Consider the following 246,664-nt stretch of genomic DNA (forward strand, 5'->3'; position numbering starts at 1 on the left):
CACTACCCTCTGTAGCGCCTTACGGTCAGATGCCGAGCAGTTGCCATACCAGGCGGTGATGCAACTGGTCAGGCTGCTCTCGATGGTGCAGCTGTAGAACTTTTTGAGGACCTGAGGACCCATGCCAAATCTTTTTTGTATCCTGAGGGGGAAAAGGTTTTGTCATGCCCTCTTCACGACTGTCTTGGTGTGTTTGGACCATGATAGGTTGTTGGTGATGTGGACACCAAGGAACTTGAAACTCTCAACCCGTTCCACTACAGACGCGTTGATAATAATGGGGGCCTGTTCGGCCCACCTTTTCCTGTAGTCCACGATCAGCTCCTTTGTCTTGCTCCCATTGAGGGAGAGGTCGTTGTCCTGGCACCACACTACCAGTTCTCTGACCTCCTTCCTATAGGCTGTCTCATTGTTGTCGGTGATCAGGCCTACCACTGTTGTGTCATCAGCAAACTTAATGATGGTGTTGGAGTCGTGTTTGGCCACGCAGACGTGGGTGAACAGGGAGTACAGGAGGGGACTAAGTACACACCCCTGATGGGCCCCAGTGTTGAGGATCAGCGTGGCAGATGTGTTGTTGCCTACCCTTACCACCTGGGGGCGGCCCGTCAGGATCCAGTTCTAGAGGGAGGTATTTAGTCCCAGGGTCCTTAGCTTAGTGATGAGCTTTGTGGGCACTATGGTGTTGAACGCTGAGCTGTAGTCAATAAACAGCATTCCCTTTGTCCAGGTGGGAAAGGGCAGTGTTGAGTGCGATTGAGATTGCGTCATCTGTGGATCTGTTGGGGTGGTATGCGAATTGGAGTGGGTCTAGGGTATCCAGCTGGATGCTGTTGATGTGAGCCATGACCAGCCTTTCAAATCACTTCATGGCTACCGACATGAGTACTACGGGGCGGTAATCATTTAGGCAGGTTACCTTCACTTCCTTGGGCACAGAGACTATGGTGGTCTGCTTGAAACATGTAGGTATTACAGGATCAGTCAGGGAGATGTTGAAAATGTCAGTGAAGGCACTTGCTAGTTTGTCCACGCATGCTTTCAGTACACGTCCTGGTAATTCATCTGGCCCCGCGGCTTTGTGAATGTTGACCTGTTTAAAGGTCTTGGTCACATCGGCTACCGACAGCGTTATCACACAGTCATCCAAAACAGCTGGTGCTCTCGTGCATACTTCAGTGTTGCTTGCCTCGAAGAGAGCATGATAACAAGTTTAGATAACTGGCCACAAAACTGGCCGTATTCTACTATTCTAACTCACAACATTAAGTTGAGAACCTGAGTTCTCCCCCCCCCCAAAAAAATGAAATGTTTTATTTTTCACATACACCGGACAGATGCAGTGAGATGTGTTTTACATGGTCAGCCATAGTAGTACACTGCCCGTGGAGCAAATTAGGGGTATTATTCTAGAAATGTGTGTTTTACAGAAGATTAAATAATCTGTAGCCTACGACAATGTTACATTATGAGATTACAATGTTTCAATACACAAAAAAACAAATGAATAATTTCTGAAACGAGGGAACAGTTATAACACAGATTATCCACTATATTGACCAGATACCCATAGGGCGGCGCACAATTAGCCCAGCGTCGTCCTGGTTAGGTTTTGGCCAGAGAAGGCTGTCATTGTAAATAAGAATTTGTTCTTAACTGACTTGCCTAGTTAAATAAAGGTTAAATAAAATAAATACTAATGGCTGCTCTAACAATGAAAATAAATGGCTACGGTCGAGTGGATCAGTTTTGTCAAGTCAGTGACCATCGTTGGTCACCACCTTTCAAAGTGTGTTGCATTATGAGGATTAAAATTATCCGATTTGCGCCTACATGTCGACTGCATGAACTTTACAAAAACCATGTTATCAAAGGTAATGACGTTTTGACTGCAGTTGTCACGACTCCCACCGAAGGTGGCTCCCCCTCCTGCTCGGGTGGCGCTCGGCGGTCGTCGTCACCGGCCTACTAGCTGCCATTGATTCCCTTTTGTTTTCCCCTTTCCGTTATTGTTTGCACCTGTTCTGTGTTGGATTGATTAGCGGGGCTATATTAGCCAGTAGGCCCGTCTGCTCTTTGTGCGGGATTGTTTCTCTGATTGTATTGCTTGTGTACACACCGACTGTGTTTTGCGCCGACTGTGTTTGCGCCCACTGTGTTTGTCCCCTGTGTTTGGGGCACTTTGTTTTGTGTGCGCTCAGATTGCTGTTTGGGGTGGCTTGTGTTTTCGCCGTTGGGCTCATTAAAAGCCATGACCCTATATCGCTGCTTCCTGCGTCTGATTCCTCTGCTACAACGCCCAAGCCTTACAGCAGTGGACTGCAAGTTTCTGCAGTTGCAACTTCATGCTGTAGCCATCGCCTGCATTGTGGGAGACTCTATTGTCAACCAATCATTTAGGGTGTTTTTGTTTGACCCACACGACCAAGGACGTGCCCAAAGACATGACTGAAATAGAGACCAACTCTGCCGCAATTCACGCAAATCGTGTATACAGTAGAAATGTAAACATTTATGAATGTTATATTTGAGGCTCTCTCACCAATTCATTGTACAATGTACACACATATATGTTCAATTTATGTGTGTGTGATATGGGAGTTGGAAACTACATCAGTGTCCGACTTTTTGCTGTCGCAGATACACCTCCCCCAACTTTCCTCCTCGACTTTCGTCTACAGTCAGTTGCTTTCACCTTACCACTCAACGAGCCCATTTTCTTGAAAAATGTAAGGCAAGATCAGATGGGACCATTCTAGCCAATGAGAGGGCAGATATGCGGGTGACCTACAAGCACAACGTTTTCCACTAGATACCACAAACACAAAGTCCAAATTTGCTATCATAAAATGTGCTTTTTGGTCTTCATTTAAGGTTAAGGTTTGGCGTAGGGCTAGCAGTGTGGTTAAGGTTAGGTTTCAAATCACATGTTAAGAAAATAAATTGTAGAAATAGGCTAGGTTTATGACTTTGGTAACTATTGACGACCAGGCACAACTCCGATATAAATGTTTTTTTTTCTCAAAGTTTCCGTGATATCACGTGTCCTACTTATATCGGTACACTGGTAATAACCTAGTCATTACGAAACTTATATTCGATCATCAATTAAGCCACACGTAGCAAATAATCCTTTCAATGTTTTGTTAACTACATTCGACATTCTCTCATTGACCTCCATACAAAACCCGCTCGCTTAGTGAGCGAAAAAAACGAAAAAAATCGCCACCTGCTACCGATTTTGGCCCACTTATCCGTCTCGCTTCAACTCTTCCTTTCTGATTATAATGTAACACATTTGCCGTGGTGGTTCATGGGAAGAGAATTTGCCACCTCCCACTTCCTCTGTTCCTGTTTATATTTCTCCCTATTCAATTGTAGTTATTGATAGAGCTTTGAGTAGAGTGATGAATGAAAGGCAGTGTGATTTGTTATAGTTTACCAGTATTATTAGTCTTTTAGCGGCAACATCACTCCACAATCGTACAGACAGTAGTCGATTGGAATCTACTACCAGGGTTTGCGTCTTAGATCTTAAAAGGGCAACAGAATCATGGCGGGTGGGACCCCTTAGAATTTACAAGACTGAGTCAACTAAACATAACGAGGTGAGGTGGACCCCTCTTTTAGAATTAGCAAATGTAAAATAAAACGACACATATATTTACACAGTGATCTTCAAAAATACATTATCACATGAATGTAGTCTTGAGCGTTTCACACATTTCAGTTTACCCTCTCATTCTGAACAGCTCTTCTGTTTTATTAGGTGTCAAATGACGGGGGAAATAATTTCAGCTGTCATATTTTGACACTCAAAGACATTTTATGGTATTTCAAAAATGATAATGGCCAGTGTGAAGTTAACATTGAGATATTTAGTAAAACTCCCTCTTTCTTGTTGTCTATACCAAGGCTGATGGAGCAGATGAATGACCCTTTGACCGTGGTGTCGGAGTCTACTCCAGACACCATCAGACAGCAGAGGCGCAGGGAGCTGGATGCTCGGCGGAGTAAGTCTCGTGTGCGTCTGGGGTCATGCCTGCAGAGCTGGGATCAGCTGAAAAACCACCTGGGATTCTCTCTGCACTCTGAGCTCGCCAACTACCTACTGCAGAGGTAAGGCCTCAGACCAGACTGGGCTGGTGGTGGCACTGGTAACAAACAGCACACAATCTTCATGGCTCATCTTTATTACACAACTATAACATTGGAGTAATATGATGTTGGCTATTATTCATTTTGTTACATTTCTTTTCACTCTCTTCTCTTCAGCTATTTTTCTAAAGTGTGTGCCAAATGCTCAGGTAAAGACCTGTTCCCATAACATACAGTTTACAGTTTCATTCATGTGAATATGTATGAACAAAGCCTGTGTTTTTTGAATGATGATGTAAACGTGTGTTTGGTCTTGGTCCACTAGACAAAATGAAAGGGGATTCGACTGCCTTGGTGACATCAAGAGAATCTCTGCATCGCCTCGTCCTATTGGTCCACACCCACGGGCAACAGTGCCCCTTCCCACCAACCCTCCAATCTGACACTGCCAGAGAGAAGCAGGCAGCTGACACAGAGGGGAGCCAGTCAAAGGGAGAGGCAGTGAAGCAGAGAACAGGCCCAAAGCACTTACCACCTCAGACAGGTGCGAAGGACTGTAGCTCTCCAGAGGAGGGCCTCTCCCCATGTGCTCGAGGGAAGGAAATGAGAGAACCCTCGGATGTGTTAGAGGCAGAACTGTGTCTGCACTATGTCTGTGAGGGAGGGCATCTGCTTTCATGGCAACCTAGTCAGAGTGGGTGTGATGAAGAGAGGGGGGCAGTAGAAAGGGAAGGAGAGATTGTGGAGGGGGATATTACCCCTGCAGGTCCAACTATGTCCAAAGGGAGGGGAGGAGCAAAGGAGCCCAAGAAGGAGAGTGTCACAGGGAGGGGTCGTCTTACTGTGAGGAGGACTAGGGCTCGTGGTGGAGCAAGGTCTGTGGTGACCCAAGAGGAGGCACAGCAGCCAGGAGAGGAGACGATGGACCTGGCAACCCTAAACTCTGGAGAGAGCAACTCAAGAGGTTCATTAAGAAATATGAATTTGAATTTCCTGATTAGTTCTGAAATGCCAGTGTTGACTCAACATCACTATGTTGTTTGTTCACATCCAGGAAGTGAGAATGCACAGGAAGGGTCAGTGGCAGGAAGTGACACAATGCCAGCAGAGTCCTTGCAGTCATTGGAGGATTGGTAAAGTTGAATAGTTTGCTTCATGCACAATTCCTTGGATGTATTTGTTGTTCAAATCATAATCAACCCAACCTCATGGTGATCTAAGTTTTCATAGGCGGCTGCCTATGGAATGTAATGATCATGACGATGATAAGGAGCCAGACAACCCAGACAACGTCATTGGAGAGAAGGATGTCCCTTCACCCGGCAGGTTTTAATTGCACAGTTTAATCATCTAAGAAGGAAATACATGTGAATGAACATGTTGGAAAAATGTATGAGCACTTTGTTGAACTTCATAGTGATGTAACTGTAGTACACGAGAACCTGAAGGGTGACACAGAGTAAAGCAGTTCAGTCAGAGGTTGCGTTTATACAGGCTGCCCAATTCTGATTTTTTTTCTCACAAATTGATATTTTTTTACCAATCAGATCATTTCTGATCAGATTTGAAAATATCTTTGTGATTGGTCAAAAGGGTAATTAGAGGAAAAAATATCAGAATAGGGCTGCCTGTGTAAACGCGGCCAGAGAGAGATACATTAAGTTGGGGACAAGGAGAAGGTGGCTTTTGATGGTATTTTCTCACACTTCCTTAATTTGCCAGATTGGATTATATGATTAAAACCATTAAATGTATTTTCAAGTAAAAGATTATTGAGATGAAAGTCATGAAAGCGAACATGGTTCAAAGAATTCTTATCACCACATGCTGTGCAATAAATGTAATACATTTTCTTTCATTTGGTTTGGATTTTATAGACCGGAGCCAGCCGACAATGTTTCTCAGATTGTCAGCAAAAAGAAAAGGTTTGTGCATTGTCACTTAAAAGTTATTATGTAGAATACTGTTTATTACTAATTTACAGTGGGGGAAAAAGGTATTTGATCCCCTGCAGATTTTGTACGTTTGCCCACTTACAAAGAAATGATCAGTCTATAATTTTAATAGTAGGTTTATGTGAACAGTGAGAGACAGAATAACAACAAAAAAAATCCAGAAAAACGCATATAAAAAATGTTATAAAATGATTTGCATTTTAATGAGGGAAATAAGTATTTGACCCCTCTGCAAAACATGACTTAGTACTTGGTGGCAAAACCCTTGTTGGCAATCACAGAGGTCAGACATTTCTTGTAGTTGGCCACCAGGTTTGCACACATCTCAGGAGGGATTTTGTCCCACTCCTCTTTGCAGATCTTCTCCAAGTCATTAAGGTTTCGAGGCTGACGTCTGGCAACTCGAACCTTCAGCTCCCTCCACATATTTTCTATGGGATTAAGGTCTAGAGACTGGCTAGGCCACTCCAGGACCTTAATGTGCTTCTTCTTGAGCCACTCCTTTGTTGCCTTGGCCGTGTGTTTTGGGTCATTGTCATTCAATGCCCTGGCTGAGGGAAGGAGGTTCTCACCCAAGATTTGACGGTACATGACCCCGTCCATCGTCCCTTTGATGCGGTGAAGTTGTCCTGTCCCCTTAGCAGAAAAACACCCCCAAAGCATAATGTTTCCACCTCCATGTTTGACGGTGGAGATGGTGTTCTTGGGGTCATAGGCAGCATTCTTCCTCCTCCAAACACGGCGAGTTGAGTTGATGTCAAAGACCTCCGTTTTGGTCTCTGAATCATTCAGATGTTCATTGGCAAACTTCAGATGGGCATGTATATGTATTCTTGAGCAGGGGGACCTTGCGGGCGCTGCAGGATTTCAGTCCTTCATGGAGCAGTGTGTTACCAATTGTTTTCTTGGTGACTATGGTCCCAGCTGCCTTGAGATAATTGACAAGATCCTCCTGTGTAGTTCTGGGCTGATTCCTCACCGTTCTCATGATCATAGCAACTCCACGAGGTGAGATCTTGCATGAAGCCCCAGGCCGAGGGATATTGACAGTTCTTTTGTGTTTCTTCCATTTGCGAATAATCTCACTAAATGTTGTCAACTTCTCACCAAGCTGCTTGGCAATGATCTTGTAGCCCATTACAGCCTTGTATAGGTCTACAATGTTGTCCCTCACATCCTTGGAGAGCTCTTTGGTCTTGGCCATGGTTGAGAGTTTGGAATCTGATTGATTGATTGCTTCTGTGGACAGGTGTCTTTTATACAGGTAACAAGCTGTGGTTAGGAGCACTCCCTTTAAGAGTGTGCTCCTAATCTCAGCTCGTTACCTGTATAAAAAACACCTGGGATCCAGAAATCTTTCTGATTGAGAGGGGGTCAAATACTTATTTCCCTCATTAAAATGCAAATCAATTTATAACATTTCTGCGTTTTTCTGGATATTTTTGTTGTTATTCTGTCTCTCACTGTTGAAATAAACCTACCATTAAAATTATAGACTGATCCTTTCTTTGTCAGTGGGCAAACGTACAAAATCAGCAGGGGATCAAATACTTTTCCCCCCACTGTATGTATATCTCACTTGTATATTTACATCTGTTTATTGTCATCCCAATTTAATGTTCCCAGAAAAACAACACCCAAAGCAATCTTGCCTTGTGAGTTTGATGGCTGTGGGAAGATCTTCTCCTCTCGGCAGTACCTCAATGTGAGTTCAGCAGTATAGCTGAAGATGACCACTTACCGATTAAGGTAAAATACACAAAACTCCAATCTATCTCATCTCACACTTAATTCAGCATCATATGAAGTACCAGCACTTCCACCAGAGGACGTTCATCTGCTCTCACACTCCCTGTGGGAAGTCCTTCAACTTCAAGAAGCACCTGAAAGAGCATGAGAAGCTGCACAGCAGTGAGGCTCAACATTTCACTTCTAGGATTCTTTATTATCATCCTTTGCTTCTGCTCATTATGCTGAAATAATGATTGTCTGAGTAGCTATTTGTAGGGCTCTGTGTTTCTTCAGTCGCAGAGTCAGGAAGAACTCAGGTCCCTAGCATTTTCATATACAGTACAGAGCAACCACAGATGCTCTGAACCTGGTACTGTATGTAATCACTCTCTCTGGCTTTTGTGTATTGAGACCAGAGGGACTTCATCTGTGAGTTCTGTGCCCGGGCTTTCCGCACCAACAGTCACCTTCTCATCCACCGCCGCATCCACACCGGAGAGAAACCGATACAGTGAGTATTCTCTGTCATAGTGTTTGTCACACATTATAGAGTAGTAACACTATTATTAGGACTTCTACAACGGTTGGCGGTCATCAGCTATCCCTTAACTCGAAAAGCTATCTGCAGTTTTGTACAGCGCGACTCAGACCGGAGCATACCGGACCTATTTTCTCTCCATATCCCCGGATTTCTACCGCAGGCTCTGGACATTTACAGCTGGATCTTGCAGCTAGCTAGCTGCTACCCGAGTGACTATTGGCTAACGTCGGTCCTGGAGCTAACATCAATTATTCCGGAGCTAGCCAGCTGAAGAGTTCCAACAGCCACTCCTGGGCTACAATCACTTATCCGGACCCGTTTTACTGCCGATGCGGAGCCCCATCGGGCCTTCATGACTGGACTACCGACGTTATCTGCCCGAGGGAGTTATCCAACTGGCCCCTCCGTCGCGACGTAACCTGAACGCCCATCTGCGGTCCACTAATCGTTAGCTGTCTTATCGGCTGCTATCTGAATAGGTCTATCGGACAATTTTCTTGGGCCACTATAACTATAACTATTTTGCCAATTGGACAGGTCCCCCCTACCACACGGAACCCCACTAATCTACAGATGGAAACGCACGAGTTGGCTAAAAACAGACCTCCTTCCATCTTCTGCCAGCTTGCTACCTATGGCCCTGCTAGCTGTCTGAATCTCACGGGATCCTTATGATCACTCGGCTAAGCATGCCTCTCCTTAATGTCAATATGCCTTGTCCATTGCTGTTCTGGTTAGTGTTTATTGGCTTATTTCACTGTAGAGCCTCTAACCCTGCTCATTATACCTTATCTAACCTTTCCGTTCCACCACCCACACATGCTATGACATCTTCTGGTTTCAATGATGTTTCTAGAGACAATATCTCTCTCATCATCACTCAATGCCTAAGTTTACCTCCACTGTATTCACATCCTACCATACCTTTGTCTGTACATTATACCTTGAAGCTATTTTATCGCCCCCAGTAACCTGCTCCTTTTACTCTCTATTCTGGATGTCATAGACGACCAATTCTCATAGCTTTTAGCCATACCCTTATCCTACACCTCCTCTGTTCCTCTGGTGATATAGCGGTGAATCCAGGCCCTACAGTGCCTAGCTCCACTCCTATTCCCCAGGCTCTCTCTTTTGATGACTTCTGTAACCGTAATAGCCTTGGTTTCATGCATGTTAACATTAGAAGCCTTCTCCCTAATTTTGTTTTATTCACTGCTTTAGCTCACTCTGCCAACCCGGATGTCCTAGCCGTGTCTGAATCCTGGCTTAGGAAGTCCACCAAAAACTCTGAGATCTTCATCCCTAACCACAACATTTTCAGACAAGATAGAACGGCCAAAGGGGGCGGTGTTGCAATCTACTGCAGAGATAGCCTGCAGAGTTCTGTCCTACTATCCAGGTCTGTACCCAAACAATTTGAACTTCTACATTTAAAAATCCATCTCTCTAAAAACAAGTCTCTCGCCGTTGCCACCTGCTATAGTCCACCCTCTGCCCCCAGCTGTGCTCTGGACACCATATGTGAACTGATTGCCCCCCATCTATCTTCAGAGCTCGTGCTGCTAGGTGACCTAAACTGGGACATGCTTAACACCCCAGCCATTCTACAATCTAAGCTTGATGACCTCAATCTCACACAAATTATCAAGGAACCTACCAGGTACCACCCCAAAGCCGTAAACACGGGCACCCTCATAGATATCATCCTAACCAACTTGCCCTCTAAATACACCTCTGCTGTTTTCAACCAAGATCTCAGCGATCACTGCCTCATTGCCTGCATCCGTAATGGGTCAGCGGTCAAACGACCTCCACTCATCACTGTCAAACGCTCCCTGAAACATTTCAGTGAGCAAGCCTTTCTAATCGACCTGGCCTGGGAATCCTGGAAGGATATTGACCTCATCCCGTCAGTAGAGGATGCCTGGTTATTTTTTTTAAATGCCTTCCTCACCATCTTAAATGAGCATGCCCCATTCAAGAAATTTAGAACCAGGAACAGATATAGCCCTCGGTTCTCTCCAGACCTGACTGCCCTTAACCAGCACAAAAACATCCTGTGGCGTTCTGCATTAGCATTGAACAGCCTCCGTGATATGCAACTTTTCAGGGAAGTTAGAAACCAATATACACAGGCAGTTAGAAAAGCCAAGGCTAGCTTTTTCAAGCAGAAATTTGCTTCCTGCAACACAAACTCAAAAAAGTTCTGGGACACTGTAAAGTCCATGGAGAATAAGAACACCTCCTCCCAGCTGCCCACTGCACTGAGGATAGGAAACTCTGTCACCTCCGATAAATCCACTATAATTCAGAATTTCAATAAGCATTTTTCTACGGCTGGCCATGCTTTCCACCTGGCTACCCCTACCGTGGTCAACAGCACTGCACCCCCCACAGCTACTCGCCCAAGCCTTCCCCATTTCTCCTTCTCCCAAATCCAGTCAGCTGAGTTGCAAATTCTGGACCCTACAAATCAGCCGGGCTAGACAATCTGGACCCTTTCTTTCTAAAATTATCTGCCGAAATTGTTGCAACCTCTATTACTAGCCTGTTCAACCTCTCTTTCGTGTCATCTGAGATTCCAAAAGATTGGAAAGCAGCTGCTGTCATCCCCCTCTTCAAAGGAGGGGACACTCTTGACCCAAACTGCTACAGACCTATATCTATCCTACCCTGCCTTTCTAAGGTCTTCAAAAGCCAAGTCAACAAACAAATTACCGACCATTTCGAATCCCACCACACCTTCTCCGCTATGCAATCTGGTTTCAGAGCTGGTCATGGGTGCACCTCAGCCACGCTCAAGGTCCTAAACCATATCGTAACCGCCATCGATAAGAAACAATACTGTGCTGCCGTATTCATTGACCTGGCCAAGGCTTTCGACTCTGTCAATCACCACATCCTCATCGGCAGACTCAATAGCCTTGGTTTCTCAAATGATTGCCTCGCCTGGTTCACAAACTACTTCTCTGCTAGAGTTCAATGTGTCAAATCGGAGGGCCTGTTGTCCGGGCCTCTGGTAGTCTCTATGGGGGTGCCACAGGGTTCAATTCTTGGGCCAACTATTTTCTCTGTATACATCAATGATGTCGCTCTTGCTGCTGGTGAGTCTCTGATCCACCTCTACGCACACGACACCATTCTGTATACTTCTGGCCCTTCTTTGGACACTGTGTTAACAACCCTCCAGACGAGCTTCAATGCCATACAACTCTCCTTCCGTGGCCTCCAACTGCTCTTAAATACAAGTAAAACTAAATATATGCTCTTCAACCGATCGCTGCCCGCACCTGCCCGCCTGTCCAGCATCACTACTCTGGACGGTTCTTACTTAGAATATGTGGACAACTACAAATACCTAGGTGTCTGGTTAGACTGTAAGCTCTCCTTCCAGACTCACATCTCCAATCCAAAGTTAAATCTAGAATTGGCTTCCCATTTCGCAACAAAGCATCCTTCACTCATGCTGCCAAACATACCCTTGTAAAACTAACCATCCTACCGATCCTCGACTTCGGCGATGTCATTTACAAAATTGCCTTCAATACCCTACTCAATAAAGTGGATGCAGTCTATCACAGTGCCATCCGTTTTGTCACCAAAGCTCCATATACTACCCACCACTGCGACCTGTACGCTCTCGTTGGCCGGCCCTCGCTTCATACTCGTTGCCAAACCCACTGGCTCCAGGTCATCTACAAGACCCTGCTAGGTAAAGTCCCCCCTTATCTCAGCTCACTGGTCACCGTAGCAGCACCCACCTGTAGCACGCGCTCCAACAGGTATATCTCTCTGGTCACCCCCAAAACCAATTCCTCCTTTGGCCGTCTCTTCTTCCAGTTCTCTGCTGCCAATGACTGGAACGAACTACAAAAATCTCTGAAACTGGAAACACTTATCTCCCTCACTAGCTTTAAGCACCAGCTGTCAGAGCAGCTCACAGATCACTGCACCTGTACATAGCCCATCTATAATTTAGCCCAAACAACCACCTCTTCCCCTACTTCATTCATTTATTTATTTATTTTGCTCCTTTGCACCCCATTTTCTATTTCTACTTTGCACTTTCTTCCACTACAAATCTACCATTCCAGTGTTTTACTTGCTATATTGTGTTTACTTTGCCACCATGGGCTTTTTTGCCTTTACCTCCCTTATCTCACCTCATTTGCTCACATTCTATATAGACTTATTTTTCTACTGTATTATTGACTGTATGTTTGTTTTACTCCATGTGTAACTCTGTGTTGTTGTATGTGTTGAACTGCTTTGCTTTACCTTGGCCAGGTCGCAATTGTAAATGAGAACTTGTTCTCAACTTGCCTACCTGGTTAAATAAAGGTGGGGGGGGGGGGAATAATTTTATATGACACTATTTCTGTATATCTGTAGTGATCCTTATGAGTGTTCATCCCTCTCCCTCTCTACCAGGTGTGAGGTATGTGGCTTCACCTGCCGCCAGAAGGCCTCACTCAACTGGCACATGAAGAAGCACAACGCTGAGAGCAGTTACCAGCAGTGATGCCAACTTAGCAATTTTGTTGGTAGATTTAGCAACTTTTCAGACTACCCTGGCAACTTTTTTTTCAAACAGCACCTAGCAACAAATGTAGCTACTTTTAAAAATGTATTTGGAACTTTTAGAAACTTTAGAAAAGTAACTCAAACGCTAAAATGCACACATTTTCCTTCTAAATGACACAAAAACGATTTTCTCTGTCACACACTCAGTCACAACACACGTACCTGGCTGCAAAAGTGCATTATGAGTGACGTCAGCAGCAGGTGCTCAGCTCGTGCACAGCCAGCAGCAATTTCAGCAAATTGCAAATCATTGTTGGCTGACTGCAGCAGCAGTAGTATGCGTTCGACGAGACAAACCCAATGAATATAGTTGGTCACAAATGTTTGATCTTGAACAGAACTTACAACATCAATCAACATGTCTCAATCAAAATTGTACAGCCAGAAGTACAGAAAAGAGTGGGAGTCTGTACCTGAATTTAAAGGTTGGTTGAAGCCAGTAATTGGGGATGATTGTCTGGCATACTGTGCGTACTGCAAATCAGATATGCCTGCAAAAATGTATGACATCAAAAAACAGTGTTACAGCAAAGCATATAAATAAATCAAAACCGTACAACCCCACAACGCAGTCTACATTACCACAGTTGGTTAAAAAAGTGGATAACTGCAAAAGCGCAGAAGCTACTATGGCAATGGCCACTGCCGAGCATTGTTCGCTGCTAGCATGTGACCATTTAGGTATGGCTTGCAAAGCTGCCTTTTCAGATTCTGTGATACCTGTTACCAGCATCAACTACCAAGTGAAGTTCTGCAGCAGTTTGGCACCACAGCAGCATACAGCTTTAAGGCCACTCCATCCTCTACTGCTGGTTCCAGCTCTGTGACAATGCAGTTGGACAGTGAAGATGAAGAGGATTTCCGCACAGCTGATGGTGGCAGTGTGTACTGCAGTGTGTGCGAAAACAGTGGCAATATCTGGAGGAAACCATTGAGCAGCTAGCCAGCCAAGCAGCACAACAACCTGGAGAGAGCTGGAGAGAGATGCCTAGCGCATACATCATTATTTGAGTTAAGTTGCTTTTTCAATAAGATAGCATATATACCTTGTTATTAGCTTGTACCTTGAATTGTTGATCAGTTAGCTAGCATGTTAACTAACTACCAATACACTGCTTGAAACTATAATTGTTCAGAATGTGTAGGTTTACTAGTTAAAAAGAAAATAAATAAAATGTAATAAAATTGTTCAATAATGTGTAATTGTTCAATAATTCAATGTGTTGTGTTTAAAAATAAAAATGTGATCATATAAAATGTGTTTATTACTTTTACAAATAAAAATATATGATAATAAACAAACAAATCTAAACTAACAAATGTCAAATCATATTTTTTGCCGAGATGGCCAGTCAGTTTGAGGAACGTTATTGTGTATTCTACGTAATGACGCAGTTTTACGTTATTACGTAATGACGTCATCACGCAATGACATCACAACGTTATTTAGCAACTTTTAGCAACAAATCAACCTGCCTCTTGCAACTTCCCCTGAAACTTTGTTGGCAACACTGGTTACCAGTTCCCTTGTGAGGTCTGCGGCCGGCGCTTTGAGAAGAATTACAACCTGACCGCTCACCACCGCAAAAGCCACCCTGACCCTGACTAGACCTTGAGCCTCACCATCACCACCATCCCCAACACTGACTTACCCCACCACACCCCTTCCCTGTCCCTGCAGAACAATGACCACAGCAACAGACGACTGCTTTATCATTGGCGTGACATGAAACCATGATGCTGTGTTTTGCCCCATGTTTACACCTGTAGAAAGTGTGTAAATAATGCCCCCTTTGGTCTTTTGTCACCCAAATGTCCAGTAGGTCAGTGGCTCCTATGCAGTCCATGGACAATCTTCATACTGAATACAAGCAGTCTCCCCTTCGTCCCTATGTGTGTTTTTGTTACATGACTCAATATTCTTTGGGGTAAGAACGGTAATGATTGAGAAGACCACCTTTGGATGTTTCTTTTGTATAAATCTATTAGTATGTAGCTTTATTTATGAGGAAAGTACAGTATGTCAAAGGGAAGGAAGGGGGAAAATAAAAAGTTTGTGTTTTACATGTTGTTTTATCACCTTGAATTATCAGACATGTTATCTAGGAAATGTTGTTAATATATGACTAAACCCCCTTTAAAGCTAGAATGCCATCCCTAGGGGTGGGTGCATCACTTGAGTGGGTTGAGTCACTGACGTGGTCTTCCTGTCTGGGTTGGCGCCCCCCCTTGGGTTGTGCCGTGGCGGAGATCTTTGTGGGCTATACTCGGCCTTGTCTCAGGATGGAAAGTTGGTGGTTGAAGATATCCCTCGAGTGGTGTGGGGGCTGTGCTTTGGCAAAGTGGGTGGGGTTATATCCTACCTGTTTGGCCCTGTCCGGGGGTATCATCGGATGGGGCCACAGTGTCTCTTGACCCCTCCTGTCTCAGTCTCCAGTATTTATGCTGCAGTAGTTTATGTGTCGGGGGGCTAGGGTCAGTCTGTTATATCTGGAGTATTTCTCCTGTCTTATCCGGTGTCCCATGTGAATTTAAGTATGCTCTCTCTAATTCTCTCTTTCTTTCTCTCTCTCGGAGGACCTGAGCCCTAGGACCATGCCTCAGGACTACCTGGCATGATGACTCCTTGCTGTCCCCAGTCCACCTGGCCATGCTGCTGCTCCAGTTTCAACTGTTCTGCCTGCGGCTATGGAACCCTGACCTGTTCACCGGATGTACTACCTGTTCCAGACCTGCTGTTTTCAACTCTTTAGAGACAGCAGGAGTGGTAGAGATACTCTCAATGATGGGCTATGAAAAGCCAACTGACATTTACTCTTGAGGTGCTGACTTGTTGCACCCTCGACAACTACTGTGATTATTATTATTTGACCAGGCTGGTCATTTACAGTGAGGGAAGAAAGTATTTGATCCCCTGCTGATTTTGTAAGTTTGCCCACTGACAAAGAAATGATCAGTCTATAATTTGAATGGTAGGTTTATTTGAACAGTGAGAGACAGAATAACAACAAAAAAATCCAGAAAAACGCATGTCAAAAATGTTATAAATTGATTTGCATTTTAATGAGGGAAATAAGTATTTGACCTCCTCTCAATCAGAAAGATTTCTGGCTCCCAGGTGTCTTTTATACAGGTAATGAGCTGAGATTAGGAGCACACTCTTAAAGGGAGTGCTCCTAATCTCAGTTTGTTACCTGTATAAAAGACACCTGTCCACAGAAGCAATCAATCAATCAGATTCCAAACTCTCCACCATGGCCAAGACCAAAGAGCTCTCCAAGGATGTCAGGGACAAGATTGTAGACCTACACAAGGCTGGAATGGGCTACAAGACCATCGCCAAGCAGCTTGGTGAGAAGGTGACAACAGTTGGTGCGATTAGTCGCAAATGGAAGAAACACAAAAGAACTGTCAATCTCCCTCGGCCTGGGGCTCCATGCAAGATCTCACCTCATGGAGTTGCAATGATCATGAGAACGGTGAGGAATCAGCCCAGAACTACACGGGAGGATCTTGTCAATGATCTCAAGGCAGCTGGGACCATAGTCACCAAGAAAACAATTGGTAACACACTACGCCGTGAAGGACTGAAATCCTGCAGTGCCCGCAAGGTCCCCCTGCTCAAGAAAGCACATATACATGCCCGTCTGAAGTTTGCCAATGAACATCTGAATGATTCAGAGGACAACTGGGTGAAAGTGTTGTGGTCAGATGAGACCAAAATGGAGCTCTTTGGCATCAACTCAACTCGCTGTGTTCGGTCTTCCCGGTGGCTCAGTTGGTAGAGCATTGTGTTTGCAATGCCAGGGTTGCGGGTTCGATTCCCACAGGGGGCCAGTACGGAGAAAGAAAAAAAAAGAAAAAAAAACATGTATGAAATCAAATGTATGCATTCAGTACTGTAAGTTGCTCTGGATAAGAGCTTCTGCTAAATGACTAAAATGGAGGAGGAGGAATGCTGCCTATGACCCCAAGAACACCATCCCCACTGTCAAACATGGAGGTGGAAACGTTATGCTTTGGGGTGTTTTTCTGCTAAGGGGACAGGACAACTTCACCGCATCAAAGGGACGATGGACGGGGCCATGTACCGTCAAATCTTGGGTGAGAACCTCCTTCACTCAGCAAGGGCATTGAAAATGGGTCGTGGATGGGTATTCCAGCATGACAATGACCCAAAACACACAGCCAAGGCAACAAAGGAGTGGCTCAAGAAGAAGCACATTAAGGCCCTGGAGTGGCCTAGCCAGTCTCCAGACCTTAATCCCATAGAAAATCTGTGGAGGGAGCTGAAGGTTCGAGTTGGCAAACGTCAACCTCGAAACCTTAATGACTTGGAGAAGATCTGCAAAGAGGAGTGGGACAAAATCCCTCCTGAGATGTGTGCAAACCTGGTGGCCAACTACAAGAAACGTCTGACCTCTGTGATTGCCAACAAGGGTTTTGCCACCAAGTACTAAGTCATGTTTTGCAGAGGGGTCAAATACTTATTTCCCTCATTAAAATGCAAATAATTTTATAACATTTTTGATATGCGTTTTTCTGGATTTTTTTGTTGTTATTCTGTCTCTCACTGTTCAAATAAACCTACCATTAAAATTATAGACTGATCATTTCTTTGTCAGTGGGCAAATGTACAAAATCAGCAGGGGATCAAATACTTTTTTCCCTCACTGTATGAACATTTGAACATCTTGGCCATGTTCTGTTATAATCTCCACCCGGCACAGCCAGAACAGGACTGGCCACCCCTCATAGCCTGGTTCCTCTCTAGGTTTCTTCCTAGGTTTTGGCCTTTCTAGGGAGTTTTTCCTAGCCACCGTGCTTCTACACCTGCATTATTTGCTGTTTGGGGTTTTAGGCTGGGTTTCTGTACAGCACTTTGAGATATCAGCTGATGGAAGAAGGGCTATATAAATAAATTTGATTTGATTTCTACATAAATGTTTTGATGTATAAATTAATGATATTTACCCATTGGTTCTTGAAGAGTATAACTTATAAATGCCTCATGAACTTAGTTCAACTGTCATACTCCATTAGAACCCAGAATATGAGCGTGTTATGCTCCAATATTTGTGAACAAATTATATGTAAACAAACACTGTATAGTTTAAAGTTTTATTAGTCTCATGTACAGAATATGCATGGTATACATCATCCAACTAAATCCTTACCTTAAGGTTCCTTCTCTTTCAATGCAACAACTACAACAAATAGTAAAAAATTAGAATACAAACATAAAGTAAATGGCAGAATAGAAGAAACCTTTTAGCTCAAGTGTAATACATAATTTCTGTTAAAATATTTACACAAGTATTGGGGAAGGGGGCCAAGTGTATAGCCTCGAAACATGATTAAAACTATAATTGTGATATCATGGATGGTCAGTCCTTGCACACATAGGTTTCACTTTGAATTGGAGAGTGGTTCTCCAGGCCCAACCCTCAGCTCTTTACCAAAACTATTTACTAGAACACAGGCACGGTAACTGCTTTGTTATTGTTTCAATTAAGGATGCCATCTTTAATCTGGCTTTCAAAACGTCAGTCTTATTGATTGAAGCCCACATTGGCAAATACAGCCTCAAACTAACAGGTGGGCGTTATCGTTAAAATAAAAAATAAAAAATGTAATCCAATTGGCGCATAGAAATTCTAGAAGACCTGCCTCCAAATGGTTGCTATGCCTACAACACATTCTTCCCCCTAGGCTTGATTGAAAAGTATGTCAACCAATAGAGATAGAGATGGGTGGGAATTTGCGCGCACACTGAAATCTGCCCAGAGAATTTGTGTCACTGCCCTAGTGCCTACTATCAAATCACTTTGGGCAGGCTTCACCGTACGGCCGGTGCTGGACAGGTGAATGACTCAGGATGGAAAATGTACTCTAAAGGTTTTCCATAAAATACATACAGGTAATGATCCATTATTTTGGCTACGTCCTGAAAAATAGCTTGGTTTATAACTAGCACGAGGAACTGCATAATGCCGACTTCAGTAGCATGACAGGAGACAATGTAGAATTCCGTAACGTTAGCATACAACGAATAACGTTTTTGAGCTGAGCTTGCTGCCAACATCTCTAACTGTAACTGGATTTTGGTGAATGTTATATTATTACATTATCAGAAATATAGATTGTGCTTTACTTGTTATTTTTGTTAAGTAGTCACTTTAATTGCTAATTACTTTAGAAAAACTGTACTCAGTTTGCAAAGCTGCCAGCTAATGCTTTTGAGAGTAAAAAACAACAACAATTGATTGGATGCATAATGTATCATTATAAAGATACTGTAACGTAATTGGACTCTCATGACTCTTCAAATCGAATGTTTCGAAAATATTTATTTTGATCATGAGCCACTTGGCTAAAAGTCACTTCTGACTGGTGTTTGTCAGGTTTTTTTAAAACCACGTTTTTATACAATGATACAATCGCTTGTATTCATCTTGGTAGAATCATAGGATATGGGATAGTCCAAGATGTTAACAGCAATGACATCAATGACCTTAGAAAGACTTATCGAATGACCATGATGTTTATAAAAGGGCAAAGATGTTTATAAAAGGTAAAACTGCCCCAGAAATTGCCAGGTTTTCTATTTAACGTTGTATGGAATACCCTATGTAACATTTTGAACATAATGATGATAGTGGAAGTAAAATTCCACATTGACACTTGTTCTCTAATTGCGTTCTAACCTTCTCAAAGTAAAAGTTGTAATGCCATAAGCTCCTATTCAATAGTTGGTTCGAAACCAATCAGGCTATATGAAAATGCTATAGGAGAGGTGTATGAATGCTCATTTGATGTTGTGTTTCTGTATCCAGATTTGCTATTTGCTGTGTGAGAGAGTAGTGAGTCATAGCGGTCTGGGCGTATGGCGCGATTTCAGTGGCAACAAAAATTGTATTTGAATTTTATAATTTGTATTAGGATATTGGATTTGAATGTAATATTTGGGAATTGTTAATGCACAAATTGAGTCATTGAATTTGTAAATTGAACTTTATATTTCATGATTTGAAACTGAATTGAATGAATATTGCATGTCTCCTGCATGTCACAAGACTGTGTTAGCCCACTGTGTAAGCCCACTGTGTTAGCCTCGTAATTACCAGACTGATTACTATGTGTAGCGAACCATTCATGTAAGCTCGTGGGATCAGGTCGCTCGTGAGGCTATGTGATGAGCAACCTTGGCTGAGAGATGAAGACGTGTTAGTTTAACTGATGGGGTTGTAACCCAGGTCTCCTGTGCACCAGACAATGCAACTTTTCATGTCTCAGACAAGTTACTCATCACACGAGTGTCGTCCCCGAACCACCTGTGTTACACTTCACCCCCCTTTGACCTCCTCCCTGAAGAGACCCATCCAAGTCACAGGACCAATAATCTTATAATGACTACCCATGCCAGAGACTTCAAACCAGCCATCGGAGTGGGACCAAAAATCATCCCTGGCATTTATTTACTTCTTACCCCTTTTTGTAATATCCAATTAGTAGTTATTGTCTTGTCCCATCGCTGCAACTCCCGTACAGACTCTGGAGAGGCGAAGGTCGAGAAGCGTGCGTTCTCCGAATCATGACCAAGCCGCACTGCTTCTTGACACACTGCTCGCTTAACCTGGAAGCCAGCCGCACCAATGTGTCAGAGGAAACACCGTACAGCTGGTGTACCGGCTGCCACAAGGAGTCGCTAGAGTGCGATGCGACAAGGACATCCCAGCCGGCCAAACTCTCCCCTAATCCGGACGACAATGGGTCAGTTGTGTGCCACCTCAGGGGTCTCTCGGTTGCGGCCGGCTGCAATACAGCCCGGGATCGAACCCGGATCTGTAGTGACGCCTCTTGCACTGCGATGCAGTGCCTTAAACCGCTGCACCACTCAGGAGGCCCATAGCCCTGGCATTTCTAACACACCGGACCATTCTTTTCCGCCAGGCCTCCACACCGACCCATTATTTTCCTCCAGGCCTCCACACCGACCCGTTATTTTCTTCCAGGCCTCCACACCGACCGTTCTTTTCCTCCAGGCCTCCACACCGACCCGTTCTTTTCCTCCAGGCCTCCACACCGACCGTTCTTTTCCTCCAGGCCTCCACACCGACCGTTCTTTTCCTCCAGGCCTCCACACCGACCCGTTATTTTCCTCCAGGCCTCCACACCGACCGTTCTTTTCCTCCAGGCCTCCACACCGACCGTTCTTTTCCTCCAGGCCTCCACACCGACCCATTATTTTCCTCCAGGCCTCCACACCGACCCGTTATTTTCTTCCAGGCCTCCACACCGACCCGTTCTTTTCCTCCAGGCCTCCACACCGACCCGTTCTTTTCCTCCAGGCCTCCACACCGACCCGTTCTTTTCCTCCAGGCCTCCACACCGACCCGTTCTTTTCCTCCAGGCCTCCACACCGACCCGTTCTTTTCCTCCAGGCCTCCACACCGACCCGTTCTTTTCCTCCAGGCCTCCACACCGACCCGTTCTTTTCCTCCAGGCCTCCACACCGACCCGTTCTTTTCCTCCAGGCCTCCACACCGACCCGTTCTTTTCCTCCAGGCCTCCACACCGACCCGTTCTTTTCCTCCAGGCCTCCACACCGACCCGTTCTTTTCCTCCAGGCCTCCACACTTGCCCATTGTTTCCTTGAGGCCCCCATTATTAGCCAGATAATTATAATTTTGCGCACAAAACAAACTTGTTAGACTAGTTGGGCTAAAAATGGACTAAAAATGGACCAGCGCGTCTCGCATTTCAGGCATGACGTCCTTTACAATGGTGCGACTGGACTCAGATCTACAGTTGAGCTGGTTCAACCACTGAGGTCGCTGTGGAGTAAGTTAAGGGGGTGAAAGTAACACATGCGGATCTGTGAAACTCACTCATCGGCCTGAAGTGTCACGCCTTGCGTAATTGACGAAGGCCTTTTTCAGTAGCGTGGTGGATTAGAATGCTTAAGGATGGTGGTCACGTGTGTTTACGAGGCAGAGATCCTGAGTTCGAGTCTTGGTATGAGCTGAATCAGGGGGAAGCTTTACTTGTTAAGCAAGCAGCGGGTTGTCCTTTACATTAACTTCCTGAACTTCTCCCTATAGGCTTTAGCTAAGTGGGCTAACAGAGTCTTGTGACATGCAGGAGACCTGGTAGGAACCCAGTCAGTCACAAGAGCAAAATGAAATAGGGAGTGGAAAGGGTATCATTAGAAGGGCTATGTCAGGGCATTTGAAACTATATTCTTATGTGGGTCAAATTTAGTTTTTTGTGACACTGCCTTCTAATGTAGCCTGTAATCATCATAGAGGGGAACAGAAGGCTCCGGAGTCTTAGCTTTCAGGAATGGGGTCATAATAACTCATAGCCAAAACGGTTCAAATGCTAGAGCCAAATAAATTCAACATGCCACATTGGCTTCAGAATCCACCATAAGTTTCTGTTTACCACAGTCAGCGTTTGATTCTATCTGTTCTCCTCTCCCTTTCCTGGCTGGCAAAGTATCAGCATGTTTGTAGTCTCTGGTTTTGAATCTGAATTTGAAACCTGAATCTGAATGCATCTGAGAAGTTGAATATATGAAACTTTGCCGAACTTGAAATGATAGTTTGTGAACTTGATACACAGACAATGAATGCAATATCTACCGTATTGAAACTGAATAGGCCTCTATAAATGTTGAATTTGAATATTGAATTGAATTTAAATAGAATTTTAAAGTGAATGCAATATTCAATTAAGTTCCAAATCATGAAATGCAAGTTCAAATTATAAATTCAATGATTCAATTTGTCCATTACAAATTTTAAATATGAAATTCTAATTCAATATCCTAATACAAAATAATTCAAATACAATTTATGTTGGCACTGAAATCGCTCCATATGGGTGGGACTGGGAATGAAGACATGTGAAATGGAGAGGTTTCAATTAGATGAAGAAATATGTACCAACTTCATGGCCTCTTGCCAGTTGACTTCTTGAGTAGTTAGGTATGTATTTCACTAAGCATTTTATATTTCGTAAAGGAATGTTTATTTATGAGTTGCACTCTGAAAACGCTACCTACCTTTCTGTCTTTGTTCGTTTTTCATTATGGAGATTTCTATCAGCTTTAGTTTGACCAGAGGCAGAAATTCACTTGATAATCATGGTGGGAAATATGGGTGGGTTGATGTCAGGCTTCTAATCAGGTACCTATTGAAGCCAGTAAAGCATCCCTTTAGTCTGAGAACCTCTGCATCTGAAGCCATAACCATCCAGCTTCTCTGGAGAGGTGAGTTGAGTGCTGCTTGCTCCTGCTGGCCCCAGCAGGTCTCTCAGGCAGCAGCAGGTAGGCCCTTAATGCTGGAGATAACACAGAGCTGAACAGAGGAGGCTTTGCTTTGACCCTCATCGGCCTGTTGATCTGGGGCCAGGCTGGCACCTCAGCAGCCACTCTCTCTACCCGCTGCCATCATCAGGTCCCTGCTAGCTCTCCTCCCAGAACCGAACAGAGACGCATCGCAGCCTTTCAGGGGCTGAGCCGAGGCTAGGTGATGGATGGTGTTGGACTGGGCTATCATTGCGGCAGGCTTCAGATGTGTCTCTGTTCTGTTCTGGGAGCAGCAAGGAGGGAGAGCATAAAGGCAAGGTCAGGGGGAGTAAGAGCCCTACTTTGCATTTAGATTTGAAATGACTGTGTGTGTCTCTGTGTTGTGCTGTTGATTAGCTCAAATTCTGATCATAGCCTTCCTGCAGAGCCGTCCGCCTCAGCCTGCGAGGAAAATACCACATCAATATCAGGGGGCTAACTCTGCTCTTCAATCGGAGCACTCAAATCACACATTTTATGTCACCGGCGAAAAGAAGCCTCTCAATCTATCCTTAAAGGGATACTTCGGGATTTTGGCAAGGAGGCCCTTTGTGTACTTCCCCAGAGTCAGAGTTCATCGGACTCTGGGGAAATAGATATAGGGCCTCATTGCCAAAATTCCCGAAGTATCCCTTTAAGGATTTTCTGTCCTCATGATCTAGCTGGCTCCCTCTCTCTCCCTTCTCAGCTCACCCACACAGTATTGTGCTACTGTATGCTGTATTAATTAATTATGGAGATCCCCTGCCTGTAATGTAGGCTACGGAGCCGCTGGCCGTGGCCTCCCTTTGATCTTGCCAAGCAGGGCAGAGCTGGGAGGCAGGAGGCAGGGCCTGGGCCTGTGCAGCCGCTGGCCATGCTGCTAAGCATAGGGTCTCTAGCAGATGGAGCTCGCTGGCCACCAGTATGCACCATGGGGATGGCTGCTGGCTGCAGGAACAGACCTCACTCTATTCTGTGTTACTGGTCCACTTCAAGCTGTGGTAAGTGGACCAGTGATAACTAAGGGGAGCTCAATATTAGGATTACCAAGTCGGGTCGAAATGTGTCACATGGTGTTGACATGGTGGCTGATGTCAAATCTGTTTAGCGTAATTCCATATAATATGGATGTTGCTGTTTGTGTTGCAGTAGACAAGGAGGAGAGCTCTGATGTTGTTCAGCACCTCATTTTATCAATTATGTTTCTAATCTGGGTCGCCCAAAAGCACATGGTGACCCAAAATAAAACACTGTGAAGGAGATGAGGGAGCCTTCTTGTGTAGACATTTGGATCTACGTATTATTACTTTTTTCAGGTCTCAATTAGCAGCTGGACTATGCAAATGTATTGATTTGTGTGTTGTTGTTTTGAATGTTTTGTTACGCCCTTGATGCCTTGTACACAGACATCCATTCATTCTGAATGGATCGCCAGTGCTCACCATGATGTCATTCTCTGCTCAGTGGCGGGTCTGTCTGTGCTGGAAGTGATGCCTGGCAGGCTGGCTCAGTGTTTTAGACTGTCCTGGACCCTATGATATGCTACAGGGGACAACAACACATTCAGCTCCAATGGAAGGGCATGGAGGAGAGCATACTTTGGTTCTGCCTGATGATTCTGCTGCTGCCTGGGTAGAGGAGGGAGAGAGCATTTTACACAAGCAGAGGTTTGTTCATGTGTGTGCAGCTTGATGGTGTTCTAGTAATGATGTCAGAATTGATGCAGCAACACCACATTACATCAAGCTAGTGAATAGGGCAATGAATGATTGCATGTAGGCTACATCCTACCATACCCTTATCTGTACATTATGCTTTGAATCTATTCTTCCATGCCCAGAAATCTGCTCCTTTTACTCTGTTCCAAACGCACTAGACGACCAGTTCTCATAGCCTTTAGCCGTACCCTTACCCTACTCCTCCTCTGTTCCTCTGGTGATGTAGAAGTTAACCCAGGCCCTGCAGCGCCTAGCTCCACTCCCATTCCCCAGGCGCTCTCATTTGTTGACTTCTGTAACCGTAAAAGCCTTGGTTTCATGCATGTTAACATCAGAAGCCTCCTCCCTAAGTTTGTTTTATTCACTGCTTTAGTACACTCCGCCAACCCGGATGGCCTAGCCGTGTCTGAAGCCTGGCTTAGGAAGGCCACCAAAAGTCCTGAAATTTCAATCCCTAACTATAACATTTTCCGACAAGATAGAACGGCCAAAGGGGGCGGAGTTGCAATCTACTGCAGAGAGAGCCTGCAGAGCTCTGTCATACTATCCAGGTCAGTGCCCAAACAATTCAAGCTTCTACTTTTAAAAATCCACCTTTCCGGAAACAAGTCTCTCACCGTTGCCACTTGTTATAGACCTCCTTCAGCCCCCAGCTGTGCCCTGGACACCATATGTGAATTGATTGCCCCCATCGATCTTTCAGAGTTCGTGCTGTCAGGTGACCTAAACTGGGACATGCTTAACACCCCGGCTGTCCTACAATCTAAGCTAGATGCCCTCAATCTCACACAAATTATCAAGGAACCTACCAGGTACAACCCTAAATCCATAACCATGGTCACCCTCTTAGATATCATCCTGACCAACTTGCCCTCTAAATACACCTCTGCTGTATTCAACCAGGACCTCAGCGATCATTGCCTGCGTGCGTAATGGGTCCGCGGTCAAACGACCACCCCTAATCACTGTCAAACGCTCCCTAAAACACTTTAGCGAGCAGGCCTTTCTAATCGACCTGGCCCGGGTATCCTGGAAGGATATTGACCTCATCCCGTCAGTAGAGGATGCCTGGTTGCTCTTTAAAAGTGCTTTCCTCTCCATCTTAAATAAGCATACCCCATTCAAAAAATGTAGAACTAAGAACAGATATAGCCCTTGGTTCACCCCAGACTTGCCTGCCCTTGACCAGCACAAAAACATCCTGTGGGGTTCTGCATTAGCATCGAATAGCCCCTGCGATATGCAACTTTTCAGGGAAGTCAGGAACCAATACACTCAGTCAGTTAGGAAAGCTAAGGCTAGCTTTTTCAAACTGAAATTTGCATCCTGAAGCACTAATTCCAAAAAGTTTTGGGACACTGTAAAGTCCATGGAGAATAAGAGCACCTCCTCCCATCTGCCCACTTTACTGAGGGTAGGAAACATTGTCACCACCGATAAAACTACGATAATTGATCATTTCAATAAGCATTTTTCTACGGCTGGCCATGCTTTCCACCTGGCTACCCCTACCCCGGCCAACATCTCAGCACCCCCTGCAGCAACTTGCCCAAGCCCCCCTGCTTCTCCTTCACCCAAATCCAGACAATTTGGACCCTCTCTTTCTAAAATTATCCCCTAAAATTGTTGCAACCCCTATTACTAGCTTATTCAAGCTCTCTTTCATATCTTCTGAGATCCCCAAAGATTGTAAAGCTGCCGCGGTCATCCCCCTCTTCAAAGGGGGAGACACTCTAGACCAATACTGTTACAGACCTATATCCATCTTGCCCTGCCTTTCTAAAATCTTCAAAAGCCAAGTTAACAAACAGATCACCAACCATTTCGAATCCCACCGTAACTTCTCCACTATGCAATCTGGTTTCCGAGCTGGTCATGGGTGCACTTCAGCCATGCTCAAGGTCCTAAACGAAATCATAACCGCCGTCGACAAAAGAAAGTACTGTGCAGCCGTCTTCATCGACCTGGTCAAGGCTTTCGACTCTGTCAATCACCGCATTCTTATGACTGCCTCGCCTGGCTCACCAACTACTTCTCAGATAGAGTTCAGTGTGTCAAATCGGAGGGCCTGTTGTCCGGACCTCTGGCAATCTCTATGGGGGTGCCACAGGGTTCAATTCTTGGGCTGACTCTTTTCTCTGTAAAAATCAATGATGTCGCTCTTGCTGCTTGTGATTCTCTGATCCACCTCTACACAGATGACACCATTCTTTGGACACTGTGCTAACAAACCTCCAAACGAGCTTCAATGCCATATAACACTCCTTCTGAGGCCTTCAACTGCTTTTAAATGCTAGTAAAACTAAGTGCATGCTCTTCAACCGATTGCTGCCCGCATCCTCCCGCCCGACTAGCATCACTACTCTGGACAGTTCTGACTTAGAATATGTGGACAACTACAAATACCTAGGTGTCTGGTTAGACTGTAAACTCTCCTTCCAGACTCACATGAAGCAGCATACCACCCTGCATCCCACTGCTGGCTTGCTTCTGAAGCTAAGCAGGGTTGGTCCTGGTCAGTCCCTGGATGGGAGACCAGATGCTGCTGGAAGTGGTGTTGGAGGGCCAGTAGGAGGCACTCTTTCCTCTGGTCTAAACAATATCCCAATGCCCCAGGGACACTGCCCTGTGTAGGGTGCTGTCTTTCGGATGGGACGTTAAACAGGTGTCCTGACTCTCTGAGGTCATTAAAGATCCCATTGCACTTATCGTAAGAGTAGGGGTGTTAACCCTGGTGTCCTGGCTAAATTCCCAATACCGTCACGGCCATCTAATCATCCCCAGCTTACAATTGGCTCATTCATCCCCCTCTTCTCCCCTGAAATTATTCCCCAGGTCGTTGCTGTAAATGAGAATGTGTTCTCAGTCAACTTACCTGGTAAAAAATAAAAAAATCTCCAATCCAAAATTACATCTAGAATCGGCTTCCTATTTCACAACAAAGCCTCCTTCACTCATGCTGCCAAACATACCCTTGTAAAACTGACTATCCTACCAATCCTTGACTTCGGTGATGTCATTTACAAAATAGCCTCCAACACTCTACTTAGCAAACTGGATGTAGTCTATCACAGTGCCATCCATTTTGTCACCAAAGCCCCATATACTACCCACCACTGTGACCTGTATGCTCTCATTGGCTGGCCCTCACTACATATTCATCGCCTAACCCACTGGCTCCAGGTCATCTATAAGTCTGCTAGGTAAAGCCCCGCCTTATCTTAGCTCACTGGTCACCATAGCAACACCCACCCGTAGCACGCGCTCCAGCAGGTATATTTCACTGGTCATCCCCAAAGCCAACACTTCCTTTGGCCGCCTTTCCTTCCAGTTCTCTGCTGCCAATGACTGGAACAAATTGCAAAAATCACTGAAGCTGGAGTCATATCTCCCTCTCTAACTTTAAGTATCAGCTGTCAGAGCAGCTTACCAATCACTGTACCTGTACACAGCCAATCTGTAAATAGCACACCCAACTACCCCTTCCCCATATTGTTACTTACCCTCCTGCTCTTTTTCACCCCAGTATCTCTATTCTCTACTTACACATCATCATCTGCACATCTGTCATTCCAGTGTTATTGCTAAATTGTAATTATTTTCGTCCATGGCCTATTTATTGACTTAACTTCCTACTCTTCTACATTTGCACACACTGTACATAGATTTTTCTATTGTATTATTGACTGTACGTTTGTTTATTTCATGTGTAACTCTGTGTTGTTGTTTTTGTTACACTGCTTTGCTTTATCTTGGCCAGGTCGCCGTTGTAAATGAGAACTTGTTCTCAACTGGCCTACCTGGTTAAATAAAGGTGAAATAAAAAATATTAAAATAAAATGTAATTGCAATTGTGGTTAACAATTGTGCTGAGACTGTTCTGATGAACATAGGCGTTCGTCCATATCACGGCCAGCTCTCTAATGGGTAGTGCTCTGCCCACTGTGCCCAGATGTGGCAGTCACTGTGGTGACTCACAATGGCTCTGGAAGCATTGTTATTGGCAGGGAGGGTAGTGGGCACTGCAAAATGGTCTGACATAATTACCTCTGCTCCTCTCCCTGCCACGTCAGGTATGATGAAGTACAGTGTGACAGACTGTAGCTACAGGAGCTACTCTCCCTGTCGCTGTCCTTGGAAAACACCTACAGTTACGAAAGTTTGGCGAGACACGTTATAGATGTGTTAGACCTCAGAGAGAGGATTTATCTAAAGGTCACTGCTATCATCACATGCATTTTAGAGCTCTACTGCTGTATCTCTGTTATTTAGTGTAGGAGAGTGTGTTGATTGGTGGTTGCTCTCTCTTCAGTTCTCTTCCATTTCTCTTGTTCACCTGTTCGCAGTTTGTTCTCTGTCAAAACCTTAGGCCCCTCTGTTCTCTTACTTTTCCCTTGTTTCATCCTCCACCTACCCACCCTGTCTTTCTCTTCTTGACTTCCTCTGCTGCCAGTGACACATGGGACCGTTAAGATCCTAGCAGACCGTCTTCACTAGATTCTTGGACGTATCATTACTTTGACCCATTTTCTCTCTTCTCCAAGATGGAGGAGGTATATCTCTGGCGTTGCCATTTGTCAATGAAGATGGCTGTGGGAGTAAGTCAATTCCCTCCCAGCCTCATGCCCTAACAGAGATGAGCTGAAAGAGGGTGGTGTGGCGATATAAGGACCACGCAGGAGCCTCTGCTGAACTGTCAACCCAGAGAGAAGAATCTGCCAGTAGTCCCACTCCAATGACCTCCATCACAGTGAATAGAGAGGGAGGCTGAATATGGGTGGAGAGATAGATGCCAGTTATTTACTGGCAAAACAAGAGGAAGGGACAGTTGGTGGGGGGGACTGGAAATGCCTTTTTTTATAAGCCCTAGTTTTTCATGGCAGGTCATCTAGACTAGAGCCTGGGCTCTGTGCTGATATGGCTTCTTCTCTACTGCTGTATGCTGGTGATAGCCTAGCGCAGCCCTGGCTGTGGTCCTAGACTAAACCACCACTAGCCACACTCTCACAATCAGCAGAGGAGCCGGCAGAAGCCCAGCCCAGTCCAGGGTGGAGGTAGCACGACGCATTACTGTATAAACTCACTAATACTGAGCTGTAAAGACACCGAAAGGAACGAACGTTAGGCCTACTGGACATATGCTAGGCTGGCTAGCCTATTATTGTGTCCAGTCAAGTGTATCCTTTAACCCACAAGGTATTCCTGGGTGCTTTCCATTACTTTACCCGAAAATATATTTTTTTAATGTGCTTTTTTTAATCATATTCCATATCAGTCCACCCACATCTGTTGAGGCTCTCGGCTGTGGAGAATGCCTCTCTCTGACCCTCTGTGAGTCAGCGTGTACCAGATGGTTCCACCACAGCAGCCCACCATGATCCGCTTCAGCCTCAGTTCTTTTGGAATATTAATTAACCAGAGGAATCCCAATGCACAACACTGTTGTAGTCTTTGTTTACCTCTGAGTAGAGGTGTGATTTCTGTAAAGGTCAGGTTGAATCCTGATCAAGTTAGCTGAATGTCATCTATTCTAGCCACTCATCCGTCTCTCCTCAGCAGCCCTGTGTGAAGCCTGGCACGCGATGCTTGTCCCTCACCACCACCAGCCTGAGATCCAGCTAACAGCCAAACAGATCCCTCTGTCTTACTGATTCCACCACTGCCATGTCTCCTCTTCTCACCCTGGGTCTGTGTTGCATAGAACATTTACATTTTAGTCATTTAGCAGACGCTCTTATCCAGAGCGACTTACAGTAGTGAATGCATACATTTCATTTCATACATTTTTTTCCCCCGTACTTGTCCCCCGTGGGAATCGAACCCACAACCCTGGCGTTGCAAACACCATGCTCTACCAACTGAGCCACACGGGACCGAGCAGAGTGGGAACTTGGTAGCTGGCTACAGCGTGTCACTTTCAGCCCTGAGCCACGCTGCCAAACAACTCCAAGCACTGAGTTAATTAACGGGGTGTGAGAGGGAAGGTGTGTGTGTGTGTGTGTGTGTGTGTGTGAGAAAGAGAGCGCTTTTCGTGTGTGTTTCCCTGTCGAACACAAGGTCGCTCTGCCTGAGCTAGGGCCAGCCGCTCCTCTGTACCAGCAAAGATAAAGCCCTCTCTCCTCTCAGCAGAATAATAGGAACCTACAGCCAGGCCTGCCCTGGGGAAACACTGGGACTGCAGGGTCACCCCACACACACACACACACACACACACACACACACACACACTCGTACGCGCTCACACTCATTCACCTTTGCTATGTGCTTGGAAGCTCTTCCGGCTACTATTCTTCATGATGAGCAGATAGCTAGGAGCTACTTGAGCAGGAATGAAATCCCCCACAGCAGTGTGGGAGGGTGGAGAAACGCTATAGGGGGTCAGAGGGTGTATGTGCAGCTGTTGCTATGTTTCCTCCTGCCTCCCATAATCCCTTCCCATAGAAGCCCATAGTCACAATTCTCACTTCACAGTCAGAGAAGAGACCATGGTTCCTGTTGATTCATTGTGTTGTGGAGGCTCTTTGTGTGTGACCTTACCTTAGTATACCTTCTGGGAGGTGACTCTGGGGGATGGTATTAGAGATGTGGCTATTGGCTAGAGACCCGTAGCCTCTCAGCTCTCTACTGCACACACAGACAGAGTGAGTGATCACACTGTAGAGATCTTTATTCATCTTGATAAGGCACACTCTCCTTGGTGGCTTTGTCAGAGCTCTCTCTCACTCTCTCTTCTCACTCTCTCTCTTCTCTCACTATCTCTTCCCTCGCTCTCTCCCTCTTCCCTCGCTCGCTCTCTCCCTCTTCCCTCGCTCGCTCTCTCCCTCTTCGCTCGCTCGCTCTCTCCCTCTCCCCTCGCTTGCTCTCTCCCTCTTCGCTCGCTCTATCCCTCCTTCCTCGCTCGCTCTCTTCCCTCGCTCTCTCTCTCTCTTCCCTTGCTCTCTCTCTTCCCTCTCCTCTCTGTTCTATCTCTTTGAAGGGAACTGTTAAACCCTGGCTGTCCCCTCAGGACACTGGTCTTCATTAAACTAAATGTGTCTATTGTTGCCTTGCCTACACCAGCTTGTTTTTAATAAGACTGCAACAGAAGTTTCTACTTTATTCTTTATACACTACAGTGTCTCTGTCTGTTTTGGGCCTGAGAGGAGGCTTTTCACCTAACCCAATTTATTGTTACAGTGTCTGTACAAGGAGAGATTCAGCCCACAGCTAGAGATCAATAACAATTCAGCACAGGGAAAACAACAATTCATTTGTAGAGTTGTCTCATTATTGGTGTGAATGTTGGTTCAGTGCCACCGGCTGACTCTGGTCACTGATACAGAGGAGAGCTGAGGGCTGTATCCTCATTTCTGTCCTGTCTCTAACGCTTTCCTCCCTCTCACGTATTTACAGATCCCTATAAAACTCTCTGAGTGAAGATGGCTTTCTTCAAGAACAACTTCTGGGTGAGTCTATTTGGTATATTATATTCTATGAGGATCATTGGCAGCTCAACATGGAGAGGTGAAAATCAGCAGTCAGAGATAGGGTTATGTAACGATTAGACAATGTTTTATTTTATTTGTCCATTATGCATGCAAACGTTAGACCCTTTTACCGCTCATTTCTATACAGATTGCAGAAGCTAATAAAAACCCAAACACTCACAAATTGTATGTGACCGAAGCAATAATAGGCTTGCCTTTTACAGTTAAGTATAATGATGAACAACTTTTGTACAGCATTATATATTTAAAAAAAACTTTATTTAACTAGGCAAGTCAGTTAAGAACAAATTCTTATCCACAACTACCAAAAGGCTAAAGGCCTCCTGCGGGGACGGGGGCCTGGAATAAAAAAAACTACAATATAAATATAGGACGAAACACACATCACAACAAGAGAGACAACAAGGGAACACATATACTTAAAGGGGACAAATACATGTAGGCTGGCAGAACAATTCCAGGCTATTCCCCTGAATCACATATGAGTCATGACACCTTACTTTCTCAGTAATTCATCTGTGAATGATACTGAACCACCACCATGATGCACATGTTGCACTCTACCAGTCTCCTGAGTGATCTCTCTCTCTCTGGCTTTCTCTCTCTCACGCTTTCTTTTTCTCGCTTTCTCTCTCTCTCTCTCTCTCTCGCGCTTTCTCTCTCTCGCTCTCGCTTTCTCTCTCTCGCTCTCGCTTTCTCTCTCTCGCTTTCTTTTTCTCGCTTTCTCTCTCTCTCTCGCGCTTTCTCTCTCTCGCTCTCGCTTTCTCTCTCTCGCTCTCGCTTTCTCTCTCTCGCTTTCTTTTTCTCGCTTTCTCTCTCGCTTTCGCTTTCTCTCGCTCGCTTTCTCTTTCTTTCTCTCTCTCGCTTTCTCTTTCTTTCTCTCTCTCGCTTTCTCTCTCGCTTTCTCTTTCAATTCAATTCGCTTTATTGGCATGACGTAACAATGTACATATTGCCAAAGCTTATTTTGGATATTTACAATATAAAAATAAATAAAAATGAGAATCAAAATTGTCAATGGGACAACAGTAACAACAATAACCAAGGGTCAGAATAACCATACATTCAACAATAACAATAGCCATACAGTAGAGTACATGTGCAGGTTGATTGGTCTGTCAGACACTGTCCCTCAACTTATGGCAGGCAGCAGTGTAGTGCGCTGCCAACACACAGCTCTCTGCGTCCTCCCCCAGGGTTTCAAATTTGGGGAAATGACACTCTCTAATTTTTTTTTATTTTTGACATTTTGTCAGGAAATGCAGCTCTGTCTCAGGTTCTGCTGTGGTGCAGTGGTTGCACAGCCTTTCCTCTACAGTGAGACAGGTTTTCCTGTGTCTACCCTTCTCAATGGCAAGGCTGTGCTCACTGAGCCTGTACTTTGTCAAGGTTTTTCTAAGGTTTTGATCAGTAACCATGGTCAAATATTTAGCCACGGTGTACTGTCGATTTAGGGCCAGATAGCGCTGCATTTTGCTTTGTGTTTGTGCTTGTGTTTTCCAATAAGCAATGTAGTTTTGTTTTGACTGTGTTGTAATTTGGTTTATTCTGATCGATTGGATGTTCTGGTCCTGAGGCTTCAGTGTGTTAGTAGAACAGGTTTGTGAACTCAGCCCCAGGACCAGCTGGATGAGGGGACTCTTTTCTTTGCTCAGCTCTTGGCATTGCAGGGCTTGGTAATGATATGAGAGGGGGTCACTGTATTTTACATGTTTCCAAAACTTAATTGCTCTTTTTTTAGTTTTTATTATTAGTGGATATTGGCCTAATTCTGCCCTGCATGCATTGTTTGTAGTTTTCCTCTGGACACATAGGATAATTTTACAGAACTCTGCATGCAGGGTTTCAATGGGGGGTTTGTCCCATTTGATGAAATCTTGTTTTGCAGGTGGACCCCACACCTCGCTGCCATAAAGTGCAATTGGTTCAATGACATATTCAATTCGTTTTAGCCAAATTTTAATAGGTATTTCAATTTGAATTAGCTTTTTAATGGTGTAGAATGCCCTGCGTGCTTTCTCTCTCAGTTCATTCACTGCCTCATTAAGGTGTCCAGTTGAGCTTATTTTTAAACCTAAGTAATTGTAGTGTGTACAGTACTCTATATATGTTGTACCAATTGAGAACTTTGGTCTAATTCCCTGAGATCTGGATCTTCTCTGGAAAATCATTATTTTAGTCTTTTTGGGGTTTACTGCCAGGGCCCAGGTCTGGCAGTACTGCTCTAGCAGGTCCAGGCTCTGCTGTAGGCCATGTGCTGTGGGTGACAGCAGGCATAGGTCATCTGCGAAGAGTAGGCATTTAACTTCTGAATTGTGGAGACTAACACCAGGGGCTGAGGATTTTTCTAGAATTCGTTAATGTAAATATTGAAGAGTGCAGGGCTCAGATTGCAACCCTGACGAAGGCCCCGCCCCTGGTTAAAGAATTCTGTTCTTTTCTTATTAATTTTAATGCTGCACGTATTGCCAGTATACATTGATTTAATTATGTCATATGTTTTACCCCCTACACCACTTTCAATAACTTTGTAGAACAGTCCTGTATGCCAAATAGAATCAAATGCTTTTTGGAAGTCGATAAAGCAAGCATATATTTTGGTATTATTTTGGTGGACTTGTTTATCTATCAGGGTGTGTAAGGTGTAAATATGATCAGTTGTGCGATGTTTTGGTATAAATCCAATTTGGCTTTTACTCAAGACATTGTGCTTATTAAGGAAGTTTAGAACTCTTACATTGATGATACTACAGAAAACCTTCCCCAGATTACTGTTCACACAAATGCCTCTGTAATTGTTAGGGTCAAATTTGTCTCCGTTCTTAAAGATTGGGGTTATGAGTCCTTGATTCCAGATGTCAGGGAAATAGCCTACACTCAGGATCAAATTAAACAGTTTTAATATAGCCAATTGAAATTTTGCACTAGTAAGTTTGAGCATCTCATTTAGGATGCCATCAGGTCCGCATGCTTTTTTAAATTTGAATTAAACTCTCTCTCTCTCTCGCTTTCTCTTTCTCTCGCTTTCTCTCTTTCTCGCTTTCTCTCGCTTTCTCTCACTCTCTCTCTCGCTTTCTTTTTCTCGCTCGCTTTCTCTCTCTCTCGCTTTCTCTCTCGCTTTCGCTTTCTCTCTCTCTCTCGCTTTCTCTTTCTCTCTCTCTCGCTTTCGCTTTCTCTCTCTCTCTCGCTTTCTCTCTCGCTTTCTCTCTCTCTCTCGCTTTCGCTTTCTCTCTCTCGCTTTCGCTTTCTCTCTCTCTCGCTTTCTCTCTCTCTCTCGCTTTCGCTTTCTCTCTCTCTCTCGCTTTCGCTTTCTCTCTCTCTCTCGCTTTCGCTTTCTCTCTCTCTCTCGCTTTCGCTTTCTCTCTCTCTCTCGCTTTCGCTTTCTCTCTCTCTCTCTCGCTTTCTCTTTCTCTCTCTCTCTCTCGCTTTCGCTTTCTCTCTCTCTCTCTCGCTTTCTCTTTCTCTCTCTCTCGCTTTCACTTTCTCTCTCTCGCTTTCACTTTCTCTCTCTCTCTCTCACTTTCTCTCTCTCTCTCTTTCTCTTTCTCTCGCTTTCTCTCTCTCTCGCTTTCTCTCTCTCGCTTTCTCTTTCTCGCTTTTTCTCTCTCTTTCTCTCTCGCTTTCTTTCTCTCTTTCTCTCTCGCTTTCTCTCTCTCTCGCTTTCTCTCTCTCTCGCTTTCGCTTTCTCGCTTTCGCTTTCTCGCTTTCTCTCTTTCTCTCTCTCTTGCTTTCTCTTTCTCATTCTCTCTCCCCCTCTCTCTCGCTTTCTCTTTCTCACTCTCTCGCTTTCTCTCTCTCTCGCTTTCTCTTTCTCACTCTCTCCCCCTCTCTCTCTCTCTCTCTCTCTTTCTCTCACTTTCTCGTTCTCTCACTTTCTCTCTCTCTCGCTTTCTCTCTCTCCTCTCTCTCTCGCTCTCTCTCTCAATCATAGAACTGAGGTTGCTTAGGCTGCTTGGTCTCCTTAGTGATGGTGGGAGTAGGGGCACAGAGTTAATTCCTGACACACAGATCAACACACATCATCATACAATACCTGGAAAAGAAACCAACAGGAACCACATCAATATGTTAGAACCTGGACAGATACTGCAGAGAATAAGCATGACAGCAATGTACCACTGACTGTAACCCCCTAGTCTTAGAGGGATAGAAGGAGAGACTGAAACAGGCCAGGTGTTTGTCAGCTGCTCCTAGCGGTAATCTGTGTTCTGTGCTCCTCTGCACACCTGGCTGAGCTATTTCATGTGTGCCCTGGTTCTAATACACCACTCTGCCAATTCACCGTGAAGGAGGGATATTTGGAGGAGGAAGCTGTGCCAAAAAATGTAACTAAAAGTCCAGTAACAATTGGGTCTGGCAGCGAGTCAGGAATTTAATATGGTTAGGGAAATGAGATTCCTATCATTAAGAGGTTTTTTATAGGTCGCAATATTTAGAGAATCTAAAGTTAATTGTTTTATTCATTCAGTTGTTGGGGGATATCTGATTATGATTTCCCTGTAACTCCCCATTCCTCATTCACTGTGCATCAGATAATGTGTGCTTGTTTGGTAGTGGTGGGGTTTGTGTGTCTTTGTATTTGTGTGTGTGTGTGTGTGTGTGTGTACATGAAGCCTCTATCTCTGTGATGCTGGAACCTCCCTGGCTCCATTATGTAGAGATGTGTTGTGTGTGTGTGACTGTGACCGAGGCAGAGTTGAGTGTGTTATTGTGAGGAGCAAGCTGGGCTGTCTGTCTGCTCTGCCAGCCTGCCTGCTGACTGATCAGCAGCAAGTCATGTGATCCTGCCTGCCTTTGTATGGCTGCAGGCAGCAGGGCCTCCATGCCTATGGAGGGGAGAGGATAACTCCTTTGTATGGAACAAAGGCAGGTCAAAGACGCTTCCCTCCAACCCAAACCAGGAGGGATGGAACTATTTCTCAGACAGTCTCCCATCAGTCTGTGTCCATAGGAATCCAATGTTGGCCATCTCACATAATGAAGTTGGCTTCTCTTACTTGTCATAGTTACGGTGTTGCTCTGATTCTCACTGCTTGGCATACAAGCTTTACTGTAAAGGAGCAACAAAGGACTTGTCTTCTAGCTCGAAGGGCTGTTGCATAACACAGTAGACACCAGCATCCACTCCAGTTTAAATCAGTTAACTCAGTTTGTCTCAGCCATGAGCTTAGTGAAGTATGCGTATGCATGCCGATGCCAGCTTTCTCTGGGATTGAATGGAGTCTCCAGGCGTGTGTGTCTGTGTGTGTGTGTCCCACTCCCCATTCAGTGATTCTCTTATGCCGACAAATTGCAGCGCTGTGCAAATTCAACCTTGAGGTAATTAGCGTGTAGAGACATCTGGGAGCTGCATATCGGGACAGAGCCTTCATTTCTGCTTGGATATCCAGCTCCAGCCCAAACCATTATATTTGCATGTATTCCACCCTTTCTTAATTAGTCAGTGGAGGGATGGAGGAGGAATACACATCTATCATAATTAGACATGTTCTTAATGAAGTCCTCAGTCCAAGTGCTTGACAGTAGAATGACTCCCTCCTCTCGGATGAAAGGAGAGTGTGTACAGTATGAGTGTTGTGCTCTGTTCAGTGCTTTCATCCCAAGACAAAGACATTAATGCCTGTTAAGTTCATGAGAATATGCCCCCCTGTCCAATTCCCCAGTGAGATGGCTGAGTGGGCATTCTCGCATTGAACAACATTAATCCTTTAATTGCACATTTTTGCCTAACAACAGTCCGTTCCTCCAGAGTCCAGACCCACTCATTTTATTTTATCTTTATTTAACTAGGAAAGTCAGTTAAGAACAAATTCTTATTTACAATGACGGCCTAGGAACAGTGGGTTAACTGCCTTGTTCAGGGGCAGAACGACAGATTTTTACCTTGTCAGTTCAGGGATTCAATCTAGACACCTTTCGGTTACTGGCCCAACGCTCTAACCACTAGGCTACCTGCCGCCCTGCACTATCATTAGGAAAACTATCAGGACTGTGTGTTGGATGTATCGTCCATGTCTTTTTATATAATTCATTGGTGTTCCCTGCTAGGCCTCATCTGGGCACAGTGTCTGTCTGTTCCAGGAAGTGTGCTCTGCTCTCCGAGGTGAATTTATACCCAGCCAATCATTCATCAGCAGAATGAACCCAGTGTTGCCTCTGCTCTGCTCTTCCCTCCCATCCACGTTGTGCCTGGCTGTGTCTCTGGGTCCCACGGGGCTCTGCGGTCCGGAGAGGGCAGATGTAAACACAGTGGCAGGGACGGATGGGTAGGAGAGTTATCTGAGGACACATGCTCTCCCCTGTCTCTTCACAACTTTCTCCTGTCTCTCTCCTCTCTCTACCTCTCTCTACCTCTCTCTCTCTCCTCTTTTTCATCATTTTTTCTCTTGCTCCTCTTCTCTCCATCTTTCCCTCTCCCTCCTTGTGGAGCTGTTATTTGCTTTGCTAAATTAGATTAATGGCAGCTGGATAGTCGCTCACTGTCCCGTTAGATAAAGAGCCATTTCAGGAAATTTGCCTTCAGGTTCCTGAGGCCAGATGCAAATGCACTGGTGATGGTAATAAAAGTGTGTGTGTGTGTGTGACTGCATTGTGCTCAGTCTCTGTCATGGGTTGGTCCTGCACTCGGGGTGTCACGTGTACCACAGAGCTCAATCCACCTGCCTGTTCCCCAATGGGGCACTGAAGCCATTAATCAAAGCAGCAACAGGACTGTGTGTGTTCTGATCTGAAGTGATGTTAGTGCAGTATAGTTCCACATGGATGCTGCTGGTCTCTCCCAGGCACTGTGGACCAGGTGATGGGTTTGTTCTGGGGACTCAATGACGATGTCCTTTTAGATGTGAAAGTAGTTTGACGGGATACTAGAGGCACATCATCAGTGCTGCTGACACTCGGCTGTGGGACCTATTGAGCCCAAAGTGCACCGTAAGCACTAAACCTCTGAGTCAGCTAGACTGGCTCTTTCCTCTCACACTGACCTTGGGCTATCAAGCCATTTCAACTATATTCTACTAGACCGTTATCAGAACATATCGGCCTATGCTATGTCATACCACACCATATTATATCTAACGCTGAGCATAGGACAGGATATGTTTCCTTTACTATCCAGGCTTGATAGTTGTTGATAGATGGACTGGCAGGCAGGGTTGTTTATGCTGCTGACCAGTGAGAGGACAGACCGGCTGTTCTGTACGCTGTGTGTCACTGTGTGACAGGTTTCACATGCCTGCCTGCCTTTCTGCCCGCTTGTATCACAGCACAAGAATGTTCTCCGACACCGGTCAGGGAGGGAACCGGTCCAGACTCTACTCTGGTCCACCGTAGAACCACACCGACACTGAGGCTGAGGAACTAAAACTAATAGCTGCAAACATGAACCTGGTCACTACCCGACCACACAGACTAGACTGACAGACAGAGCTTGTCAGTGTCTCATGGAGTACAAAGTCATCTCAGCCATGGTGAGAAAGTTGTGAGTTGTCATTGTAATGTTCTCTCTCTTGCATAAAAAAAACTCATCTTAATTGATTTAAAGGAGTAGGGAGGGGGACTGCATGAATCAGACAAAGAGAACTGTCAAAGACCATTGGCCATGGAGTGTAATATGAAACAGACCTGTGTGATGAATGATCTCAGAGGGAAGATGATGAGATTTTTCTCATGGATTTAACTCTTATGATATCTTTGGATGATAAGTTGTTTAGGGTGTGATACTGGCACACACATACACCATACCTGGGCAGAAAATAGTTGTATTTTTTTGTTTATTTGAAAAAAAAACGTTTCTACTACTCGAGTTAGTTGAATATAGTTTATATAGAGTTTCAACTGATATTCAAATACAGGTCTCAGAAAAACATATAATATTCGAAGGTATTTGAATATAATCAAGTTATTTGATAACAAACAAAAAAAATTATTTGATGGCTGCCAAATATTTGATGAAGAAACAAACATTAGAGTAGACTACTTTTGCAGCTTTAAAGTGATTATCACATAATGAGTAAGACATAAGGTAATTCAGTAACACTCGACATCAAGTTCTTTGGAAATTGCTTTAATTGCATAATAATGGAGTTATTACATAAGTGGAATAAGGAACAGTCACTATTCCTCTTCTGTACAGTAGTTACAAACTATCAGCTCATTCCTATGCAATTACCAAAGTGTTATGTAATAACATGAAAATAAAAAGTAACAAAATATGTCTACTAAAGATGCACTAACCATAAATCGCTCTGCCATTTCCTGGTTGCTAAAATTCTAATAGTTCACCTGATTTCAGTTTATGTGACAAAACCAGCAAGTGTAGTGTAGAGCCCTCCAACTCAACTCTGGACCTCGAAGCCAGTTCCACTGCATTTTTCATTGTTCCTCTGTAATCAGGGATTGATTTAGAACTGGGACACCAGGTGTGTGCAATTAATTATCAGGTAGAAAAGAAAACCAGCAGGCTCCGGACCTTGTAGGGCAAGAGTTGAGTACCCCTGGTGTAGAGAATCATTGTACCATCTAAACCGCCATGAAATATCTTGTCCATAACCAAAAATATTGTGTTTTCAGCTGTTTGAAGCTGGTGTACAAAACTGAAAGTAAAAGATGCAAAAATGAAACTTAAGAACGGGAAGCATAGAAATGGTGCCCATAGAACAGATGTACAGCTTCTTAGACTTACTTTCAATGAGAATGACAGATCTATAACACACATTTCAATGTGAATTTGGACGGTCACCCAAAAAGTTACATACTGCAGCTTTAAGGAAGCTAAATACCTCAAAACTGCCTTCTTGAATCAACTACAGCCAAGGTAGGTGGAACATGATGTTAATTTCTATTCTGAGTAAAATATTCCTTTAGATGGACAAAAAGGTAAAGAAGTTGTTTTTGCTAAGCATCCAACTTGCTGTTTGCAAATGGCTTTGAATTACTCTGCAGTATTTTCAGGTGTCATATAATTAATTGCAGCTTTCAACCTTTTCAGTGGCTTGTAGTTGAGCATCACAACTTATTTATACCTATCTGTACAAAATATCATTGGTTAATTGGTTTGACTTGATTATCTACTTGATTACTTGGGGCAATGGACATTCAGGAGAATGGACATTTACAAGATGTTCAAATATAAATGTATTGTGTAGATCAAATATGACTGTCAGATTTGAATAGTACAGGAGATTGTGTCTGTTCTATTCATTCTATTTCTATCTTCAACATGCAGTTACAGCCCTGATACAGCCCTGTCATTAGTTGAAGGCAGCCAATCCAATAGTTTCAGAAAAGTAATCACTTCCTGAGATCTGTATTCAAAAATATATTTTTTAAAGTAGTTGCTTTCTCAGATCTGTAATAAAATAGTTTTTAAAAAGTTGTACTTTTTTGTAAAGTAGTTGTAGTCCCCTCCAAAGTAACTTTGTTCCCCGGGAAAAATTATTACTTTCCACAAAGCATAGTTAAAGCTAAAACTAAGTTAAAACTATAGTTGTTCCAGGTCTGACACACACACACACACACACACACACACACACGGTGAAAAACAAGATCTGCCTATGTGCCCTTGAGCAAGGCATTTAACCCTAATTGCTCCAGGGGCGCTGTACAATAGTGACCCTGGCCGTGACCCCACTCCCTGCGGGTGTCTAAGGGGGAGTTGGGATATGAAGAAACACATTTCCATTACACACTTTATAACAGGACAAACATAAGCCCTCCCCCAAAAATGTATTATTATTACTACACACACACCTGTCTGTCACATAAATGAAAGAGCTGTCCTACTTCTGTCCCACTGTGTCTGTTAGCAGGGGAACTCTGTTGCTGGGACAATGAGCCATGGCGGGAATGATAACCCCCCCAAAAATCTCCCAGCCCTCTGGGAGGTCAACTTCTAATTAGCTAGCAATTATTTATCTATTCTGGAAACACAAAGGCATAAGAGTTGTTCATAAAGCCACCATATTAAATGTACCCCTGGTTTCATTAACTGATAAGAAAATCCACTGGGATTACTTTCATACTCATTTCTAAAGCACAAATGTGTCGATAATCGTCCGTCTCAGTTGAGACCAAGAGAGTCAAATGAGAATTAGGCCTCACCTTTTTAGTTTAGGCTATTTTGTTTCTGTGAAATAAGTCTGGGTGTTATTACTGAGTTGGTGTGGGACTTAAGCTCCTTTCACAGATAAAGATTTGGCAGTTAAACAGACTGAACAGTAGTAGCTTTATGTTGGCCTATTGTTTGTTTGGGGTTCCTCTTCTGAAAATCCCCTGTCACTCATCGTTACATTAATTGAATGGAAGACTGCTTGAGACCTGGTGGGTCTAATTTGACTATTTGCAAATATGTTTCAATGATCGCCTATGCCTTATTTGAATATACTGTAGGCTACTGTAAGTTTTAGATGCTGTATGTTTTAGATCAGGGTTCCCCAACTGGTGGCCCACGGGAAAAATTTGGCCCGTGGGTGATTTTATTTGTCTCCCGAAGTTTTCCAATTGTTGGACATAAAAGACTGTAAAAACACCAGCAAATCAGCTCCAAGTGATTTATAATTTAGGAAATCTGTTCCAAAGTATTCCCACGCATAATATAGAGATATACTACGTGGCAAAAGTAGCCTGCACGTCAAACATCTAATTCCAAAATCATAGGCATTAATATGGAGTTGGTCCCCCCTTTTGCTGCTATAAAAGCCTCCACTCTTCTGGGAATGCTTTCCATTAGATGTTGGAACATTGCTGTGGGGACTTGCTTCCATTCAGCCACAAGAGCATAAGTGAGGTTGGGCAATTAGTCCTGGCTTGCAGTCGGCGTTCCAATTCGTCCCAAAGGTGTTTGATTGGGTTGAGGTCAGGGCTCTGTGCAGGCAAGTTAGATTCTTCCACACCGATCTCGACAAACCATTTTTGTATGGACCTTGCTTTGTGCACGGGGGCATTGTCATGCTGAAACAGGAAAGGGCCTTCCCCAAACTGTTGCCACAATGTTGGAAGCAGAATTGTCTAGAATGTCATTGTATGTTGTTGCGTTAAAATTTCCCTTCACTGGAACTAAGGGGCTTAGCCCGAATCATGTGAAACAGCCCCAGACCATTATTCCTCCTCACCAAACTTTACAGTTGGCACTATGCATTCGGGCAGGTAGCGTTCTCCTGGCATCCGCTAAACCCAGATTCGTCCGTCGGACTGCCAGATGGTGAAGCGTGATTCATCACTCCAGAGAACGCGTTTCCACTGCTCCAGAGTCCAATGGCGGCAAGCTTTACACCACTCCAGCCAATACTTGGCATTGCGTATGGTGATGTTAGGCTTGTTTGCGGCTGCTCGGGGCATGGAAACCCATTTCATGAAGGTCCCACAAACAGTTCTTGTGCTGACGTTGCTTCCAGAGGCAGTTTAAAACATTGAAAGTCACTGAGCTCTTCAGTAAGGACATTCTTCTGCAAATGTTTGTCTAAGGAGATTGCACGGTGGTGTGCTCGATTTTATACACCTGTCAGCAACGGGTGTGGCTGAAATTGCCAAATCCACTAATTTGAAGGGGTGTCCACATGCATGTAGTGTATGTAATCATATACAAATGTAAGCAAGTTTTGAAATTATTATCTTTCAGTTAAATATTATCTCTTTGGGCTTCTTGCAGTCAATTTGCAGCCTACAAATTATTTGTAATTATTGCATTCACAAAGGCAATGCTACACCTGGTCAGAGACATGTACATTTTAGCGTAGTGAAGGGAACTATATACCTGCTTTGTGTTCAGGACAGAGCAGGGCAGCTCACCTTTCTCTGGCTTGGGTTACACAAAGACTGGTGCAGATGGGAGATGGAGACAAAGAATACGGCATAACTGCCCTTCCACAGAGAAGGAAAGGTTTTGGAGAATCACATGTGAATTAAAGTCTCTGTATTACCTAGTGTACTGTTGTTAAATAATCAAATGGGTTTGAACCCAAATCCTCTGATCCCTACTGAGGCCTCCATCCCACCACCACTCTCCTGTCTGTAGACAGATGTCTCAAAGCAACGACTGTGTTTGGTGTCTGTGACTTTGGGTGGTTGTGGCGTTGGCCTGCTCTTAGCCTCTATCCTGGACCCTTGGCATTCCAGGCATTCCCCTGCTACTTGGGAAAAAGTGTGTGTCCCTCTAGCAGGGTATTTATAGTGTTGAGGAGCAGCTGCTTGCCTGTCTGGACAGCCTCCACAACAGTTCCACTGTTGACATCAAAGTAGGTGCTTCAAGGTATGGGCTATTTTTAATTCTGCCTCAGTTAGCCTAACGCACCTGTTACGTGATAACTTTGTTAGTGTTGTATGTAGGGATGGAATCCCATCTTTGAAACAAGCACAGCTCCTGATTTTCTTTCCATGTGTGGCAATGGCTTCCTTATGCCAGTCTTGTAGAAAATAAAGACATCTGCACAAGGCTGGTAAGGTGCAGGACAAAAGGAAGAAAGCCTTTGGGTCTATGCAAATTCAGATGTATTCTATTGTAGCACAATACATCTAAAATGTGCATGGACTCTGTGGGAAGACTTCTTCAGCTTGGAAGAAAATTGCATTTTTGAAAACCACTCAGCTTATCCTGTCTGCCTTCCTCTGAAAGCTGGAGGAAGAATACATCGATTTTTGTTTCCTTAAACCAGTGTCATGATTGCTTGTGGTTCCCCTCCAACGAGAGAAACAAGAATACGTCCACAGTACTAAAGGTCATGGAAGAATACAAAATGACTTGTGTTTGTGTCATCACCTCCCAGGTGGACAGATAGACATTTCTGTTTTCTCCAACCATATGTTAAGCTTGGTTCTGGTTGCTTAACAACAAGAGAAGCGTCCACATCCACAATATTAGGACCATGATGAAAGAAGACCGTATTAGTTTTGTTTGTGTTCATCTTTCACCTCCTTTTTACCTTAACAATTCATGTTACTATGCGCCAAGGTCCTCAAGGAATAAGTAACAGAGAGAAGTGTTGATAGAATTTTATATGAAATGAAATGTATAATAATCACATCTCTCATATTGAAGAATCTATAAAGCTCACCCCATAGAGATACAGTACAATATTATTCTGTGGCTCACCCAAGGACTTTGTGTTTTTGCAGGGGGACAAGAATGCAGGTTTTGACTTGCTGTACCACAACATGAAGCATGGCCAGATTGCGACCAAGGAGCTGGCAGAGTTTGTCCGCGAGAGGTGAGGTGTTGTTTGGGCTGGAACGTGTGGGAGGGGTGGTACAGTAGTGATGGGATATAGGGGGAGGAGTGAGATGTTTCTCAATCCGTTTTTTATTTCAACTCATCAATCCATTTGAAAAAGTTAGTTTTCTAAATGTTCATTAAGGTTTTGAAGATTGCCGTTAAAAAGACTGATTCCAATACAGGACACAGGGCCTTGCCGTTTTCTTTCATTGTGACGTCTTTGATGGAGCCGCTCCTCTCCCCTGCCACCCTGCCCTCTAGACCAGCACACAGGAGTGTTAACAGACACACACACTCTCACACAAGACAAGTCACAGCCCACAAGACAAGGAGCTCCCTGTCTTACCACACACACATTTGCAGTAGCTGTGTTTTGCATGTTATCTGGGCACTCAGCTCAGGTAAAATGCTTCATTCTGAATAATCCTCCTCCTGGGTTGTTTTCCCTGCAGTCCTCTGTATTTATTCAATCTCTTAATGAGTCAATTATCTGGAAGTTGAAGACACATTACAGGGCTTTTCTTACAGGGTGATATATCAACCTGCACTGTCAGACCAATGTCATAATCTTGACTTTTATTCATAAGATCCGAACCACTGCACATTCCCCACAGGCGGGAGGAAATGTGGAGGCAACAAAGTGGCAGTCAGGAAATGAAATGAGACGTTGTAGAAAAGCTGTGTTTCCCTCAGGACAGACGGAGTAACCCATTGAGCTGATGGATTTCCCACACTCAGCTCTTCTCTCTGGGCTTCTAAAGCAATCTCTCGCAATCTGGATGGGGAAGTTCGATCTATTTAAAAGGACAATCTAGGAGTGGTTGATTAGAAATGTCAGATATTCACATTTTCTGTAGGCCTAGCTACCCATCTTCAGGGTGTACTACTTCTCTATATCATTTTAAAAAGGATTTCTCTGTTGCCGGGGGATTGTGAAACTGCAGCGATTTGTTTGTTTATTTCTTTGCTCTCTCCTCGTTGAGATGGGAGGGGGTTGTCCCCCCCCAGAATATACTGATAAACTTTTTTATTTTTCGCCGGACGACAGATGGTTATTAAAATGTTATGTTCCTCCTGCAAAATCAGACCATTTATTATTCAGATGGGCAACATTTGGGAAACATTTACACAGTACGGAAGCTAAATATTTATTTCCCTTTGCCTGGCTGTTTATACCCTATGTTTGCTCTTTATTATTCTCTGTACATAATAATATGATCTATTATGCTAGTAAGAAATCAAATCAAAGTTTATTTGTCACGTGCGCTGAATACAACAGTGAAATACTTACTGACAGGCTCTAACCAATAGCGCAAAAAAAGGTGTTAGGTGAATAATAGGTAGGTAAAGAAATAAAACAACAGTAAAAAGACAGGCTATATACAGTAGCGAGGCTATAAAAGTAACGAGGCTACATACAGACACCGGTTAGTCAGGCTGATTGAGGTAGTATGTACATGTAGATATGGTTAAAGTGACTATGCATATATGATGAACAGAGAGTAGCAGTAGCTAAAAGAGGGGTTGGCGGGTGGTTGGTGGGACACAATGCAGATAGCCCGGTTAGCCAATGTGCAGGAGCGCTGGTTGGTCGGCCCAATTGAGGTAGTATGTACATGAATGTATAGTTAGTGACTATGCATATATGATAGGGAATTACTCTTATCTATCTGTGGGTTCTCAGGGCTGCCATCGAGGAAACCTACTCCAAGTCCATGAGCAAAATGGCCAAGATGGCAAGCAATGGAAGCCCACTAGGGTGAGTAAATTAGATAACTATTGTCGTCAACATCTCAGTTTAGAGAGCAGTATTCTCATCATAATGAAATCAACTGTTCTATATTGGCAGGGTGCCTAGAGGATGTACAGTAGTTTGTCTGCATGATTAGGGTCTATGATTCTCTAGGGTCCATGATTACTGGGTCATAGGTCAGGGATGTGATCTACTCCATCATCCCAGAAATCTCTGCCTTCTTCACTTCCTGTGTGTGTTGTTTTGGGATGCTTTGGTTTGTTTAACTCTAGAAATGCACCATGAAGATGGACTTTAATATCATATTACCATTCAAACAAAATGTATGAAGTCACCTCTGTAAATGTACACTGACTATACAAAACATTAGGAACACCTGCTCTTTTCATGACATAGACTGACCAGGTGAATCCAGGTGAAAGCTATGATCCCTTGTTGATGTCACTTGTTAAATCCACTTCAATCAGTGTAGATGAAGGGGAGGAGACAGGTTAAAGAAGGAATTTTAAGCCTTGAGACAATTGAGACATGGATTGTGTGTGTGTGCCATTCAGAGTGTGAATGGGCAAGACAGAAGATTTAAGTGCCTTTGAACAGGGTATGGTAGTAGGTGCCAGGCGCACCGGTCTCTTGATACACATCAAAACAGATAACTGCAACACTGCTGGGTTGTTCACGCTCAACAGTTTCCTGTGTGTATCAAGAGTGGTCCACCACCCAAAGGACATCCAGCCTTCTGGACACAACAGTGGGAAGCATTAGAAGCAGCATGGGCCAGCATATGTGAAACGCTTTCGACACTTTGTAGAGTCCATGGCCCGGCTAATTGACGCTGTTCTAAGGGCTAAAGGGGGTGGAACTCAATATTAGGAAGGTGTTCCTAATGTTTTGTACACTGTTTATGTTATTATTAGATTAAAAAAACTAAGTTGTCGTTAGGACTTTATACCGTAGGTGACATACTGCTGTGTGGCCCTCAGGACGTTTGCCCCTATGTGGGACGTGTTCCGGGTGTCATCAGACAAGCTGGCTCTCTGCCACCTTGAGCTGATGCGCAAGATGAACGACCTCATCCGGGACATCAACAAATATGGTGACGAGCAGGTCAAAGTTCACCGCAAGGTAACATGAGGAAGCCCCTCTTCTTACCATATGTTTCCATGATGATGCAACCTCTGTCCTCCCATGAATCACTCACTATATTCTAATCTATAACAGCCAATCTACAATCATTTAAGAATGTGCATGGTGTGTTTCTCACAGACCAAGGAGGAACAGGTGGGGACCCTGGAGGCTGTTCAGGCAGTTCAGGTCCAGAATGGTCACCTCCAGAAGTCCAGGGAGGGATACCACTCCAAGTGTATTGAGCTGGACAGACTGAGGAAAGAGGGAGCCCCCCAGAAAGAACTGGAGAAGGTCTGTCCACTAGGTGTCATTCTGTATAACTACAGTAGAGCTGTCTTAACTGTTATGACCACAGGGTGCCTACTGTTTATAAATGAATGGTTGCTGGAAGTTTACTGACTACTAATGGTAGGGAGTCAAACAAGGTTACTATTATAATAGATCATTTGTTCTCACCAGGATAAATAAAGGTTCCAGTAATGACTGGATGAAGTCTATAATCATCCTCTCTCCTCTCACTAGGCGGAGCTGAAGTCTAAGAAAGCCGGCGAGTTGTTTGCTGTGTGTATAGAGAAGTATAACCGCGTGGGAGGAGACTTCGAGCAGAAGATGAGTGAATCAGCTCAGGTCAGTCAGTCCACTGGTCCTGGGGCAGGTTAGACAGACTCCCTGGAGGAACCAGACATGTTATATCACTGTGGCCCAATCCTGGGGTTCCCTTTAAGTTAACATAAACCCCTTTTATTCACAATGAACACATCTCCATGGCTACCTGCAGTTTCCAAGGAAACCCTTAACAAACCCGATGAGCGTTGCTATATTTGGGTATGAAATGATGACTGGAATCCTGGTGACCAATTACCTGTTAATAGCTACAATGGGAGATCTGTCCCTAATTATGTGTCGGGTAGAGAGAGCTCAGTGTGGCTTCATGAAGACTACAGCCCAGAACATGATGGGGGAAATGACCTGTTCTTTCAAGCCATTACTCTAGCCCACATGCTGTGTTGTGATTAGCACCTGGTTATTATCTGGGATGGGAACTATTATGGTTTGCGCCTGGTTCTGTTCTTTTAAAGTTGCCATGGCTGATAAGTGCCTTTGGATTTTGTGTCTTGGGGTTCTTTGGGTTTCAGTTCTTACTACTTGACGGCATTTTGTGGTGGTTTGTGGGTATTTTGAGTAGTGTTTTGGTGTGCTTTGAGGTAGTTTGCTGTAATTAGGACCCATCTTGGTGTCTGAACACTGTTGTGTTCCCATCCTGTGTACAGAAGTTCCAGGACATTGAGGAGGCCCACCTGAGGCAGATGAAACAGCTTATCAAGGGATACTCTCACTCCATAGAGGACACCCACGTCCAGGTGGGACAGGTAGGTCACCCAGACACTGACCCAGGAGGCCACAGTCTGGCTGGAGGGATTTAACTGCCCTCTCTGGGCGGTTGTCCTGCTATAGTCAAACTTCACATCCACAACACACACACTCCAAAGCCCTCTCTCTCAGGCATGCTTCTTCTCTCTTGAGCTGCTCTTGTCTGACTGTAAGAAGCCCCTCTCTCCTCTGTTCAGGTCCATGAGGAGTTCAAACAGAACGTGGAGAACATCGGCATAGATAACCTCATCCAGAGGTTTGCAGAGCAGAAGGGCACAGGGAAGGACAGACCAGGTACACCACACAAACACCATAAACGGATGGTTTGATCCCAGCGTGTGTACGCGTGAGCGTGTGTCCCATTTGTCCTCACTGTGGTATATCCCTATGTGTGGCAGCCCTGGTGGGGTTTGAGGAGTACATGACAGCTTCAGTACCTGAGGGGAGTAAGAAGAGTCGAGGAAAAGCCTTCAGGATTCCTGGACTGGGCAAGAGGGACAAAGAGCCAGACTCAACGTGAGCACACACGCACACACAGATGATCAATCCCAATTCCCCTCACTTTCTTTTGTCAGCTTCATCTGGGATATTATCTTGTCACTTACATTCACCTATGTGTTGCTTTTTGCAGGGATTCGGCTGTGACGGAGACACCAGTGAGTGTATGCTAATTCACACTTGTACACAGTGGCACGAAAACCATCAAGTGAATGTCAGTTCTTCCATTATCATTTGTACATCTGTGGTGGTTTAAACAGCACATCACGTTGCCCCCTGCCAACTTCCTGACAGACGGATGGACGTGTGTGTGTGTCACCGTGTGCATTTGTGCGTGTGTATGAGCAAGGGGGAGTAATCATATGTGTGACAATGACGTGTCTGGCAGTGTTGGGTTACCTTGCCTATTTTTATCCTTCTGAGAAGGGGCTTTTGAGGTTGGGTCGAGATCAGTGGGCTGCCAGGACTGTTTTAACAGACAAGTGTCATGGGGGGGGGGGGGGGGGGGGGGGGGGGGTCGTAGTCTTCACACACTGCCCCTGAAGTGATAACACTTCTGATGATAACATCAGTAGTCTGGGTTGAGGTTTGTTATTAAGCATATCAAACACTAGGATAAAGTCTTGATGTTTGTGTCTGACATGGCTGGGTATTCTCTGTTCTGCACACAGAACTCTCCCCTGGAGGTGGATGAGGAGGGGTTTGTCATCCGAGCCGACGTCAGTCAGAATGATATCCTTTCCAGGCAGTGACACTGACTATCAGATGATAGTCAATCTCTCTGCTATATTGTTGTAATATTTGCCTTTGACAGACCTCTTTATCTTCATATTGAAAACAAGGCTTCCTGCCACTGTGTAAGAGAGTGTTACATCTTCATAAAGCACTCTAGACGTCTCCTATTAGGTGAATAGAACATTAGCTAGTTCTCGCTGGTGGGTAGGAGCGTTGGGCCAGTAACCGAAAGGTTGCTGGATCGACTCCCCGAGCTGACAACATAAACATGTGTTGTTCTGCCCCTTAACTGCCCCAGTTAACCCACTGTTCCCGGCCCCCCCCTCATCCACCTGCATTCAGTTACTAGGTATCCCCGTTTCCCTAAGTGCTCTCTCTGTCCTTATTCCAACTCCAGTCCATTATGAGGCAGGGCCAATGGGGGCCATGATAGCAGGCTACCTCCCTCTGTTGTTGTCATTCTGTCACTCTCCTCAGCACAGTTGTTACACTCGTTAGGTATTTTATGTAACGGCAAATATACTGACAGGAGATCTGTCTCTCTCAGGCACTCACTCACAGCACATGCCTGCGAGCAAACCGACACTAACACACGTGCGTGCAGATCAGCATGTAATAACAGGAAGGAGATAAGGTCAGATGGAGCTGCAGAATGTTTCGGTTGGCTGTTTTATACGCTGTCACCTCTGGCGCGCTCTGTGTTTGTCAGCAGTCCTATACTCTCTAGTCTACATGGCCCCAGAGGGTATTAATAAAGCCATATAGCATTATCCTCAACAAAATGCCTGAGTGAAAACATTTTTGCCATAAAGCTCAAGCAAGCCTAAAGGAAGATTTTCCACTGCTTTCTAAACTCATAGATGAGGTATCTGTATAACACAGGACAATGGAAACCTTGACACTCCTGAAGTTGTCCCAGGCAGCATTAGGCCATCTTCCCTCCATTCAAGCCTCTATCTCAGGTCACTGCTCCTTAACCCAGCTCTCTGTCCGTACGCTGCTCCACGGAGGACAAGGAGAACGACTTCTACTCCAGCGACTCTGACTTTGACGACGAGGAGCCCAAGAAGTTCCACATTCAGATCCGTCCGGTGGGCAGCAGCAGCAACTCTGCTGCTACAGAGATGGAGCTGAAGGCCACCGTGGGGGCACTCACACTGCCCCCCAACAGAGGGGTACAATGGGAAAAGAGAAGGGGGAAGGAGGGAGTACAGGACCAAAGGGGAGGCATGGATGGGGTGAAATGTGTCACTCATTTTCATGTGGCGGTATCAGACGTCTGATGAAAAAGATAAGCTCAGAAATGCTTATCTGTGTATTATGCCATGTTGGTTTTTCCTGGTAATTATCTCTCCATGTTGTTGTAAAAACAGCAGGATAGAAGCATGCTTAATTGTTTAGATGCTTCCATACAGTGTAATTAACGACTCGGCTCTCCCTCTGTTCCAGGTGTCAGTGAAACGTTATCGTTCCAGTAAGTTCCATTAAACTCAGCTTCTGGTTAAAAAAAGTTGGATTTCTGTCTGTCTCTGTCTGTGTTGTACGCACACATTTGTGTGTATATGTGGGCGCGCGAGTGTGTTCTCTGAATCCTTGTCCTGTCCACAGGAAACAGCAGTACTACAGGCCGTTCAAAGGGGGAGGGAGAGGGCGCCCCCCACAGGGGTAAGTGGAGTTAGCACTCTCTCCACACCACTGGTTTTGCAGCATCAGTACTTTATCAGTTCACCACAATGTATTCTATCACTGTTGAAAGGTCATAAACATCCATTTCATATGGTATTCATGCACAAGGATACTATTACTACCAGTCTGAAGTGATGCTGTGAATGTGATTTACTGTATTGCTTCTGGCGAGGCTTAGCAGTGCGTATCCGTCTAGTAATAAATCCTAGAGGTGGCTGACCTTGGCTGAAAGACGCTGTCTATTTGTCCCACTTCGGTCTGTCTGGAACATGGTTTATTAGTGGGGGAATAGCAGACTGTGATGCTACAGTAGGAGGCTATTGGCGGAGGAGATGGAATAAAGCAGGGGAAATGAGCAGACATGATTAACGATGAGTGCCTTAATTAAAACAGTAGCATAAAGCACCGGGCTGATGCTGCTTAGAGAACTGGTCTAATGGCTGGTATGTATCAAAATGGAAGATAATGGGCATTCCCTTATGGCTCTGCCCTCCATAAGCACTCCAGTTAATCACATCTCCCTCTGATTGGGACTGATTGGGGAGCAGTCACGAATTAAACTTCACTAACTGTGTGTGTGTGTGTGTGTGTGTGTGTGTGTGTGTGTGTGTGTGTGTGTGTGTGTGTTTTTTACACTTTGCAGAGGGAGAGCAGGACGGCCTACGCAATTCCATCTCCAGTCCGGATCACAGCAGGTGAGTGAAAGTCAGTCTCTCCTCTCTGACGTGCATGGCTGTAGCTGTGAGCAGCAGGGAGATAGAGAGATGCTGTGGGAGAGGAAGCCAGCCCGAGATCTGATGATAGTGCTGCATCACTCTGTCAAATCCTGACATTATCTCTGGCTATGCTTTTATTGGCTCCTGGTGATGCATAATCTCCTTCTCTCATTCCTTCTCGCTCACCCACCCTCTAGGTTGAGTTCTACTGCGTCAGGCTCAGACAGTCTCTTTGGACCTCCTCTGGAGTCGGCCTTTAAGTCCAAAAGCTTTGCTGGTAGAGATCAGCTACCGAGAGCAGAGAGTGTCTTTGGTGCATCTGAATGTAAATATGGTTAATATGATAATATACTAATAATATGATATATTATTGATGAAAATTAGGGACAGAAGTTTTTCCCCATCACATAGTCAGTAAAACACCTGTTCCTATGTATGATACATACTGTTTTAGGTAGAATGATTGTCTGCCCTTGTTCTCTCCAGATGCTGCCTTCTCCACTGACTCCTCCTCTCCTGAGAATGTAGAGGACTCTGGGCTGGACTCACCTTCCCATCAGCCCCTGGGTCCCTCCCCTGAGACAGCTGGTTGGGCAGCGTGGCCATCGGCAGGTCAGAGTAAAGAACCAGCAGGACTGGGCAGGCCAGCAGACCCCTTCCTTACTGCCTTTAGAGACCCCTCCTCAGGACGCAGCCCCCACTCCCCCCAGGACGACCCAGCCAGTATCTGGGCAGCTGCTCTACGGTCCCCCCACCCCCCTCCAGACATGGACCTCTCAGCCCTCCGTTTCCCGGTCTTCTCCCAGTCCCTGGTCCCTCCAGAGCTGGACCCGGCTCTGTGGAGCTGTAAACACATCCCTCCTGAAGACCCCTTCCTGGCTGCCTTTGAGAGGACCGTCGTCACCCAGGAGACCCTGCCCCCCCCTGACGCCTGGGCCCCCCCACTTCCGCGCCCCTCCAGAGACGGGAGGGGGATAGAGGTACGGAGCGACCCCTTTTCCAGTGACAGTAAAACCCTTCCCACCCCCTCATTTTGCAAGGACATGGACAGGAAACGGGACCGTAGCGTCCCGCCCCCAGAATCACCTGACGACCCATTCGCCATCACTATGATTGGCAGCCCCACCCACCAGTCAGCCCTGGCTGCCGCGACAGGGGTCCTGCCCCACAGTGTCAGCAGTAGTAGGCTGACCCCCAACGCCAAATCCCTCCCCTTATCCCAGCCGAAGAAGGAGCTGGTCCACTGGAACTCTGTCCACAACCCCTTCAGTGAGGGGACCTCGGCTGGGTCTCTGGCCCTGGGTGGAGTGGTCAATGAGGGAGGGAGGAAGCAACGCGAGTCATGCAGTGAAAGCGAGCCACGCAGGAGCGGCCTGCCTCTCACACTGAATTCTGGGCCACAGGAGGACCTGTGCTTCTCTACTGACAAAGACCAGAACTGTCTGGACCTGAATGCTCCACAGCAATCCTGCAACATGGGCTCACACAAAGGTACAAATGTTACACACTACGCTACTGGGCTCAAATGTCTATGCACTAGCTATATTTTGGGATTGTATTTTTTTATTTCCCCAAATATATTTCACACTATTCAAAACGCCACACAGTCTTTTAGACAACTTCCTCTTGTTTTACAGGTTGTAATATTGGTCATTTCCCTCTCTCCTTCCTCTCCAGGTTCAAAGCATAGCTTCAGGCAACACAGTGCAGAGCTGCTGGTGGCAGCCCCCCCCAGACCAGCCAGAGCCAAGAGGTCCTCAGGCAGACTGAGTGGCTGTGAGAGAGTGAGTGACTATAGCAGCTCAGGTCTGGTCTCACTCACAGACCTGTGGCTTCTCCAGCTATAAGTCTGACAAGCAAGGCTAGAACAGTAGTCCTGTTCATTCTTCCAAACATGAATGATGACTGTAGAAAAAAAAAGTTACAACTAAAATATGTTTCTGATTGAGCTGAGCAGAGAAAATGTTCTGTGAAGAGGGTATGTTCTGAACGATGACATTCTCCACACTGTAACCCTTATATATCCCTGTTGTCTCAGTCCAGGTCAGTGTGCTCATCTCCTCTGCCGGACCCCAGCCCGGACTTCACCTCATCCTCCTCCTCCAGCCCTAGTGAGTGGGGGGCCCAGACCCATGCCACCAGCCCTGCTAGAGGTGGGCAGCCCTCACCCCTCTCACACCTGCACAAAGACCACACACGCCTACACAGTCTAAACAACAATTTTCATACCAATATTTGAAAGATACCCAATAGCATAAAGCACTTATGAATAAGGACATTGCGTCTTAGACATGGCTATTTTCCCCACAGTGCATCTGTCTCGCGGGCCGAGCCCAATCTCCCTGAGCACCCAGGAGTCCTGGCCTGTGGCTGCAGCCATCACAGAATACATCAACGCTTACTTCAAAGGTGGACAGCATAACCGGTCAGTATACATAAGCCCTCTGTACACCAGATCCAATGTTATTACTTTTTATACACAGACCTGCTGAAGGCGAAGCGTATGCACATTTCTCTTCTCTCTTCTCCAGCTGTTTGGTGAAGATCACAGGAGATCTCACCATGTCTTTTCCTGCTGGAATAAGTTGTATCTTCACTGCTAACCCAAACGCCCCGGTCCTCAGCTTTCGATTGGTCAACATCTCCCGGGTTGACCACTTTCTGCCCAATCAGAAGCTGCTCTACAGGTAGATGAATATGGGATTGGTTGTGGGGTTATGATATATAGACATATTGCTGAAATGGTAGGATATGTCTCATTCTCCCGAGTGTGTTATTCTCCACAGTGACCCCTCTCAGAGTGACCCAGACACCAGGGACTTCTGGTTTAACATGCAGGCACTGAACCTTTACCTGCAGAGAGAGGCTGAGCTCAACCCCCTGGCCTCCTACTATAACGTGGCCCTACTCAAGTACCAGGTGACTGATGAAGTACAGTGGAACTCTCTGTCATCTGACCTTTCAAGTATTCTTCAAGATACACATTTTCTCCCGTCTTCCAAATGACAGCATTGTCCTAACATCAACAGCCTCTCCCAACTCTGTTCTTCTTTTCTCATTCCTTCCTTCCCTCCCTTCTCAGGTGTCGTCCCAGGACCCTGGTCGTGCTCCCCTCCTGTTGTCAGCAGAGTGCCAGCGGAGTGGCACAGTGACACGTGTGTCCCTGGACTATCACTGCTGCCCGGCCACCGCCCCCTCCACCCAGCTCACTGCTGTGCAGGTGTTGCTACCCCTCGACCACACCGCCACAGACCTGCAGTGCCATCCCCCCGCATCCTGGTGAGCAGGGGGAGGTGGGAATGGAAGGAAGGATGAATGGGTGGGGAGTGGGAGGAGATATGGAAGGGAGGCAGAGAGATGGCGGGTGAATAAATGGGGAGAACAGGAGAATGGGCGGATGGTAGGTCAAGGGAGAGGGTGTGGATACTTTAGACTGGGAGAGAGAGGGAGGATAGTGGACTGGGTGGGCCTCACTGACCCTTTGTCTGCCTTCACAGGAATACTAAGGAACGACGGCTACTGTGGAAGCTACCCAACCTCTCCCCCACCAACCAAAGCAAAGGTTACTGACCTGTCAACAGTACACCCACACATCGGTCATATTCTAGCTATAGAAATGATAGATAAGGAAATATAAATGCAGTATAATGTACATTTTTACAAGTCTAGTCTTTGACAACATAATTGCATTGAGTGCCACCCTTTTCTCTATTTTAATATGCAGCCTCTGAAGGTATCAATCTTAAATATCAAGATTAGCATATGAAAGCTTAGCCCGTGAGTGGGAGATGGGTAACACTGCTATTTATAGGCCTTACAAATAGAGGGAAGTTTGGGGAATATTAAAGCCTGGACATCATAGTTTATAGGCAGTGATCAGAATCTCGGAAAGGTTACAATAACTCCTTTACTGGTCATCTGATCCAAATACCTTTTTCTCCCTCCTTGGTACAGTGCCTTCAGAAAGTATTTATACCCCTTTATTTATTCCACTTTGCTGTGTTACAGCCTGAATTCAAAATGTATTACATACATTTTTTCCTCACCCATCAACACATAATACCTCATAATAAAAAAAGAATTAAAACATGTTTAGACATTTTAGCACGTTTACATAATGCTGCATTTAGACGAGGGACGCAAAAAACATCATGCCAGTTAGCATAGCGGGACAAGAAAGACCAACGGTATGCGCTGCTATGGTGATTTCAGCATAGAAACAACAGCTGGTGCAAATAAACATCCGGTAGAAAACAACACAATGGCCGACTGCAAAAGTTGAAATATTTTAACTGAGGTGGCAAGTCCTGTCTACCGTGGAAGCTGACGGCATCGGGTATGTCTGTATCAGCTTTGCACATCTGGATTTGGTGATTTTCTCCCATTCTTCCTTGCAGATTTTCTCAAGCTCTGCTAAATTAGATGGGGAGTGGCGGAACAGCAACCTTCACGTCTTTCCACATATTTTCAATGGGATTCAAGTCTGGGCTTTGGCTGGGCCACTCAAGGACTTTCACATTCTTGTTCTGAAGCCTTTCCAGCATTGCTTTGGCTGTATGCTTGGGTTCATTGTCCTGTTGGAAAGTAAATCTTCACCCCCAGTCTAAGGTCGTTTGCACTCTGAAGCAGGTTCTCATCAAGGATTTGCCTGTATTTGGCTCCATTCATTGTTCCCTCTTTCCTTACCAGTCTTCCAGTCCCTTCTGCTGAAAAGCATCCCCATGCTGCCACCACCATGCTTCAGGGTAGGGATGGTGTTAGATGGGTGATGAGCTGTGTCTGGTTTTCTCCAGACATGGTGCTTTGCATTCAGGCCAAAGTTCAATTTTTTTCTCACCAGACCACAGAATCATTTTCTTTATGCTCGAAGTCTTTCACATGCCTTTTTCTCAGGAGTGGCTTCCTTCTGGCCTCTCTCATAAAGCCCAGATTGGTGAAGTGCTGTAGAGACTGTTGTCCTTCTGGCAGGTTCTCCCATCTCAGCCAAGGAACTCTAGTTCTGTCTGAGTGGTCCTTGGTCAGGGAGGTGACCAAGAACCCAAGGTCCTTCTTGTCCGGTTGCTCAGTTTGGTCAGACGGCAGCTCAAGACAGAGTCTGGGTAGTTCCATATTTTTTCCATTTCCCCAATGATGAAAGTTTCCAAGACCACTCAACACTCTAGAAATTGTTATAATTGTCACAATTATATATCTACGGACAGCTCTGACAAACTGTCAACTTAGGACATTATATAGGCACGTGTATTTCTCAATCATGTCCAAACAATTGAATTGATCACAGGTGGACTCAAATCAAGTTATAGCAACATCAAGGATGATCAAAGGAAATTGGATGCACCTGAGCTCAATTTGGAGTGTCATAGCAAAGGGGTGCGAATACTTATGTAAATTAGGTATTGCATTTTCAATAAATTTGCTACCATTTCTAAAAACATGTTTTCACATTGTAGATGGGTGAGAAATATTGAATACATTTTTAATTCAGGCTATAACAAAACAAAATGTGAAATAAGTCAATGGGTATGAATACTTTCTGAAGGCACTCATTGCAGTGGCCAGTCTGGCCACCAATCTACCTGACGATAACAGATTGTACTGTCCGATTGCCACAAGTCAGTGTGATTAACTTGCTCCTGTTAGTGGAGGGGAACTGAAGAATGTGTCACTTGTTGGTTGTTCCAGGCTCTGGCACTCTGTGTGCTAGCTGGCAGTGCCTAGAGGTTCCTCGCGGCCCTCCCCCCAGCCTGGCAGTCCAGTTTGTGGGATCGGGTGCCTCCCTTTCGGGCATGGACGTGGAGCTGGTGGGCAACCGTTACCGCATGTCCCTGGTAAAGAAGAGATTTGCAACAGGTAGAGTAACATGTTACTAGGCCTGGCCAATAAGATACAGTATGTGGGGCCTGGAGTTTCACAAGGCAGTATGACATGAACATTTATGAACTTCACACATTTGTCTCCTTGGCAGGGAAGTACATGGCAGGCTGTACCTTGTGAGGAGTAGTAGGAATGCCCAGGTCACCGTTGGGAGTTCCTGGAGTACACATTGCACTTTTAGGCCTCTGGGCCATACCGACCTAGACGCCCAAGAGGGAGAGAAGACAGACCAGGATGGTTTTGACGTTGGGACCACACATCATGCTCACTCTTTTCCCCCCAAACTTGTCGTGTATGGTGTCCTGACCGCTAAGGACCAAACTCATTTTGGGACCTTGACTTTATTATTTTTGTATCTTTCAGCCCTGCGTCGTACACATAATCCTTCTCTCTTTGTACTGAATCCTGTTCTGTTTGCATTGTGTGCCTTTTATCAGCAGTTTGAAAACTGGATGTAAGAAGTTGGTTTTATTGAAGAGAAATTGTTTATGAATAAACATACTACTTGTCAAACAGAATTGCCATGGAATATTTTGGAAGAAAATGCGTGTCTAGACTGAGGGCTCTGTATCGCTAAAGGGTTACAGATTGTGATAGAAAGGTCATTTCCAATTGAGCCGACAGCTGCACCGTTTACCGTGAATGCAGCTAACGCGGAACATTGAAATTTAAAGGCAATCACACTAACGCTTAACTTCCACAATACTCATTTTATAGAGCACTTAATCATTGAGTAGTTAGTTAATTTGCCAGGACACAAATGCTTCTGAAGCTATTGTTTTTCCATTTGACATTTAAGAAATAAAAGCTTGGCCAAACAGATGGTTTAATACCAATTTATTACACATTGACCAGTACAAAATACAGTTGAACTATGCAGTTTGTTACAGACTTGTCTGCCCTCAGGCTAGGTAAAGTGTAGTCAAGAACAGGTTTAAAAATACATAAAAATAAGGGTTCAAAATACAGAAGAACCAGATCTAGTTCAATAAAAAAATTATCCTCAGCCAAGTCAAAACAGATTTACAAGGAACAAAGTACACATAGAAATGACTTTCCAACAAACTTAAAGGCAAAGTACTGTGACAGGCACGGGTTACAAAGAGCCTTCAATAACTCAAGCTCAGGATTCTTATAGCTACTACAAAGTCTGTGGGGGAACAGGGGAAACTCAACCAAAAGTGTTTAGAAAAACGCTCCATGTTGGTTGTAATTTCCAGTTGAGCAGACATATGCACCGTTTACCGTGAATGCAGAAACATCACACTATATTGCTGATCTTCAGAGCAACTGATTAAATCCAGCCCTAAATCAACTATATTTTTTCATAAATAGAAATGGAGATTCTCTCAATATGGGCAAGTGACTGCTGATTTATAGGGCATTTACACCCCAAATATCAACCTTGTTTGTGAAATATTGACCAGATGACAAATTATCAAAAGAAGACAAAACATCTGCCTCAGTCCCAGCCACTAAATAATCAAAGCAAGGAGGACATCCCCTTTAAAAACACAAACAGTACAGTATGGGGAGAGAAATGATTGGGGAAAGACCAAGCGATACCAAAGGCCATTGATGAACAGAATTTTTTTTTTTTACATATTAAGAAATAGTTATATTTTAAAGTTTGTTGGTTTTGCACAAATCAGCCCTCCTACAGTACAATTGTACAGCTATATAATAACATCTTAGAGCAACAGACACAAAAGCTGTTAGCATTTTCATATATCAAGCAATATGAATGAATAAACATGGAGTGGGAGATTCTGAATGAGTCCATTTGAGTAACGGTAAGGGGAGAGCCTGTCTGAACTGAACAGATGCAACTAGAGTTTCCTTTTAAGGGTTTTGGCTTCGGAGGTCCAACGCACTTTCACGTTTTGTTAAATACATACTATCTTACATCCCTTAAGAAATTTGTCTTGGCCCAGTTTGGGCAAGACATACAGCTCCACAAAATGGATGCCAGACACCTCCAGTTAACCCAGAAGGTAGATCATATATATGTACAATCTGGTGGTTTCCTGAACACATTCCACCACTCTCCTTTCAGTCTTTAAAACATATCTAAAATGTCTCAACATAAGAGGCAACTGGCTTGTCCTAGACACTGGGGCGTGACATCTAGAAACACCCTGAAGTTCTACAGTCATGGATCAATGAGACTTGCCTTGTGTGCATCCTGAAATTGAGTTTCTGCCAAATGGCATCAAAGAATCGTTATCATATGGATGAAAAGTGATATATATATATACACGGAGAAGGTTACTTGAGTAAGAAGGAGTTGGTAGAATTAACAGTAAGTGGCTCTCTTTTATAGTTGCCTCATAAGAACAGAACAGAGCATAGAAAAGGATGAGGTAACTAATCATCTCATATGGCCAGGGTGTTAAGAGGTCCCTGCCTTCCAATCAACTGAGACTAGGGGTCTACTGACATACCCAAGTGTGGCCGCGCTGGTGGGAGAGGGACAAGTCCTTTGCGTCAGTGGGTTGCATCAATGTGGGTTGAGCTGCCAGTAGCAACAGAGGCAACATGTATACTCCTACAGGTTTAAAGGTGCTTTAGAATGTCTGAGGTTCTGAAACAATACATTCATACTGCGGTAGAGGCACAGCTGAGGGAGGAGATAGACATCTGTAGTAGTGGCGGTTAAAGAGTTATCATCTAAGGCACTGGAATTACACAGCTAATAAAGGATAAGATACACACACCACTCATTCAAAGTTACATGTATCCAACATCGGTACTGCACAAAGTCATCCTGAATCACAGTTGCAAAACAGGAACAAGTGAACGGAGAGAAATTAGAACTGTATACCCCTGTCAAGCCAAACCAGCCCCCCTTGGTGAGCATACATTGTTTTCCCTGGGATAAAGATCCCCTCCCCTTTAACTACACTAACTAGGAGGTGTGATAGGGTAGGGGCTGAGCCTAGTACTCTTCTCTATATACACTGAACACACTGGATGTGTAGCGGGCTGGGCTAGCCAATCCCAGTGTGCTGACAGGACCAGAAGGGCCCAGGGTGGCAGCAGGGCTCCTGGAGTAGTGGGCTATGGCCCTCACATCATCCGGTCTCAGATTTCCTGCAGCGAGTGGTTGATTTCGATCCTCTCTCTTTTCACGGCCGGCTCGTTGGGCCCTCGGCCCTCATCACTGCCTATGTCACTCATGTCATCTGAGAAGGACGGGTCTAAGATGGGAAAAACAGCAGTTAACAAGAGCTAGGTAAAGTCTAGGTTAATACCACATTGAGACTGATAGGGAAAACGAGTCAACACTAGGAACCAGCAGAAGTAGACCCACCTTTGTCCATGAGCATCATCGAGTTAAGGTCACTGAACTGTGTTTCAGAAGAGAGGGAAAATGTGATTAGTAATGGACTAATACAGATTTACATGCTGTCAACAAACAGGCCATTTTACTCATAATCCAAAACATTGACCTGGTGTGCAATGAAATATGAATAATTATTTCAGTGAATTTTGCAGGAGTTCCACAGAATCGCTCAAGGTAACAGGTACATAAAAAGCTCTCCCACTCACCTCTCCCATGACAGCGATGGGCGTCTCTCCGGTTGCCTGGGCGACGCGGTGCTCCACCAGGTAGAACATGTACTCATCGTAGAGCAGTCTGATGAGGTGGAAGGAGCCGAAACTAGCAGCACTACGCAGGGTTAGGTCCCTGATTACCATGGAGCTGTGGGGAGGGAGTGGGGGAGAGAAAGAGGGTCATCAGAGAGATTCCATTAACACAGCCCCACTGAGCTTGAATGTGCCCCTGCCACACAAAGCTAACCACCACATTCATCAGCCTGCAAATACTACCACACCTTAGTGAAAAGCAGCTACATTTTACATTTATACTACATATATAGTTGCGAACAAAGATATATTGGCACACTTTCACTTTTCTTAAATAATTTGCCATTTCTAAAAGTTAAACCTTGTTATTGGGATTGTCAACATTGCAGAACCAATTTCATTTTTTGTAAACTTAAGTTGGCATGTACAAAATGATTGGCACGGAGCTAGTACTTGGTTTCACAGTCTTTGGCCAAGATGACTGTAGACAAACTCTCTGTGTATCTTTGAGCTTGCTGCTCCTGTCTACTGCCAATTTTGCCCACTTGTCAGCATTCAAAGAGAATAACACCCTCCCTACAATCAAACATTGGGAGGCTATATGCTGTGGGGTTGCTTTGCTGCCTCTGGTACTGACGGCCTTGAACGTGTGCAAGACATCATGAAATCAGCCAATTATCAAGGTGTTTTGGAGTGCAATGTTCAACCCTGTGTCTAAAAACTGTCTCTGTTGAAGGTTGTGAGTCTTCCAACAGTACAACAACCCTAAACACACCATGGAATGGTTCAAGAAGACTGGACTGTTCTGGAGTGGCCAGCTAAAGCCTTGTTCACACTGCAGGCCTTAATGATACCATCAATTTTGTTTTTAAATCCGTTTTGGACTACTGACTGTCCAAACGGTGAAGTTATAAGTGACCAAATCAGATGTGTGTGTTCAGACAGCAGTCATTTGCTGACAAGGCTACGCTAGTTGTCATAGTAACGATGGATGTGCAGTCGTGTAGGCTAGTGGTTCCTATCACTCAGAAGTTATGCAGCAAGCTAAGGTGACAACAATGCCTTCCATGGAAGTTTCCCCAGTTACTGTGAATGTTCAAAATCATAGGGTAAGAACAATTCTTGGCTAGGCGCAGCAGTCAACAAGCTAGCTAGGTAGCGGTTCAGCTTTCCAGCACATTCACTAATTTGTTTGTAAACAATTAACAGGCAAGTTAGCTACCACATGTTCTTGTCAAACTGTCAGAGTAGCAAGCAACAAGATATGCCGAATAAGTCTAAAAACCACTTGAGGGGGGGGCTTGAGTGGCGCAGAGGTCTAAGGCTTTACTAGAGACCCGGGTTCATTCCCGGGGTATGCCCAGAGCGCGGTCAGATTTTGGCCAGAAATCAGATTTGTATCCGATTTCCAATTTTATTGGTACATACACATATTTAGCAGATGTTATTGCGGGTGTAGCGAAACGCTTGTGTTCCTAGCTCTAACACCGCAGTAGTATCTAACAATTAACAACAATACACACAAATCTAAAAGTAAAAGAATGGAATAAAAAAATATCAATATTAGGACGAGCAATGTCGGAGTGGCATTAACTAAAATACAGTAGAATAGAATACAGTATATACATATGAAATGAGTAAAGCAGTGTGTAAACATTAAAGTGACTAGCTTTCCATTATTAAAGTGAACAGTGATTCAATGTCTACGTACAGTGCATTTGGAAATTATTCAGACTCATTGAGTTTTTCCACATTTTGTTACGTTACAGCCTTAATCTAAAATGGATAAAATATGTTTTTTTGCTCATCAAACCTTACACACAATACCCCATAATGACAAAGCAAACACGTTTATTTTATATTAGCACATTTATAAAAATACAGAAACTGAAGTATCACACATTTACTATTTAGACCCTTTACTCAGTACTTTGTTGAAGCACCTTTGGCAGCGATTACAGCCTTGAGTCTTCTTGGGTATGACGCTACAAGCTTGGCACATCTGTATTTGGGGAGTTTCTCCCATTCTTCTCTGCAGATCTTCTCAAGCTCTGTCAATTTGGATGGGGAGCGTCGCTGCACAGATATCTTCAGGTTCAATCAGGTTTAAGTCTGGGCTCTGGCTGGGCCAATCAAGGACATTCAGAGACTTGTCCGGAAGCCACTCCTGCATTGTCTTGGCTGTGTGCTTATGGTCGTTGTCCTGTTGGAAGGTGAACCGTCGCCCCCAGTCTGAGGTCCTGAGCTGAGGTCCAATCAGAACCCCTTTCTCCCGTAGAGGGGGGGGGGGGGGGGGGGGGGGGATAAAACTAGTAGGGATTGACATTCACGTCCTGTTGTAAATCAAGGGAGAAGATCCAGGCCTGTTCTCTCAAAATTCACCAAAGAAATGTTCTTTGTCTCAACATAGCAGTCTCAGCGGGAAAAAGGTAACATGTTCAAAAGTGAATACTGGAACAATATTTCGAACTAGGAACGTAAGGCATGGTAAGAGGCGAAATGTTATAAAGGAAATACTGTAACTTGGAAAGTACACACACTATATAGCTGAAGTTACCATACTATGGGTTGTGCATGTAATCTGAAATTATAGTGTTTTTGTTGAGGGGGGTGTGATTTGAGAAGTTAAGAGAAATATTCTCCATAACTTCACACAGTGAGTAATCACCGCCCCAAAGTGAGGTCAGTGGCTCAGTACCTTTCGAGCAAAAGGTATAAATGGGTTAAGAAAAACCCCCACATTGGACCAGAAAAAGCGTGAAGCCGCAGCTACACGTTTAAAATGATTTGAAGTTTGAATCTCAACCAGAGTTGGAGACGAAAAAAATAAAAAAATAAAAATAAAAATCACCTCCGGGACAATCACTGGTACGGCTGATTAGCTGTCCTAAGTAAGGTATCTTTAAAAGGGAATTTATTTCCTGTTGCTCTGCTCAAAGCATCGTATTACGCTACTCACATCCCCCCGCTGGGGAACCATCGATACAGCTGGCTAGCCTATCTTCAAGAGCGAATGGAAGGAAAATCAACTCTGTAGTTCTGTTCAGGACTACATGACAAGTCACAGGATACCGGGCAACTACGAAGAAGGACAACAGTAGAAGACTTGTTGGAACCATTTTTGACAATCAGAGCCTTACAAGCGTGCCGCAAAAAGGCCCAACCCCCTTTCAAGACTGGCCAGTTCACCGAGAGATCCCAGGCATTTCACGTAAATACATTCATGATTTCATGCTCAAAGCGGGCGGTGGTTCGTGTGTAAAATATATGGTTATTGTACGTGAGAGTAGTTTCTGAATGTGGCAATGTTAAGTGTCTATGTCCCTCTCTTCTTTAACAAGCATCCATGTGGTGGTCATTCCGCTAGGGACCTGTATTCAGCGTATTACGTCTCCAGTCAATAACCAGTGCAGAGTGTGTGTTTATCCTATGTTCCCATTTAATTAGCTTGTAAATAAATAATTAAACCAATTTGTGTAGTACTGAATATAAGTAAGGCTCTGGTTTTTGCAGATGCAAGGATTTTACAACTGTTTAGAATGGTGATCTGATACAAGGTTATGATGAATAAGTTGACTGTTTATAGATGTGATAGGTAAAGACCTTTTAGAGTTTAAATAGTTACCAACTCCCGAATTAAAGAACCGCTCTCGTGGTGCCCAAGATCCTAATGAGTTAATTGTTACATGAATAATTAAAACAAATCTGGTAACAATTGAACATTGTTATTTATCTAATTAACTGTCTTCAGATTAATGTTAAAGTCAAGTCACGTCAACAGCAGGATGCTGACACCACCATGCGTCACTGTAGGGATGGTGCCAGGTTTCCTCCGGACGTGATGCTTTGCATTCAGGCCAAAGAGTTCAATCAGACCCGAGAATCTTGTTTCTCATGGTCTGAGAGTCTTTAGGTGTCCTTTGGCAAACTCCAAGCGGGCTTTCATGTGCCTTTTACTGAGGAGTGGCTTCTGTAGGGCCACTAACGTAAAGGCCTGATTGGTGGAGTGCTGCAGAGATGGTTGACCTTCTGGAAAGTTCTCCCATGTATAAAGGAATTCTAGAGCTATGTCAGAGTGACCATCAGGCTCTTTGTCACCTCCCTGACCAAGGCCCTTCTCCCCCGATTTCCACTGTTCTGGGGACCTTCAATGCTACAGACATGTTTTGGTACCCTTCCCCAGATCTGTGCATCATTCTGTGCATCAGATCTGTGCAACATCATTCAGATGTTCATCGGCAAACTTCAGACGGGCATGTGTGCTTTCTTGAGCAGGAGGACCTTGCGGGCGCTGCATGATTTCAGTCCTTCATGGCGTAGTGTGTTACCAATTGTTTTTTTGGTGAGTATGGTCCCAGCTGCCTTGAGATCATTGACAAGATCCTCCCGTGTAGTTCTGGGCTGATTCCTCACCGGTCTCATGATCATTGCAACCCCACGAGGTGAGATCTTGCATGGAGCCGAGGGAGATTGACAGTTCTTTTGGGTTTCTTCCAATTGCGAATAATCGCACCAACTGTTGTCACCTTCTCACCAAGCTGCTTGCCGATGGTCTTGTAGCCCATTCGAGCCTTGTGTAGGTCTACAATCTTGTCCCTGACATCCTTGGAGAGCTCTTTGGTCTTGGCCATGGTGGAGAGTTTGGAATCTGATTGATTGCTTCTGTGGACAGGTGTCTTTTATACAGGTAACAAACTGAGATTAGGAGCACTCCCTTTAAGAGTGTGCTCCTAATCTCAGTTTGTTACCTGTATAAAAGACACCTGGGAGCCAGAAATCTTTCTGATTAACATTTTTGACATGCGTTTTTCTGGATTTTTTTGTTGTTAATCTGTCTCTCACTGTTGAAATAAACCTACCATTAAAATTATAGACTGATCATTTATTTGTCAGTGGGCAAACGTACAAAATCAGCAGGGGATCAAATACTTTTTTCCCCTCACTGTATGTAAATAAGATGTTTTTTTGTTTTTTTTAATAAATGTGCAAAAAATTTCGAAGAACCTGCTTTCGCTTTGTCATTATGGGGTATTGTGTGTAGATTGATGAGGGGGAAAAAAATCTTTAACCCATTTTAGAATAAGGCTGTAAAAAAAGTCACGGGGTCTGAATATTTTCAGAATGCACTGTTTATAGATTGGGTCCATACCTGTAGAAGGACCACTTGAGCAGGAACTGTCGTGCGGCCCTGGGAAAGCTGGGGCTACCTTCGTGGGGCTTAAGGACCTGGTTGACCACGTTGTCAAGCCAGGCGGCCCACTGGTCCAGAGAGCTCTGCTGCTGCAGGGTCACCTTGAAGTCCTGCTCCAGCCGCTGGACCACGCTCTCGTCACACTGGCACACCCACGACGCCTGCTCCTGTTTACCAACACACAAAACACATCATACAAATAATATGTACAAACACATACGAATAGACATACAGTCAGAAGTCAGAACTATCAACAGGTGTTGATAGGTAGGAGCGTACCTGTACGTTGGCGAAGTCGACACGATTGAGGTCGCTGAGCATCTGGTTAATCTGAGAGGTGTTCTGCAGCACGGCACGGGCTGCCTGGGCCAGGTGGTTCAGAGAGGTGTACCGACGCAGGGTCTGGGCAAATGCACTCACCACCGCTACCTAGAAAAACACACAGGGGAGAGATGATTGACTTCACCAGGGAATGTCTCTCAGTGTACCGTTACTACTGTATCTGGGAGTATCCAGGGACACTATCAGGATGTTGGAGCATTTTCTGTACCTTGGTTCGGACAATCTCATTGGGAAAGTCGCTCATAGCTGTGGTCAGCCAGCCCTCCAGACTCTTGGCAAAGTTGCGGATGGCCTGAGTGAGAGTGCCTGTAATACAAAACCTGGATAAATATAAATGACTGGGGAGGAGGAGTATGTGTTTGACTTGGAGTAGCAATGCAGTGTAGTGATAGTGTTGAAGGTATTCAGGTGAACGTACTGGGGACAGGGCGCAGCACGTCAGGGATGAGGATCTCCACCAAGGCCTGGTACAAAATGTGGTCACAGCTCCTCATCCACAGCTTGACAGGCTCATACTTGCACAGAGAAATCAGCTTCTGCCTGGGGATCACCCCCTCCATGTCCTCATCACTGCAGACACACATAGCATACAATCACTAACAGCACAGTTTTAAAATCACAGAAAACATGCATTTAATGCCTGCATGTTTTTCCTAATTCAAATAGAGTACTTCAGTAATCTGACCTGTTGGGGATGGTGGTGGTTCCGTCACTAGATGGCGCTGTTGAAAACCAGAAGGTCTGCCACAGTTTCTCAATGAAGTGGAACTGGAGGTTCATCACCACATCCAGAGTAGCCTAGAGGAGGAGAGGAGTGGAGGATGGGGAATGACAAAAAAACACACCGCGCAGAGCCATGGCAACCAGACACAACAAAGTTTCTCTGCAGCAGCCTCCCAACTGAACCCTCAGTTTGAGTCCGAGGCCAAGCTTAACGCTGCCTTCCTTCCAACCCATTGATCCCAAACCACAACGAGGACCATATTTGAAAGTGACATTTACTCCGAATTAACCTCTAATATGAATTTAATGTTTGTTTTTTAATAACATGGATTATAGGGCAAGGACGATACCAGTATAGCGGTATCATGGCAAGGAAACAAAACATGATGGGGATTTAACTTCTTTAGGAAAACAGCCCTAACTTGGGAAACAACAATTATCTTGTCATCCAGAGTCACATTTATTTTACAAGCTAAAACAAACAATATTTTGCATACAGCAGGTTTTTAAAAGAACCAAAGAGTTGTCTGCTTCAAGTTCTCATTTTTACCATGGAAGAAATATGACGATACTAGTATCAACCTGGCCCTAATGATTATAGTGTGTGCTATAAGAATTTACCTCCCTGCGACATTGGCAGGCTCAACTCCCCACCCACACCTGACTTCCTCATTCCTGTTTGAACTCTCACTTAGAGCTATGAGCATGTGCTACACACTAATCAACACTCCACTGTAACAGATCCATGACAGATTTATTATACTTAAGATTTACTAACTCACTATACAAATTTCCAGTAACTTCATGGGCTAAAAGGAGACTTCAGTGAGAATTTGTAAAAAAGTATTTTAAATAACATTACACAACAAAGAGACCAAAAAAGGCCACAGAAAGCCTACGGTAGGTTTTACTAGCAGATAATAATAATACAGACAGCAGTGAGCGTTCTGTATGTTTTGTCTATCAGTGCTCTGTGGTAGTGTCTCTCTTCACTATGATTCACACCATGCCCAGAGATTCTCCTTTGGCAGGACATGCTCCCTGTCTCCAGTTACAGCCCAGCACAGTATAGGCTTTCCTTCATCACATGATATGTTTTTGCTTCCAAGAATCACCATGGCAACCGTGTTTACCGTTGCCCCAGCAACAGCTTAAACACTGAACTCCAAAACAAAAAGGAGAATTCCCCTGCCCCTACAAACAAGTGTTTTACCTCCCCAGTTTTACCACACAGGAAAAACAGCGTGCTGGAGAAAGACAGAGACAAGAGCGAGAGAGAGAGGAGCAGGCTGGGACTGAGGTTCCTTAACGTTGCCCCAACACACATTTACTTCATAATGTGGTTCCAGGCTGAAGTTTTTATTACTAATTGTATCATTCGACTCAGATTCAACAGCAGGCTTTATTGGCATGGCTGATAACAGGATATTTGTCTCTTATCAAAAATCAACTTTGACAATAAATGCAAGTATGGAAAGCCAAAGCCAATGAAGATGGATGTGGAGGTAATTCATGCATTGCTTGCTTTAACAAAATGTTTGAATACAAAATCTACAGCTTTGTTTCCACTGAATGCAGGGTGAGGAATACGTTCTTCCTGAAACTACACCTTGATTTGTCCTTTGTACACTTGTACCTTTATTTGCTTTGTAAATTTCAATTACCATTAATAATCCTCCTAGTATAAAGTTAACAGATCGTTGTTTGCTCACAAAGAGAAAAGCGCATAAACATTAACAACGCACACACATAGCGCTGTGAGAGTGACAGAAATGCACCGGGCAGATAAAGGCAGGAGCCCATGTGCGGATCCACAGACAAGGCAACACAAAGGCCCAGGGGGAGGCGAGCACAAAGACACCAAGATGTCCACCCAGCGCGCTGAAAGGTTAATTGGCATGTCTTAAAGGCTTCGCTGAGATGAAAGGAGGCTGGAACAAAAGGAGTGTGGTGTGGCTGGACAGGGGGAGGCCATGGATAATATCATAAACCCACGGCTTCAGCGCTTTAATTAAGCTCTTCAGGGCCCTCTCCCTTTCTGTACCGTCTCTCTGTAGCTTGAAAAGTCCCCAAAATATTTACATTAAACATTTCACTCACTCATCACTGTATCCCATCCAGGGAGGTGGTATTCTCATCAGCAACATTCAACAGTAACTAAGGAGGTTATAGCACCAGCTCTGAAATGTACATTTCCCTCATACATCAACTAGGACAGGACCAATGTTTGCTCTAATTCTTTTCAGCATTGAGCAAATTACAGGTCGTGAGCAGAAACACATTTTTTGCGAGCATTCTGTGTAACTTCCGGCACGCATTAACTGTGAACACAGAGGCTGTACACACAAAGTTATAGTTTCAGAAAGTGGCTAACAGGCTATAGTGGTTATTTAAGCATAATGTAGGCATATAAACAAAAACAATGGAGCAAATGCCATAATATTTCCACATGGATTCAGAAAGTATTCATACCCCTTGACTTTTTCCACATTTTGTTGTGTTACAGCCTGAATTTAAAATTGATTAAATTGGGATCGTGTCACTGGACTACACACACAAACAATACCCCATAATGTCAAAGTGGAATTGGTTTTAGACATTTTTACAAATGAAGTAAAAACATCTAGATTTTTGAATGACTACCTCGTCTCTGTACCCCACACATGGAATTATTTGTAAGGTTCTGTAACTAGGTCACTCAGGAACATTCAATTACGTCTTGGTAAGCAACTCCAGTGTATATTTGGTCTTATGTTATTTCATTTTAAATGTTTTATTGCAACAATAATACACATCAATACAGGGACATTCCTGTGAATACAATGAAATCGAACACCAGACGTGTGGGGGGAAAGAATTGTGCTTGAATATCCTTTTCCCGAAAAATAACATTTGCTGGTGAAACAGACAATTTCACAGGTCATTTGAGGGTCAAAATCTCATTTCATTAGGAATTGAAATCCAACAAGTTTATTAAAAATGACTGTTAGGGATATGATACCACAGTGGTAGGATCAGACAGACAATTTCAACCATTTAATTCTAAAAGCACCCACCAACGACTCAAAATCAATAGTCTCAATGATCATAGTCTTTCACTAATTGTGATTTAAGAATATAATGTGTTTTATTCCTCCAAACAAATCTAAATAACAGAATTTACTTTTTTATGTTACTAGAAGAAAGAAAAAGGGACCGTCTTGGGTAAATTATTCTAGATAAACCATCAGTCTTGGTGTCCTGTGTGAATTTATGTATGCTCCCTCTAATTCGCTTTCGCGCTTCTCTCGGACGACCGGAGCCCTAGGACCATGCCTCAGGACTACCTGGCCTGATGACTCCTTGCTGTCCCCAGTCCACCTGGTCGTGCTGCTGTTTCAACTTCACTCTCTAACTCTGAATGTTCGGCTATGAAAAGCCAACTGACATTTACTCCTGAGGTGCTGACCTGTTGCACCCTATACAACCACTGATTATTATTATTATGACCCTACTGGTCATCTATGAACGTTTAAACATCTTGGCCATGTACTGTTATAATCTCCACTCATCACATCCAGAAGAGGACTGGCCACCCCTCAGAGTCTGGTTCCTCTAGGTTTCTTCGTAGGTTCCTGCCTTTCTAGGGAGTTTTTCCTAGCCATCGTGCTTCTACATCTGCATTGCTTGCTGTTTGTGGTTTTAGGCTGGGTTTCTATATAGCACTTTGTGACATCGGCTGATTTAAAAAGTGCTTTAAAAATAAATTTGATTGATTACAACCCATAATTGAGATATCATATTGCAGCCACTGACTTAATGAAACTCATGGAATTAATCCTATTATCGATGTTTAAAGATTCTCTATTTGAAATGTTTTTAGTGATAACAATTCCTAAATATTGAACTTCCTTTTTAACAGGTATGTTGACGGAGTCACAGCAATGAATTGGCATGAGATCACATTTGTTAAGGTTGAGAGTCAACCCAGAGGCCAGAGAACATTTCTTGATACTGTCAATAGCCAAGGGAATAGCCGCTCTCTATCCTTTAGAAAAAGGGCAGTATCACCTGCAAATTGACTGATATTTATACATCTTTACCAAAAATACAGATCCCTTTAAAATCCTCAGATTTGTTAAGAAATACGGCTTGTAAATCTGTGGCTAAAATAAATAAAAGAGGGGAGATTAGACAACCCTGTCTAATTCCTCCAGCAATAGAGAAACGAGGGGATGTGCCATTACTCATAGCCACCAAATTGCTCCAAATCCCACCAACATCAGCCGCCTCAGAGCACAACTGGTCCTTGTTTGGGAACACACACACCAAAGCACGCAACAGGTTGACCAATAGAAGGGTTGAAAAATTTTGAAAAAATGGAAAAATTGTCAGGCTCAAGAAGCCTCATCAACAAGGTTGGAAAGTGACAGTGAAGATGAGGCCTTAGAGTTTGATGTTCAAAAAGGTGAACATTGAGGAGGTCCAGGGAGAAGACATGGAAGCCTGAGAGGAAGACAACCAAAGCTTTAGTTTCTAGACTATCATTTTACAGATGTATGATGAAAACGTTTTTGGGAGATGCAATGGATCATTGGGGATCATTCAATATTCCCTTTTGTTGTTCAGTGAAATCATCCCATGTGAGTCAACTCATTTACTTAAAATTCAATTCGTAACTAAAAAAAAAGTTTATTTATATTGGGAGGATTTAATAATTTGCAATTAGGTTTTTGTCTCCATATGATATGGTAAATATATCCAATGCAAAAAACATTACATTTAAAATGGTATTCATATTAATTTGCATACATTTACATTAATTCCCATGGAAAGTTTCCACCTCTGAATTTCCAAATGTGCAGCCCTAGTAACAACCATAAAAAGGGAAATAAATGGATAGATTGTGTAATAACACATATTATATTAATAGTTTAGATCTTCAATTGAACTCAAACTTAAAATACATTTCTGAAAGCTAATCAAGCCATATGACAAATAAATGGAGATTTATTTACATAATATCGATCTTGAAACAAAGACTAAAAAGTAATATCTTAGTAAGCCATCAAATGTTAAACAAAAACCACTGTGGCTTACGTTGGTTAATATCCAAAACTCGCCACTACGGACAATATGGCCCTATGCAATATCACCTATATGCAGTTCAGATAAATGATTGCATGAATAAAAACTCACAAGTTGAAACGGTATATAGCTTCATTAGCCTACTACTGTATAAACAGGCCAACTTAAAGCATAAATCAGTCAGTCAGTCATGTAGCTCCACCCTGCGGCTGTCAATGACAGCAAACCCCCCGCGAAATAAGGCTTTTTCCCCCCCCTGCGCCTTGCCTCATCGACTTGTGGCCACAGCGTCGCACAGGCATCCCTGTCGCGCTTGCTCAAATCTTCTGCAAAGTGAATGCCTTCCTCCCTGCAGATCGGCGTAAGTTTGGAAGCTCTCCACACCTTGTCTCTCATGTTCCTAAATGCAAACATCATGATGACCCGTCTGTCTGTTCTTCTCCTTCCTCTTGTCTCCGAGACGGTGTACAATATCTACCGCAATGTTCAGGGTAGCAGGGGGCTATGGAACAACCTTTCCAATAATGTCAATCACAGTCCCTCTGATATTCTCACCATCAGTTTCAGGTAGGCTGTTCAGTCTCAGCCCCCATTGACTCTTGTATCGGTCCAGTTCCTTGGTTCTCTTTTGCACAGCTCCTTGGTTCTCTTTTGTCAGGGCATCAATTTTATTTTTCAACAGTTTCACATCAGTGGTAATATCCTAAATGCCTGCTGCATTAAACTCTGTAGTTTTGGGAACGTTTGCAATCGAGAGGGTATTTTTATGAATCCTCTCCTCAAAGCCATTCAGCCAAATAGCTTGTTCATCAAATTTCTTGTTTAAACCCTGGATTGCCTCGAAGATGGCTTCATTTGTGATAGGCTGGGGTGGTTGAGTCTGCCTGGTGTCACTTTCTCGTAGTGTCTTCAGGTTGGGGAGGTTCAAAGGGGTCATTTGGACATCTGTACCGAAGATTAATTCCGCCGACCACGGTACCGTTACTTCTGGGGGAGTGTCTAAATCTTCCATATAGTTGACAGTATCTACCTCGGTTACAACAGCTCCCTTTACCTTTTTGCTAGCTTCCATCTCAGCTAATGTTACTAGCTAGATAAGCTTGGCTGAACTTGCTTGAAGTATAACAAAGTGGAAAAGTGATGTTCGGTAAACTATCAAACTAATACAAAAAAAGACAGCAAAAAATGTTATTTTAAATGTGTTTGTCAAACTCAAAATAGGGCTTGAGTTCAATTTAAAGTTCAGGAGCTCAGTTTAATATGTGACCACTCACTCCACCATCTTGTCCCCCACCCCCGTGTATTAGGTTATTGTCCTGCTGAAATGTGAATTTGTCTCCCAGTGTCTGTAGGAAAGCAGACAACCAGGTTTTCCTCTAGAATTTTGCCTGTGCTTAGCTCTATTCCGTTGTAAAAAAATAAATAAATCCTAAACACCCTAGTCCTTGCCAATGACAAGCATACCCATAACATGATGCAGCCACCACCATGCTTGAAAATATAAAGAGTGGTACTCAGTGATATGTTGGATTTGCCCCAAATATTACACTTTGTATTCAGGACATAATGTTTCTTCTCTGCGACATTTTTTACAGTTTTACTTTAGTTCCTTATTGCAAACAGGATGCATGTTTTGGAATATTTGTATTCTGTACAAGCTTTTTTCTTTACACTCACATTTAGATTATTATTGTGGCGTAACTACAATGTTGTTGATCCATCCTCAGTTCTGTCCTATCACAGCCATTAAATTCTGTTTTAAAGTCACCATTGGCCTCATGGTGAAATCCCTGAGCTGTTTCCTTCCTTTCCGGCAACTGAGTTAGGAAGGACGCTTGTATCTTTGTAGTGACTGGATGTATTGATACACCATACAAAGTGTAATTAATAACTTCACCATGCTCAAAGGGATATTCCATGTCTGCTTTTCTATTTGTCATCTACCAATAGGTGCCCTTCTTTGCGAGGCATTGGAAAACCTCTCCGGGCCTTTGTGGATGAATCTGTTTGAAATTCACTGCTCGACATTATAGATCATTGTATGCATGTGTGGGGGTACAGAGATCAGCTAGTCATGTTAAACACTATTATTGCACACAGAGTGAGTCCATGCAATTTGTGACATGTTTAGGACATTTTTACTCCTGAACTTACTTAGCCTTGCCATAACAAAAGGGGTTGAATACTTATTGACCAAAGACATTTCAGATTTAAATTTTTAATGACATTTGTAAACATTTATAAAAACATAATTCCACTTTGGCATTATGGGGTATTGTGCGTAGGCCAGTGACACAATCTCAATTTAATCTATTTTAAATTCAGGCAAAAATAACAAAATGTGGAAAAAGTCAAGGGGTGTGAATACTTTCTGAAGGCACTGTATGTTCAAGTTATGTGCTCTTGTAGGAAGCAAAAACTCCCCCATTCCTGACCAAAATTTGCTATAACTGGGCTAGTAACAAAGAATATCAACACGCTGCTCTGTGATCTCAAATGCGCATTATGGCTACACTCCGACCAGGGGTGATGGAAAAAAACACTTGTACCCGTAAGAGAGAACAAAGCTGGTCCTCAGCCTACAACAAAATCACAAACTCAGTCATGACGTTAAATATATTTCAATGCAACAAACCAAATTTATGTTGATTCAAGCCCAATTTCCACAGCAAATCAGTAAAGCTAGTGTACATTTTAGTGAAGTTCAATCTATTGTGCGTCTGCATGGGCTGGCAATTCTTCTGCGCTGGACTGCTCCAGGAGCTGCGCAGCTTAGAAAGAACATTGGACAGGACCACTGTTGAGGGCTGCAGCCTCCCTCTCTGGCAGCGCCTGTTGCACTAGACCAGACCACACCAGTTCAGAGATTGCAGCTAGTTGGCGCTGTGGTGTACGTACCTCACAGTGGTCCCTGTACAGGTTCTGCAACTTCTTCACGTCGTTCATGTTGATGCGTTCAGGGAGGGGCTGGGTGCCCAGGTCAGGGATGGGGAACGGGGGCAGGACATGGGACATATCTGCAGACACAATGACACAGTTAAATCCCAAACAACAAAGTGGTGTCTAATAATCCTGTGAAGCAAGATCATAATTATTTTTTTTAATGTACATTATTCTTGCATCCAGTGATCAAACTGCGCTAGTCTTGCCCTAGGCTACCATGCAAGTGATCTAAAAGCCTGTCATCATCATCACCGGTATATCCTTTATTCACAAACTATGGCATTAATGTGAGCTCTGTTTTGGTACAGGGACATGATGCGCTGCCTGAGTGTTACAGTGTGGCTCGCGGCGATCCTTACCAATGTACTGTTGGTGGTGCTGGCTCTGGGCTGCCACAGACTGCTCTGGGGTGCTGGCTGAATGCTGGGAGCCTCCTGACAGGCTATCCCCCATACCATCCACCTTCTGGAGGGGCTTGAACCTGCGTAGAGGGGAGAGGGCAGCACAGCTATGTTGGGTGGGGCTGGGAAGAACTAATGGGTGACTGGGAAAGGAGAGGAAGCACAAAAGAGCAGTGGAGAGGAGAGGGTGGAGAATAAAGGCAGGTGTGAGAGGTTAAATAAACCATGTATCTGAAATAAGGGTGAGCGCACCATTTCAATCTGCTGCAGAGAAGCATAGCATTATAAAGTCCCCTAAAAGGGTTTTTGGGCAGAGGCAGGGGACATGAGGTCAATTCTTTAGAAAAGAATAACACAAATGAACTTGAGCTGACAGTATAGATTAAAGAGAACTAGAGTAGAGGAGGATGTGAGAGGTAGGGCTCACCTTTGTTTCTGGTGCACAGGCTGCTGTCTCATGGCCATGTACTGAGAGTCCTCTTGCAGTCTGTTGAGTGGGGAGTCTGGCTTCAGTCTAATGCCATAGTAGTGGTATTTGGAGTTGCCCCTGGAACAAACAGGAACATTAGGGGTTAATAAGCAAATATTTTATTCAGCTTTGTAAGTCTTATCAGAATAAACACTATCACCACATCAATCAATCCAATCCATCATTAACACTACCCTGGTCTTCGTCACTCTCACCATCATGGTCTTACCTTGTGCCGAGGCGGCGGGTCCTGAGGCCCATGAAGACAGAGCGGATGAGTTTCCCAAAGGAGGCAGCGTTGACCGGGTCCAGTTTCTGCTCCTGACAGTGGCGCAGGTAGTGGTTGTAGAGGGAGCTCCGGGGCAGGCTCACCCCCTCTGCTGTCTCATAGTTATCCAGCAGCCACTGCAGCTAAAACACACACAGCACAGAAACACACAGTCAGTCACACCTACTGGATCCTATCTGCTGCACTCTGATCCTTACAGTATACCTCCATCCTAGGGTTGAAAGGCTAGAACCCGGTTACCGAGATTTACCGCCCAAAACCACTCCTTCCAGGTACACACAGGCACGCACACACACACACACACACAGGCACACACACAGACACACAGGGGCACAGACACACAGGGGCACAGACACACAGGGGCACAGACACACAGGGGCACAGACACACAGGGGCACAGACACACAGGGGCACAGACACACAGGGGCACAGACACACAGGGGCACAGACACACAGGGGCACAGACACACAGGGGCACAGGCCAACCACCTGTTTAGTGAGTTTAAAGGAGAGAGAATTTAGATTGACAGTTTTAACCCAAAGGGAGTGAATTAGTATATTTGCGATATAGCAGGTACACACACCACCACCCCCCCCCCACGCGCACAGGCACACTCACATAGGTAGACGCGCACACACACACACACACTCCAACCACCTGTTTAGTGAGTTCAAACGAGAGAAAATGTATTTCTTGTTAAAACTGTCAGAATGAATTAGTATATTTCACGTGATAATTGCTCATTCATATTATACCTGTCCACTAGAGAAATATGGAACTCTGCTGTCCCCTATTCCCCAACAGGGTGGACAATTATTTACCTGCCTGTGTGGATGGTGGAGACTAGGTAAAAATAAGATGATTGGCAGATGAAATAAACACATGGATATTTATCTGAATTTACAGGGTGGCCAGACAGTGTGACAGACACAGTGTGGAGTTGATGACAACAATATGACTGTCGGGTGGAGCTGCTTGATAATAAAGATTCTGGAGGTGACCGAGGGTTAAGAGCCGGAATGGAGAATAACCTAACATCTAATGAAATAGCTGGTTTGAATGGCAGCTCTGGTGGCATAATAAAGTAGAACTGCTTCTATTACCATATTACACTGTAATTATGGAGATGTGACGCCAACACACCGGCTCACATTAATACAACATGTAATTGTTGACAAATAGTGAGTGTGTCTTGATTCGCATGTGAATGTGTGCTTCCCTGACAGTAGAAAAGGGGGCATGGCGTTATGTGGCTATAACAATCACGTAGCTGTCACCATGTGGAGGATGGGGAATCTGAAAACGCAACAGGTTAAATACACGCGTAGCTTCTGTCAAGACAAGGACAAGGCAAGCTCAGCCAGCAGCAAGTCCCCCAATCAATAACTTGTTGTTGAGAAACAAGTGGCAGCAGATGCAAGGAAAGTATCTGGTCAGACAATGCAGTGTTTTGGGTGACAGCACACTAAAGCTAGCAGTAGTCTGTTCCCTTCAGCAGAAAGAAGAGATCCCAGTGAAGTGGTAAGGTACAGCCAGGGAGACAAAGCCTTTCTAGTCCTTTTCAAAGAAAGTTCCTGATTGACTTACATGGCTGTTGAGCAGGCTGCTTTTGTGAGTTGCAATCCCTTCCGACTTTTGGAGGTTTTCAATCGCCATTTCAAGCTAAAGAAAAAAATGAGCATGCAAAAAATGAAACAGGATGAAGAAAAAAGGAGGAAACGAAAGAAGGGGGAAAACAAAAACACAAAACAGAAAGGAAATAAGAAGGTTAGCAGCAGCCAGATCTCTGCATTTCCATTACCCTCAGTCAATGTTGCAGCCAAATTCATTATTGGCTGAAAAAACATGCAAATGAGAGGGACTCAAGGGGTTAAGCTGCTGACTGAAGGCCCTCCTTGTCTGACACTAATGTATGCAAATAGTCTCTGCAAACAGGGTCACAGGTCATACCATGCTCAATGACAATGAATCGACAAATTCCACCTAACACCCAATGAAAATCACCACACAATGCAAAACTTGAGAAGTTATATGTAACAGTCACTGTTGCAATCCATTTAGAACACAAATACAGTCCTAATAGAAAAACCTCCAACTGGAGCAACACATTTCCATATCATCCCCCATCTTTTCTTTCCATTTGTTATCCCAAAGGAACCATTTCAATCAATTGACCAGATCACAGACTTTTTTCCTGCGGTATCATGGACTAGAGAAAATAGAAAGGAGTTAAACTAGCAGGCATAGCGAATGACAAAACTTGAGAAGAAAAAAAAGCAGGCATCCTTCCAAAGTCTTAAAAAGTCTTCTAAGGGCTGTAGGCCAAATGGTAATGAGGCCCGGGGGTTGCTTTGTTTTGCAGGGCACTCAAGTGCCTGTGAAAAACTCTAAAACAAAGCATTGCCAAATTACTTAAACCAGCCTGCTTCCCCTGTCCCGCTTCTCCCGTAACGCCATGGGGCACTGGGAAGGCCGAGGCCCGCCCCATACTCAGGTTTCCCTGAGGCTCAGCAGATAGGCCAGGCAGGCAGTGGTGAGGACAGTCACACCAGCGTGCGTCACAGGCACAGCAGCGAACAGCAGGGAATGTGTCTGCTACAGCAGGGCAATTTGTTTGTTGGTGTAACTAATGATTTATACACACTTCATAGAGAACACTTTAATCCATGCACAGCTTAAAAAGCTGTTTAGTAATGGAAACCATAAACCATCCCTCATGTTTGGGATGAGTTGCAATAACTGACTCTCAGACATGGGCATTCATTTCTAAAGGTGTTGGTGCCTTTTCAATTCCATATGGTTTGATGTACTTACATAGTCACATCACAATAATTTCACGGAGATACCTACTGGACTGGAAACGTAATTCTTCCTACTACATCCATAAGTCCCAACAAGGACACAGAGTATATGTAACTCATCCAAGGTGCTCACCATAGCGGAGGAGGAGCGGGAGGAGTGTGAGGCGTGGTGGCGGCCTCCCTCCATGCCCCCGCCGTGGATCAGGTAGGTGCTGCCACCTGAGATGATCTGACTGCCGCCCACATCCATGGCGATGCCCACCATGCCGTGGGGTGGCACACCGCTGGCGGAGGAGACCACCGTCGTGACCTGGGAACCCCCACCCTGAGAGTCAAAATAGGCTCCTCCACTGCCCTGGCCATACAGCTGGGCCTCAGGGTTATAGGAGTAGGCTGTCCGGCTGGAGAGAGAGGTGCCATAAGTTAAAGGTATGACCTCAGATCTATACAGAATGAAACATCAATCCCATAACATAACATTCACTTAGTTTGTGTTTTTAATTATAATACTACACATCTACAATCTCATGTTAGGGGTTCAATTAGCTTTAAAAGCAGCAATATGACATTTTCTGGGGTGACACGACCAAATTTACAAAGAAATACATGTTATAGATCTGTCACTCTTTGAAAGCAGGTCTAAGAAGCGGTAGATCGGTTTTGTTTTTGCGCTTACTTTCAGTTTTGTACACCAGCTTCTAACAGCTGAAAATACATCACAGTGGTTTAGATGGTACAATGATTCTCTACACTATACTTGCTTGTTTTGTCACATAAATTCTAATAGTTTGCCTATTTTCAGTTTTTGCAACCAGGAAATGGCTTAGCGATTTCTACATAGAATACCATGAAAATATGCACTATTTAGAAGTATTTTAAAGCCCGCTGGAACACATTCCATTGCCTTAAATGAAGAGCACCGCAGTACTTACATGGTTCCATTAGTGTAAACGGCTTCTCCCCCCTCTCCTACATATTGAACCTGGGAGGGGTAGACATGATGGATCTGCTGGACCTATGGAGAGAGAAACAACCTTTGAGCATTATTGTCATCAAGAGGGAGTATCCACTTCTAGGCTGTTTTTCATTCCTTGAAATGAGATAAAACATCTATGCTTGTAATAATCAAAATATAGGAACTCATGTCTTCCGTAATCATAATATTGATTTGGGCGGCAGGTAGCCTAGTGGTTAGAGCATTGGGCCAGTAACCGAAAGATTGCTAGATCAAATTCCCGAGCTAACAAGGTAAACATCTGTCATTCTGCCCCTGAACAAGGCAGTTAACCCACTGTTCCTAGACTGTCATTGTAAATAAGAATTTGTTCTTAACTGACTTGCCTAGTTAAATAAAATACAAATGTAAAAAAATATATATTAGCACAGTGCTGTCAGTAGGTGGCAGTGGGACTAAGAAAAAAGAAAATCCCTGCTGAGCACTTGAAGCACACCTGATTGAGATCTAACAGCCATTATATCAGTTAGAAACCAACACAGCTTACAATACAATGGAGAATGTGATTGGTATCAATATGTCTGATGCTACTGTGGTGGAGCCATGCTGTGCGTGTGGATAAAGCCCGACTGATTGAGTGTCCTGGGGGCTGGAGAGAAGGAAGGAGAGGAGACAGTGTGTACCTGCTGAGGGACCTGTTGCACCCGGGGGACTGACAGCTGCTGCACCTGCGCTCCCTTCTGGGCTGAGCCTGTGGCCTGAACCAGCACCCTCTGGGGGGAGAGGACACGCACCATTATTGGTAAGCACATAAGATGCACACGCAAAACACACACTATGCATAGCGACACAAAAAAAGAAAAAAAAAAAACTACAAATCCTTAAGCCCCTAAAGAGCACCAGATAATCACAAACGAAACATGGAACTTGACCGGATTTTTGACATGACTTTTGGTAGAATAGTCTTCCTTATTTTATGTACACTGTGGCTTGCGCAAAACCTTTCTTCTTAAGACAAATATGAAGTGAATGCTGGTGGGAAAGACTATGCTTTCTTATCCAGCAGCAGTGCAGCCTTACAGTCAACATATTTTTGTGCAAGTCCATTCTAGGCTTTCACTAATTACAGGAGACCACAATGTTTGTTTGGGACCAACGTTTTTCTTTGGCGGGCGCAGAAGACCACTCCTGTTATCCCTCTTCAGGGTAGTGTTGATGGAGATGAGTGTTCATGACAACAAAAATAAATTAACATTTCCTCTTATTAAAAAAAATTAATGTTGAGGTAGACTGCGGTGTAGTATAGGCCTATAGTTCAGCACTGGCTTCTCTCAAGCATAGCCAGCTGTCAAGGCACATATGATACACTAAGCAAAAATATTAAAATAAGGATATTTACTGCTTGGTTTCTATGGATTCTCTCGTCGATCCATGTCCTTTTCCCAGAACTTTGAACAGCTGTGGTTATAGGCCCTAATTGTACTAATGAGAAACTCCTGCCTAGCCAGATCTGATCACATACGACAACATGATATCAAATGATTCATGATGCCGTCAGCCACATCTCGGCAAATGCTTGTTGACATATTTTTGGGGTTCTTAATATACTGTAGACTGGAAATAAATTCACATTAAAGGATTGCTCTGCAGTATAATACATCTGGTATATATGATTAATGAAATCAACAGGGTTATTGAGAATTCCCTTTTAACATTCTGCTGCTCTTCCCCAGTGCATGATGTCAGGGGCTTGGTTCCCCTGGGGAGAATATTGTGTGTTGGGAGTGAGGTGGGATGCTCTGACGTAGAGCACTGTATAGGGCTGTTGTGGTGACTGTTAGTCATGACCGCAGTAAAATTCCACGTGACCGTTGAGTCATGGTAATAACGTTTTGCACTCTGGACATGCTTTGGTAGTACCAAACTCAGTAACAACCAACAGGTCCTACTGACCTGGTACTCAGGGCTCTATTGTCCCTCTCACCACTCTGACATCAATGCAAATGCAATCTAAAATCAAACACTTATCACAACAGTAGGTCTATCATACTTAGGCCTATCAAACTCATAACTGTGATGATCAATTTGAAGAAAGAAGTTAAACAGCAGGTTGAACCAGTGTAAAACATGGTTGTTGTGGATGTTGTTTCAAAGCCTAACAACAAAATGGACAGCACTATCTAAGGTGATGATTAATTCAAAACTCTCATTCGCATATTAGAGCCGAATTCAAATTATTATTGTGCCATTATACAATACATAGCCTACCGCATATTACTCATGGCAAAAAAAACTAAAAATAACATTATTGAAGATGTCTTTGGTACATAATTGGTCTGGCCTATACTCCAACATTAAAACATTTGAGTAATCACCTTTGAGTGTGGACTGTATTATGCATAATGGGGGAACTGGTTACCTTGTGCTACGCTGCAAAATATCAATCCATGAGTCTCGGAGAGAACATAATATAGCCCTAGACGATGCTGTTGGTTCATTGATTGTGAATTTGATTTTGAATAGCTTAGTAACAGGGAATGTATATATTTTCATCATTAATTGGGCAACACATTACCTTTAGCTACAGAATATCTCACCAGCATGCGTTTCCATCTCCTCCTCCCTCTCCTTTATTCCTTTCTCGAGAGTACAGACAGGCTGTCAGCAGTTCAGTGAAATATATTTTGTTTGAAAACATGTTACTATTGATGTGCACGAACAGATTCCACTTGGTTTCCCAAATTCAGCACTGGGTAGCTGCAGGAACAGGGTTGGAGGGGCCATGGCATACAGAGTTTAAGTGGAATATCTGTCATGCAGAGGGGGCTCCTCAAACAATGGTTGATGTGTGGAGTGAAATAAGTGTTGTTATATATGTTTCTCAGCTGCTCATAGGGCCAAAATATCCTATCACAGTATTTTAAATTGGACGGTATGACAACACATACATTCTAAGTGATTTCAATGGCTCCGTCTCCATTCTGATTGTTTAAACTGTTCAATTCAACTTCAAAAACAATTCTTAATGCACTTTCAGCAATTGCTGCATTGCCTGCACTCATTTGACAATTTCCACACTGCCAAGTAGGACTGCACGATATGGGCAAACAATCAAGGCCTTATTTTTAAGCAAATGTTGCAATTTCAATTTGACTTGCGATTTAGAGCATAACACTTGGGTGAACTGTTGGAATCATGGAAATAGAATGATTATTCAAAATTCCATAGTTAGAATATAATAGCGGGCACTTTGAATACAGTGTTTGACATGACAAATGAAAATGCTAGGGAGAAGTTATTGTTACAGGGTAGGACGTTGACAATTATACAACAGGTGGGTCTAATCCTGAATGCTGATTGGTTAAATGCGCATTCCAGCCGGTGTCTATTCCACAAGTTACCACCACTATGATGTTAAAATGCCTATTTACTCTGTTCCATCTGGCTGTGCAATCCACTGTCTCATCAGCCCAGCCAGGCAATTTATAAACTTCATCTCCACTATAAAAAGCATCTAGACATTATCTCACATTTCTTTTAGAGTAACATTTAGTTTTCAACAACAGAGATTTGTAAAAACCTTGCAGTCTGTCTCTCCGACATTCGCAACATTGTTTCAATATTCAGCTGTCCCATAGTAATGAATGTGTCAAGATCTGGACGAGACAGGCAGGCAGCGCTTCTCAGTCAGCATAATTTTTATGGATATATACATTGGGGGGAAAAAAAGGTCAAACAAAACAAAGTGCAGCTAGTTTGCAGTCTTTTTAGCTTCAGTTGAAAGTGATTATGTTAGCTGTGTTGTTGGCTAGCTCCTCTGAACAACAGTGTCCTGACGAGAGAGCACATTTTTCTATGCCAGGCAAAATTGTGCCTCATTAGCTCATTGCTATGGATGTATCCAAATAAGTGTGACTAGAAAACAGCTTAAACAAATGCAAATGCAGCTACTGTTGTTATTCTGGCTGCACTGTGATGTTACTGGAAGTTAGCAGTAGTTGGCTAACTCGCAAGCAAGGGATAAGAATGTTGCCAGCCGATATGGCAATGGAACATCTCGAATGAACATCTGGGTTGCGTCCATTGATACAGAACAAAAAGACTGAACAACTGGGTTGCATCTCTGGCAACCTTACCAATAGAACGAACAACCAGCCGGCTTGGGTAGCAGCCCTAGATTTGTATCAGGACTATATCTTGTGGAAGGATTAATTAGTATGAATAAATTCATCAAATTAACATTAATGGAAATTATGTCAAATATGTTGGTAACCCGGGACTAACAACACCCGTGCCAATATATCCTCCAAACACCGGCATCGAGGGCATTATCACTTAAGTGTTTCCTTGGGGACCCTATAATAATTTAGCTACATTGAATGTTCTCTTAGCTACTTAATGTAGCTAACATTCTTGCTTCGTGTATTCTTTGATTTAGAAGACACTGTTGCACAAAAATCATGCCGATTTAGGTCTACATCATCACTGGTATTATCAGGCTGTATAGCTAATTACGTTTGCTCTGACTCAGTACATTTATTAGCAAGCTATCGATTAGCATTAGTGATTAGCAGCTAACAAGATTTAGGACCAACTTGCTAATAAAACACAAATTAGCTGTTTGCAGATGTAAGAAATACAAACTAATAATGCAATTATAGAACGCTAGTGGATTTATATTAAGCAGCAAAGTGAAAACAGCATCCTTGTCATCCAAATTGTTGCATATGCTACATTGACCATGCAGACTGAACGCAAGAGTCTAGTGCTTGAGGAACAACAAATGCGCTCCTGTGGAAAAACGGCAAGAGAGCGAGAGAGAGATAGTGGAGAGAAGACTCAAGTAAACGGATGTTACAAAAGGCATATCACATTTAACAAACTAAACATTCAAATACCGTTACAGAAGGTAAAGTAAAAACCCAAAATGTCTCTACATCAACACCGGCATATCGTAAAATACAGTACACCGCACAGTCCTAGCTGCTCATATTAAGCACATGCTCTGCTTTAAACCCGAAGTATCCTAAAAAAAAAAACAGACCGTTGGGAAAGCACGCGGCCTCCATTCGCTATTCAAATCAAACTTTATTTGCCACATGCGCCGAATACAACAAGTGTCGACTTTACTGTGAAATGCTTACTTGCAAGCCCTTAACCAAAAGTGCAGTTCAAAAAGAAAATATTTAACAAGTAGGCTAAAATAAAAAATAATACAAAGTAACACAATAAGAATAACGAGGCTATATACAGGGGGCACCGGTACCGAGTCAGTGTGCAGGGGTACAGCCTAGTTGAGGTAATCTGTACATGTAGGTGGGGGCGAAGTGACTATGCATTGGTAACAAACAAACAGCGAGTAGCAGCAGTGTACGGGGGGGATAATTTTTATGAATTGTTCAGCCGTCTAATGGCTTGGGGGTAGAAGCTGTTGAGGAGCCTTTTGGTCCTAGACTTGGTTCTCCGGTACTGCTTGCCGTGCGGTAGCAGAGAAAACAGTCTTTAACATGGGTGACTGGAGTCTGACAATTTTATGGGCTTTCCTCGGACACCGCCTATTATATAGGTTCTGGATGGCAGGAAGCTTACATTTACATTACATTTTAGACATTTAGCAGACGCTCTTATCCAGAGCGACTTACAGTAGAGTGCAGACATTTTTATTACATTTTTACATACTGGCCCCCCGTGGGAATCGAACCCACAACCCTGGCGTTGCAAGCGCCATGCTCAACCAACTGAGCTACAGTGGGGCTGGTATAGCAGGTATACCTGCTATACCTGCTATACCTAACCCTTATATACCTGCTATACCTACTATACCTAACCCTTACATACCTACTATACCTACTATACTTAACCCTTATATGCCTACTATACCTACTATACCTAACCCTTATATACCTGCTATACCTAACCCTTATATACCTACTATACCTACTATACCTAACCCTTATATACCTGCTATACCTAACCCTTATATACCTACTATACCGAACCCTTATATACCTACTATACCTAACCCTTATATACCTACTATACCTACTATACCTAACCCTTACATACCTGCTATACCTACTATACCTGACCCTTATATACATACTATACCTAACGCTTATATACCTACTGTATATACTATACCTAACCTTATATACCTACTATACCTACTGTACCTAACCCTTATATACCTGCTATAACTAACCCTTATATACCTACTATACCTAACCCTTATATAACTAATAGTAATATACCTACTATACCTAACCCTTATATACCTACTATACCTAACCCTTATATACCTACTATAACTAACCCTTATATAACTACTATATATACTGTACCTAACCCTTATATACCTGCTATACCTACTATACCTAACCCTTATATACCTACTATACCTAACCCTTACATAACTAATACACCTGCTATAACTAACCCTTATATACCTACTATACCTACTATTCCTAACCCTTATATACCTACTATACCACTATACCTAACCCTTATATACCTACTATACCTACTATACCTAACCCTTATATACCTACTATACCTAACCCTTACATAACTAATACTAATATACCTGCTATAACTAACCCTTATATACCTACTATACCTACTATTCCTAACCCTTATATACCTACTATACCACTATACCTAACCCTTATATACCTACTATACCTACTATACCTAACCCTTATATACCTGCTATACCTAACCCTTATATAGCTATTTTACCTACTATACCTTACCCTATATACCTGCTATAACTAACCCTTATATACCTACTATACCTAACCATAATATAACTAATTGAATATACCTGCTATACCTAACCCTTATATAACTAATATTTGTATACCTACTATACCTAACCCTTATATACCTACTATATATACTATACCTAACCCTTATATATACTATACCTAACCCTTATATACCTACTATACCTACTGTACCTAACCCTTATATACCTACTATACCTAACCCTTATATTCCTGCTATACCTACTATACCTAACCCTTATATACCTACTATACCTAACCCTTATATATACTATACCTAACCCTTATATACCTACTATACCTACTGTACCTAACCCTTATATACCTACTATACCTAACCCTTATATTCCTGCTATACCTACTATACCTAACCCTTATATACCTACTATACCTAACCCTTATATATACTATACCTAACCCTTATACACCTACTATACCTAACCCTATTATACCTACTATACCTAACCCTAATATACCTACTATACCTACTTTACCTAACCCTTTTATACCTACTGTACCTAACCCTTATATACATACTATACTTAACCCTTATATACCTACTATACCTACTATACCTAACTCTTATATACCTGCTATATCTAACACTTATATAACGAATCTTATATATATATACACTATCCCTAACCCTTATATACCTACTATACCTAACCCTTATATAACTAACCCTTATATACCTACTATACCTAACCCTATTATACCTACTATACCTAACCCTAATATACCTACTATACCTACTTTACCTAACCCTTTTATACCTACTGTACCTAACCCTTATATACATACTATACTTAACCCTTATATACCTACTATACCTACTATACCTAACTCTTATATACCTGCTATATCTAACACTTATATAACGAATCTTATATATATACACTATCCCTAACCCTTATATACCTACTATACCTAACCCTTATATAACTAACCCTTATATACCTACTATACCTAACCCTTATATACCTACTATACCTAACCCTTATATACCAACTATACCTAACCCTTATATACCTACTATACCTAACCCTTATATACCTACTATACCTAACCCTTATATACCTACTATACCTACTATACCTAACCCTTATATACCTACTATAACTAACCCTTATATACCTACTATATATACTATACCTATCCCTTATATACCTACTATACCTACTATTCCTAACCCTTATATACCTACTATACATAACCCTTATATACCTACTATACCTACTAGACCTAACCCTTATATATCTACTATACCTAACCCATATATTCTACTATACCTAACCCTTATATACCTACTATATATATATCTCTTATATACCTACTATACCTAAACCTTATATACCTACTATACCTAACCTTTAAATACCTACTATACCTAACCCTTACATACCTACTATACATAACCCTTATATACCTACTATACCTACTAGACCTAACCCTTATATACCTACTACACCTAACCTATATATTCTACTATACCTAACCCTTATATATCTACTATACCTAACCCATATATTCTACTATACCTAACCCTTATATACCTACTATATATATATATCTCTTATATACCTACTATACCTAAACCTTATATACCTACTATACCTAACCTTTAAATACCTACTATACCTAACCCTTACATACGTACTATTCCTAACCCTTATATACCTACTATATATACTATACCTACCCCTTATATACCTACTATACCTACTATACCTATCCCTTATATACCTACTATATATAGTGTAGCTATCCCTTATATACCTACTATACCTAACTCTTATATACCTACTATATATTCTGTACCTACCCCTTACATACCTACTATATATATACTGTACCTATCCGTTATATACCTACTATACCTATCCGTTATATACCTACTATACCTACTATACCTATCCCTTATATACCTACTATACCTATCCCTTATATACCTACTATATATACTATACCTACCCCTTATATACCTACTATACCTACTATACCTATCCCTTATATACCTACTATATATAGTGTAGCTATCCCTTATATACCTACTATACCTAACTCTTATATACCTACTATATATTCTGTACCTACCCCTTACATACCTACTATATATACTGTACCTATCCGTTATATACCTACTATACCTATCCCTTATATACCTACTATATATACTGTACCTATCCCTTATATACCTACTATACCTACTATACCTAACCCTTATATACCTACTATATATAGTGTAGCTATCCCTTATATACCTACTATACCTAACTCTTATATACCTACTATATATTCTGTACCTACCCCTTACATACCTACTATATATACTGTTCCTAACCCTTATATACCTACTATATATACTATACCTAACCCTTATATACCTACTATACCTATCCCTGATATACCTACTATACCTAACCCTTATATACCTGCTATACCTAACCCTTATATACCTACTATATATACTGTACCTATCCAATATATAGCTACTATACCTACTATATATACTGTACCTATCCCTTATATACCTACTATATATACTGTTCCTAACCCTTCTATACCTAACCCTTCTATACCTACTATACCTAACCCTTATATACCTGCTATACCTAACCCTTATATACCTAACCCTTATATACCTACTATATATACTGTACCTATCCAATATATAGCTACTATACCTACTGTACCTATCCCTTATATACCTACTATATATACTGTACCTAACCAATATATACCTACTATATATACTGTACCTATCCCTTATATACCTACTATATATACTATACCTAACCCTTATATACCTACTATACCTATCCCTGATATACCTACTATACCTAACCCTTATATACCTGCTATACCTAACCCTTATATACCTACTATATATACTGTACCTATCCAATATATAGCTACTATACCTACTATATATACTGTACCTATCCCTTATATACCTACTATATATTCTGTACCTACCCCTTACATACCTACTATATATACTGTACCTATCCGTTATATACCTACTATACCTATCCGTTATATACCTACTATACCTACCCCTTATATACCTACTATACCTACTATACCTATCCCTTATATACCTACTATATATACACTATACCTACCCCTTATATACCTACTATACCTACTATACCTATCCCTTATATACCTACTATATATAGTGTAGCTATCCCTTATATACCTACTATACCTAACTCTTATATACCTACTATATATTCTGTACCTACCCCTTACATACCTACTATATATACTGTACCTATCCGTTATATACCTACTATACCTATCCCTTATATACCTACTATATATACTGTACCTATCCCTTATATACCTACTATACCTACTATACCTAACCCTTATATACCTACTATATATATAGTGTAGCTATCCCTTATATACCTACTATACCTAACTCTTATATACCTACTATATATTCTGTACCTACCCCTTACATACCTACTATATATACTGTTCCTAACCCTTATATACCTACTATATATACTATACCTAACCCTTATATACCTACTATACCTATCCCTGATATACCTACTATACCTAACCCTTATATACCTGCTATACCTAACCCTTATATACCTACTATATATACTGTACCTATCCAATATATAGCTACTATACCTACTATACATACTGTACCTATCCCTTATATACCTACTATATATACTGTACCTAACCAATATATACCTACTATATATACTGTACCTATCCCTTATATACCTACTATATATACTATACCTAACCCTTATATACCTACTATATATACTATACCTAACCCTTATATACCTACTATACCTATCCCTGATATACCTGCTATACCTAACCCTTATATACCTACTATATATACTGTACCTATCCAATATATAGCTACTATACCTACTATATATACTGTACCTATCCCTTATATACCTACTATATATTCTGTACCTACTCCTTACATACCTACTATATATACTGTACCTATCCGTTATATACCTACTATACCTATCCGTTATATACCTACTATACCTACCCCTTATATACCTACTATACCTACTATACCTATCCCTTATATACCTACTATATATACTATACCTACCCCTTATATACCTACTATACCTACTATACCTATCCCTTATATACCTACTATATATAGTGTAGCTATCCCTTATATACCTACTATACCTAACTCTTATATACCTACTATATATTCTGTACCTACCCCTTACATACCTACTATATATACTGTTCCTAACCCTTATATACCTACTATATATACTATACCTAACCCTTATATACCTACTATACCTATCCCTGATATACCTACTATACCTAACCCTTATATACCTGCTATACCTAACCCTTATATACCTACTATATATACTGTACCTATCCAATATATAGCTACTATACCTACTATATATACTGTACCTATCCCTTATATACCTACTATATATACTGTTCCTAACCCTTCTATACCTACTATACCTAACCCTTCTATACCTACTATACCTAACCCTTATATACCTGCTATACCTAACCCTTATATACCTACTATACCTAACCCTTATATACCTACTATATATACTGTACCTATCCAATATATAGCTACTATACCTACTATACATACTGTACCTATCCCTTATATACCTACTATACCTATCCCTGATATACCTACTATACCTAACCCTTATATACCTGCTATACCTAACCCTTATATACCTGCTATATATACTGTACCTATCCAATATATAGCTACTATACCTACTATATATACTGTACCTATCCCTTATATACCTACTATATATACTGTTCCTAACCCTTCTATACCTACTATACCTAACCCTTCTATACCTACTATACCTAACCCTTATATACCTGCTATACCTAACCCTTATATACCTACTATACCTAACCCTTATATACCTACTATATATACTGTACCTATCCAATATATAGCTACTATACCTACTATACATACTGTACCTATCCCTTATATACCTACTATACCTATCCCTGATATACCTAACCCTTATATACCTACTATATATACTGTACCTATCCAATATATAGCTACTATACCTACTATATATACTGTACCTATCCCTTATATACCTACTATATATACTGTTCCTAACCCTTCTATACCTACTATACCTAACCCTTCTATACCTACTATACCTAACCCTTATATACCTGCTATACCTAACCCTTATATACCTACTATACCTAACCCTTATATACCTACTATATATACTGTACCTATCCAATATATAGCTACTATACCTACTATACATACTGTACCTATCCCTTATATACCTACTATACCTATCCCTGATATACCTAACCCTTATATACCTACTATATATACTGTACCTATCCAATATATAGCTACTATACCTACTATATATACTGTACCTATCCCTTATATACCTACTATATATACTGTTCCTAACCCTTCTATACCTACTATACCTAACCCTTCTATACCTACTATACCTAACCCTTATATACCTGCTATACCTAACCCTTATATACCTACTATACCTAACCCTTATATACCTACTATATATACTGTACCTATCCAATATATAGCTACTATACATACTGTACCTATCCCTTATATACCTACTATATATACTGTACCTAACCAATATATACCTACTATATATACTGTACCTATCCCTTATATACCTACTATATATACACTATACCTAACCCTTATATACCTACTATATATATACTATACCTAACCCTTATATACCTACTATACCTATCCCTGATATACCTACTATACCTAACCCTTATATACCTGCTATACCTAACCCTTATATACCTACTATATATACTGTACCTATCCAATATATAGCTACTATACCTACTATATATACTGTACCTATCCCTTATATACCTACTATATATACTGTTCCTAACCCTTCTATACCTACTATACCTAACCCTTCTATACCTACTATACCTAACCCTTCTATACCTACTATACCTAACCCTTATATACCTACTATACCTAACCCTTATATACCTACTATATATACTGTACCTATCCAATATATAGCTACTATACCTACTATATATACTGTACCTATCCCTTATATACCTACTATATATATACTGTACCTAACCAATATATACCTACTATATATACTGTACCTATCCCTTATATACACTGTTCCTAACCCTTATATACCTACTATACCTAACCCTTATATACCTACTATACCTAATATACCTAACCCTTATATATACTATACCTAACCCTTATATACCTACTATATATACTGTACCTATCCAATATATAGCTACTATACCTACTATATATACTGTACCTATCCCTTATATACCTACTATATATATACTGTACCTAACCAATATATACCTACTATATATACTGTACCTATCCCTTATATACACTGTTCCTAACCCTTATATACCTACTATACCTAACCCTTATATACCTACTATACCTAATATACCTAACCCTTATATATACTATACCTAACCCTTATATACCTACTATACCTACTGTACCTAACCCTTATATACCTACTATATATACTATACCTAACCCTTATATACCTGCTATACGTACTATACCTAACCCTATTATACCTACTATATATACTATACCTAACCCTTATATACCTACTATACCTAACTATCCCTTATATACCTACTATATATACTGTTCCTAAACCTTATATACCTACTATATATACTGTAACTAACACTTATATACCTACTATACCTAACCCTTATATACCTACTATACCTAACCCTTATATACCTACTGTACCTACTATACCTAACCCTTATATACCTACTATACCTACTATACCTAACCCTTATATACCTACTATACCTAACCCTTATATACATACTATATATACACTTTTCCTACTTCTTATATACCTGCTATATATACTGTTCCCATCCCTTATATACCTACTATATATACTGTTCCTAACCCTGATATACCTACTGTATATACTATACCTAACCCTTATATACCTACTACACCTGTAACTCTGACTAGCTTGACCCCATTGATGTACTGGGCCGTTCGCACTACCCTTTGTAGCGCCTTATGCTCAGATGCCGAGCAGTTGCCATACCAGGCAGTGATGCAACCGGTCAGGATGCTCTCGATGGTGCAGCTGTAGAATCTTTTGAGGATGTGGGGGCCCATGCCAAATCTTTTCAGTCTCCTGAGGGGGAAAAGGTTTTGTCGTGCCCTCTTCGCGACTGTCTTGGTGTGTTTGGACCATGATAGTTCGTTGGTGATGTGGACGTCAAGGAACATGAAGCTCTCAACCTCCTCCACCACAGCCCCATCGATCAGAATGGGGGCCTGTTCGGCCCACCTTTTCCTGTAGTCCACGATCAGCTCCTTTGTCTTGCTCACATTGAGTGAGAGGTTGTTGTCCTGGCACAACAATGCCAGGTCTCTGACCTCCTCCCTATAGGTCATCTCATCGTTGTCGGTGATCAGGCCTACCACTGTTGTGTCATCAGCAAACTTAATGGTGTTGGAGTCGTGTTTGGCCACGCAGTCATGGGCGAACAGGGAATACAGTAGGGGACTAGGTACACACCCCTGAGGGGCCCCAGTGTTAAGGATCAGCGTGGAAGACGTATTGTTGCCTACTCTTACCACCTGGGGGCGGCCCGTCAGGAAGTCCAGGGTCCAGTTGCACAGGGAGGTGTTTAGTCCCAGAGTCCTTAGCTTAGTGATAAGCTTTGAGGGCACCATGGTGTTGAACACTGAGCTGTAGTCAATGAATAGCATTCTCACATAGGTGTTCCTTTTGTCCAGGTGTGAAAGGGCAGTGTGGAGTGTGATTGAGATTGCGTCATCTGTGGATCTGTTGGGGCGGTATGCAAATTGGAGTGGGTCTGGGGTGTCGGGGAGGATGCTGTTGATGTGAGCCATGACCAGCCTTTCAAAGCACTTCATGGCTACCGACGTGAGTGCCACAGGGCAGTAATCATTTAGGCAGGTTACCTTTGCTTCCTTGGGCACAGGGACTATGGTGGTCTGCTTGAAACATGTCGGTATTACAGACTCAGCCAGGGAGAGGTTGAAAATGTCAGCGAAGACACTTGACAGTTAGTCCGCGCAGGCTTTGAGTACACGTCCTGGTAATCCATCTGGCCCAGTGGCTTTGTGAATGTTGACCTGTTTAAAGGTTTTGTTCACATCGGCTACCGAGAGCGTTATCACACCGTCATCCAGAACAGCTGGTGCCCTCGTGCATGTTTCGGTGTTGCTTGCTCGTTTGGTAGGCTCGCGTCCGGGTTTTTCTTTGTAGTCCATAATAGTTTTCAAGCCCTGCCACATCCGACGAGCGTCAGAGCCAGTGTAGTAGGATCCAATCTTAATCCTGTATTGACGCTTTGCTTGTTTGATGGTTTGTCCGAGGGCATAGCGGGATTTCTTATAAGCGTTCGGATTAGTCCCTCGCTCCTTGAAAGCGGCAGCTCTAGCCTTTGGCTCGATGTGGATGTTGCCTGTAATCCATGGCTTCTGGTTGGGATATGTACGTACAGTCACTATGGGGGATGACGTCGTCGATGCACTTATTGATGAAGCCGATGACTGAGGTGGTGTATTCCTCCATGCCATTGGATGAATCCCAGAACATATTCCAGTCTGTGCAAGCAAAACAGTCCTGTAGTTAAGCATCCACGTCATCTGACCACTTCCGTATTGAGCGAGTCACTGATACTTCCCGCTTTAGTTTTTGCTTGTAAGCAGGGGGATAGAATTGGTCAGATTTGCAGTCAGATTTGCCAAATGGAGGGCGGGGGAGAGCATAGTATGCATCTCTGCGTGTGGAGTAAAGGTGATCTAGGATTTTTCCCCCCCTGGTTGCACATGTGATATGCTGGTAAAAATTTGGTAAAACTGATTTGTTTGCCTGCATTCAAGTCCCCGGCCACTAGGAGCGCCGCTTCTGGGTGAGTATTTTCTTCTTTGGTTATGGCCTTATAGAGTTGGTTGAGAGCGGTCTTCAGCTTCGCTTTGTGGCGGTAAATAGACGGCTACGAATAATACAGATGAGAACTCTTGGTAGATAATGTGGTCGACAACTTATCATAACATACTCTACCTCACGCGAGCAATACCTCGAGACTTCTTTAATTAGACATCGCACACCAGCTGTTATTGACAAAAAGACACTCCCACCCCTCGTCTTACGTGAGGTAGCATCTCTGTTCTGCCAGTGCATGGAAAATACCGGCAGCTCTATATTATCCGTTTCTTCGTTCAGCCACGTCTCGGTGAAACATAAAATGTTACAGTTTAATGTCCCGTTGGTAGGATCATCTTAATAATAGGTCATCAATTTTATTTTCTAACGATTGCATGTTAGCAACAACAATCGAAGCCATTGGTAGTTTACTCACTTGCCTCTGGCTTATCAGAAGGATCCCTGATCTGCGTCCCCTTTTCTTCACGCAAAAGGCGTGGATCTGGGCCTGTGAAAGCAGGATATCCTTCTCGTCGGACTCATTAAAGGAAAAAGTTTCTTCCAGTCCGTGGTGAGTAATCGCTTTTCTGATGTCCAGAAGTTATTTTCGGTCATAACAGACGGTAGCAGCAACATTGTGTACACAATAAATAAATAAGTTACACAAAACGCAAAAAAAATTAAAATAAATTGCACAATTGGTTGGGAGAATGTAAAACGTCAGCCATGTTCTTCGGCGCCATTCAATTGCATATAGATGACATGCATTTTTCCCCTGCCATTTGATAACGGGCCATTCTAAATCTAAACAAATTTTACATATTAGTAAAGACAAGATTAAATTGAAAATTGTCTGATGGGTGAAAATATGAGTGAACAGTGAACAGCTGTGCAGCCTGAGGCAAGGAACAGAGCGCAAGCTTTTTCTGCTACTTTCGCAAATCATCTGTAGCCTATAGTCATACCACACAGCCCATATACGTTTGATTTCTAAAACATTCTAAGGTTTGTATCATTCACAACTAAAGTTGCCAAATAACTCTAAATCTAGCATACAGGACTACTTTCAAAATGTTAACTTGTCGCTCAACATAACCACTTCATATGCGCACTCACTCTGTAATGGGAAAAATATCCTTACTATTTTATTCAGCTAAGTTCAATTATATTCTTCTTACTATAAAATCATGTCACGAATTTATAAGCACATCTTGTCAGCTAAATGAACAAGCCTACAGCCTATGGCATGGAGCATAGCCAGATAACATGGGCCAACAGAAGGCCAACTCATATTCTGTTCTTCTGAAATACATTTTATTCATATCATAATGTTCCTTTAGACCTGAAAAAAATAAATAATGGATTTATTGTGATGGTGTATATTAAATTAATGTTTTAAATGTAGAAGTTCCAAAGGCGTGCATCAGCGGCTCGTATGTGTGGAGGTGTGGATATGTTAAATGTTAATTAACGGTCAATAACCAGCTGACAAAATGATGTCATGACCGCCACAGCCCTAGTACTGTGAGGTAGAGTTATGGTTGAGTGAGAGAGACTCACTGCGCTGCATGTGAGAGAACACAGCCTGGTTTTGTATATTTATTTATTAAGGATCCCCATTAGCTGCTGCCTTTACTCTTCCTGGGGTCCAGCAACATTAAGGCAGTTCTATACAATTTAAAATACTACATAACATGACATTTCATACAATTTTTCACAACATTAAGTGTGTTCCCTCAGGCCACTACTCTACAATACAAAATCCATTTGTACGCGTGTGTGTGTGTGTGTAGAGTGCGTCTTATGTGTAAGCGTGTGTGTCTCTTCACAGTCCCCGCTGTAGCATAAGGTGTATTTTTATCTGCTTGCATCAGTTACCGGATGTGGAATAGAGTTCCATGTAGCTATGGCTCTATGTAGTACTGTGCACCTACCATAGTCTGTCTATTCTGGACTTCTGGACTGTGAAGAGACCTCTGGTGGCATGTCTCGTGGGGTATGCATGGTGTCCAAGCTGTGTGCTAGTAGTTTGAACAGTGCATTCAGCACGTCAACACTTCTTACAAAAATAAGTAGTGATGAAGTCAATCTCTCCTCCACTTCGAGCCATGAGAGATTTACATGCATATTATTAAATGTTAGCTCTCTGTGTACATTTAAGAGCCAGCCATGCTGCCTTGTTCTGAGCCAATTGTAATTTTCAGAGGTTCCTCTTTGTAGCACCTGACCACACAGTTGTCCAGGTGCAACAAAACTAGGGCCTCTCTTGTTGATAGTGTAGTGGTTTACCTGTTGTGAGGCTGGGACAGGCTGCACCACGGGGGCCTGGGCGGAGGTGGACGTACGCAGCGCCACACTGGACGACGAATCGGACCCTCCCTCTGAACTCTGCATGCTGGGAACCTACAGGGGAGAGAGGGATGGGGAAGAGGAGTGAACACAAGGATATCCAAGGCAAGAAACAAGACGCACAGCCCTGCCTGACAGGACAGGAGAACAGACAGCATGCATACCTACTCAGAGCCAGGCCTGCACATGTGCTGCCATGCCAAACAAATGGGCTTTTCACAGCATGCCTGAGAGAAGGGCCAGGGCTTTCATATTGCCCGGGGGGGGTCCAGACCAGGCTCCAGCCAAGTCACTCGGAGTCACCTCAGAGCCCCAGAGGCGCCTTACTTCTGGCCTTTATTACTGGAACATTAACAACACTGGTAAAGCCAGCAACACTAAACAGCTGCTTAGTAGAAGTCCCGCTGCTAGGAAAGACGCAGGTGGAAAAAGTTGGTGAAAACAGTTGTGAGTATTGTCAGGACTTAGGAGGCCCGGTCCTCCAAACTGTAAACACTCTCTCGAACATTGGGAGAAAATATGCACAGCATGGCAAAAGGGAGTGAGAAGAGCAAAAAAATGTGAGAAGAGCAAAAAAATAGAGTGACAGAGGCTCTCTCTTTCAGAGAAAGAAACAGAGGGGAGAGGGAGGGATTGAAAATAAAATAAATAAAAAACTTTCACAGCCCCGCCAAAGAAAAGAGAAGGAAAAAAAAGAAGAAAATGGCAGTGGGGCTCCCACCCCTGCCAGGGTACTGAAAATATTCAGTGTTTGTTTCAAATGAGAGCTGTTCTCTGGGGGCTCCAATAATCCAGCTGATATCAGGAAATTCCTCAATGCTTTGTAAACGTTTGCCGGTTGCTATGGTGAGGAATCCATGACGACCACCCCTAACTCTGCCCCGCTCTCCTCCCTCCCCCCACTGTGCCATCCTTTCTCTTATTTATAAAGCTCATGCACAGGAACTTTCGAGTGTGGCCACAAAGCAAGGGAGGAGGTGAAAGAGACGGGAAGAAAGGGGTTGGGGGTCTTGCAGGAGGGAAGGCACCACAACTCTAGAAGATCAGGAGCTAAAACAAATGAGGCCTAATTAGTCAGCAGACATGGATACATATGGAGTGATTTCATAGCCAAATGAAATTGTACTTTAATTCCATAATTCAGAATTTGTTTTACTGAATTTAACATTTTTGAATTTGTAATGCACAAATTGGATCATTGAATTAAGACATTTAGTGGCCGGGGACTTTACACTCCTAGTGGCCGGGGACTTTAATGCAGGGAAACTTAAATCGGTTTGACCTAATTTCTACCAGCATGACACATGTGTAACCAGAGGAAGAAAAGAAAAAAAAAAAAAAAAAAAAAAAAGAACTCTAGACCACCTTTACTCCACACACAGACACATAAAGCTCTCCCTCGCCCTCCATTTGGCAAATTTGACCATAATTCTATCCTCCCGATTCCTGCTTACAAGCAAAAACTAAAGCAAGAAGCACCAGTGACAACCAATAAAAAGTGGTCAGATGAAGCAGATGCTAAGCTACAGGACTGTTTTGCTTGCACAGACTGGAATACTGTCCCGGGATTCTTCCGATGGTGTTGATGAGTTCACCACATCAGTCACTGGCTTCATCAATAAGTGCGTCAATGACGTCGTCCCCACAGTGACTGTACGTAGACTAACGTTCAAAAGTTTGTGGTCACTTAGAAATGTCCTTGTTTTAAAAAAAAAAAAATTGTCCATTAAAATATCAAATTGGTCAGAAATACACTGTAGACATTGTTAATGTTGTAAATTATTATTGTAGCCTGAAATGGCTGATGTTTTATGGAATATCTACATAGGCGTACAGAGGCCCATTACCAGCAACCATCACTCCTGTGTTCCAATGGCACGTTGTTAGCTAATCCGAGTTTATCATTTTAAAAAGGCTAATTGATCATTAGAAAACCCTTTTGCAATTATGTTAGCACAGCTGAAAACTGTTGTTCTGATTAAAGAAGCAATAAAACTGGCCTTCTTTAGGCTAGTTGAGTATCTGGAGCGTCAGCATTTGTGGGTTCAATTACAGGCTCAAAATGGCCAGAAACAAAGATCTTTCTTCTGAAACTCATCAGTCTATTCTTGTTCTGAGAAATGAAGGCTATTCCATGCGAGAAATTTCCAAGAAACTGAAGATCTGGTACAACGCTGTGTACTACTCCCCCCAAACTGTCTCTAACCAGAATAGAAAGAGGACTGGGAGGCCCCGGTGCACAACTGAGCAAGAGGACAAGTACATTAGTGTCTAGTTTGAGAAACAGATGCCTTACAAGTCCTCAACTGGCAGCTTCATTAAAAAGTACCCGCAAAACACCAGTCTCAACGTCAACAGTGAAGAGGCGACTTCGGGATGCTGGCCTTCTGGGCAGAGTTGCAAAGAAAAAGCCATATCTCAGACTGGCCAATAAAAAGATAAAGACGGGAAAACAGACACTAGACAGAGGAAGATTGGGGGAAAAAAGTGTTATAGACAGACGAATATAAGTTTGAGGTGTTCGGATCAAAGAACATTCGTGAGACGCGGGAAAAAAGTAAGATGCTGGAGGAGTGCTTGACGCCATCTGTCAAGCATGGTGGAGGCAATGTGATGGTCTGGGGGTCTTGAAGAAGGAAGGCCATCACTAAATTTTACCCATACCCTGTGGACGCCGCTTAATTGGAGCCAATTTCATCCTACAACAGGACAATGACCCAAAGCACAACTCCAAACTACGCAATAACTACTTAGGGAAGAAGCAGTCAGCTGGTATTCTGTCTATAACGGAGTGGCCAGCAGTCACCGGATCTCAACCCTATTGAGCTGTTGTGGGAGCAGCTTGACTGTAAGGTACGTAAGAAGTACCCATCAAGCCAATCCAACTTGTGGGAGGTGCTTCAGGAAGCATGAGGTGAAATCTCTTCAGATTACCTCAACAAATTAGCAACTAGAATGCCAAAAGTCTGCAAGGCTGTAATTGCTGCAAATGGAGGATTTTTTTGACGAAAAAAAGTTTGAAGGACAATTATTATTTCAATTAGAAATCATTATTTATAACCTTGTCATCGTCTTGACTATGTTTTCTATTCATATCGCAACTCATTTCATGTATGTTTTCATGGAAAACAAGGACATTTCTAAGTGACCCCAAACTTTTGAACGTTAGTGTACATACCCCTACCAGAAGCTGTGGATTACAGGCAACATCCACAATAAAGGGTAGAGCTTCCGCGTTCAAGGAGTGGGACTCTAACCCAGAAACTTAAAAGAAATTCCGCTATGCCTGCCGACGATCCTTCAAACAGGCAAAGTGTCAATATAGGACCAAGAATCGTACTATACCGGCTCCGACGCTCGTCAGATGTGGCAGAGCTTGCAAACTATTAGACTACAAATGGGAAGCACAGCCGCGAGCTGCCCAGTGACACGAGCCTACCAGACAAGCTAAATTACTTCCATGCTCGCGTCGAAGCAAGTAACACTTAAACATGCATGAGAGCATCAGCTGTTCTGGACGATGTGAGTAAGACCTTTAAACAGGTGAACATTCACAAGGCCAGATGGATTACCAGGACGTGTACTCCAAGCATGCGCTGACCAACTGGCAAGTGTCTTCACTGACATTTTCAACCTGTCCCTGACCAAGTCTGTAATACCTACATGTTTCAAGCAGACCACCATAGTCCCTGTGCCCAAGAACACTAAGGTAACCTGCCTAAATGACTACCGACCCGTAGCGCTCACGTCTGTAGCCATGAAGTGCTTTGAAAGGCTGGTCATGGCTCACATCAACACCATTATCCCAGAAACCCTAGACCCACTCCAATTTGCATACTGCCCCAACAGATCCACAGATGACGCACTCCTGCCGTCCACACTGCCCTTTCCCACCTGGACAAAAGGAACACCTACATGAGAATGCTATTCATTGACTACAGCTCAGCGTTCAACACCATAGTGCCCTCAAAGCTCATCACTAAGCTAAGGAACCTGGGACTAAACACCTCCCTCTGCAACTGGATCCTGGACTTCCTGACGAGCCACCCCCAGGTGGTAAGGGGTGCGTGCTCAGTCCCCTCCTGTGCTCCCTGTTCACGCATGACTGCGTGGCCAAGCACAACTCCAACACCATCAAGTTTGCCGATGACAACAGCGGATCACCGAAAACGATGTCAGAGACCTGGCCGTGTTGCACCAGGACAACAACCTCTCCCTCAACGTGACCAAGACAAAGGAGATGATTGTGGATTACCGGAAAAGGAGGACCGAGCATGCCAGCTGTATGCATCACTGCCTGGTATGGCAACTGCTCGGCCTCCGACCACAAGGTACTACACAGAGGGTAGTGCGTACAGCCCAGTACATCGCTGGGGCCAAACTTCCTGCCATCCAGGACCTCAATACCAGGCGGTGTCAGAGGAAGGCCTTAAAAATGGTCAAAGACTCCAGCCACCCAAGTCATAGACTGTTCTCTCTGCCACCGCACAGCAAGTGGTACCAGAGCGTCAAGTCTAGGTCCAAAAGGCTTCTTAACAGCTTCTACCCCCAAGCCATAAGACTCCTGAACAGATAATCAAATGGATACCCAAACTATTTGCATTGCTGCTACTCTGTTTATTATCTATGCAGTCACTTTACTTCTACCTACATATTACAGTACCGCAAATACCTCGACTAACTGGTGCCCCCGCACATTGACTCTGTACCAGTACCCCCTGTATATAGCCTCGCTATTGTTATTTTACTGCTGCTCTTTAAAGTACTTGTTAATTTTATCAATTTTTTACTTTTTTTAACTGCATTGTTGGTTAAGGGCTTGTAAGTAAGCATTTCACTGTTGTAGTCGGGGGCGCGTGATAAATAAAATGTGATTTTAATCAAAACGCTCTCTGTGGCCAACAAAACCTTCTGCCGGTTTCTGAAGCCAATGTGGCAAGTTGCGCAAGCTAGCTAGCTGCAGTGTCAACCATGTAGCTTGCTAACGTTAGCTAGATCAACCGGTCAGTCCAGCGCAGCACCCTCCCAATCCATTGCTCTCCCTTTCACTCGGTGTGTGTGTGTGTGGTGTCTAAATGCTATTCTGTTTTTATGACAAGAACTATAAAGCACATGTCACACAGTCAGTGTATCATCTCAGTAGGCTTTTTGTGCCACATACTAGAAATACATTGAGTGCGTGTCTTTATTTACAGCTTGTAGCGGCACAACCTAGGGTGAGAAAAATAGGCCAGCCAAGAAAATAAATACCCTTCAGTGGAAAGGAGAGGTTCACAAGAGAAGGCGGCTAAATCTTACCTTGGCAAGAAAAATATGATTTAGTCAACTTTGGCAATTGAGTTCTGCACTGATTGATTATTTATTACCAACATTCTTACCTGAATACCTACATTGATGTTTAATTACATGCTGAAATGTGTCATGATTGATAGTGAAATTGATATTATTGTAATAATTACCTGACTCCTTGATATTTCTTTGAGTGAAAAATGAAACATCACACTTGTAAGTCTTTTTAGTACGCATTCACCATCACATGTACTTTAAATTATATTGTGAAATACATTTTCATTAATGCTATTGGAATAATTTTACAATTTCAATGTCGAGTACCATTTACTTTATGAAATTAAGCACATTGATATATATTAAGTCAACTTTGAATAAGACCGTCATTTAAATTGTACAGCCTACAGATTGTTTGATGTCAGTCTTCATTGGAAACTACCTGTGCTGGAGGACATCTGCAAGACGGTGCTGGCAGGCTTAAATATTCAATTAATTGCACTAAGTTGTCCTTTTTGTGTGCTGTCACAGTTTATCAGAAAGTAACAAATTACCATACTAAATTTGTAACTAGTACTTAGTTCTGACCAAATACTTTTTTTCTCAAGTAGTTTCTTAAGAGGGTTACTTTTACTTGAGTAAATTACAATTAAAGTATAGATTTTCAGTACTCTACCCACCTCTAGAAATTCTACATAGCCTAACTATAAAATGTGGGCTAGCATCCACACTGGAGAAAAGTGTATCATTCTACAGTAGGCCCACATCTGTCAATCAACTGATTGCCCAAAATCAGCTCATCAACTCAGCCAGGGAAACACAGTAGCCTATTATTAGTTTTCACACCTTTCATTATGTAACAATGGATAGGCTAACGGTTAGCCTACAGAATGTAGCCTAATGGAAAATAAACCAAAGTAACAGGCGGCCTATTGCAACCATCAAAGGCACTAGATTATTGAAAGCTGATGTCTCGTTAAACCATCCTAGGCACACAGCTGATCTCAATTGCAACCATTATTGGTCACCTCATTACCGCTCACTAAAAAGATGTTGGTGTTAACTTAGTTAGAGATATATACATAATGACGAGATGCTCATGTCTCCGCCCTAATAATAAGGGTTGGGAAGTATCCAGATTTTCATACCGTTTCTGTACCAAACCGGGGTATCCGGTATTACCGAATGTGCACACAGGGGGCGCTATAATTTAATAAAAAAAACATACATACATACATACATACATACATACATACATACATACATACATACATACATACATACATACATACATACATACATACATACCATACATACATACCATACATACATACCATACTTTTTATTTTATGTATACACAACAGGGATCCTGGTCCAGGAGCGGACTGAATGTCTCGGCTGTAACCAAGAAGGGAGGTGACCAAGACTATTTGCACTGCCTCCCCTCCTTTAGGCTGCTGCTACTCTTATTAAGCATAGTCACTTTAATAACTCTACCTACATGTACATATTACCTCGACTAACCAATGCCCCCACACATTGATTCTGTACTGGTACACCCTGTATATAGCTTCACTATTGTTATTTTACTGCTGCTCTTTAAACATTTGTTACTTTTCTTTTTTTAAACTGCATTGTTGGTTAAGGGCTTGTAAATAATAATTTCACTGTAAGGTCTACACCTGTTGTAGTCGGCACATGTGACAAATATAATTTTATTTGATCTGTGTACATGCATGCATGTATGAGATATATTATATGATAGACAGAGCCCTAAAATTGAATGTTCCAGTAATAGGACCTAGGCCTAGCGTTTAAAATCGAGCGAGATAATATTATTTGATAGCAGGCTTGATCCCAATGACTCGACTGCCCCCTGCATGGAGAGAAAGAGTACGTGTAATTTTGAAGTAATCATGAAGCTCATTTGAATTTCCTGATGCCGCAGGAAAATTCTCTGCGAGAAAAGAGGGATCAAGTTAAAATAGACCTACAGATGTTGGCTCTTAACAATGAAACGGTTGTCTCAATTCAATTATCTGTGACATTTCTACACACACACACACACACACACACAAAGCATAGACCATGACATTTGAAATTCAATAAAACAAACTTTTGAATATAGTTCTGACATAGACCCCATAAAAATACATACCGTAGTAGCCTACACGGCTTCACGCCTTTGCTGTTAATGTCAGCCAATCAAAGCAGCACTGTCTACAGTCGGTGACTCCATGTGTAGTAAGCAACATGGGAGATTTCTAATCAAGGCAAAATGGAATTACAACTACTGAATTAAATTTGTTAAATGAGAAGGAGTAGGCTTCAATTACTAGCAACCATCAGGTAGGCTGTTTAATCTGAATGGAGTGCTGTAGACAAGGACAGGAAACGCAGCAAAATAGCCTCAATTACATTTAGCTGGTAGCTGGCCATCTTCTTTACATCGATTTGATGCAGTCAAGACAAGCACTACCAGATGGGATGGTAGACAACCTATGGAATCTACAAGTTTGTCTAACTACTGCAAGTCTGTATCTCTCCTGTGTAAAACTCACCGACCCCTGCCAAATCACACTGCTGCAAGCAAGCGGCACCCAAGCCAGTTTCAAATGTTTTTTTTACATGCATTTCGACTATCCATATATCCCGCAAAAATATAATATTACTCTAATGAAATTATGTCAAATACCCATCTCAAAACTGAATGCATCTGAGAAGTTAAACACATGAAACTTTGATAAACTTGATACAGATAATGAATGCAATATCTACCATATTAAAACTGAACATATACAGTACTAGTCAAAAGTTGACACACCTACTCATTCAAGGGTTTCTTTATTTTTACTATTTTCTACATTGTAAAATAATAGTGAAGACATCAAAACTATGAAATAACACATATGTAACAAACAAAAAAGTTCAAATCAAAATGTTATATTTGAGATTCTTCAAAGTAGCCTCCCTTTGCCTTGACAGCTTTGCACACCCTTGGCATTCTCTCAACCAGCTCGACCTGGAATGCTTTTCCAACAGTCTTGAAGGACTTCCCACATATACTGAGCACTTGTTGGCTGCTTTTCCTTCACTCTGCGGTCCAACTCATCCCAAACCATCTCAATTGGGTTGAGGTCAGGGGATTGTGAAAGCCAGGTCATCTGACGCAGCACTCCATCACTCTCCTTCTTGGTAAAATATCCCTTACACAGCCTGGATGTGTTGGGTCATTGTCCTGTTGAAAAACAAAATGATAGTGCCACTAAGCGCAAACCTGATGGGATGGCGTATCGCTGCAGAATGCTGTGTTAAGCACACTTGGCCGTGCTGGTTTGAATTCTAAATAAAATCAGACAGTGTCACCAGCAAAGCACCCCCACACCTCCTCCTCCAGACTTCACAGTGGGAACCACACATGCAGAGATCATCCGTTCACCTACTCTGCGTCTCACAAAGACACGGCAGTTGGAACCAACAACCTCAAATTGGACTCATCAGACCAAAGGACAGATTGCTCATGTTTCTTGGCCCAAGCAAGTCTCTTCTTATTGGTGTCCTTTAGTAGTGGTTTCTTTGCAGCAATTCAACCATGAAGGCCTGATTCACACAGTCTCCTCTGAACAGTTGATTTTGAAATGTGGCTGTTACTTGAACTCTGCATTTATTTGGGCTGCAATTTCTGAGGCATGTAACTCAAATGATCCTCTGCAGCAGAGGTAACTCTGGGTCTTCCTTTCCTGTGGCAGTCCTCATGAGAGCCAGTTTCATCATAGCACTTGATGGTTTTTGCAACTGCACTTGAAGAAACTTTCAAAGTTCTTGAAATGTTCTGGATTGACTGACCTTCATGTCTTAAAGTAATGATATACTGTCATTTCTCTTTGCTTATTTGAGCTGTTCTTGCCATAATATGGACATGGTCTTTTACAAAACTCTTCTGTATTACCACCCCCCCCCACACACACACACCTTGTCACAACAACTGATTGGCTGAAACGCATTAAGGAGGAAATAAATTCCACAAATGAACGTTTAACAAGGCACACCTGTTAATTGAAATGCATTCCAGGTGATTACCTCATGAAGCTGGTTGAGAGAATGCCAAGAGTGTGTAAAGCTGTCATCAAAATGTATTTTGATTTGTTAAATACTTTGTTATTTCATAGCTGATGTCTTTACTATAGTTCTACAATGTAGAAAATAGTAAAAAATAAATTAACCTTTGAATGAGTAGGTGTGTCCAAACTTAACTGGTACTGTACATATTCAAACTGTATTATATTACACTTAAACTTGAATGCAATTTTAATTAGATTATTTTAATTATAATTCATTTTTCAATTTGCGCATTACAAATTCAAATATTAAATTCTAACACGAATAAAAAATTATGGAATTCAAATACAATCAGTTGGAACTGAAATCAAAATCAAATACAATTTCTGTTGCCACTGAAATCGCTACTTAGACATGCCACTGCCATTACTTATTCAATCAGTTGCCAGGAGGAGCAGACTTAAGTGTAACTGCCAGTGTTTTAACAACATGAAATCTTAGTAAAAATCTGTTCACATACACCCCCAGGAAAAATGGCATTTTCTGACATGAGAGCACTTAGATATGGTAATTTTCACATTTTCATAAAATCAAAGAATGTTTGGGAACGACGTAGAGTAAGGCCTTTGTGAAAATTCTATAGCGTGTGTTTGGACAATTAGTAGACACTGTAGTAAATACAACCTAATAAAAACATCTGTCTCGTCCAAGACCGGAGTCTAAGCAGACCGGTGTGCCAGAGCCAATTAGAGCTACAAGACAAATAAGCCATTTACCACACAGGCCTGCCATCATTCACTTTGAACTAGACTGTATATTAACAGGCAGTAGCAACAGCGCAACTTCAGATCATTAGAACACATTCGCCAAAGCCACAAAATAAACCTGAATGGATTTCTGAAAATACCACAGGAGTCTTCTTACATTTGGGAAATTTTACAGTTCTATTGATCAAATAAATCAAATCTTACTGGTCACATACACATGGTTAGCAGATGTTAATGCGAGTGTTGCGAAATGCTTGTAATTATTATTATTTTTTTAATTAACATTTAAAAAAAAAATTAAACTCATGGGAAGGTAGGCTCTCACACTCAATTACGCACATCAACAACAAGATCAACAACTAATGCTAGCGAGAACGAGATGAGCTAAAATCTAACCAGGGAACATTAGATAAACCCTCAAACTTTTTCAGCTAATTGGCCATCAAAATTGCACTGATAAACGATGAGCAGGATACTATTCCCCATTCTTCTGCAGCTTGCCTGCCAATGCATGCTTGTCCGCCAATGCATGCTTGTCCCAACCCACGTTTTGACAACAGAATGGGAACTTGCCCGCCCGCCCATTTGATCGACGCCAAATACATTTGATTGACAACTAAGGGTGCGTTCGTAAATTGCCTCCAGTGTGTCAAAATGCACTCTGGGTGGTTCAATAATTCAGAGCGTACACTGCACTATAGACAGTGGCAGAGGCAGAAATCCCAGGGGGGGGGGGGGGGGGGGGGGGGAGAGACACACGACCCCCCCCCCCCCATCCTGGGAAAAATATGATTTGTCCCCCCCCAATATATCACTGAAACATAACTATGTCATTTAAATAATATTAATAATACGCAATGAAAGCAATTGTGCTGATTATAGACACTTAATAGCGCGTTAAGTTTCAAAAGATTGCGACCCCCCCACCCTTTGCCTCACAATGGTTTGATCCACTGCCAGTTCCTTAGTTGGCAAGGTAACAGAGGGGTCGCGTCTACTGTCTGAAAGGCACTCAATGAACGTAACTGACGTGAGGTTAATCCAGTCAATCACGCACACACACTAGCTGAATATGCAGAGCTAGCGCGCAAATATTAATTATTAAGCTAGCTAGTACCTATTCCATTTATGTAGCGTCGTCAAAGATGGAATCTTTGCTATGGTCAATTTATTCCAAGATCAGCATGCAGATGATGTAAGTTAGTGCTTCAAAGTCCCTGTGATAAGGTTAGCGATAAACTGAAGTCCAAACTGAACAGAACTACACTCTCTACTACCATTGTCTTAAATATATTTAATGGTCTCGTTGCAAAAGCTAAATTGTCGCAAGGGAACTTTTATTTACTTATTTTATTTCACCTTTATTTAACCCGGGTAGCAAAGATTATAGCAAACACCACTGAAACGGAATTGGTGCTCGCTAGCTTTGCAAATTCAGCTATTGTTGGAAGCCAGCCAATATGAAACAAACTATTAAAATTACAAAAGGTTGCAGCATATGTTGTGTAAATGGCGAACTCATACAGCTGTCAACTCTTGTCATTTTAATCCGTTTCACATTTGCTAGCTACCTTTTAGATCGAAGCCCAAATAGATGATGATAGAAGCCCATCTCCTACTGTAAATAACCTACACACGTGTGTGTGTGTGTGTGTGTGTGTGTGTGTGTGTGTGTGTGTGTGTGTGTAGCCAGCCAGGTAGAAAAATGGCAGAAAAATAAAAGACGGACATCAGAGTATTTTTCAGTACACCAAAACGCAAAGTAAGAACCCTAGTAGCCTAATATCTCAAAGACTAGTTGATAAAATGTTCATAAGAAAGAAATGAAATTCTAATGGAAATGTTTCACAATGATGTCATTAGGCAGAGCAGGCAACAGATGGCACACAGACAGCAGAGTTGGGGACAGATATGCAGGACAGACTGGCAGAGACAGGGAGTCTCAGGTAAGTTTGTTGAGTCTTTGTTTGGCAACATTATGAAAGGTTCTCAATTTTTTTTACTTGTAAAATAGGAACATAATTGGAAAATGCCATGGATGCCCCCACTCTCAACTTAAACTGGTGACTGAACTACGATTTGTTAAAGGCAATGGTATTGCTGTTGTGATTAGTTGTGTAGTTTTGGGTACTGGTAGTTAGGAGTACAGCAAACACCTTATTTCTTTGGTTCCTCAATATACATTTACCATATTACAATGTAGGCTGTGTGTTACAGCACTACTTTTGGTGTCCCCCTCAGGAATTGCTCTTGAGAAAATTTAATGTAATTGTCCCCTCCAAAGTTGATATCAGATTTTTGCCCCTGGACAGTGGATGCTCTGGCCGAGAAGTCAGGTTAATCCGAGCGTTCCTCACAACGGCAGTCAATCCCCAAGCTAACTGGTTAAAGTTGGCTAGCTACTTCCAGACACAAATGAGAGAACACCTCACTCTAACCATTTTACATACCCTAGCAAAGCTGGTTAGGCTGTTTACATTATGTAGTCACTAACGTTATCTAGAGTGTTAGTGACTAACTATGCTGCTGGAAACAATGTAATTACTCGTTTTGCCAACGTTTACTGACACCGGTCATATTCAGCGAGTGTTGCGCGTTCATAAATTCATCAGTTATTCAGAGTAGACAGTCAGTGAATTTACAAACGCAAGAGATATGCTAACTGGATAACAGTCGTTAAAGTTCTGCATAGGTAACTAGATAGCTAGCTAGGAAAGCGCTTCACATTTATTGCTAACTAACCAAATGACACCTGCATCTCTAGCCACCAAAAAACAATATACGGGGAAAAAGTTGGTCACTCACCCACTGCGCCAATGACATGGCAGCAGCTAGCTAGCGTTAGGCTCTGTGTTTTTAGCTAGCTAAATACCCAAATGGGTGGAGGATGCAAACAATGTACCCGGCCAGCTATGATTTACAAACTGAGCAATATTTTTTGTACTACCAAGAAATGTTTTGGTGAATTATATTAATCATGCATTGAACTGCATCCATCTATTCTGCCAACAATGAGTCATAACCTATTTTTAAAACCTCTAAATGCTGGTTTTGTAGCATATACAAGGAATTTTATATTTTTGACTGACATGTCTGTTTCATATCTGCAAAGTAGTTAAAACGCTGTCAGCTCCACTTTAAAACAAGGCCACCATACCAGGCAGACAGGCTGAATAAGGAAAATCCTTTAAACTGATAAACACTCCCTACATATACAATTACAGCAATAAAAGCCCCATCAATACACAGGAAAATAATACACAAAGCTTTATCATATCTACCATAATCAAAGATCATATGTAAACAGTAACACTGCTTGCATGACTAGCTTACAGTCTTCATTAACAGGCTGCTTTTAATACTGTTTGATTAGACAGTCATTAATCATCATTTAAAATGAAGATAGTGGGTGGGCAACAGGTGCTGTTCAGCTCTTCCTCTGCTCAAACACCCCCAGCACTTTAAATGCCAGTATTTCTTACAAATCCGTTTTGACACTTAAGAGACTCGTTCTAATAGCGTTCAACAGTGAGTGAATGTAAAATGCAGATTGCTTATATTCTGGTGGAAAATTGCTTTAGAGCTGTACACCAAGTTAAAGACTGATGGCAAATAATAGGTTAACATTAGGGCATGAAAACAATTGTGAGCAACACCATACATAAGCTAATCAAACAAAATTGTGAAATGTTATTTTTCACAAAAATAGGCATGTACTACCACTGAGCTGGGTGTGCCGCTGACATTTCCCCACACAGGAGGATTGGCTGTCTAGATGAGTAATAGCCTCAATGGTGGAGCTAATGTTGAAATTCTTCAATTACTTTAGGCTGGCATGTGTCAATCGTTGTCTAAACATTGATCAAATAGGGACTCACTCAATATAAAAGCTGTTTGAGAAGACAAAGACAAGTCCATCTCTGTGTAACCTCTCTAAACAGTCACAAACAACTGTCACATGAGATGGACCAGAGGGGGCTGCACGTGTATTTGTCAGAGAGGAGGCAAAATTAACACCATTCTGTAAGGGTCCAGAGTAGACCCTAGAGAAGGACCATCCTCCTTTCTCCATTTCTTGCATTATTCCTTGTGGCAAAGCAAATAATAGCAGTACTGATTTAGGATTTTCTGAATGAAGTTAAAAAGGGGGGGAAAAAATATTTAACGCTCCAGCGGTCAGATGTTTTAAAAGGAAATAATTTGTTTGTGGGGTGTCAGTTGAGTTATAAATACACTAGTAACAATCCCTGCAGTTATCTTTGGACTTTCCTTAGCACAGATATTATGCAATGAAGGGAGGGAGAGGGAGCGGTGGGGTGGTGTAGCAGCTCATAAACCTAGGCTTTGTCCTTTAGGTTATCATGCATAAAGCTCAATTAAATGGGGGCTTTGGTAGGAGTGGTGAAGTGCGCCATGAGTTGGACTGGAGAAGGGAGAAAGTGCAGGCAGGCAGCCAATATGATCTGAGCCCCAAGTAAAGGTTAAAAGCCACACAAATTCCCCACCAGCTGCTATGAGCGGCACAAAGGCGGAACACAGCGGGAGCCCCAGCACACCACTGTAGAACCCAACGATAAATGGGCTGCACTTTAAAAACAGCCTTTCTCCTCGCAGCCCCAATACAACTTCACACACAAACCCCTACAAAAGGAGCCGGTTTTCACTCAAGCAAATCACAAATGAGCAATTAAGACAATTGCATGAGTGGACCAATTTCCCTCTGTTAAAGAGTCAACCGAGTTGTGAGGGAAAGGGAAAAATGAAGAACTTCACAATTTTAGTCCTCTAAAATTAAACATGCAGTTCTATAAACTCATACCTGTTATTTGGTATGAAAATCTGGACAAGATTTAAACATCTGTCACTGACAAATCTAACTTAAAACAGCACTCAGAGAAAAACACATACAGATGTTCAATTAAAAACAGGAGCCCAGTCTTGGCTCTTGTTTGCACTGGCCCACATTGTTTGCAGAGCAACAACGGTTGCTAGTGGCAACACCGTCCACTCCCGTTTCCAGGAGCCTGTTGCTATGCAACCAACCGAATACTTCCCAAACCAAACAATGCCATCCCCCAACTGATCCCTCTCTCACACTAAGCAGAAACTTACAACAATAAATACATAAGCTATTAATTTCAGACACTGGGGGGAAGACAGAGGGCAGGCTAATTCCAGTACCATGCAGAGGAAAGATTATATAAAAATGTTAACTCCATGCTGGTTTCAACTTGACTGAAGGCAGAATGTAGTGTTTTTATGCACTCAGTGGTCAAATAAAGGAGGAATGTTTAAGTCAACAGAAAGGCAACAGCCAATCCTCTAAGCTTGGTTTACACCTCTACACTTCAAAAACAATTACTTTGAAAAACAAGCACAAATGACTAACTTTTCTAATCCATGCAGCAGAAAAGAGACATGAGCACCTTGGAGAGGAGAGCACAGACTAGTCCGACTCGAGGCTTTTAGTGTACATCGGAAATTGAAACAACCAGGCAATAACGCAGACACTTGTTGCCATTAAAGTCCTGTTTATGGTGGACATTTGTACTCCACTGCTTGTATTGCCAGCTAGCCCTGTCTGTCTGTGCACAGTTTTTTCCAAGAGTCCTCTGTTCACCATATCCTGCCCCCACACCCACCCCCGATCCCTAGCCTAGTCGTTCAGTTATATAACAGATAAATATACTTAGAGAAGGAACAGGCTTTCCATACATGCATTTCTACTCTGAAGAGAGTTCAATCAATGTAATCTTTATTGGGTAACCAATCCAATAGCCATCCCCATTGTAAAAAACCCAGGTTGGCTCCTTTTTGATTCTATTAAAAAAAACATAACCATAGCACACAGGCGCTGCACTCACACGAAAAGAGAATTAAGATATGATAAGAGATTTCCACGACCGAGGCTGTTCTTCAAGCCTGTCTCATTAATTCATGGCTAATCCAATCAAAGCAGCTATTGGGGTCTGCAGATGGTGAGGCTGGAGGGAGAGGAGGGGACCTGGACAGCTAACAGAGGAGAGGAGCCATTCTTGGGGCCTCTAAACCAGCCACGGATCCTGGATCCACTCTTTCCCAGATTCCACCTCTGGTCACCACTACAGCCCACAGCCCGTCGACACCATCCGTCACAATGTGGAGCGCACGCATGACAGACCAAGAATTATGAAATGGTTGCCATAGAGACTGTTCACCCATACACCTCCCCCAACCACCCCCACCTCTGTAACCCTTTCCAGATTTCCACCACCTACCATCCCCATTTACATCCACCCCTAAACTGAATAATACTGAATTAGAGAATAAGAAAGTACAGTTCAGAGAAGTCAACCTGCTGGAGAACAAACCAGAAGTGCAGGGAGGAACTAATCTGTTGCATGTGGGTGTCTCTCGTTAATGAACATTTATCTCCTGTTTTTCCAGCAAGGGTGATGAGAGTTGAGGGAACATCAGGTCTTTGTTTCATGCCACCTTGTTGTCCATCGAGATAGAAAACCTTTCTGAAATGAAGAAAAATTAAAAAAATAAAAACCTGTTACCACCTGGCAGCTAGAATTGAGACAGTTTTATATAGCCTAGACAAAAACAAATTCAACTTCACTAAGTGATGCTCATCAATGCATAGTTACCAAGTCAATGTCTGCAACAACAACAACAAAAAACCATTCCAATTATTTACAATGTAAAACAAAAAAAATATTTCATGCCATGGAGTTGGTGCCATTATCAGCACAGACAAATCCAGTGCCTTCGGAAAGTATCCTGACCCCTTGACTTATTCCACATTTTGTTACAGCTTTATTCTAAAATTAAATAAAACAAATTCCTCAGCAATCTATAGCCAATACCCCATAATGACAAAGCAAAAACAGGTTTAGAATTTTTTGCAAGTGTATTAAAAATAAAACATACCTTATTTACATAAGTATTCAGCCCCTTTGCTATGAGACTCGAAATTGAGCTCAGGTGCATCCTGATTCCATTGATCATCCTTGAGATGTTTCTACAACTTGACTGGGGTCCACTTGCGGTAAATTCAATTGATTGGACAGGATTTGGAAAGGCACACACCTGTCTATATAAATGTCCCACAGTTGACAGTGCATGTCAGAGCAAAAACCAAGCCATGAGGTGAACGAATTGTCCGTAGAGCTCCGAGACAGGATTGTGTCGAGAAACAGATCAGGGGAAGGGTACCCAAACATTTCTTCAGCATTGAAGGTCCCCAAGAACACCGTGGCCTCCATCATTCTTAAATGGAAGAAGTTTGGAACCACTAAGACTCTTACTAGAGCTGGCCACCCGGCCAAACTTAGCAGTCGGGGGAGAAGGGCCTTGGTCAGTGAGGGGACCAAGAACCCTATGGCCACTCTGACAGAGCTCCTCTGTGGAGATGGGAGAACCTTCCAGAAGGACAACCATCGCTGCAGCACTCCACCAACCAGGCCTTTATGGTAGAGTGGCCAGAAGGAAGCCACTCCTCAGTAAAAGGCACATACATGACAGCCCGCTTGGAGTTTGCCAAAAGGCACCTAAACAAGATTCTCTAGTCTGATGAACTCTTTGGCCTGAATGCCAAGCATCACGTCTGGAGGAAACCTGGCACCATCCCTATGGTGAAGCATGCTGCTGGCAGCATCATGCTATGGGGATGTTTTTCAGCGGCAGGGACTGGGAGATTATTCAGGATAGGGAAAGATGAATAGAGCAAAGTACAGAGAGAGATCCTTGATGAAAACCTGCTCCAGAGAGCTCAGGACTTCAGACTGGGGCGAAGGTTCACCTTCCAACAGGACAACGACCCTAAGCACACAGCCAAGACAATGAAGGAGTGGCTTCGGAACCTGTCACAATGTCCTTGAGTGGCCCAGCCAGAGCCCTATCGAACATCTCTGGAGAGACCTGAAAATAGCTGCGCAGCAACGCTCCCCATCCAACCCGACAAAGCTTGAGAGGATCTACAGAGAAGAATGGGAGAAACTCCCCAAATACAGGTGTGCCAAGCTTGTAGCGTCATACCCAAGAAGACTCGGGGCTGGAATTGCTGCCAAAGATGCTTCAAAAAAGTTCTGAGTAAAGGGTCTTAATACTTATGTAAATGTGTTTACATTTTTTATAAATTAGCAAACAAACATGTCTAAAACCTGTTTGTGCTTTGTCATTATGGGGTACTGCGTGTAGATTGATTAAATCATTTTTTTTCTCATCAATTTTAGAATAAGGCTGTAATGTAACAAATTGTGGAAAAAGTCCAGGGGTATGAATACTTGCCGAATGCACTGTAAACCAGCCTATTGTGGGCATCAGATGAAACCACAACCTAAGGCATTCCTATAATAATTAACGTATAACGCAAACAATAGAACTGCTTTGTAGCTCCCATGTTGCCTTAAATTACCATTTAGAATTTGACAAATGTAGACTCTTTCACAATATTCCAAGACATAGCCTAGCCAGTATGACTGAACTAGTAAATGGGTAAAGTTTGCACTGTAGACACCTCTTTTCAAGTATTTCAGAATACCCTCGTTTCCATTTGAGTGTCAAAAAGGATGACGCCGAAACGTCAACATAAAAGAATCGTACGCAGAAAGATGCAAAGCCCATACTGGCAAAAGAAAAACTCAACTATAGCTACTCGGTCATGAGAAATATTCTCCACATTACGTGTGCTTTCGTTACAAATCTTCCTCTGATTTCTTACTACACTAGCTGAGCAGCTTTCCCTTTGATAATGCAAAGAAAAACATGACCTTTTGCATGGTATCATCATAGATGGATCACATTTAATTTAAACAATCCATGACTAAGAACATGGAGTGGGCTAAGGCTCATGAGGTTTAGCCTAAGTCCAGACTTTCCCTAAACCAGGGATCATCAACTAGATTCATCCGTGGGCTGTTTTTTTCATGAGCGGATGGTTGGGGGCCAGAACAAAATTACAAATAATCTGTAAACTGCAAATTGACCGCAAGAATCCCAAACAGATATTTGACCAAAAAAAAAAATCATCAAACCTTGCCTACATTTGTGTACGAAATAGTGTCTATTATGCATGCGAATACTTGGAAACAGATGTCGAAAAATCTAAATCACACGCATATTTGTTTTGCTCAGATAACATTGGGGGCCAAATAAAACCACCCACGGGCCAAATTCAGCCCGTGGGCCACCAGTTGGGGAACACTGCCCTAAACTGTAGGAGGAACTGTTTCAGGAACTGTTTTCAACTCCATGATAGGGCAGGGCGATATGGCCAAAATATCATATGACAGTATTTAGGACGAGACAGGCAGGCAGCGTTTCTCAGCCAGTCGAAATCATGAATCAGCTGGCATCATTTTTATGGATATATACAAAGAAATGTCAATTGAATAAAATGTCAAATTTAAATGGTGTAGCTAGTTTGCAGTGTTTCCAGCTTCAGTTTGAAGTGATTGTGTTAGCTGTGTTGTTGGCTAGCTCCTCTCAACAACAGTGTCACTCCTGATGAGCGAGCACATTTTCTATGCCAGGTGAAAAATCGCACCTCATTAGCTAATTGTTATGGAAATAAAAGTCACTAGAAAACAGCGTAAACAAATACAAATGCAGCTACTGTTGTTCTTTTTGACGTTACTGTAAGTTAGCTGTAGTTGGCTAGCTAGCAAGCGATAAGAATGTTGCCAGCCAGTATGGTAATGGACCATTTAGAACGAATGACGGATAGATACAGCACAAAAAGTCTAGCAACAAAACCAATAACCAGCCGACTTGGGTAGCACCCTTAAATTTGTGTCGAGACTATATCTTGTGGAAGGATGAAATATTATGAATAAATTAAATCTAAATAACATTTATGAAAATATGTCAATCATTAATTGAATATGTTGGTAACACATTGTATAAAAGTGATCATGCCAGAGAAGCCGGTGTATGGAGGATATATTAGCACAGTTTGCCGGCCCTCGACATCATCTCGGGCATAACACCCATGCCAATATATCCTCCAAACACTGGCTTATCTGGCATTATCACTTAAATAGAACGCTAGTGGATTTATATTAAGAAGCAAAGTAAAAACAGCATCAACATTGCATTGTTGCATTGACCATGCAGACTGAATGCAAATGTCTCTTGATCACAGGAACAAATGCGCTCCTGAGTGACAGGGGTTGTGGATAGCTCTGTGTGGAAAGCGGCATGGAGAGAGAGATGACTCAAGTAGCAAAGTAAAATATAAATAAAATGTACGTTACACACGGCATATCACGTTTAACAAACAAAACATTCAAAAGTATGAAAATGTATGGACTCACTACTCTAAGTCTCTCTGGATAAGAGCTTCTGCTAAATGACTAAAATGTAAATACCGTTGTAGAAGGTGAAGTAAAAACCCAAACCGGTCTGTGCATCAATACCGGCATCGTTAAATACTGTATACCGGCCAGCCCTACGCCATGGCATGCACTTCATGTTAACCTGGTCCTAAAACCTAAGCCATATCCATGGAGGTAGGTTGACTAATCTTGCAGCTGTGATTTAAGACAAGATTTAATTCAAGGGTTTACAGCTGATTTCCAACCACTCCTAATGAACATCAGGCTCAGTGAAATTCAGTGCTGTTTTCCAACACTATCACGGAACACCATGGACTATGACTTTTCATAATCATATCCCAGGAATATCTAAATAGAAACGCACATTAGCTTCCTGTCCAGATGTGCATATTATATTTTCACGTTCAAAGACGTGCAAGCAGTACCTGCCTGTAGAAGAAAGGCTGAGAGCAGTCAAACAGAAAGTGCATTTCAGATCTCTTTTCAGTTGCGGATTATTTTTTCCAGAGAGATAGCTGAGAGATGACCTCCGTAGCTGGCTGAGGTAGTGCCTTCAGCTAGCACCCTTGTCTCTGAAATCAAGTAGCAGGTTTTATCTCCATTTCCTTACCAGTGGATTCACTCAACACAGACATGACACACAGCAATTGCGCAAATGCATTCACAAGCACTACAATAAAACAAACCAATGAGTCACCCAGTTAACTGTTTCCCATTAAACGTACAAATGGTTCCTCATGCAATGGTTGGTATGAGGACCTCTTATCAGACGGCTGTGACTCGACCAGTTTTTTTTTTTTTATCCTTACAACACAACAACATCATAAGGTGACGATCTCTGTGAGTGCCAAGTTGCCAAATACTATCCCGGCAGTTATTTACGGGCTGTTTTAGCCAGGCACAAAGGGTGTGTCATCATTTGTACAAGGACTCAGTGTGAGCATGTGGGCGTTGAATCCATGTGTCTGGAGCCTGTTCAAACGTGATTATTAATATCAGGTTAGAAGAAAGCCCCAGCCAGTCAGGACATTCTCTGAATAGAGAAACATCTCTGTTGTTACTACATCTCCATGACAACCTGACATTGGTAAATAATAATATTTGAAAATGGTTGATGTAGTCAGAGGAAGGAGAATGTGGCAATTTGTCTGAATGACAATTTGGGTTTATTTAGACTGAAGAGTTGAAGCAACCACATATCAATTGACATAATATGTACATAAACTTTGCTATTTGCATTAGCAATGGAATGTCACACGCCGAGAGAGGGTTCGGGGGCTTGTCGACGTTCTAGCTCCAAAGCGCAAATGTACCTTAAATATCACAGTAGCCTCTAGACAGTAAACATGCAACCTATTCAACTATGCGAGCAAATTTTCCATCTACATTACACTCTTGATTTAACAAAACCATTTCTCTTGAACAAGGCAACAGTAAACATGTCATTCCCCACGAATGATGCAGCGCCCCCCTTGGGCTAATTGAGATATCGCATTTGACTAATGAATTTCAGTTGATTACTATAGCGCCCCCCTTGGGCCAATCAGTGTAATTTTGTAAATGGCAGATCTTTATGGCAAGACTCATTCACCCAAGTTGTCAAAATTGGGCCACTGGTGTCTGAGATATCGCGAGACATATCCATAGTCCCCTACCCGATTTCATTGCGGGGAACAATAATGCAACAATTCACAAGCATATGTGCAGACATTTAAATGTAGAATTTTCTTATCCATGCACTAATTCAGCTGCAAGACAATAACACAGACAAGGTGGCACAGCTACTACTATAGCTAGCTATCTTGCTAACGTTTTCTTCATCAAATAACTTAAGCAGAGCAAAAATGTACTTTTACCCCTTCAGACAAATATAACAAGTACAGTAATGTTATCATTCAGTGTCATTCATATTATGCAGAGCTAGGTAGCTAACTAAACAAATTATCTAAATTCTCCTCACATACTACTAGCTTACTGCTGCTAACTTACTAGCTAAGTTAGTTAGCTGAATGCTAATGTCAGCCAACTAGCTGAACCATAGCTAGATTGCGTTTCAGCCTACATAGCAGAGGTTGGAACTGGTTCAGAGAAAAGAAAACTATTGCAGAACAGAACCGTTATTTTAAAAGCATGGAAAGCAGTTAATTATGTTATAAGCATTTTGTTCAGACCCCCCCCCCCCCCAAAAAAAAATGCAACAAAGAGCCTATGCAAAGCCCCCACTCACTCAAACCCTCCGAAGCATAGGCTACTGTAGCCTACTAACGTTACAAGCATGAGTCAGAAATTAGGGATCGATTTTTAATTAGAGAAACATTTATTAACTTTTTCAATGCTAGTTAAGGATATTATAAAATATCCCACTTGTCTGTCCATCCAAGGTTGCTTGCCCGCTACATTGCAAGCTGCTCTATTTGCACTGATTGGTGAAGTAATTTATTGTTGAGCTACATGTACAAAAAACATTGAGGTTTAAAAAGGAACAAAGCTGTAGTTTTTTGGTTCGAACCGGTTCAGAACATTATTTTGCAGTTCAGAATGAAACAATTGGAAAATAATTTCTGTTACAACCCCTTAGAACAAGGTGCAGGAGACATTACAGTAAAAGGTCCATCCAAGGGCATTTTCTCAAAAACTGTAAAGAATATCTCGTAGTGAGAATAGTCTGAGTGCTTTCTACCCAGAGCCCAGGAAGCCTTCCACCTGAGAGCCTCCTCTGCCCCTGTTCCCTGTCAAATCATTTCATTAAAAAGGGCTTCTGAAGTGCAGCCCTACAGACAAATGCCGACTGCAAAGAAGCAGTAAGTAGCCTGCTCACAAATCTGAGAACATTTCTTCCCAATGACTCACAGGACATTGTCATTATCTTGAAGCAAGTTGTCACACTTGTTGCTTTAGCTTGAAAAATTAAAAACATCCACATTTCAAACATGGATTTTAACTAAGGAAAACTCCACAGAAGAAAATACCCAGAGAGAAAGTGGGGAGAGGTTGGGGGAGGACTACTGTGCCTGGTTGAATAGCTGAAAGAAGGAGCCATCATTGTGATGCAAATGTCAGAACCCGGTCTGCTGTTTGTGGCAGGAAATTTAATTAGCAGTTGTGTAGCTACGATACAAACCAGGTGGAATGTAAAGAATGCCCCTGGTGACAGAGAGCGAGACACTGAATAACATTTCATTTCACAACAAGTGTTAACATGTTGCTACTGAGAGCCAATCATGGGTAACTTTTTTGTACCTGGTGGGGCTGTTTCACAGTAGCTTGGTGATAAAAAGCCTACTTTGTGATTAACAAACAGCACTGCCTGTGTCGAAAACTCAGTGTATGCAAGACAAAACACATTTACTGCACATGGACACTTGAGATGAAATAATTTCCCTCTCGTTCGTTGATTTTGTACAAGTGTCATCTGTAAACTGAAAGGAGAAACTTAACCCCAGTCCTGCCACTTTAAAAGAAATGTTGTGTAGAAAACCACCACATCAAGATTTTCCATGTAGGCCTACACACATGAACAACTCCCCAAAGGTATTCATCATAGTCTCTGTGCCTCAGCTCTGTTCAGTGAATTCATGACACTTCTGACTGGAGTTTTGGTGCATCTCATTAAAATCTGAATTAATGTCAGATAATCAAATGTACAGAGACCAGATGGTTCAGTAAGCGCAAAACCCAATTTGGATCTAAACACCATATCTGTAAAGTCATGACATCTACATATATTAGGCACACTGCCTGCTAGTGCCAACTATTTACTTTTAAAATAAGATGTGAATCAAAGCTACTAAGACAATTCAAAGGCTGATAATAAAATGGGCCATCAGCAACACACATTGATTGAGTTCTGGCAAATGCACCGACAGTGAGCCATTGCCCACAATAGAGATTACTCTGTCAAGATATCAATCCTTTGAAAATATTTAGTTCTTAGGCTAACATTTTCAATTTGCGACACGCAGAATTGCTTCTATCAAGCAGTCCGTTACAGTTTGTGCAGGACTACTCTCAATAACTGATCGGGCAGCCATTGGCCGGGTATTGGACTGAGAGCCGGGGTTGGGCCTCATCCAGATAAGCTAAATACAGCATGCACACACACACACACACACACACACACACACGACCCATCTCGGGTCAACCCCCTCCCCACCCAGGGACAACTGCAGCTGTCCATTTGAGAGCTGCACTGTACCAGAGACGAGTCCATTAAAACCTCAACATGGTATAGGGTTAATGTGGACACTGCTCACGACAGGGGTCCATGTGAGGAGTACAGACAGGACTAAACCTGGACCACAGGCGGCAGCAGTGAATCACAGATGACCGTGGCATCCATCGCTGGGAGACACTGAAGCATGACCACGATCCCAGGCTGCAGGCTGTCAATAACAAAACCACTGGTTAACTGCACTTCAGTATACATGAGTGTAGGCTTTGCCATGTAGAGCACATGTGAATGTGTGTATGTCAATGTATGTTTGGTGTCCACATACTGTAGTGAGAGCAGACAGATCAGGCAGGCAGAGCAACATTTTTTTTAAATTGTCAAAAGTTACATGGTTAACTCAAAACGCATGTATTCTTTCACCTGGAGCACCAATTTTTTGGGGCTCATTCTTTTCAAGAGTACCACTTCCCAAAATACAACAAGTGTGACAACTTGCTTCAAAATAATGACGATGTCCTGTGAGTCATTGGGAAGAAATGTACTGCCTAGTTAAAACCCATTCTGAGGTTTTATACTCATTTGTATTTTGGGAAGTGGTTGTCTTTCTTGTACTCTTGAAAAGAATGAGCCCAAAAGGCAGTACCAGCTGCTTTCTATGCTGTCTCACACTCTCCTCTATTGAGCACCTTTTCCTCCTGACCTGCCTCTGCAAGCCAAAACTATGCATGCCCGACACATCCAGGGAGATAAAAATAACCCATTTAAAAACACTTGACTTAACAGTATAAACACGTTACCCCCCCTGGCCCACCCCCTCTCTTTCCATGACTTTGGGTGTATTTATACCCATAGCACTCACGTCTGTAGCCATGAAATGCTTTGAAAGGCTGATCATGGCTCACAACACCATTATCCCAGAAACCCCAGACCCACTCCAATTTGCATACCACACCAACAGGTCCACAGATTACGCAATCTCTATTGCACTTCACACTTTCCCACCTGGACAAAAGGAACACCTACATGAGAATGCTATTCATTGACTACAGCTCAGCGTTCAACACCATAGTGCCCTCAAAGCTCATCACTAAGCTAAGGACCCTGGTACTAAACACCTCCCTCTGAAACTGGATCCTGGACTTCCTGACGGGCCGCCCCCAGGTGGTAAGGGTATGTAACACATCTGTCACACTGATCTCAACACAGGGGCTCCTCAGGGGTGCGTGCTCAGTCCCTTCCTGTACTCCCTGTTCACTCATGACTGCACGGCCAGGCACGACTCCAACACCATCATTAAGTTTGCCGATGACAACAGTGGTAGGGCTGATCATTGACAACGATGAGACAGCCTATAGGGAGGAGGTCGGAGACCTGACCGTGTGGTGCAAGGACAACAACTGTTCCCAACGTGATGAAGACAAAGGAGATGATTATGGACTACAAGAAAAGGAGGACCGAGCACACCCCCATTCTCATCAACGGGTCTTTAGTGGAGCAGGCACTACTGGCACAACTGTCATTACATTTAAGTCATTTAGCAGACGCTCTTATCCAGAGCGACTTACAAATTGGGTCCATGGTCCAAACACACCAAGACAGACGTGAAGAGGGCACGACAAAACCCATTCCCCCTCAGGAGACTAAAAAGATTTGGCATGGGTCCTCAGATTCTCAAAAAGGTTCTACGGCTGCACCATCGAGCGCATCCTGACAGGTTGCATCACTGCCTGGCAACTGCTCGGCCTCCGACCGTAAAGCCCTACAGAGGGTAGTGCGTACAGCCCAGTACATCACCGGGGCCAAGCTTCGTGCCATCCAGGACCTCTATACCAGGGAAAAGGAAGCCCCTAAAAATTGTCAGACTCCAGCCACCCTAGTCATAGACTGTTCTTTCTGCTACCGCACGGCAAACGGTAACGGAGCGCCATGTCTAGGTCCAAGAGGCTCCTAAATAGCTTCTACCCCCAAGCCATAAGACTCCTGAACAGCAAATCAAATGGCTCCACAGACTATTTGCATTGCCCCCTTCCCAACGCTGCTGCTACTCTCTGTTATTATCTATGCATAGTCACTTAACTCTACCTACATGTACATATTACCGCGACACCGGTGCCCCCACACATTGACTCTGTACCGGTACTCCCTGTATACAGCCCCGCTATTGTTATTAACTGCTGCTCTTTAATTATTTGTTTTTCCTTCTTACTTTTTTTGGTATGCATTTTCTTAAAAGTGAATTGTTGGTTAAAGGCTTGTAAGTAAGCATTTCACTGTAAGGTCTACACTTATTGTATTCAACGCATGTGACAAATAAAATTTGATTTGTAAATCTCAAGTTGCAATGTAAACGTAATAGCAGCATGCTCAGATTCTGGTTGCATGGCATTTCAGGGACATTTATTTCCTTTGTAGCTAGTGTAGGTGACCAATCAAAGCTAGGTTCTCAGAATTAGGCTACTTTGCCAAAACAAGTGCAGTAATCCTTCAAACACTGATTTAATACTTCTTCAAAATCAACTGTATTAGCAAAATTAGGATTAGAAAACTTTGTTTTGAAACAAAGTTTTCTAATCCTAATTTTGCTAATACAGTTGATATAGATATATATATATATTCATTCAGTGGAGCGGCAGGCTACCAATGTTCTCCAACAAAATACCCATTAACCTGTTGGGGCTCGGGGGCAGTATTGAGAAATTTTGAAAAAAATATGTGCCCATTTTTAACTGCCTCCAACACCAACTCAGAAGCTAGGATATGCATATTATTAACACATTCGGATAGAAAACACTCTGAATTTTCTAAAACAGTTTGAATGGTGTCTGTAAGTATAACAAAACTCATATTGCAGGCAAAAACCTGTGAAAAATAGATTAAAAAAAAATGTGAATTTTGTGACTGTACTATTTAGTGTCATTGTTTTATAGATACCATAGTGAGAAAGGATTCATTTCGCAACACCTACGGCTTCCACTAGATGTCAACGATCTTTATAAAGTTGTTTGAAGCGTCTATGATAAACAGAGAGCAAATTAGAATGCAAGGAAGTTGACATGTCGTCATTTCATTTTTTTGCGCCTGCGCATAAATCTGAGAAGCGTGAGTTTGTCATTAATTGTTTATCAAGACATAGGATAGGTTGTGTGAAAATATTACTGATGTTTAACGTTAAAAATGGACCAAAAGATTAATGCTAAACAAAGTTTGACATGTTTGAACGAACGTAAATAGATTATTTACTAGGTTTTTTTAGCTTTTCGGCGTGATTTTACAACACCCCCCACCACGTTTTGTGGGAGCATAATGAACGCTAACTACTTGGTGTTATTTGGACATAAATTATGAACTTTGTCAAAAGAAACCACATTTGTTCCGGACCTGGGATTCCTGGCAGTGCCTTCTGATGGAGATAATCAAAGGTAAGGGGATATTTACTATGTTATTATCGATATTAGATGATGCTAACTGTATAGCATAGCTTATTGTTCTTAGCATAGCACCCCGTTTATTGCAAAATGTGATTTCCCAGTAAAGTTATTTTGAGATCTGGCCATTCGGTAGCAATTACGAGATGATAATATATTATTCTTTGAATGACAATATTATAATTTACCAATGTTTTCGAATAGTAATTTTGTTATGTTCACCGGAAGCATTTCAGAGAAGAAAAAAATCTGAATTTCACGCTACTGTAAAATGCTGTTTTTGGATATAAATATGAACTTGATGGAACAAAAAATGCATGTATTGTATAACATAATGTCCTAGGAGTGTCATCTGATGGAGATTGACAAAGGTTAGTGCATAATTCTAGCTGGTTTCTGCTTTTGGTGACGCCTGACCTTGAATTGAAAATGGATGTTTGTACTTTTGTGGCTATGTACTGTCCTAACATAATCTAACTTTATGCTTTTGCCGTAAAGCCTCTTTGAAAATCGAACAATGTGGTTAGATTAAGGAGATGTTTATCTTTTAAAATTGTGTAAAATAGTTGATTGTTTGAGAAATTGAAATTATTAGATTTTTGATGTTTTGAATTTCCAGCCTTGTTAGCAATCCCGACTCGGGGTTCATTGCTAACCTGTAGCCCCAACAGGTTTTTAACAGATGGCACTCAAAAAGTCACCATCAAGTTAATTCTCATAAATATACAGACTGGCTAAAGAACCCCCCCCCCAAAAAAAATATATACAGCCCATTTCACATGAAAGGAATTGGGTATTGGGCTCCAATAATGCATCTAAACATGAATCATTCCATTCTCTGCCTTCAGAGATGAATCCTATGTGGAAGTGCACCTGTGATGGTGTATGACATTACCAGAAACCACAGGGTTAATTAAAAGAGTGAATGTTCATGCCGCAAACACTTAACTGGTGCCGCTACAGCAAACTGGTTTCACAAAGAACTGTCTGAAAGCTGTCTAGAAAAGTAAGTTCGCTGACCCAATGGTCTTAACTACTAGGCTACCTGTTGCCCCTGGTATGAGCACTCAGCTCTGAATAGAAATCAATAGCGCAGCACACCTAATGAGAACCGACACCTGGACAACGTGTCACTCTCATGGATAGGACTCATTAACTGCCTTGGCTCTGTTGAACAGGTGTAACATCACCGTGGTGATGACTTGTACCGAAAACAAAAATTGGACTGAGGTCAGACAAGAGGAGTCAAACTGTTACAGTCAATGTCTCCTGAAGTCCATCTGACCTTTGAGACAAATTAATCTGGGGTACAGTTTGGGATCCATATAATGTATCAACTTTGTTCAAACTCTGATGTCTTTATTCTGTCTCTGTTGTCTATTACTAGCAGCACCATATCACCAAGTACATTTCTGAAGGTGTAAATGTACTTAACGAATAAAGCTGATTCTGATCCACAGTCATCTGAATTGTACAATATTGAATCCATTTGTTTCTCAGGTGAATTGTTTAAAATATTTGACTGGCACTTTCCACATGGACCATCCATATTAAAGCACTCACTTACTACCCACAAAGATGGAAAGAAAACCAAATGGAAAAGGTCCACTAAGGAGGAATAACTATCATAGCACCACCTGGCAGTAACATCTTTTTGGTAATTATGTTTTTAAAAGGTGTGGAAAATGGGGAATATTGATATTTAGCCAAAAATTGTGTAGTGCCCTGCTACGAATATCCCAGGCAATGCAGGAAACATTCCCCTCCGACATCTTTGAGTCTTAACACAAGCTCCGCAGACACAACAAACAAAAATCTAAATAACACCACTTCTTGTGACTCTTACCGACTTCCTTCCAACACATTACAGATTTTCCTGAAGACGTTAAACGGATTTCCCAAGTAGCATTGATCCAAAACCCTGACTCCAACGAAAAACGAGTCTAGTGGTTTCCTATTTTCCAAAATAGCTTACTTCTCGTTTCCCTTTTTCTTTGAGAACGAGTGGGTTACAGTGGCACTTTCTGTACTATTAGCTTCACTCGACTCACTAGCAGTTTCAAGCAAAACCTCAGTTTCCGCCATCTTCTGTCCCGCGCCTTCTTCTCATCATCCCAAGACCTCCTGGCAGAGCTGACGTATCGCTACACTTGTTTCACATACAGCAAAATCTAACCACCCCGCTAATACGGTTTCTGACAGTTTGATGAAATTCTCTTCGTCACTAACGCCCCCACAGGTGAAGAAGCTGGATGTGGAGGTCCTGGGCTGCGGTTGTGAGGCCGGTTGGACATACTGCCAAATTCTCTAAAATGACGTTTGAGGCAAATTGCCGTAGAGAAATTAACATTAAATTCTCTGGAAACAGGTCTGGTGATCAATCATGGAGTCAGCATGCCAATAGTACACTTCCTCAAAACATCTGTGGCATTGTGTTGTGTGACAAAACTGTACATTTTAGAGTGGCCTATTATTGTCCCCAGCACAAGGTGAACCTGTGTAATTGTCATGCCATTTAATCCACTTCTTGCTATGCCACACCTGTCAGATGGATGGATTATCTTGGCAAAGGAGAAATGCTCACTAACAGGGACCTAAACAAATTTGTTCACAACATTTGAGAGAAAGAAGCTTTTTGTGAGTATGAAACATTTCTGGGATGTTTTATTTCAGCTCATGAAACATGGGACCAGCACTTTACATGTTGCGATTATATTTTTGTTCAGTATATTTACCTTGGGAAAATTACAGACTTCCAAAGCAGTTCTTACACAGCCTCCTATTAAAAGCATGCTAAATAAACTACTCCACCATCGCACGCCCTCCCCAAAACGACATTGACACACGACAGTGGCACCCTGAATTTGATGTAGCCAACAAATTGACGAGCTTTCGGCTTGTTGTTTAACAGGATCGGTAATAAACATAGCAAATAACGAGTACTAACGTTAGTGAGCTATTGGAGATCAACTCGCGCCACTGTTCCATGTTTTAAAAGTTCACCCTTGCTTATAGAACGAGTAACGTGTTATAGCAGCGAGCTTCAAAACAATATATCTAGCTAACTTAAGTTAACGCGCAGAAATAATATAACAGCAATATGATGCGTCTCATCCTGAGTTGACATAGAGAACGTATATCAACGTTAATAAGCAGATTTTAGAGATGGGTGTTGGTAAAATATTATTGTCCGTCTAATTAATATTTGGAATAGCTAGGCTAGCCATTTGCGGTAGGCTAATGCTAACTAGCTACCTGGCCCAGCAGGCTAGCTAACGTTAACTCAATCGGTTAAACTGTGCGTTAAACAGTTTGACTTCTGGTTAGGTTAGCTAATTCGGCGTGCACCATGTGTTATCGAGCTAGCTAGCTTAAACTGAGTTAGACAACATTTCAGAAAGTTGTCACAAGTCACATCCACAAGGTAAAATGTAACGATAACATTTCACCCATGTCATGAGCTAATTTGTTAGCTAAAATGAGCTAACCTGGCTACAACCTGTAGCTGGCAAACTTGGCCAGAGTAAGCAAATATGATAGCCGAATAAACGGAACATTCCATTCTGCACACAACCTGGCACAATGTTTAAACCCGTGTATAACAATGGAAACATTACGACAAAAAAAATAAACTTAGCTAAATCGCTTTCAATAAGACAGTTCACTTGCTGATAAACGTATGCAAATGACTGACAAGCTATCGTTGGATGGAGTAAACGACGTTAGTTGAACGTTAGCGAGCTGGCGGTCTACGTAACGTTAATGCTTGACAGAAGATTCCTGGGGTGAATGCGAAGGGAAAGTAGCAGATAGTGTACAAGAGATTGATGGCGGTATGCATTAAATAGCACAGCATCGTTATGCCAAATCAGAATAAATGTCTCAACTCTGTAAAGATATAGTCACCTTTGCTTTGTATAAGTTCTGCCCTGGCTGTGTTCTCTTTCCACTCTGAAATCACTTGCTCGTTGTGTTCCAGTTGCTGCAGAGTGTTGCGCCGGTTGGTAAGTAACTGTCTCCACGGCTACAGTCACTATGGCGCGCGGGGTCTCGAAGCAACTGTTGCTACCCTGTACTGCATACGTCATTCGATATAAACGATATATATATATATATGAGGGCGGGGATACTGCATTGACTCCGCCCAATAAGGACAATCGATCACTAGAGGGCGCTCTGACCCTATTCCTCAGGTAAGGCCACATACGGCTACGTTTGGCACTGACAACCTTACCGTGAAATGCTTACTTACAAGCCCTTAACCAACAATGCAGTTCAAGATATAAAGTTCAGAAAATATTTACTAAAAACTAAAGTAAGAAATAAAATTAAAGTAACAATCAAATCAAAGTTTATTTGTCACGTGCACCAAATACAACAGGTGTAGACATTACAGCTTACTTACAGGCTCTAACCAACAGTGCAATTTTTAAGAAAAAAAAGAAAAAAGTTATTAGGTGAACAATAGATAAGTAAAGAAATAAAAACAACAGTAAAAAAGACAGTGAAAAATAACAGTAACTAGGCTATATAGAGTAGGGAGGCTATATACAAACACTGGTTAGTCGGGCTGATTGAGGTAGTATGTACATGAATGTATAGTTAAAGTGACTATGCATATATGGTAAAAGGAGAGTAGCAGTAGCGTAAAAGAGGGGTTGGTGGGTGGCGGGACACAATGCAGATAGTCCGGGTAGCCAATGTGTGGGGGCACTGGTTAGTCGGGCTAATTGAGGTAGTATGTACATGAATGTATAGTTAAAGTGACTATGCATATATGATAAACAGAGAGTAGCAGTACCGTAAAAGAGGGGTTGGCGGGACACAATGCAGATAGTCCAGGGAGCCATTTGATTACCTGTTCAGGAGTCTTGTGACTTGGGGGTAAAAACTGTTGAGAAGCCTTTTGGTCCTAGACTTGGCGCTCCGGTACCGCTTGCCATGCAGTAGTAGAGAGAACAGTCTATGACAGGGGTGGCTGGGGTCTTTTACAATTTTTAGGGCCTGGATGGCAGGCAGCTCAGCCCCAGTGATGTAATTGGCCGTACGCACTACCCTCTGTAGTGCCTTGCGGTCGGAGGCCGAGCAGTTGCCGTACCAGGCAGTGATGCAACCAGTCAGGATGCTCTCAATGTTGCAGCTGTAGAACCTTTTGAGGATCTGAAGACCCATGCCAAATCTTTTTAGTTTCCTGAGGGGGAATAGGATTTTGTCGTGCCCTCTTCACGACTGTCTTGGTGTGTTTGGACCATTCTAGTTTGTTGGTGATGTGGACACCAAGGAACTTGAAGCTCTCAACCTGCTCCACTACAGCCCCGTCAATGAGAATGGGGGTGTGCTTGGTCCTCCTTTTCCTGTAGTCCACAATCATCTCCTTAGTCTTGGTTACATTGAGGGATAGGTTGTTATTGTGGCACCACCCGATAGGCTGTCTCATCCACCACCCTATAGGCTGTCTGACCTCCTCCCTATAGACTGTCTCATCGTTGTCGGTGATCAGGCCTACCACTGTTGTGTCATCTGCAAACTTAATGATGGTGTTCGAGTCGTGCCTGGCCACGCAGTCGTGGGCGAACAGGGAGTACAGGAGGGGACTGAGCACGCACCCCTGAGGGGCTCCAGTGTTGAGGATCAGCGTGGCAGATGTGTTGCTACCTACCCTTACCACCTAGAGGCGTACCGTCAGGAAGTCAAGGATCCAGTTGCAGAGGGAGGTGTTTAGTCCCAGGATCCATAGCTTAGTGATGAGCTTTCAGGGTACTATGGTGTTGAACGCTGAGTTGTAGTCAATGAATAGCATTCTCACATAGGTGTTCCTTTTGTCCAGTTGGGAATAACGAGGCTATATAGAGGGGGTACCTGTACCGAATCAATGTGCAGGGGTACAGGTTAGTCAAGGTAATTTGTACATGTAGGTAGGGGTTTAGTGACTGCATAGATAATAAAGTGAGTAGCAGCCGTGTTAAAAACAAATGTAAATGGTCCGGGTGGCCATTTCATTAATTGTTAAGCAGTTTTATGGCTTGGGGGTCAAAGCTGTTAAGGATCCTTTTGGACCTAGACTTGGCGCTCTGGTACCGCTTGCTGTGTGGTAGCAGAGAGAACAGTATATGACTTGGGTGACTTTGACAATTTTTGAGGCCTTCCTCTGACATTTCTAGTATATACATTTACATTTAAGTCATTTAGCAGACGCTCTTATCCAGAGCGACTTACAAATTGGTGCATTCACCTTATGATATCCAGTGGAACAACCACTTTACAATAGTGCATCTAAATCTTTTAAGGGGGGGGGGGGGGGTTAGAAGGATTACTTTATCCTATCCTAGGTATTCCTTAAAGAGGTGGGGTTTCAGGTGTCTCCGGAAGGTGGTGATTGACTCCGCTGTCCTGGCGTCGTGAGGGAGCATGTTCCACCATTGGGGTGCCAGCGAACAGTTTTGACTGGGCTGAGCGGGAACTGTGCTTCCTCAGAGGTAGGGGGGCCAGCAGGCCAGAGGTGGATGAACGCAGTGCCCTTGTTTGGGTGTAGGGCCTGATCAGAGCCTGAAGGTATGGAGGTGCCGTTCCCTTCACAGCTCCGTAGGCAATCACCATGGTCTTGTAGCGGATGCGAGCTTCAACTGGAAGCCAGTGGAGAGAGCGGAGGAGCGGGGTGACGTGAGAGAACTTGGGAAGGTTGAACACCAGACGGGCTGCGGCGTTCTGGATGAGTTGTATGGGTTTAATGGCACAGGCAGGGAGCCCAGCCAACAGCGAGTTGCAGTAATCCAGACCGGAGATGACAAGTGCCTGGATTAGGACCTGCGCCGCTTCCTGTGTGAGGCAGGGTCGTACTCTGCGAATGTTGTAGAGCATGAACCTACAGGATCGGGTCACCGCCTTGATGTTAGTGGAGAACGACAGGGTGTTGTCCAGGATCACGCCAAGGTTCTTAGCACTCTGGGAGGAGGGGACAAGGGAGTTGTCAACCGTGATGGCGAGATCATGGAACGGGCAGTCCTTCCCCGGGAGGAAGAGCAGCTCCGTCTTGCCGAGGTTCAGCTTGAGCTGGTGATCCGTCATCCACACTGATATGTCTGACAGACATGCAGAGATGCGATTCGCCGCCTGGTTATCAGAAGGGGAAAAGGAGAAGATTAATTGTGTGTCGTCTGCATAGCAATGATAGGAGAGACCATGTGAGGAAATGACAGAGCCAAGTGACTTGGTGTATAGCGAGAATAGGAGAGGGCCTAGAACAGAGCCCTGGGGGACACCAGTGGTGAGAGCGCATGGTGCGGAGACAGATTCTCGCCACGCCACCTGGTAGGAGCGACCTGTCAGGTAGGACGCAATCCAAGCGTGGGCCGCGCCGGAGATGCCCAACTCGTAGAGGGTGGAGAGGAGGATCTGATGGTTCACAGTATCAAAGGCAGCAGATAGGTCTAGAAGGATGAGAGCAGAGGAGAGAGAGTTAGCTTTAGCAGTGCGGAGAGCCTCCGTGACACAGAGAAGAGCAGTCTCAGTTGAATGCCCAGTCTTGAAACCTGACTGATTAGGATCAAGAAGGTCATTCTGAGAGAGATAGCAGGAGAGCTGGCCAAGGACGGCACGTTCAAGAGTTTTGGAGAGAAAAGAAAGAAGGGATACTGGTCTGTAGTTGTTGACATCGGAGGGATATACTGTATACTACCGGTCAAATGTTTTAGAACACCTACTCATTCAAGGGTTTTTCTTTATTTTTACTATTGTCTACATTGTAGAATAATAGTGAAGACATCAAAGCTATGAAATTACACATATGGAATCATGTAGTAACCAAAAAAGTGTTGAACAAATCAAAATATATTTTCTATTTGAGATTCTTCAAATAGCCACCCTTTGCCTTGACAGCTTTGCACACGCTTGGCATTCTCAACCAGCTTCATGAGGTAGTCACCTGGAATGCATTTCAATTAACAAGTGTGCCTTCTTAAAATTACATTTTTGGAATTTCTTTCCTTCTTAATGCGTTTGAGACAATTAGTTGTGTTGTGACAAAGTAGGGATTGTATACATAAGATAGCCCTATTTGGTAAAAGACCAAGTCCATATTATGGCAAGAACAGCTCAAATAAGCAAAGGGAAACAACAGTCCGTCATTACTTTAAGACATGAAGGTCAGTCAATATGGAACATTTCAAGAACTTTGAAAGTTTCTTCAAGTGCAGTCGCAAAAACCATCAAGTACTATGATGAAACTGGCTCTCATGAGGACCGCCACAGGAATGGAAGCCCTGCAGCAGAGGATATGTTAATTAGAGTTACCAGCCTCAGAAATTGTAGCCCAAATAAATGCTTCAGAGTTCAACAACAGACATCTCAACATCAACTGTACAGAGGAGACTGGGAATCAGGCCTTCATGGTAGAATTGCTGCAGAGAAACCACTACTAAAGGACAGCAATAAGATGAAGAGACTTGCTTGGGCTAAGAAACACGAGCAATGGACATTAGACCAGTGGAAATTGTCCTTTGGTCTAGAGATTGTTGGTTCCAACTGCCGTGTCTTTGTGAGATGCAGAGTAGGTGAACGGATGATCTCTGCATGTGTGTTTTCCTCCGTGAAGCATGGAGGAGGTGGTGTTATGGTGTGGGGGTGATTTGTTGGTGACACTGTCTGTGATTTATTTAGAATTCAAGGCACACTTAAGCAGCATGGCTACCACAGCATTCTGGAATGATACGCCATCCCATCTGGTTTGCGCTTAATGGGACTATCATTTGTTTTTCAACAGGACAATGACCCAACACACCTCCAGGCTGTGTAAAGGCTATTTTACCAAGAAGATTACCTGGCCTCCACAATCCCACGACCTCAACCAAATTGAGATGGATTGGGATGAGTCGGACCGCAGAGTGAAGGAAAAGCAGCCAACAAGTGCTCAGCATATGTGGGAACTCCTTCAAGACTGTTGGAAAAGCATTCCAGGTGAAGCTGGTTGAGAGAATGCCAAGCACGTGCAATGCTGTCATCAAGGCAAAGGGTGGCTATTTGAAGAATCTCAAATATAAAATATATTTTGATTTGTTTAACCTGTTGAGGGTAGGGGGCAGTATTGACACGGCTGGATAAAAAACGTACCCGATTTAATCTGGTTACTACTCCTGCCCAGTAACTAGAATATGCATATAATTATTGGCTTTGGATAGAAAACACTCTAAAGTTTCTAAAACTGTTTGAATGGTGTCTGTGAGTATAACAGAACTCATATGGCAGGCAAAAACCTGAGAAGATTTCATGCAGGAAGTGGCCTGTCTGACAAGGTGTCGTTCTTCTTGTCTCTGTTTATTGAAGAGTGAGGATCTTAGCTGTCCCGTGACACTTCCTACGGCTGCCATAGGCTCTCAGAAGGCGGCAAAACGCTGAATCGTGGCTTTGCAGGCTCTGGCTGAAACAAAGTAGCGCGTTTGGGTAGTGGCTGGTTACAGTACTGTGAGACTCAGGCTCGTGCCCGCGTCGACCAAAAGCTTTGTTTTCTTTCCTCTGTTTAGCTAAATGGACATTCCCGGTCGGAATATTATCGCTTTTTTTACGAGAAAAATGGCATAAAAATGGATTTTAAACAGCGGTTGACATGCTTCGAAGTACGGTAATGGAATATTTAGATTTTTTTTGTCACGAATTGCGCCATGCGCGCGACCCTGATTTACCATTTCGGATAGTGTCTGGGACGCACGAAGAAAACGCCGCTATTCGGATATAACGATGGATTATTTTTGACCAAACCAACATTTGTTATTGAAGTAGCAGTCCTGGGAGTGCATTCTGATGAAGACAACAAAAGGTAATCAAACTTTTGTAATAGTAAATCTGATATTGGTGAGTGCTAAACTTGCCGGGTGTCTAAATAGCTAGCCCGTGATGGCTGGGCTATGTACTTAGAATATTGCAAAATGTGCTTTCACCAAAAAGCTATTTTAAAATTGGACATATCGAGTGCATAGAGGAGTTCTGTATCTATAATTCTTAAAATAATTGTTATGCTTTTTGTGAACGTTTATCGTGAGTAATTTAGTAAATTCGCCGGAAGTTTGCGGGGGGTATGCTAGTTCTGAACGTCACATGCTAATGTAAAAAGCTGGTTTTTGATATAAATATGAACTTGATTGAACAAAACATGCATGTATTGTATAACATAATGTCCTAGGGTTGTCATCTGATGAAGATCATCAAAGGTTAGTGCTGCATTTAGCTGTCTTCTGGGTTTTTGTGACATTATATACTAGCTTGAAAAATGGGTGTCTGATTATTTCTGGCTTGGTACTCTGCTGACATAATCTAATGTTTTGCTTTCGTTGTAAAGCCTTTTTGAAATCGGACAGTGTGGTTAGATTAACGAGAGTCTTGTCTTTAAATAGCTGTAAAATAGTCATATGTTTGAGAAATTGAAGTAATAGCATTTCAAAGGTTTTGAAAATCGCGCCACAGGATTCAACTGGCTGTTACGTAGGTGGGACGAATTCGTCCCGCCTGCCCCAGAGAGGTTAACACTTTTTTTGGTTACTACATGATTCCATATATGTTATTTAATAGTTTTGATGTCTTCACTATTATTCTACAGTGTAGAAAATAGTAAAAATAAAAACCCTTGAATGAGTAGGTGTTCTAAAGCTTTTGACCGGTAGTGTAGGTCCTGGATGGCAGGAAGCTTGGCCCCAGTGATGTACTGGGCTGTACGCACTACCCTCTGTAACGCCTTATGGTCGGATGCCGAGCAGTTGCCATACCAGGCGGTGATGCAACCGGTCAGGATGCTCTCGAAGGTGCAGCTGTAGAACTTTTTGAGGATCTGGGGACACATGCCATATTTTCAGTCTCCTCGGGTTGGGGAAAGGCATTGCCGTGCCCTCTTCACGACTTTCTTGGTGTGTTTGGACTATGATAGTTTGTTGGTGATGTGGTCACCAAGAAACTTGAAACTCTCGACCCGCTCCACTACAGCCCCGTCGATGTGAATGGGGGCGTGTTCGGTTCTCCTTTTTCTGTGGTCCATGATCATCTCCTTTGTCTTGCTCACGTTTTTGAGATCTATGTTTGTGAAGGGTCCAGCAATCTGCAGAATTGTGCCATTTGTTCTTGCAACATTTCACAGAATGTATAAAACATCCATGGTAAGTCATTCATAGGGTAATGCCAGAGCGAGAGAGGAGAAGTGGATACCACAGGAAAGTTGATCATGTCAATTAATTTAATGAATTGCTGATGTCAATTAATTGCAGAAGTTTCTCCCTGTCTGTCAGTATCATCGATGCTCTCTCTGTTCAAGCAACTCCTACAGCCTTTCTGAACTGCCTAAAGACATCTGAAGCTGTGTGTGGAAGATGAACCATTGAAATTATCGATTATCGAGAATTTATCGGTAGTGACAGTGTTTTCTAGCCTCAGTGCAGTGGGCAGCTGGGAGGAGGGGCTTTTATTATCCATGGACTTTACAGTGTCCCAAAACTTTTTGAAGTTAGAGCTACAGGATGCAAATTTCTGTTTGAAAAAGCTAGCCTTTGCTTTCCTAACTGACTGTGTGTATTGGTTCCTGACTTCCCTGAAAAGTTGCATATCGCGGGGACTATTCAATGCTAGTGCAGTATGCCACAGGATGTTTTTGTGCTGGTCGTTGGCAGTCAGGTCTGGAGTGAACCAAGGCTATATCTGTTCTTAGTTCTAAAATGTTTTGAATGGGGCATGCTTATTTAAGATGGAGAGGAAAACACTTTTAAAGACCAACCAGGCATCCTCTACTGACGGGATGAGGTCAATATCCTTCCAGGATACCCGGGCCAGGTCTATTAGAAAGGCCTGCTCGTAGAAGTGTTTTAGGGAGCGTTTGACAGTGATTAGGGGTGGTCGTTTGAGCGTGGACCCATAACAGATGCAGGCAGTGATCGCTGAAATCCTGATTGAAAACAGCAGAGGTGTATTTGGAGGGCAAGTTGGTCAGGATAATATCTGAGGGTGCCCATGTTTACGGATTTAGGGTTGTACCTGGTGGGTTCCTTGATAATTTGTGTGAGATTGAGGGAATCTAGTTTAGATTGTAGGACGGCCGGGTTGTTAATATATGAAATATATTATTATTAATGAACTGTTGATGAACATATGAGAACCCATCTGTTGAGTAAAGGTCAACACAAAAGATAAGCTGTAATCAGTAATCAATCAATAAGGCTGTAATCAGTAATCAATTGAGTTACTCATAACCTCTAGTTTAAATAGGTAAATAGGGTCTTGCCAGTGCATAAAATCTCCACCACATGGTGGCAGTACATGTTCATAGTTTTTCCATAGCTGCTATACTGCCATTCAATGTGCTCCTTCTCTTCCACTCATTGTCATTCTTACTATCAACACTAATTTCACCTGGGATTTGAAACCTGAATTTTCTCCAGAGGCCAAGACCTTCACCAGGTGGAAAAACGTTTCTTAAACGGAAGCAAATGGAACTAAACAGGGCGGGACCTACCTGAATTTGTCTAATACAAACTCTTGTTTTAGTTGCAAAACTGTAGTAATGATTACACCACTGAAATACCCTGGGTATACTCGACTTCTTGGGTTTGATAACCTAGACTTTATTCAGACCAAAGGAGGACACAGAAATGTTTTATGATGCACACCTTTTTGTGTTCTCTTAAAAAAAAAAAAATACAGAGAGAAATGTGGTAGGCTACCATAGACCGTATTTAAACAAGGGTGCTGTACAGTGATTAATATGGATTTAGGTTTCCACAAATGTAAGTAATTTTAAGATCTAATAATTAAGCAATGAGGGGATGTGGTATATGGCCAATATACCACGGCTAAGGGCTGTTCTTAGTCACAACGCCTGGATACAGGCCATGGTATATTGGCCATGTACCACAAACCCCTAAGGTGCCTTATTGCTAATATAAACTGGTTACCAACGTAATTAGAGCAGTACAAATAAATGTTTTGTCATACCCGTGGTATATGGTCTGATATTTGACATCTTTCAGCCAAACAGCATTCAGGGCTCAAACCACCCAGTTTATAATGCAAAATATCATAGCCTAAAACACATGTACCACGTTTTTATCATTATTATGGGAACTGCTGGCACAAAAAAAAAAACATTAGCACCTGGGTGAGGTGAATGTAAAATGTTTTATTATATTTTTTTCTACTAATATGGAAATTGTCAAACTACACTTATCTTTCAAGTCACATACAAATCGGTTTTGTCTAGATGGGATACAGCTCTTGTTAAATTGAGGTCAAAAGTCGATTTATTTATTTTAGCTAACTGTAACCTAATTTGCTACATTAATTCTCATAACCTGGGCTGGGTTTCCTAAAACCATCATAGCACTAAGATCATCTTAATTCCATTGAAACTAAATAGATGAAAGATGGTCTTAGTGCGATTCTTTTAGGAAACCTATCCTTGCTGTCTAAGTTCAAATCTAAACCTACTACGAAAAGTCAATTTTTTGCAAAAGCTGAATCCGTTCTAGGCAAAACCATAAAAATCGTTAAAGTCACATGGCCAATATAAATGTGTGGTCAGTATACAAAACTGACCACACTGAGTATATAAAACATGGGCTCTCTAAGTCTAAGGCCCTGCATCTCAGTGCTAGAGGCGTCACTACAGACCCTGGTTCGATTCCAGGCTGTATCACAACCGGCCATGATTGGGAGTCCCATAGGGCGGCGCACAATTGGCCCAGCGTTGTCTGGGTTTGGCCGGGGTAGTCAGTCATTTTAAATAAGTATTTGTTCTTAACTGACTTAAATAAAGGATAAATAAAAACATGGAACGCTTTCGACATCTTGTAGAGTCCAAGCACCAGCGAATTGAGGCTGTTCTGAGGGCAAAAAGGGGGGGAGTGCATTAGGAAGGTGTTCCTAATGTTTGGTATACTCACTGTAAATGTGTCCTTCAATAGTGATGGGCATTCCGAATCTGTTCAGTGAGCCGGCTCTTTTGGCTCCGTTCAGCTAAAAGAGCCGTTCATTTGGCTCCCAAACAGCTCTTCTTTCATTGGCTCTTAAAAATACCTAAAACCATGAAACAATTGGAAATCTCTCAAATAAAGCCTACGAATATGTCATTTCAGATCGTGGCATGTTAGTTCAAATACATTTTTACCGTACCAAATTATTTGATGGCCTGAAAAAAAAAAAAATGGAGGCGAAAAAAATGAATGCACTGCAACAATGTGTGTGGACCAGAAAAAGTCTCCTCACTATCTATTGTTCCTGTAGTGCATTACAATCTTCGGATAATGTTTTAATTGTCTTCCGTGCAGATAATCGTTGTCTGAAGGTCAAAAAGCAGTAGTGATAAATCAGGGTGCCAAATGAACGGCTCTTTCACAGATGTGATTTGGTTTAAGTCTTTAACCAAAAAGAGCCGTTCGTTCTGCTTCTCAGTACCTGGCGTGTACACCTGCAGGCTAAGCCAAGTAAACCGACTTCCTTTCCCTTATGAACTCTTAAACAACTTCGGCGCTAAAGTTTGCAGCAGGAAAAAGTTGGCTTGTTTTGCATTGACGGTAAGCTCCAACATTACTTTAATTGACATTAATAAACATAAACACAAGTTGGCCTAACGATAGCGTGTGCTATTCTTCATTCGCTACAAACTACATGCCATGCAATGGCTGTCATATTGTTGTGTAGCTAAGGTAGTTTACCAGTAAATACAGAGAGCTACTTATAGTTAACAATTTTGCTCAGAATTTAAATGGAATATCTTAATTGAAATTGTGACACTTGTACTTGAACCAATTTGGTTAGCCTTACAATTAGCCATTCTCCTAGCTCATTTTCTTTGCACGCGCCGACCGGTAACTTTGTCAGCCCGTGCACCTTCAGCGAGTGGATGCGCGTGTCATTCGTTTGATAAAAACATGTTAACTTGTTTTCTATTTTTCTAAATGAATTTTATTTGACATGCCATGTTTTTTTTCCTCGATGAAAATAATGCCCACCTCTGCCGACCTTTTACCTCCATTTGATCATCATGCCACGTAAGATCATAAATTCTCTAAATAAAAATACACCTTTCTATTAATCTGAATACTTGTAGGCGTGTGGTGATGTCTGGTTTCCTATAGTCCCCATTTATAGGAAAACATAACTAGCTAATCATGTTATTGCTAAATTAATTTAGTCAATGTGCAGTCAACCAGCTAAATACATTTACAGGTCTAACGTTACTCAACATTTAATTTCCACTTGCTGTACAGTACACGCAATGAGCCTCGATTCCCTGTACGGTGAATATGGCGATGTCAATGAACTGCAATAACCTCGCTGGATGCAGCAGCAACTCAGCCTCGCGTTTTATGGGGAGATGGCTCACCAGAGGTCATGTGATAGTGCGGTGGGTTTGCTTTTCTCATAGCAATTGGCTGATGCGATCTTGCTATACATCTGGTTTCTTCTTTTATTAATGGACATCTTCATTTTCCTGTGAGGATCTTGCTATACATCTGGTCTCTTTTATTAATGGACATCTTCACTTTCCTTTTAGGATCTTGCTATACATCTGGTCTCTTTTATTAATGGGCATCTTCACTTTCCTGTTAGGATCTTGCTATACATCTGGTCTCTTTTATTAATGGGCATCTTCATTTTCCTGTGAGGATCTTCCTATACATCTGGTCTCTTTTATTAATGGGCATCATCGTTTTCCTGTGAGGATCTTGCTATACATCTGGTCTCTTTTATTAATGGGCATCATCATTTTCCTGTGAGGATCTTGCTATACATCTGGTCTCTTTTATTAATAGGCATCTTCATTTTCCTGTGAGTCATTGTTAATCCCTCAAAGTTGGTTGACTACATCAAGCTGTCACCTTGCAAGGTTCTATGTGATAATTCAAAACATATCTCTCCATTTCCCATGACTTTCAAGTTCTCAGCAAACAGGGTTGCCCAGTTGGGAAGTTCTTTCTCAGCCTTGGTATCATTAGCTATGGGATCAGCACTCACCCTCTATGCATTTGCATTTTTGCAAATGCAGTCACTACCAGATTAACCATATCCTCTGTCCTCGGTGTTTAATAGTTTCAACAAAAGCTGAGGTAGTTTTTAGGGATGCATGATATATCGGTGAACATATCGGAATCGGACAATATTAGCTAAAAATGCCAACATCAGTATTGGCCCGATGTCTAGATTAACGCTGATGTGCAAAACCGAAGTCAAAGCTGACCTGCATACCTATATAACGTGAGTAACACACATGACATAATGACGCCACGTAAAATTTTGCGCTACACGTGCAACAACGCATTCCTAACCTAGCCCACAATGTCTGTTGTGTGGATCGAGCAGTCAAGAAGTTCAACAGTCATTTGAAAGAGTAAGACATCTTCAGTGAGACAACTCAAAGCCGAAATCCATTAACTGCAAGATAATGGAATTAATTTCCCTTGACAGTCAACCGTTCTCTGTCGTGGGTGATGTTGGCTTTCGCGACTGGTCGAGTACCAGTACACACTACCAAGTGCGCTATTTTTCAGATGTTGCCCTACCGGAGTTACACAGTAATAGCGTCACTGCTATTAGTTTCACGGCATACTATGGAACACCGTTTGGGTCTTTGCGTGTCAAAAATGATACACGTCAAATAACACTATTTGACGCGTTAAATAAGCTTTACATTTGACACGTCAAATTACACAGTTCTACTATAGAATGTTGTGTGTTCTGAATTTGCACGTGCAAGCCAAGCGCCACCACTACTATCAGTAGCACTGTCAAAGCTGCCCAAAAGTCTACATACACCGGCCACGAATGATGTGTTTACAATACCGCATTGGTAATAAAGCATTATTTGTTTGACCTCAACTTCTGGGGTAGCTAGCTAGCTTTAGCTTGGTCCCTAGCTAGCACCAATACAACCAGCCTGAAAACAATGGCCAGTAGAAACTAGAAATGCACCGATATCACATTTTTGGCAGATATCCAATATTTTCCTTGCCAAAAAAACGATACCGATATTTAAAAAAATTGCAGCCTTTTAAGCATTCTAGTACAGTTAAATAGTCAACACGCATATGGACGCAGCGGTCTAAGGCACTGCATCTCAGTGCAAGAGGCGTCACTACAGTCGCTGGTTCGAATCCAGGCTGTATCACACCAGACCACAATTGGGAGTCCCATAAGGCGGCGCACAATTGGCCCAGCGTCGTCCGGGCCGTCATTGTAAATAAGAATTTGTTCTTAACTGACTTGCCTAGTTAAATAAAGGTCACACACACACAACACTGGCCAAAAAGCTTTTTTGTTGGCATTTATGTATGTTCCCATTACCAGTAAAACATGATCAAAACCTATTTCTTTCACTTACTTGCTGTGCTCTTTCGTTGTTCATTTGTTCAGTCGTTACATTCTCAACCAGGATTTCTATGGAACGTCATTTGAGTCTGCGTGTCGAAAAAGATACACATCAAATAATACAACATAATCTGTTTCAGTAGCTATAGCTAGGTGTCATCTAAAATAACCCTAATTGATAAGACAGTTCTTATTTGATTAATGGTTGTTGGACCCATCTATGTGAAGCTAGCCACAATAAGGATTAGCCACAAGTGGGCTTTGCAGTTAGCCTTCAAAATAAACGAATGGTAATTCTACCATTTGTATTCATTTGCATCACTGTCAATGACATACTTTTATTTTGAAGGCAAACTGTAAATTCCTCTATTGTGCCTAATCCTTATAGTGGCTAGCTTCACAACACTACTCGGTCCGGTCAAGCCTCACTAACCAGATGAAGCTAGCTGGCTGCTAATAATGTTAGCTTTGGGCAACAGGATTATGTAGCTGGCTAGCTATTTATTTTCATGATCTGAAGTTCAATTTCAATAGGCGAACAACAAGTGGCTACCTAGCTAATACTTACTCACAAGGATTCCTAAATGTTCTTCTCCAACACTGTGTTTTTGCATTATTTAAACCAAATTGAACATGTTTCATTATTTATTTGAGACTAAATAGATTTGATGTATTAAGTTAAAATAAGTTGTTCATTCAGTATTGTTGTAATTGTCATTATTACACATTATTTATTTATTTATTTATATATATATATATATATATATATATATATATATATATATATATATATATATATATATATATATATATATATATATATATATATATATATATATATATATATATATATATATATATATATATATTATATATATATATATATATATATATATATATATATATATATATATATATATATATATAATGACAATTACAACATATATAAATAAAATCAGCTGACTTAATCGGTATCGGCTTTTTTTGGTCCTCCAATAATCGGTATCGGCGGTAAAAATCATAATCGGTCGACCTCTAGTGTTAGCCATTTAACTGTACTGCAAACATTTTTAATATTGGTTATCGGTATCGGGTTTTTTGGCAAGGAAAATATCGGATATCGGCCCAGAATTTCATATCGGTGCATCACTTGTAGTTGTACTTTCCTTATCTTGGTCATCCAGTTTGAAAGGAAATTGGAGAGAGAAATGTGTGAAGAAAATGCACATTTTAGTGGCCTTTTATTGTACCCAGACAAGGTGCACCTGTGTAATGAGCATGCTGTTTCATCAGCTTCATGATATGCCACACCTGTCAGGTGGATGAGTTATCTTGGCAAAGGAGAAATGCTCACTAACAGGGATGTGCACACAATTTGAGAGAAATAAGCTTTTTGTGCATATGGAACATTTCTGCAATATTTTATTTCAGCTCATCAAACATGGGACCAACACTTTACATGTTGCATTTTATATTTTTGTTCGGTTTAGTTACAAATAATTGGTTGACTGCAAATTGACCGCAAGAACCCCAAACAGGCTAAAACATAAACATTTCAAACCTTGCTTACATTTGTCTACGATCACATCTCTCTATGCGTGGGAATACTTTGGAACAGATTTCCAAAATTAAAATCACTTGGAGCTGATTTTCTGGTATTTTTAGTCTTATGTCCAACAATAAAATATTTTTAAAAAATGCCCTGCAGTAGGCTATTGAATAAAGCAGTGTTGGTTGTGTGCATATTTGTTCATAGAGGAGACTGTTTTGATGTTTTAACTAGCTAGGTTTCCATCCAATTGGCGATAGATTTTTATACAAACATTCTAAAATATGCGCATTTTCCCACCAGTTGTGGTTGGATAAAAGTAGTTAGAGGAAACATGGGGAAGTAATGCTGCTTTAAAAGTTGGTCAACTTCATACAAAGATGGCGCAGATAGACATGGCTGCCTTGTTTCTCGCTCCTAAGCAACTTTGCAGTATTTATATATATTTTTTTATTTCTCACGCTATTAGCCCAGAACATTCTTAGCATTATTACATACAGCCGGAAATAACTTTTGGATATCGGAGAGGCAGGCTCTCACCACCATTTCGACAAGGAGTACAACTTTCCTGAATTGGATTCTTTGATCGTACCCTTCAAGGCGATAGAACTTATCCCAGAGGCTCCTCCAAAACGCTGCCGGGGGAGAATAGGTATTCGGAGTGGACTTTTAGCCTGACTCAGGAGGCGTGCACACCATCCACCACTTCCAAGTATATTACTCGCTAATGTTCAGTCCTTGGGCGATAAAGTAGATGAGCTCAAAGCGTGTATCTCCTTCCAGAGAGACATACTCTGTTTCACGGAATCATGGCTCTCTCCGGATATACTGTCCCCGTTGATACAGCCAGCTGGGTTCTCGGTACATCGTGGTAACGTACAGGAACTCAAGTCCTTTTGTTCACCCGACCTAGAATACTTCTATCAAATTCCAACCGTATTACATCACTAGAGAATGTTATTTTTTTTGTCACAGCTGTGTATATTCCCCCTCAAGCCGATACCACTACGACTCTCAAGGAACTACACTGGACTGTGTGCAAACTGGAAACGGCATATACTAAGGCTGCATTTATTGTAGATGGGGACTTTAATTTGGACTAGAGGAAAACGCTGCCAAAGTTTTTTTTATCAACTCATCGCCTGCAGTACTCGCTTCAAAAACTCTTGACCATTGTTACTCTCCCTTCTGGGATGGCCTTAAGGCCCTCCCATCGGCAAATCAGATCTTTGCTCCTCCCTTCCATAGGCAGAAACTCAAACAGGAAGTATCTGTGCCAAGGTCTATTCAACGTTGGTCTGACTAATCGGAATCCATGCATCAAGACTGTTTTGATCACGCAGACTAGGACATGTTCCAGGTTGCCTCTGCTAATAACATTGATGTATACATTGACACAGTGACTGCTGAGTTCATCAGGAAGTGTATAGGGGATGTTGTTCCCACTGTGATGATTAAAACCTATCCAAACTAAAAAAGAAATGTAGATGGCAGCATTCGTGCAAAACTGAATGCGTGAACCACCGCATTTAACCATGGCAAGGTGACTGGGAATATTAACGAATACAAGCAGTCCAGTTATGCCCTCCATAAGGCAATCAGACAGGCAAAACATCAGTACAGACAGCGACAAAGTGGAGTCACAATTCAATGGGTCAGACACAAGAATTATGTGGCAGGGACTCCAGACAATCACGGATTGTAAAGGGAAAACCATCCACGTTACGGACACTGTCTTGCTCCCGGACAAGCTAAACAACTTCTTTGCCGGGTTTGAGGGTAACACCGTGCCGCCGACACAAGCCGCTGAACGAGGACTGTGAGCCCTCGTTCTCCGTGGCCGACATGAGTAAAACATTTTAGCTTGTTAACCTTCACAAGGCTGCCAGCCCAGACGGCATCCATAGCTGCGTCCTCTGAGCATGCGCAGACCAGCTGGCTGGGGTGTTTATGGACATATTCAATCTCTCCGTATCCCGGTCTGCTGTCCCCATTTGCTTCAAGATGTCCACCATTGTTCCTGTACCAAAGAAAGCAAAGGTAACTGAACTTAATGACTATCGCACCACAGCACTCACTTCTGTCATCATGAAGTGCTTTGAGAGGCTTAAGGATCATATCACCTTACCCTAGACCCACTGCAATTCGCATACTGCCCCAACAGATCCACGGATGATTAAATCGCCATTGCACTGCACACTGTTCTATCCCATCTGGACTAGAGGAATACCTATGTAAGAATGCTATTCATTGAGCTCAGCCTTCAACACCACAGTACCCTCCAAGCTCATCCTTAAGTTCGGGGCCCTGGGTCTGATCCCCATCTTGTACAACTGGGTCCTGGACTTCCTGATGGGGGCCCCACAAGGGTGTGTGCTACGCCCCCTCCTGTACTCCCTGTTCACCAATGACTGTGTGGCCACGCACGCCTCTAACTCACAACAGTGGTAGGCCTGATTCCCAACAACAACGAGGGGGAGGTGAGAGCCCTGGCAGAGTGGTGCCAGGAAAATAACGTCTCCCTCAATGTCAACCAAACGAAGGAGCTGATCATGGACTTCAGGATGCAGTAGAGGGAGCACGCCCCCATCTATGGGGCTGCAGTGAAGGTGAAAAGCTTCAAGTTCCTTGGCGTACACATCACTGACAATCTGAAATGGTCCACACAGACAGTGTAGTGAAGAAGGCACAATAGCGCCTCTTCAACCTCAGGAGACTGAAGAAATTTGTATTGGCCCCTAAAACCTTCACAAACTTTTAGATGCACTATTGAGAGTATCCTATCGGGCTGTATCACCGCCTGGTACGACAACTTCACCGTCCGCAACCGCAGGGCTCTCCAGAGGGTGGTGCGGTCTGCCCAACACATCACCTGGAACACACTGCCTGCCCTTCAGGCCATCTACAGCACCTAGTGTTACAGCAAGGTCAAGAAGATCATCATGGACCTCAGCCACCCAAGCCATGTCCTGTTCACCCTACTATCATCCAGAAAGCGAGGTCAGTACAGGTGCATTAACACTGGGATCGAGAGACAAGCTGTTTTTCAATCTCAAGGCCATTAGATTATTAAATAGCCATCACCCACCTGCCTCCACCCAGTGCCCTGAACTGTCACTGTCACTAGCCGGCTACCACCCGGTTACTCATCCCTGCACCTTAGAGGCTGCTACCCTACGTACATAGACCTGGAACACTGGTCATTTTAATAATGTTTACATAGTGTTTTACCCATTTTCATATGCGTGTGTGTGTATATACTGTATTCTAGTCAGTCAAAGCCATCCTATTCAACTATTGCTGTACATATACTATTCTATCCACGTATTCTTCAGATATATTACATATTCTATCCACATATTGTCCACAATGTCTATACATATCCTCATATACAGTGCATTCGGAAAGTATTCAGACCCCTTGACTTTGTCACGTTACAGCCTTACTCTAAAATTGTTTTTATCCCCCATCAATCTACACACTACCCTATAATGACAAAGCAAAAACTGGTTTTTAGTCATTTTTGCTAATTTATACAAAATAAATTGGTATCACATAAGTATTCAGACCTTTTACTCAGTACTTTGTTGAAGCATCTTTGGCTGCGATTACAGCCTCGCATCTTCTTGGGTATAACGCTTCAAGCTTGGCACGCCTGTATTTGGGGAGTTTCTCCCATTCTTCTCTGCAGATGCTCTCAAGCTCTGTCAGGTTGGATGGGGAGCGTCGCTGCATAGATATTTTCAGGTCTCTCCAGAGATGTTCGAGTTGGCCGCCCGGCCAAACTGAGCAATCGGGGAAGAAGGGCCTTGGTCAGGGAGGTGACCATGCACCCAATGGTCACTCTGACAGAGCTCCAGAGTTTTTCTGTGGAGATGGGAGAACCTTCCAGAAGGACAACCATATCAAGATTCTCTGGTCTGATGAAACCAAGATTGAACTCTTTGGCCTGAATGCCAAGCATCACATCTGGAGGAAACCAGGCACTGCTCAACACCTGGCCAATACCATCCCTACGGTGAAGCATGGTGGTGGCAGCATGATGTGGGGATGTTTTTCAGCGGCAGAGACTGGGAGACTGGTCAGGTTCAAGGGAAAGTTGAACGGAGCAAAGTACCGAGAGATCCTTGATGCCTGCTCAAGAGCGCTCAGGACCTCAGACTGGGGCAAAGTTCACCTTCCAACAGGACAATGACCCGACGCACACAGCCAAGACAACGCAGGAGTGGCTTTTGGACAAATCTCTGAATGGCCCAGCCAGAGCCCAGACTTGAACCCGATCTAACATCACTGGAAAAACCTGAAAAATAGCTGTGCAGTGACGCTCCCCCATCCAACCTGACCGCACTTGATTGGATCTGCAGAGAAGAATGGGAGAAACTCTCCAAATACAGGTGTGCCAAGCTTGTAGTGTCATACCCAAGAAGACTCAAGGCTGTAATCTCTGCCAAAGGTGCTTCAACAAAGTAGTGAGTAAAGGATCTGAATACTTATGTAAATGTAATATTTCTATTTATTTGTAATACTTTGCAAAAATTTCTGAAAAGCAGTTTTTGCTTTGTCATTATGGGGTTTTGTGTGTAGATTGCTGAGGGGGAAAACAATTTTAGAGTAAGGCTGTAACGTGACAAAGTCAAGGGGTCTGAGTACTTTCTGAATGCACTGTATGTCATAACTAGGAATAAATGAATGGAAGTGATAGAAGACAATATGATCCAATAGTTCTGGATGTTTATTTGATGTAGCCTACAGTATATAGGTCAGTAGGATACAGATGTCTGCCTGACAATGTTGGCATGTTTATCTCTGGAACATCATAAAAGCCCAGCTAGCACAGCTGCTATATGCAGTAGCTATAACAAACTGGCCTGAGGAACCGCCCCTTCCTTGTCCTGTAGTAACCCCAGCAGCATATCTGCTTTGTGTGTTTGTGTATGTTGCGGAAGTGTGTGAGGGGGATGGGTTGGGTGGGGGCCTCATCGCATCATCCAAGAGAAGGGGGGAGGAGTATTCCATTCCAACCATTCCTCTCTCTTGCATTAATTTAGCTGAAGTGACCATATATGGAGGACGAGTCTTGTGGTGTGAGCCGTTTCAGCCAATGAGAAGGGCTGTAGTGTTGGCAACTTAGTGGCGGAAGTGTGTAAGGATGTCTGCAGGAAAGGGTGGGGTTTCAGAGGAGGGACAAACCAGGCGTTTGAAAATGAATGATGTGTTACACAGAGTAGACTGAGGCGGGGAGGCCAGCATATTTTGAGTCTAGCGGCTGACTGAATAGAGTGCTTAAGCAGTCCAGAGAACCGGCAACCGGAACTGAAATAAGGAATCTAAAGAGTTTGCTTCCAAGGATGCACTGTAAGTTCTTATGCATTGAATTAGATATACATTCAGACGTTGTGATGAGGGTGTTTTCCCTTTCACTTGGGTAGCCTAGATCTGAAAGTTTACATTGATTGTTACATATAACACATCTTTATATCCATAATCTTCCGACTTTGGCTTGTGGGAAGGCATTTCTCTGGTATCGTGGCATTTTCATTAGGATGTGACTGGTGGTTTCTGTGTACCTTACGTAAAATACATTTTAAAACTAAATTTGAGTCCCTCTCTGTGTTCAACGTTTGAATTTGGTTTAGTTCTTACATTGAAGTTAAGTTATTGAATTCAGAACAGCTCATGTACCACAGCTCTGAAGGCTGATTATGTGGTACTGGTTCATCCACTCATTATCCCATGTCGACAGCAGATATGTGCCGGCTGGCTGGCTGGGGTGGAGCATCCAGCCCTCCATGTACAGCTGCTCAGACAAGGTTGGGCGAGGCAAAGAAGTCCTAGTTTTAACTGCATTATTGGGGCCAGAAACAGGTGCTGGATGGAAACTTGATTCACCCCAGTGGGTTATCAGCCTTGGAAACAACTCCAGGCAGACGGGTGAGATGGCCATCAGGGATAGAGACAAATACAGGGACAGAAAGAGATTTAATGTAGGAAGTGCTTTCTTTGCAACTAAAATTCTCTACAGTTGGGGTATTTAAATGCTGGGTGTGGGGAGAGGGGAACCCCTGCTTTGTTTTGGAGATGCCCAGTTTTGGGCAAGGTTTGTTTAGGTTGTAGTTAATGCTGGTTTCTGAAAATGTGTTTAATGTTGCTATTAGAGAAGTGTGCAAGAAAAGCTTCTACTCATAATCAGCCAAACCGTCTATACTTGCAATTCGTTTTTTGAATGGACATTGTGGCAGTTATGTGGACTAGACATACTGTTTGGGACCTAATCCTCTCTTAATGGTGTGCAATGCAGCGGTCAGTTGCTAACGTGATGAAACTCTGTGCAACGCTAAATCCATTTGAGCCGATTCCCTTAATGCTCACTGGGAATCTCCCTGGCAGGCCATCAGCAGGGATGTACAACCCCATTCAGGCATTACAATGAACTGCTCCTCTGGGGACTAGGGGTCGGACGGTGACCACCCATTCCGGGCTCAATCAACAGGAGAGAAGGAAATGGCTTTCTATCGTACAACAAGGAAGTACCTTGATTTAATTTTTTCCCCTGGTCTGACTTGAATTGGTGAGCACATTGTGAAGGTAAATACACACAGCCTTGGTCGTCATAGCTTGAGGGGATGAGAATAGAACTTGGTCATTGGTTAGGCATGTGATGATAGCTCTCCATCACATCCAAACATAAATCAGTCCTATAGGGCTTCTGCCTGAGACTCATTCAGTCATGAGAGAGAGACCCCTGAGGATCAGCCCTAAGGCTGCATTCAGAAATATCAAGAATCCCCTTTCTTCTCATTAAGGTACATAGTTTGAGCGAGACTTTTCTGAGCTATAGGCTTAGTCTATAGCACCCACCCCCAATTCAGGCATGTCGGCCCCCTCCCAACCAACTCCCACACTATAATACATTACAGCCATGCAGCGTGAACCCTGGCCACAGCTGTCCAAGTGTGTGAGCATGGGGAATCTGCAGCCGCTCTGTTACTGGGGGAAGAGTTAAATGGTAGCTGTTGCAGGGGGTTTGTGGTGTAAGCTGTGAGCTCACAGGCTCTGCAGGAATGTGTAATGATGAGGTGAAGTCTCAAGGTTAACAGCAGTGCCTCTGAGGGAGGGAGCAGGGAGGTAGAATCTATCGATCTGCTGAGCTACGGCCCTTGAATGAACCATGAATCAGACACATTGGTTTTTCAGTTTCAGGGTTTTTTCTCGTACAATTATAGCCGTTTCAAAACGCTAGGTTATAATATTGACTGGGTTCTAATGAGGGCTGGCTGCACCCTGCCCCTGGCTCAGGGGAATATTTGTGTTCCTGCTCTGACCCCCATGGCGTCTGTTTTCTTTCCTCCCGCCCCTGCTCAATTGTCCTCAGCTGGTGAACTATGATAGTCCATTCCACAATAGGCCGAAAGGGCCACTGGTATGTGTTTTCAATGCACCGAGCCAGGCCTAGATAACCAGAAGCCAGGCCGGTATTGGCTTTCTAACAAGGGGTGGAGAGGGCTGGAGTTACGTGCTGGTGGGGCGGTCATGGTTATTGTTCTGACGTGTTTCCTGTGCCATGTTGGGTAACTGTCCACGATGGAACAAGCAGATCATCAACGGGCCGAACTGGGCTCTGGTTGGGTCTGTGTGTCTTTCACACAGATGGAGCCATTGAATTTCAATAACCAGAGGATGAGATGAACCAGCCAACCAAATGAGTCCGTATTATACAACCTCTGCTGTCCCGCCTGTTGTCATGTGTCCACATGGCTTTATATCTCTGAAAGGGGGTTTCATAACACGATAAGGCCCAAATATTCATTTAGGCTTCCTCTGATTTGGGAAAGGACCACACTGAATAAACATAGTTCATTTATTTTGGCTGAAAGAAGTTACTTAAAAGGATGCCTCATTATTCAAAAACAGTGATTTATGGGGAGAAAAACACAGTTCACTGTACAGGAGCTTTTGGATCTATGTACCTTTTTGAGTCCAGAGTATGACCCTGTGACAGCACAGGCAGCACAGTGGTGGGAGTCTTGTGAGCCGATTGGCAGTCACATGCTACTGACAGTTCCACTGTGTGGCCAAGAAGCAGGTGCTACTGTAAGGAAGGACTAGTGCCATTTGTGTCACATTTGTCACTCTCAAAGCCTGATCAAACCTCCATCACTTACCGCTGGGGAAACTCAGCCCCGAGATTTGCATGTGTCATGTTGTGTGAATGAGTCATATGCTGTTTCTTACCCTGTCCCCTATCTAACTCCCCACCAGTGATTGTGTGTGAGCCTGCTGCCATGTCCACAGCCGTGGTGATGGACCCCCCCAGGGACGACAGCAACTTGCAGTCATCCTGTGTCACCGGGGACAGCATTGCCTCACTGGATGAAGTCACTATGGATTCCACAGCCAAGTATGTACCTGGCCTGAAACCATTGTCTCTGGTCTGATGGCGTGACTCATGTTTGGACTGTTGATCGAAAGGCTCTCGTCACACAGGAATAACGATGACCTGCAACCTTTCACGATCTTAATAATACTCCCACATTAAAGGGATACGTCGGGATTTTGGCAATGAGGACCTTTATGTACTTCCTCAGAATCTGTTTTCATACTGAAATAAGAGACATAAGAATGGTATCCACTACTTCATCTGACTCTGAGGAAGTAGATAAAGGGCCTCATTGCCAAAAGCCGAAGTACACTACATGACAAAAAGGATGTTCATCGAACATCTCATTCCAAAATTATTAGCATTAATATGGAGATGGTCTTCAGGGAAGGCTTTCCACTAGATAGATGTTGGAACATTGCTGTGGGGACTTACTTCCATTCCGTCACGAACATTAGTGAGGTCGGGTACTGATGTTGGGCGATTAGGCCTGGCTCCCAGTCGGCTCAAATTGCCGAATTCACAAATTTTGAAGGGGTGTCCACATACTTTTGTGTATATATAGTTTATCCCTTTAAATGACAGCTCAAATAGATATTTGACTTACTTATATCACTCAAAGATGAGAAACAGTCCTTACATTTTGTCAAGTCAGCAATGTAAACAGGTTTAGAGTTAGTTTGCAAGACAGATTCTTGGGGACGTTGGCCTCTGACACACTGAAAGGCTTCCTCCATCCATCTTAGACGTGGCAGCAGAGTTCACCAGGACAGGACTGGGAATCTACTTAACATTGTTTATAATGTTTTTCCCCTCAGTGAGTCATCAGAGGAGGAGTCAGCTGGTGAGAGGGAAGCGGAGACCGGGGCCAACACTGAGCTCACCAACAATCCCACAGACATCCCTACTGAATGGCCCACACACACACAGACTGGTGAGCTGACCCACACACTCACACATATTTACATGGCAAACACCACAAGGACAGCATTTACATGGGACACAAATACATTTAGGAAACAGGGTTACAACAGTTAGAGCGTACACAAACACAGTGGTTCACACACTCTTGAGGTTGGCACTTGGCTACAGAAGTTATACCAGTGCATTCATTTTGAGGTAGACCAAATTAATTGTCCCCATTTTGAACTTTGAGGGAATGGGCCTAAGGGAAGTGAAGTCCACCCTTGGTGCCAGTATGTGCCAACTTCCCTTTCCTGTCTCCTCCGGTTCCTGTCTCCTCCGACTCAAGTCAAGAACATTCAGTCTTCAACATTCCACACACACTCGGTATGACAACCCTTTTTATAAGCTGTATACTGGCATATATAAAACCCCAAATTAGATGAAATAGGGCTATGCCATCCTAAATGAAGGTATTCACAAATTTCATTAAAAGCACATTTCAGTTGAGATTTGTGTCAGTTGGACAGTAAACCCTATGTTACTGCTAAATCAGTAGGGCATTCTCCTCCACCATCCATCCACCTGAAGTGCAGTCCAGTAACTGTAGCCTCAGGACCTGGCAGAGTGGCAGCATGACTGTGGCTATGTGCTTCTGTTGACTATTAAAGAAGTGTTTGGTCATAAACAGTCCTGTCTGAACTCCCAGAAGGTTCCACCCACAGCTCAGTCCTGTTGACAGTACACAGAAACACAGCGCTCTTTGGAAACGGGGTCAGCCTAACACAAGGTCACATGACCCCCGCTTCACTCAGTGTTGATCTTTTCGTTTTATAGTGCTTTTCAGAGGCTTCATAGTCAACACAGAACATGGGAGAGAGTAGGTCCCCTTATCTAAATAAAGCTTTCACGCACTTCAAAATAGTGACAGGGATTCTCTATAGTTCTGGTCTTTATCATAGTGACATTTGAACAATTGCTGTTAAGACTCAAACGTGATTGCTAATAGTACTAGGTGAGTTAGAGCTTCTGTTTGTCTCTGGCTAATGGCCCCCATTAACCCTTGACACTCCTACCTGTATACAGGTTGAAAATGGCAGATTTTGTCATGGATAAGGGCCTACATTGGAATGCAGTGGCTGTACAGTAGCATGTTATACATGACGTCAGAGCTCAGGATCTCCGCTTCACAGCTCTGTATGGGTTTTGACTGCCAGACGTTCTGAATTTGAGCACTGTGTGTGACGTTGCCCCCATCCCTCCCGATAATTTGGCAACTTTTTTGGGGGGGGGAGCAGTGAGGGAAATGCTATAAATTACAAGTACTTGATGTATTTTGAAAGATGAGACGTTGTGGATTATAATAAATACTGCTTTGATGTCATACAAGCAAGTCCAAATGTGCACTTCACATTTCCATGTCATTATACTCTATATATGTAATATAGTGTCAACGTTCATGATCACTGTTTGAGGTATACTGAACAAAAATATAAACGCAACATGTAAAGTGTTGGTCCCATGTTTCATGAGCTGAAATTAAAGATCCCAGAAATGTTCCGTACGCACAAAAAGCTTATTTCAATATAATGTTGTGCACAAATTTGTTTACATCCCTGTCAGTGAGCATTTCTTCTTTGCCAAGATAATCCATCCACCTGACAGGTGTGGCATATCAAGAAACTGAATAAACAGCATGATCATTACACAGGTGCATGTTGTGCTGGGGACAATAAAAGGCCACTCTAAAATGTGCAGTTTTGTCACACAACACAATGCCACAGATGTCTACAATTTTGAGGGAGTGTACAATTGGCATGTTGACTGCAGGAATGTCCACCAGAGCTGTTGCCAGATAATTGAATGTTCATTTCTCTACCAAAAACCGCCTCCAACGTCGTTTTAGAGAATTCGGCATTATGTCCAACCGGCCTCACAACCGCAGACCACGTGTGACCAATCCAACCCAGGACCTCCACATCCAGCTTCTTCACCTGCGGGAGCATCTGAGACCAGCCACCCGGACAGCTGATGAAACTGAGGAGTATTTCTGTCTGTAATAAAGTCCTTTTGTGGGGAAAAGCGGATTCTGATTGGCTGGGCCTGGCTCCCCAGTGGTTGGGCCTGGCTTCCCAGTGGGTGGGCCTATGCACTCCTAGACTCACCCGCCCCTGCCCAGTCATGTGAAACCCATAGATTGGGGCCTAATTAATTGATTACAATTGACTGATTTCTTTATATGAACTGTAACTCAGTAAAATCTTAATTGTTGCATTTTATTTTTGTTCAGCATAGTTACAAGATGATAAACAGAATGAGCCTACAGTATGTTTGTTGTATTGTGAAGAAATTATGCCCACCTGACCCTGATTTTGATATTTAAAATGGACCGTTTTTGGATCGCGTTAACAATAGTAATTGTGTAAAGCGGAGATGCAGGGCTGTGTTCCAAGCAAAACTACACGTTTGCTTGCCCTAGTTCCTCGCCGGCACAGCTAGCAGAGCTCAAAAGAAAGGCACCTTTATAGCTGAAGACTCTTTTAGTCATAAAGGTGCATTGAAAATCCTTAAGAACTGTGCACACTTTGGAGAGGTGTGGCCACCTGGAAACACATTTGGACCTCTAACACCTACCCCACATTTTCCTGGAATGTTTTTGTTACTGAATGTATCCAGAGTATTTTCACATTTCCTAATCAACAAATGAGGCAAAGTACAGTAAATGTGAAATGCACATAAAATCAACAGTGTAATGTTTGGATTCAGTCTTGTCAGGTGAACTGTTGTCCTGACCTTTTTAGTCTAAGAATTTTCCCATAATCTCCAAACTGTTCCCTTTTTAATTGCTACCATGGTTATGCATATGCTTTCTATATTTCTTCTGTAAGAAACATTACAATTTAGCCCTATCCATATAGGCCAATATAATAGTTCCTGCTGTCTTGTTAGTCCCTTTTAGTGAGTGCTCTCCTTGTGAGGTCTGTGTGCCTGGGCTTTGTAGGGGCTCCCGTCTGGTGTTTTGTGCGCTGATTGGCATCTCATACGGGACCGGGCTCTGTGTGTGTACTGGTAGAGACTGGGTTTCAGAGCAGCCTCCATCCAGTCCCTAAAGAGTGTCTAAGCTCATTTCTGTGAGTGCTGGAGTAAGCAGGCGGCACGCCGTTGAATGTGATTAGTTTGACTTCCTCACGGGTTTAGGTTCCATCTGACAAATTGCAGACAGGCAAATCAATGTATGCCATTTGCCATCACCAAACTGGCAGGATGGAGCAAGATGGCCCTTAAATCAGCTCACACAATTTATCCCCTCAATATTCCTATTGTCTGAGGTACTATACAAAGTTTTAAGTCTAAGCAAAACTCACAAATCAAACACACCTTTCCTTCATCTTCTCAACTGACTTTCCTTGGTAAAAAAGTAAACCCTTCTCTCTCCTCTCCCTCAGTGAGTGCCCAGCGGCCAGACTCTCTGTCCCTGGCGGTGGCTAAGCCAGACTTGTGGACATCGAGCGGTGACGGGGAGGTGAAGCTGAGGATGGGGGAGTCTGGCTTTGCCTCTGAGCCCCCACTCACCGTAGACCAGATGTTTAAGACTGCTGTGGAGAGGTTTGGCAGCTACACTGCCCTGGGCTGGAAGGAGGGAGAGCAGACCAAGACGATCAACTACCAGGAGTACTACCAGGCCTGCCGCACCGCTGCCAAAAGCTTCCTCAAGGTGAGACTAAACACACAGACCAACTCTGCTGACACTTGTCTGCTGTATATTGGATGTCAGAACAATGTGGTAATAGAAAACCCATAACAATACATGTGTATAGTTATCGAATGTTACATACAGATGAGAACAGAAAAATGTTGTATTTTATTAAACACTTTCTTGGTGCTCATGTCTCCAGTCATAAGAATGGCTTATCGACATCAGTTCCTTAAGTGCGACATCGCAACAGAAACTGAGTATGAGAGAAAGTTCTGTTGGCAAGGCAACAATGTATCCTCAAACCAAACAAAAGCAATAGAGAACCACTGTGGACTTAAACTTAGGAGTACAACATATAATTTAGGAGCACCAGAAGATATTTGTACATTGATTGAGAGAGCCTAAATTGGGCCAATAAGAATTCTAGCTACTTATGAAGCATGTGTTGTTCCCTAGAAACGACTATGTAATCCTGTTAAGACATGTTTATTATAAAAGCTAGAATATTGATACTAAACGGCAGGTAGCCTAGCGGTGAAGGCGTTGGACTAGTAACCGAAATAAAGGATTAAAAAAAAAACTCATTAAAATTACAAAGTCATTTGTGGAATATTAGGTTTCTACTACTTGTAAAAATAACTCATTTCTATTTAGATGCATTACATAGAAAATTGTACCCTCTCTTTAAGAGCGTCAAGTTTGTGTGATGACATACAAGAGATCCAGTGTTTCCCTTATATTAATTTAGCAGCGGTGCGCTAAATCGTGACAACAAATATTTGAGATGGTAGAATGTTTTCGGTGTGAACTTAAATGACTGAAACCAGATATCAAGTATGTAGAAAAGATAATGGAGTTATATATTTTTAAATAGGATCATCTTTTGAGAACTAATAACCACCAGACTCAAAACTAGACAGTTAGGGAGAATCTAAAATTCTAACAATGTCGTGGCATTTTATGTTTGAGTCACTCGGATGCCATAAGAATACGGCATAAGCCATGGCAAAATGTGTATAATTGCAGGAAATTTGCTTTAAAACTGCACATTTTCTCTCTCATGTGAATTTCTTTAGTCCAGCAGTTGCAAATTTTGTTTTTTCATGGCACACGAGACACCTGTCTGATTTAGCACCTGTCTCAGTGGACTAATCCATTGCAGAGGCTGCGGGTCTAGGCTACCTGGCCTGCGCGCAAATGTATAAATGTGCCTATTTGGAGATGTCTGATTAGTATTTCTGATTTGTCTTAACTCACCACCACTAATGAGCTGTGGAGCTTCTCAAAGTAATTTTTTCATAACCTCAAACGGCAAGTAAACAAAGTCTGTTTTTACATCCATTGACAATAGTTCCTCAATGTATTAGAAAAATCTTTCCAAATCAAAATGTATTTGTCAAATGCTTGAGGCAACAGGTGCAGACTAACAGTGAAATGTTTACTTGCGGGTCCTTTTCCAACAATGAAGATGAGATATAAAGGAAACAAAAATCAAATGCAAATAGTGACATAAATACACAGTGAATAAATAACATGGCTATATATTTTTAAATAACATGGATATATATATAGGGAGTACCAGAACCGAGTCGATGTGCAGGGGTACGAGGTAATTGAGGTAGCTATGTACTGTACATATAGGTAGGGGTAAAGTGACTAGGCAACAGGATAGGTAATAAACAGTTGCAGCAGCGTATGGTTGTGTGTGTGTGTTGTGGGTAGAGTCCAGAGTGTGTGCAAGAGCGGGTCCATTCAGGTAGTCCGGGTAGCCATTTGATTAGCTATTTTGTTTAGAAGTTTTATGGCTTGGGGGTAGAAGATGTTAAGGGTCCTGTTTGTTCCAGACATGGTACATTGGTACTGCTTGCTGTGTGGTAGCATAGAGAACAGTCTGTGGCTTGGGTGGCTGGAATCAGAAAATGTTTTGGGGTTTCATCTGACACTGCCTGGTACAGAGGTCCTGGATGGCACGGAGCTCAGCCCCAGTGACGTATTGGGCCGTATGCACTACCCTCTAGAGCCTTGCGGTCAGATGCCAAGCAGTTGCCATACCAAGCGGTTACTCATCCAGTCAAGATGCTATCGATGGTGCCGTTGTAGACATTTTTGAGGATCTGAGGGTCCATGCCAAATCTTTTCAGCCTCATGAGGGGAAGAGGCATTGTCATGCCCTCTTTACGACAGTGTTGGTTTGTTTGAACCATGATAGCGCCTTAGTGATGTGGACACCGAAGAACTTGGAAGCTCTTGACCCGCACCACTACAGCCCCGTCGATGTGAATGGGGGCGTGCTCGGCCATCTGTTTCCTGTAGTCCCCAATCGGCACCTTTTGACTTACTGACGTTGAGGGAGAGGTGTTGTCCTGGCACCACACGGCCAGGTCTCTGACCTCCCCTATAGGCTGTCTCGTTGTCGGTGATCAGGCCTACCACTGTCGTGTCGTCTGCAAACTTAATGAAGGTGTTGGAGTCGTGCGCAGCTACGCAGTCGTGGTTGAACAGGGAGTACAGGAAGGGACTAAGCACTCACCCCTGAGGGGCCACTGTGTTGTTGCCTACCCTCACCACCTGGGGACGGCCTGTCAGGAAGTCCAGGATCCAGTTGCAGAGGGAGATGTTCAGTCCCAGGGATCTTAGTGTAGTGATCAGCTTCCAGGGCACTATGGTGTTGAACACTGAGCTGTAGTCAATGAACAGCATTCTCACGTAGGTGTTCATTTTGTCCAAGTGGGGTAGGGCAGTGTGGAGTGCAATAGAGATTGCGTCATTTGTGGAGCTGTTGGGGCGGCATACGACTTGGAGTGGGTCCAAGGTGTCTGGGATGATGGTGTTGATGTGAGCCATGACCAGCCTTTCAAAGCACTTCATGGCTACAGTTGTGCGTGCTATGAGGCAATAGTCATTTAGACAGGTTACCTTGGTGTTCTTGGACACAGGGACTATGGTTGTCTGCTTGAAACATGTAGGTATTACAGACTGGGTCAGAGGGAGAGGTTGAAAAAACGGGTAAATTAAAAATAATAATAATGTCGGTGAAAACACTTGCCAGCTGGTCAGCGCATGCTCTGAGTACACATCCTGGTAATCCGTCTGGCCCTGCGGCCCTGTGAATGTTAACCCGTTTAAAGGTCTTATGGAGAGCGTGATTACACAGTCGACCGGAACAGCTGGTCCTTTCAAGCATGGTTCAGTGTTGCTTGCCTCGATGCGATCATAAAGGCATTCAGCTCTCTCCCTTTCGATAACCACCGAGCCTTTGTGTGAAAGGGAAAAATGTCATGCTCTGATCCAGTGGAAACTTCATAAAATACCTGATTTGCCTCTTATCCCTTGCCTGTCCGGAGCACACTGGCACGGGAAACTCTGAGGGGTTTCAGATAGATGTTGCAGATAGATGAATGCGATTGAATGAACATGAACAAACCTCCATGTGTATTTAATGTTATTTATATATGATTTATGAGACATTTTATATCAGAATATTGTCTACCAGCAATGCATTTATTTATTTGAAACTGTTCCATGAAAAATAGGAAAATCTAAACGGGCACGCAGATCGGTAGAAATGCTAAGGTAAATTGGCACTCCACATGAAAAAGATTGCCGACCCCTGATGTGCGTTCAACAAGGTGAGATGGTTCGCAAACGCTGGCTAACATTAGCTAACATATTTCATTTGTTTTGTTAGCCGTAACCGTTAGCTAACAGTCTGAGAAGGTAGAAGGCGAGCTATACACTACTCCAGACAACGCTTGGCATTGCACATGGGGATCTTTGGCTTGTGTGCGGCTGCTCGGCCATGGAAACCCATTTCATGACCATCTCAACAAACAGTTCTTGTGCTGACGTTGCTTCCAGAGGCAGTTTGGAACTCTGTATTGAGTGTTGCAACGGAGGACAGGCTATTTTTACGCACTACACGCTTCAGCACTTGGAGGTGAGCATGTGTGGCCTACCACTTCGCAGCTGAGCCTTTGTTGCTCCTAGATGTTTCCACTTCACAATAACAGCTCTTACAGTTGACCAGGGCAGCTCTAGCAGAGCAGAAATGTGACACGGTCTTGGAAGGGTGGCATCCTATGACGGTGCCACGTTGAAAGTCACTGAGCTCTTCAGTAAGGTCATTCTACTGCCAATGTTTGTCTATGGAGATTGCATGGCTGTGTGCTCGATTTTTATACGCCTGTCAGCAACGGGTGTGGCTGAAAATAGCCGAATCCACTAATTTGAAGGGGTGTCCACATACACACATACTTTTGTGTGTGTGTGTATATATATATATATATATATATATATATATATATATATATATATATATATATATATATAATATATATATATATATATATATATATATATATATATATATATATATATATATATACACTCTATATATCTATTCTCATGCTGTATGTGTGTGTTTGTCCACAGCTTGGCTTGGAGCGCTACCATGGGGTTGGCATTCTGGGCTTCAACTCTGCTGAGTGGTTCATTTCTGACATTGCTGCCATTCTGGCTGGGTGAGTCCCTCTACTCCTGTTTGGGGGGGGTCTGACACACTCTCTGTTACTCACATGACGGGTTTAGTGTAAGTATGTGTGATGTGCAGAAGGTTTCCTGCTCACTGATATACTGTAGCCCCATCTAGATTGTGTAAGCATCTAATGTGACTACAACCAAAGACATGAGATATGACATATGAGCCTGTCAGAGCAGCATAGGGTATGACCTTGAATTCAGCATGTAGCCTGTTGCACACATTAAAACAGTTTGATAGATCGCTGAGGTATGCCAAACACAATGACTACTCTGTTTTTGCTTTTCAGTTGTATCAGCAAATAGCTATAACCAGAACCCATGATCAGAAATCCAAACTCAATACAGTATGTCAAAACAAATAGAAGTTCATTTAGAGCTTGGAGTGTTTCCCACTGTCAGAACTGGTTTTGTGAGAACATATGTTATGTGTAATTTGGCATAGAGATCAGATACAGACTTACAATAACTTACTGTTCTGGGTGGATCAACGTCTCACCTGTTGCATTCTTCTTTCAGGATGGTCATAACTTTCTGAAATACATTCTTACCTAGCAGAGATGTCAAACCTGTCTGTAGGAAAGGAATCTTTTTAGAGTTTGATGGAACATAAAGGCAACATAACTCGCTGTACTGTTTTCTCTTGTGTTGCCAGTGGGTTTGCAGTGGGCATCTACACCACAAACTCCCCAGATGCTTGCCAGTATGTAGCAGAGAACTGCAAGGCCAACATCATCGTGGTGGAGAATCACAAGCAGCTGCAGAAGATCCTACAGGTAAGCCTAGAGGATGGCAAGGATGTAAGGTGATTTTATTTATTCATTCTCCTGGGATACCGTTTACGTTTTAGTGTATTCCTCGACTGTGGAATCGGACGCACATATCTAAAATGAGTGTTTTTCCTCCAGGTTCAAGACAAGCTGCCACACCTGAAAGCCATTATCCAGTACAAAGATGCACTTAAAGAGAAGAGACCAAACCTCTACACGGTATGAATGGAGTGTCAACTATTTAGATTCCATTTGAACAATAGAACACAGATCCATGCCTTCTGTGTCTTTTTAGAAGTGTTCATAACACAGTACGTTTTCTGCAGGTTCGTTTCCCCCCCCACTCTATCCTGAATGTGTCTGCCTTGTATTGTCTGCACAGTGGGCTGAGTTTATGGAGCTGGGTCGTGATGAGCCCGACACAAAGCTGGATGACATCATCGCTATCCAGAAGCCCAACCAGTGCTGCACACTGATCTACACTTCTGGTACCACAGGCCAGCCCAAAGGAGTGATGCTCAGCCACGACAATGTGAGTGACACTGACTACAAACACCCACCACTAACACTAGTCTTTGGTTGCACATTTGGTTTCCCACGGCCAGTGTAAAGATATCAGAGTGCTATACTTAAGCAATAATATACCACACCCAAGTGCCTGGATACACGGAATGCCTGGATACAGCCCTTAGCCGTGGTATATTGGCCATATACCACAAACCCCAGAGGTGCCTTATTGCTATTATAAACTGGTTACCAACATAATTAGAGCAGTAAAAATGTTGTCATACCCATGGTATACGGTCTGATATACCACGGCTGTCAGCCAATCAGCATTCAGGGCTCTACCACCCAGTTTATAATATCCTTTAAAGGTTGTTTATCAAGATGTAGCCTCGTATCTATTCAAACTCCCCTTTTGGTCTGAGTTTACCTGCTAATGACCTGTATTGTACTGACCGTCTCTCTCTCTGCAGCTGACATGGACAGCGTTCGCAGTAGGCCGCTATGTCCGGCTGGCAGAAGCCACCAAGTCTCAGGAGATGGTGGTCAGCTACCTGCCCCTCAGCCACATCGCTGCTCAGATGGTGGACATCTGGGTCACCATGAAGGTCGGAGGGGCAACATACTTCGCCCAGCCAGACGCACTGAAGGTGAGGTCTATTCTCGTTTATGAGAATCCCAAGAGGGCATTTTTCTAGTTTTTCCATCTCACTGAGAAGACTGTTATTCAGTCCCTTACATCACCTTGTCCTCATCTTCAATAAACCTAGTGTGTAATCCAGTTAAGGGAGGACTATTAAGACAAGCCTTTTTTCACAAGTTAAAATGATACCCGGTCCTCACACAAGACAACTCTTTGTTTCCCCGCTGATCAGATCATTAGTGTTTCTGCTCTCTGTGAAAAGGCTTTTCTTCACAAAAGAAGTGCCAGCTTTGCACGTTGCAATTGCAAACTCTTGAACAGTTCTGTGATTCAGCTAGTGTCAGTGATACTCCACACACACACACACAGTCATACATACTTTGTGCCTACAAACCCCTTTAGTGTGTGTTTATGTTGTGACTGAGCTCCCTTCCTGTCTGTTCTCAGGGTTCCCTGGTTAACACAATGAGAGAGGTGCGTCCCACAGCCTTCATGGGCGTACCACGTGTCTGGGAGAAGATGCAGGAGAAGATGAAGTCCGTCGGGGCCAAGTCGTCCACCGTGCGCAGAAAGGTGGCAGTCTGGGCCAAAGGAGTGGGTCTGCAGACCAATCTCAGCAAGATGAACCAGTATGTTATACATGGGCCTATTTAGTAGGGAGGGGCGGATCTGTATCACCACCTCTGTGGTTCTTACTTTGCAGCGATTTCCCTCAAGGCGAATACTACTTTGTCACAAAGATGACAGAACAGGATCAGTAGTTGTCTTGCCCACGCACAGTATAATAATGCTAGCACAGTATGTACAGTAGTGAACTATAGCCTGGGGTACGAAGAGAGACATGTTCTGATGTTGTATTAAACTCCTGCTTCCTCTTCTGCCTGCTCAGGAATGGCGCCATGGCGAGGACGCCCATGAACTACCGCTTGGCCAAGAAGCTGGTGTTCAAGAAGGTCCGTAAGGCCCTGGGTCTGGACCGCTGCACCAAGTGTTACACAGGTGCTGCCCCCATCACCAAGGATACCCTGGAGTTCTTCCTCAGCCTGGACATCCCAGTGTACGAGCTGTACGGAATGAGTGAGAGCACTGGACCTCACACCATCTCTCTGCCCGACGCATTCCGCCTCACCAGGTAACTATACCCTCCACATACTCCTAAACACACAAGGCCTGAAATGACATATTACCTCGTCTTTTAGAAAGTGTTTTTATTGTATATGCTTCGTGTTTGTGATTAAGATCTGCAAAGTTAGTGATTTATGTCTTCTCTCCCCAGCGTTGGGAAGTTGATCCCTGGCTGTGAGACTAAGATTAACAATCCTGACGAGGAGGGCAACGGGGAGATCTGCTTCTGGGGACGCCACGTCTTCATGGGCTACCTCAACCAGGCCGACAAGACCGAGGACGCCCTGGACGCTGAGGGCTGGCTACACTCTGGAGACCTGGGCAAACACGACGACAACGGCTTCCTCTTCATCACTGGACGCATCAAAGGTACAGTCTTCTCTATAACCTTATCTGTAAAATACCCCCAACCCTATCCCAGTCATCAGAACCCAGCTTTAAACGGAACAGACTGATGTTTTATAAACGCCTCAGTCGACAGAAGATTGAATTTTATTGTCTGGCTCCACATAGGTTTGCTCTATCCTAAATAAAACTTGTGTTTCAACGTGTGTCCAGAGCTGATCATCACAGCGGGTGGAGAGAACATCCCTCCAGTGCCAATCGAGGATGCTGTGAAGGAGGCCGTGCCGCTGGTTAGCAACGCCATGCTCATTGGAGACAAGAGGAAATTCCTCGCCATGCTGCTCACCATTAAGGTATGAACCGTTGGCTACAGTACTCCGTTTTATCTTTTATTTTATTTTACCAGGTAAGTTGACTAGGAACATATTGTCATTTAAAGCAACGACCTGGGGAATAGTTACAGGGGGGACGAGAGGGGATGAATGAGCCATTTGGAATTGTTTGGGTGTCGGTGTGAAACCAACTTCCCCATGCCAATATGACCTCAAAGGTCATATTTCAAGTTCTGACAAAACATTTTCTTCAGAACAGGGATGTTATGTTGTGTATCATGGCTATATTACAGCCACTTTAAGAGTATCTAGTAGTTGAGAAATACCATGTGTTATCAGATGCCGCCTGCATTAGAGATCATAGTGGGTTATTCACAATTCATCTTTATTGTAAGTTATACAACTTCTGCCCAACCACTGCCACCTGGTGGACATTTTAGCAAACTGCAAGTCTTTATGGTATCATTGTCAGTTAATAGGATTCATTGACAAAGGAGACATTATTCATGAGCAAAACAGCCTTTTAAGAAAATGTGTTCTTTTGTTTCAGGACTCCTTCCCGAATAAAACATCTGTCTCTTTACCCCTCAGTGCCAGGTGAACGGAGACACTGGTGCTCCTGAGGATGAGCTGATGCCCGAGGCCATAGAGCTGTGCCGGAAGCTGGGCAGCAACGCCACGCGAGTCTCAGAGATCGCCGGTGGGCGTGACCCGGTCATCCATGCCGCTATCCAGGAGGGTATCAACCGCGTGAACGAGAAAGCCACCTCCAACGCCCAGCGCATCCAGAAGTGGACCATCCTAAACCAGGACTTCTCCATCCCTGGGGGAGAGCTGGGTGAGCGGGGCGGGGAGCAGCCTGGGCAGGGGCCCTGGGTAGGACAGTGTGCATGTTTGTTTAGTGCCATGTTCTTCTCTTCTGGCCCTGAAGGACTGCAGTATGTCGTTTTTCCCAGGTCACTATATAAGCTAGACTCAAGTTTCCATAATGTTGCTTCATTTCCATTAATTTCAATAGAATTGTTATTGTTTGACCTTTGTCTACTACAGACCATGTCGTCACTCTGTAGTTTTCCCCATCTATCCAGTGGCGGGTGTTGAGCATAACAGCAGGATTTATATGGCCGACTCAGTCTCGTTCTCTCTCTCAGGCCCCACTATGAAGCTGAAGAGGCCGGTGGTCATGAAGATGTACAAAGAGCAAGTAGAGAATTTCTACAAAGAGGTGGTGACTCCAAGTACCCCTGATAACTCCATGCCCCCCAAATAGGCATGGGACAATAGCCCCTGCAGAGCAATTCAGAGAAACACTACAAAAGACATGCAGAAAGAACAGTCTCTTAGACAACCACTCCTTGTTCAGTTACTGTTTCTCTCCTGTGAATTTTTTTTGCTAGCTTCCTCCTTTCGTTATTGGGTTTTGTTTACATTTGTGGGTGTTGTAAAGAAAAAAAATAAGTAAGAACATCCATGAGAAGCCATTGTAAGCCTTTAGGATTTTTTAAAGATGAGTTGTTGATAAGCTGATTTCAACTATTTATTTTGTATTATTGTGATGAAGAACAATAATATATGATAGATGAAGTACAGTTGTACGTGATGAGGCATTGTTAATTTACTGTGATACTTGCAAATAAATTGCATAGAATCCAAAAAGTCCATAGGACATGGTAGTAGAATTTTTGGGTAAAATGTTACTATTTTTCTTTTTGCCAAAGTCAGAAATTACTTGGACCAAATACACACATTGGATGATAAATAATTATTACATCCAGTGATCCCTGGTCTGGATTAAAAATAAGACATGAAGTAAAATGACAGGGAAAGAAAACACTGAACATATCATTGTCCTATTTATTATTATTGTATTGTTTTTCTGTCTGGTTTTGAGTTTGATGAAAGTGTGTCTATCATTGTGTCGTAGCTCCTAAATCGTGCAGTTCTGCAATAAAAACAAGAGAAGCCCTGGGACGTCCAATGAAAATTAAGTTGTAGATTTAGTTAATTCCTTGGCGCCATAAGCACATGGCACAATGTTGAACTTCTGCACCTACCTTACCTGAAAGAGCATCCAAATCTTTCTTCATGCTACAGAACCATATCATTCAAGCCATATTAGTTTAGCCATGTTATGTACTCTGAAAGTCTATGACACAGCCTGGTCTTGTTGGAATGTTTTGGATCGATTGTGTAAAATTGCTGTGACCATTTGTTAAATACTGTAAATATGTTTTGCTTACATTTCCTCTTCTCTGGTCTTTATTTGGACCATTTTATTACATAATGTTTTCAGAGAACCTGTTCGTCTACAGATCATCAGTCTTGTCTTTAAGTGTGAGAAATCCACCACTTTCCTCATGCAGACGTGTGTGATGAGAAAAGATTTGTCCTTGCACCACTGAATGTCTTTCTGAAAACCGGTTCATTACATGTTCTCTGGGGTAACTAATCTAAACAAGACGACACAGAATTTAATAGCATTTCGAAATAAGCATTCATCCTGAAACATTGTAGATACAAGGTATGGATTGGTGTTCTCTTATTACATTGCAAATACTCTCCCTAAACACACGCATGCTGAGTGGAATTTTGAAAACCATGTATCTCTCTGCTACCTACTGTACATGTTAGGAGAACTTGGACTTCTGTGTCTTATTGCTGGTTGTGAATTTTGGCCATTTGAGTTAGTACTTGCAAAACATAATCCCAGGTACATTGGAATAGGAAGAAATTAGTTTGTTTTGTGATTAAGACTTTTGCTTCAGGTACCTTTTGATGAAATACTTGAATTTGAAGAGCTGTTTAAAACAAAGTCATAATACTAATGAAATCCAAAGATCCCATTTGTAAACAATTGCCACTAACATGCCATTGTCTCAGACGAAAGTGAGCAGGTCAAGCAGTTTGTAGATGTTAGAGGGCTTCCATATTCAGAGAGAAGCTCAACAACTGGAGACCCATGTTGATGTTCAGGAAGACCTGTAAATAAACTATTAGCTTACCCAGAGTGACCTTGTAGTGTGTTTGTCGAATTAAGTTGTGTACAGAATCAAACAGAGAAAATGAAGGATCAGTATTCTTTTCCCCAACTGATTTCTGCCTTCCTGCAGAATTCACTGGTGTCAGATTTCTGTTGATGCTTGTACTGGCATAAAGACATACTGAAGAGCTGTAGCTACTGCAACTAGCCAGTCACAGCTCCATACCAAGGAAGCCCCAAGTCAACTTAACACCAGGATGACTTTGAGCTGTTGGAAAAACCAGTTTTTTTTTACATACAAATCAATCGCTTCAAATACAAGACAGTTCATGACTGCCAACTAAAGACATACCGGTTTTACCTGCACCTCTGAGCTTAAGCGCTTTTCTTGTATTGGGTGGGGAAGAAACCGGAGTGTTCCGTATGTGACCTAGCTGGGAAATAAGTTATTTATTCTGTAATATTAAGAGCAGTTATGTAGTTCTTGTTGCATAATCTTCAATTAGATGGTAGCTATTTAAGATTATTTTCAGATAGAAACATACAGTACCAGGTAGCCACTTAAGGTATTAAAAACGAGATTGGGGGGGAGAGAGAAACACCCTAATAACTGCAAAAGCTCTTAGAAAAACTACAAAGCATAATTGCATGTATAAAACAATGGAATCTATAAGCCTTGTCAGCATAACCTTTTGAACTCTGCAGTGCCCTATTCACCCCACAATCTGCTTAACATGAATGACCTCCACAACTTCACCCCATCCAGAGTTCAGAAGTTCAAACTGGTCAACTAAAAGCCACGAACACAGACAGTACTCAATTACTTTATTAATATGATTTCAAAATAAAAAATGACTTGTCCTTATTACAACTTGCATTATATGGCCACATGGTGGCATCGTATGCCAAGTTTAAAATACAACATTTTGTTGTTCAGCCCAAGGTAGCATTAACCAAATAAATGGAACACATTTTAGCCCCCCCAAGCAAACCCTCCCCTGATAAATAAATACAGCCAACCCCGTCCCCGACAACCATTGACACAGGAAACGGCCCTCTGCACATGCCCCCTCAAATTCCTAACAGCATCAGAAGGAACAGCCACCATTTGCTGCTTTTTGTCTTTGTATCTTGTTAAAATCCACAGTAGATGGTCTACCTTTGCTTAATTACACAAACACACACTCCACCAGTCAAAAGTTTTAGAACCTCATTCAAGGGTTTTTCTTTGACTATTTTCTACCTTGTAGAATAATAGTGAAGACATCACAACTATGGAATCATGTAGCAACCAAGGAAGTGTTAAACAAATCAAAATATACTTTATAGTTGAGATTCTTCAAAGTAGCCACCCTTTGCCTTGCATTCTCTCAACCAGCTTCATGAGGTAGTCACCTGGAATGCATTTCAATTAAAAGATGTGCCTTGTTAAAAGTTCATTTGTAGAATTTCTTTCCTTCTTAATGCATTTGAGCCAATCAGTTGTGTTGTGACAAGGTAGGGGTGGTATACAGAAGATAGCCCTATTTAGTAAAAGACCAAGTCCATATTATGACAAGAACAGCTCAAATAAGCAAAGAAAAACAACAGTCCATCATTACTTTAAGACATGAATGTCAGTTAATAAGGAACATTAAGAACTTTGAAAGTTTCTTCAAGTGTAGTCGCAAGAACCATCAAGCGCTATGATGAAACTGGCTCTCATGAGGACTGCCACAGGAATGGAAGACCCAGAGTTACCTCTGCTACAGAGGATATGTTCATTAGAGTTACCAGCCTCAGAAATTGCAGCCCAAATAAACACTTCAGAGTTCAAGTAACAGACATCTCAACATCAACTGTTCAGAGGAGACTGTGTGAATCAGACCTTCATGGTCTAATTGCTGCAAAGAAACCACTACGAAAACAACATCAATAAGAAGAGGCTTGGGCCAAGAAACACAAGCAATGGACATTAGACCAGTGGAAATCTGTCCTTTGACCTGGAGTCCAAATGGGAGATTGTTGGTTCCAACCGCCGTGTCTTGTGAGATGCAGAGTAGGTAAACGGATGATCTCTGCACGTGTGGTTCCCACCGTAAAGCATGGAGGTGGTGTTATGGTGTGGGGGTGCTTTGCTGGTGACACTGTCAGCGATTTATTTAGAATTCAAGGCACACTTAACCAGCATGCCTACCACAGCATTCTGCAGCTATACGCCATCCCATCTGGTTTGGGCTTAGTGGGACTATCATTTGTTTTTCAACAGGACAATGACCCAACACACCTCCAGGCTGTGTAAGGGCTATTTTACTAAGAAGGAGAGTGATGGAGTGCTGCATCAGATGACCTGGCCTCCACAATCCCCCTGACCTCAACCAAATTGAGATGGTTTGGGATGAGTCGAACCACAGAGTGATGGAAAAGCAGCCAACAAGTGCTCAGCATATGTGGGAACTCCTTCAAGACTGTTGGAAAAGCATTCCAGGTGAAGCTGGTTGAGAAAATACCAATTGTGTGCAAAGCTGTCATCAAGGCAAAGAGTTGCTAAGTGTTTAGCACTTTTTTGGTTACTACATGATTCCATATGTGTTATTTCATAGTTTTGATGTCTTCACTATTATTCTACAATGTAGAAAATAGTAAAAATAATAAATCCTTGAATGAGTAGGTGTTTTAACTTTTGACTGGTAGTGTATATTGATATAGATTCAATTGAAATGCTTCCTTCCACTGTAGTATCTTTTCCTATGGTGTTATTGTTTAACAGTTTAAGGGATCGCACTTGGATAAAAATACAGATAAATATTGAACCAATGAGAGGGTGACAGTTTGTGCCTGGGCTTCGTAACCATGCCTCATAGAGTACGGACAAATAGAACACTGCCTCATACCTTTGAGTTAAAAATACTCAAATTATAATAGGACATACACACAAAAATACTTCTTCTCACTGAAAAGTCCACCTTTTCCTCCTTGATGAACATATACTGGATGATATAGACTTGGTTAGCTCATACATCAAACATATTCCCAACACCTGTTCCATGGTGTTCAACTGCAACAACGATGATACACAATACAACATTCAGGGAAGTTCTCCATGGCGCTACATTAGGCCTAAAAGAACACAATTGACAGCATGTTTCTGTATGTATAATAACACATGCCAACACAAATAAAAACTATTAAATAATTTAAAAAAAGGTTGGCAAAAAAAATCTATTCATGTTGTATTGCATGTAAATATTGTATAAAATTCTTAAAAATACAGTTTAGATTATTACTTAAGTACTGAAGTCACCACAGCCAAAAGTGCAGAGGTACATAAATAAAAGATTGACTGTTGGTAGACGGTTGGTGGTGCTTCTCTATGGAAGAGCTGCACAGAGCTGCCTGCCACTCAACCCTTCAGCCCCCACCCACCCACCCTCATATTCACACACACGAGGACAAGAACGTTCCTCTCGCTTGACACACACAACCCATCCCACTCACACAGTTGCAAAGTACATCTTTTAAAAATCACTGGCAGGGATGTTGACATAGGCACAGCCAGACAAATAAAGGGGTGGTGGACAGAGCAGAGTGGATGCAGAGAGGAACTTAAGGCAGTTGTTGTTTCACTCTAGAACAGACCCACACATTCAGACCTCAACACCACAGCACCCTCACAGAGGAGAAGAAGGGGCAGAGAGCTGTGTGTGCACTTTGCAGGCCCAGGCAACAGAACAGACACAACTATTAAAGCTATTATCATCAAAATAAATACAGCTGTTCACTAGGTGAAACAGAAAGAAAGTGAGGGGGAGCACCCGAAGAGAAAACTTTACCGTTAGTCTGAGTGTGAAACCACAGTGGACGTGAAGGCTAGAGGGGCCCCAGTTAGAGAAACATGCCTAGCTGGCTGACTGACTGCGGCCTGGTCTGGCACTGACCCTATCCATAGAAAACTAAACCTCAGACAACACAATATCAGCTATACAACCATTCATATTAGGATCTGGAAAGAAACAAGGCAAAGTACCACTGCTGATGAACAGATGAGTCTTAGGATTTCTGGAAGGCTTGTGTTCCTAATAATAGCAGAGACAGAGCACTGGAAGAAGCCTCCAATTTGCAGAGAAACCCCCACTGGGAGGATCAACTGATTTTAAGAGGGCACTTATGATAAATGGAGTTTCAGGCTTCCCAATGAACACTTAGTCAGGAGAGGGACTTTGCTCTTTAACCAGTGTCAGTGGGCCCTCACACTGGCCAACGCATAAAGGCACTGAGAGGATAACAGGTTTGTTGCTAGCCCTAGAAAATGAACAGTAATACATTCATACATAGCTCACAGGTATCTGAATCGCAATCCCCCAATACTCCAAACTTATCAGTACAATAATAAAATGTAAAAAAGTGTGGACCCTTTTTTTGTGTGGGGGGGGGGGGGGGGGGGGGGTCTATGGCTACGGCTTTTTACCCCCCACCACTTAAAAGGCCATTCAGAAGTGATCCTCCACAGCTATTTCCCCTAGCTGTTGAGCCCTTTCATGCACATCGAGATGGAAGGAGGGAGGGACGTTTGAACTGACAAGAGCTGAACCCCATCCAGAACACTACCACCAACAGGCACATACACAACTTAGTGCCGGCGTGTGTAGAGACACCCTGGCATGGGACCCAAATGCCTCTCACTGTGTGTGTGTGTGTGTGTGTGTGTGTGTGTGTGTGTGTGTGTAAGGGCTGTTGCTCCAGCTAGCTTAAAGAACACTGAAAAAGTGACTAATCAAAGACATCCCCCCCTAAAGCCTCTGAAATGCTCACAGACACACTCTCACACACACACACACACTCTCCCTCACACACACACACGAATGCATGCATAGACAGGAATATTCCTACAGAGAAATTAACTCCAGCAGAGATGAGGGGGAGGGGAGGAGTGTTGTGCCGGGTAAGAGAGTGTGAGTGGGGAGGAATGAGAGGAGGAGGGAAGTATTGGGTTTGCAATGGCTAGAAGTGAGGCGAGAGGGGGAGGGAGAGGAGAGTGGTCGCATTCCACAGTTCTGCACACAGGCTGCTCTGCTGCTCTCCATAAGAAACATATATAATACATCTCTTGCCAGTCCCAGGCCAGCTCCTCTAGTCTGGTCCTCTAGTCCAGGTTAGAGGGACAGTGGCATAGCTGCTCTGACCTCATCCTCTACTCCCTCGTCCTGTTCCTCCATTCTCCAGCAAATAGTGAAAGTGTGTGTTCTGTTGTTATTCTATGGTTCCTCTCTGTAGCTCTGCTACAGCTCCACCTCCCCAGTGGGGGTCCAGGGGCTGAGGAGAGACAGCAGCCCAGCACCAGCCCCGCCGCGGTCCTCTGCGCTGCAGGCTTCCTGTCACGTGGCCGTGGTCTCCAGGCAGCTCTGTAGTTTGCGGACGGTCAACTCGTCCAGAGAGAACAGGTCAAAGTCAAAGGTGGTGTTGGTCACGTTGAAGTGGCCCGTCTCCTCGATCAGATTCACTATCTGGGGAGGAGAGGAGAGTAATACTGGGTCTTAGATGAACATAAAACCACTATCTGGGGAGGAGAGGAGAGTAATACTGGGTCTTAGATGAACATAAAACCACTATCTGGGGAGGAGAGGAGAGTAATACTGGGTCTTAGATGAACATAAAACCACTATCTGGGGAGGAGAGGAGAGTAATACTGGGTCTTAGATGAACATAAAACCACTATCTGGGGAGGAGAGGAGAGTAATACTGGGTCTTAGATGAACATAAAACCACTATCTGGGGAGGAGAGGAGAGTAATACCCGGTCTTAGATGAACATAAAACCACATTGAACAGACAAAACAGTGTGACCTGTGACATGATAAAGGTATGATAACAGCGGACTAAAAAGTTAGTTTTACAACACATGTATACGCCACACACTTACATATGTGAACACAACACAACCACACACATACCTGCTGTAGGACGTTGCGCTCCCTCAGAGCCATTAGTCTGCGGTGGAGGTCCACCAGCTCCTCTGTGTAGGCCTGAAGAGGATAGTGGAGGACTGCTTAGTCAGTTAACTAGTATTAAAACCACTCCATTCAGTATGTGATTACTGATTAACCAGTATTGTCTACTGCATCTGAGTGAGTTTTACACCAGGAAGAATGTGGAGTGACAAGCTGGCAGTGATATCTAGAATAGTGGTGATAAAGCAGTACTGTAGAATTTGAACTAGAGTATATTGAACCCTGCACTGGTAATATAATTACTTGATACAGATGTTTGAACACAAGAGAAATAAGAAAAAAGGTAATAAAGTGTGTATATTTACCCTTCCTACCTTGTCGTATCCCTTCTTCAGCACCTTCTCTGGGCGGCTGCAGATGTCCGGGCTCTTCCTGCCCAAGACCTGCTCAGACAACACAGAGGGATAAACAGAGAGAGATGGAAGGGGAGGACAGAGGGATAAACAGATCAGAATGGGAAGGATGGTGCTTTAGGAGAGCAAATATTAATACCACACAGTCTGCGTGTGGTGCTAGGAACACTTCTGGGAATACAGAACCCACTGCTTAGCCATCAATGGTAACTACCGTTAATGACCGAAACGTCAACACAGTACATGTGCAGAAGGTAAAGTTGGATGCGTGAGTAACAATCCTTAATGATGCCACTTCAGAGCGACAATGGAGAAAGCCGTCCTGGGAGAGATCCTCAGAGTCTGTGTTTTACCTTGTTATTGGAGGAGCTGTGTTTCTGTGGAGGCGGCGCCGGGTCTCGACTGGGGCGGTGCGAGCCTTCACTGCTGTCACTCTCGCTGTCCAGGCTCAGTCTGACAGGGAACAGGAGGGCAAAGGTCAGACAGCGCTCATTGTGCCCTGTTTAGCACAGGGAGCCTGGGTTTGTGGGTGGGAACAAATGTTTTGGTGAAGGGATTAGCTTCAAATCTGGGTTTGTGTTCACTCAACTCCGACTATATAAATCTTTACAGATTTCCTTCAAAAACGATGTAACACCTATAAACAACAGCGAACACATGTATGGGCTTATGTGCTACAAATACTGACCCACTGTGTCTCATAACAAACATCCATAGCTAAAGATAACCAGTGAAAAATTATTGGAGAAGCATCATAGGTGAAAAGAATGAGAGCAACAAACTTGGAGATATATGGAGCATTAGAGAGAGAATGAGAGAGAATGAGAGAGGAGACAGAATCTTACCGAGAGTCACGGTTGGGCGGGTTGGTCTTGACAGGCGTCCCTTCCTCTGAGCTGCTGTCATCATCATCTGACCCCTCTGACTGTAGGTCCTCCACCATAGAGCGCAGCGGGCCTCGAGTAGATTTACACACCAATAGAGAACATTTGCTAAAACGTACATGTACGCATCACAACCATCAACTAAACATCTGGATAGCTTAGTATAAAAGAAAAACAAACAAGAAATCTCCAATGGATGTAGATCCCAGTCAAGAGATGGTCATAGAGGACTTACCTTGGCCTTGTTTCTGTCCAGGCTCAAAATCAGACTCTGAGCTGGAGTCAGAGCTGGAGCTGGAGTTAGAGGGACTGGAGGGGACTGACTGCTCTGATTTGGAGGAGGCTTCATCCTCAGAGTTGGAGTCGTCAGACTCAGGCAGTTTCTTGGGCTCCTTGGCCTCCTGAGTGTCGGCCTTGCTGCTCTTGGGCCAGCGGCCTTTCTCCTTGGGGGGTTTCTTCTCTGGGTAGCCTGGGATGACTGAAGATGATGAAGAGACCCGGGGAGAGGCTCCGGTGAAGGGCACTGCAGCTGCCCCCTTAGATCCCTCTGAGCTGCCCTTCTTTGGCTTCTTGGCGCTGGGTTTGGGAGACTCCGCGGTGGAAGGCCGCTTCCCGGGGGCTTTGGGCTCCAGTGGGCCCCCTCCCCCAGCCCCCCCTCCTTTGGGGGACATGCCCTCCATCTTGGCCTCCTTTAGTGTCAGTTTGGGCTCTTTGAAGGCGGCCTTGGGAAGGACCTTGCCCTCGTCTTTCACTTTGATCTCCACTGGCTTCTTGGAAGAGGAGGATGAGGGCTCACGGGCGCTCTTGCTGCTGCCCCCTCCTCCCCCGTCGCGGTCGCTGTCACCCTTTGACGCTGCCTTGCTCTCAGAGTCTTTGCGGGGGCGTTCGCGGTGCTCCTTGGTCAGCTTGTGGGGCTTGGGTCCCTTACTGCTGCCTCCACTGCCTTCTTTACTGGGCTCCTAAAGACAAGGACAATAGGATGATATTAAACACACAATCACTTTCAAATGGTGTGCTGGATTGGAATAATACGTAGTAGAGTGAAGTAGGGCCCATACGCTCCACCACATACACATCTTTATTTGTTGACAATCAAGAAAGCTAAGAGCATTTAAGTGTGCTTACTCTCTCTATATTGTCTACACTGAGAGTACAAAATAGTAAGGACACGTGCTCTTTCTATGATATAGGCTGACCAGGTGAAAGCGATTATCTCTTATTGATGTCACTTGTTTATTCCACTTCAGATCAGTGTAGATGAAGGGGAGGAGATCAGTTAAAAGAAGGATTTTTAACTTGAGACAGATTGTGAAAAAGCAAGACAAAAGATTTAAGTGCTATTTAACGGAGTATTGTAGTAGGTGCCAGGCACACCGGTTTGTGTCAAGAGCTGCACGCTGCTGGGTTTTTCACGCTCAACCGTTTCCCATGTGTATCAAGAATGGTCCGCCACCCAAAGAACATCCAGCCAACTTGACAACTGTGCGAAGCACTGGGGCAGTCTAAAGCACTGCATCTCAGTGCTAGATGAGTCACTACAGACCCTGGTGTGACTCCAGGCTGGGGGGGGGTGCAACTCAATATTAGGAAGGTGTCCTTAGTGTTTTGTACACTCAGTGATACAGTATATTCATCAGTGGAGGCTCCATCCTCCTCAGTGAATTTCATTTAAAAAAAATTGTAAACCAATATTTAAAAAAATCCTTTTTAGATGAAACTATACTAAATATATTCACGTCACCAAATAATTGATTAAAACACATAGTTTTTCCATGAATAGCTACAGTAGCCTCAACAGCAGTCTGTACGGTAGCACCATGGTGTAGCCGGTGGACAGGTAGCTTCTGTCGTCCTCTGGGTACATTGACTTTAATACAAAACCTAGTAGGCTCATGGCCCTCAACCTCTTCCATAGACTTACAATGTAATTATGACAACGTCTGGAGGACGTCCTCCAACTTATCAGCGCTCTTGCAGCATGAACTGATCAGAGAATGAATCTAGTACTGAAAGCATAAGCTACAGCTTGCTAGCATTGCAGTGCATAAAATGTGGTAGGTAGTTGACTCAGAGAGAAAAATAGTTTAACAGTTTTGAAAAAAATGAATTTCTTCCCAAAAGAGAGTCATTTCTTTTCACTTTCTTAGCTAGCAAATGCAGCTAGCTACTTTAGCCTACTGAAAAACCTTGCTCAAACAAAGGAATTCTATGTTAGCTAGCTGGCTATGACTATCCAACACAACACTGAAACGCTTCCAAGTCAAGGTAAGCTTTTGGTTTTACAAATGTATTGCCTCCGGGGCCCGCTGGTGCAACTGCAAAACTGCTTACTGATTGTATACTAACGTTATCGCATGATTGTAGCGGGTTTACTAACGCGTTAGTTCTATTAGCTATGTTGACTATGACGTTACTTTAGCTAATATGGTGACAACGATGTAGGCTGTGTGAACCGGTTATGATATGGTTTGCCTGAAAGGTTTTTTCACCTGGCCACATACAGCTGATGTGCATTGAAGTCCGCAAGCGAAGGGAAAAAAAGATGAGAAAAGGGATACAATGTGGCTGCTATGAAAGTGAACTGTGTTTATGCGTGATCAGGGGTGTATTCATTCTGCCGATTCTGTTGAAAGTTTCTTAAAATGGAAGCAAGCATAATGGCGATAAACATACCAGAATTTGAAACTCTCGTTTGTAACTGTTGGACTAATGGTTACACCCTAGATCAGCTAGATGCAGGCAAGAGTGTGCAAGGTGGTATTAAATGTGTCACTATGTTGTGCAATTTCATTCACAGGCTAGGTTGCAGCAACCTCATGATGGGAATAAGGAAAATGTGAGTATCATATAGTAGCCTAAACCTATCACTGTTACATTGTACTGGGTGAATGGAATATAAATGACAGTCATTCAATATGCTGTAATAGAAGTAAGGCAACGTTCATGAAAAAAAAGTGTCTCATCTTAAAACGACACCGACCACCACTGGCATGCAGTTGAAGTGGGAAGTTAACATACACCTTAGCCAAAAGCATTTAAACTCAGTTTCACAATTCCTGACATTTAATCCTAGTAAAAATTCCCTGTCCTAGGTCAGTTAGGATCACCACTTTATTTTAAGAATGTGAAATGTAAGAATAATAGTAGAGAGAATGATTTATTTCAGCTTGTATTTCTTTCATCACATTCCCAGTGGGTCAGAAGTTTACATACACTCAATTAGTATTTGGTAGCATTGTCTTTAAATTGTTTAACTTAGGTCAAACGTTTCAGGTAGCCTTCCACAAGCTTCCCACAAAAAGTTGGGTGAATTTTGGCCCATTGCTCCTGACAGAGCTGGTGTAACTGAGTTAGGTTTGTAGGCCTCCTTGCTCACACATGCTTTTTCAGTTCTGCACACAAATTTTCTATAGGATTGAGGTCAGGGCTTTGTGATGGCCACTCCAATACCTTGACTTTGTTGTCCTTAAACCATTTTGCCACAAGTTTGGAAGTATGCTTGGGGTCACTGTTCATTTGGAAGACCCATTTGCGACCAAGCTTTAACTTCCTGACTGATGTCTTGAGATGTTGCTTCAATATATCCACAATTTTCCCCCTTCATGATGCCATCTATTTTGTGAAGTGCACCAGTCCCTCCTGCAGCAAAGCACCCCCACAACATGATGCTGCCACCCCCGTGCTTCATGGTTGGGATGGTGTTCTTCGGTTTGCAAGCCTCCCCCTTTTTTCTCCAAACATAACGATGGTCATTACGGCCAAACAGTTATATTTTTGTTTCATCAGACCAGAGGACATTTCTCCAAAAAATACAATCTGTCCGTAGTCTGGCTTTTTATGGCGGTTTTGGAACAGTGGCTTCTTCCTTGCTGAGCGGCCTTTCAGGTTATGTCGATATAGGACTCGTTTTACTGTGGATACCTTTGTACCCGTTTCCTCCAGCATCTTCACAAGGTCCTTTGCTGTTCTGGGATTGATTTGCACTTTTCGCACCAAAGTACGTTCATCTCTAGGAGACAAAACGCGTCTCCGTCCTGAGCGGTATGACAGCTGCGTGGTCCCATGGTGTTTATGCTTGCGTACTATTGTTTGTACAGATGAACGTGGTACCTTCAGGTGTTGGGAAATTGCTCCCAAGGATGAACCAGACTTGTGGAGGCCATGATGTCAAGCAAAGAGGCACTGAGTTTGAAGGTAGGCCTTGAAATACATCCACAGGTACATAGGCTAATTTACAAAATTTGAGTCAATCAGAAGCTTCTAAAGCCATGGCATCATTTTCTGGAATCTTCCAAGCTGTTTAACCTGTCTGGGCTAGGGGGCAGTATTTTCACGGCCGGATGAAAAACGTACCCAATTTAAACAGGTTACTACTCTGGCCCAGAAACTAGAATATGCATATTATTAGTAGATTTGGATAGAAAACACTCTGAAGTTTCTAAAACTGTTTGAATGGTGTCTGAGTATAACAGAACTCATATGGCAGGCAAAAACCTGAGAAAAATCCAAGCAGGAAGTGGAAAGTCAGAATTGTAGTTCTTTTGATTCTCTATCAAAGCTACAGTGTCTGTGGGGGGACGTTGCACTTCCTAAGGCTTCCATTGGCTGTCTAAAGCCTTCAGAAAGTGGTTTGAGCATTCTCCTGTCACTGGGCAGATAATAGGAGCTCAGTTTCTGAGTGGCCTGCCTGGCAACAAAGGGATTGGATATGCGCCGTCACACGAGCACGCCGTTCCTTCTTTTTCTTCTTGAATGAATATGCTATTGTCCGGTTGGAATATTATCGCAATTTTACGTTAAAAATACCATAAAGATTGATTTTAAACAGCGTTTGACATGCTTTAAGTACGGTAATGGAACATTTTGACTTTCTCTGGTTCCGCGCTCGCGCGTTATGCCTTTGGATAAGTGATCTGTACGCACGAACAAAACGGAGGTATTTGTACATAAATGTGGATTATTTCGAACAAAAACAACATTTCTTGTGGAAGTAGCAGTCCTGGGAGTGCATTCTGACGAAGATCAGCAAAGGTAAGACAATATTTCTAATACTAATTCTGAGTTTAGGTTGCCTTGAACTTGGAGGGTGTCTGAATAGCTCACCGTGATGGCTGAGCTATGTACTCAGAATATTGAAAAATGTGCTTTCTCCGTAAAGTTATTTTAAAATCTGACACAGCGGTTGCATCCAGGAGTAGTCTATCTATAATTCTTCAAATAATTGTTATATATTTTGTCAACGTTTTTTGTAAATTGATGTGCACATTTACCAGACGTTTTGGTGGGAATACATTTTCTGGATATAAATATGAACTTTATCGAACAAAACATACATGTATTGTGTAACATAATGTCCTAGGAGTGTCATCTGATGAAGATCAAAGGTTAGTGCTTCATTTAGCTGTGTTTTGGGTTTTATTGACACATGTCCTTGCTTGGAAAATGGCTGTGTGATTATTTTTGTCTATGTACTCTCCTAACATAATCTAATGTTTTGCTTTCGCTGTAAAGCCTTTTTGAAATCGGACAATGTGGTTACATCAAGGAGAAGTGTATCTTTAAAATGGTGTAAAATAGTTGTATGTTTGAGAAAGTTGAATGATGACATTTTGTTGTTTTTGAATTTGCCGCCCTGATATTTCACTGGCTGTGTCCCGCAGGTGGGACGCTTCCCACGTAGCCCATAGAAGTTAAAAAGGCACAGTCAACTTAGTGTATGGAAACTTCTGATCCACTAGAATTGTGAAACAGTGAATTACAAGTGAAATAATCTGTCTGTAAACAATTGTCGGAAAAATTGTCAGGCACAAAGTAGATGTCCTACCGACTTGCCAAAACTATAGTTTGTTAACCTCTTACATCTAGACGTTCCGCTAGCGGAACACCTGCTCCAATATCCAATGATAGGCGTGGCGCGAATTACAAATTCCTCTAAAATACAAAAACTATTTCACAGCATTTTAAAGACAAGACTCTCCTTTATCTAACCACACTGTCCGATTTCAAAAAGGCTTTACAGCGAAAGCAAAACATTAGATTATGTCAGCAGAGTACCCAGCCAGAAATAATCAGACACCCATTTTTCAAGCTAGCATATGTCATAAAAAACAAAACCACAGCTAAATGCAGCACTAACCTTTGATGATCTTCATCAGATGACACACCTAGGACATTATGTTATACAATACATGCATGTTTTGTTCAATCAAGTTCATATTTATATCAAAAACCAGCTTTTTACATTAGCATGTGACGTTCAGAACTAGCATACCCACCGCAAACCTCCGGTGAATTTACTAAATTACTCACGATAAACGTTCACAAAAAACATAACAATTATTTTAAGAATTATAGATACAGAACTCCTTTGTGCAATCGAGGTGTCCGATTTTAAAATAGCTTTTCAGTGAAAGCACATTTTGCAATATTCTGAGTAGATAGCCCAGCCATCACGGCTAGCTATTTAGACACCCAGCAAATGTAGCACTCATCAAAGTCAGATTTACTATAAGAAAAATGTTATTACCTTTGCTGTCTTCGTCAGAATGCACTCCCAGGACTGCTACTTCAATAACAAATGTTGGTTTGGTTCAAAATAATCCATAGTTATATCCAAACAGCAGCGTTTTGTTTGTGCGTTCAAGACACTATCCGAAGTGTAAATAAGGGTCACGAGCATGGCGCATTTCGTGACAAAAGATTTCTAAATATTCCATTACCGTACTCTGAAGCATGTCAACCGCTGTTTAAAATAAATTTTTATGCCATTTTTCTCATAAAAAAAGCGATAATATTCCGACCGGGAATCTGCGTTTAGGTAAACAGACGAAAGAAAACAAAGCATGGGGTCGACGCGGGCACGAGCCTGAGTCTCACAGTACTGTAACCAGCCACTATCCAAACGCGCTACTTTTTTTCAGCCAGAGCCTGCAAAGCCACGATTCAGCTTTTTGCCGCCTTCTGAGAGCCCATGGGAGCCGTAGGAAGTGTCACGTAACAGCAGAGATTGTCTGTCGTTCTCCACCCTGTCGTTCTCCACCAACATCAAGGCGGTGACCCGATCCTGTAGGTTCATGCTCTACAACATTCGCAGAGTACGACCCTGCCTCACACAGGAAGCGGCGCAGGTCCTAATCCAGGCACTTGTCATCTCCCGTCTGGATTATTGCAACTCGCTGTTGGCTGGGCTCCCTGCCTGTGCCATTAAACCCCTACAACTCATCCAGAACGCCGCAGCCCGTCTGGTGTTCAACCTTCCCAAGTTCTCTCACGTCACCCCGCTCCTCCGCTCTCTCCACTGGCTTCCAGTCGAAGCTCGCATCCGCTACAAGACCATGGTGCTTGCCTACGGAGCTGTGAGGGGAACGGCACCTCCGTACCTTCAGGCTCTGATCAGGCCCTACACCCAAACAAGGGCACTCCGTTCATCCACCTCTGGCCTGCTCGCCTCCCTACCTCTGAGGAAGAACAGTTCCCGCTCAGCCCAGTCAAAACTGTTCGCTGCTCTGGCACCCCAATGGTGGAACAAGCTCCCTCACGACGCCAGGACAGCGGAGTCAATCACCACCTTCCGGAGACACCTGAAACCCCACCTCTTCAAGGAATACCTGGGATAGGATAAAGTAATCCTTCTAACCCCCCCCCTTAAAAGATTTAGATGCACTATTGTAAAGTGGTTGTTCCACTGGATATTATAGGTGAATGCACCAATTTGTAAGTCGCTCTGGATAAGAGCGTCTGCTAAATGACTAAAATGTAATGTAATGTAAATGTCTGTAATGGATAGAGATAATCAAGAAGGGCAAGAAATTGTTAGACAGGGCACTTCCTGCATGGAATCTTCTCAGGTTTTGGCCTGCCAAATGAGTTCTGTTATACTCACAGACACCATTCAAACAGTTTTAGAAACTTTGGAGTGTTTTCTATCCAAAGCTAATAATTATATGCATATTCTAGTTTCTGGGCAGGAGTAATAATCAGATTTAAATCGGGTACGTTTTTTATCCGGCTGTGAAAAATACTGCCCCCTAGCCATAACAGGTTAACAAGATATTTGTGGAGTGGTTGAAAAACAAGTTAATGACTCCAACCTAAGTGTATGTAAACTTCCGACTTCAACTGTATCTATATTTTTAACCAGGCAAGTCAGTTAAGAACAAATTCGTATTTACAATGACGGCCTACAGGGGAACAGTGGGTTTATTAACTGCCTTGTGCAGGGGCAGATTTTCACCTTGTCAGCTTGGGGATTCAATCCAGCAACCTTCCGGTTACTGGCCCAACGCTCTAACCACTAGGCTACCTGCCACCCCATATATCCTTCAGAGAACCCAGCTGATCCAGCACTACCCTAATCACTCCACTGTCAATGCACGCTTAGCCAAAGGCCCACCAGAGAACTGCCATTCACCTTGTGTCATTCTTATCATTCCACAACATGCATGTACGTATCCATACGCAAAACATAGATCGTCTACGTTAATACTATGATAATTCAACAGATTTGATGTTTTTAATCATGCCTGTGTATTTGGGATGATCCGTGACCCAGAACATGGAGCGGAAATCCAGCTGGATTAATGAAAGGATCACATTATATGATTAAAAGCTGGGGGAACAAAAGACACACACACACACACACACACAGGGTTTCCCATCCCTTATCTCAACTGTACTCTACTCTCCTATCCTCTGCTGTATTGACTGGTTGAGCAATATGTTACACATTCCTACTCCTTATCAGTGTAGTAGGCGAGGCATGGTGCTAACCTTTGACCCGTGGGAGGTCTTGGTCTTCTTGGGGTCTGAGAAGGCAGACAGTGGGATGGTGGGGAGCATGGGGTAGTCTGGACTGGGCCTCGACACCGCCTCCGTCCCTTCCGGCACCACCATGACCTGAGAGACAGAGAGGCAGAAGAGTGAGGACAAACAACAACACGGTACATTCTCTCTTGCCATTCCACTACAACACTCCCCACTCATCCCACATGCATCCCTTTCCCCATCTTACCCCTCCAGCCTTGACCAGCTTGCGTCTGAACTCCCGTGTGGGGTTGTTAAAGGTGAGTTTCTCACAGCGCAGGTGATTGACAGGGGGGTTCCCCTCCAGGTTCAGGAAGAGGTCATAGTTGAAACACACCTTCTTAGGCTCCTCCTGTAAAATAATAATGAGTTCACATATCTAGTCAGCCTGCGCCGCCGAGCCCTGTTATGTCCTTATCAGCAACATATTATCAGCTAACAGTAAGAATAGCCGATACCCTGCCAAGTCAATAAGAAGCATATCTGGAGTGCACACACTGATAAGCACTAACATTCCACATTGGGAGAGAACAGTAGGACATTTTGGTAAACAAACGGATGCTTTCTGATCACCCACCACTTTCAGAACATGCCAGGAGTCATAGAGTTACAAATAAAGGACAGAGGCCAGTAAAAACAATCCCAGCAGACATACCAAATAAACTGTAGGCCCTTTTAAAACAGGACCTACAGTGACATGAGGTGCAGACAGACAGTACACCAGCCAGACAGACAATACACCAGCCAGACAGACAATACACCAGCCAGACCAGCAGCCAAAGGCCCATCACTAGCATGACCAGTGTCACCACACACAGCCGCAGTATCACTAGCATGACCAGTGTTGGGTCTGCAGTCCAAACACTTAGAAGACACACCCTATCCCCTCAGCCCTCAAATTAAGTGGACACTTTTGATGACGTATCATGACATCTGACGATATACAAGGGGCGAGGGAGGAAGGAATGATTTTTTAATGGACCGCCCTTGCCCGGAAATTCGTCACTCGTTCATCCCGCGATGATTGTGTTTTCAGCCACCGGTAGCTTGTGGGTGCTTTATATGCCCTACAGTCAATTATGATTGCATATCTACTAACATTAAATATATAATTATTAATATACGCTTACTGTATGATAGCTAGCAAATTATTTAGCTAACTAGCGTTAGCCTGCCTAGCTGGAACTTCTGAAGGAGGGAAAACATTTTACTTCTACAATTTCCAAAACCTAACAAAAACATCATTACTTTTACGAGACGCGTTTGTGCCGTCATGTGCATTAGTAGCACAATTTAACTTATTTACATTTGTTTTTACACTTGTATATTGACTCCATATTGACATTGCGGTTTTAAGTTTTGGCTTTGGCTGACTTTTCTTAGTGGATGTACAATCGTCACAAACTGAATTATGGGGAGTTTCAGGCCCCGAAGTGAACACAATTGTACACTCGCAACTGCGACTAAAAACGAGGGCTGAGGGGCTTATGTTGCAAACTTCCCTTGTTTGGCTAATCATTTGGATTCCACCAAGGGCATAAGGCGAGGGTAAGTGGAAGAGGGTGTGTCTTTTATGAGTTTGAACCGCAGCCCTGGTGTCTCCACACACACCGTCACATGACTAAAAGCAGCAAATGAACCACGTGCGCACATTGAATACCAACCAAACGACATGAATATTGATAGACTCAAAGAAAGAAAAACTATTGAGACTGTGCCAATTAATATAAACAAGCCATTGTAGGAGAACTATATCAGATTTGATTTCAGGAAAAGGCTTAGAGCACCAGAGAAAATCTTATCCATTAGGAATCACATGTAACAGTAGCCCACATTCTGAGGGATAGTGACACTTAACATAGTACCATTACAGAGGCTGTGACTGAGCTCTCACCTTGTTCTTGAAGTAGACCTCGATGGGCATGAGGAAACCAGCGTAGCCAGACTCCTCCACTTTGTATGGTGGCTCCTTGCATACTGAAGAGACAACACAAGCACATCAGCCCCATACATTCAGGTGGATAACATCAACGGTCATTGCTAGATAGCTAATGGGGAACTAGCTCCAGCCTCCCTGGGAGAGCCAGTCATTACAACCTAAAGCTTGTGGGAGCCACCATGGGCAGTAACCATAATGATCACCACCATGGGCAGTAACCATAATGATCACCACCATGGGCAGTAACCATAATGATCACCACCATGGGCAGTAACCATAATGATCACCACCATGGGCAGTAACCATAATGATCACCACCATGGGCAGTAACCATAATGATCACCACCATGGGCAGTAACCATAATGATCACCACCATGGGCAGTGACCCTAAGCTTTACAGTGACTTAATGAGGTGAGATGTGCCTGGTCTGGAGAAGACGTTGTTTGGTGAAGTTCAACACTAACGGGGAAAAAAGACAATGCAACGGCACTCACTTGGTAAAATCATACCGAGCAACATGCACGTTAGATGTAGTAGGCAATGCTCTATAGTAGAGGTCGACCGATTAATTAGGGCGGATTTCAAGTTTTCATAACAAAATCGGTAATCTGCATTTTTGGAAGCCGATTACACTGCATTCCACGAGGAAACTGCATGGCAGGTTGACCACCTGTTACGCGAGTGCAGCAAGGAGCCAAGGTAAGTTGCCAGCTAGCATTAAACTTATCTTATAAAAAAAACAATCTTCACATATTCACTAGTTAACTACACATGGTTGATGATATTACTAAGTTAACTAGCTTGTCCTGTGTTGCATATAATCAATGCGGTGCCTGTTAATTTATCATCGAATCACAGCCTACTTCACCAAACGGGGGATGATTTAACAAAAGCGCATTCACGAAAATCGTGCCTAACCATAAACATCAATGCCTTTCTTAAAATCAATACACAAAAGTACATTTTTTTTAAACCTGCATGTTTAGTTAAAAATAAATTCATGTTAGCAGGCAATATTAACTAGGGAAATTGTGTCACTTCTCTTGCGTTCATTGCACGCAGAGTCAGGTTTTTGCAACAGTTTGGGCCGCCTGGCTCGTTGCGAACTAATTTGCCAGAATTTTACATAATTATGACATAACATTGAAGGTTGTGCAATGTTACAGCAATATTTAGACTTAGGGTTGCCACCCGTTCGATAAAATACAGAACAGTTCCGTATTTCACTGAAAGAATAAACGTTTTGTGTTTTCTAAATGATCGTTTCCGAATTTGACCATATTAATGACCAACGGCTCGTATTTCTGTGATTATTATATTATAATTAAGTCTATGGTTTGATAGCGCAGTCTGACTGAGTGGTGGTAGGCGCCAGGAGGCTCATAAGTGATCATTCAAACTTTACTGCGTTTGCCAGAAGCTCTTAGAAATGCTTGCTTCACAGCGCTGTTTATCACTTCAAGCCTATAAACTCCCGAGATTAGGCTGGCAATACTATAGTGCATATAAGAACATCCAATAGTCAAAGGTATATGAAATACAAATGGTAGAGAGAGAAATAGTCGACGCGCCATAATTCCTATAACTTCTTAACTGGGAATATTGAACCACCAGCTTTCATATGTTCTCACCAAGGAACTTAAACGTTAGCTTTTTTACATGGCACATATTGCACTTTTACTTTCTTCTCCAACACTGTGTTTTTGTATTATTTAAACCAAATTGAGCATGTTTCATTATTTATTTGAGACTAAATAGATTTTATTTATATATATTAAGTTAAAATAAAAGTGTTCATTGTTCATTCAGTATTGTTGTAATTGTCATTATTACACACACACACACAGTTGAAGTCGGAAGTTTACATACACTTAGGTGGGAGTCATTAAAACTCGTTTTTCAACCACTCCACAAACTTCTTGTTAAACTATAGTTTTGGCAAGTTGGTTAGGACATCTACTTGGTGCATGACACAAGTAATTTTTCCAACAATTGTTTACAGACAGATTATTTCACTGTATCACAATTCCAGTGGGTCAGAAGTTTACATACACTAAGTTGACTGTGCCTTTAAAGAGCTTAGAAAATTCCAGAAAATGTCATGGCTTTAGAAGCCTCTGATAGCCTAATTGACATCATTTGAGTCAATTGGAGGTGTACCTGTGGATGCATTTCAACGCCTACCTTCAAACTCGGTGTCTCTTTGCTTGATATCATGGGAAAATCAAAAGAAATCAGCCAAGACCTCAGAAAAAAAATTGTAGACCTCCACAAGTCTGGTTCATCCTTGGGAGCAATTTCCCAACACCTGAAGGTACAACGTTCATCTGTACAAACAATAGTACGCAAGTATAAACACCATGGGACCACGCAGCCGTCATACCGCTCAGGAAGGAGACACGTTCTATCTCCTAGAGATGAACGTACTTGGTGCGAAAAGTGCAAATCAATCCCAGAACAGCAGCAAAGGACCTTGAAGATTCCGGATGAAACAGGTACATACGCATCTATATCCACAGTAAAACGAGTCCTATATCGACATAACCTGAAAGGCCGCTCGGCAAGGAAGAAGCCACTGCTCCAAAACCGCCATACAAAAGCCAGACTACGGTTTGCAACTGCACATGGGGACAAAGATTGTACTTTTTGGAGAAATGTCCTCTGGTCTGATGAAACAAAAATAGAACTGTTTGACAATAATGACCATCATTACGTTTTGAGGAAAAAGGGGGAGGCTTGCAAGCCGAAGAACACCATCCCAACCATGAAGGACGGGGGTGGCAGCATCATGTTGTGGAGGTACTTTGCTGCAGGAGGGACTGGTGCACTTCACAAAATAGATGGCATCATGAGGCAGGAAAATTATGTGGATATACTGAAGCAACATCTCAAGACATCAGTCAGGAAGTTAAAGCTTGGTCGTAAATGGGTCTTCCAAATGGACAATGACCCCAAGCATACTTCCAAAGTTGGACAACAAAGTCAAGGTATTGGAGTGGCCATCACAAATCCCTGAACTCAATCCTATAGAAATGTTATGTGCAGAACTGAAAAAGCATGTGCGAGCAAGGAGGCCTACAAACCTGACTCAGTTACACCAGCTCTGTCAGGAGGAATGGGCCAAAATTCACCCAACTTATTGTGGGAAGCTTGTGGAAGGCTACCCGAAACGTTTGACCCAAGTTAAGCAATTTAAAGGCAATGCTACCAAATACTAATTGAGTGTATGTAAATTTCTGACCCACTGGGAATGCGATGAAAGAAATAAAAGCTGAAATAAATCACTCTACTATTATTCTGACATTTCACATTCTTAAAATAAAAAGTGGTGATCCTAACTGACCAAAGACAAGGAATTTTTACTAGGATTAAATGTCAGGAATTGTGAAAAACGGAGTTTAAATGTACGTGGCTAAGGTGTATGTAAACTTCTGACTTCAACTGTATATATTAAAATTTAGAGGAGAGGATTCACCTTGACAACTTTGTCTTGACATCCTCTCCTCAAAATTATAATATATACAGTTGAAGTCGGAAGTTTACATACACCTTAGCCAAAAAGAGCCGATACCGACACACACATACAAATCGGCTGGTTAATCGGTATCGGCTTTTTTTGGTCCTCCAATAATTGGTATCGGCGTTGAAAAACCTTTTTTTTTATTAAATCGGTCGACCTCTACTCTATAGGCCTTCTGTGTGTGTGCACATCACACTACCAAAGTTGTCAAGGTGAATCCTCTCTCCGCTCCCCAGACAAAAACAAACAAAGTAATCACAGAACCAGTTTGAGGCAAGTTCATTTGTGTGTGTGTTTGTGTGTGCATGAGTATGCTTTGTCCGACCCACCTCTCTTGGGTTTGGGGAAGCTCTCATGTAGCCGGAAGACAACCTTCTCCACAAAGTGCTGTATGTCCCCAGTCTCAGGCCCTCGCACAAACACCATCCAGTCGTGGGTAAAGCCCTCCGTGGTCACCTTCTTCCTCAACTGGGCTCGGTGTCCTAGCTCCAGCTTCACCTGCACTGTGCACTGCAGACACAAGGTCAAGGTCAGACACAAGGTCAGTGCCTTCAGAAAGTATTCCCACCCCTTTCCTTTTTCCACATTTTGATGTTAGAGCCCAAATTTAAAATGGATTAAATGTTATTTTTTTGTCACTGGCCTACACACAATACCCCATAATGTTAAACTGGAAGTATGTTTACTCAAAATTATTTTATAAATTAAAAATGAAAAGCTGAAATGCTGAAATGCCTTGAGTCAATAAGTAAGTATTCAACCCCTTTATTATGGCAAATCTAAATTAGTTCAGGAGTCAAAATGTGCTTAACCTGTTGGGGCTAGGGGGCAGTATTTGCACGGCCGGGAAAAAAAACGTACCCGATTTAAACTGGTTACTACTCTTGCCCAGAAACGAGAATATGCATATAATTAGTAGATTTGGATAGAAAACACTCTAAAGTTTCTAAAACAGTTTGAATGGTGTCTGTGAGTATAACAGAACTCATATGGCAGGCCAAAACCTGAGAAGATTCCATACAGGAAGTGCCCTGTCTGACAATTTGTTCTCCTTCTGTGGCATCTCTGCTGTAACGTGACATTTTCTAAGGCTTCCATTGGCTCTCAGAAGGCGCCAGAAAGTGGAATGACGTCTCTCCTGTCTCTGGGCGAAAAACAACAGGAGATTTTGTGAGTGGTCAGGCTGAGAACAGTGACAATGGAGATGCGCGTTCATGTGAATTCTCCATTTTTTTCTTTCAGCCTTTGAATGAATACAACGTCGCCTGGTTGGAATATTATCGCTATTTTACGAGAAAAATAGCATACAAATTGATTAAACAGTGTTTGACATGCTTCAAAGTTCGGTAATGGAATATTTTGAAATTTGTCACGAAATGCACTCGCGCGTCACCCTTCGGATACTGACCTGAACGCACGAACAAAACGGAGGTATTTGAATATAACTATGGATTATTTGGAACCAAAACAACATTTGTTGTTGAAGTAGAAGTCCTGGGAGTGCATTCTGACGAAGAAAAGCAAAGGTAATCCAATTTTTCTTATAGTAAATCTGAGTTTGGTGAGGGCCAAACTTGGTGGGTGTCAAATTAGCTAGCCGTGATGGCCGGCTATGTACTCAGAATATTGCAAAATGTGCTTTCGCCGAAAAGCTATTTTAAAATCGGACACCGCAATTGCATAAAAGGAGTTCTGTATCTATAATTCTTAAAATAATTGTTATGTTTTTTGTTTACGTTTATCGTGAGTAATTTAGTAAATTCACCGGAAGTTTGCGGTGGGTATGCTAGTTCTGAACATCACATGCTAATGTAAAAAGCTGGTTTTTGATATAAATATGAACTTGATTGAACAAAATATGCATGTATTGTATAACATAATGTCCTAGGAGTGTCATCTGATGAAGATCAAAGGTTAGTGCTGCATTTAGCTGTGGTTTTGGTTTTTGTGACATATATGCTTGCTTTGAAAATGGCTGTGTGATTATTTTTGGCAGGGTACTCTCCTGACATAATCTAATGTTTTGCTTTCGCTGTAAAGCCTTTTTGAAATCGGACAATGTGGTTAGATTAACAAGAGTCTTGTCTTTAAAATGGTGTAAAATAGTCATATGTTTGAGAAATTGAAGTTATAGCATTTGAGGTATTTGTATTTCGTGCCACGCGATTCCACTGGCTGTTGACTTAGGTGGGACGCAAACGTCCCACCTTGCCCAGGGAGGTTAACAAGTCACATAATAAATTGCATGGACTCACTGTGTGCAATAATAGTGTTCAACATGATTTTTGAATGACTAACATACCTCATCTCTGTATCCCACACACACAATTATCTGTAAGGTCCCTCAGTTGAGCAGTGAATTTCAAACAGATTGAACTACAAAAACCAGGGAGGTTTTCCAATGCCTCGCAAAGAAGGGTACCTATTGAGCATGGTGAAGTTATTAGTTACACGTTGGTGTATCGTATTGACACCCAGTCACTACAAAGATACAGGCGTCCTTCCTAACTCAGTTGCTGGAGAGGAAGGACAACGGTGGCCAATGGTGACTTTAAAACAGTTACAGAGTTTAATGGCTGTGATTGGAGAAAACTGAGGATGGATCAAAAATATTGTAGTAACGCCACAATAATAACCTAATTGACAGAGTGAAAAGAAGGAAGTCTGTACTAGAGGTCGACTAGAGGTCGAAATCTAGGGCAGATTTCAAGTTTTCATAACAATCAGTAATCGGCATTTTTGGACACAGATCATGGCCGATTACATTGCACTCCAAGAGGAGACTGCGTGGCAGGCTGACTACCTGTTATGCGAGTGCAGAAAGGAGCCAAGGTAAGATGCTAGCTAGCATTAAACTTGTCTTGTAAAAAAAACTAATCTTCACATAATCACTAGTTAACTACACATGGTTGATATTACTAGTTTATCTAGCTTGTCCTGCGTTGCATATAATCGATGCTGTGCCTGTTAACGTCTCTTGGGTAGGGGGCAGTATTTTCACGTCCGGATGAAAAGCGTGCCCAAAGTAAACGGCCTGTTTCACAGGCCCAGAAGCTAGGATATGCATATAATTGGTAGATTTGGATAGAAAACACTCTAAAGTTTCTAAAACTGTTAAAATTATGTCTGTGTGTATAACAGAATTGATATGGCAGGCGAAACCCCGAGGACAAACCAACAACAACAAAAAGCCTACCACTGTTTTCAATGGCTGTCACTTCAATTATAAGGCGAAATCCTCCCAGATTGCAGTTCCTAGGGCTTCCACTAGATGTCAGTCTTTAGAAAGAGTTTCATAATGGTTTTTGGAAAAATGAGCCAGAAATTGTCGTTTTTTTTAGGTGGCTCCCATTTTGGCTGTAGTGTTTCCAAGCGCGTGGAAGAGAGCGTCTTCTTTGTTATTTTTCTCCGGTAAAGACAACAATGATTCTCCGTCTTAGAATTGTATCGTTTATTTACGTATTAGGGTACCTAAGGTTTGATTATAAACGTTGTTTGACTTGTTTGGAAAATTTTATTAGTAACGTTTGGGATTCATTTTGTATGCATTTTGATGGAGGGGAACTGGGTGGATTATTGACTGAAGCGCGCCAGCTAAACTGAGTTTTTATGGATATAAAGAAGGACATTATCAAACAAAAGGACCATTTGTGATGTACCTGGGACCTTTGAGTGCCAACAGAAGAGCAAAGGTAAGGCATTTATTATATCGCTATTTCTGACTTTCGTGGCGCACCTGCCTGGTTGAAATATGTTTTTCATGCTTTTGTATGCGGGGCGCTGTCCTCAGATAATCGCATGGTGTGCTTTCGCCGTAAAGCCTTTTTGAAAACTGACACAGCGGCTGGATTAACAAGAAGTTAAGCTTTATTTTGATGTATTACACTTGTGATTTTAAGAAAGTTAAATATTTATAATTCTGTAGTTTGAATTTCAAGCTCTGCAATTTCACCGAATGTTGGCCAGGTGGGACGCTACCGTCACACAAGAAGTTAATTTATCATTGAATCACAACCTACTTCGCCAAAACGGGTGATTTAACAAGCGCATTCGCGAAAAAAGCACTATCGTAGCACCAATTTGTACCTAAACATTTACATCAACGCCTTTCTTAAAATCAATACACAAGTATATCTTTTAATTTCTCATATTTTATTTATATTTTTATAAAAAAGTTTATGTTTATTGTTTTGTTTATTTTAATTATACTTTCTTTATTATTATATATTTTTTTTCTTTTTCTTTCTTTCTTTCTTTTTTAATTTTTTATATTTTCGTTATTATTCATATATATATATATATATTTGTAAATTATTATTATAAATTTTATTTTGTTTATTTATTTTATTTGTTTCTTATATTTAATTTATTAATAATTTTTTTTTCCTATTTTTTTTTATATTTGTTTTTTTTTTTTTATTAATTTTTTTATTTCTTTTTTTTATTTTTTTTATTTTTTAAATCGGCAGATTAATCTGGATCGGCTTTTTTTGGTCCTCCAATAAATCGGTTTCGTCGTTGAAAAATCATAAAAATCGGTCAACCTCTAGACTGTACAGAATACAAATATTCCAAAACATGCATCCTGTTTGTAACAAGGCACTAAAGTAATACTTCAAAAAATGTGGCAAAGCAATTCACTTTTTGTCCTGAATACAAAGTGCAACGTTTGGGGCAAATCCAATACAACACATTACTGAGAACCAAGCATTGTGGTGGCTGCTGTTATGGGTATGCTTGTAAATGGTAAGGACTGGGAAGTATTTCAGGATAACAAAGAAACGGAATGGAGCTAAGCACAGGCAAAATCCTAGAGGAAAACCTGGCTCAGTCTGCATTCCACTAGACACTGGGAGATTCATTCACCTTTCAGCAGGACAATAACCTAAAACAAGGCCAAATCGATACTGGAGTTGCTTACCAAGAAGACAGTGAATATTCCGGAGTGGCCAAGGAAGTTTTACCATAGATTTTCAAGCAGATTTAAGTTAAGACTTGAAAATGGTTGTCCAGCAGTGATCAACAACCAATTTGACAGAACTTGAAGAATTATGAAAATAATAAAATGGGCAAATATTGTACAATCCAGGTGTGCAAAGCTCTTAGAGACTTACCCAGAAAGACTCACAGCTGTAATTTGCTGCCAAAGTTGAATTTAACATGTATTGACTGGGGGTGTGAATACTAACGTAATTGAGATCTTTTTGTTTTTAATTTTCAATACATTTGTTAAAATGTCTAAAAACATGTTTTCACTTTGTCAATATGGGGTATTGTGTTTAGATGGATGAGGAAATGTTTTTATCAAGTTTGAATTCACTCTGTAACAACAAAATGTGGAATAAGTCAAGAGGTAGGAATACTTTCTGAAGGCACTGTAGCAAAGAAAAAAAGAAAAAAAAAATCAGTAGGCCTAGCATTTATTTATTTCACCAGGTAGGCTAGTTGAGAACAAGTTCTCATTTACAACTGCGACCTGGCCAAGATAAAGCAAAGCAGTGCAACACAAACAGAGTTACACATGGAATAAACAAACATACAGTCAATAATACAATAGAAAAAAGTCTATATACAGTGTGTGCAAATGAGGTAGGATAACGGAGGTAAGGCAATAAATAGGCCATAGTCGCAAAATAATTACAATATAGCAATTAAACACTGGAGTGATAGATGTGCAGAAGATGACTGTGCAAGCAGAGATACTGGGGTGCAAAGGAGCAAAATAAAAATAATAAATAAAAGTATGGGGATGAGGTAGTTGGATGGGCTATTTACAGATGGGCTATGTACAGGTGCAGTGATCTGCTCTGACAGCTGGTACTTAAAGCTAGTGAGGGAGATGAGTCCCCAGCTTCAGTGATTTTTGCAGTTCGTTCCAGTCATTGGCAGTAGAGAACTGGAAGGAAATGCGGCCGAAGGAGGAATTGGCTTTGGGGGTGACCAGTGAAATATACCTGCTGGAGCGCGTGCTACGTGTGGGTGCTATTATGGTGACAAGTGAGCTGAGATAAGGCGGGGCTTTACCTAGCAAAAACTTAGAGATGACTTGGAGCCAGTGGGTTTGGCGACGAATATGAAGCGAGGGCCAGCCAACGAGAGCATACAGGTCGTAATGGTGGGTAGTATTTGGGGCTTTGGTGACAAAACAGATGGCACTGTGATAACTGGATAACAGTTTCCTGAGTAGAGTGTTGGAGGATATTTTGTAAACGACGTCGCCGAAGTCAAGTATCGGTAGGATAGTCAGTTTTACGAGGGTATGTTTGGCAGCATGACTGAAGGATGCTTTGGTGCGAAATAGGAAGCCGATTCTAGATTTACTTTTGGATTGGAGATGCTTAATGTGAGTCTGGAAGGAGAGTTTACAGTCTAACCAGACACCTAGGTATTTGTAGTTGTCCACATATTCTAAGTCAGAACCGTCCAGAGTAGTGATGCTGGACGGGCGGGCAGGTGTGGGCAGCGATCGGTTGAAGAGCATGCGTTTAGTTTTACTTGCATTTAAGTGCAGTTGGAGGCCATGGAAAAAGTTGTATGGCATTGAAGCTCGTCTGGAGGTTAGTTAACACAGTGTCCAAAGAAGGGCCAGAAGTATACAGAATGGTGTCGTCTGCGTAGAGGTGGATCAGAGAATCACCAGCAGCAAGAGCGACATTGATGTATACAGAGAAAAGAGTCGGCCCGATGATTGAACCCTGTGGCACCCCCATAGAGACTGCCAGAGGTCAGGACAACAGGCACTCCGATTTGACACACTGAACTCTGTCTGATAAGTAGTTGGTGAACCAGGCGAGGCAGTCATTTGAGAAACCAAGGCTGTTTAGTCTGCCGATAAGAATGTGGTGATTGACAGCGTCGAAAACCTTGGCCAGGTCGATGAACACAGCATTGTCTCTTATCGATGGCGGTTATGATATTGTTTAGGACCTTGACCGTGGCTGAGGTGCACCCATGACCAGCTCGGAAACCAGATTGCATAGCGGAGAAGGTACGGTGGGATTCAAAATGGTCAGTAATCTGTTTGTTAACTTGGCTTTCGAAGACCTTAGAAAGGCACGGTAGGATAGATATAGGTCTGTAGCAGTTTGGGTCTAGAGTGTCTCCCCCTTTGAAGAAGGGGATGACCGCGGCAGATTTCCAATCTTTGGGGATCTCAGACAATACGAAAGAGAGGTTGAACAGACTAGTAATAGTGGTTACAACAATGGCGGCAGATAATTTTAGAAAGAGAGGGTCCAGATTGTCTAGGCCTGCTGATTTGTAGGGATCCAGATTATGCAGCTCTTTCAGAATATCATCTATCTGGATTTGGGTGAAGAAGAAATGGGGGAGGCTTGGGCAAGTTGCTGTGGGGGGTGTAAGGCTGTTGACCGGGGTAGGGTTAGCCAGGTGGAAAGCATGGCCAGCCGTAGAAAAATGCTTATTGAAATTCTCAATTATCGCAGATTTATCGGTGGTGACAGTGTTTCCTAGCCTCAGTGCAGTGGGCAGCTGGGAGGAGGTGCTCTTATTCTCCATGGACTTTACAGTGTCCCAGAACTTTGGCGTTTGTGCTACAGGATGCAAATTTATGTTTGAAAAAGCTAGCCTTTGCTTCCTAACTGCCTGTGTATATTGGTTCCTAACGTCCCTGAAAAGTTGCATATCGCGGGGGCTATTCGATGCTAATGCAGTACGCCACAGGATGTTTTTGTGCTGGTCAAGGGCAGTCAGGTCTGGAGTGAACCAAGGGCTATATCTGTTCCTGGTTCTACATTTTTGGAATGGGGCATGCTTATTTAAGATGGTGAGGAAAGCACTTTTAAAGAATAACCAGGCATCCTCTACTGACGGAATGAGGTGAATATCCTTCCAGGATACCCGGGCCAGGTCGATTAGAAAGGCCTGCTCGCTGAAGTGTTTTAGGGAGCGTTTGACAGTGATGAGGGGTGGTCGTTAGACCGCAGACCCATTACAGACGCAGGCAATGAGGCAGTGATCGCTGAGATCCTGGTTGAAAACAGCAGCGGTGTATTTGGAGGGCAGGTTGGTTAGGATGATATCTATGAGGGTGCCCGTGTTTACAGATTTGGGTTGTACGTGGTAGGTTCATTGATAATTTGTGTGAGATTCAGGGCATCAAATTTAGATTGTTAAGCATGTCCCAGTTTAGATCACCTAACAGCACGAGCTTTGAAGATATATGGGGGGCAATCAGTTCACATATGGTGTCCAGGGCACAGCTGGGGGCAGGTGGTGGTCTATAACAAGCGGCAACGGTGAGAGACTTGTTTCTGGAAAGGTGGATTTTTAAAAGTAGAAGCTCAAATTGTTTGGGCACAGACCTGGATAGTAAGACAGAACTCTGCAGGCCCTCTCTGCAGTAGATTGCAACTCCGCCCCCTTTGGCAGTTCTATCTTGTCGGAAAATGTTATAGTTAGGGATGGAAATTTCAGAGTTTTTGGAAGATCTTCCTAAGCCAGGATTCAGACACGGCTAGGTCATCCGGGTTGGCAGAGTGTGCTAAGGCAGTGAATAAAACAAACTTAGAGAGGAGGCTTCTAATGCTAACATGCATGAAACCAAGGCTTTTACGGTTACAGAAGTCAACAAATGAGAGCGCCTGGGGAATGGGAGTGGAGCTTGGCACTGCAGGGCCTGGATTAACCTCTACATCAGAGGACCAGAGGACGGGTAGGATAAGGGTACGGCTAAAGGCTATAAGAACTGGTCATCTAGTCCATTCATAACAGAGAGTAAAAGGAGCAGGTTTCTGGGCACGGTAGAATAGATTCAAGGTATAATGTACAGAGAAAAAGTATGGTAGGATTTGAATACCATGGAGATAAACCTATGCACTAAGTGACAATGAGAGAGATATTGTCTCTAGAAACATCATTTAAACCAGCTGAGGTCACCGCATAGGTGGGAGTTGGAACTAAAGGGTTAACTAAGGCATATTGAGCAGGGCTAGAGGCTCTACAGTGAAATAAGGCAATAATTACTAACCAAAACAGCAATGGACAAGGCATATTGACATTAGGGAGAGGCATGCGTAGCCGAGTGATCATAGGGGTCCAGTGACTGGCTCGGGCCGGAGACACGGCGATTCAGGCAGCTAGCGGGCCGGGGCTAGCAAGATAGCAAAAGGGCCTTAGAGGGACATCGCGACGGAAGAAGTCTGTTGTAGCCCCCTCGTGCTCTAACATCGGCAGACCAGTCGTCGTGGATCAGCAGGGCTCTGTGTGGTAAAAGGGTCCAGGCTAATTGGCAAAATAGGTATAGTGGCCAAAGAATTTGTCCGATGGGCCACTTAAGCTAACCGATATCCGATCATATATGCTCTAGACAGCTAGCGGGCATGGCCAGCAGATGGGTACTCAGGGGACGTTGTGACAGAGGAGCCAGCTGATAAACCCCCTTGTGCGAATTATGTCAGTAGTCCAGTCGTGATGGGTCGGCGGGGGTCCAGGCCAATTGTCAAAATAGGTATTGTAGCCCAAGGAGTGGCTGATGGACCTCTTCGGCTAGCCGGGAGATGGGCCTAGCAAAGGTTAGCTCCAGGCTAATTGCGTCGGGACAGAGACATTAGCCAGGAGTGGCCACTCGGATAGCAGCTAGCTAGCTGTGATGGTCCAGGTGAAAAGGTTCAGAGCTTGCGGTAGGAATCCGGAGATATGGAGGAAAATAAGTGCGATTTGCCCTGGTTTGAGTCGCGCTGTGCAGACTGGCGAGAGTTGTCTGGGCTAATGGTAGCTGATGACCGCTAGCAGTGGCTAGCTGACTACTAGCTAGTTATCTGGCTAGCTTCTGTTGAGGGTTCTGGTTCAAAAGTAAAGAAAATAGCAGATCCATACCACATTGGGTGAAGCGGCTTGCAGGAGAGTATGTTGAAGTTGAGGTTAAGAATAATATATGCGAAGATATAAAAAAAGACATACACGGGACACGACGAGGACAAAAGACATCTGACTGCTACGCCATCTTGGTTATCACATCTAAAATTCATCAAAAGTTGTGTTTCTTTCTGACCATTTTATTGAAAACAATCACAGTAAGTTACTTAATTGTTACCGACAAATTATATGACATTGAGTAAAAACAGCTGCATTGGACTTTCAAGAAAAGGAAAATAATTATATACTACAATTTCAAAAAGTTTGTTGTTCTGAGATGACAGCCTACATGGATGGACTGTGATTCGTTTCCAAGAAAAATTATAGTTGGACGGACATCCAAATGACATGCTGCAGTGACCAGGACAGCTACTAAAGAGGAATTATGGGGGGGAGGGACAGAAAAGGCACTTTATGTCCATGCCTGAAGAATGTGGGGATTTGGCCCCTTCTTTCCGCAGTGCTCATGAGCTGTGACTGAGTGGAGAGATTAGGGGACAGGATTGAGATGAGCTGAGCTGGTTTGGCACTCTCAGCCTCACACACACCCTCCCTGGCGTCTCGCCCAGCCATTCTGTGGCAGTAATGCCCTTTAACTCCAGACGCTACCACACCCTGGGTCAGTGCAGCAGCCATGGAGCCCCTCCACATCAACCAACCAGCTCCCCAGGATCACTGGCCATCACCAAAAAGAGCTAAGAGACAACACGTAATTCATACACTGACCCTCACAGATCAGAAATCATAACAAACAAAATAGGTCTGAGATGGTTGACATTGACAAAGACTCAAGGAAAAAGACAAGAGCACCTTTACCCTGATGCTTATGCAATAAAGGTTCTTGATTCATGACAAAAAAAATTACGAAGGCTGAATGACATTCCATAATATGGTTTACTTCCCACTTCCCAGCAAGAACACGATAACAAAATACATTCAGCCGCCATCACTGTGGCAGCAAGTGAACCCCCCTAGGAAATGAACTCCTTGGCAGACAAACAGGCTCTTACAACAATGAACCCCCACGTGCCATGAAAATAACATGACCAAGGAAAAATAATCTTAAAGTCTCCTTTGATGAGGCACACAGACAATGAAAACAGACTACTCCATCAACTGAACAGACACACCTGCAGAACTTTGAGCTCTGTATGGGTGGACAGGATCCACAGCCCTTACAGAGATCATACTCTAGTCTACTCGAATTACAAAGCATGCAACTATCCCATCACTATGTGGTTTGAACATGACCATCTCTGGTGTATTATTGTGAATTGAACTGTGATTTTGATAATAGCACAAATCGTACAATGACAGAGCACAGACGTTATGATGCACAACAACATTTCCTGAAATAAGGAATGTAGCCAGAGGGCAGTTTTAGCAAAACCAAATAATTGTGGTGGTCTAGATTTCAGACTATAGAGACAAAACTTGAAATGAACAAAAATACAATGACTATCTTCTTAGATGTTTCATGGTTGTTGATGGATCGTTTTATATTTTTTTGACACTATGGGTAATCAGGCTAAAAATATGAGTCCTTGTCACGGAATTCCATTTTTCAAAGGGGTAACACCGGACAGTGACATGTTCATGCCATGAGTCACCGACTTTGATATGGAAATAGAGTTTGCATTCTCATGATCAGCATGCATTCAAACTCCTACCTAGAATAACAGCGGAATTACTGACTTGATATTTTGAAAAAATAAGATGGACTGCTAAGGTCTGTCAATGGACATCGATGTGGACATAGTTCATGGATGTTCTTTCATGTTTTCCCCCAACCAACGACAGTATCCAGCTAGCTGTTACACACGCAATTTCTGTCTACGATACTCAAATATCTTCATTCGTGGACAATCTTTGCCTTTAAACTGGTGATGTGATTCCCGCTTTTCAATTCCTCGCCGCTAGATACACACCCCTCCACCCAGACCTGGAAACATCAAATCCTTTCCACCGGTGCCTTGTAGCCGCTATTTACGTAGCGAAGGGCCGCGAGAGCGTCCCTAACAGGCAGTAGCTCGAGCTAAATTAGGTTACGAACCGGGTAAGGAGTAAGTATGTCTTACTTCCACAATATATTATACCATAATACACCAGCAAGCAACAAATCCCTTTGTATGCCCGTCTGATTGTGTGGCTAGCTAGCAATGCTGAGTGAGGCTAACGTTAGCCAGCTCGCTATGTCAAATAAAGATGTATGCGAGTGTGGCTAGCTAGCAAAGCGCATGAGCCGACTATGAGTTCGATTAGCAGGATTTTTTTGTAGCACCAGGCATTCATTTCTGTCCCGGGCGCAGCCTTCTAGCATTCTTTCGGTTAAAAGTTCAGGATTCACGAGGGGACATAAAAGTCACTTTACCTGATTCTCCATGATTCTGTGGCTTCAGTGATTGTTCTATTTATTTACAGCGGCGTTTCGCGATAGGTTGTTCCCTGCACCTCATTGTGTGTCAAATTCAGCCTAAAACCGGAAGCCAGACAGCACCCCTCCCCTTCCAGACGGCTGCTGGCAAGCAACCAAAACAGAAAGCTTTCTTATCCAATCAGATAGGCAAAAGTTTAAGTCGTTTGTATTGAACCAACCATAGCACTTCAGAGGTGGGACTTCTCACGAGCGACAAATACATTCCAAGTATTTTCTGTAGCGTCTAAGAGTGACAGGGGAGGCTGGTCTCATAGACTACACGTAGGATAGTAAATGAAAATCTGGGACGCTCAAATTTTTGTGATACTACAGGCTGACAAAAACAAAAGGAGGATGGCTGTTCGGGGTGGGTGTATAATGCGAATGTTTAACAACCCAAAGGACAGCTTTAGCATTTTAGCTAATTAGCAACTTTGAAACTACTTAGGCCTACTACTTTTTAGCTACTTTGCAACTACTTAGCATGTTAGCTAACCCTTCCCCTAACCATAACATTAATCATTAACCTAACTCCTAACCTTAACCCCTAACCCATAGCCTAGCTAATGTTAGCCACCTAGCTAACGTTAGCGTTAGCCACAACAAATTGGAATTTGTAACATCAAATCAAATTTTATTGGTCACATAAACGTGATTAGTAGATGTTATTGCGAGTGTAGTGAAATGCTTGTGCTTCTAGCTCCAACAGTGCAGTAATATCTAACAAGTAATATCTAACAAATTACAGAACATATACCCAATACACACAAATCTAAGTAGGAATGAATTAAGACTATATACATATGGACGAGCGATGTCAGAGTGGAAAGGACTAAGATACAGTAGAATAGTATAAAAAAACAGTATATACATATGAGATGTGTAATGCAAGATATATCAACATTATTAAGTGACTAAGATACCGTAGAATAGTATAGAATACAGTATATACACATGAGATGCGTAATGCTAGATATGTAAACATTAAGTGACTAAGATACTAAGGTAGTTTGCCCCCGGTAATGGACTGGGCAGACTGCACCGCATATCATATGTATTGCAAATTCAGAACATATTGTACGAATTGCAATTCGTAGAATATCATAAAACATGTTATTCGTAACATATCATATGAAATGGATGATGACATCCACAAATTAATACATACCATACCAAACATAACATATTGTATCGTACTAATTTGAGAGTCTTCAATTTTAGTTTACTATATTACGTCTATCTCTGAGTCCAGGTTGGACAGGGAGCTTGTCTTAATAAATAAAGCAATAAGGACGTGGGTCCAGATGTGAAAGGCACATTGGATAAATCAATGTAAAAGCAGTGATCTGATATATTCACCGATAAAAAATAAATAAAATGTGTGAATATCTCATAAAACTGACGTTAATTTAGCCTATAACAGTCTATTGAATCACAAATGAAAATCATATTCCCAAAGGACTTATTGTCCCTAATTGCAAGTACCTAGGTGGATGCATGCCAATTTGGGATATATGAGGAACATTATTGAAACTGAAACATAATCGAAATTGAAACATTTAAATTGCAATACATACCACTCATTGGTGACATTGACATTGATCGTAGAAATGAAGGACATTGATTTCTAGTAATGGACATTTAAAAACAGATTTGATTTGCTTCGAGGCAATACTGAGTATTGCATAGCATAGCATTACATTGGCCCGCAGGATATTGCATGTAGGCCTATATCAGAACACCCAAATATGTCTGTGTTTGCTTTGATACCATAACTTTAGATGCACAATCGAGAGCATCCTGTCGGGCTGTATCGCCGCCTGGTACGGCAACTGCCCCGCCCATAACCGTAAGGCTCTCCAGAGGGTAGTGAGGTCTGCACAACGCATCACCGGGGGCAAACTACCTGCCCTCCAGGACACCTACACCACCCGATGTCACAGGAAGGCCAGAAAGATCATCAAGGACAACAACCACTGCCTGTTCACCCAGAAGGTGAGGTCAGTACAGGTGCATCAAAGCTGGGACCGAGAAACTGAAAAACAGCTTCTATCTCAAGGCCATCAGACTGTTAAACAGCCATCACTAACATTGAGTGGCTGCTGCCAACATACTGACTCATCTCTAGCCACTTTAATAATTAAAAATGGGATGTAATAAATGTATCACTAGCCACTTTAAACAATGCCACTTTATATAATGTTTACATACCCTACATTACTCATCTCATATGTATATACTGTACTCTATACCATCTACTGCATCTTGCCTATGAGGTTCGGCCAGCGCTCATCCTTATATTTTTATGTACATATTCTTATTCATTCCTTTACACTTGTGTGTATAAGGTAGTTGTTGTGAAATTGTTAGATTACTTGTTAGATATTACTGCATGGTCGGAACTAGAAGCACAAGCATTTCCCTACACTCGTGTTAACATCTGCTAACCATGTGTATGTGACAAATAACATTTTATTTGAACTTCCACTGCTTTACGTTCAGGAACAAGTGCTGAATAAAAACAACAGTGAGATCCCACCTGCCACAGATTGAGTAGGAGTCCATCCCAAACTCTGACCCCTTGACTTGAGCTGAGCTGCATTTCTTTAAGCAGAGTGTGATGCAAAGATTACAAAAGACAGTCTCAATCTTCTTTCTCTAGTGCCTCAAATGTGCTGGTGTACTGGCTCTATTTCCAATGGGTAATCTGAATAGAGAGCAGCATAGCTCCTAATAGAAGACGTCCACAGCTTCACAGGGACAAGAGGCACTCCGCAGTGGGCCTGTAGCGGGGGACACTTTGATGTGTGATGACCAGGCCACTGCTGTTGGACAGAGGGTCAGAGCTTTCTATCAGCACTGGCCTCTCTGTGTCACTCACACTGATCCAGTCTTTGAGGCATGGATCAGTCTTTATGAAACTCCCATCTGGCTGTCAGAGACATATAAATGTTATAACTTAGTCAATCCCTGTTTTGCGTGTCCACGATTGAAGTGGTTACCATGTTTGATTGAGTCATCACTGAAAGGGGTTTATCAATAGAATTGTATAAAATGTACAAACACACACACACACACATACTGTCTATACACTGAGTGTACAAAACATTATGAACACCTGCTCTTCCATGACATAGACTGACAAGGTGAATCCAGGTGAAAGCTATGATCTCTTATTGATGTCACCTGTTAAATCCACGTTAATCAGTGTAGATAAAGGAGAGGATACAGGTTAAAGAAGGATTTTTGTTGCCTTGAGATAATTGAGACATGGATTGTCTATGTGTGCCATTCAGAGGGTGAATGGGCAAGACAAAATATTTAAGTGCCTTTAAATTGAGTGTGTCAAGAACTGCAACACTTTCCTGTGTGTATCAATAATGGTCCACCACCCAAAGGACATCCAGCCAACTTGACACAACTGTGGGAAGCATTGGAGTCAACATGAGCCAGCATCCCTGTGGATCGCTTTTGACACCTTGAAGAATCCATGCCCCGACGAATTGAGGCTGTTCTGAGGTCAAAAAGGGGTGCAATGCAAAATTAGGAAGGTGTTCCTAATGTTTTGTACTCTCAGCGTAGCTCATTCATAGGGGTTGTTGTTAGCCATATGGAAGTCAATGGTTGTTACATATTTACAACTTTACAGAGCTTACAAAATAAAATGTTAGAAATACTGTACCCACTGGACACAGACATCAGTTTAACGTCTAGTTTAGATTTACATTCGGTTGAGTTGTCAACTAACATGAATTCAACGTGAAATCAACACAAACTGTCACTATGCCATTGGATCTCGGTTAACAGTTGGGTAAAAAAAAATTAAAAATACAAAATGCCCTTACATGGATTACTTTTTGCAAAACCAATCAGTTTCCACATTGATTCAACATCATGTGGAAACAATGTTAATTCAACCAGTTTTTGCCCAATGGGTAGTCTGTACACTAGACGGCACTGTTGCCTCTGACAGTTTATGAATATCATTTGCGTGCCAATTTCTTTGTGTCAGACCAGTTAGGAATAGGACTTTGAAAACATGTCTACAATGTACCAAATGATTTAACATCTTTAGGAGGGATTTCTGGTGGGTTTCCAAAATATGTGTTATTTTAGTAAGGCTTCTAATACAAAACACAGCAGTAAAAAGAGGTAGATAAAAAATATATATACAGTTGAAGTTGGAAGTTTACATACACTTAGGTTGGAGTCATTAAAACTCGTTTTTCAACCACTCCACAAATTTCTTGTTAACAAACCATCGTTTTGGAAAGTCGGTTAGGACATCTACTTTGTGCATGACACAAGTCATTTTTCCAACAATTGTTTACAGACAGATTATTTCACTTATAATTCGCTGTATCACAATTCCAGTGGGTCAGAAGTTTACATACACTAAGTTGACTGTGCCTGTAAACAGCTTGGAAAATTCCAGAAAATGATGTCATGGCATTAGAAGCTTCTGATAGGCTAGTTGACATACTTTGAGTCAATTGGAGGTGTACCTGTGGATGTATTTCAAGGCCTACCTTCAAACTCAGTGCCTCTTTGCTTGACATCATGGAAAAATCTAAAGAAATCAGCAAAGACCTCAGAAAACAAATTGTAGACCTCCACAAGTCTGGTTCATCCTTGGGAGCAATTTCCAAACGCCTGAAGGTACCACATTCATCTGTACAAACAATAATACGCAAGTATAAACACCATGGGACCACGCAGCCGTCATACCACTCAGGAAGAGACGCGTTCTGTCTCCTAGAGATGAACGTACTTTGGTGCGAAAAGTGCAAATCAATCCCACAACAACAGCAAAGGACCTTGTGAAGATGCAGGAGGAAACAGGTACAAAGGTATCCATATCCACAGTAAAACAAGTCCTAAATCGACATAACCTGAAAGGCCGCTCGGCAAGGAAGAAGCCACTGCTCCAAAACCGTCATTCAAAAGCCAGACTACGGTTTGCAACTGCACATGGGGACAAAGATTGTACTTTTTGGAGAAATGTCCTCTGGTCTGATGAAACAAAAATAGAACTGTTTGGCTATAATGACCGTCGTTATATTTGTAGAAAAAAGGGGGAGGCTTGCAAGCCGAAGAACACCATCCCAACCATGAAGCACGGGGGTGGCAGCATCATGTTGTGGGGGTGCTTTGCTGCAGGAGGGACTGGTGCACTTCACAAAATAGATGGCATCATGAGGAAGGAAAATTATGAGGATATATTGAAGCAACATCTCAAGACATCAGTCAGGAAGTTAAAGCTTGGTCGCAAATGGGTCTTCCAAATGGACAACGACCCCAAGCATACTTCCAAAGTTGTGGCGAAATGGCTGAAGGACAACAAAGTCAAGGTGTTGGAGTGGCCATCACAAATCCCTGACCTCAATCCTATAGAAGATTTGTGGTCAGAACTGAAAAAGTGTGTGCGAGCAAGGAGGCATACATACCTGACGCAGTTACACCAGCTCTGTTAGGAGGAAAGGGCCAAAATTCATCCAACTCATTGTGGGAAGCTTGTTGAAGGCTACCCGAAACGTTTGACCCAAGTTAAACAATTTAAAGGCAATACTACCAAATACTAGTTGAGTGTATGTAAACTTCTGACCCACTGGGAATGTGATGAAAGAAATAAAAGCTGAAATAAATCATTCTCTCTACTATTATTCTGACATTTCACATTCTTAAAATAAAGTGGTGATCCTAACTGACCTAAAACAGGGAATTTTTACTAGGATTAAATGTCAGGGATTGTGAAAAACTGAGTTTAAATGTATTTGGCTAAGGTGTATGTAAACTTCCGACTTCAACTGTATCTATGTCTAATGCTCAATACATTGTTCATAGCAACTTTTCTTTTTTTCAATATAAAGACAAAACTACATTCTGTTAAATGTCTCAAATTCGTCAGTGCATTTATTTCAGTAATGCACAAACTGTTAATCTTATTCATATAAAAATGTAATTTCTCTCATAGAGGTAGAACCCCACACATAACAAAACTTGACATGTTCCTAACAGTTTCTGTAATAACACTGTAATACTCTTTGAAAAACCTGAGAGAGATTCAATTAATACATGTATGTTATAAAATGACTTAGTTTAGTTCAGTTCACACACAATGTGATATTTATCCCTGAAAAGGGTGTAGGTTATGTAAACAAACTCTACAAGCCCCCTGAAATGTGGTTGTGATTCAGCCCCACATTTAATCAAAGCTGTCTTTTTTGTTGAAAGTATCTCAGTACTCGTTACTACAAAGACAAGCATGTAATCATACCAAAACACAGCTAAATATAAAAACATGTTTGTTTTTTTACAAACATGATGTGCAGAGATTATCCATGCACATACAGATGTAGGATCTTAATTTGACCTATATTGTAACAGCAAAATAATCCTACAGCAATAGGATTTTAACGTTTAGTCCATAATGTTGCTTGATCGGTGGTTAGGCTATTAAGCTGGCCAAAAGTATGCTACATGAAAAGCAAAATACTGTTGATATAACCGTTGGTTTTCAGTGAATTTATGTAAACCAATAAGCTCAACTGCATTTCCTGCAGTGCAGGAAAATTCTCAGCAAAAAAAAAGAGTGATCAAATTAAGATCCTACATCTGCATGAATGCAAATAACAGATTGGTGAATTGATCAAAATTCACACACAATGCATACAAACATACACACATTAATGACCTGAGTGGCATTGATTCTATTATCATATAAAATAAGAAGCAAACCAATGGATTGCAGCCATTTCTCAAACTGAGTCACTGCTAAGTAAAAAGAAAGGCACTGCATTTTACACTTTCTCTGCATGGCACTACAGACCACATTTAATCACCAAAGCCTTCAAGTTGTCTCTTGCATTAGTTGAATGTTCTTTAGAATCTTTTATGAGTCTTGGTGGTTCCTTTCAGAACAATGTAAGGCAACCCCAGGACCCAGTTGTCATTGGGCCAGTAATGAAGGCTTGGCAGGGAGTAGGGTATCTCATAGTTGGCATCCAAGTAGGCTATCAGGGTGCTTGCGTAGGCTACAGCCATCACAATCAGAATGTGCCTAGAGAGTGAATAGACAAGTGTCAGTCATACATGGATCTGTTTGTGATTCACAAAATCAAAAATATTTTTTTCTCCATCTAACTTCTATTAACATCATTGTTGTCATCTCCCCTACTCTTACCAGATGCCATGCAGGTAGCAGAAGTTAAGCCTTTGCCAGAAGCTGCATCCGAAACGATCACTGATCCAGCAGGAGATGGCCAGCACCCACAGGCCAACAGCAGACCAACATAACCGCAGCACCTTCGGGTCAGTACAGCTGTGTGTGAGGAAAATAAAGGGAAAGAAAGAGGGACAGAAAGCAGTTATTTGATAGCAGTTATCAGACAGTGAACTGATGGAGTGATAGGCAGTAATGTACAGTACAATAATGGGAGTTATTGCCTTACGTCCTCATCTCCAGACCCAATGAGTAGATGATGTGGAGGGCAAAGCAGTTGAGGAGGTAGGCATTGGCAGTGGGTTTGACAAAGGAGCATAGGGTGGTGACGACAGTTATCATCATGACCAGCCGGGAGAAAGTCATCCTGCAGGGGACGAGAGAGAGAGGGTTAGGGGTGGATAGGAGACATAAAATGAACTTGAAAACAGTTGACAGGTATCACACGGCAGCACAGAAAACACTGGAAGGTAAATACATGGGGACTATTGAACCAGGGGCTAGTTTTATAATTAAATTGGGATTATCTTCACACTGTCTGTTTGGTCCATGTTAATGGGAGAGTCATTCAGAATGCCAGGGAGCCCCTCTCTCCCACTGGCTGGTGAATATAGCACACTGCAGGCTGCTCCTGGCCTGGTTGTCCGGCTCCTGGCTTAATATGGCTTCTGTTTCAACCTGGTGTGCCCTGTAAAAAGATCCTGTCATTGTCTCCTGCCTTTTTAAAAGCCTACAGTACGTACTGCTGTTTGGTCCATACAGAAAGAACAGCTGCATGATCCTGTAGCAGGGAGATCTAAACACACGTGGATGCTGCTCCATGGTTACATTAAATAGAGACAGGAAGGCAGCACGCGGTACCCTACTTCCAGTATTGACAGACAACATTTTGTCTGCAGAAGCCTCGACCAGGAGCAATGGTGACCAACCTGTCCTTGATGAAGGAGGGGAAGAGCCTGCGTGGGAACCAGAGACCATAGCAGAGCCCCAGGACCCACAGGATGGACAGCTCATCCAGCATCTGGCCCATGAAGCTCAGGGTCATGTGGAAGTAGGCAGAGAAGAGACCTGTAGGGAGGGGACACACGTTAATTCCCCGTTCCTAAATGGCCCCCAGCCCCTACCCAGTATCTATTGGGAAGAGGTTAAGAGCTATTATTGAATTCAGAATGAACTGAAAGCACCCTGATGAGGCCACCCTTGGAGTGGAGTTATAACTGAATGAAGGTTGGCCTGCTGTTTGGAAAGGAGAGTGGAGACACACCCACAAAGATCATCATGATCCAGACCAGGTGTACAGCCAGGTTCCTCTCCCTGGCGTAGGGGTGCAGCAGGTACAGCATGATGGGGGAGATCACGAAGAAGAACAGGCTGCTCATCTGGAGAAACAGAAAGGACTGTTCTAAAAGAAGGATTCACAATGTAATGTAGTGAGTGATGCACCTGTCCACTATATCTATCATCATTGTGGCCATACAGGATGGTCCACAACAGTTGCAGTGTAGTTTCAGAAAGGTACATTTCTCAGCTGGATATTGTAAGAAATAAATAATGTACACTTACAGTGTTGAAGTACTCCACTATGTGTTCAGAGTGCCTGTAGTTATCCTCACACCAGTCCAAATCGGAGCTTTCATAGGCGAACAGGCCTGTCATCTTCTCACTAGAATAGAACCCTGTGGGGGAGAAAGAAAGAGGACGTTATTTTCTGTTGCTTCCAGCATAGAGCACATTATGACTAACCATGTGGATGTAGCCTTTTTCAAAGATTCCACATGCTGATCTACTTTTTGAAGACGCCATATGAGGGACTGGCTTTAGTGAAATGTCAGTTGTCAGTTTTTCCCCTTTTTGAAAACATAAGCAAATATCCAGGAGTGGATGCCTTAGCATGGGCTTCTTCAATCACAGGCACCAAAATGGTTGCTTCAGTGTTGCTTATGTTGTACTGAATTATAGTACTACATCCAGCCGGCCTGTTGGATTGTTAGCAGCATGAGTAAAATGACACAATATTCAATTAAAATAAATATAATAGAAATCAACTATGTTGTTCAAATATTACATTTAAATGGGTTACAAACAGAGTAGGATGGACTGTCAATGCTAAATGTTCTCAGCTGGATATCCATCCATGTTTTATCCATCCATCCTGCAATCATGACATGCTTTAAAATAATTGTCTTTGAGCCAAAGCAAATATTATCTTAACATCGTGTATGCAAGTAGGTTGCAAGTAGGTTGCAAGTAGGTTGCAAGTAGGTTGCATAAGACCTTGCATTAAAAGACAAATCATCATCATGAAATAGTGTCATCATCAAAACACCAGTCACCTGTTGTTATAACTTATATATTGTCGACAAAACAGCACGCGTTCATATGGAATGTTTGTAGACACTATATGACCACCATCTCAGGAGACTAGGTAACATAGATATAGAGCTTACCTCCCATGTTGTAATCCAACCACAACTACTCAACTACTTTCCTCTCCAAGTGGCAGGTGGATTTTAAGTAGGGGACAAATGCTCCCGATCCTGTTGCACGAGTCTTTACTGTGACATCACGCCCCGGTGTGGCAAGAAAAACTACTGTGAAACTGAAATTCCCGGTGCCTTTGTTATAGTACAACCTGTCAGTTCAGAATTTGGATTAAAGTTGAATGGGAACCAAATGCACATGGGTGCATTTTACGCATGAACGTAAAACCTGATACCCAACCTCAGCAACACGCAGCGCGAGATCAAACACATTTAACTAAAACCTACCATATTACATTACCATCATTACATTATTCCTTATTCGCCATCCTTTGTTTGAAATTATAGTTTTAGAATAGAACGAATACACACCTAATGGCAAAAGCTGTGGCTATTCATATTCTCTATAGCCAGGTGTACCAGCAGGCATGTCACAAGCACACGAGCGTGAGGCCACATTGGTCATATGTCACATCAATGCCCTTTGCTTTTGACGGACGTCATAGGTAGCCAATCGTTCCTTACCCGCTGTTTGTCATTGTATTATTTATGTATTCTAGAAGCAAGAACATTCCTGACAATGTTAATTGAAACAATTGTGCTATTATGCCATTTTACAAGGAGGTGAGTCGGCAAAACTACAAGTCAGTCAAACAGCACAGACACCTGGTATATATATATTAGAAATCAAATCAAATATGTAAGTCATTACTTCAACATTGATTAAGCTACATGTTTAATCCCCACACAATTGCCATTCATTAAACAATGAATGTAGGCCTATGCTGGTTTGGAATAGGATGAGGGCCAAAGAGCCCAGACAATTATACAGCTGTATTTCCATTTTAAAAAGTCAGGTTGGTGATATAAAGCTCCATGGGTAATGAGGTCATAGTTGAGACCAGCTCTACTGGTCTGTCTGTGGATCATCAGAATAAGCAGGGGATCCTGCTCAGCAACTACACCGTCTCGTTATTGTGACCTTCTCCACAGGTACTAATGACAATACTCAATTATTAAAGCAGTAGTCTATCATGTATGTTTAACATGTACCTCATAGTATGGCTGTATTCATTGAGTATGTAGTCTGCTCATATGATTTCTTTATTCAGACGAAGGGTACTGCTATGGGATACCCTATGGCTCCTAACTATGCTCATTTGAATGTGGGTTACATTGAGAAACAGTCAATTCTTAATCCTCTCAAAAATGTTTTCTGCCTAACATTACAATTTAGAAACCGTACATTGATGATATTTTTGTTCTATGGAGGGGTGATGCAAAACAGCTCCAGGCATTCCATGCTTTTCTAAACTCTTCTTCTGAGCACCTGAGATTTACTATGTAATCTGACACGTGTCAATCAGTTTCCTTGATCTTCTGATTTTGTGTGAGGATAATGTTCCATACACTGATCTTTACAGGAAACCTACTGATCCTAATCGATTGTTGAGGGTTGATAGTTGTCACCCGCTTCCCTTGAAAAACAGTTTGCGCTACAGCCAATTCTGTCGAATCAAACGAATTTGCAAAGATTTCGACAGAAATATGGCTGAGACGCAAAGAAAATTCAAGAAGAGGGGGTACAAAAATGGTCAGATTAATACTGCCATTGAGAAAACTCAAAACAAATCGAGACATGATCTCTTTCAAGCAGTGGCGGTTCTAGACCATTTCAACTGGGGGGGCCAAGCTGGGGCCAGTTGTACTGTTAGAGGGGCCAGTTACATTAGACGTTATTGTTGTCATATCGTTTTCTTCACTGCATTGCAGGCATTAGCAGGCAAAATACCATGTTCCGCGTTGCCACTGTCTAATAACGGATGTAAAAAAAGAACGATAGCAAAAATTTGTTATGTAAAAATTATTTCATACTCCACATTTAGCGGGGCCACAAGGGGGTCCAAAATTGTTGTCACAGGGGTACTGCCCCTGCTAAATTCACAATCTGGCCCTCATACCATCATGGCCTTCTAATCATCCCAAGTTTACGATTGGCTCATTCATCCCCCTTCCTCTCCCCTGTAACTATTTCCCAGGTCGTTGCTGTAAATGAGAATGTGTTCTCAGTCAATTTACCTGGTAAAATAAGGGTTAAATAAGATCTGGGGAAAGGTACCAAAACATTTCTGCAGCATTGAAGGTCCCCAAGAACACAGTGGCCTCCATCATTCTTAAATGGAAGAAGTTTGGAACCCTCAAAACTCTTCCTAGAGCTGGCCGCCCAGCCAAACTGAGCAATCGGGGTAGAAGGGCCTTGGTCAGGGAGGTGACCAAGAACCCGATGGTCACTCTGACAGAGCTCCAGAGTTCCTCTGTGGAGATGGGAGAACCTTCCAGAAGGACAACCATCTCTGTAGCACTCCACCAATCAGGCCTTTATGGTAGAGTGGCGAGATGGAAGCTACTCAGTAAAAGCCACATGACAGCCCACTTGGAGTTTGCCAAAAGGCACCTAAAGACTCTCAGACCAAGAGAAACAAGATTCTCTGGTCTGATGAAACCAAGATTGAATTCTTTGGCATGAATGCCAAGCGTCACGTCTGGAGGAAACCTGGTACCATCCCTACGGTGAAGCATGGTGGTGGCAGCATCATGCTGTGGGGATGTTTTTCAGCGGCAGGGACTGGGAGACTAGTCAAGATCGAGGGAAAGATGAACGGAGCAAAGTACAGAGAGATCATTGATGAAAACCTGCTCCAGAGCACTCATGACCTCAGACTGGGGCGAAGGTACACATTCCAACAGGACAATGACCCTAAGCAGACAGCCAAGACAACGCAGGAGGGGCTTTCGGGTCTCTGAATGTCCTTGAGTGGGCCAGCCAGAGCCCGGACTTGAACCCGGTCGAACATCTCTGGAGAGACCTGAAAATAGCTGTGCAGCGACGCTCCCCATCCAACCTGACAGAGCTTGAGAGAATCTGCAGAGAAGAATGGGAGAAACTCTCCAAATAAAGGTTTGCCAAGCTTGTAGCGTCATATCCAAGAATACTCCAGGCTGTAATCACTGCCAAAGGTGCTTCAACAAAGTACTGAGTAAAAGGTCTGAATACTTATGTAAATGTGATATTTAATTTTTTTATTTGTAATAAATCTGCAAAATTTTCAAAAAAACTGTTTTTGCTTTGTCCTTATGGGGTATTGTGTGTAGATTAATGAGTGGGGAAAAACTATTTAATCCATTTTAGAATAAGGCTGTAATGTAACAACATGTGGAAATAGTCAAGAGGTCTGAATAATTTCTGAATACACTGTATGCACTTTTCTACTATGCATATTCAACACTTCATATTGTCAAGACATGTTTTTATACAACATAATTGGTCAAAGATGGAACCATCACCTGCTGCATGCTTCAGTAACTGTTCCAAAAACGACTATAAACTGCATCCACACATTCAACATTGTAATGGATTAGCATTTCCATTCTTAACGTGTAAAGCTCCCAGTTTCAGTCAGAGCTCACCTGCTGGACCAGTCCTCCCAGCTGAAGAAGAATCTACTGTGCTGCACTCTCTCCTGACAACACATCATTCATAGCCATAATGAAGACAGCATTCTTCAAGGGTTACGAGACTTTGAAAAACAAGGGTGCATTCCAGGGATCATTATTGATAGCTAAACATGATATAAGAATGAGGTGGCCTTCAAGCATTCAATTTCATTTAGTTACACATTGCGTCAAGGAGACAAAAACAGTATATCAGTCATTTCTGTATCTATAATAATTGTCTTTATTATGACCACTGCCACTTCACAAAAATATAAATTCTAATTTTACAACACATTAACTCGTTTTGTAATTAATTCAACATAGCAGAACTATTATTTGTAATTACAAGTTTATAACATAAAATAACCATGTATATTATCATACACCAGTCAAACTTTTATGCTCAGTGCACATTGACTGAAATGGTGCAGCGGTACCTCCCAGTGGTTGCTTAAAGCAGCAATCATAAGTAGAAACAATATCAACGCAGCCTCCACACCCCTGGTTCAGTAAAAAGCTGAGGGATCAGGCTGGAGAAATGTAATCACTCAAATTCATAGACAGAGCTATGGGTGCAAGGAATGACCATCCAAGATAGCAAAATGATAGTTTTGACCGTATTTTGAGGCTGTATAGTGTTTGTTTACATTTTCTTTGTTTCCAAACATTGGGGTTAAACAAGCTTACATTTTGGGTTCTGATGGGGTATGACAGTTGAACTAAGCTCGTGAGGCATTTATAAGTAATTTTTTTCAGGAATCAATGGGTGCATATCATTAATTTATTAGTCAAAAAAATGGATGTAGAAACTGTTGATTGTCCCTTTAAATTTCTGGGATGCTTTTTTTTCTACACTTGATAGCATTACATTTGTTACACGGTTCTCACAAAGCTATTTTTTTAATAATATGCATAAAATCATTGCGTCCGATTTTGAGTTAGCACCTCAAAGCTGTCCTCTTTTGTGAAACTGGAAAAAGAAAGTCATGGTTCTCTGTTTCAGCTAGCTTTCCAACATGCATCTTACTTATATTGTTGTGCAGATATTATAAAGAACTGGTGTCAACATGATGATTCTATTGATACGCTTGTAAATCAGATATCTCTTGTAATTACTGTTAGGCTTACATGCAATTCACCATTGCTTTACAGTGGATAGTCATGTCTGTTGTATACATAGTTTGTTGGGCCACAGGACAGGCAGTAATCAGATCTTCTCCACATAGTTCCCAGGGAAGAGTCCTTCCTTGCCACAAAACCTGCCTCTCCACCAGCCTGATGCATCTGCAGGGGAACACAGAGATATGGACAGCTGTGGACTCCATACACAGTACAGTCTTAGAACTCATCCAATACAGGTCTGAGCATGAATTGATGCTGTGAGCTTATTCGGGATCAGCACTTAAAGCATAACAGCACTGGTGTAGTAGTGCCAAGCATCCAACAAGTTCTCTAGTCTCTTCTGCCTCTTTCTTCACACCCTTTTCCGTTGTTGAGATGGACATAGTTTTTTAACAAATAGAGAATTGAGTACTATTATATTCCTTCCCTACGTGTTCCTCACCTTCATTGAGCAGGTCGATGATATCATTGGTGTCAAAGCTGAGCTCGTCTGTGTCCTGGCCAGCATATTGGTACTTCGCCCGGCAACGCGGGCCGGTGGGGCGTGGCTGGGCCTTGGGCCGGCTGGACGGGGCCGGGGGGGGCCGCTGGCTGCTGATACTCCTCTTCCTCTGCATTCTGGAGAGAGAGAGAGGGGGGGGATGAGAGAGGGAGAGAGAGGGGGGGATGAGAGAGAGAGAGAGAGAGAGAGAGGGATGAGAGATGAGAGAGAGAGAGGGGGATGAGAGAGAGAGAAAGGGGGGATGAGAGAGAGAGGGATGAGAGAGATGAGAGAGAGAGATGAGAGAGAGAGAGAGGGGGTGGGGATGAGAGAGAGAGAGGGATGAGAGAGATGAGAGAGAGAGAGAGAGAGAGAGAGAGAGAGAGAGAGAGAGGATGAGAGAGAGAGAGAGAGAGAGAGAGAGGGGGGGGATGAGAGAGAGAGTGGGATGAAAGAGATGAGCGAGAGAGAGAGAGGGATGAGAGAGATGAGAGAGAGAGAGAGAGAGAGAGAGGGGGGGGGGGGGGGGGGGGGGGATGAGAGAGATGAGAGCCCAACTCCAACCCTTCACTGCAGATAGTATATTTTGTGAATACCCACTGTGTGCTCAGTTTATTCAGCTCACCCAGACACGCCCTGGTCAGGCACGTTGAGGAAGTCCAGGTTCCCCTGCTGAGTCTGAGCCGAGCCTCGTCTTGTATTCAGGGAGCCCAGTTTGGGGAGGGCGGCGCTGGGGGGCCGGTTCCGTTTCTGGGGGATGGAGTAGGTATGCTCTGGCTGCTGGGGCGGTGGAGCACCTCTACCTCTGGGTGCACCATTCTGGTGCCCTAGTCAAAGAAGAGGAACACAGATACCATCAAAACACAAGACAAATTGTATACCATTCATACACTACGACCTCTAATATCTCAACATAATTATCACAGTGGTGGTACAGTTCATAGTAAGCACTGCAAGTCCATGTTCGTGGAGTTTACCTCTGCTGGGAGGCTGACTCCTGCCTCCTCCATGGTTCTGTGGAGATCCCTTCTTGGTGGGCTCTGACAAAATAAACATGTAGAGTTTTAAACTATGACATATTAGGATTAACAGGATATATTATATACTGTACACTGTATTGAGTCAGACCTAGTATTCTATACATGATCTACTATATCTATGTCTCTTTTCCACTTCGGTATGTGATTCTTTCTGTTCCTGCTACTCACTGGAGGTCTTTGGCAGGCCATCTCCCACGTTGATGGTGAGGGTCTTTCCAGCTGGTTTGATCTCTGCCAGGTCTCCCTGTCCCCTCTGGAACACCACAACACGGGTGCCCCCTCCACCCCAGCCCTCCTTCTTCACCCGGAACTCCAGTCTATAGAGAGCCACAACAGTGGACATGAATGATATGATCCATTTTACCAAATGCTTTCATCCAAAGTTAACTCGATCAACTAAACTATGGAGACCACACATAGAGAGTCATATAGCAAGGCTGTTCCTATCCAGTATGTGTGTAGTCCTACCTGTCGTTGAAGGAGAGAGACAGCTTGTTCTTGGTCGCCTCTTCATAGCGCTTACAGAGCAGGCTGAGGAACTCAGTCTTGAAGTTGGACTCCAGCAGACTGTCATACTGAGCCTCATGCACGATGAAGAAATCATCCTGTCTCATACTACAGGGAGAGGGAGAAAGGCAGAAATGGAAAGGGTTGAGCGATTGCCGTTGATAGAAGACAAGAAGTGTCACACAGAGTAGGCGGATATAGCAAAGTTATTTTTTTTACATATCCTGTGTGATCAATTCCTGTTTATTAATGACAACGCTGACAACAAAAGTTCCCAATGGTACTGCCTGGAAATACATCACACTGGACTGGTATATGCTATTCTAAGTGTAGCAGGGAGAAAAACCCTTTACCTGAGCGAGACAGAGTGGATGCTCTCAAACTCCAGCTTCCGTTTTAACACCTCCTTTATCTGCCCCTTCTCTGGCCCCTTCTTCACCTTCTCTCTGCCTATCAGGTAGATACCCTTGGGAGACAGAATCAGGTCCCTCTTGATGGACTGGAGAGAGAAAATGGGAGGGGGAGAGAAAGAATAAGAGTGAGAATGAGTGGGTGTAAATGGAAGATGGAAGAAGTTAACCCCATGTTGTGTAGTTAACCCCGGCATTGGCTCTCTTTTCCTCACCGCTCTGTAGGGGAGGGACAGGTAGACTCACATTGAACCTGCGGTCAAACTTGTTGACAGAATCTGCAAAGTCGACTCGCTCCCTCTTGGCCAGGAACTGTCTGAGCTCAGGCCTCTGCTCCAGTCCCAGGTAGTCACCTACAAAGTTCCTGTTGATGCTGTTCCTCCTCCGCTCCTTAGAGTTGTACAGGATGTCCGAGGCTGCGGACAACATGCGAGAGAGGGGAGTTCATGGTCATTTTAAGTAAGACCCTTCAAGGACATATTCTTTGCTGTATATTCATTTTCTGTATTTACATTGATTTGTGTATATTCATATTTCTGTATTTACATTGATTAATGTATATTCATATTTCTTCCTTGTTTCATCCCCACACACCTCTCTAGGATCATTGACACACTTACCCTCCTCCCTCATCTGTTCATATTTCCTCCTGGCGATGTACTTCCTCCAGGCCTTCTGGATGGTCCTGGCGAACATGTCGAATTTCCTCTCCCGCATCTCCTCCAATAGGAAGAGCTAGGAGAGACGGAGGGGAGAGGGAATGCTTTGATCAAAGAAACCATTTTACAGTATATAGATGAATACCTCACACCTTTTTTGTAATACATTTCATATATTCATGTAAACCGGGACGACCCATTGAGATAAAAGAACAGCACTTTTCTTAGGGAGACCTATGTGGGCCCCTACCGACTCTGGGGCCTTGACGAAGACCTTGGAGCGCCCCATCTGGTACTGATCTGTGTCCATGTTGACAGAGCGGAGGAGATGCAGGACCCCCTGCTGCTCTCCCCCCTGCCAGCACGGCCACGTCTCTGCCGTCAGGATGGCATACCTGCAGGCCACACACAGAGGGTCAGGCACTGGGGGGGACATAACTACACCCCCCCCCCCCCCCCCCAGTGTCTGCACAAAGCAGACACTGAAGGACACACACCTAAGAGTAAGTAAGACTCACCTCTGTAGGAACTTATTGAAGACTCTGCGATAGGCGTAGCCGGCTCGACGTACACGGATGTTCTCCCGCAGCCCAAGGTACTCCACCTGGTGCTTGGCCCTAAACACACACATAGTTTAATCATCTCCTTTATTCTAATGTTCCAATTCTAATGTTCCAAACTATACCGTCATAACTCCCTGCTGAATTCTCTGAATGTTCTGCTATTGGATATTTGGTGTCTGTTGGGGGGTGTAATAGGGACACACCGGCTCTCCTCCCAGTCCTTGGGTCTCTTAGTCTCATTGGGTTTGATACATCGGATATAGTGGGGGGTGCACTTCATCAACGTGTTCACCAGATCATTGGCTTGTTTCTGCAGAGAGAACATAAGAGATAGATGTACCACCAGGTAGCTACTAATAACCTCAAACCTATGGGTGTACTGTTCCACTCAGCCACTGAACCACAGTGCTGGCAGTAGAGTGGGGACAGTTACCTTGATCTTACAGCTAGCAGTGGTGGGCCTGCTCTTCTTGTCTGTGTTGAGGTTTTCAGGGAAGAGGCTGCGGATGAAGTCACTGTGGGAACAAGACGGAGGACCACATTTCATTGATCCCACCCACATTATTTTCAAGCCTTGGTTGTTTTGAGACGCGTGTCTGTTAAGGTAAAGATAGAGGCATACGTACTGTTCACTGCTCTGCATGAGTTCAATGAGGTCAGTAAAAAGCACGTCCCGGTTTCTCTCACAGAAGCCGTTTATTTCGTAGGAGACCTGAGGTGACATGAGACAACATGTGTAAATATCAACATTCACACTTCCTGCACCCACATGTCTACCTACCCACTTCCCATTGATGGAACATTCCTTTCTACCTCAGCCTAGAAGTGTCTACTTCTATGTGTTTTGAGCGTGAGAAGGCTTGTCCTCTCCTGGTACCCACCTTGCCTGCGTAGTGGTGGATGACAAAGCCAGAGCTCCAGCTGTTGAAGTGTTCGTGAGTGCCCACCACCGCAGAGAGCTTCTGGAGCAGGGTGCCATCTGCCCCCTCACCCTTGGCATACATGGTGGCACACACATCATCCAGCACACTCATGATGCCTGGCGGGTTCTGAAGGGGATTGTTAGACATGTAGCGTGGTAGCCACAAGCAGAATAAAGACACATTTGTGGAAATTGCATTGAGATGTTGTCATTTTGGGCTCACCAACTTATTCTCGATGAGGTCACACACAACCTTGTTGTTGAAATACTCAATTGGTTTCCACTTGATGCCTTCCTGAACATACTCCTCCTGGGAGAAACATAGCGAGATAGACAATGCCAATATAATTCTCACAACATCCAAGACACCTCGTAAAGGAAATGAAAAGTGTTGATGTTTGAGAGTGGTTTGTACCTGTTCAGCCTTCAGTGTCAGCTCAATAAATATCTGCTGTAGCTTCTCGTTAACAAAGTTGATGCAGAACTGCTCAAACCCATTCCTCTGTCAGAAAGCACACATCCAGGTTGAAGACAATGTTACCACATAGCTATGTCTGGTCTTATTATCCCAGAGTTCAGAGATGGACATGTCTTTGTATTTAATATACCATTCACCTGAAATATCTCAAAGCCATATATGTCAAGTACTCCTATACTGAATTCTTCATGAGGTTTCTGTATGGCTTTGTTTATTGCCTGGTAATAGGAGAGGAAGAGAGAGGAGAGTTAATTAGTATGAAATGGACGTGTCACCATTACTGTATTTGTGTCTGTGTGTGTATTGTTGCAGTGTATAGTAAACTCAGCAAAAAAAGAAACGTCCCTTTTTCAGGACCCTGTCTTCCAAAGATAATTCATAAAAATCCAAATAACTTCACAGATCTTCATTGTAAAGGGTTTAAACACTGTTTCCCATGCTTGTTCAATGAATTGTTCATAAACAATTAATGAACATCGACCTGTGGAACGGTCATTAAGACACTAACAGCTAACAGACGGTATGTAATTAAGGTCACAGTTATGAAAACTTAGGACACTAAAGAGGCCTTTCTACTGACTCTGAAAAACACCAAAAGAAAGATGCCCGGGATCCCAGCTCATCTGCGTGAACGTGCCTTAGGCATGCTGCAAAGAGGCATGAGGACTGCAGATGTGGCCAGGGCAATAAATTGCAATGTCTGTACTGTGAGATGCCTAAGACAGCGCTGCACGGAGACAGGATAGACAACTGATGGTCCTCGCAGTGGCAGACCACGTGTAACAACACCTGCACAGGATCAGTACATCCGAACATCACACCTGCGAGACTGGTACAGGATGGCAACAACAACTGCCCAAGTTACACCAGGAACGCACAATCCCTCCATCAGTGCTCAGACTGTCTGATAGGCAATAGGCTGAGAGAGGCTGGACTGAGGGCCTGCAGGCCTATTGCAAGGCAGGTCCTCACCAGACATCACCGGTAACAACATCGCCTATGGGCACAAACCCACCATCGCTGGACCAGACAGGACAGCAAAAAGTGCTCTTCACTGACGAGTCGCGGTTTTGTCTCACCAGGGGTGATGGTCGGATTCGCGCTTATTGTCGAAGGAATGAACGTTACACTGAGGCCTATACTCTGGAGCAGGATCGATTTGGAGGTGGAGGGTTCGTCAGGGTCTGGGGCGGTGTGTCACAGCATCATCAGACTGAGCTTGTTGTCATTGCAGGCAATATCAACGCTGTGCGTTACAGGGAAGACATCCTCCTCCCTCATGTGGTACCCTTCCTGCAGGCTCATCCTGACATGACCCTCCAGCATAACAATGCCACCAGCCATACTGCTCGTTCTTTGCGTGATTTCCTACAAGACAGGAATGTCAGTGTTCTGCCATGGCCAGCGAAGAGCCCGGATCTCAATCCCATTGAGCACGCCTGGGACCTGTTGGATCGGAGGGTGAGGGCTAGGGGCCGTTCCCCCAGAATTACATTTTACATTTTAGTCATTTAGCAGACGCTCTTATCCAGAGCGACTTACAGTAGTGAATGCATACATTACATACATTTCATACATTTTTTTCTCCGTACTGGTCCCCCGTGGGAATCGAACCCACAACCCTGGCGTTGCAAACACCATGCTCTTCCAACTGAGCTACACGGAGCCACCCCATGTCCAGGAACTTGCAGGTGCCTTGGCGGAAGAGTGGGGTAACATCTCACAGCAAGAACTGGCAAATCTGGTGCAGTCCATGAGGAGGAGATGCACTGCAGTACTTAATGCAGCTGGTGGCCACACCAGATACTGACTGTTAATTTTGACCCTTCCTTTGTTCAGGGACACATTATTCCATCTGTTAGTCACATGTCTGTGGAACTTGTTCAGTTTATGTCTCAGTTGTGGAATCTTGTTATGTTCTTACAAATATTTACACATGTTAAGTTTGCTGAAAATAAATGCAGTTGACAGTGAGAGGATGTTTCTTTTTTTGGCTGAGTTTAGTTGTCCCTGACCTCCACCAGGTAGTCAAAGAGTCGTGTGTAGAGGGCCTTTGCCAGGGCGTCTCGGGTATAGGTGGCTTGTTCTTGGTTGAGTGTTACATCAATGGACTCAGACTTTCCACCCCACTTTGAGTCCATCTTTCTGCTGGTCAGTTTGTCTTGCAGACGCGTTGGGTCAATGCCCAGCAGATAGGCAGGGAAGGCAAGCACTGGGAGGGAGGAAAAACATACAGAACAAACAGAACACCTGAGCAAAATAAATTAATTCATGCTTTCATTATGGCAAAAGTGTGTTTTGGTGACTATCCCTCTAATGTTTTTTCACCTTATGGGGACAGTTGCATTGATGCTTACTTGTGCATGTGGAGCTCTGTGTGCATGTGTTCATCTGGAGCTCTGTGTGCATGTGTTCATGTGGAGCTCTGTGTGCATGTGTTCATGTGGAGCTCTGTGTGCATGTGTTCATGTGGAGCTCTGTGTGCATGTGTTCATGTGGAGCTCTGTGTGCATGTGTTCATCTGGAGCTCTGTGTGCATGTGTTCATGTGGAGCTCTGTGTGCATGTGTTCATGTGGAGCTCTGTGTACATGTGTTCATGTGGAGCTCTGTGTGCATGTGTGCATGTTGAGCTCTGTGTGCATGTGTTCATGTGGAGCTCTGTGTGCATGTGTTCATGTGGAGCTCTGTGTGCATGTGTTCATGTGGAGCTCTGTGTGCATGTGTTCATGTGGAGCTCTGTGTGCATGTGTTCATGTGGAGCTCTGTGTGCATGTGTTCATGTGGAGCTCTGTGTGCATGTGTTCATGTGGAGCTCTGTGTGCATGTGTTCATGTGGAGCTCTGTGTGCATGTGTTCATGTGGAGCTCTGTGTGCATGTGTTCATGTGGAGCTCTGTGTGCATGTGTTCATGTGGAGCTCTGTGAGCATGTGTTCATGTACATGTGTGTGTATTAGGCATGTTTGTCTTCTCCCACTCACAGTCAGTGCTCTCCACCTGCCCATAGTTGCCTGCCTCTATGAAGCTGATGTTTCCAAGGTGCAGGATTCCTGTTATGATCTGCAGCCCCTGAGCCTGGTAGGCCTCTGGGATCCCAATCACATTCATGGCTTCCTGTGGACAAAACAAAACACTGATGTCTATGGTCCTGAACAGAGCGCCATTACTGCTGGCCCTGACAACACACAAGGACCGGGAATACACAATAGAACAGTATATTTAGCTAATATAAGCCTGTATTATGAACATAAATATGAGTGTCAATTTGCTCCCAGCGCTTCTGTGATGTCTCAATAAAGGAAAAAAAATGTGTACTCTGTTTTTAGCCCTGATGGCGGTACCATTGTCTCCTGAAAGTCCTTGCTGTCATTGGTTCCGTCCACTTTGTATGTCCCAGACTGGTTCAGGTAGTAGTAGTATTCTGGAGTCATGATGCCCAGGGCTTCTTTCTGCTGGGGGTTGGTTCCCTCTATTAGCTAAATACAACAGTTCAGACAAAACACAATTGAAAGTTACAGCACATGAATTACACATCAACAATTCACACCCAATTATGAAACCCTACAGAACCGTTAAATCTGTGCTGTAGGGTGAGAAAGTCAAACACATTGTCATTGTGGGTTGTTAAATTACTGCTGGCCTAGTTCGGGGCCTGACTGACCTGGTAGTAGATGTGGAAGTTCCTCTCATTCTCATTCTGGCTCACGACCCTCGACTTCTCAAGGAGGAAGTTGGAGATTTTACCACCGTCCGGCTCTCCTCCTCTGCTAAACTGGATCTCAAAGTACTTACCCTGTTAGATTAGAACACACACAAAAACCTATCACTCAAATTCGACATGGTTCATTATTCTGACTTTGTGGTTGTGGTCCGGGGGGCAGGTAGCCTAGTGGTTAAGAACGTTGGGCCAGTAACCGAAAGAGCGCTGTTTCGAAGCCCTGAACGGACTAGGTGAAAAATCTGTAGATGTTCCCTTGATCAGGGCACTATACCCTAATTGCTCCTGTAAGTAGCTCTGGATAAGAGTGTCTGTAAATGACTCATATTTAAATGGCAATGGGTATGTGGCCCTATGTATTGGTAGAATGGAATTATCAGAGCAGTGACACGAGATGTACTACTGCTCTGTACCACAAGATGTACCACAAAATAAGATATTTACATTACTACACAGCTGTTGACCCCACCCAGGATTTCACCTCAGCTCAGTCTTCTCAAGCTCTTTCATCTCACTGTGTTGTTCTTCTGTAATAGAGGCCTACAGTACACACAGCTGGGCACCTCAGAGGCAGGAAACCCCAGAGGTGACATGCACTCAGCTACAAAGCCTGCACTGTTGCATGTGGATGTGGTTAGGAGTTGAGGCTAACATCTCAGGATCTCAGCAGTAGGGAAAGGGGAGAGGGTGAAAGGTGGCTGTTGCATACTGCTGCTGTGGGTATATAGTCTGCAGAATGCAGATCACCTCTGGTAGAGCACAGGAAAAACAACAGCCTCTGTGCACAGTGTATTGTCTATAGGAAGAGTTAGCACAGAACTAACAGAAATGATCAGTTTACAGTATCAGTCTTACTTTATTAGCCCACACACAGTGTCTAGAGAGGAGGAGGAGGAAGAACAAGATGAAGGGAGGCTGATTGCTGTACGTATCACTCACAAAGCGACTGGAGTTGTTGTTGCGGACAGTCTTGGCATTGCCGAAGGCCTCCAATAGAGGATTGGACTGGAGGATGATGTCCTTCACATGCTGAGAGACACATACAGAGAAACATCACAACACAGCACTTCAGTTTCCTTCACAGTCATTAGTAATGGTAATGGTAATAGTAGTAATAGTAATGTAATAGTAGTAATAGTAATGGTAATGGTAATATTAGTAATAGTAATGGCAATGCTAATAGTAATAGTAGTAATGGTAATGGTAATAATAGTAATGGTAATGGTAATAGTAGTAATGGTAATGGTAATAGTAGTAATAGTAATGGTAATAGTAGTAAGAGTAATGGTAATAGTAGTAATAGTAATGGTAATAGTAGTAATAGTAATGGTAATAGTAGTAATAGTAATGGCAATGCTAAAAGTAATAGTAGTAATAGTAATGGTAATGGTAATAATAGTAATGGTAATAGTAATAATAGTAATGGTAATGGTAATAGTAGTAATAGTAATGGTAATAGTAGTAATAGTAATGGCAATGGTAATAATAGTAATAGTAATGGTAATAGTAATAATAGTAATGGTAATATTATAGTAATGGTAATGGTAATAGTAGTAATAGTAATGGCAATAATAGTAATAGTAATGGTAATAGTAGTAATAGTAATGGCAATAGTAGTAATAGTAATGGCAATGCTAATAGTAGTAATAGTAATGGTAATGGTAATAGTAGTAACAGTAATGCTAATGGTAATAGTAGTAATAGTAATGCTAATGGTAATAGTAGTAATAGTAATAACAGAAGGTAATACCTGCACTTTATCACCTCCTCCTGATACTTTGGAGATGTAACCCATAATGTATTTTGCAGCCACAGTCTTCCCAGCTCCACTCTCCCCACTGGCACAACACACACAAAACATACAGCCATATTAATGATAACCCTCTAATTTACACTGTATCAAAAACCCTTTTTGTGAAACTTGTTGTGAAGGTGATCTATGGCTGCACATGAGTTTCTGTTTCTTTTATACTAAACAAAAATATAAACACAACATGTAAATTGTTGGTCCCATGTTTCATGACCTGAACTAAAATATCACAGAAATGTTCCATATGCACATAAAGCTTATTTCTTTCAAATTCTGTGCACAAATTTGTTTATATCCCTGTTTGTGAGCATTTCTCCTTTGCCAAGATAATCCATCCACCTGACAGGTGTGGAATATCAAGAAGCTGATTAAATAGCATGATCATTACACAGGTGCACCTTGTGCTGGGGACAATAAAAGGCCTCTCTAAAATGTGCAGTTTTAATACACAACACAATGCCACAGATGTCTCAAGTTTTGAAGGAGTGTGCAAATGGCATGCTGACTACAGGAATGTCCACCAGAGCTGTTGCCAGAGAATTTAATGTTAATTTCTCTATCATAAGCCGCCTCCAACGTTGTTTTACAGAATTTGGCAGTATGTCCCACTGTTTAACATATACTGTTTACAGGAAACTCACTCTACATCCTTAGATGAAGTTGAGTGGGAAAAGGAATGGGGTGGTGAAATAATTTTCTGTCATGGACAAAGGAACTCAAAGGGTGTGATGATATTAATTAACAAAAATGTTGAATATGAAAGTGGACAAAAAAAAGATTTGGCTCATTCATTTACAGTGAGGGAAAAAAGTATTTGATCCCCTGCTGATTTTGTACGTTTGCCCACTGACAAAGAAATTATCAGTCTATAATTTTAATGGTAGGTTTATTTGAACAGTGAGAGACAGAATAACAACAAAAAAATCCAGAAAAACGCATGATAAAAATGTTATAAATTGATTTGCATTTTAATGAGGGAAATAAGTATTTGACCCCTCTGCAAAACATGACTTAGTACTTGGTGGTAAAACCCTTGTTGGCAATCACAGAGGTCAGATGTTTCTTGTAGTTGGCCACCAGGTTTGCACACATCCCACGAGGGATTTTGTCCCACTCCTCTTTGCATATCTTCTCCAACTCATTAAGGTTTCGAGGCTGACGTTTGGCAACTCGAACCTTCAGCTCCCTCCATAGATTTTCTATGGGATTAAGGTCTGGAGACTGGCTAGGCCACTCATGGACCTTAATGTGCTTCTTCTTGAGCCACTCCTTTGTTGCCTTGGCCGTGTGTTTTGGGTCATTGTCATGCTAGAATACGCATCCACGACCCATTTTCAATACCCTGGCTGAGGGAAGGAGGTTCTCACCCAAGATTTGACGGTACATGGCCTCGTCCATCGTCCCTTTGATGTGGTGTAGTTGTCCTGTCCCCTTAGCAGAAAAACACCCCCAAAGCATAATGTTTCCACCTCCATGTTTGACGGTGGGGATGGTGTTCTTGGGGTCATAGGCAGCATTCCTCCTCCTCCAAACATGGCGAGTTGAGTTGATGCCAAAGACCTCCATTTTGGTCTCATCTGACCACAACACGTTCACCCAGTTGTCCTCTGAATCATTCAGATGTTCATTGGCAAACTTCAGACGGGCATGTATATGTGCTTTCTTGAGCAGGGGGACCTTGCGGGCACTGCAGGATTTCAGTCCTTCACGGCGTAGTGTGTTACCAATTGTTTTCTTGGTGACATGGTCGCAGCTGCCTTGAAATCATTGACAAGATCCTCCCGTGTAGTTCTGGGCTGATTCCTCACCGTTCTCATGATCATTGCAACTCCACGAGGTGAGATCTTGCATGGAGCTGGAGATTGGAGATTGACAGTTCTTTTGTGTTTCTCACCAAGCTGCTTGGCGATGGTCTTGTAGCCCATTCCAGCCTTGTGTAGGTCTACAATCTTGTCCCTGACATCCTTGGAGAGCTCTTTGGTCTTCGCCATGGTGGAGAGTTTGGAATCTGATTGATTGATTGCTTCTGTGGACAGGTGTCTTTTATACAGGTAACAAACTGAGATTAGGAGCACTCCTTTTAAGAGTGTGCTCCTAATCTCAGCTCGTTACCTGTATAAAAGACACCTGGGAGCCAGAAATCTTTCTGAAATACTTATTTCCCTCATTAAAATGCAAATCAATTTATAACATTTTTGACATGCGTTTTTCTGGATTTTTTTGTTGTTATTCTGTCTCTCACTGTTCAAATAAACCTACCATTAAAATTATAGACTGATCATTTCTTTGTCAGTGGGCAAACGTACAAAATCAGCAGGGGATCAAATACTTTTTTCCCTCACTGTATATGGTCCAAATCAGGATGAACCACACTTCTTCAAAAATATTTATACCAATTTATTGAACTTACAGGCAACAAATGATCTAATCATTATGGTTTGAGACTATAACACAGTGTTAAGTACCTCAATGGACCGTAAAGGTAATCACTCTACAAACTATCATCACCGTGCCATTAAGGAAATCACAAATATTATGGACACATTAGAAATAGTGGATATTTGGAGACTAAAAAACCCCGACCTAGTGAGATATACATGGAGGAGACTTAATCAAGCTAGTCATCTTGACTACTTTCTTATCTCTTTCTCTCTTGCATCAAAGGTTAAAAAGGTTTTAATAGGAGACAGAATGCGATCGGATCATCATCTAATTGGCATTCACATAACTCTTATAGATTTTCCACGTGGACAGGGATATTGGAAATTTTATCAAAGTTTACTGGAGGACAACTTATTTTTAACAAAGACAAAATAATTTATAAATGAATTGTTTCAGTATAATATAGGTTCAGCAAATCCCCTTATTGTTTGGGATACCTTTAAATGTACCTTCAGGGGTCATTCAATTCAATATTCATCAATAATAAAAATGCAGTTTCTGGCTAAAGAGACAAGACTAACAAGAGAAATCGATGAACTAATAGTACAGGTAGATAGCAATAAAAACGATACTACAGAGATACAAGTTAGAGGAAAAACAAAAAGAACTTGAGGAACTTATTCAAGAACGATCTAATGTAATCTATTACAAAAATAAAGCAAACTGGATGGAATATGGAGAAAAATGCACAAATTCTTCCTGAATCTCCAATACAGGAACCTTAACAAAAATAATTTGCAGAAACTCGTTACTGAAGACGGAGTCATCTATGATTCTCCGAATGATATTTAAAAAAAAATGGAGGAGGCGGGTGGCAGCGGGAGGAGGTAGGGAACTGGTCTGTCTGCCCAATATAAAGGATCAAAACTGGCGGAGGAATAGAAATAGCATAAATAGGAAAGTATACCAGTTTCATTTGAGGACCAGGATGTTGACAACTGTGCCATACAGATTACAACATTTTGATGTACCGATTCCATAGTAAAGGGTGTATGAGTTGATATATAAAACAACGCAAGATTCAAGACTTCGTGCTTTTCAGCTAAAATTATTATATAGAATTCTTGCCACCAACAAAATGTTGAATATTTGGGGCATAAAATCATCGAAGCTCTGCAGATTTTGTTGTGAGGATACAGAATCAATAGACCATCATGCTGTTTAATCAATAGACCGCTACTCAGGAAACCTGTTTCTGGTCTCAGGTTCAGGAATGGCTGAAAATGCATAGCATTGATCTAAAATTGGCCCGAGAAATAGTACTGTTAGGAGATCTGGAGAGACCGGGTTACTCAATTACTAATATAGTAATACTCTTAGTAAAAGTATTTATCTTCAACTCGCAATCTGTGGATTCTATTCGATTAGATAGATTGAAATTGCACATTAAACATCACAGTATAGTTGAAAGATACGTGTTGCGTAGAAACCCGAAGTGGGTGGCCAGCAGAGATAGATGGGATGGGCTGAGGGAAGCTGAAGGTTGGTATGTGGAATTGGAGACAAGTGGGAGTGGAGTTGCGGTGTGAGAGATAGAATGATGGTCAAAGATAAAAGTAAAACAAATAAATAAAAAAATAAGTCAAAATAAATCATAATAAAAAGTACATTTGAATGACACTAAGTGGCAGTGTTTTTACAACTAATGTCGGTTTGCCTGAGGCTGATGCCGTGCAGGTGTTTGTACACATGCATATATATACACACACTCTCATTCAAATAAACACATACAAGAACACACACATACATGTAATACTATCAGACATGCACACAAACATATACAGTTGGCATTGCTGTTATGATTTCAGTTGTCCTTGATGTCCTTATATATATATATATATATTATTTTTGCATTGTTGTTTGCTGTTTTCTTCTGTCTTTTCCTTTTTTCTCTTTAGTTCATTCTCTTGGTTGTTGGTGCATTGGGGGGTTCCTGGGGGTGGGGAATGGAATTAATTGTATTTTCTATTTAGTTTTTTCTTCCTGGGGGGGGGGACTGTGGGAAGGGTCTCAAATGGTTTAGGGACAGCTATTGGGGAACTGTGGAGGGATCTTGGAGGGTTCAGGTTCACGTTTTTTGGCCTGATGGTAGATCGGTCAACATGCCCTTGAGCAGGGCATTGATCCTGGATGCTTCTGTGTCGCTCTGAATGGGAGTCTGTTGGATGACTGGTATGGTGTAGTTGTTGAGCGGCTTCACTGCAAGTATATTGAATGTTTCGAATATTCAATAAATAATTTAAAAAATCTAAAAAATAAAAAATATAAAGTACATCCCACTGGCCTCATAACCAACGACCACGTGTAACCATGCCAGCCCGGGACCTCCACATCAGGCTTCTTCACCTGCGGGATGATCTGAGACCAGCCACCCAGACAGCTGATGAAACTGTGGGTTTGCACAACCAAAGAATTTCTGCACATCCGCCGCAATCACCTCATGTTTTTCCATGATAATGCACAGCCCCATGTCTCAAGGATCTACACAATTCCTGGAAGCTGAAAATGTCCCAGTTCTTCCATGGCCTGCATACTCACCAGACATGTCACACATTGAAAATGTTTGGGATGATCTGGATCGACGTGTACGACAACGTGTTCCAGCTCCCGACAATATCCAGCAACTTCGTACAGCCATTAAGAGGAGTGGGACAACATTCCACAGGCCACAATCAACAGCCTGATCAACTCTATGCGAAGGAGATGTGTCACGCTGCATGAGACAAATAGTGGCTTTCTGATCCACGCCCCTACCTTTTTGTTAAGGTATCTGTGAACAATAGATGCATATCTGTATTCCCAGTCATGTGAAGTCCATCGATCGGGGCCTAATGAATTTATTTTGATTGACTGATTTCCTTATATGAACTGTAACTGAGAAAAATCTTTTAAATTGTTGCATGTTGCATTTATATTTCTGTTCAGTGTAGTTAGAAAGGAAATGACACACTGATTGAGCTTTGGTTCTTTGTTAGTTCTGAGAAAAGCAGTGAAAGTAAAGGTTTTTGGGTAGAATGACGCACATGAGAAGGCCTAAGGTGCGTCAGAGAGAAGCACAGAGAAGAACTAGGACTACATACTGCCTGCCAGCAGAAAGAGATAGCAGTTATGACACTGGTATAATAACACACCTGATAATAACACACTGGTTCTCCTGATCAATCATCATGTTCCTGTACATGTTATCAGTCAGGGCGTAGATGTGGGGAGGGTTTTCATACTGGGCCTTTACATGGAGAAAGATGGACAGAAAAACGAGAGAGAGAGAGAAATGAGAGAGAGAGAGAGAGAGAGAGAGAGAGAGAGAGGGAGTTTAATATACAACTATGAAGGTAAACAAGGAAGTGAATGGGAATACAGTATAAAGACCAAAGTATATGTTGAACAATAGGATGGTTTACTCACAGCCCCTTGGTAGAGTTCAATTTCCCGGTCAGTGAAGTAGGGCATCTGTTTGAACGGGTTCACGGATATCAACACAGAGCCAATATAGGTCTGCACATGACAGTTAAGGAATAGGTAGGGTGTTTCTGGTGAAATCACAGAATATGATATTGAAACAATCACAGCGAAATTGTTGATTATGTAAACTTTTCAAAAAGATAAATATCCCAAACCATACATTAGTTTCATCCGGACTGGATTACACACACAAATATAATGCTTTTTTTCACACAAAGAATGAAGTAAGTTCTGAATGTGCAGTAAAATATGTACTAAAACACGGAAGTGTGCTGTTGAGTCACAAAGTGCATCCAAAAGAGGAACAGTGCAGTCCTATTATTGCATACATTCATGTGTGTCTGCGCATGTGAAGAAGTTGAGTGAGTACATATGTGTGGTAGGGGGGATGAGGCAAGGATGGTATGTATGTTTGTTATTGCTACTGTGTGAGTACAAACATCAGCTGTGCTCACCCATGATATAGAATGGAAGGACCTAATGCTATGGACCAGAGGAATGACCTCAATGATCTCAATTCTCAAATGGTTTAAAAGCCCTTTGTAACAGTTTTTTGTTTGTGTGTATGTGTGTATGTGTGTATGCCTATAAATACATCAGTCTGAGAGTGTGTGAGGGGCAGGTCGTGTCTCCACAGTGTACTTCCCTGCTGTATTTTTGCTGAAGAGACATTTGTGAGAAGTGATGGAAGGTCCCTAACAGACAATGAAACAGGATACGAAGATGTAGTCATCCATGTATCTCTTCTTCAGGTTCTCCACGATGGCGTCTTCGCTGATCTTGGACAGTAGCACCATGTCGTCCACACCACTCTGCTTGACATTCTGACTCTGCCAGTGATACTTACTGCCCTGCAGGAGAGAACGGTCAGGGTTGGGGAATGCACACCCTTTTTATTTGTAATTGAGGCGGAGAGAAAAGCAGAGGTAGATCTATAGATGACCTAGTTCATACTTAATGTGAGCTACAGAACATTATGAGAGGGTATCTACAAACAGGAGGGGTATAGAAAACCAGAAGAAGCACGGGCCTACTGTAATTGGGAGGCATGTGCACCAGCAGACATCAGAGAGAAGTTTCTCAGCAGCAGGGTCTCTCTGTGTGTAACTGTGTCATTAAGAATGTGACTAACTGTGGTTATCAGTACAGGAAGCTGAGGACAGTTACCAGGCAACGCTCTGTAGATGAGGTGAGCATATGCCAATTTGGCCATCTCTGTAAAGTACTCATTCCCACTCTGATCTACGACAGTGATAACCAGTAGTTGTGGTCTCTGTTGAATATGCTACCTATAGGAGTCTGTGGAATGGGAGGGGACTCTGTTTAAAGTATACCATTGGACCACAGATAGAGCAATGAGACAGATATTTCACAGGATGTAGCAATGTGAAGCATCTGGTTCGCGTTTCCACTCACTGGTGAGAGGAAGCCCAGTGGCAGGCAGTGGGAGAAGATGGAGCAAGATGGATTCTGGCCGACATTCTGCCAATTTTCTCATTGATAAAACATTTGATCTCGATACAGTTTTCTGTTTCCAAAACTAGAATCTGTTATGAACAGAGTAGACTAAATTTTGTAGACTTTACCCGTTGCCAAAGTTTCAAACAACTGCATTGTTTAGAAGGAGTGCAAGGGCGAATTGAGTTATTGCACACACACTTCACAGAGTAGGCGTTCCCTAACTGAAATATGCAAATACTTGCTAGAACACACCAATAGAATCTCACTAGCTCTTGCTTGGCTCTGCCCACCTCCTTGCTTATTCTGCCCACTATGATTTATTTGCTCCCACTGGAACCGAGATCCTGTGGTCTATCTTGGGTTAGTTATACAAATCTTTGATTGGGCCATGGTTTGGTGATTTCTTTACCCAAAATGAATGTAGTGCATTTTTAAGTAACTGCAAAAAAAAAGATTTTCTTTTCATTTTCTGCTCCCCTCCCATTCCGATGCCTTCAATACGATGATGACGTCCACCACATCGTGCAGAGAGTTTCCTGACTTCCCTATCACCACATAAAGAGTTGAGTTGAACCAGGTTTGGCCAACGATGTTGTATTACACTGTATGATATGATCTTAGCCTTGTTTGGGTTCCCAACGCTGTGTTGTTTTGATGTGTGGTGGATCCTGAAAATAGGTCTAACATGATTACTGTGGTCTGAGTTCCAACTCTCTCAACCAGCTAGTGATAACTTTGGAGGAGGAGGTTCTAATACAAATGTATATTCCAACCCCAGTGAGTCAGTCAACTCTCTGGCCAATCAATCAATGATATTCAATTACAAATAAGCTACCATGAACATTAGATACTGTAAGAAAACAAGCAGTACTTCAGTCCTTGAGGGCCGGTAATTGAATATCTATTTTGTTTTGCATCTCCACTTTTCATGTGAACAACCTGACAGACAATGTTTGTTTGTCACACATTTCAGACCACATCCATAAGTATTCTGCTCAGCACACAGAAATGGCCTCAGCTGGGTGAAACCAAGGTTCTGACTGCTTTAAATAGCTAACTGCTGATGTGACTGTTGATCCAGTGCTATGTTAAAATAGCCCACTTGCTGCTGTGTAGTGTCAGACCTGGGAGATGCTTTGTGTGCTCAGAGAGAACTACTGTAGTTCATTCCATCTGTCATCACTGTTGTGACTCACTCACTACTGTAGTTCATTCCATCTGTCATCACTGCTGTGACTCACTCACTACTGTAGTTCATTCCATCTGTCATCACTGTTGTGACTCACTCACTACTGTGTCAGCCTGTTGCAGAAAAAAGTTGTGACAATGCATCCAAAATCAATCTAGCAATGAAAGAAATCTTAATGTAAGCTTCTCAGCTATCTTAGAAAATATTTTGTGTGTTTGCGCACCCAGCAAGGGGCCGGATCTGTGCTTGGGAGTCTGTGTGAGGAGGAAGTATTGTGCTAGAAACTACAGGCCCCTCTTTCTCTCTGTCAGGGCTGCTGCACTTCCCTTCTCACGCCTCACCACTACATCTTGTGAAACCCTCTCCACTTGTCAACACGTCACTGCTGCTTTTCAATTCCAGACAATACTACAGAACTTCTTTAAACAGTTCACCCTTCCATTTACATTTTAATCCAGAGCGACCTGCTGTTAGTGCATTGATTTTAAGAGAGCTACAGTGCCTTGCGAAAGTATTCACCCTCTTGGCGTTTTTCCTATTTTGTTGCATTACAACCTGTAATTTAAACTGATTTTTATTTGGATTTCATGTAATGGGCAGACACAAAATAGTCCAAATTGGGGAAGTGAAATGAAAAAAATTACTTGTTTCAAAAAATGTCAAAGAATAACAAACAGAAAAGTGGTGCATGCATATGTATTCACCCCCTTTGCTATGAAGCCCCTAAATAAGATCTGGTGCAACCAATTACCTTCAGAAGTCACATAATTAGTTAAAAAAAGTCCACCTGTGTGCAATCTAAGTGTCACATGATCTGTCACATGATCTCAGTATATATACACCTGTTCTGAAAGGCCCCAGAGTCTGCAACACCATTAAGCAAGGGGCACCACCAAGCAAGTGGCACCATGAAGACCAAGGAGCTCTCCAAACAGGTCAGGGACAAAGTTGTGGAGAAGTACAGATCAGGGTTGGGATATAAAAAAATATCAGAAACTTTGAACATCCCACAGTGCAACATTAATTCCATTATTAAATAATTGAAAGAATATGGCACCACAACAAACCTGCCAAGAGAGGGCCGCACACCAAAACTCACAGACCAGGCAAGGAGGGCATTAATCAGAGAGGCAACAAAGAGACCAAAGATAACCCTGAAGGAGCTGCAAAGCTCCACAGCGGAGATTTGGGTATCTGTCCATAAGACCACTTTAAGCCGTACACTCCACAAAGCTGGGCTTTATGAAAGAGTGGCCAGAAAAAAATAAGCAAACATGTTTGGTGTTCGCCAAAAGGCATGTGGGAGACTCCCCAAACATATGGAATTAGTCAGATGAAACTAAAATTGAGCTTTTTGGCCATCAAGGAAAACGCTATGTCTGACGCAAACCCAACACCGCATCACCCTGAGAACACCATCCCCACAGTGAAGCATGGTGGTGGCAGCATCATGTTGTGGCAATGTTTTTCATTGCCACAATGAAACTAGTCATGACAATGACAACTAGTCAGAACTGAAGGAATGATGGATGGTGCTAAATACAGGGAAATTCTTGAGGGAAACCTGTTTCAGTCTTCCAGAGATTTGAGACTGGGACAGAGGTTCACCTTCCAGCAGGTCAATGACCCTAACCATACTGCTAAAGCAACACTAGAGTGGTTTAAGGGGAAACATTTAAATGTCTTGGAATGGCCTAGTCAAAGCCCAGACCTCAATCCAATTGAGAATCTGTGGTATGACTTAAAGATTGCTGTACACCAGCGGAACCCATCCAACTTAAAGGAGCTGGAGCAGTTTTGCCTTGAAGAATGGGCAAAAATCCCAGTGGCTAGATGTGCCAAGCTTATAGAGATATACACCAAGAGACTTGCAGGTGTAATTGCTGCAAAAGTTGGCTCTACAATGTATTGACTTTGGGGGGTGAATAGTTATACACACTGAAGTTTTCTGTTTGTTTTTGTGTTATTTCTTGTTTGTTTCACAAAAAAATAATATTTTGCATCTTCAAGGTTGTAGCAGCAGCAGAGAAGTTTGATTAACTACCCCATAGTGTACAGCACATTCTTACACAAATGTGAGGACATAGGATTCAATCAATGCTTCTATCCCTCTTGACTAGAAACACTCACTATAACCTGAGTGGATACTAGCAGGGCTTGTCAGTCAAAAGAGGAAAGGACAGCATGTTCTCCATTTAAGGAGTTAAGAGTCTCTACTACTTGATGTCCACTACCTCCTGTTCTGCAGCACTTTGTTGTATGATTGTTGTTGACAAGAGTGATAGAACATAACAGTTATCTATTTTCCTTTCATCATCTGGACATAAAATGAACACACACTGAACATCACTGTGCTTCCCCGTTGGTTCTAAGTCAGCTGTTGCCAGGCTCCAGAGTGTGATAAGTGCCAGCATCCGGGCTTAATGTGAGAGCTGTACAGCTGAGTCAAGTGACCTTAACCTAACATATAAGGCCATGTTCTTCAGAAAGTCTGTGAGATAGAGGAAACCAACACAGGAGGCTGTTGAGGGGAGGATGGCTCATAATGGCTCATAATAATGACTGGAATGAAATGAATGGAATGGTTTTAAACACAAGGAAATCATTTACTTGATGTGTCAAAGCTATTCCATGATTCTAACCCAGACATTACTATGAACCCGTCCTCCCCAATTGAGGTGGCACCAGCTGCCTGTGCTCAGCATATACAGTAGATGGAGAGGATAGACGAGTCCTAGTGAGGAGAGTCTGCAATAGTGTGTGGTGTGTGGTGTGTTACCATCGTGCCGGCGGTGCGTGTGCCCCTCTTCTCCCACGGTCCTGGACCAGGTGTTCAAAGTCCACACTGTGTGTGTCGGTAATCCCACACTAGCCCCTTCACAGCACGACCATCACAGTCAGGAAGTCTCCAGCACACACAGTCACACAGACAGAACAGCCACCTAGAAGACTTTAACATTCAAAGCGTTCAAACGTACTTCCTCATACTCTCACAGACCCAGAGCGAAACAAGAACTGCTCTGCCACAGACTTAAGAGGACACAGACACACACACAGATACAGACACACACACATATACAGACACACACACACACACACACACACACACACACACACACACACACACACACACACACACACACACACACACACACCACACACACAGACACACACTCATCCTATATCTATAGGTACCACTTCTACTCTGTTGCATTTTCAATTCTTCATTTAGTCATGATCTAAATGTGTAGACCTAATTAACAGTCAATGTTGATACTGTTAGGGGCTGTTATATCATACATTGTTAAAGTCCATAACAAACAATCTTTGATACAGACAGTATTTTCATATCATGAATAACCCCTCTATAACATACCAATCATTTAACTGATGGCACTTCTGTGTTTAATTTCCCATCTCACATTACATGACACTTCAGTTGTTTACTAGCTACTCCACCCAGACTGTGGTTAGTCTCTCATTTTTAAAATCTGAAAGGCTTGCAGTGAATGGCACTACACCCATAACGAACTTTAAAACGTTTAATTAAAGAGACATTTTAAAAAGGGTTTTTACATGACATGTTCACCTCTGATTTAGCCACTGTCTCCTGTATTCCTGACCCTGAGTTGGCCCTAGAACATGTATCCTCCATGTTTATTCCTCTAGCATATTAGCATGCCCATTTTAAACAATACAGCATCAAAGATAGATCTAACTCTTGGTTTTCTTCTGTGCTATCTGAGCCCATTTAGATGAGAAATCAGGCCTTGGTCAAGGCAAGAAAAACTCTGCAGTGGACAGTGGTCTGCTAGTGATCCTTCTAAATGTTGGAAAACAGTAAATGCACTGAAGTGTACAAATTCCTCTTCTTCCCTGCCTTAACAAGTTCTGTCTGACTCTGGCATCCTAACGGAGAAAAATGGGATAAGTGATGCTTTTATCATCTCGGCAGGCTTTTTATTTGAGAGAAACTGTGGTTTAATTGACCCTGGTCCGTCAATCAACTGCTCTTCCCTCTGCCCGCCTCTAGCTGAATCGACAGTTAACTGTCAACTTGTAGTGAATCTTTGTTTTCATTTCAACACTTTACTATCTGTGGTGCTAGATGCCTTGCTTAAGATTGATGTAAAAGAAATCCAATGGGGCTGATATGCTTGATCCATTTTTGCTGCAGCTCTCTGCCCCCCTGATTGCTGAATCATTAACCCATATTTTAACCTGATGATTATATCTGGTACTATTGCCAAGGTTTGGTGGTGACCCTTGTTACCTAAATAATTATCGCTCTATTTCTAAACTTTCTGCCTAGCTAAAATATTAGAATCCTTGATTAATTCTCAGATAAGATCTTTCTTATCTTTGAAATGTATCCTAAATTTACATCAGTCGGGGTTTAGACCAGGTCATAGCACTATCTCGGCTGCATCCCTAGCTATAAATTATGGGGCTAACTGTATGGATAAAAGACAACATTGTGCTGCCCTCTTCATTGACCTGCCAAAGGTTCTCGATACTGTTGATCACTCACTGCTAATTCAGAGGATTTCCTCAAATTGGCCTACACCAGGCTGAATGTAAATGGTTTTAAAATTACTTGACAGATAGAACTCAATGTCTATCTACTGATGGTGTTAAATCAGGTCTTCTGGATATTTTACGAAAGGAGTCCCGCAAGGGTTGATTCTGGGACTTTTTACTGTTTACATTAACAATAAAATTGTAACCTGTACTTGTATGCCGATGATATTGTTGCCCTCTATCTGAACTACAGTCTGCCTTCATTGTATTACAAAAAAATGTATTGACCTGAAATTAGTATTGAATGCAGGTAGAACTAAGTACAGCGCATTCAGAAAGTATTAAGACCCCTTCACTTTTTCCACATTTTGTTACATTACAGCCTCACTCAAAAATGTATTAAATAAAAAAATCCTTGTCAATCTACACACAATACTCCATAATGACAAACCGAAAACAGGTTTTTTGAAATAGAAATACAGAAATACCTTATTTACATAAGTATTCAGACCCTTTGCTATGAGCCTCGAAATTGAGATCAGGTGCATCCTGTTTCCATTGATCATCCTTGAGATGTTTCTACAACTTGATTGGAGTTCACCTGTGATAAATTCACTTGATTGGACATCATTTCAGTGCAAAAGAGCAAAAACATGTTAGCATGTCAGCATGTCAGAGCAAAAACCAAGCCATAAGATCGAAGGAATTGTACGTAGAATGGCGCCGGAGAAGAAGGCAGACGTTTTACGTGTCCCCAAATGATTGTGTTTTTTTGTTTGTTTATTTGCATTGTTTGTAACTTATTTTTTTTACGTATTTTGTACATAATGTTGCAGCTACCGTCTCGTATGACCGAAAATAACTTCTGGACATCCGGACTGCGATTACTCACCACGGACTGGCAGAATCTTTTTATTCCTTTAACAAGTCTGATGAGCCCGACGCGAACAATATACTGCTTTCTCGGGAACAGGCCCAGAACCCCGTGATCTGCATGAAGAGGAGGCAGAGAAAAAGGGGCCAGAGGGCGGGCTGCCTTCTGAGAATTCGTAGGCGATCTAATACACCCCCACTTCCTTCCACTCTGCTAGAAAACGTGCAATCTTTGGAGAATAATATCAATGACCTATGCGCAAGATTAAATTACCAACGGGACATTCAAAACTGTAATATCTTATGCTTCACGGAGTCATGGCTGAACAACGACACTATTAACCTCTTGACGTTACCCTAGGATAGGGGGCGCCACAGCGCATTTTGGAAAAAATTCGAGCCCATTTTCAACGGCCTACTAATCAGACTCAGAAGCTAGGATATGCATATAATTAATACCTGTGGATAGAAAACACCCTAAAGTTTCTAAAACTGTTTGAATGGTGTCTGTGAGTATAACAGAACTCATATGGCAGTCAAAACCCCGAGACAGATGGAAACAGGAAGTGGAATTCTGAATTGCGAACTCAACTTCATCACGTTGCCTATTAATCACACCGTGAGATATCGTTTATTGAGCACTTCCTATTGCTTCCACAAGATGTCGCCAGTCTTTACAAAGTGTTTTGAGCCTTCTACAGTCGAAACTCAGTGAATGAGACGCGTTGGAAATTGGTCACAGCGGGAGGGCCATCACCATTATGACGCCGGCGGCCCTGTCTACCCCCACCTTTGGAAACGTTTTGAAACACATTGAAATCGTCCCCCTCGAATCTTATTGGCTCTCTTGTTGAAACAGGCCCTGAAGATTTATGTTATACAACGTTTGACATGTTTGAACGAACCTAAATGGGAAAAAATTGCTTTTTTCCGACACGGCTGTCCCGCGGCCGGCAGAGCTTTGGAATACTGCCTTCAGACGCGCTAACAACAGCAAGCTAATGGAACATAAAGGATGGACTTTTTCGACCGAAAATACATCTGTTGTGGACCTGGGATTCCTGGAAGTGCTTTCTGATGAAGACAACTAAAGGTAAGGGATTATTGACAATATTATACAACATTAGATGTGAATTGCGATTGTTCCAAGATGGCGCCGAGCTGTATTTACCAGCTCATTTTCTGAGTATCGCATCCCCTTTTATCGCTAAGTGTGATTACCCAGTAAAGTTATTTTTAAATCTGGTATGACAGGTGCTTTCAAGAGATATTCATCTATAAATCTTAGAATGACAATATTACATTTTAAACATGTTTTCGAATAGTAATTCAGTAAACTGTAGCACTGTTTCATCGGATGCTTTTGACGGGATAATAGTTAGTCAACGTCAGACGCCGATGTAAAATGCTGTTTTCATGTATAAATATGAACTTTATTGAACAAAAGAATGCATGCATTGTGTAACATGATGTCCTAGGTGTGTCATCTGATGAAGTTTGTAAAAGGTTAGTGCTGCATTTAGCTGTTTTTTGGTTATTTGTGATGCTTGTGGTTGGTCGGAAAATGGCTATGTTGCTGCTTTTTACGATGGACTCCTCTAACATAATCTAATGATTTGCTTTTCCTGTAAAACCTTTTTGAAATCGGACGACGTGGGTCGATTCAGGAGAGGTGTATCTATAAAACGAAAATATATATATATATATATTTTTTTTTCAAATTATGAAATTTTGTTATGCTAATGGCGATATGATTTTTCGCTGGATTTTGATCCCGCTGACGGGATGAGACGCTTTAACATACTGGTTATACGCTGGTTATATGCTGTACCGTGTGGTGGATGAATCAGAATTATTTGGGTAACATAGATAATTAAGATGTCTTATCTGCATAATATGCTTATGTGATATACTCGTTATTAGAATGTATCCCTTTGGACTTTGGTGTTGGCAGTTGTATTTCTTCCCTCAGCTGGGGCTCAGTCACTTGGGGCCCAGAGAGGGGAGAGGTCAGGCTTGTCTTTTACATTTCTCTGGTGCTATGCAGAATATCAGAAAGGGAAGAGGACAGGATGGAACATTGTCTTCATATGTGAATGTGCCTTTACCTATTCTTAAACCATGTGAAGGGATGGTGTGATTAATGGGGAACCAATTACTTGTCTCCACAATGTCTGTGCTCAAGTCACTCCCTCCTTTGGCATTGAGGGGGAGGTGTATGGCAGTGTCTGGAACCATTGTATGTCCTCTCTGATGTTGCACTTATCCTGGTATAGTATATGACCTAGAGGCTCACTCCCCTCAGTGAGCTTGTCCAGGAGAGGGGTCAAGAAGGGGTTTTACTTGAGATGGGAGTATCTAGAGTAGACAATAGAGTTATGCCATTGGATGAGTTGGTGTTTTTGTGCTATGAAGTACCAGGAACGAGATTAGAACCTCGTCTTAGGGACCAAACTGAACGATAATTTATAGTGAATGCTATCTGGCTACGGGATACTCCTTTCTCATTATAAAGTCTTCCTTTGTGAACTGTTCCTAATATCTGTGGTTTGTTATGTCGACTAGGGGGGTGGATCTTTGCTATAA

The 246,664-nt window shown here is 42.7% G+C and overlaps 7 protein-coding genes and 1 non-coding gene across 17 annotated transcripts; 3 read left to right on the forward strand and 5 right to left on the reverse strand.

The window, feature by feature from the left end:
- Nucleotides 1-2,636: 2,636 nt before the first annotated feature.
- On the forward strand, nt 2,637-14,492 carry LOC106613837 (zinc finger protein 692). 2 transcript variants are annotated; one of them, XR_014379010.1, is made up of 12 exons: nt 2,637-3,608; nt 3,916-4,119; nt 4,276-4,307; nt 4,424-5,062; nt 5,153-5,231; nt 5,320-5,424; nt 5,976-6,023; nt 7,680-7,758; nt 7,850-7,964; nt 8,196-8,295; nt 9,547-9,724; nt 12,757-14,492. XR_014379010.1 is itself a non-coding variant. In XM_014216490.3 (11 exons), the coding sequence occupies exons 2-11, from the start codon at nt 3,920-3,922 to the stop codon at nt 12,845-12,847; spliced, it is 1,488 nt and encodes a 495-aa protein (XP_014071965.2). In that variant the 5' UTR covers nt 2,638-3,608; nt 3,916-3,919; the 3' UTR covers nt 12,848-14,492. The 2 variants fall into 2 exon arrangements, 1 of the variants encoding a protein (XP_014071965.2); XM_014216490.3 differs by lacking the exon at nt 9,547-9,724 and having other exon boundaries at nt 2,638-3,608.
- A 4,186-nt stretch (nt 14,493-18,678) lies between these two features.
- Nucleotides 18,679-59,930, forward strand: LOC106613838 (F-BAR domain only protein 1). 3 transcript variants are annotated; one of them, XM_082956825.1, is made up of 27 exons: nt 18,679-18,829; nt 32,356-32,408; nt 45,558-45,649; nt 47,339-47,413; nt 48,388-48,529; nt 48,671-48,823; nt 49,055-49,159; nt 49,804-49,902; nt 50,101-50,197; nt 50,302-50,419; nt 50,535-50,565; nt 51,073-51,133; nt 52,133-52,311; nt 52,586-52,610; nt 52,745-52,801; nt 53,466-53,517; nt 53,736-53,863; nt 54,025-55,029; nt 55,216-55,322; nt 55,577-55,691; nt 55,849-55,963; nt 56,070-56,225; nt 56,325-56,457; nt 56,621-56,817; nt 57,036-57,100; nt 59,221-59,388; nt 59,504-59,930. In XM_082956825.1, exons 2-27 carry the CDS (start codon nt 32,382-32,384, stop codon nt 59,530-59,532), a joined length of 3,531 nt encoding a protein of 1,176 aa, XP_082812951.1. In that variant the 5' UTR covers nt 18,679-18,829; nt 32,356-32,381; the 3' UTR covers nt 59,533-59,930. The 3 variants fall into 3 exon arrangements, with proteins under 3 accessions (XP_082812951.1, XP_082812953.1, XP_082812952.1); XM_082956827.1 differs by having other exon boundaries at nt 55,577-55,649; XM_082956826.1 differs by having other exon boundaries at nt 50,535-50,559.
- trnaa-ugc (transfer RNA alanine (anticodon UGC)) lies at nt 30,764-30,837 on the reverse strand. Its single transcript has one exon. It is a non-coding gene; the product is annotated as a tRNA-Ala (tRNA).
- A 302-nt stretch (nt 59,931-60,232) lies between the features above and the next one.
- On the reverse strand, nt 60,233-132,447 carry LOC106613840 (DNA-binding protein RFX2). 3 transcript variants are annotated; one of them, XM_014216502.3, is made up of 19 exons: nt 132,261-132,438; nt 116,787-116,939; nt 100,265-100,378; nt 82,869-82,958; nt 82,163-82,245; nt 81,364-81,631; nt 80,017-80,091; nt 78,369-78,550; nt 78,098-78,217; nt 77,629-77,750; nt 77,225-77,343; nt 69,222-69,334; nt 68,955-69,106; nt 68,745-68,842; nt 68,474-68,623; nt 68,153-68,361; nt 62,965-63,118; nt 62,726-62,762; nt 60,233-62,612 (listed from the first exon to the last, which is right to left on the reverse strand). In XM_014216502.3, the coding sequence occupies exons 3-19, from the start codon at nt 100,367-100,369 to the stop codon at nt 62,497-62,499; spliced, it is 2,193 nt and encodes a 730-aa protein (XP_014071977.1). In that variant the 5' UTR covers nt 100,370-100,378; nt 116,787-116,939; nt 132,261-132,438; the 3' UTR covers nt 60,233-62,496. The 3 variants fall into 3 exon arrangements, with proteins under 3 accessions (XP_014071977.1, XP_014071976.1, XP_082812955.1); XM_014216501.2 differs by lacking the exon at nt 116,787-116,939 and having other exon boundaries at nt 132,261-132,447; XM_082956829.1 differs by lacking the exons at nt 80,017-80,091; nt 116,787-116,939 and having other exon boundaries at nt 132,261-132,447.
- LOC106613839 (long-chain-fatty-acid--CoA ligase ACSBG2) lies at nt 130,973-171,473 on the forward strand. Of its 4 annotated transcripts, none has more exons than XM_082956828.1 (15): nt 130,973-130,991; nt 155,494-155,632; nt 156,430-156,545; nt 159,961-160,229; nt 164,643-164,731; nt 165,403-165,523; nt 165,656-165,736; nt 165,900-166,049; nt 166,495-166,671; nt 167,112-167,293; nt 167,554-167,796; nt 167,941-168,158; nt 168,348-168,487; nt 169,058-169,304; nt 169,618-171,473. In XM_082956828.1, exons 2-15 carry the CDS (start codon nt 155,517-155,519, stop codon nt 169,734-169,736), a joined length of 2,268 nt encoding a protein of 755 aa, XP_082812954.1. In that variant the 5' UTR covers nt 130,973-130,991; nt 155,494-155,516; the 3' UTR covers nt 169,737-171,473. The 4 variants fall into 4 exon arrangements, with proteins under 4 accessions (XP_082812954.1, XP_014071974.1, XP_014071973.1 ...); XM_014216499.3 differs by lacking the exon at nt 130,973-130,991 and adding an exon at nt 142,726-142,891; XM_014216498.3 differs by lacking the exon at nt 130,973-130,991 and adding an exon at nt 151,579-151,703.
- Nucleotides 171,474-172,254: 781 nt separating this feature from the next.
- On the reverse strand, nt 172,255-205,307 carry LOC106613842 (protein ENL). 2 transcript variants are annotated; one of them, XM_082956831.1, is made up of 11 exons: nt 205,180-205,307; nt 193,262-193,442; nt 189,366-189,448; nt 187,680-187,823; nt 187,439-187,564; nt 178,905-179,628; nt 178,631-178,742; nt 178,139-178,238; nt 177,747-177,815; nt 177,376-177,447; nt 172,255-176,929 (listed from the first exon to the last, which is right to left on the reverse strand). In XM_082956831.1, exons 1-11 carry the CDS (start codon nt 205,189-205,191, stop codon nt 176,801-176,803), a joined length of 1,752 nt encoding a protein of 583 aa, XP_082812957.1. In that variant the 5' UTR covers nt 205,192-205,307; the 3' UTR covers nt 172,255-176,800. The 2 variants fall into 2 exon arrangements, with proteins under 2 accessions (XP_082812957.1, XP_082812956.1); XM_082956830.1 differs by having other exon boundaries at nt 177,738-177,815.
- A 5,798-nt stretch (nt 205,308-211,105) lies between these two features.
- acer1 (alkaline ceramidase 1) lies at nt 211,106-215,032 on the reverse strand. The gene is made up of 7 exons (XM_014216507.3): nt 214,894-215,032; nt 214,010-214,122; nt 213,711-213,825; nt 213,376-213,514; nt 212,676-212,813; nt 212,408-212,545; nt 211,106-212,284 (listed from the first exon to the last, which is right to left on the reverse strand). Exons 1-7 carry the CDS (start codon nt 214,898-214,900, stop codon nt 212,107-212,109), a joined length of 828 nt encoding a protein of 275 aa, XP_014071982.2. The 5' UTR covers nt 214,901-215,032; the 3' UTR covers nt 211,106-212,106.
- A 3,606-nt stretch (nt 215,033-218,638) lies between these two features.
- On the reverse strand, nt 218,639-241,740 carry myo1f (myosin IF). The gene is made up of 28 exons (XM_014216509.3): nt 241,464-241,740; nt 236,754-236,885; nt 235,978-236,067; nt 235,704-235,798; nt 230,071-230,158; nt 229,260-229,349; nt 228,264-228,395; nt 227,944-228,078; nt 227,584-227,716; nt 226,619-226,815; nt 224,741-224,821; nt 224,541-224,627; nt 224,349-224,435; nt 224,085-224,252; nt 223,830-223,915; nt 223,637-223,718; nt 223,407-223,513; nt 223,159-223,257; nt 222,891-223,035; nt 222,602-222,716; nt 222,228-222,397; nt 221,925-222,070; nt 221,533-221,679; nt 221,233-221,381; nt 221,002-221,064; nt 220,650-220,851; nt 219,986-220,161; nt 218,639-219,705 (listed from the first exon to the last, which is right to left on the reverse strand). The coding sequence occupies exons 1-28, from the start codon at nt 241,464-241,466 to the stop codon at nt 219,629-219,631; spliced, it is 3,282 nt and encodes a 1,093-aa protein (XP_014071984.2). The 5' UTR covers nt 241,467-241,740; the 3' UTR covers nt 218,639-219,628.
- Between the last annotated feature and the right edge of the window lie 4,924 nt (nt 241,741-246,664).

This window comes from Salmo salar, chromosome 10, assembly GCF_965601325.2.
Source record: "Salmo salar chromosome 10, fSalSal1, whole genome shotgun sequence".
In the NCBI taxonomy this organism is placed as follows: domain Eukaryota; kingdom Metazoa; phylum Chordata; class Actinopteri; order Salmoniformes; family Salmonidae; genus Salmo; species Salmo salar.

Coding starts and splice junctions, on each gene's coding strand:
- LOC106613837 (XM_014216490.3), top strand. CDS start 3,920: ATGGAGCAGATGAATGACCCTTTGACCGTGGTGTCGGAGTCTACTCCA. Junction 4,120..4,275: donor GCCAACTACCTACTGCAGAG/GTAAGGCCTCAG, acceptor TCTTCTCTTCAG/CTATTTTTCTAAAGTGTGTG. Junction 8,296..12,756: donor ACCGGAGAGAAACCGATACA/GTGAGTATTCTC, acceptor CCTCTCTACCAG/GTGTGAGGTATGTGGCTTCA.
- LOC106613838 (XM_082956825.1), top strand. CDS start 32,382: ATGGCTTTCTTCAAGAACAACTTCTGG. Junction 52,611..52,744: donor AGTGAAACGTTATCGTTCCA/GTAAGTTCCATT, acceptor TCCTGTCCACAG/GAAACAGCAGTACTACAGGC. Junction 59,389..59,503: donor AAAGAAGAGATTTGCAACAG/GTAGAGTAACAT, acceptor TCTCCTTGGCAG/GGAAGTACATGGCAGGCTGT.
- LOC106613840 (XM_014216501.2), bottom strand. CDS start 100,369: ATGCAGAGTTCAGAGGGAGGGTCCGATTCGTCGTCCAGTGTGGCGCTG. Junction 82,246..82,868: donor TGCAACAGGTCCCTCAGCAG/GTACACACTGTC, acceptor CTCTCTCCATAG/GTCCAGCAGATCCATCATGT. Junction 62,763..62,964: donor CCATCGCTGTCATGGGAGAG/GTGAGTGGGAGA, acceptor TCTGAAACACAG/TTCAGTGACCTTAACTCGAT.
- LOC106613839 (XM_014216497.3), top strand. Junction 166,672..167,111: donor CCCAGCCAGACGCACTGAAG/GTGAGGTCTATT, acceptor GTCTGTTCTCAG/GGTTCCCTGGTTAACACAAT. Junction 168,159..168,347: donor CATCACTGGACGCATCAAAG/GTACAGTCTTCT, acceptor ACGTGTGTCCAG/AGCTGATCATCACAGCGGGT.
- LOC106613842 (XM_082956830.1), bottom strand. Junction 179,629..187,438: donor AGACCTCCCACGGGTCAAAG/GTTAGCACCATG, acceptor CCTTGTCTTTAG/GAGCCCAGTAAAGAAGGCAG. Junction 178,239..178,630: donor CCGCCCAACCGTGACTCTCG/GTAAGATTCTGT, acceptor GTTCCCTGTCAG/ACTGAGCCTGGACAGCGAGA.
- acer1 (XM_014216507.3), bottom strand. Junction 213,826..214,009: donor TAGTGGAGTACTTCAACACT/GTAAGTGTACAT, acceptor CTGTTTCTCCAG/ATGAGCAGCCTGTTCTTCTT. Junction 213,515..213,710: donor GATCATGATGATCTTTGTGG/GTGTGTCTCCAC, acceptor CCCTCCCTACAG/GTCTCTTCTCTGCCTACTTC.
- myo1f (XM_014216509.3), bottom strand. Junction 224,253..224,348: donor ACCTCATCGAGAATAAGTTG/GTGAGCCCAAAA, acceptor AATCCCCTTCAG/AACCCGCCAGGCATCATGAG. Junction 223,514..223,636: donor CTGCTAGCTGTAAGATCAAG/GTAACTGTCCCC, acceptor TTCTCTCTGCAG/AAACAAGCCAATGATCTGGT.